Source organism: Heterocephalus glaber, unplaced genomic scaffold (genome assembly GCF_053883595.1).
Source record: "Heterocephalus glaber isolate CG9 unplaced genomic scaffold, H.glaber_assembly_v1.0 deba00000943, whole genome shotgun sequence".
NCBI lineage: Eukaryota > Metazoa > Chordata > Mammalia > Rodentia > Bathyergidae > Heterocephalus > Heterocephalus glaber.
Window position 1 is genome coordinate 8,120,655 of NW_028258175.1, and position 215,846 is coordinate 8,336,500.

At 46.2% G+C, this 215,846-nt stretch overlaps 3 protein-coding genes, 5 long non-coding RNA genes, 1 other non-coding gene and 1 pseudogene across 24 annotated transcripts; 5 read left to right on the forward strand and 5 right to left on the reverse strand.

Moving 5' to 3' along the window:
- Window positions 1–994: 994 nt before the first annotated feature.
- Window positions 995–14,273, reverse strand: LOC110344219 (uncharacterized). The gene is made up of 3 exons (XR_015450457.1): window positions 6,153–14,273; window positions 5,994–6,080; window positions 995–4,524 (listed from the first exon to the last, which is right to left on the reverse strand). It is a non-coding gene; the product is annotated as an uncharacterized LOC110344219 (long non-coding RNA).
- LOC147828652 (U6 spliceosomal RNA) lies at window positions 5,371–5,476 on the forward strand. Its single transcript, XR_015450526.1, has one exon. It is a non-coding gene; the product is annotated as a U6 spliceosomal RNA (small nuclear RNA).
- On the forward strand, window positions 14,273–15,464 carry LOC147828653 (nucleophosmin-like; annotated as a pseudogene).
- A 35,617-nt stretch (window positions 15,465–51,081) lies between these two features.
- Window positions 51,082–54,032, forward strand: Snn (stannin). The gene has a single exon (XM_004855862.4). It carries the CDS (start codon window positions 51,082–51,084, stop codon window positions 51,346–51,348), a length of 267 nt encoding a protein of 88 aa, XP_004855919.1. The 3' UTR covers window positions 51,349–54,032.
- Window positions 53,965–116,046, reverse strand: Txndc11 (thioredoxin domain containing 11). 2 transcript variants are annotated; one of them, XM_004855864.3, is made up of 12 exons: window positions 115,655–116,046; window positions 109,730–109,946; window positions 104,627–104,724; window positions 100,733–100,862; window positions 90,404–90,497; window positions 74,638–74,750; window positions 72,176–72,376; window positions 66,586–67,378; window positions 64,014–64,156; window positions 63,477–63,586; window positions 60,707–60,787; window positions 53,965–54,700 (listed from the first exon to the last, which is right to left on the reverse strand). In XM_004855864.3, exons 1-12 carry the CDS (start codon window positions 115,897–115,899, stop codon window positions 54,079–54,081), a joined length of 2,847 nt encoding a protein of 948 aa, XP_004855921.2. In that variant the 5' UTR covers window positions 115,900–116,046; the 3' UTR covers window positions 53,965–54,078. The 2 variants fall into 2 exon arrangements, with proteins under 2 accessions (XP_004855921.2, XP_021092917.2); XM_021237258.2 differs by lacking the exons at window positions 100,733–100,862; window positions 115,655–116,046.
- A 78-nt stretch (window positions 116,047–116,124) lies between these two features.
- On the forward strand, window positions 116,125–125,137 carry LOC106010365 (uncharacterized). 2 transcript variants are annotated; one of them, XR_001184186.3, is made up of 3 exons: window positions 116,125–116,761; window positions 119,168–119,242; window positions 123,211–125,137. It is a non-coding gene; the product is annotated as an uncharacterized LOC106010365 (long non-coding RNA). The 2 variants fall into 2 exon arrangements; XR_015450466.1 differs by having other exon boundaries at window positions 116,161–116,761; window positions 119,168–119,433.
- On the reverse strand, window positions 121,383–157,108 carry Zc3h7a (zinc finger CCCH-type containing 7A). 6 transcript variants are annotated; one of them, XM_087209133.1, is made up of 24 exons: window positions 156,973–157,072; window positions 155,168–155,668; window positions 145,379–145,480; window positions 144,606–144,645; window positions 142,579–142,776; window positions 141,072–141,230; window positions 140,755–140,835; window positions 140,623–140,661; window positions 139,810–139,843; window positions 139,294–139,577; window positions 137,001–137,205; window positions 135,954–136,018; window positions 135,241–135,427; window positions 134,184–134,345; window positions 132,931–133,127; window positions 132,447–132,544; window positions 131,645–131,826; window positions 130,991–131,067; window positions 130,254–130,387; window positions 129,759–129,864; window positions 127,140–127,248; window positions 125,673–125,806; window positions 123,454–123,617; window positions 121,383–122,284 (listed from the first exon to the last, which is right to left on the reverse strand). In XM_087209133.1, the coding sequence occupies exons 3-24, from the start codon at window positions 145,444–145,446 to the stop codon at window positions 122,095–122,097; spliced, it is 2,913 nt and encodes a 970-aa protein (XP_087065259.1). In that variant the 5' UTR covers window positions 145,447–145,480; window positions 155,168–155,668; window positions 156,973–157,072; the 3' UTR covers window positions 121,383–122,094. The 6 variants fall into 6 exon arrangements, with proteins under 6 accessions (XP_087065259.1, XP_021092914.1, XP_004855923.1 ...); XM_021237255.2 differs by lacking the exon at window positions 155,168–155,668 and having other exon boundaries at window positions 156,973–157,108; XM_004855866.4 differs by lacking the exons at window positions 155,168–155,668; window positions 156,973–157,072 and adding an exon at window positions 156,747–156,768.
- A 160-nt stretch (window positions 157,109–157,268) lies between these two features.
- LOC147828654 (uncharacterized) lies at window positions 157,269–195,741 on the forward strand. Of its 8 annotated transcripts, none has more exons than XR_015450462.1 (6): window positions 157,269–157,709; window positions 162,878–164,053; window positions 173,304–173,563; window positions 180,344–180,441; window positions 190,914–191,011; window positions 195,297–195,741. It is a non-coding gene; the product is annotated as an uncharacterized LOC147828654 (long non-coding RNA). The 8 variants fall into 8 exon arrangements; XR_015450461.1 differs by lacking the exon at window positions 157,269–157,709 and adding an exon at window positions 183,600–183,663 and having other exon boundaries at window positions 162,882–164,053; XR_015450458.1 differs by lacking the exon at window positions 157,269–157,709 and having other exon boundaries at window positions 162,882–163,070; window positions 163,737–164,053.
- LOC147828655 (uncharacterized) lies at window positions 159,834–164,047 on the reverse strand. Its single transcript, XR_015450467.1, has 5 exons — window positions 163,916–164,047; window positions 162,754–162,896; window positions 160,888–160,973; window positions 160,753–160,798; window positions 159,834–159,965 (listed from the first exon to the last, which is right to left on the reverse strand). It is a non-coding gene; the product is annotated as an uncharacterized LOC147828655 (long non-coding RNA).
- A 3,454-nt stretch (window positions 195,742–199,195) lies between the features above and the next one.
- LOC110344230 (uncharacterized) lies at window positions 199,196–211,285 on the reverse strand. Of its 2 annotated transcripts, XR_015450469.1 has the most exons (4): window positions 211,163–211,285; window positions 210,517–210,614; window positions 201,849–201,946; window positions 199,196–199,641 (listed from the first exon to the last, which is right to left on the reverse strand). It is a non-coding gene; the product is annotated as an uncharacterized LOC110344230 (long non-coding RNA). The 2 variants fall into 2 exon arrangements; XR_015450470.1 differs by lacking the exons at window positions 199,196–199,641; window positions 201,849–201,946 and adding an exon at window positions 207,415–207,865.
- Between the last annotated feature and the right edge of the window lie 4,561 nt (window positions 211,286–215,846).

The window sequence follows — 215,846 nt, forward strand, 5'->3', positions numbered from 1 at the left end:
CTTCTACTTCAAGCCTCATTCATGTAATGAACAACAAGCTCTTGCCACCTGCCCGCGCTGGGGACAGAGAGAGCCCTGACCAGGGAGCCTCCCAGAGGGTTCCAATTGTATCTCCAAGACAAAAGCAGTTACCTAACTCTTCAGACCTTTTTTTTTTCTTTTGGGTACCGGGGATCGAACGCAGGACCTTGCCCTTTTGAGGCAGGCGGCAGAACCACTGAGCTAAATCCCTGGCCCCAGACCTTCTAATAGTCCTGATGGTCCCATGAGGCAGGAAATGTCATCCCCCACTTCTCCCTCAAGGGAATGGGCACAGAGAGGGTGGGTGGCCTGCTGAAGGTCACATGAGACTCAGCAGCAGAGGTAGGATGGACTGATTCACTGAGGAGTGAACCCAGGGCCTTTGCACTGAGCTACATCCCCAGCCCTTTATTATTTTTATTTTGTTTTCTTTTGGGACAGGGTCTTGCTAAATTGCCCAGGCTGGGTTTGAATTTAGGATCCTCCTGCCTCAGCTTCCCGGAGTGCTGAGATTACAGGCATGGGCCACCATGCTCAGTGTAGAGGTAGGATTTAGAGCTGGGAGCTGAGTCCAGAGCCTGTGGGACTCAGTGACCACCTCAGGATTGGCCATGTGACCAAACCCAGCTAATTAGACTCATCCCCAAGAGGCCCCTGGAGCTCCTCAATGAGCATTCTGCCCCTGACAGGTGGGACGGGATAGAGGAGTTTGGAGGAAGGGTCCTGGCGGGATGTGGCTCAGCTGGAGCCTGCCGTGGGGAGGAGAGTCTGAGGGTCCTATCCTCCAGGAGCCCCTCCAGGTCCCCACGAGGGTCAGCAGCCGGCCCTGCTTGTCCCTGATGATGCCCCAGGGGTGGCGTTCGTCCCCAGGCTGCAGCCAGACGTGAGGGTCCCCGAGGCCTGGAGTGCAGTGGGTGACGGGGAAGCCGAGGCTGGGCTGGAACTCTGCATCTAGCCCTCCACCAGGGCGCTCGTGGGAGTCAATCGGGCTTCCCACCTCCCCAGCCTCAGTTCGGACATGGAAGGGCGCCCCACCTGGGTGGTGGTGGGTTGGGTGTCCTCCTCCTATCGCCCTCCTCCCTGGCCACCCCGTGCCATTCCCTCCTTGGTCACTTGCCTCTGCACAAGACCTGGCAGCCTTCAGGACAGCCCTCAGCTGGACTGGCTTGGTGTCCACATTGCCAGGCACGGTGTCTGGCCCGGAAAGATGCTCAGGGAGCAGGTGGGCAGGAATTTGGTATGGCAGGCGAGTGGGTGGGCGGCCGCTGCCTCTGCAGGGGCTGTCGAATGCCGACAGCAACTGTACCCAATGGTGTCATGCCAAGCACGGTGCCCAGATGGTGACACTGTCCTTCAACCTGATTGGTGAAGGGCTTGTGACAACCAAACATTCCCAGATTGACTGACTGATTTGAAGAACTGGGGACTGAACCCAGGACCTTTGTATTTCTTATTTTTGTTGTTGTTTTTGGTTTTGGTACTGGGGATAGAACTCAGGACCTTGAGTTTGAGAGGCAGGTGGTGGCACCACTGAGCTAAATCCCCAGTCGTGTATTTCTTTCTTTTCTTTTTTTTTGGTACCAGGGATCGAACTCAGGTCCTTGTGCTTGCAAGGCAAGTGGCCGAACCACTAAGCTAAATCCCCGGCCCGTATTTCTTATTTTTGAGACAGAGTTTTGCTAAGTTGCCCAGGTTGGGCTAGAACTTATGATCCCCCTACCTCAGCCTCCCAGAGTGCTGAGACTCCAGGTGTGGCCACCTCGCCCAGCTCCAGTTATACTTATTTACAATGTACACCTCCCACCACATTATAACTGCACTGCCACTGGGCTCCTAGCAACTGTTTCTCTTTGTGCATGGTCCAGCTAAGCCCTGAGTGCTTTTTGATATTATTGGCCCTCCTTGAGCAAACAGAGGGCTCAGAACCAGGGAATGTGTTCTCCCACTTCCGGGGGCCACTTCCGGGGCGGACGGAGGCGTCTGCAAGGCCTTGCTCCCCAAGGGAGATTTAAGCGTCTCTCAGCTCCTGGTGGCTCCTGGTGTTCCTGGGCTTGTGGCTGCCTCACACCCACCTTCTCATCCCACTTCACACAGATACACCTCTCCTCCGTGTTCCTGTCTGAAATTGGCACTGGTTGCTGCAGATTCTTAGCAGCAGCTAAGATGGAAATGAGTCAGGGTTTGTTTGTTTTTTATTTTTGCAGTACTGGGGACTGAACCCATGGCCTTTGAGCTGAGCTCATCCCTGGCCCTTTTTATTTTTTGTTTTGAGATAGGGTCTTGCTAAGTTGCCCAGGCTGGGCTCCAACTTGGGATCCTCCTGCCTCAGCCTCCCAGAGTGCTGGCATTACAAGCGTGCACCACCACAGCTGGTACAGACATGGTTCTTGAGCCTGCTGACCACAGTGACCGTTGTCTACCCTCTTCTTCAGGGCCCTCTGAAGGGGAGGTACCTGTACCACTGTGAAGATGTTACCAGTTGGCTGAGGGCTCCTGCTCAGTGCACATAGAAACCAGTTGGCAAAGTGTGGCTCTTTCAGTGTTAACAGCCCTGGGCACTGAACGCCAGCAGCTCCCAGCTCTTCTGGAGCTAGCAGCCCTCCTTGCCATTTGGAGCCAGCAGCGACCAGCAGGCCTCGGGAGTCTTCCCACCACCGCAGATGGCAGCTCCTGGAGATTCCTCCTTGCTCTTGGTTGTTCTCTGCCGCTGCCACCTTCACTGCGACAGCCCGGGCTCCTGCTGGCTTTTGGTCCCAGGAGCCTTTGGTGTTACCGGCTCCTAGTGTACCAGCTCAGTACACGCTACTTCAGCTAGAAATCACGAATAGGAGGAACACCCATCGGAAGAGGCTTTTCGGGGCTCAGGATGCAGAACAGGGGAGACAGCTCACCGGCTGAACCCCTTAAAGGGGTGGGGGCGTTGCCAGAAAGGGAAAGGCGGGCTTGAGCATGCTCAGTGTGAGGTTTGTGTGGTCCCAGGGAGGGTCGGGGACCCCTCGTGGACCTGAGTGAGTGGGCTGCGGAGAGGCTGCAGGCCACATCATCTGGGATAGGTCCGGGACTGATGTCTGGGGCGGCCAAAGCAAATGCCTGGAAGAGGGGTAGTGGAATGGTGGAAGAAAAATAAAATTACTTTTTGGGGAGCATCAGGGACTTCTCTCTTGCCTCAAAATCTTCCTTGCCATTCTTATAAGGACACCTGTCATTGGAATTAGAGACACTCCTAAAGCCAGGATGATCTCATCTCAAGATCTTTAACTTAGCCAGCATGGTGGCACACTCTGGGAGGCTGAGGCAGGAGGATCACAAGTTCAAGCCCAACCTGGGTAACTTAACTAGACTCTGTCAAAATGCAAAAATAACAAGGAGCTGCTGGGTATGTACCTCAATGCAGAATGCCCTGGATTCAGTTCCAAGTTCTGAAAAAAAAAAAATCCTTGACTACAAGTGCAAAGACCCTGTTTTCTTTTTATTATGTATTATTTTTTAATTTTTATTTTTTTCAAAACCCTATTTTCAAACAAAGTCACATTCACATTCATAGGTTCACGTGTTTGAAGGTCAAGGTCAGCATGCCACAGGTGCAGGGACCAGAGGCTTTCTAGTCAGCTGGCCCCTCTCCAAGGGGGCAGGAGGGCTCAGGAGACCACCCCGCCCAACAGCTGGGGAAGCAGGGGAGCAGCAGCAGGGGCTCCCAGGGCTCCCAGCTCAGGACAAACAGCTGCATCAGATTTCGTGGTCCCCAGGGCTGCTCACTGCTTCCGCCCCGTGGCTGCTGCGCCTGGGTGCCCTGGCACATGGGTTCCCTGACCTGATCAGTGAGGGCTGTTTGGCTCGTACCCGCCACTAACTCCGGTCCTGAATGAAGAGTCCAGGCCTATCCAGGACCAGAAGGGCCCTCAGGACACTGCCTTCCTCAAAACCTCCTCTGTCCGGACAGGCAAATTCCACTGGGGCCCCAGAGATGGAAACCAAGGTGGCTTTGAGACCTGGGGCCCAGGCTGAGCTGGTACAGCTCTGATCTGCACTCTGGTGGGGCCCTGGGGTCCTCCCTGTGGGTCCCCTTGCAACTACACACACACACACACACACACACACACACACACACACTCCTAGGAATCACAGATGGACACCCTGCATGCAGGACCACAGCACAGCTATGGAAACACATCTTCCCTGCCTGTACAATGCCTGGGCTTGCAGCACAGGTGGAGACACACCTGTCCACAGGGCCAACTGGGCAGGGACTCCATGCAGCCTGAGAGGTGCTTTGGAGCACACCTAGGGTGAGTGTAGATCCTGCTCTGTAGCCTCATGCAGACTGTTCACCTTTTCAATGCCTCCTTTCTTCATCTGCAAACTCAGATGATGTCTTTCTTAGTTGCTTTTCTTGCTGCTTTTCTTGCAAAATACCCAACACTAAAGGGGGAAAGTTTGGGGCCAGGGATTTAGCTCAGTGGTTCCACCACCTGCCCCGAAAGCACAAGTTCCCGAGTTTGATCCCTGGTACCAAAAAAAAAAAGAGGAAAGGTTTATTTCAGCTCCCAGTTTGTAAAGATTTCATTCCATGGTTGGCTGGTTCCAAGGCAGGGTGGTAGGGCAGAGGAGAAACAGTCCGTGGCAGGGTAGGCAGGAGACAGCAAAGCAGCAAGCAGTAGCAGTAGCAGCAGCAGCAGCCACTGCCCCTCTCCTTTTTATCCCTTTTGGGTGGTGCCACCCACACCAAAGGAGGGCCTTCCCATTATCCACACCCAGAACAATGCTAAACCAGACAGTGAACTAATTCAGTAATTATGCATCCTTAATCCCAGCATCACACCCTTCGTCCCAGGATCACACACCCTAGATCCAGCCATCTCTAAAAAGCCCCACCAATGACCACATGTGGCTAGATGCAAGCCATAACAGTGATAGTATCTACCTCAAGGGTCACTGTGAAGGCTAGCTACCTGGGTAGATTCCAGCACACAGGAAGTGCAGTCCTTGCTATGACTCACGGCATGAACACACAGGCACAGGGGAGGCTCACACATGAGTAGAAACTTTGATAAAACTAATGCAATTGGGGGCTGGGATTTAGCTCAGTGGTTCTGCTGACTGCCTCACAAGTGTAAGGTCCCAAGTTTGATCCCTGGCACAAAAAAAAAACCAAACAAAAAACTAGCATGCAAGCCAGGCATAGTGGTGCAGGCCTGCAATCCTGAGAGGAAGATCATGAGTTCAAGACCACCCCGGGCAACTTAGCAGCTTAGTGAGACTCTATCTCAAAATAAAAGATTAAAATAAAAAGGGATGGGATGTCGATTAGTGTAAAGACCCCAAAACACACACAAAAAAACCCCAAAACAAGTGCTCACTTTGGCAGCACATATACTAAAATTGGAATGATACACAGAAGATTAGCATGGCCCTGCACAAGGATGACACACAAATCTGTGAAGTGTTCCATATTTTTAGAATGAAAAAAAAAACCCCTCAGGAATATAAGAGGCTGAAAGAGAAGAGAAATGACTAAAGAGGCTAAACAACTAAAAGAGCTCTTTGAAGATTATGATGATGACAGAGATGATCCCAAATACTACAGGAGGAGTGCTCTTCAGAAAAGGGAAAAGGAAACGAAAACAGATGAATGAGTTAGGAAGAGAGAAAAGGAAGAGCTGGAGGAAATCAGGCAATGCCGTCTGGCAGAAGGGGACTCAGATCCGGATGCAGACCTGCAGAGGATGGAACAAGAGGTTGAGAGGTGCAGGCGACCACAAATAAAGCAAGAGCCAGAGTCAGAGGAAGAAGAAGAAAAAGAAGAAAAATGAGAAGAACCTTTGGAAGAAGAGGATCCAGAGCAAAAGCCTTGTCTGAAACCACTTGAGGCCCCTCAGCTCCGCCCCATCCTCTTGCTCTGCCAGTGGCAATGCGACACCCACCTCCTGGGGCTGAGTCTCCCTGGGGTGTTATTTTTCCTCATGAAAACTCACCAGATCACCGGCAACCTGAGGGACACAGGTCAGAAACGGGATTCAGTCTTCAACTGGGTGCTTCTAATAGTCCTGGTCAGCTTAATTCTGTGAAAAGGAAGAAGCTACCTGTAGATAGTGCATTGAACGAATCTGAGAATGAAGACAGTGATAATGTACCTCGAAAAAGGAAACCAGTTCCATCGGATTGTGGTGAAGATGATGAAAATGCTGCCACAGGCACCGTGAACACTGAAGAAGAGCGCAACCATACAAAGAATCGCATTGAGAAGATCCCAACAGCCAACCCGAGCTCTTTGCTTATCCGCTGGATTGGTCCATTGTGGGTGCTGTACTGATGGAACGACGAAGCAGACCAGGGATTAATAAGATCATAGAATACATAGGAGACGAAGAAGCTACATTAGCTGATTCTGTTTGTTCACAGGTTATGGCTCACAGTTCACCTCAGACCACTTTAAAGGATGCTGCCTTGGAACGCGATGAAGAAGCAGAAGTTTTTATAGTAAAAATGTGAAGATTATTGATATGTGAAACAGAAGCCAGGAAAATTGGTCTTGTGAAGGAAAACTCTTTTGACACTTAGGATTCCATGTCTAATATCTTATTTCTCACCCTTTAAAGGACTTTGAATTTTTCTTTGTCTTCAAAGACATTTGTGAGATCTGAATTTTTTTTTTTTTTTTTTGGTACCGGGGATCGAACTCTGGTCCTTGTGCTTGTGCAGCAGGTGGCAAAACCGCTGAGATTAATCCTCGGCCTGAAATTTTTAAAATGTAGAAAACGTGATTTTTTTTTTGTCCTCTAATTTGTTAATGACCCATGTACTCCCTTGGTTGTAAAGTCATCTGGATCCTTGGCTCTCTTTATACTCCAGGTACAGACAACTGGTGTGTTTTATAAGATGCAGCCGCCGTACACAGCCTATCTGATATAATCTTGTTCTGCTGATTTGTTCCTTGTAGATATTAAAATGACCCCCCCAAAAAAACCCCAAAACAAGAAATCCTCACTTGCCCTCCCCACCCCACATCTGGAAGGTGGCCTTCGGGTGCTGTGGACAGGCACCTGTGTCATCTCTGGATCACACAGAGGCTGGCCTCTGTCTGACCACAGACACCCCGAAGTGGCCACTTCAGGAGGAAATGACGCCCAGCCCCCAGCTGCCTCTGCCCCCGCTCCACCAAAGGGGAAAACCCCCAAAGTGTGGCCCCCATCCTCCTTCTGTGACCGTCTTCCCCAGGGACAGTTCATCAGCACCCGCCTGGCCTGTGGGAACAGAGGGATTTCTGAACCATGATTCCAGCCTTGTGAACTCAAACACCCATGTCCTGGGTGGCCACACCGGACCAGGCTTGATGGGGCAGGGGAGGAGAGACACACACGGGCCATTGCAGGCCAGATTCTTCCCTCCCTGAGCCTCAGTTTGCACATCTGGGAAAGAGGAGGAGAAGAGCAGCCATCTGCTGGGTGCAGTGGCACACTCCGTTAAATCCAGCTCCCTAGGAGGCTGAGGCAGGAGGATTGCAAATTGGAGTCCAGCCTGGACAACCTAGAGAGATCTTATCTCAAAATAAAAAAATAAAAAACAAAAAGAACTGGGGATGTAGCTCAATAGTAAAGCGCCTCTGGGTTTGAGTCCTGGTACTATACTGAAAAACATAAGACAGAGGATTAGGCAATTAGTCACTGGGCGCTGGGCACTTGGACCACTGGAGGCTTTTCTGCCCAGGGAAGCTGAGGACACAGCTTTCAAGGAGGCTGACGCCACCTGGTCCCAGACGGAAAGAGGACACTTGTGCCAAAAGGAGCAGGGAGGGCTCCCCAAGCAAGGGAGCGGGGCTGCAGCCCCGGGAATGGAAGCCAGGCCAGAGTGGGAGGTCACAGCTGCTGCAGAAAGCAAGCCCAGTATCTGGAGCCGCACTGCAGTGTGAACTTCGCCTGCGCAGCGTGGGGAGGGGTGAGAGGCCAGCGCCTGCCACACAGCGTCTGAGGTGCACTCTGTCCTGTGCTTCGAGAATTCCTTTAGTTCTTCTGGGGGCCAGCTAGACCTGGCTGTGCAAGAGGGCGCATAAGTGCTTCCCTGACCTGCCACGTGTTCTGTGTCCCTGTGGGAGATACCTCAGAGACCCACTGCCAAAATGGTGCTTCAGATATTTAGGAATATTGTGCACACCTGTAGAGCCAGCACTCTGGAAGGCTGAGGCAGGAGGATCACAAGTTTGAGCCTAGTCTGGGCAACTTAGCAACTTAGTGAGCCCCATCTCAAAAAATAAACAGAGCTCAGTGTGAAGGCCCTGGAGTCGGTTCCCAGTACCTTAAAAATAATAATAATAGATATTTAGGGCTCAAGCAAACTCATTATATGATAAAGGATAAATATTTTTAGAGGAAATGCCTCGCCATAAATAACAAATAGAATTCAGGAACATCTTAAAAAGTAGCACTGTGAAGGGGTCCAAGGCTTTGCCAGGGCTCCAGGCACCCCGGGAATCCCTGTGTCCTGAGCTGGCCTGCTTCTGGCCTGGGGAGGACCTTGTGGTTTCCGTTTGCAGCGCTGCCCAGACAGCAGGCACCTCGTGCCAGTCCCCTGACTGCGCTTCGTGGGCAGTGCGGGCCCAGCACGAGCTTGGACTCCCTGGTCCCTGTTTCAGAGGAAGGAGGCAGGGAAGGGTCGGGGCCAAGGAACACCCTGCCCTCCTGCCCGTCCTCCTCCGGCACAGAGCTGAGTCTCAGGACGGCCTGGGCAGTGGGGCTCTGAGCTAGGGCTGGGCCTGAGGTCCCTCTCCTCCAGAGGCATCTCCTGGAACAGGGCCCTTCAGCTGCCTGAGCTGTCCTCTTCCTCATGAACATATCTTGAACAGGTTTCTGGTGCTGGCAGTGGACAAATGTCATCTCACTCAACCCCACACATCCTCTTGGGAGGAGCCAAATAACACTTCACCCATAAGGAACCAAGCACAGAGAGGCCAAGGGACTGGCCCAAAGTCACACAGCACAGGGCCTAAGTTCGGGATGGCCGCTCTGCTGCCTCCGAGGAAGAGCCAGAAACCTGGGGGAAGAGGACAAAGAAATGCTGTGCCACCCTTGGAACCCTGTTTCGCTCCTTGCCTCTACTCCCCACGTTCCCCACACTTGGAGGGCACTACCAGCCACCAGTCATCCCAGACTCCCCCAGCCACCCCAAGCCTGCCTGAAGCGGGGCCTTGCCATGTAGCCAGGCTGGCCTTGAACTCTCGGAGTGCAGTGACCGAACGTTTGTGAATCAGTGACTGGGTGAGTAAAGGAGGCCCTCTTGATGGCACTTGCTGAGCGGACCGGGTCACGGAAGCGTGAAGATTTGGTGACTTCACCCAGGCCCGCAGGGAGTGGCAGCAAAGACACTGTTAGTGTGGACAGGAGTCACAAGGCACCCTGACCTGCCTTGTCACGTTCCTGCTCTTGGCCACTTCGGCCTGGGCAGGGCGCCCACAGGTGGGCCAGCTGGAGCCCCTTCCCTTGGAGCTGGTCTGGGCCCACCCCAGCTCCTGCTCCATCACCATCCTGTCCCCGTCCCTGGCTGCCTCCCGGCCTCAGCCGTACCAAAAGAAAAAAAAAAAAAAAAAGACCCAGTCTCAAAATAAAAAATTTAATAAAGGGCTGAGAATGTAGTAGTTCCATTTGAAGACCCTGGGTCCAAACCCCAGTGCCAAAGAAGGAGGAGGAGGGGAAGAAAGGGGAGGAGTTGAAGAAAGAAAAGAGGAGAAAGAAGAGGAAAAGGGAGAAAAAACACCCAGGAAACTCCTTTATCCCAGGACAAGTGGTGACCCTCTTGTCCCCAAAGCCTCCTACCTGCCATGCTGCCAGCTGTCACCGCCTCCCCCAGCACCTGACACTGGGAGCTGTGTTTCCGGGAAGGGGCCATCCTTTGTCAAGGGTCCTGTGTGGTCAGCTTGCCCTTCCTTCTCTAACCGTTTCTCACTCTGCCCTCTCTCTCCAGGGCCAGCGGGCCCCAGAGAACACCGAGGAGTCAGGATTGTCCACGACCCGGGATTTAGTCCACGGCAATTCTCAAGCGTTCTTCCCCGGTGGAGCCCTGCTGCTCTTCCCAGTATCCTTTGTTGTATGAAACAGTGGGACAGGAAATGGTGGCATGGTGAGGTTTTTAATTCTTCGCTGGTCAAAATAAAAAGCTAGCCATCTCATGTCCACCCTCCAAATTGTAAAATAAACTTTTACTTTTATAATAGTTTAGATTTGCAGAAAAATTGGGAAGATAGAAGCGAGTTCTCATATACTGTCACCCAATTTCCCCTCTTAGCTCCACCTCACGTGAGTATCCTGCAGTTGTTACCAATGATGCACAACACTGGTAATGCGAAGTGTGGCACGTGGCATGCATGAGCCCTGAACGGGAGGACACAGGCAGGGCAGCAGAAGCACAGGCTCTCTGACCTCCTCCCGCTTCCTCTCCCCCGCTGAGGCAGCCTGAGAAACTAGGGTTCCTCTTCCCTGGGGCAGAACACAGAAACCAGACCTTCTCCCCAAAGCCACAGGGCCTGCAGCTGGCACTCCAGCCTGCCCGCCTCCCTCCCACCTGGAGCTGGCCCCGGGGGAACTCTTCTCTTCACCCACCGTGTCTGACGGGGGGTCCTAAGACCCTCACCCAAAGGCCCTGCCACACCAGGACGAAGGAAGGAGCCTGACCCAGGGGGAAGGAGGAACCCTGGCCGACAGTTCACACCCTGGGTCGAATCACATTTCCACATGGTTGTCCATGTCCTGTTGGATCTGAGCATTGAAACAATTTCCCCAGGGTCTCTGGTCACATTCAGGAAACCTCCTATCCTAAGAGTCTAGTTCTGTAAACCTGTTCTGCTTTTCCCCTGTTAACCCGTCTGTTACAAGAGTGTCAGCTGTGACCCTTAGAACAGGGAGGAAGGGGTCATACTTTGCTCCCCCTACCGTATATTATTAAAGGCAAAAGTCCACACCTTATTCAGATCTCCTTAGTAGCTGCCGAATGTCCATCACCCTGTTTCAGGATTCCCTCCAGGAGACCAGTTAGCTGTCCCGTCTCCCTGGGCTCCGCCAGGCTGTGACAGTGCCTCAGCCTTTCCTTGTTTCGAGTCACCTTGGCAGTCCGGAGGACTAGTCCTGGGGGTGGGGGATAGCACATTGCCGGATTTGGACTTGCCTGTGTTTCCCTCGTGTGAGGGCTGGGGTAAGGAGTTCTGGGAGGAAGACCTCAGGGTAAAGTGTCCTCCTCTTCTCTCTATCCGGGGCACACCAGTGTGTGACTCACTGCTGTGGCACTGACCTTGATCATCTGGCCAAGCAGGTGAATTATTTGGAAATCTGCTCGGGAGATTCACTCCTACTTCAGTTGAAAAAAAAAAATCACTGAAGCTCTAGAATCTGTAGACTCCAGAGAGCAAGTGGGACCGGCCAAGGGACAGAGGCCCCGTGTGGGTTCCAAGCCTGGGTGGGTTTGCGTGTCACAGGAGAGGCTGCTTTCTGGGAGAACGAGCTTCCGCCTTCTCACAGTGCAGACCAGGCTCACTGCCGTGAAGTGACAAGCGCCAGGTCACACGGTTTGCCTGCAGCTCTCGGGCTTGAACCACCTGCTCCCCCGCCCCGCCGCCAGCCCCAGGCTGTGCAGCCTGAAGCAAACCCCACACATAGGCATGGGGGAAACGCCACCCACCGGGACCTCCCCTTCCACCACGGGCTGCCACCGACTAGGAGTCTCACTGATGCTCTGGAACCCCCGCGGAGAAAAACTAAAAGGTCAGGAAGGGCTGTGGAACACTCGATCTGAAGGACGCCCCCCCCCGCCCCCCGCCCATGCCTCCGGCTGAGGACCGGCTCCTGAGGGGGGAGCTGCAGGCCTGGACCCTCGCTCCTGACCTTCCTGATGCCTCGGGTCCACAGACCAGCGGAACTCCGGTTCCCAGGCAGCATCTCCAGAGATGCTAGATCTCCCTGGGGGAAGCCTTACCGGCTCTGGGCTGGGGAGTCCTCCTCTGTAAAGTGGGGGTAAGGTCTGTCTCCCCGAGAAGGCTCAGGATCCTGCATCCAGCCTCCCGGGGAGGGGGTGGGTAGGGGCTCAGCCGGTCACGACCCCTTGCCCTCCGCCTGCGACAGCGGCGACCCCTGCCGGCTGGGTGCCTCTTGGCGCCTTCGGCGGCGTGGCCTCGGCTCTCTGCGCCCCCTGCAGGCCATCCGGCGAAGGGCGGCTTAGCTGAAAGCTACCAAGAGGGCGGTCAGATGTTGGGTTCTCGTTCCCAGCCCTCTAGGATGGGCCAAAATCGGGCCTTTAGGCCCACGCCAACCTCAGTTCCAAACGCGACTGCAGCCACTTACTAAGAGAGCTTTAACAGTCCTATGGAAACTTTCAAAATTTACCCCAATGCTTTGTCATTTATAAAATGTGAAATGCAAAAATTTAAAAAAAATTTTTAAAAATAAACGCTAGACGTGTGTGTGTGTGTGTGTGTGTGTGTGTGTGTGTGTGTGTGCATAAAACCCTTGGATAAAACAAAAGTGCACATCTGAATGTCCTGGCTCAGGAAATCATCACAAAGAGAACACACTCCTGAAATTCCCTAGGACAGGAACAGAAAGCCCCACCATGCTGCCCCATAGTAACTACTCCATCCTCCCTCTGCCACAAACGGAGGCCCAGTTCCTGAAGTCTAACATTCTCTGCTCTCTTCAAAAGATCATTAATGAGGGTCCCAGTGTAGAATCCTAAAAAACAAAACAAAAGGGCCAGGGATTTAGCTCAGGGGTGCCATGGCCTGCCTCGCAAGTGCAAGGTCCTGAGTTTGATCCCCGGTACAAAAACAACAGCAACAATAACAACAACAACAAAAACCCAGAACAAAAACAAAACAAAAAGCAAATAAATACAGCATCCTGGCAACCTTATCAAATGCTTTCTCTGTCTCCGCCCTGTGCCCCCCAGCCGGCCTGGCCTCTCTGCTGGGCCCTCTTCCCTGCCTGAGAAACTCCCTGGTGCAGCCTCACCCCCTTCCCCACTCTCTCCTCTCCTGGCTGGAGCTTTCATGCTGCAGAAATCTGTCCCCTCCCGGTTCTGCAGATCGGAAGCCCAGACCCAGGGTGTGGGCCGGGCGCCACCCTCCCTTAGGGCTCTGGGGGAGAACCTTCCCTTCCAGCCTGGCTCCTGCTGGCTGCTGGCCATCCTTGGCATCCCAGGGCTGGTGGCCGCATCACTGCAGCCTCTGCTCCAGCGTCACAAGGCTTCTTCCTGTGTGTGTCGCCAACTCTTGCCTTTCCTCTGTGTGTCTGTTTTCTCTTCTTATCAGGACCCCTGTCATTGGATTAGGGGCTTCATCCTGCATCTTAAATTGCCTTCATCCTAACTTGATTACATCTGCAAAGAGTGAATTTCCATATAAAGTCTCCGTCTGAGGTTCTTGGTGGACTTGAATTTTGGGGAGACCCTGTCCACCCCAGTAGCTCCCTTGAGCACTTTACTATGGAGTTGATGCAGATCCTCCCAGGGAAATGCAGGCTGTCTTCCAGAAGGGGCGGGAGCAGGGAGCTTGGCTGCCACTCCAGTGTTCTCTGCGGCACTTAGTCACACCGGAAGCCGCCCATCTCCATGCCAGGCTCAGACTCCCTGCTCTCCTCTGACATCCAAAGGACAAGTGACAGATAAGCACTGGAGGTGGCCTGGTCCCCAGTGCTACCTACAGTGATGGAGGTGGCTAGGCCTGTGGGGGCCCCAGTGCAAACTTCATGGTCATCAGAGGAAGAAATGAAGGCTTAGAAAGGGGCAGATCTGCCGAGGTCACACAGGGTGACAGGGCCAGGCTGGACTTGGAAGCTGCAGAGCCCCAGGGTCCCTGTGTATTTCCAGAGCACTCACACACTCATGCACATAAACAGTCACACACACACATGCACACACACACACACACATACTCAGCCCCTGGCCAGTGCTCTTCCTCACCTAAGCACACTGTCCCGCCACCTGTTAAACCCATTTCCTGGCAGGGTCAAAGAGGAGACACAGTCAGAATTTCTCCTCATGTGAACCGTTCCTGCTATATTAATTTCCTGTGGCTGCTGTAACAAGTGACCACAAACTTGGTGACTCTTTTTTGGCAGTATCAGGGTTCAAACCCTGGACCTCGTGCATGCTAGAAAGCGCCCTATCACCAAGTTAGCCCCCAGCCTTCAGGGGCTTAAAACAACACTCACTTCCCTGGCAGGATTCCATCCTGTGCATCTGTTCTCTGGGGGCGGTAGCTGTTTATTTCTGTCTGCGTTCTCTGCCACCTAACTGTGCGCCACCACTCTGTGGAAGATTCGATGGATATGAACATGAGCCCCCTGAGGCCCCAGAGCTATCTTTTTGGTTGTGAACTAAAGGCTGACAAAGATTATCACTTTAAGGTGGATAATGATGAAAATGAGCACCAGTTGTCATTAAGAATGGTCAGTTTATGGGGCCGGTACAAAGGATGAATTGCACATCGTGGAAGCAGAGGCAATGAATTACGAAGACAGTCCAATTAAAGTAACACTGGCAACTTTGAAAATGTCTGTACAGCCAATGGTTTCCCTTGGGGGCTTTGAAATTACAGCACCTGTGGTCGTAAGGTTGGAGTGTGGTTCAGGGCCTGTGCATATTAGTGGAGATCACTTAGTGGTTGTGGAGGAAGATGCAGAATCAGATGAGGAGGAGGAAGAGGATGTAAAACTCTTGTTGTTGGTTTTTTGGGGGGGTTTTCACACCGGGGATCGAACTCGGGACCTTTTGCTTTCCAGGCAGGTGGCGGCACCACTGAGCTAAATCCCCAGACAAAACTCTTAAGTATATCTGGAAAGTGATCTGCCCCTGGAAGTGGTAGCAAGGTTCCACAGAAAAAAGTAAAACTAGCTGCTGATGAAGATGAAGATGATGATGATGACGACGATGATTTTGATGATGAGGAAGCTGAAGAGAAAGCACCAGTGAAGAAATCGATACAAGATACTCCAGCCAAAAATGCACAAAAATCAAACCAGAATGGAAAAGACTCGAAACTATCCACACCAAGATCAAAAGGTCAAGAATCCTTCAAAAAACAAAAAAAGACTCCTAAAACACCCAAAGGACCTAGTTCTGTAGAAGATATTAAAGATATTAAAAATTCAAGCAAGTATAGAAAAGGGTGGTTCTCTTCCCAAAGTGGAAGCCAAGATCATCAATTATGTGAAGAACTGCTTCCGGGTGACTGACCAGGAGGCTGTTCAAGATCTCTGGCAGTGGAGGAAGTCTCTTTAAGAAAACAATTTAAACAGTATTTTCTGACTTATTTCATTTCTGGAACAGTTGATATCTGGCTGTCCTTTTTATAATGCAAAGTGAGAACTTTCCCTACCGTGTTTGATAAATGTTGTCCAGGTTCCATTGCCAAGAATGTGTTGTCCAAAATGCCTGTTTAGTTTTTAAAGATGGAACTCCACCCTTTGCTTGTTTTTTTTTTTTTTTGGTACCAGGAATCAAACTCTGGTCCTTGCACTTCCAGGGCAGGTGGCAGAACCACTGAGCTAAATCCCCAGCCCCTACCCTTTGCTTGGTTTTAAGTGTGTATGGAAGGTTATGAAAGGACATAGTAGTAGTGGTGGTCAGACATGGAGATGGTGGGGAGACAAAAATATACATGTGAAATAAACTCAGTATTTTTTTTTTTTTTTTTTTTTGGTACCGGGGATCAAACTCGGGACCTTGTGCTTGCGCAGCAGGCAGCGAAACCACTGAGCTAAATCCCCGGCCCAAACTCAGCATTTTAATAAAGTAAAAAAAAAAACCACTCACTTACTCTCATGTGGTTCTCAAGAAGTCCAAGGTGGTTCTTATGGAGCTCAAATCATGGCGTCAGGAGGGCTGGCTCCTCTGGGGGCACTGAGGAGAATCCATTCCAGTCTTCCACCAACTTCCAGAGGCTGTGGCCTCCCCTGGCTGTGGCCTCCTTGCAGTCTCTTCTGCTGTCATGTCTGCTTCTGTGTCCTCCAACCTTGCTCTGCCTCCCTCTATGCACCTCTATGACTACACCGGGTCCACCCATACAATCTGAGACAATCACAATCTCTCATGTCAAGATCCCAATTCCATCTCCAAAACCCCTTTGGCCATGGAAAATTAACACCTGCAGATTCCAAGTGTGAGGATGTGGACCTTCTGGGAACCCATTATTAGCCGTGTACACCCCTCCCCTACCACCCTCAGCCCCCATTCCTACAATAGTGCACATTGTGTGCAGGATGCAAGGGAAGCATTGTCATTTCCAAAGAAGCCAGGACACTGAAGCTCCGAGGGTAGCGACTTGTCCAAGGTCACATGGGCAGGATGTGGAAGCAGAGTCAGTACCTAAGCTCAGGAAAGTCTTCCTGAGCCCAACCCCATGCCCTGGCCACTACCCCACACTATCCTGCCAAGGACTGTCGTTTCCTTGGTGAGAGCCAACATTTATCAAGTGTTCTGTCCCTGGCAGCTGCCCGTTTTGAACGTCAGTGCTTTGTCAGTTGGGGTTCTCCAGAGAAATAGAGCCAGTAGGATTTCTTATGGGAATCGGCTCACACGGTCGCAGAGGCTGAGACGTCCTGGGGCCCGCTGTTTGCATACTGCCGACCTGGCTGAGCTGGTGCATGATTCGTGTGACTGGACCGAAGCCCAAAGGCCTGTGAACCCAGGAGGAGAGCAGCCTCCTGCTGTAAGTCCTTGAATCTGGAGCCCCAAGAGTCTCAAGCTTTGACGTCCAGGGCAGGAACAGAGTGAAGACCCCACCCCAAGAGCAGCAGATTTGCACTTCCATGGCTGTTTGTCCCATCTGGGCCCTCAGGGAATTGGACAAGGCTCACCACATCAGGCCACATCTTCACTCAGTCCCTTGGTTCAAATGCTAATTTCTCCCAGAAACACCTGTGCAGACGCCGGAAATCATGTTTTACTAGTGATCCAGGCATCTCCAGCCTGGCCAAGTTGACACCCACAGTGAACCATCACAAGCCCTACGAGGTACAGGTGAAAGCCTGCTTTGACAGGTGAGGAAACAGACCCACAAAGCCATTTGCCCATGGCCATACCACCTGGCCTCATGTCAAAGCTCATGGGCTGTTTAAGGATTATCTGGTGACAGGATGTGAGAGAGGACAGTCGATGACACACCATGTCTGAGGCCATCAGCTGGGTGTCCCAGCATGGACCTCAAGGCCTGTGTTTTTGCTGTCTCCCACTCCCCCCTCACCCCACCACATGCCTCACCCAGCCCGAGGTGGCTCCTCCAGGTGGAGCTCACGTGTTGCCTCCCTCGGTCCCCAGACCCGCCTGGCCTCCCCACAGTGTCCTTCAGCGTCAGGCCAAGACACTGCTCTGTAGGCCAGAGCAGCCTCCTCCTCCACAGCTGTCCCACCTTTACTGCAGCCCTGGGGACCCGATGTGGCCCAGCTGTGGCCACTGGCCCAACACCTTCCCCAGCCATGGCTTCCCAGCAGCCTCCACGTGTAACCCTGGCACTGGATTCAGCCCCTCCATAGCAGCTGGGTGGGATGATTTTGGGGCTCAGCAGAACTCCCTGCTGAACATTGGTACCCCTCCCTCCAGAGAGGCCTGAGAGCCCCACCTGCCCAGGAAAGAGGCGTGTGGAGTCTCATTTTCCTACCAGCCTCCAACAGCTGACCTCTTTGGAGGACTTGCTGTGTGCCAGCCCTCCTGCCAAGAACCTTCACGGCTTCTGCTTGCTTACTGATTTTGCTACTGGGAATTGGACCTTGCACTTTGCATATGGTAGACAAGAGCTCTACCACTGAGCTACATCCACACCCCCTTGTGCTAATTTAATCTTAAGAACAAAACCTCTGAGGTTGGCTCTGTTAGGCCCCATTTTCTAGGCAGGGAGATGGAAGCTCAGAGATCTGCTGGGAGCTGGCCAGGCTCTTAGGCCTGTGTTGTAGTTAGGGCTTGCAAGGGACTAGATTTACTACAGGACACATAATTTATAGGGTTATTTTATAATAGTCACCCTAAAAGTCAAATGCAGAGGAGTGCAAGAGATGAACCACACACTAGGGCCCCAAAGAATCCAGCCAAGGGCCTGGATCCCACAGAAATGTCCCACACACATCCAGCTGAAGGCCTAGAGTCCAAGGTAATGTTCTCCATGAGTTCAGCCAGTGGCCTAGAGCCCACGGCAATGCCTCACGCTTGTCCGTATAGAGGGTCTGCACCCAGAAGGCCCAAAGGCCAGTGGAGAAGCCAGAAGATCTGCACCAGTGGTGTGAAGGATTTGTGCCACCAGGCTGAAGGATCCACACTGGAGCCAGGAAGTGATGCTCACAGTGAAGATCAGAGCTCCCCTGAGGGCAACAGCAGCCATTCCCAGTGACAGGTAGTCCCTGAGCTCCTCCGATGGGAGAATGGCCAAGTTCGAATCCGGAAAACCAACCGCAGCAAGCTTCTGCTAGAAAATCAACAGCCCCGATCTGCCCCTTGAGGTCTCTTTTTATGCTGTTGGCAACACTCCTCAGGTGGGTCTTCCACATGCAAACCATGCTGATTCAGTTCAGCTGGGCGTTCCAAGTTGACCATTAGTTCATCGACCGCAGCCTGTGACTTACAGGGTTGGGATCCCAAGGCTGGCTGTGGAACCTATTCCCCTCTCAGCCCATGCCCTCGATGCCCACAGTGAGCAGGGTCCTACTCAGAGAGGGGCAATCAGCGGGAGCTTTGAGGTGAGCAGGGCGTGTCCTTCCCAGTTGCCTCGGGGTCCGTCATCCTCGAGCCATTTTACAACATGGTATGGCACAGAAAACTAGTTGCAAATCAGATGATTCTAATCCACACAAATGCAGATGAGTACGTGTGCACAAACCAGCCGTGCACCTCTGGAAATGCATTTCAGCATTCCTGGTCGACTACACACCGTTCTTCAAGTGTCCTTTGTATTGGTGGTAATATCTTATTAGCGTCCCCATTCATTAATGAGTTAAAATCATTGACATGTGTTCAGTTTATACTTGTATGAGTCATGAGTTTACCTTTTTTGTTTTTTAAACAGGCTCCTGTGATGTAGCCTGGGCTGACCTCCAACTCAAGATATTTCTAGTGCTGTGATTACAGATGTGCACCACCACACCCGGCTGAGTTTATTTTTTCCTGGTACTGGAGAATTGAGCCCAGGGCTTTTGTACTGAGCTACATCTCCAGCCCTCCCCTCCCCTCCCCTCCCCTCCCCTCCTCTTTTCTTGGAACTGGGGATCGAACTCAGGACCTTGTGCTTGCAAGGCAGCATAAGTGGCAGAACCACTGAGCTAAATCCACGGCCCTTCCTTTCCTTTTTTGAGACAAGGTCTTGCTGAGTCACTAAGTTGCCCAGAATGGGTTTGAACTTGTGACCCTCCTGCCTCAGCCTCCGGGGATGACAGGTGTGCACCACATGCCCTGCCCAAGTTTACCTTTTAAAAGCATGGCATGTACATGTGTGCCCGCCCTCTTGGGTGCAACACCTGCTCACACTCTCAACTGCCCTTGAGCCCTAGCATCACTGGCCCGTTCAGCTGGTGACAGAGAGCAGCTCCCCCAGGCAGGGAGGCCAGGACCCCTCACTTCCACCCCGTGCTCATCAACAGTGCCACCTACAGGCCCAGCACTGTGAGCTCCTGTCGCCCTCCCAGCACCCTTAGGAGACAGGCAGTTCTGCTCCCCCTGGTTAACAGACAGGGAAACTGAGGATGGGAGAAAGGAGCAAATCAGAGGCAGAGTCAAGACTTGAGCCCCAGAGGCCTGGGTCCTGTGCCTGTGTGTCCCCCTTAGGATCTACAAGCAAATGGGTTTAGGGAGAATGCCTAGGCCTGGCTGTGCAGACAGAAGTCTCAAGAGGAAGGGTCTGCCTCATGTGGGGCGATTCTCCCTGTACTGCTGTGAATGGGGCACTTGGGACCGCCCGGAGTGGGAGCAGGGGCTCACTGTGTAGGCCAGGCTGGCCTCGAACTTGAGATCTTCCTGTCTCAGCCTCCCAAGTGTTACGTGTGCCACTGTGCTCAGCATGAGTTCACCCTTTAAAATATCACTGTGGGGCCAGCGCCTGCCTTGCAACCGCAAGGCCCTGAGTTTGATCCCAGGAACCAAGAAAAGAAAAGAAAACAAAACAAATATCACTGTGGAGTCTGTCTGTGGCCACCTCCCCTCCAAGCGCCCTTCCCCTCGGACTCAGCCCCACAGCGTGGTACTGGCCATCCTGCTGCTCCAGCTTGGGGAAAGCCAGGACTTCAAACACCTGACACCAGCGCTGGAGCGGAGCAGCTGGGAGACAACGGTTCCCTGAGCGCTTGCTACATTCGAGGCTCTGGGCTGCAGGTGCTTTCTGTGCACCCTCCGAAGCACTCACCATAGCCAGGCAGGTGCTGCTTCATCCCCATGGGACAGACAAGGAAACCAAGACTCAGAGAGGTTCAGCAGCTTGCCCAAGGGCGCAAGGCAGGGCTGGAATTTGAACTCAGGTCAGAGGCTCCCAGGCTGTCCTCCCAGGCCTCTGACGCCCAGCAGGGCCCTGAGGGGACCACATGCAGTCAGCGGGGGTGGACACTGGCTCCACCCTTCCTGCCTGGAGGTGCAGCACTGGTCCTTCATGGTCACTGCAGTGCCAGCCTCTTGGGCCCTCTCTTCCAGGACAGTTTGGGGTCAGCCTGTCTTTCCAAGCAGCTGAAACTGGATTACACTCAGCCTTCGTTTCCCCAGCACCTTGGGCCACACCCCCACCACGCACGAGGGCTGACCACTGGTGAAACCATGGGCGCGAGGTTAGAAAGGGACCGGCCTGTCTTGGAGGTGGCTCCTCCCCCTGATGTGTGCCCAAGCTGAGGACCAAGGAGGACCTGCCCAGCTCACCTCTGCCACTGCTCCTTTGGCCTTCTCTAAACTCATTTTGTTTTATTTTGTGTTGTGTTGCAGTGGGGATTGAACTCAGAGCCTTTGCACTGAGCTACATTCCCAGCCCTTTTTAATTTTTTCATTGTGAGGCAGGTTCTCACTGAGTGGCTAAGTTGCCCGGGCTGGGCTCAAACTTGCGACCCTCCTGCCTCAGCCTCCCAGGGATGCACCACTTTGGGCAGCTTACTCATATTTTCAAAAAGAAACACAGAAGGACAGGCATAGAAGCTAGATTTCTCTGAGCATGTCTTGTATTAAAGTTTTTTTAAAAATATGAATATTTTACAAAACAATAAAGTAAAATCAAAGACAAAAAAGGCAATCCCTTAACATTAGAAACCAACAAATAAATTTAACTATAAGTCAACATGTCATAATAACACTAGGAAGGATCATTGGTAATGATTTTTTACTTCTTCTTTTTTTTTTTTTGAGACAGGGTCTCACTATGTAGCCTAGGCTGGCCTCAAACTCATAGCGATCCTCCTGCTTCAGCCTCCCCAGTGCAGGGATTACAGGTGTGCACCACTAAGCCCAACTGGAAGTGACTTTAAAACAGTATTTTGGATCATCCATCTCTATGTGCCTGGAGGACCACAAAACCTCCAAGAAACACAAGCACAGTGGAATCCATACTGTACTCATTCTATTGGTACTGATTATCCTGGTATTGTTATGTTGGAGCTATTAACTTTGTAATGCAGCATAGAGAGAATAAGAAATTGTTGTAATGCTGAGAGGAACCAAGATTTTCTGTGTAAGAGGGGAAAAAGAGAAATAAAACCAAAGAAGTTAAATAAAAACCTGTAATCTTAAATTTGAAGGAGATTTATTAATTTTTTCAGCTTCAAGCCTAGTTACAATAATAACCCAGTAGCAAGGAGCACTCCAAATGTTTAGAGTATGGTCACTAACTGCCACTTATCCCACTTATCAAAGGAGAGGAGTTTAGAGAAATGGCCAGTTCCATGTGGAAAATGTACAAGATTAACCTGAGGTGTGTTGCCATTGAGAGATCAAGAAAACTACCAGGGGTGGTGCCTGCCTGTAATCCCAGCACTCAGGAGGCTGAGGCAGGAGGATAGAGAATTGTAGGCCAAGCATGGGCTACATAGTGAGTTCAAGGCCAGCCTAGACTACATAGTGAGACCCTGTCTTAGAAAAGCAAAGTAAAGTGGGGCCGGGGGAGGAGGCAGGAAGGAAGAGAGAGAGGAAAGGAGAAAGAAAGAAATCGAGAAAACTGTCAAGAGACTCCTGAGGTCGTGTTAAAGGATGTGGACACAGGCAGAGGGCTCCATTTACTTGTGCTAAACATAGTTCTAAGACTTTATGAGTATTAACTTGTCATTAGGAAACCTACTTGACCACATTTCTCACAAGCCTGTTAGGAAGGTGTGTGTCTACATTCGTTTTATTGACGAGGAAACTGAGTCACTGGGCAGTGACTAAAAATTGCCCAACACCGTGCAGATGGCAGGTGGCAGAGCTGGGCATGGCATCCAGGGCCTGACTCTGGAGTCCAAGCCTCGGAGCATCTTGTGAGCTGCCTGTTCACTGATCCAGGACATTCAGCATCAAAGCAGAGAGAGGGAATAAGGAAACCTCCAAGGCTTGGCCAAGGCCAGCAGGAGGGTGGGTTCAGAACCACGGATAGCGCCCCCTCTGTCCAGCTACCCCACACGGGCGTTCAGAGGCTGACCCCCGTGGGAATCGCAGCCCACCTGGGATGGGCCCGGTCCCGTATCCCGGTCAGGCGCAGCCCAAGCTCCCATCATGCCCCGCTTCCCTGCCAGCCACGTGTCACATCCTCCTGCCCTGCTTGGGTCCCCAAGGCTCCCTGTCTCAAGACCACTACCTAATGGCAGCGGTCACCACTTAGCTCCTGAAAACGCTCAGCGGGGAGGGATGGGCTTTCCCACTTCCAGATGGCGCTGAACGAGCCAAGCTGATGGGACTGGAAGACTGCTGCTCTGGTTTCCGTGGCCCAGCCTCCTTGGGAGGGTGAGTGTGAGGTGCTGGCGGCCCATGCAGAGGAGTGAGTCACCCTCATCTGTGTGTGTCATCTCCCCAGCTGCAGCTGCAGGACGAGCTGGAGGTAAGGAGCCTGCTTTCCCCACAGGGAAGAAGGGCGCCGGCTCTGCAGAGCACCCCGGAGCCTCCGCCCTTGGCCGTGTCCCCCCTCCAGGGGCTCTGACCAGCCCTACTTCCGAGAGAGCCCTCCCTCACCAAAGCACTGCCAGCCAGGCCTCCAACAACCAGCTCGCTCCTGGACCCCAGCCTCTGCTTCCTCTCTTGCCTCCCTCCTCTCCTCAGCAAGAGACACAAGCAGATTCCAGGACAGGTGACAAACGGACAAATGACTAACTTAGCTGCTGGTGAAGTCAGAGTGACTCCCTTTTCCACCTAGGCCTAATGCTCTTTCTTTTGAGATAACCAGCAAGGCTGAGATCTCATGTTCAAGGCCAAGGCTGGGCAAAGCCTCATCACCCCTACCCCCACTCCACCCTGGTTTCTGCCGGAAGCTGATTAAGAGGCAGCCAATCAATGATTACCAGCAAATATCTCACACCTTAGCAACGGCTAATGGGCAATGCAATAAAAAGGAGGGAATTGTTAGAGTGAAGGGGGTGCACTCGATACACTGACCAGTGCCATAAGGAGTTTGTCTCTTCTGTTGAACCAAGCAATTATAAAACAGTACTTAGGAAACAATGGGGGGGGGAGTTTTAGAGGATATTAAGGAATCTTATCAGATGGCATGATACTAGGGACTTGTACAGGATAATTCAGCAAGGCGGGGGGCAGAGCTCCAGGCTGAGGAGATTTCACTTGTCTCAAAAGAGTGCACCGGGAGGCTAAGGCAGGAGGATCAAAAGTTCAAGCACTGGTCAGGGATTTAGCTCAGTGGTGCTGTGCCAGCCTTGCAAACGCAAGGTCCTGAGTTCAATCCCCAGTACCCCTCCCGCCCCCCCCCCAAATTCAAGCATAGCCTGGACAACTGAGTGAGACTCAAAATTTTAAAAATAAATAAATAAAAATATGAGGCTGAACCAGGAGGATCACTGTGAGTTCGAGGCCAGCCTGGGCTAGTGAGACTCTATCTCAAATAGATAAATAAATAAATGGGGGTAGGAACGTGGCTCAGTGCAAAGGCCCTAAGTTCAACCTCCAGTACAGCACACACTCTCTCTCACACACACACACACACCTCTCCCATTATCAGAGTGAGTGGAACAGGTCTGCAGCCTGAGTGCTGCTGGCACTTTGGTGCCCCTGAAGGTGTAGATGCTTGGCTGTTATAGTCTCCTCACTTCTATGTGTATGGCACAGGAAGTGAGATTTTGAGCTAAACTGCTGCGTGCAGGGCCTGCCTCTGACACTTGCTTGCCCCTGACATTCAGCGGGTCTTGCTCCCGCCATGCAGCTCAGTCTCATCTGTCACATGGCTATGACACTGCTTGACAAGGCCATGGTAAAGGGGACAGCATGTCATAGGCTGTGAAGGAATGGCTGGGGCTGGGCACAGCTTTCTTTTACTTTGTATTTACCTGAGCAGATCACAACCCCCTGCTTTTTGCGGGAGGCCACAGGGCACCTGTTTTTAATAGGCTTATGTAGACATAATTTGCACACCACAGAATCTGCCCATTGGAAGCACACAATTCAGTGGCTTTGGTGTATTTGAAGAGTTGTACGTCTGCTACCACAATCAATTTGGACGTCACCCCTGAATGAAGCGCTGCTCTGGGGGTGAATCCTGAGCCTGTGGGCCACCCTCTCCCCACTAATCCCATGGGTGGGGCGCGGTGTTAGTCACTGGCACCGGGAGCCGCCAGCTGGCCGGGCTTCCAGACACACTGCACTTACTGCCATCGGGGGAAGTGTATCTTTAGAGAAAAGCGCCCACAGACCTCAGTGCGGCTTTCTCTAGATCAATGATAACCTGCCACAATTTAATTTCCTCCTTTCCTCTCAAGAGGGAGAGAGGAATATGATGTACACAGCAGGTGCAAGCGTTGTGGGAAGGGCCATGGGGCGGGGTAGAAAGCAGCGGAGGAGAGGGAGTATGAATGCATCTGGGATGTCCAGCTCGGCCACCAGGGAGCTGGCACAGCCATTTGCTCAACCAGGGAAGGTAGGACAGGAGCAAAAGGATTCGAAAGCCCCCGTGCCAGCTGTCACGCGGCTCTAGGGTCAGCCTGGCTGGACTTGCCTGGCCCTGCCCTCCCAGCACGCGGTCTAGCAGGAGCTGCTCAGGGCTGGGTGTCCTGTCTGTGAAAGCTGCCTCCCACAGTGGGGCTGTGAGGGGCTGAGGGGGTGGGCCTGCAGCCCCTAGCACGAGGCCTGGAGCACAGGACTGCTAGGCCTGGGGTCAGGGTGAGGGGTTGGTTCCCCTTTCTGCCTGCAGATTCCCTTGCTCACACCCAGGAGAGAGATTCTGGTCAGAGAGCTGAGAGAAGCAGCGTCGGGGAAGTGTGGTGAGGGGTTTCCCGGCTGCAGGAGAAAGGGAGATTCTGGCAGGTGAGGAGGAGGAACACAGGGCCCCTGCCGGAACCCTTTGTGCCTTGCCACAGTCACCTCCAGGGCCACTCAGCTCCCAGGCTGGGCCTGCCCCTGCGACTCATCCTCCAACCTCTGCCCCGCAGGCTCCTGGCTCCTGTTAACACTCTAAGTGGTTATGTTTTGTTTTTTTTTAAAGTACTGGGAATTGAACCCAGGGTCTTTGCACTGAGCTATATCTGCAGCCCTTTTGTATTTTTTTATCATGACACCGGGTCTCACTGAGTTGCTAACTTGCCCAGACTGGACTCAAACCTGTGATCCTCCTGCCTCACCACCCCAGGCTGAGCATGTACGCTCCCTGGAATGCTCAGAGACTGGCTTCTTGGACCCTTTCGCCTCAGTCTGTCCCCAGAGGGTGCCTCCCCGGCCTCCTTGCTAATGCAGCCCCCAGCCCCTGCGAGCAAGCTTGGTCTCCATCACACAGCACAGCTGCTTCCCTCCCGGAAATGATCTCACAGGAATTACTTCCTTACGCCGGCTCACAGCATCGCTCTCTACAGTGCCAGCTCTGTGAGGGCTGGAATCTTCAGGACTTGGCTTATGCTTCCTGAACAGCTGAATGCAGATTCCTAAGATGGGCCAGGCTGTGCCTTCCTGGGAGGAGGCCTTGGGAGGGCCTGGCGGCCCCCAGAGCTGATCACTCAGCTGCCCCAGGGTGGGGCGGCCTGAAACCTCCCCGGGGAGCCCTGGAACCATTTCCGCTTATTTCTAGGAAGAAACATGGTCTCGGCTCCCGGATTGTGTTTTGTGTTCATGTGGCCTGGAGTACCCTTGAACACAGCTCTGCACAGCATGGCTGGTCAATGGCCAGTGGGCGGCCAGGGACTTGGATGCTCCTGGGGGTCAGCAGCTCCCAGGTGGCCTGGCTCCTGCTTGTCCTGGGTGGGGAGGGAAGCACGAGGTGGAGGCTGTGCAGCAGAGATGGGCTGAGCCAGGAAGGCCAGGCTATGGCTCGTGGGGCTGTCCACCCCACACATACTCGGGAGCCAGTCGTTCGGGTTTCCCTGTTCAGGGTGCTCCTGAGTCTTCATGGGAAGAACTCCTGAGCAACCCGGGCAGCTGCAGTGATGTCCTGGGGAGGGGCGGGGTTCCCTATTCCTGGCCCCAGTGGTAGGGTGGGTGGGTGGGGGTGCATTCACTAAGCAACAAGCACAGGCGTCACTGCTGCTGAGGGAGATGGGGACCTTGCATTTGGAGACATTCAAAGACTGGGGCTCAGGGCACATGTTTGTTCTTTCATTCCTTTTTCCTTCCTGCCTACCTGTCTGCATTCATTCATTCATTTGCTTTTAATAAGCATTTACAGGGAACCCACTGTCCCTGGTTACAAAGCTGGCACATGCGAGTCTCTAGCACTGGGAGGGCAAGGGGGTGCATCCCACGGCCTGACAGGGACCACAGACTCTGAGGTGAGACCTGGGCCAGGCAGGAAACACCAGGACTTGTGGGCTTCCTAGGGCAGAGTCTTAAGTGGTGAGCCATCTGCAGAGCGGGGGAAGGGAATTCTAGCCGTGGAACAGCTTGTGCAAAGGCTGGGAGATGAAGAATACAGGAGGAGCTGGCAGAGGGAGGGAAGGAGAAGACTGGGCACCGGGCAGGGGAGAGGTGGAGGGTGGGTCTGAGGAGGCCTGGGACCTCCAGCCAACCTGCCTGCACCATTCACTTCTCTTCAGCCTTGCAGCCAGGACAGGTGGGGACCTGCCGGATACAGCTCACCAGCTCCCCTCCTTCAGGGTAAAAGCAGCAGGGGTGGGCATGCCAGGGGCTCAGGGTAGGGCAGGTGGCTCTGCAGCAGGAATCAGCCAGCCCCGGGTTGCCAGCTCAGTTCCCACCCAGCTAGAGTTCTAAGCAAGTGTGCAGTCCGCCTGGGTCCCAGCCCATGCTATGGCTGGAAAAACTGAGTCTTGGAGGGGTGTGGAGCTGGGATGGGCATGGCCCAGGTGGCACAGAGCCCAGAACTTCATTCCCTGGGCAGCTCCCGAAGCCCCAGGCCCATCAGAGCTCAGGAAGATGACCATGGGGTCAGCCTGGTCCAGCACTTCACATGCTCCTGGTTGCACCCTCCACCCATGAGGCAGGAGCTAAGGTTGCCCCAACTGCCTGTGCCGGAGTCACTGTGATGGGTGTGCATGGGCAGCCGGGTACCCTTCGAGAGGACAGGAGCGGGCAGCTGGCCGGTGGGGCCACAGGAGAGGCCAGCCCAGGGGGTGCTGTTCCACCTCAGCTCCACAAGGACTCCCTGAGCTCTCCCCAGTTTGACACTTTTCCCAGCAGGATTTTCTCAATTATTTATTTTCTTGTAATTTCATGATCTTATGTAATTTTACACTTACATATCTATAATATCTTTAGATCTGATATCTATCTATCTGTCACCTATCTCCCTGTGTGTTACTGGGGCTCAAACCCAGAGCACTCTACCACTGAGCGACATCCTCCCCCAATCCCTTTTTATATTTTACTTTGATACAGGATCTTGCTAAGTTGTCCAAGTGGGACTGGAATTTCAATCCTCCTGCTTCAGGCAGGCAGGATTACAGGCACGCACAACTGTATCCTGCTTATAGTTTCCTATATTAATAAAATTGACGTTAATACATTTTTACTGTATGTTAATGTTATATATAATACTCCAGATTAACATAATATTATGGTAAGACTATCAATTTGTCTTCAGACCAGTCATTCTGAAGGACCTAAACCCAGGGCTTGCCATTTGCCTATTAACAAACACTGCCCATGAACTTGAATTCTTTTTTTGGAACAACTACCCACCTCACAGGGCCATGGCACGGATGTTGATGTCAAACCCCAGCTTCTGTTATTCTAGCTCAGCAGAACTGTGTCTTTGAAATTGTGTTTTTGAAATTATTCATTAAGATCTAAAATCTAAACCAGGCATGGAGGCGCACGCCTGTGATCCCAGCACTCAGGAGGCTGAGGCGAGTATCACTGTGAGTTTGAGATCAGCCTGAATTACACACAGAAACTCTGTCTAAAAAAAATTTGAAATCTATGTGTGATGACGGGAAGTAAGATTCAAGACATATTTTCAAGTGATAAAGGCAAGGAACAGAACAGCATATATGGAATATTACCACCTGTATTTAAAATGGGAACATACTGCTGGGTGAGGTAGCATGGCTGTAATCCTTTTTTTTTTTTTTTTTTTCCGGTACGGGGATTGAACTCAGGACCTTGTTCTTGCAAGACAGGTGCAGCACCACTGAGTTAAATCCCCAGCCCTGTAATCCTAGTTACTTGGGAGACTGAGACAGGAAGATCGAAAATTCCAGGTCAGTCTTATCAATTTATTGAGATCCTGTCTCAAAAAATAGACCAGGCACAGTAGCACATACCTGTAATCCCAGCTAGTTGGGAGGCTGAGGCAGGAGGATTGCAAGTTCAAGGCCAGACTAGACAACTTAGCAAGACCCTATCTCAAAATAAAAAATAGAGACAGAGACCCACAGCATCTCTGGAAGGCAGCACTGAGAAGACAGTTGCCGGCCCCATGGGCATCTTCCTCGCCCTACAGTGTACACAGCATCATTCACGCTTCACTTTTTTTTGGTACTGGGGATGGAACTCAGGATCTTGCACTTGCGAGGCAGGTGGCGGCACGACTAAGCTAAATCCCTGGCCCCACTCCTCACTTCTTGATTTCCTGTCAGTCCCTCCTCCCACAAGGGCAGGAAGCTGTTTGGCTGGGCTGCTGCGATCCCGCCACAGTAACTGACCAGGAGTGACACGAGGGTAAGACACACAGGGGCTTCGGAGGCTCCACCATGTTACCGCTGAATCTCTTCGCTCCTGCCCTACAGAAAAGCCTTAACCCTAGCATCCCAGACTGTCCCTGGGTTGGACATCAGGTCTTTAAAGAGATGAAGTGGGTTAAAACCAGGCTGCTAGGGTGGGCCTGATCCACGGGAAACAAAAGAGCCAGGGGCCCCGTGCATAGGGACCAGGGGGGACCCGAGAGATGCGGCCATCTGCACACCGAGGAGAGGCCCTGCCCAGGCTTGGACCCCGGAACCCTGACTCCAGAGCTGGGAAAATAAGTCTGTGTCGTTTAAGCTGCCCAGTCTGGCATTTGGTTGGGCAGCCCTAGCATGAAGAAAGAATGTCAGGTATCTCATTAATAACATTTATACTGGGGCTGGAGGTGTAGCTCAATGGTACAGCTTTATACTGGGGTAGTAGCTTGATGGTAGAACACAAACCCAGCATGGGTAAGGCCCTGGGTTCAATCTCTGACACCAGTAATGGTAATTATAAATCATATAATCATATTGGTTCCATATACTGGGTTTAGATTCTGGAATAAAGAGAAAAGAGAATATTACTTTTTTTTTTTTTGGTACTGGGATTGAACCCATGGCCTCTGCACTGAGCTATATTTGATTAATTGCTCATTCTGGGCTTAAACTTTCAATCCTCCTGCTTCAGCCTCCCAGAGTGCTGGGATTACAGGCATGCACCATTACACTTCACTAAGAAAATATATTATTATTATTATTATTTTTTGGTACCAGGGATTGAACTCAGGACCTTGTGCTTGTGAAGCAGGTGGCAGAACCACTGAGCTAAATCTCTGGCCCAAGAAAATATATTATTAAAATTAATTTCATCTGTTTTTTTTTTTTTGATGTGGCCCTGGGAAATGTAAATTAGCATGAGTCAGTCTTGTCATATTTCTATTGTCTATCATGAGCCTAGCATAATGGCTAGCATACACTATGTGCTCAAAAATATTTGTTGAATAAATCGAGAGCTGGGGACAGTGGCATACACTTATAGTCCTAGCTATTCAGGAGGCTGAGGCAGAAGAATCCCTTGAACTCAGCAGTTTAAGGCCAGCCTGGGTAATATAATGAGACCCTCACCTAAAAAAATAAATGATTTTTTTTTCCTAAATCTTGCCATTTAAATTTTTTTTTTTTCTTTGTACCGGGGATCAAACTTGGGCCCTTGTGCTTGCGAGGCAGGCGGCAGAACCACTGAGCTAAATCCCCAGCCCCTTGCCATTTAAAATTTAATGAGCTGTCTTTGGGTAGTGACTGGAAGACAGGACGGAGGGAGCCTGGCTTTTCACAGTATGCCCTTTGATTTTACCCTGAGTGAGAATCATCTCTGAAAAAGAGAGATCTAAAATAAAACACCCCCACTGTGATGACTTAACGTATTAAGACACAATGACAGTTGCACTTACATCCTTAAAAGACGCCTCTCGCAGGTGTGGGCCTCACTGTCAGCCACCTGGGGGCCGGGCACAGGGCTGTGACAGCCCGGAGCTGAGTGCGGGCAGCAGGAGAGAGAAACCTCCGTCGGGCGCAGGCGTCCCCAGCGAGCTACTTCCGGAGGAGGAGCGCAGCTGGTCGGGGCCCAGGGCCAGCCCCCCAGGGTCCACTTCTGCCGCCTCAGGATTCTTCCTTCTGCTGGGGTTTTCTCTGCCTTTCTAAATGGGCACACTGCGTTCATTCCGTATTTTTTTAAAAATCTATTTACAGTGGAAAATGACGCCCCCGCCCCGGCCCGGGTCAGGATCCATCGGTTCATGGCCAATCATTCTGTGCCATCTTCCTGTACCGTTATTCTGACGCCAATCCCCAAGAGCATGCCACTTCTCCTGTCAGTATTTCATACAGTTCTCTAAAACGTGGGGCCTCTTTTTCAAATCATAGCCACAGCACCATTACTACACCAAAGAAAACGAACAGTAACATCTCAGGGTTACCCAGGATCCAGATGGTGTTAACATTTCCCAAATACCAACTTAAACAGTTAATATTTTCAAATCAGCGTCAGTTTATGTGTTAGTGTGTTTCTCAGCTCTCTCCCTTTGTTCGTTTTGCAGTGCTGGGGCTTGACCCCTTTTCACTGAGCTACATCCCTATTCCTTTTAAAAAATCTTATTCATTTATTTATTTAGACAGGGTCTTGCTAAATTACCTGGGCTGGGCTTGAACTTGTGATCCTCTTGCCTCAGCCTGGAAGAGTGCTGGGATTTCAGGCCTGTGCCACCACACCTGGCTTTCAGCTCTCTTTTAACATCAGCTCTAGGTTTCTTCCCACCAACATCCGCCATATCAGTTATCTATTTGCTATGTAACCAATCACTACAAAGTGTAGCGGTTTCCTACAAACATGTATCAACTCCCAGGTTCTGTGGGTCAGGAATCTGGGTGCAACTTCCTCAGCCCTGCTTCTCCAGCAGGCTGCCATCAAGGCGTGGCTGGGACTCAGGCTGACGGGAGGAGGACCCACCTGGAGCCCACTCGGTGGATGCAGTGGCAGTCACTTCCCTGTGGGCTGCTGGACAGAGGTCGCACTTTCTCGCTGGCCACTGGCTGGCAGCACCTGTAGCTCCTGGCCACCGGGCCCCTCCAGCGTGGCAGCTTGTAGATGAACACTCCAGTTGTCAAAGTGTGCAAAGGAGAGTGCGAGAGCAAGGGGGTCTCACACGTGTGCACATCAGACCCGCCTGAAGGAGCTGCTAAAACACAGCTTGTGGGCTGCAGAGGAGCTCAGTGGCAGGGCACTTGCCCACATGTGGGAGGTTCTGGGCTCCATCCCCAGCACCACAAACAAAAGCAAATAAAAAGCAGGGCTTGCTGGCCCAAGCCTCAGAGCTCCTGGGTCAGTAACCCTGGGTGAGGCCCACGAATATGCACTCCCGACAGCTTCCGGGAATGATGGAGGCCACACTCCCTGTCCACTGAATCCCATGTCCCTCTGTCCCCTCTTTCTTTTTTTTTTGGTACCGGGGATTGAACTCGGGATCTTGGGCCTGCAAGGGAGGCACCAGAACCACTGAGCTAAATCCCCGGCCCTCCTTATTTCTTCACTGATATCTGTGCATGGAATTCTTGAGATTTCCAAGGTGAGAACAAGGGGTCTTTCTGTTTCTTCGGTTTTCAGTTTTTGTCTTGTTGTTGGAGTCAAATTCCTGGCTCTCCTACCCCAGCCTCCATGCTCAGCTTAGAGGACAGTGATTGTAACTCTGGCAGCAAGTAAGAATTGCAATACTTAGCGCCAGGGATTTAGCTTATCGGTCCCGCTGCCTGCCTCATAAGTACAAGGTCCTGAGTTCAATCCCCGGTACCAAAAAAAAAGAATTACAATACTTAGCCAGGCATAGTGGTGCATGCCTATATTCCCTGCACTCTGGGAGGCTGAGGCAGGAGGATTGAAAGTTTGAACCCAGCCTGGGAAGGTTAGCAAGACCTAGTCTGAAACAAACAAACAAACAAGCGAACACCTAGGGCTGCATCTCAGTGTGAAGACTCTGGGTTCAAGCCCTGGTAGCACACACAGACATGTGGAGAGTGGAGGAACGTCAGCCTCCTGGAGGCTCTTTCCAAGATCCACCGGATCCTCTGTTTTACCGCTGAGCTACTCCCCGAGTCCCGGGCTGTTTCTCAAGCTCCTGGAGCCTAATGTGTGCCAGGGTTGGGATGCCCTGGGCTAGAGAAGGGGATAACCGCACTGGTGTTTCCTGGGGTGTAACCAACCCCGCACACTCCACCCTAGGTGCCGAGACTCACTACCCCCATCTCACAGGGGGGAAAACTGAGGCTTGGGAAGAAGGGACTTGCCTAAGTACCAGGGATCGAACTTGGGACCTTGTGCTTTCGAGGCAGGTGGTGGAACCACTGAGCTAAATCCCCGGCCCCCTTGGTGATTTTAAAATATGTGCATGGGTTAGTGGTGTAGCTCAGTGGTAGGGCACTTGCTTAGCATGCATGGGGTCCTAGGTTTGACCTCTAGAACTGCAAAAAATAAATAAAATACAGTACATCCATAAGTACTTTTATATCCCTTCCTTCAAAAAGTGGAACTTCAGCTAGGAGTGGTGTTGTCACATGCCTGTGACCTGGGACAGGGAGTTCAAGCACTGCTTTCTTGACTAGAGTTCAAGCCCCGAGATGTGCGGGCCCTTGTTAACGAGGGAATCAGAGGACTGCTATCTCCCCAGCGGGCACCGAGAACACACACATAGGCACCTCGGCCAGTGATCTCAGACTTCAAAGCACAGCCCTGTTTCAAGATAGCAGAAATTTCCTCCTTCAGACTCCATAAAAGCCCCTCAGCCTGCAAGAGGGGCGCTGCTCTCGTCCTCACAACACCGGTCCATCTCAGATTTTATTCCAGAAAGCCTGTCCTCTTCTGTGGAGCTGTTTCCTTTTCTTTTTTTCTATCACTCAGCACTCAGGAGGCTGAGGCAGGAGGATTGCAAGTTTGAGCCCAGCCTGGGCAATTTAGCAACTTAGTGAAACCCTGTCATAAAATTTAAAACAAAAAGAAAAGAAAGAAAAAACCCAAAAATGACCCAAGTGCAGTTTAGTGGCAAAGGCCTTGGTTCAATACCCAGTATCACAAAAAAAAAAAAAAAAAAAGGAAAAAATGTAGAGCTTGTTCTCCAGTGTGGGCTGGGCTTAGTGACTCACTTCTGAGGAACAGAATATGAGGGAATGGAGTGTGACTTCTGTGGCCAGCTCATAAAAGGCCTTCTTGAGCCCTGACATGTTGTGACACTCCCTCAGCCCAACGGAGAGGCCTTCAGGGTGGAAGGTGAGGCCTCCTGCCCATAGCTGTAGGAGTGAGCCGTCTTGGAAGTGGGCAGTGACCTGTGACACAACCCAGACCCTCAGACCCTGACCAAGAACCACCCAGCCAAGCTGCTCCTGGATTCCTGCCCACAGAATCCATGAGGAATCCATGCTGCTAAGAGTCGGGGTCTTCAGCAGAAATCCAGAGGATCAATACCTACTTTGAGAAACTGTACTCTAATAAAATGGAAAACACAGAAGAAATGGACAGATTCCTAGATACATACAAATTGCCAAAGTTAAATGAAGAAGATATAGAAATTCTAAACATCCCAATTCCAACGAGTGAAATTGAAAATGTAATAAAAAATTTACCAACAAAGTAAAGCCCAGGTCCTGACGGCTTCACTGCTGAATTCTACAAGACATTTAAAGAAGAACTATTGCCATTACTCTTTAAACTCTTCAAGGAAACTGAAAGGGAAGCAACGCTTCCAAATTCATTCCTGGAAGCAAGTGTTACTTTGATTCCAAAAACAGGGAAAGACCCAACCCAAAAGGAGAACTACAGACCAATCTCTCTAATGGACATAGATGCAAAAATCCTCAACAAGATACTGGCAAACAGAATACAGAGGGTCATCAAGAAGATCATACACCTTGACCAAGTCGGATTTATCCCAAGGATTCAAGGATGGTTCAACATTCGTAAATCAATAAATGTAATACACTATATTAACAGAGTCAAGGACAAAAACCATATGATTATCTCAATAGATGCAGAAAAGGCATTTGACAAAATCTAACACCTGTTCATGATAAAAAACTCTACAGAAAATTGGAATAGAAGTTCTTTATATCAACTTGATTAAGGCTATCTATGAAAAACCAACAGCCAACATCATACTAAATGGTCAAAAACTGAAAACTTTCATGCTAAAATCAGGAACAAGACAAGGATGCCCACTATCACCACTCCTGTTCAATATAGTTCTGGAAACACTAGCCACAGCAATTAGAAAAGAGAAAGAAATAAAAGGACTAAAGATAGGAAAGGAAGAAGTGAAACTGTCATTATTTGCTGATGATATGATACTTTACATAGAAGACTTAAAAAACTTGGTCAAAAGACTTCTAGACTTAATTGACAGCTTCAGTAGAGTAGCTGGATATAAGGTCAACATTCAAAAAACAACAGCCTTCTTATACACAAATAAGACTCACTGAGAGAGAAATTCAGGAAACAATTCCTTTTACAATAGCATCCAAAAAAATGAAATATCTAGGAATCAACCTAATAAAGGAAGCAAAAGACCTCTACACTGAAAACTACAGCATTCTAAAAAAGGAGATGGAGGAGGATATAAGAAAATGGCAAGACATCCCTTGTTCCTGGGTAGGAAGAACCAATATAGTAAAAATGGCCATACTTCTAAAACTACTATATAGATTTAATGCAATGCCAATTGAAATTCCAACAATATACTTCACAGAACTAGAGAAAACAATCCAAAAATTTATTTGGAACCAGAAGAGACCTAGAATAGCAAAAACAATTCTAGGCAACAGAGATATGGCTGGGGGTATCACAATCCCCAACTTGAAACTATACTACAAAGCTACTGTGATAAAAACAGCATGGTACTGGCAAAGAAACAGACCCGAGGATCAGTGGAACAGATTAGAAGATCCAGGAACAACTCCAGACATACTCAGCCACCACATCTTTGACAAAGGCACCAACCACCCTCATTGGAGGAAAGATAGCCTGTTTAATAAATGGTGTTGGAAAAACTGGATTTCAACGTGCCAAAGATTAAAACTATGCACTAAACTAAGATTGAAGTGGATTAAAGACCTAAATATTAAGACAGAAACACTAAACTTGCTGGAAGATAAGGTAGGTAGAACTCTTGAAGACATTGGTATAGGAAAAAACTTTATGAACAAAACCTCAGTAGCACGGGAACTAGCACAAAGAATCAACAACTGGGATCTCATCTTATTAAAAAGCTTCTGCACTGCAAGGGAAACCACCAACAGAGCTAAGAGACAACCTACAATGTGGGAAAAAATTTTTAGCAGCTGTACCTTAGACAAAGGACTACTATCTATCTATCTATTTATTTATTTATTTATTTTGGTACCACAGATTGAACTCGGGACCTTGCGCTTGCGAGGCAGGGGCTGGAACCACTGAGCTAAATCCCGGGCCCTTAGGACTACTATCTAGAATATATAAAGAACAGAAAAATATCAGACTCCCCAAATTCAAAAACCCAGTTCAAAAATGAGATCTGAAATGAACAGACATTTCTCAGACAAAGAAGTAAAAGCAGCAAATAAATACATGAAAAAATGTTCAGCATCACTGGTCATTCAAGAAATGCAGATGAAAACAAAACTGAGATTCCACCTCACCCCTGCTATCAAGAAATCAACCAACAACAAATGCTGGCGGGGGTGTGGGGAGGAAGGAACCCTTCTCCATTGTTGGTGGGAGTGCAGACTGGTGCAACCACTGTGGAAATCAGTATGGAGATACCTCAAAGAACTAGGACTGGAGGTCCCATTTGACCCAGCTATTCCCCTGCTGGGTATCTTCCCAAAAGAATTAAAGGAATCATACCACAGGAATATATGTGCACCCATGTTTATAGTGGCACAGTTGGTAATAGCAAAAGCTTGGAAACAGCCCAAGTGCCCATCAACTGGAGATTGGCTAAAAAGATGTGTTTTTTAAAAATAAAATGGAGTACTACTCAGCCATAAAGAATGATAGAGACATATATAGCTAAATGGATGCATATTGAGGCCATACTCCTAAGTGAAATAAATAGGACACACGTGTAAATACCGAATAGTTTCTCTGATGTGAGAAACTGAAAGTGTAAATAGGGTTAAAGTGATTAAAATGAATAATTGATAATTTTAAATAGGAAGAAAAGGTCCAAAGGGGTAGGGGTGGTTGGAGGGGAAGGGAAAAGGAAAGGACAGAAAGGAAAAATTATGAGAAAAGAAAAAAAATGCAAGCGTAGAGGGGGTGAAGGGCGCAGAGGGAATAGGGAAAAAACTAAGAACCAAGATACATCATGTACAGGTACAAGCACCCAATGATAAACGTCAATGTATTGTTTACCTAAAATGTACCGATAAAAGAACTTAAGGGAAAAAAGGAGTCGGGTTCATCTGTGATGCACTAAGAGGCCACTATCTCCCCAAGTCAAACTTGGGTCTGAGCGGTCCCAGGGAGTCCACTCTACCCTCTGTCCCTCCTCCAGGGCCTGCACACAAGGAAGCAAGGACAGGGATGAATCTTGTCGGGTTTCAGGCGCCATGTGTGTGAGGTCCCCCCAAGCCAGAGGCAGAGCCGGGCAGATCTATAACGGCCACAGACTTGGGGATGTGAGCATCCCCATCACAGCGACACTTGCTGGGCACAGCGTAGGTGTTCAGTGAGCAGCTGGTGCTTGGATTCTCGGGCTCCTGGGGCCTGGCTCTCTGTGCTCAGGCTCAGCAGGGGCTAAAGCCCTGAGATGGACCTAGGGAACCATTCCTGCCTGACCCCTGACCACCCCAGGTGGGGATGGTGGCTGTGAATAATACATGACTACGGGGCACCTGGGATTCGTCTCCATTGGGCGGCTTCCCACAGAGGGGCGGGCACTGATGGACTTTCTCCCGGAGGCCCCGCCTCCTCACTCGGCCTCAAAGCCCAGCCGAGGACTAGGGGCCGAGCCTACTGCTTCCTGCTTCCCCACCTTCACTTCCAGACCCTTCTCCCTGGAGGGGCCGCCACTGCTCCTGCTTCCCCTGAGCCAGGGGTCTGGGTCCTGGCAGAAACAGGGAGGGGAGGGGTATGGCTTTGATGTGCAGTGCCTCAGGATGAGGACTCCACGCACACGAGAGCTGTGTGTCCTTGAGGGAAGTATGCATCCTCTTTGCGACTCACTTTCCTTATCTGTAAATGCAGGAAATACCATCTATTTCATGGAGTTGTCAGGGGGTCAAATGAGTTGATAAGTCATATAAAGTGCATGCCACAAACCTGGTATACACTAAGTGCTCAATAAATGCTAGTATTCTCCTGCTGTGTGCCAGGCAGTGTGGTCAGCATTCTGTATACTTTGCCTCATGAAACCCTCATGGCAACCAGGGGGATCATCTACCATAATTCCCATTTTACTGAGGAAGAGACCAAGTCTCACAGAGAGGCAGGGTAGGAGGTACAAGAAGGCCATGGAGGTGCAGAATTAGAACTCAACACCTAGTAAGCAATTTCCACTACACTCAGGAATCTCACCTAAATGTCCTGTCCAAAATACACCTGTCTCTCTATAAAAGCTCCTAAGATTAAACGACCAATCCCTACCTCACACCATATTTAAAAAATCAACTTCAGATTAAGGATTTAAGTGTTAAAATGAACCATTAAAAATCTTCAGTAGAAAGTAGAGATAAATAGTCTTTCCAACTAAATGTTGGGGATGATGACTGAGAGGCAAAGCCGGAGCTTCAGAATTCTTCACAGAAAATACGGGCGAATAGATTGTAGACTTTTGCACTGAGCTACATCCCCAGCCCTTTATTATTTTTATTTTGTTTTATTTTGAGACAGGGTCTTGCTAAGATGCCCAGGCTGGGTTTGAATTTACGATCCTCCTGCCTCAGCCTCTCAGGGTACTGGGATTACAGTGTGCACCACCATGCTCCACTGCCTGGTCTCCTTGTAGGAACAGGGGAGGACATACATATCTTCCAAGGAGAGTGTACATGAAGATGGTGGGAGAGGCTGCAGCGATGGAGCTTCAGGCCCAGGAAGGCCAAGGACTGCTGCAGCCCCCAGAAGCTGGGAGACAGACAAGGACTAGATTCTTCCCTATGGCCTTCAGGGGAAATACGGCTCTGCTGCCACTTGGATTTCAGACTTCTGGCCTACAGAGCCGAGAGAGAATAAATTTCTGTTGTTTTGGAACACTCAATTTGTGGTAATTTGTTGCATCAAATGGAAAACTAACACAGTCTTTTATTTGGAGACAGGGTTCTGTTATGTAGCTCAGGGTGACCTTGAACTCTAATCCTCCTGCCTCAGGCTCCCGAGTGCTGGGAGTGCAGTCTGTGCAGTCACACCTGCCTCAAATACATCCTTTTAATAATCTTAGTAGGAAGAAACTAAAACTTAAAATATGCTTTTTTAAAGCGCAAGGTCCCAAGTTCGATCCCTGGTACCAAAAAAAACCCAAAAAGCTTTTTTAGGAGATGGGTATAAAGCTGCACAAAAAGCAAAGGAAGGAGTGACAAAGATGGCATTTAAGGAGGCAGGGACCCCGTCAGGGATGGACTAGGGGACCCTCCAGTTTGGGTGTTAGCCACTGTCAGGGTCCTAGCTTTTGCTCTGATCCTTGGGCCACAGGATACAAACTGATGCATAACTATGGAGCTGGGGGTGCAGGTGAGGGATGGAGCACTTGTCTAGATGCTCTAGGACCTGGGTTTTATCCCCAGCCCTGCAAAACAAAACACCTCAAAATTCAAGCAACGATGAAAAATGCTAATAAAGAGGGTCAGGCAAAGGCCAGAGAATACACCATGGTAAAGATTACAATCTGCCCACAATCCCGAGTATGTAATGTTCATAAAAAATTAGCTTAAGAATAAAATCAGCCCATGAGCACCTCTGCCACCAGGACCAGGCTGCACCGCAGGCTGCTGCCGCCCTCATCCCTCAGAGGCCTGCCCTGCTCTGCAGCTCACACCTGCCATGCCACATATTGTGCCGGTTTCTGCACCCAGAGCACGTGAACCCCTGAGGGCTGAGCACCACCTGCCTGGTTCACAGCTGTCTCCTAGCACCTAGCACAGTGCTGGGCACACAGCAGTTGCTCAATAAAGCTCAGCCCAGCGAATGATGGAGATTAGCAGACTCCCCCTTTCCACTTGGAGTAAGGGTACTGCATACGGAAATGCACTGGCAGCTGGGGCAGGGAGTATGTGTGGTGAGGCATGCTGCTCCTTACCACTACCCCAGTCTGCCCTCACCACCTCAACCCACAGATTCCAGGAATGAAGACCAGACCCACCTGGGCCCCATCCACCACAACAACCCAGATGGGCTTTTCCAGCAGACTCAGGGGCCTATGCGCGGGTTCTGCTGGGCCCAGCAGTGAGAGGACTGCAGGTGTCTGGCTGTGATGGGACAACTGCTTCTGTCACTTCAGCCATCCACCTGCTGCCATCTCATTCCTTCCCTTTCCCAGTAACATCTCCACAGCTACTTCCTTCATACTTTAAATTAACTTGCTTTTTTTTTCCTAAACTGACTTTAAAAGGAATGGGTATGACACCGTCACAAATAGAAAAGCAGTATCTGGGGCCAGAAATAGAAGACAACTGAAAGCCAGGTACAGGGCCCATGCTCATAATAGCTACTATGGGTAGGGAAGCTGATGCAGGAGGCTTGCAAGTTCGGAGCCAGCCTGGGTAGGGGTGGAGCACTTGCCTAGCTGTGTGAGACCCTGGGTTCTAGCCCCAGCACTTCAAAACAAAACAAAACACCTCAAAACTCAAGCAACGATGAAAAACATTAATAAAGAACATCGGGCAAAGGCCAGAGAGGAGAATACACCATGGTGAGACAGTGTCCCCAGAATTTAAAAGGGAAGTAGTTCAGTGGTGGAGTGCTTGCCTAGCATGCCGGAGTTTCTGGGTTCCATCCCCAGTACCCCACCCCCAGGAATTCAAACATAAATACACAGAAATCAGCACCTTCTAGCTTCTGAGTGTCGTGTCGACTGCCCAGCATTCTGACCCTGAAGTTCATCTCCTTTCCTAGTTATGAGGGTGCTGAGCCAACCCTGGGGAGATGGTAAAACCAGATTAGCAGTAAGTGACTTTTTCTCTGTGAAAGAAAACTGCTGTGCATCCCAGAGCTAGGAGACACCCTCTCTCTGTCCCCCTAGCCTCCCCTCTCACCCTTCAGGAAACTCCCCTGTGGACAAGCAGTTTTCATTTTGCTGTAGGCCTGAGACTCCACAGGGATGCCCTGGGGCAAGACACATGCCCAGCCTAGTGGCCTCAGGCTAGGCGAGGAGGTGCAGCTGCAGGCCACTTCACCTGAGCTGGGCCGAGGCCTGTCCACCTCCAGCCCTAGCAAGATCCTGTCTTGTCCCAGTCCCTCCAGCACCTGAGGAAAGTGGGCACTGGGCCAGGCTGGCACAGGGCAAGCCTCAGGGAGCTGGCCAGGTGAGCTCACCTTCACCCTCACCCTCACCCTCACCCTCAAATGTCTTGCTGGGTAATGAATATCTGAGAACCTCCAGCCCATGTGACTGGGAGGGCCCTAGGGACGCTGGGCCACTTGTCACTGTGGAGGGAGGTGGCAGGGGCCCAGAGAGAGGAAATGGGTTTGGGGGAGGGGAACCGTACTTCCTGCCTCTTTGTCGGGGAGAGAAAGCTGGGGCTGGGGCAGGCACTGGGGTCATGGTTAAGCACTCGACTGCAGCTGAACTTGAGGGCTTAGCTGCAGGTGTGGTGCCCACTGCTTTTGTGGCCTTCAGCAAGTGACAGCCCCTCACTGTTCACTGTGGTCCCCAACCACCAGCACCCCCAGGAAGGTGTGAGAAACGTGGAGCCTCAGGCCCAGACCTACAAAGTCTGTATTTTGACACACTCTTGCATCTCAGGGTGCCTCGGCTGCCCATCAGCAGAGGGGGCGTTAAATGAGCTCATCCATCTATAGTGATCACAACAATTGCCAGTAAGTGCTAAGTGCTGGAAAGGTGTCTGCCGCTACTTTTATTGCCATTTACTATTACTGAAGCATTCCAGGCGAGATGATGGCTGGAGCAAAGCGGCTGTGGCCAGCCCTCCACCTCAGCATCCTCAGAGATGGGTTTCATGAAACCCAAGGTGAGGACGAGGAGCCTGAGGCTCAGAGAGGTGCAGTAACTTGCCCAAGACCCAAATGGGAACATCTGGTCACCCCCAACCCCCTTACTGAGGTGGGCACTGCTTCTTCTGTGCCCAGCACCTCAAGTACTCAATCCCTGTGAGGTTGACTTTGCTGCCAACTCCATTTTTCAGAGGACTGAAGCGAGGCCTAGAGGGACCAGGCTGCTTTCCAAATCCAGCCAGTAGGAAACTCTGGATTTGAACCTGAACAGTGTGACTCATTTCTATGCCGAGCTGTGTGCCTTTCACCATTTCCCCCCAGGATCTGTTCCTCTAATGGGTCTCTGTCTCCCTGCCGTCCTGCTGCCAGCCCCAGCTCTGGCTGGGGAGATTCTGCCTCTCCCAGGTTCTTACCACTAATAAGGTCTTGGCCAACCTGAGGCTGGGACCACAGAGGCTGCTGGAAGTGGCTCTGTGGGAAGAACGTGTTTCCTTCCGCTCTGCACTCCCCAGTGTGGCCCAGGCAGCAGGAGCTCTGAGGGCAGTGATGGGCAGATCAGGGAGATCTGCAGATGGATCATTCACCCCACGTGCATTTATTCAGGAGGTGCGGGGTGCCAGGCGCTGTTCTGTAGGATTCATTCAGTACCAACTGTGTGCCACATGTGGTTCTGTAGATCCAGCAGTGGACGGGAAAACTTTGTCCTGGGGAGACATACAGCACTGAAATTTATCACACACAATTTCCCAAAGGACAGGAGAGACTAGAAACGATGACTTTTGGGCGGGTAATCAGTGACAGCCCTCCTGAGCAAGGCACATACGTTAAAGCTGAGCGTGAAAGATGAAGCGAAGGGAGCCCCAGCTAGAGGATGCTCCAAAGTGGGGAGGAGAAGGGCGAGGAGGGAGAGAGCTAGGCCTGCCAGAGGCTTCTGCCTGGGGCTGGGAAAGGCATTCCCGCCAAGATCCCAGATGGACTTGCCTCTCCTGTCTCCCCAAGTACCTTGGGCCACAGAGGGCTTGATAAAACCGTCCTCACCTTTCCAGCCTAGCTGGCCCCAGGGGAGCATCCGATGGATGGACCATCTTCTGGGGCAGAGGAGCGGTGCACTGACTGAACTCTGCTGCCGGGCAGACGCGCCTGGCCTCAACTCTTGCCTCGTCTGTCCACCGCGGGCAGGTGGTGGTACTTCAGCTCTTCGGAGCCTCAGGTTTCTCATCTGTAAAATAGGGCAATTCTTTTCGAGTTGTTTTGATAAAATGTGCTGAGCGGCTAGTGCAGGGGATGTCACTTGGCGGGGGCCTAACCCAGGGGTTAGTATGTTAAAAATGGCCGTGATTATAAGGCGTCCAGGGACCGCAAAATCCCCGCGGCCCCAGCCCGCAGCGTAGCGAGGGGTCTGAGGGAGGGGCCTAGTTGGTCTGGTTCGTGGTCGTTTGGGAAGCTATTGGCACTGCAGGCACAAGGTCGGGGTTCCCAGGTAAGGAAGGGACGGACGGACATGGGTGATTGACTGCGAAACAATGAATGAGGCTCCTTTCCCAAGCAAGGGCGTTCAACGCAGTGGTCCTGCCTCTCCCGGCCGTGGCCCCGGGGGTCCTCGGCGTGCAACATGCTTACCTGCTGTGAGCCTCAGTTTCCCCTGTTCTCGGGCTGGTACAGGGCGGCCTGCCGGGGTGGGGTGAGCCCCGCCGAGCTAGGGGGCCCGTCGCGGCCCCGCATCTACAGGCGCCCAATCGGCACGCGCCAGGGCCGAGCCCGCCCCCCACCCACCGCTCGTGCCAGTTGCCCGCAGCCCCCGCCCCGCCTGGGCGCCGGGGCCCGTCGACCCCGAGCGCACGTGACTCCGCCCCTGCCCACCCCGCCCGCCGTCCCAGCGCGAGTGCCCATTGGTGCCAAACAGGGACCCGCCCGCTTTCAGGGCGGGGTTAGGAGCCCCGCCCGCCACAGAGCTGGGCTCCTGCGTCCGGACGGTGAGCTGGGGCCGGACCCGGCTGGCTAGCGGGCGGAACCGGGCCAGCGGGTCTGCTGCGGGGTGATCGTGCTGGGCTGCGGGCCGCGCCATGGTGAGCGGGGCCGGGCGGGCTGGCGCTGGGGCTGCCGGGGCTTGCGGGAGGGGCAGGGGCGGCCCCAGACGGGGCGGGGGCGCGCGGGGCGCGGAGCCCTGGGCCGGGGTCTCTGCGGCGGAGAAGGAGCGGCGGGCGGGCGGCGCGGCTTCGGGAGGGTCTGTTCCGGGGGCCGCGCCCGCTTTAGGGGCTCTTTGTCTGCTGCGCTGCGGCGAGATCCGGACAAAGGAGGAGGCGGGGGGGCGGAGGCTGCTTTGCGGGGAGCGGGCGCGCCGCCCCCCCACCCCGGACCTTTGCGAGGACCCCGCCGCGGCTCGCAGTTCTGCGCCCTACGCGGGCCGCCGGGCTCCCTGGGACACTTCAACATTTTTCAAAATGTAGGGGACAAACGGGGCTCTTTGTAGCCCCCAGTGTGATCAGGAGGGCCCTGGGGGCGGGGGTCCAGGGTGCGTCGGGCGCCCATTTCCTGGGTGGGGAAACTGAGGCTGAGCCGCAGCCTCTGATGTCGGTGCCGGTCGCGAGTGACTGCGCGGCGTGGGCAGGACTGGGTCTCGCGGTCCCCGTCCCCTCCCCCACCCCAGTCGGGCCGACTGGAGTTGCCGCTCCAGCTGTCGCTTCCTCTCCAGCTGTCGCCCCCTGCCCGAGCCTCAGCTTCCCTGGAGCCTCGCCTTACTCCTCCATAGTGGGGGAGACGCGGCGTCGCCTGGCGGATTAAATGAGAGGGTGCGTGGAGCGAGCCTGGCACCGTGCCCGCTCACCGCCCGCGCTCCGCAAGCAGGAACTGCCCGGACGCTTGTCATTCCCGAGTCCCCAGCATCGCGTGAGTCCTGCCACAGGTCCCTGAGCTTGTCCCTCTGGGGTCCGGGTCCGGGGGAGGGAGATGAGGGTCAGGAATATGACAGTTTAGTGTGGTTTGAAATCCAGAATTTGGGATCAGGGCTGCCTGGGTTTAAATATGAATTCTTGCACATCTACATTTTAGCTGTATGACCTTGGGCGTTTGACTTAACTTCCCGAGCCTATCTTTATCTGCCAAGTGGGAAGAGTTCTGCTAACTCGGGTTGTTTGGAGGTAGAAATCTTGGAGACATCTATGTGAGTTGCTCAGTGATGTGTCTGGCACACAGTAATCAGCACCAACTCTTGTAGCATCTGCTTTTCTTACTAAAGTTGTTTGGCCAAACGTTTTGACCTGGAGCAGCCTGCGAGGATGGTCAGCCCGGCACTGGGTGCGGGCAGAAGCCTCAGGCCCGTGCGGCAGCAGACCCCCGGCTGACCTTGGGGCAGTCCCTGAGCTCTTCGGTCTCCAGCTTCCTCTTCTGTCTGGGAAGCTGGGGGCTTCTGGAGGGAGTTTCTCCTCTGGGGAAGAGGTGGGGGGCCAGATGGCTTCAACTCACTGCAGAGCTGGGCACAGTCCTGTTGGCATTCCTGCTGTTCTTGGTCCAGGCTCTTAGAGGGCAGGGACCTTGTGTGGTGCGTGCTTGTGTCCCACAGCCTGCTGGGGCCGGGCACAGAGTGGACATTTCCACCTTCATCCTGACTGTCCAGCGGTGCCCACTTTGCTCTACAGGCCTGTTTACTAATTCACAACCTGAGGCAGGAAATGTTGCTGGGTTGTGAACTGGGGTCCCCTGAAGAGGCAGGGCCTGGTCAAGTGGCACCCTTGTTGGGTGGCTTCATTGGAGTGGGTGCCTGGCTCAGCTCCGGGGGCAGTGCTGGAAGTCCCTGAGGGTTGGCTCCCCCTGCAAGCAGGGCAGCCCCCCTGGCTTCCCTTGAGGAACCCCAGGAGGAGGAAGCTGCAGGTGGGGCTGGCAAGCTAGTGCCCAGCCGAGCTTGGCAGCACTCGTTCTGTGCCCAGTTAAGTGTGGAGGCAGGCAGCCTGTCCCTGCGGAAGGGGCTGTTTGTGACATTGGGCTGGGCTAGGAGGTGAGGGCGGGGATGCACTTCCATTTTGCACAGTGAGGACCCTTGGCCACTAGGCCAGTGCGGTGGGGAGAGGCAGGACCTTACCTGCCTGCTGTGAGCTGTGCAGGTGAAGGTTTACTGCAGGATCCCCTGAAGACGCAGGGCCACTGACGTCCCCCCCGTCATGAGGGAAGACCTAGAGGAGAGACGTGGCCTGGGAGGGAGAGAAGGATCATAGGCTATCCCTGCCCTGACTGGACTTGCTGGGCCTCAGCCCCTGCGTGTGCCCTGACCTTGGGAAACTGGGCACAGCGATTCCTATACCACTGCAATCTGAGCGGTAGCGAGAGGTCCCAGAGCTCGTGCTGGCCAGGGCTCCCCTGGAATTTGTTGTTCCTGTCCTGCCAGGGGACGTGGGTGTCCTGTGCTGCTGCTGACCTCCTGTGAGGGTGTTTGGGGGCCAGGAGCGCTGCAGACTGGAGAGTCTGGGCTTTTCCAGGAGTGATGGGCGGGATCCCAGGGTCAGACACAAGGTGTAGGGGAGTGTGGTCTGGATAGGGTTGGCCCTGCGGGCTGGCAGGAGCCAGCTGGCCTTGGGCTTCAGACGCCAGGTTTGTCTTGACCAGGGAGCTGGAGAGGGGATCCCCCCTAGTGCCAGAGCCCTTTGGCCCTGGCTGGGACCGATCTTGTGCTGGCTGGGCTGGCCCTCTGCATTTCTAGACCCTCTCTGTGCTCTTCGGGTCCCTCTTCTGGGTTCACATTCTGCTTCTTAGCTCTTTACTCTTGGGCAGGCCACTTGAACGCCGTGTGCCTCAGTCTTCTTCTGCAAACCGAGGTGTATAGCAAGCAGAGCTGGCCATGGGGTGGTGGGGGGATGTATAAGGTGAGTGTGAGTGGTTGTGGCAACTGTCCTGAGATGGCCCAGCTTTCCCACGAGCCATCCAGGGCACCTCCCTTGCCTGAGCTTTGACCCTTGTCCTGCCATGTCCTGTGGGCTTTGGGGGTCAGGGTAAGGGCTCCCTGGTTGTGGGAGAGCACTGTAGGCTCAGAGCGCCTGTGGGAGGCCAGGAGAGGTGCAGCAGGGGCCTGGGGCTCGGCTACCCTCAGTGCTCCGGGCTCTTCCTGGACTTGGCTTCTTGGCCGCGCCTCCCATCCCCCCAGTGTGTGGAGCCAGCTGCCCTGTGTGGGCCCGGCCTGCTGGAGGCCACTGGCACTCTCCTGCCCAGCCCTCCAGCTGAAACCTGCCCTTCCTTGCCTACTGAGGAGTGGTCATGGGGCCTGTGCACCAGTCCTGGTGTGGGCTGGGCTGAGGGGCTCAGCTCCCGGCTGGGCTCCCCTGTGAGAGCAGACTCCCCTCTAACTCCACACTGCACCCCTGGGCTTGGAACACTCAGCTGCTGTTTCTGAGCGCCTACTGTGTGTGCTGATGATGGGATATCGCCACAGGTGGGGGAGGGGGTGCCTTCCTCTTCCTCTTGGAGTTCCTGGGGAAGAGACAGCAGCCAGGGAAACACCCCTGTCCCAAGAGAGTTTCTGGCTGCACAGAGCCCAGGAAATAACGGAAGTAAGGCAAGTGTGGGAAGAAGGGGCTCGGAGCCAGGGTCTGGGAGAGAGAGTAGAGAGGGATCTTCTGAGGAGGTCCCGGGTTACAGGAAGGGGCCAGCCAAGGGCGAGACAGTCAGGGAAGAACCTGGGGGTCAGGCCACGGGTCAGAGCCTGGTCCACAGGGACAGCAGGAAGCAGCCTGCATAGGCAGTGAATCCAGGTTCTCTTCTGAAGCCAGGGAGGATCTGAGTGGAGAATTGGCATGATCAGATTTTTTACATCAGTTCTCAGAAAATACTTGCTGAGCACAAGTAGGAACAAGCAGGGGAGGGCCAGGGGCGAGGGAGCAGGCAGGGGTTTGGGGTCACCCCACCACCACCCCGCCCCGCCCAGAAAGTCCCTGTGAGCTGAGCTGCTTGTGTCTCAGTTTCCTTGTTAGTCCCAGGATGCCCGGTTTCCACCTAGCGTTGTGGATGCCTCTTGACACCACCCCCAGTTGGCTTTGCCCCCTGGGTTTCTCCCTTATGTCCTGCTACCATTGTCTGATTTCCCAGTTCCTGCCCCAAGTCACCCCCAGCCTCCAAACACACACTTCCCTTCCCAGTTGATACTGACTTACCTTCCTGTCCAGAAGGCCGGGAGTGGGGGGTGGAGGCAGGGCAGGTGGAGAGGCAGGCTCAGTGCAGCGGGCAGGCTGCCCAAGCCAGGGATGCCCTGTCAGGTGTGGAGTCCTGAGCGGACGGGGGGGTGGGGGTGGGGGGTGGGTCACGGGCGAGCAGACTCCGACGAGGTGGCTACACCCAGGCTTGCAGAGTGAGCCCAGAACCCTGGGGGAGGGAGCCCCCACCGGCTTCCTGGCGAGATGTGCTTCCTTGTGGAGCTGGTGTAACTAGGTCAGAGTCCTTCACCTTCACACTGCTGACATCTGTGGCAGCGGGGTCACGTGGTGCTGTGGTTATGAGGACCATCCTGTGCCTCGTCAGATTTTTAGCAGGATTTCTGGCCTCTACCCCCTGGATGCCAGGAGGACCACCTCCCTCTTCTGTTTATAACAAATAAACATGGCTCCAGGTACCGTCAGATGTCCCAGGAGGATCACCGAACAAGTGTAAGGGAGCAGAGCATCTGGGGAGAAGGAGCTTACGAGGGAAGGCCTGGCAGCAGGAGGGCACCAGAGGGGTGGTGCGGAGGCATGGCTGGGAGCAGTGACCAGGGGTGGAGACGCAGCCTGTCCTTAGGTCATTGTGAGGACTTGGGTGTGTCCTGTGTTGTGACTGAAAGAGGCCCTGGCTGCAGTGGGCCTTTATGGGTGGAGCCTGTTCAAAGGGATGGCAGCAGCTCGGGTCCTGGAGGTGAGTGGAGGGGTGTAGACTCCAGGGATGTCGCCTCCTCCTGCCTAAGTGACATCTCTGTAGAAGTGGGCGCAGGCAGCAGGGAGGAAGTCCCTGACGCAGAGCCTGGTCCCTCGATTCTCTGGGGTGTTGACTTAGCTGCCTTTGACCTTCAGGCAGGCCTGCCCCTGGAGAGCTTCCCCAGTTGGCTAAGTCATTTCTAATTAAAGCTGTTATTGCTCAAGGACACGGCAGGTTCAGTCCTGCTTCGAGGGGAAACTTCCAGTGCTGTTTACCTGTGTTGATGTCACTCTTCTGAAAAAAAAAAGAAAGAAAATGAATTCAGCCCAGGCGCAATGGCCCATGCCTATAGTTCCAGCTACTTAGGAGCTGAGGCAGGAAGATCACCTGTTCGAGGCCAGCCCAGGCAACTTAGTGAAACCCTGTCTATAAAAATAAAAATAAAAAGGGCCAGGAATGTGGCTCACTGGTAGAACACTTAACTAGCATGCACAAGGTCCTGGGTTCCATCCTTGGTACTGAAGGAAAGGGAAAAACAAAACCGAACTGAGACAAGCAGTGCTTGGTGCAGACTGCCCAGCCCAGTGAGGAGTGCACTGGGGCCTCTACGTTTCCCTCCTGGCAGGGGTGTGAGCTGCAGTGCTGTGCTCCCCTCCAAGCACGTGGCGACAGGAGAGGGCAGACAGTGCAGGGTCTTGGGGTGGCAGGACAGTCCGTTAGCTGCAGCACCCAGGGTGGCAACAGCGCAAAGCCCTCATCTCTAGGTCTGGCTCAGGCTAGGCCTTGGGGTCACCTCGAGCAAGCCCTGGAAGGGTGAGAGGGAGACTGGAATCTGGGTTTTCGGGAGCTGACTTGCGGTCGCACAGACCCCCTCTGCTTTGCTCCTCAGGAGTCGCTGCTGCAGAGGGAGGGCTGGGGGCTTGCTGGATGAGGGAGTTCTCTCAGGTCCCTCGCCTGGGGTGGGACCTCGCCCCCTGCACACCTGAGTGCATGCCTGACCCACAGGTGCCACTTTTCTGCCCCTTCTCTTCATACACACCGGCTGGGCTGCCCTCCTACCCCAGAAGCTGCTGTTGCCCTGCCGGGAATGCTCTTCCCCAGTGTGGCCTTCCTGCAACTCACCTGTTCTCCAAGTGCAGTGTCACAACACTTGGTCCCTCGCAGTCATGTGGCACCTGTGTTTGTAGCAGTCTGGCTTCCGTACGAGACACTGATCAGTGTGCAGACAGGAACTGATTGTCACACTTCCCCTGCCGCCCCCGAAGCTCTCCCCAGTGTCTGGAGGTTCTGGGAGCCCCTTCCCTTTTGCTTGCTTGGTTGACTTCAGTCTGCCTTCTGAACACCAGGGTCTTCCCAGACCAGTTGCAGCTCCTCGTGGCAGAAGCTCTTGTCTACTGTACCCTCTTGCAGGGGTCCCAGAAAGACTGGTTGCTCTGTATGGTCACCCCTTCCCCACAGGGGCAGATATCATTTCCCTGCTTTGTAAGTCCCTCCTCTCTAGCCTTCAGGAAGCTGCTGGCTCCTCTCAGGCCCCGAGTAGTTCTTGGACACCCATGGTGCTGGCTGCCAGGATCTGCACCTTAAACTGAGGAGAAAGAGTCGTCCAGCCCTTTTGCGACCTCTGCCACACCTGTTGCCGTGTCTCCCATCTCCCCCTTCCTGTTATTCAGGCCGGTGGTTGAGCGAGGGTGTCTTGGCTGTCTGCTCCTATACACTTAGTTATCAGAGGAGTTGGTGGAAGCAGGCTGGGATAAGGATCTGTGAAGAGAGTGAAAGCCAATTGTGTGTTTTTCACTGGGATGTGGGCAGGATGGTCAGGGTCTTTAAAAATAGACCCCATAGCCAGGGATTTAGCTCAGTGGTTCCGGCGCCTGTCTCGCAAGCTCAAGGACCCGAGTTTGATCCCCGGTACCAAAAAACAAAAAACAGACCCCACGGAGCCAGAATCCCAGTACTAAAGGAGGCTGAGGCAAGAGGATCATGAACTCCAGTCTTGTGTGGGCAGTTTAGCAAGACCATGTCTCAAAAAATAAAAAGGGTTGGGAATGTAGCTCAGTTGTACTCTGAAGTCGAACTCTGGGTTTTGTCCCCAGTACTGAAAAAACAAAAAAAACCCCAAAATACAGACATGCTACCTGAAGCTTGTGAATGGTCTTGTTCCTCATGGAGCCCCTGGTGTAGCCTCACCTTGCTTTGTCTTTTAGGACTCTTGTGTCCAGCCGGAGTTCCAGCCTCACTGAACCAGTCAGGCGCAAGAGCTTCCCGCTACGGAAGTGCCCCCAAGCACTGACCATGTCTATTATGGACCACAGCCCCACCACGGGTGTGGTTACAGTCATCGTCATCCTCATCGCCATTGCTGCGCTGGGGGCTTTGATCCTGGGCTGCTGGTGCTACCTGCGGCTGCAGCGCATCAGCCAGTCAGAGGATGAGGAGAGCATCGTGGGGGATGGCGAGACCAAGGAGCCCTTCCTGCTGGTGCAGTATTCAGCCAAGGGACCGTGTGTGGAGAGGAAGGCCAAGTTGATGACCCCCAGTGGCCCGGAAGTGCATGGCTGATCTGGGCTGGCTGAGGCTCCTGGTCCTGTTTACAGCCAGCTGAGAGGCACCGGGAGGGCAGAACACAGACATGCTGCTGTTTGAGAGGAAGGGTTGACACTTGCTGGCATGGCCTCAGCAGGCTTCATCATCACATGCACTGACTCCGGGGGCCTGGCCGTCCTGGGCTCCCCCTCGGTCTCCTGGTGGGGCTGCCCATTGCAGGCAGTGGGTAGGCCAGACCTTACGGGGCTCCTGGCCCCTTAGAGCTTTCGTTACTTGAATGTTTAGCTGAGCCTGTTTTTGATGGAGCTACTACTGTAATGCGTGAATTAACAAACCTGTGAACTGTAAATAGGCCCCAGAAGCACGTGCTTAAACCTTTTTGCTGATTTTTAAAAATATCACTTAGAGCACACGGGAGGAACTGGTTGGATTATGACTGTACTCGTGATGAGCCAAGTCAAGACCATGGCGGGTCTTAGGCTTTCAAAGGCCGAGCTGCACTTGGCAGGGGGCTCTAACGTCTATCCATGGTATGTGAAGAAGTGAAGGGTCAAGTGTTAGGCCTCGAAGCTAGCCGATCAGTTGGGCTGCTTTGGTGATTTCTGCTTGGTTAGTACCAGGCAGAACTACACCCCTCCCTCTGTTCAGGAAATGCAGTTGTTTAATAGCAGTGCCTGTTGATGGCATTATTGCAAGGAAGCTACCGTATCTGCTCAGGAGCCGGTGAAGGACACAAGTCCCGAGGGCTGCCAGGCAGCTTGGTGGCAGAGCAGTTTCCCGTCCCTTTGGTCTTGCGCATGCCGAGTACTCCCCTCAGTTCAGGCTTCATAGAAACATCAGAGCCCACGATGGCTGCCTTCCGTCGGAAACCCAAATAGCCCAGGAGAGAGAGGAAACATTTTTGTTTTTTAAGGTGGAGGAAGAGACTACTGTCTCCCCGCCCCTTCCCAGCCACTTCCCTTTTCACAAGCCAGCTTCCTTTCCTCTGGTGACCGCCCACCTGCTGGGTACCGGCTCTCTCCTCACAGGGCAGCTCTCTCCTCACAGGGCGGGCAGGTCTCTAGACTGTTCACAGCACTGCCATGCGGTGCAACGCGTTCTTTGGCGCACACTCACACTCGCACTGGAGCTACCAGATGCTCCCTGCCAGTCTGTACTTCGTGCAGGGAGTGGGGGAGAGTGGGAAGGAGCTCAGGACTTTGTTTCTAGATGAGGATTTGGTTGCTTAGTCAAGGCCACACCTTGACAGCTGCATCTCCAAGTTGTCCCTTGTGTACACTCCACTGAGCTCGCTTAGACTTCTAACCCCACCACTGCAAGCAGCTCCTGATTGAAACAACATGATTCAAACGTGGCTTTCGTCGGCATCCAGGCTGATGAGCCAGAGGCCAGCCGAGGCTTAACCTTGGAGCACTGGCCCTATACACTTGAGTCACCTGCTGACAGCATGGCCAGGGAGCACAGAGCTCGGGCCTCCTCTGAAAAGGTTGTTGAACTCACCGTTCTAGAACCCCTGTGGGGAGCTACAGGGAGCACTTCCACTTTGGCAGCATATACCTAAACTGGCCATCAGCCATTAAATGACTTGGGGTGGGAAGGGGGTAGCTAATGAGGCCACTGTGTTGAAAGCAGTACTGAACCACTATGAGGTGGCTCCTGGGGACCCTTAGGGAGCAAGGGAGGAAATGCCCTTGGCCAAGTGGGAAAGAGATGGTGAGGGTCAGGTTGGACGTTAGCAGAGGCTGTACAGGCTGAGGTGGGAAGGATGTATGGCAGTGCCAGTAGTGGTCCAGCCACTGATGGGACCTTGGAGGAGGGGACAGAAGGGCCAAAGGTGCCAGCTGGTGACTTGTGGAGGAAGTAGGTAGAAAAGGCCGGGGCTTTTCATCCATCCCCTCTCGTGTCATACCTTCTGGGCTTTCTACCTCTACTCAAGTAGCCTGGTTTGTCCTCCAGTTCCGTAGCCCAGTCGTCCACGAGTGGCTGGGATTTGCATTTTCTGAGCCTGGCCCTGGAACTGACCTTTGCTCTGCTGTCAGACTTGCCTTGCAGTGGTTACTGTGCCAGTGAAGCTTTGGTTTTAAATGATTAGATGTGGCTTTCTCACCAGTGTCACTTTTGGAGGTTTTCTTACCCCAACTTCCGATTGCCAGGGACATCTTTGGAGCTTGAATCAGGCCCATCAAAGTGGGATGGAAGCACTGGGGTGGGTGAAGCATGGTGGGGTGCTGGCGGGGGTCTTTGGGAAGAAGATGAAATGTCCAGAGACTGAACACATAACAGCCCTCACTGTTCTTATATATCAATAGTTTAGCACAGACACCAGTCACACGCAGATGGCTTAGTAAATTATGACCTCTCTTTGAATTTTCTCAATAGTGCAAATGTTGCACTCAAGTTTTCTGAGTAGCCAGGAAGTTAACCTTTCATCCTTCATATCATGGCAGAGGCAGCAGCAGCAGCAGGGGAGTGGGAAAAGAACTCTTGACATTGAGCCACCAAATTATAGACTAATTTTTCGGACAGCTCTTCAAATGGACTGTGCTACTGTTTTTGTCTCGAAGCTACCAAGTTTGTGCAATAAGTGGAAGGGATGTTATCCCTGTCAAGAAAAGCTGAATAACATTCAAATTCATTTTCTAGACCACTGAGAAAAATCTTTATTTACAATAAGTTTCAATAAAATTTGCATAAATATATTCCCAATGTACAGTTTTCACCTCTTGATTCCTTCATTATTTCAAGTTAGTCTGTCCTGTTCTCATTCTTCCTCTCAGATGGCAGTGGGGAGCTGGCATTGGAAGGTGGGGGAATGCCGCCGGGTAGCAGGGGGGCACCTGCAGGCTCGGGGTGGTCAGGGTGTGCTTCTCTTGGCGGGGCTGGGTCCTCAGCCCTGTCTTGGCCCTGCAGCTTCCTCTCCATGGTGGCCACCAGGATCTTGAGCCACGTGTTCTCAGTGAGGAGGGTCTCTGAGGCATCAGCCAGCTCTTCCAGCTCTCGGGCCTTCTGTGCATACAGGGCCTGCAGCTGCTCGCTGTGCTGCCGCAGCAGGCTGTGCTGCTGCTGCAGGGCCTGCTGCTGCCTCCGTAGCCAGCGCTCATCCCTGCGGGCGCTGGACAGCTGCCCCTCCACCTGCACCTGGGCCTGGTGCAGGCTGCGTAACTCTGCTCGAAGTTTCTGGACCTCTCTCTCCAAGTGGACAATGTGCCCCTGCTGTAAGGCTGCCTCGCTCTGGAGACAGCCTCTGGGAGGGGCACTGGCCACATTGGGGGGGGCCACAGCAGGGTCTGAGTGATGCAAGATGAATCTCAGCAGATTCGGAAGGGAGATGGGGAGGTCTTCGGGGTATTTCACACTTAGGTCCTTTCTGGAGAGAAAGAGAGAGGAATTAGCTATGAGTCATGGCAGCAGGCACAGTCCAGGTGCTACTGGAGCTCATGCCATCTACTCTTAGCAAGAAAAAATCACCAGAACCAAAATAATGGACAGACACTTTGAGGAGTTTGCTTGCAGAAAGTGAGGATGAAAAAAGTTAACCTGGCAAGTAGTTCTCCATAAGCTGTCCCATTCACTTGTGCTGTGATTACAGCGGCTTATCTTAAATGTGTCTGTTCCTGAGCAATGCAGTTTCTAAACACAACTTTCTAGAAAGACAACAGCTCCCAGGCCCAGTGACAGAGGGCACTGGGAACATGCGGAAAGTGTCTTCCGGGTGCTCTGTGAGCCCCAGTGGTCATGCAGGACAGGCTTCCTGGGCAGGCTTCCTGTCACCAGGTGGCTTTGTGGCCATCAACAGTGCTTGGCAAAATTGGAAAACCTGAAAACTCAGCCTGATTCCTCAGCGAGCCTTTATACATGTTCTCTGAGGCTGGGGTTCTCAGGTGGGAGCAACTTCCCCTTGTGACACTGGGCTTATCCCCATGGAGGTACTACTGGCTGACAGAGCAACCAAGGGACCCAGAAAAATTACATCTTCTGGGCCTCAAAATGTCAAATGAGGAGAGCCACACTGGAAGAGATTCCTCCACAGTTTTGTTCAGTGTTCTTATCTAGAAAATTCTCTGCAGAACTTGCCATTTAATGTCTGACAGCCATAGTTTCAGAGGTCTGTTTACTATGTATGCACCACCTAGTTGCACTGAATTGAAGCTACCACCTTTCTGCATTTATGCTTGAGGTCAGCCAAAAGATGGGGGATCAGCTCCAGCACTTATTAAAGGAGCTGGGTGTGGTGGCACATGCCTGTAAGGTCAGCACTCGGGAGGCTGAGGCAGGAGGATTACTGTGAGGTCAGCCTGGACTACATAGCAGGACCCTGTCTCAAAAAAAAACACAATACAACAGGGCTGGGGATTTAGCTCAGTGGTTCTGCCGTCTGCCTTGCAAGTCGAAGGATCTGAGTTCCATCCCTGGTACCAACCCGCCCCCCCCCCCCAAACTCCAATACAACAGAAAAGAGCAGAGGTCAAGGGCAGGGATCCAGAGACCAGCTGCCCAGAGTGGGTCTGGTCACTGTCCTGTGCTCTCACTAGTGACTTGTCTTCCTTCTGTAAAATGGGGACAATAGTGTTCCCTACCTCACAGGACTGTTGTTAGGGGCTCAATGTAAGCTTTTTTAAAACTGCATTGTTGTTCCTTAAGAATAGCACTAATTAAAAAGCCACACTCCCTCCACACAGTCAGTGGCCAAATAGCTAAAAATGACAAAAGGTGTTCGTTCTATTAAAGGGTAGCCCTTTCCCTAGCAAAAACTACAAGGAAATCAAAATAGATATGCCTTCAAGTAAAGGTTTTTAAACTCTCAGGTAATATTAACCTAAAGAACAACTTGGCACCTTGCACATAGGTTTTATACAATAAAATAATTTACAGTATTTTACTCCCCCTCCTTTAAAGCACAGTTCTCTGGACATGGAGCCCCCTGCATGGGGCCTGAGAGGGCGGCTGGCAGGGGTTGGGAGGCTGACCCTCCCTCCGCAGTGCAGACCATGTCCTAGGGCAGAGAGCAGGTGCACCACTGCCAGCCAGCAAAGTGCCAAGAGGCACCTTCATCTGTCTCTGGAGATGCTTACTGGATGACATTTGGAAGCACGGTATCTCCAAGGGCAATGCCACCAATCTCCTTAACTATGCTAATATGCTTTCACACTTTTAAAGAGGAGCTAGGACGCGGACTATCAAACTGCTCCCCCAAAGCAGTCTTTTGGGAAGTATGGTGGTAAGAGGCCCGCTACTATGTCCGATGTTCCTCTCACCCTGGTGGAGGGCCAGGCACCCCTTCGGAGCAGTGAGGTTTCCTGCAGGAGCTGCCCCAAGTCCCTAGGTGGAGAGTGTGTACCCCACCACCTGGCCCAGGGCCAGGCCAGGGCATCTGCATTTTGTTTTCTTTTTTTCCCAGTCCAGGGGTTGGAACTCAGGGCCTCACAAATGCTAGCAAGAGATATACCATGGAGCTATATCCCCAGCCCACCCGTCATTAAAATTACTTCGTGCTGAGCGTGGTGGTGTACATCTATAATCCCAACATTCTAGGAGGCTGAGGCAGGAAGACTGCAAGTTCAAGCTGAGTCTGGGCTACTTAACAAGACCCTGTCTCAAAATTACAAGTTTAGAAAAGGGGAGGTGGGGAGGTAACTTAGAGCAAAGGCCCTGGGTTCAGTCCCCAGCACTGCCCCTCCCCAACTGGTTTGAGACAGTGTCTCATTAAGTTTCCCAGGTGGGCCTTGAACTTGCCTCCCAAATGGCTAGGATTACATATGTGCACAACTGAGCCTGGTACTACCCTACTGGGCTGAGTCTGATGTAGGCTACTGTAGGAGTGGCTCCAAGATAACCCTGGGCAGGAGAGTGATGGTTAATCTGCCTGCCTCCTGCCTCTGCAGAAGCGAGGCAAGACCAGAGGACGGCACAGATGACTGGGCTGAATGTCACAGCTAGGGACAGGCTCCTTCAGTTTCTCTCCTTCATAACTTTTATCCAAAGGGACATGTTTTCCAGTCAAGAAATGGACAAAAAAGGGCTGGGGTGTAGCTCAGCACCATCGTGCCTGCCTAGCAAGCCCAAGGCCCTGAGTTTGATTCTCAGTACAAAAAAAAAAAAAAGGAGGCGGGCAAGAGAAAGGGACAGACACTCCACTGAGGAAGAAATACAAATGGTTAGGCTGGGGATTTAGCTCAGTGGTTCTGTTACCTGCCTCGAAAACATAAGGTCCTGAGTTCGATCCCCAGTACGAGAAAAAAAAAAATACAAATGGTTAACAAATATGTGAAAAAAAATGTTCATCATCTTGGGCTCTTATGGAATTGCAAATTAAAACAATCCTGAGATTCCATCTTACTCCAGAAAGAGTAGCAATCATTAAGAAATCACACAATAACAAGTGCTGGTGTGGCTATGGTGAAAAAGTAACTCTCCTGCATTGTTGATGAGAATGCAAACTAGTACAAGCACTATGGACATCAGTATGGAGATTTCTCAAAGAACTGAAATTAGAAATTCCACATGACCCAGCTATTTTCCTGCTAGGTATCTTCCCCAAAGAGCTTAAGATGTCATACTACAGTGATACACTTATACCAAGTTTTATAGCACCATAATTTGTAATAGCTAAATCCTGGAAGCAGCCTGTATACCCATCAACAGATAATTAGATAAAGAAAAACGATATGATACCTATATATAATGGAATACTACTCGGCTATAAAGAATGACACATTTTAGACATTTGCCAGAAAATGGATGCACCTGGAAAATATAATGTTCAGTAAAATAAACCAGACACACAACCTTAAATACCGTTGGTATCCCTCATTTGAGTGAGGCAAAGTACAAACAAAGAAAATGATAAAGGATGGATAGAAAGGGACCAAGGGACGGATCTCTTGCAACAGTGAAGGGGTCCAAGGGAGCAAGGGTGAGAGGTGAGGAGGAGGGGGAGGGGAAGGGGAAATGAGAGGAATAAAGCGATGCCATATATAGGAACCGAATACCCTCAATTGATGTAAACATCAGATGCCACATGAGCTAAGACAAATAATATCAACAAGTATGAAAAAGGGGATAGGTGACAAAGGGGATAGGTGAAAGAGGGGGAGTTTAAAAAAAAAGAAACAAGCTGTAATATGTACATGTGACTACTTCCCAAGATGACTGTAAAGTGCATGGATTACAAACATGTACTAATAAAAGGGGACATGTTTATTATCCATAGCTTGCGGCGAGCAACAGAAAAACTGTGCAAGAAACATCTTCACTTCAAATCACTTATAATCCTCACCTCTCTGATGCAATCGACACCTTGACACCTTCCCTTCTGTACACATTTTCACCTACGGCATGTACAAATTTGCACTTTTCACAGTACAATTTTACATTCTTTTTACTAAAAACAGTGTGAGCAGGTCAGCTGTGAAAAAGGCCTTCTTATTCCATGTTATCAAACAGCCTTTTTCATTTCCTCTTTTGCAAGTTGCCACCTCACACCATTTGACCATTTCCCTCCTGGGTAAGCCAAACATTCTCTTTGGACCAGCTCATGATGAGCTTACTTCACTTGGGCCTACCATTTGTTTTTAGGAAATGAGAAAAATTCCATTCCAAAGCAGTAAGATCTTTCTTTAAAATACCAAGCTCTTTCTGTTAAAAATAGAACCGGACAGTATTTCCCTCCTGACCTTTCCAATGTGAGGGACAGGCTGGGTGTGGCAAAAGATTACTGAAAGTTTGAGGCCAGCTTAGGCTTTATAGCGAGTGCAAGGCCAGCCTCAACTATATACATAGTGAGACCCTGTTTCAAACAAACAAAAAACATGCAAATGACAGAGGAAGGGGCTGCAGCTACTGGCCCACCCAGATCTGCAGAACAAATCCACCTTCGTGCTTCTAACCCCACATAGCTCCAAAGAAGCCCTCACCTGTAACGCTCCTGCTCTTTCCTTGTCTCCCTCAACACATACTCATTTACAGGAGCTGAGAAGTTTTTCGTGCAATGGCGAATGTTGGGTGCTATGGCTTCATTACCTTATCAAACTATGTTTGGAATTCAAAAATTACATGTCATTAACTATATGCCAAACTTGTCTCACACAGATGAAATTGCTAGTGTTAGTGTCCACGATTCCTTGATTATGTGGCAATTTAAACGCTTCTTAGAAAGAGGTGCATCTTGACACAAGCAGCAGAAGAAGAGAGTGAGTCACGTTCTGTTTTTAGTGCATGATTTGACAAGACCCTACTACTGTACCATAGGAAGTATTCTGGCAAACATTCTCGGAGATAAAGGCAATGATTCAACAGATAAGAAGAATGCACTCCCCTAGACAAACAGGATAACCATACAGTGGCACGATGACTGTAAAAGGGAGGCAGGAAATTAAAACAGTAAATACTATGCGTGTAGGTGAGGGCCTTCTTTACAGGACCCTGCAAACATGTTTCCCAGAGAGGACGTGAGTGGATACCCATGAGGACCTATCCTAAAACTGAAGGTAATCTGTATATAAAAAGAAGAGTGCCAACATCCGGCTTAATAGGCTTTATTTTTATTTTTTGGTTTTTTGAGACAGAGTCTTGCTTTGTAGTTCAGACTGGCAGGCTTACTAGGCTTTAAAAGGCCAAGGGTTCCTTTCCTTTTCTACTGAAACACTTCCACCCATATTCACTCAGTCCAACTCTCTTTCTCCTTTGCTAATGCCCCATCCCTGCTTGCTGGGTGCTGCCAGCAGTTTCTGTAATGACTGACCTTGGAGTAACATTTAGGCAAAATGTGAAAAGATCAAGGTGATGACCCCAGGGCAGACATTCAGTGTTCTGCATACATGCAGCAAAAGCTCCTTTTCACAGGCTCCATGAATCCGAGGAAGAACGGTGCAGTGGATAAGAAACCTCTCTGGTACAAGAAGGATGTGGGTGCCGGAGGGCTAAATGAGAAGTGATGCTTGTGGAAATCTTGGGAAAAGCAGAGCTCACAGGCTGCCTTTTGCCTTACCCCACACCTACATGAGGCTCTTTCCTTTTGGCATCCTCTGTATGTTCCTGTATGGATCCTCATTTAAGAAACAGACACAGGGGCCGGGGATTTAGGTCAATGGTTCTGCTGCCTGCCTCACAAGCGCAAGGTCCCGAGTTCGATCCCCAGTACCAAAACAAACAAAAATCAACAACAACAAAAAGAAACAGACACAGGAAAGAGCAAATTTCTTCAAAGAAAATCACCACATGTGACATTCTGAGAATAAAGCATGCCCACGTCTGTAATGGCACATTCTTTGAACAGTTTAGTCATAACAAATGATTTACTTCTTAAACCCCTTTTATCTTCAGACCTCAACAAGAGAATCCTATCCTCCCGATATTAAAAAAATTTCAGCCTTACCTGTTACAGGGGAAAAACAAGATGGTAGGAAGCCGGTCAACCATAAATTCCCAAGGAAGATCATTCTGAGACACATCGATTCTGGCAGAGGCAAAGGGAAAGTACAGTAGTTAACAGATGGGGCTACAAAACCCAGCCTGAAGGAACTTTCTAATAACTGAAGAACCTTGTGCATTCCTACACCCCTTGCAGTGAAGACCCCACCAGGTACATGCAACTCTCCACTACCAGGAAAACTTCCACCAAGGGATAATGTCATGTCCTGAAAGTAAAAATGAACTCCCCCAAAATGCCTCACCAAAAGATACCTCAAGAGTAGTTAACTCACTTAGAAGTATCTAGTCAGGTATTTCAAACCCTGAACAAGTTCTAGAGAAAAAATGGAAGCTGGGCATGGTGGTGCACAGCTGTAATTCCAGCACTCCGGAGGCTGAGGCCAGAGGATCACTGTGAGTTTGAGGCCAGTCTGGGTTACATAGAGCTCAAGGGCAGCCTGGACCACAAAGTGAGACCTTGTCTCAAAAAACAAAACCCAAAAAACAAAACAAAAGACAAAAAACCAAAAAGAAAAAAACCCTGAATATAAAACATACCACACCTCTATGAAGACAGATTATCCTGCTTTATATATTGCAGACCTGGACAGAGGCCATAAACAGTGCATCAGTGTGTTTTCTTAGCAGATTTTAGATTATGTTTTGAGTAAAGAAAATGACATCAGTACTAAATCATTCATTCTGTGCTCGATTACTATAGAAGTTGCTACAACTGTTGGCGCGGTCAGTCCCCCAGCAGCAGCACTAAACTAGGCATGCAGGGAGGCTCCTACATGTGCAGGCGGGACAGCGAGCGTCCTCCACGGAAGGAGCCACTGTCCTGGTGGGAAGCCTGCACCCAAAAGCTGGAAATCTTTGGGTCCATTACCCTGATAGGAGTTTTCAGAAAGCATAGTGGTGTAGGGGTGGTGGGGTGTGAATCATTGCCATGTGTTTAAAAGGATGAAATTCATTAAAAAAAAAACTGGCATAATTGAATGAAAACAATTTCACCACAACTAACAAAGTAGCATGCCTACCTCTGTCTGCAAGAGCCTATCTAAAACAGCAGAGTTCCACCTTTTAAGCATGTGGTGTGAAACACTATATTCTAAAATCAAATGCTTTTTTTCTTCCTGATTTTTACCCCAGTGAAAACGCAAACTGAAATTAAAAGAAAAGCACTGTAAAAGTCCACTTGGAATTCCATCAGGCTAACTGGTGCTTTCCTCCTGGGATTTTCATTCAGCCTGGGTCCACACACTTATAGAGTTTTAGGACCAGTTATCTCATACTCTACTTTTCAATTAATGATGTGGAAAGCACTGCTTTCGAGAATGGATAAAAATTCCATCAAAGGCCAATGTGACTGACTGCCCATTCATCTACTATTGGATATAAAGAATGCAGTAAGGACTGGCCCATTGTTCTCTGGAATTCCAATTTCCCTAATTCTCCAAAGTGAAGTTAACTGGGTTAGAAATGTAAAACTGTTTTTGTGATTCCTTGCAAATGTTGCCAAAATGCTTTCCAAAAGGCTATGCCAACTTGCTCATTCCATTAGCAACATCTGACTGTGCCAATTTCACTTTATTTTATCAACACAAGATTCTGTCATTTAAAGGCATTTATGAATTTATAAGTGTAAATCACACTTTGTTAGTGTTTTAATTTACATTTATTAGGTTCAAATTTCCCCACTTATTTATGTACTCTGTCCTTGAATACAGAATACCTGCCACGTCTTTCGTTGACACAGGAGTCATTCTCACCCGTCCTTTAACCATTTTAACTGTGAGGGGTCTAGAGTAAAAAATCCTGGTCCTTCACTGATAGGTTGTGTGACTCTGTGAAAGTTACCTGACAGTACACTGTATATAACAAGTGAGACAGATACTGCTTAAGGTACCTTCTTAGAAGTCTGTACAGTATTCCTTTGTTTTCAATGCACATACTTCCAGTACAATCTGTTCATCTTTCTTGCCTTATTCTTTCAACTGCTTCTACTTTGGAAGTTCTCTCAAGGGAATTAGCAAATCCAATATTCTGTTTTCTGTTCTATTTTTTTTCCTGTGATTTTCTCTTTTCTATTTAATCTATCTGGAGGGATATTTTGAGGGGTGGGGAAGAAAATCTACACATACCCCAGCAAAACTGCTTACTGCCTCATATAAAAACTCTGCATTTGAGTTTTTTCAAAAAAACAAAAACAAAAACTATTAAAATGCCTTTTTTAATGCGAGAACCCACATATGGTACTCATGGAATCATACAATGAGAATCTGTGGCTATTAACCAACTGTTCTTCCTGATTTCTCCAGTGAGGACGAAAACAAGGGGCAGGGCTCCAGGCCCAGGCCAGTGGGAACCCCAGGTTCCCCTTCCCATGGGCCCCAGGCAGTCAGAACCGCACTTGCCCTCCCACGAATCTAGTCAGCACTAAACATGCTCACTATCACAGACACTCAGAATTCATCAGGAGGTCAGCTTCAACAAGGCTTAAGGCTGACAATGAAATCCAACCACACCTTACTGCAGGCTAATGGGAGACATTCTTACACCATGGCTGTGCTGCAAAGAAGTGAGGGCATTGGGGCCAGGGATTTAGCTCAGTGGTTCCAGCACCTGCCTCACAAGTGTAAGGATCTGAGTTTGATCCCTGGTACCGGAAAAAAAAAAAAAAAAAAGAAGCGAGGACATCATAACCCACAGTGCTGCAGAACAGGCTTCCTTACCTGGCCACAGTGAATGTATCCACTGGCAGGAGACGAGCGAGCTGGATGAAAATGTGATTGAGGGATGGACAGAAGCCGCACCACTGTGCATAATAGAGCAGCAAAACATCCTGTGGGATGGAAAATGGGCATTACTTGCACCTGGGAAATCCTCTTCCTTTCCCTGCTATGCTTAGACTCCAGCAGGGATTCAGTTAATGCCACAGCTACGCAGAAATTACACTGAAAATTTTTATCTTTACATCTTTTCAATTATGTGTTTTAAGAACTTTCTGTAATTAGAAAAACATGTAATTCACTTATGTTCCACCATCAGACTGTCATGTGGCTAATATGTACAGTACTCAAAAACTGACCATTCACCCCAACCACTGCAGCTCTGGAAATTATTTTATTTTATTTTTGGTACTGGGGATTGAACTCGGGACCTTGCATTTTCAAGGAAGGCGGCAGCACCACTGAACTAAATCCCTAGCCCCTGGAAATTATTTTAATAGGGACAGATGCTTCATTTTTGCCTCTCTGGAGACTCCATACCTGTTTCTGAAGGATGACTTCCCAAAAGGTATCAGTTGTTACTTCAGTGATTAAATGCTGAGAAGGGAACTGGGCAGAATCACTTCCAATGAGATGCCTTTTCAAGGGACTGTAGAGAATGCTAAAGTTTTGAATAAAAGATTCTAAAAATAAAGAGAAAATGAGATCAGGTCTTCTCTAGGTACAAGGAAAATAGATGGCCTACTTTAAACTCCACACTTTAAAAATGGAAATGACTTCCCATGCTTACATTTTTAACATTTCACCTCTAAGCAAAACCTTGCACAAAGCTGCCCTGGGAGGGATCAGGCTTAGCTTTCATACTATTAGCTAGGCAAACAGTCCTTTAGGGTAACAAAACACCACGCAGTGTTGGATGCTTTAATACTAAGACTAGAAATCCTATCTTATTCTTTACTGAAAGGACTGGCCCACAAATACACCCCAAGAAAGAATTCATACACTATCAACATGTCACAATCCTTTCAAGAGTTTTCAACCTGTATCACCAAGGCCTCGATGCACAATTCCAAATGCAGTAACTGTGCAAGTCACAGGAATGTGGGGGGTGTACAATGCTCATTAAATTTGAGAACAAGGAACTATGCTTTTTTACTTTAATAAAGTTTTTCAAGTTTGTTTTTAAAAAGATTAACAGAAATAACTCACTGATTTGTAATAGAAAAATACGTAAGTGAAACTCAGATAAAAACACTAATTTGAACCAATAGATTTACCCTCCCCACAAAAACCACCATTTTAGCATCCTCTACCTTACCTAAGCAACACTAATCTGAGTTTTACTTCTCTTTCTCCTCTCTCCATTTTGAGGTCCTAAAGGGCAATGACATATTCTGCAGACCAAGAAGGAAGTGAAGAATGTCATGTGAATACTAAAGAGACTTCATTATCATATCTAAGTAAGACTTAGTTGGCAAAGTTTTTGAAATCTAAATCTAATGATGGCTGACTTATGAGATAACCCTCTAAGCCAACAGTGACACAAGTACACAGGTTGTTTCGTAAGGATCCCTAAGAGTCACCAGTTATAGGACAAAGAACAGCTGAGCCAGACAGTAGAGAGTAGACAGAGAAATGGAATGAAATCCAAAGGCTTTTTTTTAAAAAAAACCCTTAAATTCAAGGTGAACACATTGCAAGCTCATCAAATGTTCCTGAATAAAATTCTGGAAAATCGAATAAACTCTTTTAAAAAATATGCATGTTCCTTTTAAAGAAAATATACCAAGATGCTCTTAGAAAACATGCATTGGGAGTTGCTCATAAAGTGGTTGGTCACAGTCCTTTAATCACCAAGGAGCCTTCATGATTATAATATATATTTTGATACATTAAACCCAGATTTACATAAATCCTTACATGAACAAGACTAACATCAGAAACATGAATCACCAAGATGGAAGAGGACAGCTAAATGGACTAGGATTTAGAGGCTCTGAGTTCACTCTTGCTTTCCAAACTTGAAAATAACGTTTCCTTCCCTTCCAAATCCCTCCTTTCTCCATTTTGCATAGTCTCCCCTGTTTCCAGTAAGGCTGAACTAACAAGGCTTTTGAATTTTACTTCCTTGTGTGCATGTCAGGGACTTCAGCAAAGTCCTGGGAACAGCACAGGGTTGTTAGTTTGCTGTTGTTGCCAACTCCTGGGAACAAAGCTGTGGGATGCTTTCCCATAATAGAGCTTTAACCCCTGAAAAGTAATTTCCACTGGTTTGCAACTTGACATTTACTACACTTGACACTTGTCTGTTAAAATCTAGGCACTCAAGGTCAGAATAGCATTCCTCAACACTGCTGTAAACTGCAGTGGAACCCATCAAGCCCTGTGGCCTTGGTATTTATACACAGAGACCCCTGAGACAAAAAGGAGGCAAGGTGCTTCTGTTTTCTTACTGCTTTCTGCTTAAGCTCCTTTAGGGTGATGCTGTGCTAATGGCTCACATTCATCAGCCCCTGAATATCGTGTCAAACAGCTCTCACTTTCCTGACTGGTACAACTGTCAGGTCCCCCGTACTGCAGCTGGCTCTACCTTAGACATGTGACAGGAACTACCAATCTAAAGTTGGACTCTTCCCACCATGTGCTAACAAACTTATCCAAAATTTGGAGTTAGGAAGTTTCTGTTCCATTTAACAGATAAAATTAGCTTCTCTTAAAATTATGGCCAACGGATAAGGACAATTTATGACCAACTGTCTAAAAACTTAAAATGAAGTCAGGCATAATGGTGAAATCCCAGTACTCAGGGGGCTGAGGCAGGAGGACTGCCAAGAGTTCAAGGCCAGCCTGGGCTACACAGTGAGTTCAAGCTGAGACTGAACTACATAGTGAGACCCTGTCTCAAAAAACCAAAAGCAAAGCAAAAAATAAAGGCTGGAGAGGTAGCTCAGTGTAAAAGCCCCGAGTTTGATGCAGAGCACCTAAATAAATACTTAAAATTAGCTGTAGTGTTTATGTCACCCCCATAGTCAAGAGTAATGAGACCATCAACCTGAGTTACCTATGTTAAGCAAAACTTATTATGCTCAGGGAAGTAAACTGCCTACAGTACCTAAGGTGAACTTCATGAGTGCTTGTTTTGGATCCAAGATATAGTGAGACTCTTCTTTCACATCAACAATTGTGGCAAATTCTTTCACGTGGGTGGAGCTTGGAGCACCCAGTCTCTCTGCATATAACCAAAATAAATTGGAATCCAAAAGGTAGATGTTCAGGGTCTTGTTGGTTCTGCAGCTCAGGCCTGTGAAGGTGGTGCTGGTCATGCCCACTTCAGGGAAGAGATACCTGTTCTCCTCAATATGAGGAACGGAGATGGGGGTGGCAGCCTCGCACTTCTTCTCCAGGGAAGAAAATACAGCACCCGGGCTTTCAAAGATACTTTGTTCAGAATCAATGAAGCTCACCCTGGCCCTGTTTATGGTCCTGCAACATGCAGTGTAATAGCTAAAAGGGCTATAGGAAGCTAAAAAATTGCTGCATTCCACGCTGTCCGATGCCATGTGGTAAAAGGTCTGCTCCTTGAGGTAGAAGGAATCCAGAGCTGCTGCCATCTGGAAGAAGCTGCACTGTGGCACACTGACTGAGCTCGGCCGGATGCCCCCAGCAGTCTGGTTGATACACAGCTCACAGATGTTGTGGGTCCTGGAAAAGGAATGTCCCTGGGGCAGCACCACGGTGTTGCAGCAAGGCAATGCTGCCGTCAGCGATGTGCCTGGCAGCAGGGACGGTGGTTTTGGTGCCAGGGACTGCGACACCGGTACATCCACCTGCCGCAGATGCTGAAGGAGGCGTTCCACCACCTGGTCCCCGTGACAGTTGTTGTACTCCAAGGCCACTTCGGTGATCTGAAAGGCAGAGCAGAGGTGATAAGGGCCAAGAGATGACCCCAAGGGAGAGAGCCAACAGTTGCTGCACCTGGAAGGCACCTTGTCAGGTAACAAGATAGAGGAGTCCTGGCCAGAAGGACTACCTTAAAGAGGAAGCAGTCACACTGAAACCTATCACAGAGAGTCTTGGGTTAGTTTTCACAACATGTCACTCTGTTAACAAGCAATTTTTTGCAGTACTGATGACTGAGCTGAGAGTCTTTTGCACTGAGCTGTATGTTCACACCTTTGTATTTTGAGACAGTGTTTTGCTAACTCACTAAGTTGCCAAGGATGTGTTCAAATTTGTGATCCTGCCTTAATCTCCCTGAGTGCTGGGATTACAAGCGTAAACCATCATGTCCAGCTCTAACCAATTCTTTTGAGACAGAAGGGGGAAATGTCTCAGTCAACCACATGAGAAGAATGAAGCCCAGAGAAGCAGCTCAGGTGAGATGGCTCAGCTCAGCACTTAAGTCCAGGCTGCCAAAGAACTGGAACAGTTCTTTGAAGTTGGTGTTTTTTGTTTTGTTTTTGGTACCGAGGACTGAACTGGAACAGAAGTTAAATCTCTCAACCCCAGTTCAGTACACTTTCCTTTCACCATTTAAAACTCTCGTCTTCTTCCTCTATCTTAATACATTTAAAAACTTTCCAAACATCTGACCAGTGACTCAACATTTTACAGCATATACATTTCCAAATAAATTCAGGCCCCACAGGTTGCTGCCCATTCAGCATGTTGCAAACCATACTCACCCATCTTATCTTCCCCTACAGCCTGTTCTCTCTGGGAAAACAGCATCACTAAGCTGGAAACTCAGGATCCTCAGTTTATCTTCTGTGCCATCCCCTGCCTCAAATGCAGCACACTCTGACTTCAGTATGGCTCAGCAGCCCCTCTCCAGGCCCACAGCCACCATCTCAAGTCCTCAGTCATCACAGACCACCACCCTTCTATCCCCCTGTCGTAACGACCTCCATACTGTCCCCCTCTTATTTTTAGAAATATAGTCCAGGCATGACATTCCTCTTCCCCAGAGGCTTATGGATCTTCATATTTATCTTACTACTCTGAGACCCTGCAACAAGGCCAGGTGTGTACCAACTGTTCAGTGAGCACTGGAAGAAGGCATGGCCTTTCAGGACAACATTTCATACTCTCCCTTTATTGAAGATCAGGATTAGTAATTTAAAAGTTCATTTTTCCTCCAAGATCCTTCCATTTTCAAATGGAGTAACTTTATCTCCTACCTTCACCCTAATCCTAGTTTCACGAGAAAGACGAGCAAGTTATAATTCAGAGGCATTTACCCTCTAAAGTAGAATGGTGTGTGAATCAAATCTCACCGGTTAGCTAAAAGGTGTTGTCACTTGGGATTTTATTTCATTAAAGTGTGTGTGAGTGTGACAGAGAGAAGTGTGTGAAGTGTGGGTATGTGTATAAAAAATCATTTAATCAGTGGAACTCTCTTTTTTTTTTTGGTACCGGGGATCGAAATCGGGTCCTTGTGCTTCCGAGGCAGGCGGTGGAACCACTGAGCTAAATCCCTGGCCCTCAACTCTAACTCTTAAAAAACAAGCTTTGTAATAATATTTATAAAGGGAGTTAACTCAAAGCATGTGTTTATACAGAAAAACCAACTGAACAGTTCTTGCTATTAAAAAGTCACTTTAGATGATAAATTAGTGTCCCCGTCTTCCCCACCCCCCCAAAAAAGGACTATCTCTAGTCTAGATGAGGCTCTGGTGAGCAGCACACTGCTAGATAGGCCCAGCCCATGTGAGGCACCAGGGGCCCACGCCCCATGCTCATCCTGGAGCTGTCTGGTGCTCAGTGACACAACAGGAGACAGCTAATCCCATCACCTCCCCCGAACAAACACCCCATAAAACTTCAGGATTTACTGTCATCTTTTATGAAAAGTTCAAGTAGGAAAGCATTAAGACTCCTAGAATTTTCTTTCCTCATCTCTTTCAGTTTTCTTACCTCTCACAAAGCAGCCATCTGAAGAATATCTTTAAGTGAAGACAGTACTTTGTGTATAACGACGGCTCCTGAGGAGTGAGACGCTCTTACTTCCCTCTAATGAAAGGAACTGTTTTGAAATAACTCAAGCTACATCCCGTTACCGTATTAGTGATATATTTACTCCATGTGAACTATTAAGGAAACCTGGCAAGTAACTGAATGTCTGCACCACAGACACTGCCTTCTACTTCTCCCATCAGAGAAACCCTAAGTTTCTGCAATAACAAGGATTCTGCTTACCAGACGCATATACTACAAGCACTGCAAAGAACTGTTTAGCTTGGCAACAAGCCGCACCAACTCTGCTGGCTGAGCACGGTGCCATCCTTTAACCTCTCTAGAGCCCTGTCGGAACCCCGGGTGTCTGTGCGTGTGCTGGAGTTGGAATCTGTGCTTCTCTATAGGGGTGCACATGTTTAAGGGCAGCTGCCCATTCCTGTGCTTGCAGCCACCACCTGGTCACTTCTGACACCCTACCCATGTCCACCACAACTGTCTGAAACGTCCTTGCCTGGCATGCCCCTCACCTGTATCACCCTCACTCTTAAGACAGTCTTTCTCTTCTCAACAATGGAAGCTTCTTCAACTTCCTGCCCAAACCAAGGCCTACAATGAAACCGCCTTAAACTCTAAGGTGTCCATTATTTACCTTGTGTAAATGTGACTCATCTCTCCATCTCACTCAGGCACCAATGAATTCTTCACTTTTGGTCATGGCTGCTGCTGCTCTATCACAGATCCTACCTGCCACCTCCATCTCCACCACCCAAGTTTAGGTTCTTATTACTTTTCACATTTTCGAACCCCGCTGCCAGCAGACTGTCGTGCCCTGGACGCATCTCTTCATTGTCCACATGACTCTGATGGGTGCAGTGCATTCTGGACTCTCAGAGGAGCACCTAGAGCTCCCCTCCAAGGTTCTTTCAGCACCTTCACCAGTGAGCCACGGCAGTGCACCACAGAGCCCGTGCTCTTTCCCAACATCTAAACCTGCAACTTCCCACTGCTGCCTCTCCTCAGGCTCTTCCTTCCTTTAGTTTCTCCCAATCTTCCAGGATCACATTATCTCTACAAGGCTATCTCACCCCACTTACCCACCCACCTACCCAAAGCCTCTCTTCCCCCTGCTGAGTTCTCCTGGCCCTGACCATGCTTTACTAGACTAGCCTGAGACAGGGATCCAAGACCGCCACAAATAGCCTATCTCCCCTGAGCACATAGCGAAGTGTTCAATAAACACTTGCCAAATTGGCCCAAAACCAAGAGAGAAATATTCGTGATGGAAGCTGCTCATCCACACGATTCACAACACTGAAAGGGGCTGTCTCAACCACAAGCTGAGGTTGAGGGAATCCACCTACCTCACAGGGACCCTGGGAACCCAATAACAGGAGCCACAGGCAGAACTGTGACAAAAAAGCCGTCAGTGGGACATAGGCATAGGAGAAGGTGGGATGCAGGGGAGACACTCATAGAGGTACAGTGGCCTGGAAAGCAGGGGTCCCCCCACCAGGAACCTAACCCAACCGTGGCCCTCTGGAGAAGATGGGGGCTTCTGCCACAGACACTCCAGCCAGGACCCTGACAGGCCCAAACTAGACAGGAGTAGCGCTCTGGGAGGAAGCTTTAGAAATTAAAGTAAAAATCCACAACTATAGCCACCACCTTGGTTGAAAACCTGCCTTATCTACAAAGACCTTGAAGGTGCTATATACTGGAAATGGCAAAGGCCTAGTCACATGAAAGGGTGCCTCAGTTCATAAAGTACCTGCATTGTAAAGATTTTCTAAAGAAATCAAGTTTTATTACTTCAAGGCCTCCTTCACCAGGGAGGAAGAAACAGAATAATTCTGTTTCTCTCTTCTTCTAAGCCAAGTCAGTGACATTCAGAAGGTTCTTAGCAGGGATAATAACCAAAAAAAAAAGACTCCAGAGAAGCAAACGGCAGAGTCTTAACTGGCAGAAGTCCTGCCTGTCCCTCCAGGTGGAAGCCAAGGGGTGCAGGTAGAGACAGTGTCCGCATGGCCTGGCCTATGGTACACTGGCTGTCTGAAACTGGCTTTGGTCAATTAAGGGATCCTTGAGGGAAAGAAAAACAGAAAACCCTCTAAATCCATTTTAGCAATCCCAGGCTTTGTCTGCTGATCATTACTGCTCTAAGTGCCTCCAAATGATCCAGGTATAAACTAAACTCACATAGAGAGAGCAAGTCCCCAGAAAGCAGGAAAAGCAGGAAGAGGTGACAGTTCTCTCCGAAAACCACTCTGGTCATCTGTGCAACAAGAAAGTTTAAGAAAAACAAGGTGTCCCGACACCTGCTGCGGCACCTGGCTGCTGGGCTGCACATTTTTCTGCGGTCCTGAGGATGACACCGGCCACCCCCATGACAGTGTCATCTCCTAGTCCATGCCAACCCTGTCTGTGTGTTCCCGCCACTCCCCAAATGGGAAGCTCAATGTGAATGGCCTCAGGAAGAGACATTTGGTCTTTCTCTGGAGAGGAATGGTTTGACTTCCCATCTCTCCTACTGACCTCAGACCCAAGCAACTGTCACTAAATATGGCTAGAGAGGCCTGGGCAGTCCCTCTCCTAGGCATGGCTCTCCTGTCCACTTACAGGAGGAAAGAACAATACCACTGACTGCAGCTGCCTTTCCTGTCAACCACTTGGCTGCTAGATTAACAGCCTTGAGTGTGGAGAGAGAAGTCCGAGCTAGTTAGCACGGTGACCACTGTGACTCTGACCTCATCTATTAAGGGATGCCTCTCGGCTAAAGGGTTGAATGGTATGAACAGGAAGAGCGCTGGTCCCTTCTTCAGCTCGTTATTCAGCAGGAGACTCTTGCCTCCATGGGGCTGCAGCCACTGCAAGAGCGTCTCTCGGTTTTCTGAAGCCCACTTGTAGATGTTCTCAGCTGTGAAGTTCATGACCTCCTTGGGAAAGACCTGCAAAGGACCAACACACAGATAAAGGAAAGCTGAGCGTGCCAGGACAGGACCAAAGCACTCACCACTGCCCTCCAGGGCAGTCAGCCCACACTGCAGACAGCAAAAGGAGCCCAGAAGTCACCACAACTGCCCGTGCTCTGCCCACTTCTCCAGACAGCCTTTCCTCACTAGTGGTCAAAAAGCAACAGTGGGTGCAGGAAGTGACTTTTCAGATCAGCTTCTTTCTTTCAGATGGACTCACCTACACACAAATAGCTTTCCCTGTCTCCTGTGGCCATAACACCTGCTATCACCATGTCCCAGGAGAGCTGTGAAATACCACTAGGTGTTTATAAAAAGACCAAAGCCCATCTACAAGAACAGGAATTATGCAGTCAAGGATTGGTTGGGTTTCTTTGGTCCCCCAAACCCTGCCCACAAATGCAGCCTCCTTGAGGCAGGAGCTGCAGCTGCCTCGCTCACAGGTATCTCCAGTGACTGGATGAAACCTTGGCGCAGAACAGGGATTCAACAGATGTGTGAATGAATCAGTGAATGACCAAAGTCTGCACAAGGATCACAGTTTCTGTGTTGGATGAAAGGAAAATAAACTAAGTTTTTCAATGTAGGTGAACATAAAATTATTTTTAAAAATCTAATAATATAAATCACTTGTTTCAAACAATTTCCATAGAGATGGAAATATGTGATACCCTCCAAAATGGAGATTTAAATTACCCCATAATGAAGATGCTCGCCTGCTTTTCTTTTTTTAAATTTTGAGCCAGGGATTTGGCTCAGTAGTGCTGCTGCCTGCCTCAAAAGTGCAAGGTCCTGAGTTCGGTCCCCGGTAGCAGAAAAAAATAAAAAAGAGAGAGACAGGGTCTCACTATGTCATTCAGGCTGGCCTTGAACCATGTAGCCTAGGGTGGCCTCGAACTCATGGCAATTAGCCTGCCTCAGCCTCCTGATTGTTGGAATTACAGGCATGTGTTACCATATCTGGCTACTGTTTTTGTTTTCGTAAATACAGCTATCTCAATATTTCCTTTGGTAAAAGGAAGTCCACTGCTAAACCAATCACTTTGAAATACTACTCAACTGAAGCAGTAAACTCAATGTATTTTTCCCTGTCACCTCATAATTCTACCATTTTTCTCTGTCCACTTAAAATTTCTTCCTCAATACCCTCTTCTATAAATAAATATGGTATTAATATGTAGGCTATAAATGAAGAAAGTAGGAAAATGATAGCTAGCAAAAGCAGATGAAGCCAAAAGAAGCTTAGACAAGCACGAGGAGAGTGAGTGGGTGGCAGGGAAACAATCACAGCAGTGATGCTCAAAGTGGGATGATAGGAGTGTGAACACACACATTCAAACACCATCACAAACATTTCTATTTGAAAAACATAAAAAAATACATTTGACTCTGGAATATAAACTGCAAGGAGTAAAGCTCAACATCTGGACTCCAAGAGATAAACAAAAGTTAGGGTCATGGCAAGCAAGCAGCACCCCAGTGGCACCTCCAAAGGGACGTGACCTACACGCTGACCCAGGGGAGCCTAGGTTTAAAGAAGCCAGGACATCAATCTTCATATCACCTGTAAGCCATTGACACTGACAATGCTAAGGTGACAGAAAACACTTCAGAAAATAAACCCTCAGTGATATGACTGAGGAAGCAGTCATCAACAGAGGAAAAGCACAAGACTATGCAAGACATAGGTCAAAGCTCAGAAATAGCTGAGTGGAGTTGTCCCACCAAAAAAGCAAATGAAATCGAGGAACAAAGGAGATGTCTGCACGGAGGATCTCCGGGGTAAGAAGCCATTAACTTCTCATTGTGACTTGATAAGAACTTCAAAACTCCATTACATCCGCTAAGGAGAAAAGCATGTCACATTACTACTCTTCATCAAAGGAACAAATGAACAAAAGACATCACCCAGTGGAAGCTTAGTCTCTGAGAACAGAGGCCCAGAGTAACAATTCTCCAACAGAGTAACTGCAGTTTCATCCAAGAAGGCAAACTAACAAGGCTGTACCAAAATCTAAGATATACACAAAGAATGCCTAGATGTTACAGTCCAGAGCCCTCTAACACACAGACTCTTAACCAGGGGCATGGACTTTAGGGTGGGCTTGTGTAGAGGCAAAATCATGTGCATTTCCTAGAGACAGTGTCCGGATTTTATCCAGTACTCAAAGGAGTCTATGACCTACAAAAGGTTAAGAACCACTGCACTATTACAAACGCGATTTCAAAATACTTACAAGTGATGTGTTGAAATGTCTATGTAAATACACACTTCCAGAGTGTACTAAGGAAACCAGTTTCGCAAGATGTTTATTTGTGATAACCCCAAATCGTACTGTTCCTAGGTAATCTGAAACAGAAAATTTTCCTTTATTAAAGAAAAGGCCTATGCCTTGAAATAACCACAAACCCAATGATCCAGTCCTGATGCATAAATCCCCTAGATCAAGCCGCTATATGATAACCTAGCCCAGACAGGGAAGGAGGAGCTACAGAAACTCTCCTCCTACTGCAGACCTCAGCCCTTCAAGCTCTCCCGAGAGTAACAAGTCTACTCCTGAGAGGAACACGGCTCTCACAATCCCTCACACTTAGGAGTCCAGCATCTCATCTCGCTCTGTGACAGTCTGACCTGTCTGTCCCCCCCCCTTGCTCACTAGCACCACCTCTGGCCAAGGCACATACTGTGCTCCCTTGTCTGGACACTTCTCATGGCCAGCTCCTCATCACCGCCCAGCTCTGTCTTCTCTAAGGCTTCCCTGTCCACCTGCCTAACAGCAAAAGCCCAGACGGTGGAGGGTGGTGGTGGGGGCACAGGGAAATATGTTTTTCACCACTACCCTATTTTTTATAGCATGTATGCATATATACATAATCTTATTTATTTAATTTTCCTTGGTGCAACTTCCTCTTCAGAATGTGAAATTAGAGGCTTTGTTTATTGCTGGTACCCCAGTACCTACAGCAAAGCCAGGAGCTTATAATAAGAGACCAATAAGTATTTGTTAAATAAACAAATCTACCACATACAAAGAATGCATACAAATCATAAGAAAAATAAAATGGTTAAAATGGGCAAACCACAGTAAAGGAAATGTACATGACTAATAATCACATGGAAATAAATTCAACCTCACTATCTCAGAGGAAAGCAAATAAAAACAAAATATCACTTTTGACTTTCAAATTGCCCAGAATTTAAGACATAGAAAACAGCAAGAATCGCTGACTAATGAAGCAATGAGTACTCCAACACAGGGTCATCAGAAAAGGTAAAAGGCATTAACTACTTGGGAACGAAGTTTGTGGACTGCCTGCAGAAAAGCAGTGACACAGCCAACAAACCCACATCTGTGCACTCAAGAGTCAAGGGCAAGGACACTGGCCAACAGATACTCTGCAGATGTCCCAATGATGAAGCAGGGCTATCTGTACAGTAGGAACAGGCCATCAAGATAAGTGAGAAAAAGCAAGTGAGGAAGATAAAGCATACCTTTTATTCTGGAAAAAATAATTCAGACTTGTAAAAATATTTTTTTTCCCTATAGGTACATATGTTTAGAAACATGTAAAGAATCTTGGGACTGGGGATTTAGCTCAGTGGTTCCACCGCCTGCCTTGTAAGTGCAAGGTCCTGAATTTGATCTCCAGTGCCAAAAAAAAAATATCTTGGAGCATACAGTGGCACATGCCTGCAGAAAGAAACTGGCTGGACACGGTGGTCCATACCTGTAAACGCAGTACTGGGGCGGCTAAGGCTGAGGCAGGAGGATAGAATTTGAGGTCAGCCTGGGCTGCAAAACAAGGCCCCGTCTCAAAAAACTAAAGTGTGATGCAGTGGTGGACACCTGTAATGCCAGCACTCAGGAGGCTGAGGCAGGAGTATCGCCACGAGTTCGAGGCCAACCTGTGCTACACAGTGAGTTCAAGCTAAACTACACAGTGAGAGCCTGTCTCCAAAAACCCAAAAAAACCAAAAATAAATTATTAAATATTTTTAACACCTGAAAGGGTAATAAAATTGGCAAGATGTTGAGGGACAGAGATCAAAGAGGACTTTATTTGTATATGTAAAGTTTTCTTTTTTTCACAGTTCAGAAAACTGTAATATTTGTGTGATTATAACATATGTAGTATTAAAGAAGGCTAGATAAGATAGTGCAGGAAAATGTACATTCTTTCCTATGCCTTTTCTGCTTTATTAGCACATGTTAAATAAAATCAATTAAACTTTAAATGCTACCAAGTTATAAGCAAGTAGCTAAAGCATAAAAACACTGACGTGTTAGACACATACAACTTCTAGTTCCATCCACTGCTGCCCTCCTTCCCCCACGTAAGGAGCACCTGATGAGGACAAGGTCAAGTGAATATGCTCCTTCTCTCATGGTGGACAAGCTTTAATATAAACCTGTTGAGTTTAAAATGACACAAAACAAAAGACACAGGAAGAGTAAGCCAAAAATTAAAGACAGATTGCTTACGGGGAGGGTGAGGCAGGGCTAAGGAGGCTGGTGTGTCCCCAGCAGAGTTCTGTATCTGATTCTTAGAGCCTCAGTAGTGCCCCATATATCCTTCACTTATTTCACAACCAAAGAAATGTGTGGAGCCCGGATGCAGAATATACTAACAAGCAGACCCACTGTCCGGCAAATGACTCACACCAACTGCACTGAAGGGGGTGGAGAGAGAAGCAGCCTAACAAACTGGAATGCATTGTCTTGAGTGGGTGCTACCGGAGGGCAGAGAACTGTGCACAAATGCCATAAGCCTTGTCACTAAATGGGTTTCTCACGAGGGTAGAACTCAGCAATTCTAAAATTACTAGCTTTTTATTTCTTTGTAAGTAAAATAGACAATGAGAACCGAGATTCTCATTATTGGAGCAGAAGTTATATAATAAGGGAAGACTAAAATAAACCCTGTGGTGTTAGTCTGGAACCAGAGAACTTACAGCTTTTAATATACACGTGTGCATGTGATATAGAAATACATATACATCTGCATAGGTATAGATACATGTATTTCCTACTTCTATCTTTCAATGAGACCTTGAAATAATGACATTCGATCCTAAAGAGCACACACAGCACCCAGATCTTGGTTTCCAAATAGCATTTTCCAATAAAAGGAACTGGGCTCATAGAGGATTCCAGAGCTGGGACAAGAAAAGTATAAGTCTGAAATACTTTTTTTTTTGGTACCGGGTATCAAACTCAGGACCTTGCTCTTGCAAAGCAGGCGGTGGAACCTCTGAGCTAAATCCCCAGCCCAAGCCTAAAATACTCTGCCGCATCAAAAGTAAAGAAGTATTTACAAAAGGGGCCTGTCCAAAGGACACAGGAACAAACCCAAGATGCTCCTAAGGGCCAAAACTGGACCCACTGAAGCAAAACAAAAATTAACTGATAGTGACAGGATAAAATAAATATCTCATTCCACAATGATATTAGTATGAAGAGTCAGCTCTTTTTTATAGAAAAATTCCATTAACAATGAAGAAAGAACAAGGGAAACAAAATCACCACTTAAATACCACAGTAATTACTGTAGGCAAGATGCACCAATGGAAATAAAAATTAGTGGGAAACAGCGTGAGGAAATATGTGAATAGTCTCAGACTATCTTCCCACATGATATTTATTCATTCATTCAGTCATTCATTCATGCATGCCTGCATGGTGTGCTGGGGGATCAAACCCAGGAACCTGTACATGCTAGGCAAGTACTCTGCCAATGAGCTACACCATCAGTCCCTTTAAAATTTTTTTTTTCTGGTACCGGTGATTGAACTCAGGACCTTGTGCTTTCGAGGCAGTCAGCGGCACCACTGAGCTAAATCCCCGGCCCCTAATTTTTTACTTTGAGCCAAGGTCTCACTAAGTTGCCAGGATGGCCTCTAACTTATGATTCTCCTGCCTCAGCCTACCAAGTAGCTGGGATTACAAACATGTACTACCATGTGCGAGTTATATCTAGGTTTGATTTTTGGCTCTTTGCATAATGTTTTAATGTTATCCTATTTTGCTTAGTATAATTTGCCTTAAATTCAATTTTAAATATTAAAACTTCATGGCTGGGGATTTAGCTCAGTGGTTTCGCTGCCTGCTGTGCAAGTGCAATGACTTGAGTTCGATCCCTGGTACCCAAAAAAACAAAAACAAAAAGCTGCTTTAATAAAAAACTTTGGGGCAGGGATTTAGCTCAGTGGTTTCACCGCCTGCTACGCAAGCACAAGGACTGGAGTTCGATCCCCAGTACCAAACAAAACAAAACAAAACTTCAGGGCTATCATGCCTCTTCACAGTAGCCCAATCTATGCTGTAGGGTGTATTTTTATTTTTTCCTTTCTTTTTACTTGGCCCAAATTTGCTCTGCAGAGCCCATTTTTCCCCTACCCCTCTGGGTTTTTTTTCCCCTACCTTTAATAAATGTGAAACTTAGCCACCGTTAAAACAAAACCAGAAAAAAATTAAAACTTCAATTTAATATTAGGGTACAGCATATATATTCTGAGCCACAAACTATCAATGAGGCAAGATGTTAACATTTCAAACATTGCAGAAAAAATAAGAACAGTTTATCTGTTGTTAGGAAAGAGTATATTTTTAAGTGCTTTCAAGTAAACAATAAAGGATCCTGCCATAAGCAAAAGATCACAACTCACATTTACCATTAGGAGACTGCCAGGACCCCACTCTGAAACATCATGTCAAGGATGTGCCTGCAGAAGACGGTATCGTCTACAACTGCTTTCCCCAGGATGCCTGGACAAGTCCTACAACCAGGCCTCTGCTGGGAGCTGCTAGCTGGTGGCCAGGAGCCACACATGGCTATGGAGTAACTGAAACATGGGCAATAGGTAACTAAATCCATTTAATTCTAATTTTAAAGTGACACTGAACTTAGTTACTGAAAAACCTACAAGTATGTTTAAAATAACTTGAGTGGGCCTGGGGATTTAGCTCAGTGGTTCTGCCACCTGCCTGGCAAGCACAAGGTCCCAAGTTCAACCCCCGGTACCAAAAAAGGAAAAAAAAAACAACTAAAATCCTGAGTGTAAAATCGCTTTTCCAACTACAAGTTTTATGAAATACATTAAGTATTGCCAATGAAAATTTAGTGTCTGAACTGAGATCCACTGTTCAGTGTAAAAGTATAAAATACTTTTAAAAGGCGCACTTAAAATGAATGTAAAATATCTAAATACTTTTCTTACTAATTATATGTTGAAATGATAATCTAAATTAAATTTAATTAAATAAATCATTAAATTAATTTCATCTGTTTCTTTTTAATATTTTAACACAGCCCTGAGAAAATTTTAACTTAAGTGATCCATACTATATCTCTACTGCATTATGGCAGGATAGTAATGATCCCTTACCTCCGGAAGAAAATCAGGCTGAAAGGACATAGCCAGCAGTCAGTATGTGTTTTGTTCTGCTTGGTGTGGTGCTGGGGATTGACCCAGGGCCCTCACACTGAGCCACACCATCATTCATTAATTCAGACAAAGTCTCACTAAGTTACTAGGTTGCCCAGGCTGGTCATGAACCTGTGTTCCTCCTGCCTCAGCCTCCCCTAGGATGCTGGGACTGCAGGCCTGTTCCACCATGCCCAGCCCCTCTCATTTCTTCACACTGGAAACAGTGACAGTACAACAGGTAAACCTGTACGCAGTACCTTTCATCTAACTGGAAACAATCCCCATTTTATTCTATACTCTTTTTTATTAATTTCTGATTTTCCACTCCTCTTTCCAAGGTTTTTTGGACAAGTTGGAAAAAAGTAGAATAGCATTACATTAAAAGGGCTAAAAACAACCCTCCAATGTTATCGAACATTTCCATAATGATTTACTTTTCAAGTGCTCATAATTATTTACTGGATGATGACATCATACATTTCCATCAAAATGAAAAACTTGCTGGGCGTGGTGGCACATCCCTGAAATCCCAGCACTCAGGATGCTGAGACAGGAGGACTGCCATGAGTTTGAGGCCAGCCTGGGCTACATAGTGAGTTTAAGGCCAGCCTGAACTACATAGCAAGACTCTGTCACAAACAGGAACAAATTAAAAACCTTCAAAGAAATTAACATTATAGAAATGCTTATTTTGATTGTATAAACTATTGCTATTACACACATTTTCCCTTAGAAATGTGACTTTGAGCTTAGTATCTTTTTAAAACTCTTCACATAAGGTGCAAAACAATTGAGGAGAAGCATCTGACATTTGGGCAATAGATATATCCTGTTCTTGCCAAAATACTGCTAAATAAACACATAATATCTTAGCAATGATTACTTTTTTCTGAGTTAGGCAGGTGGGAAAGAGCAATGCAGTTCCAAATATATTATTTTAGGAGAAAATAAACTATAGAGCTAAATATGCATTGTCACACATACTTAACCTAACAATAAAATATAGACCCTCACACCAGCTGTTCTCCCTTAATACCAAACACAATGTTAAAGTGATCAATTCAAATATTTTCCTTGTATACATTTCAACTGAATTCTTTTCTTTTTACCCTCAGAGAAGGAAGGACTTCAGTCTAAACATATCCCCTCAGAAACCCTCCTCCTTCCCTTTTAAAGCGACTGTGGTCCAAGTACTGGAGTCAGCTATAAGGTCTGTCACCTGCTTCCTCCCATAAAAAAAACCCTCTAATCCTTTACAAATGTAAAAACTCACCATAAATGGCTCCCAGGCCTGCACACACTGGCCAAGGGTCACCAGTTTTTCAAGCTGAAGTGTCCCTTACAGGTAAACTAGGACAAAGCTCAGATACGGAACCTGAAGACCAGTGAGAAGGGGATCCTGAAGCCAGTGAGAGTGCTTGCCACTAAAATGACTTCTCAGGAGAGTTGGTCCCGCAACAAGAACTTGTTTAAGAAGAAATCATGAAGTCATGAAGGGATAATAAAAAACCAAAACAAGCTGCTAAGTGGGAGACACAGTGGATCAAGGCAATGCGAGTTCCAAGAAGCCAGGGGTATGAAAATCTCCATTTGATGCCCATAGTGTGTAAGAGGCAGTATTTTCTAAATCTACAGGACTTTGACTAGGTCTTGAAAAATTAGCAAGGCAGATACTATGTAGCCAAGAAAAGGCAATACATTTAGAGCAGGCCAGGAGAAATCATTGTATCATACCAGCTGTCTCATCCCAGTAGGACACAGGAGCCAGAGGCAGGATGGAGGAGTGCTGGAAGACATGAGCTCTGTGTATCATGGGTCTGGGCTCCTATCTCGGCTCCTGCATTTCCTGCCTGTGACTGGATGATGAGCTTTGGGTTGCTGCTTAAACAAATTATCATAGACTTAGTGGCTTGAAACAACTCAAATTTATCTCACAGTTCTGGAAGTCAGAAGTCTAATGAGTCTGTGGACTGAAATCGACCCTGCCCTGTCAGCAGGGCATGTTCACTTTGGAGGCTCCGAGAGAACCCATTTCCCAGTGTTTTCCAGGCCCTTCAAGTTGCCCACATTCCTTAGCTATAGTCCTCTTCCTCCCTTTTCAAAGCCATCAATAGCAGAACAGGTCTTTCTCAGACTACATAATTGACACTATTTTTCTACCTCACAATTCCACTTTTAAGAATCCTCCTGATTATATACAATGGGCCCACCCAGATAACCCAGGATAATCTCCCTATCTCACTGCCTGTTGATTAGCAACTTAATTCCACTTGTACCATAATTCCTCCTTGTCATGTAACAGCATATTTCATAACATAGATTCTAGTGTTAGGAAGTGAACCTTTTTTGGGAGCCATTATTTTGCCTGCCACATCGACCCTGAATATGTTAACAGCTTCCTCTGAACCTCAGTCTCCTCATCTGTAAAACTGGGATAATAAGAGTTCCTACTTCAAAGGGTGCTAGTTAAGACAGGCTTACCCGATAAAGTGCCTACCTCCCAGAAGTGCACAATCAAACATCAGTTTGTTTGTACAGTCATTTGATTATAAGCCTGTGGTTTTATTATGTGATCCCTAGGATTTTTTTCAAGATTTCAATGTGTCTGTTTCTTTGTCTAGGAGTCTTAGCTTCCAAATATGAAAAAAATAAAAAACATGAATAGGACTAACACAAATACAAACACACCCCATAATAGGACAACTTAATATGTGCAAAGGTACACTACATCAAAACATAAGAAAATGAAAATGGCGCAATTTTCAAATTCATGGGTTCAAAGAATCAAGATATTGTCTGTAACTGAACACTTAATTAGGTTCTTAACTTTCTGCAGCCAAAGCAAAAGTGGATGCAGCTTTCACTTTCCTCAGACCAATAGCTTCCACTCTGCAGTGTCTCACACACTCTCCTAGAGGCCAAGACCCCTGAGAAACCCACCTGGCCACCACCACTGGTTGTTCTGAGCAGTCCTACCTCCACCATCCAGGGAAGCTTGTCACAGATCTTTCACTGCCTTCTCACTGTAGGCAAGTGGAGCTACTGGCTGCACTAGCTAATGATCCCCGCTGATAGCAGGGAATGAAGTTTATTCATCTTTTTAGCTGTGGCACACAATAGATTCTCAAACATTTATTGAATTAAGAAATACTGCTTCTGGGCCAGGGATTTAGCTCAGTGGTGCTGCCACCTGCCTTCCAACCCCAAGGTCCAAGTTCGATCCCTGGTACCAAAAAAAAAAAAAGAAAAAGAAAAAGAAAAATACTGCTTCTGAAGCTAACCTCAATTGTTGGGAGGTTCTTATCTAATAGCATTAAAAAGGCTTAAGAAATGAGTTATAATGGAAATAAAAACATCTTCCTCTTCCTCTAAATATGAAGAGTCTCTTGATAATGGCAATATAGTTAAAAGGCAGCTTTAGGTGTAGAGACAAAAGGTTTGGAATTTCTACTGTGTTTATTCTAAGTTGGATTAGTGATCACCCAGAGGATCTCAGACCACAGCTTGAAGTCAGGAAAAGATCTCCCTCTCTGAGTGAGACCAATGGTAATGAATGAGATTATCTGAGAAATCCAAGTGGTTCCAGAACCTATTTCACTCATAGAAAGCCCAATGCTTTGTCCAAAAACCCAAGAGTTGGCCCCAAGGAACACAAGAAAACACAGCAGTCTCTGAGTCAGTTTCCCATGGCGTTCCCTTGTTTTTCCAAAGCCTTTAAAAATATCACACACAAGGAAATCCTATCCTCCAGATTTCTTGATGTTGCACAAAATTTCCCAATCTAACAGAAAAGTACTCCAGAAAAGCTTCATTTGTAAAGGTGTAGAAGAAGTTGCTTCCAGCAAGCCACAGCAGCAGCAGCAGATGTCACCTGGTGACGCAGAGAAACCACAATGCAACCAGACGGTCCTCCTCTAACCAACTCATCATAGCAGTGCCCTGTCCCTGGGTAGTCTATCTGGGCTCCTCGAGGACATTAAAATCCGATGGTGCTCAAGTCCCTTATACAACATGGCACAGTGTTTGCATATAACCTACACACATCCTCTTATATAGTTTAAATCATCTTCAAACTACTTATAGTATCTATGTTTAGTAAAGTGGTATTGTTTAGGGAATGACGGTAAGAGAAAAATCTATACATAATAAAGCAGATGCAATTTTTTTTTCTCACTATGTAGCTTAGGCTGCTCTTGAACTTACTATATATCTTAGGCTGGCCTCAATCTTGCGGTGATTCTCCTGCCTCAGCCTCCCAAGTGCTGGGATTACAGCCATGTACTACCACACTCGATGCTTGTTTGCCTGCCTTCCTGCCTTCCTCCTTTCCTCTCTTTTCCTGAGACCGGGGGTCTTGCTATGTTGCCCAGGTTGGCTCCAGACTCCTGGCTTTATGCCATCCTCTACCTCAGCATCCTGAGCAGGTAATTTCTTTTTCCAAATTATTATTATTTTTTGGTACCAGGGATCAAACTCAGGTCCTTGCACCTGCAGGGCAGGTGGCAGAACCACTAAGCTAAATCCCCAGCCCTTCCAAATTTATTTTTGATCCTCAGCTGGTTGAATCTGCAGACAAAGAGGACCAATTATATTTCCCGAAGGTATTTTTAAGGTTCCCTGGTTAACTAAGTTTAGAAATCTCCAAAGTGGTAGAAGGGAGCGGAAACACAGCTATGGTTGATAATTTACTGTACTTTCAAGGTGACATTTAGGTAGCACGTAAATTTTAATTCACTTCATCAAGATTCTATTGTCAAGGGACAATGGGAAGCCAGTGAAAGAAATAGGAAAAAGGGACGACACAGGAGAAATGGTGGTGGTGGTAGAGATCCACCCAAACTTTAAAATTCCACAGCTACAATCTTTCTCATATGTCCTTTACCAGTCATTCATTTACCTTTTTAGCTACAACTACAATCAGGATGTTAGAGCTGTAGGAACAGGACAACAAAGCACTCAGTGTGCATTATCTGAACATATACACTCCTGCTCTGGTGGGAGAGATCTGGTCAGCACGATACTCAGAACCAAGGGCATGCAGAAGAGGCATGTACGGGTGTCAGAGAGAAAGGGATGGGGAAGACAGGCCTGCATGTCAGCCAAGTGGCATATTTTCTTGTGTAGATGCTTTTTCTAAAGCAGAGGTGATACTTATTTGAGATAAGATCCAAGGGGCCTAGTTTCTAAGGTATTACAAACTTTAAGACTATTGTTCCATTCACACATTTCACACATGATTTGGCATTACAAAAAAAAGCATTTATCCTAACCTCCATCCTCCCCCAATTTTCAGATAGACAGATTCAAAAGTAGAAAAGTTAAATATTTTGTTTCAAATTTATAGGCCCCATCAGGCAGGCACTACCACCCTCCAGCCACTGCTACCCACCCCCCTTTTCTTCTGTAGGTTGGATGGAAAGCAGGATCAACTTCTGCTATAGATTTTGTTTCAAAAACTTGCCAAATCACAGAGGAATGGTAACATTTTACCAGAACACATCTTTATAGAATGATGAAATAATCACAAGATTAAAAAACAAAAACAAAACTCAGGCAAGCAAGTTAAAAAGACAAGCCCTCTATCAAATTTTCTTAAGGCAAAAGAATAATGAAGGCTGCCTGCCAACATCAAACAGTCCTCAGAGGAATAGGCTTTGCAGTCTGGGAAGAGGACAGCATATAAGAGCTGGTTTCCTTCAGGCTCTTGAAATATACCAAAGAATGCCAGCCCACAGTTAATCATTTAGCACTTCAAAATGATTAAACATTAACAAGAGACTTGTAAGACCTACTATGGAAAATTAAAAGGTTTAAATAAAGGAATAATCATGCTGTGATCCTAGAAAAGGAAGGTAAATGTTATGATCATGTCAACTATCTTCAAGCATTTTATTCATCTGTAATTGGAACCAAAACCCAGTCAAAAGCATGGATGACTATAGAAGAATATTCCACAAAATGTAAAACTAGAGGAAGTGGAGCCTACATTTTACCAGACAATAATAACTTACAAAGCAGGAAATTGCATGACTCATATAAAATGATTATTTAGACCAAGAGAAAACACAGGAACAGACCCAACTCCACGAAATTATGTGTTCTGTGGAAAAGCAGGGGACAAGATGTGGGAGAAAAAAGCATTGATTTGCAAATGATTAGCCAATGAGAAGGAGGTAAAAACAACTGTATTTTCTTTTTTTGGTACTGGGGATCAAACTCGGGTCCTTGTGCTTGCAAGGCAGGTGGCGGAACCACTGAGCTAAATCCCCGGCCCAAGCAACTGTATTTTCTATCATTTTAAGACAAATTAAAGCCAAGTAGCACAAAGTGCTAAAAAGAAGTAAACTAGTCATCAGATTTTCAGGAAAAAAATAAATGAACCTGAGGACTACATGAAAATATAAAACTTCTTTATAAAAAATGGTAAAAATAAAAAAGGCAGGAAAATAATGGGCAGAAACATAACAAGGGCTTCCTGCCCACACCACAAGCAGGTGGGTCTACACCCACTGACAGACCAGCATGAAGTCCAAGAGGTCCACCGGCAACCAAGACAAAAGGAAATAGTGAAAGCAGTTCATGTTATGGTGCTGAGACAGTAAATGAGTTTTGCTTGATTTCCTTTACAATATGTAATGATTATCAAACAACAAAGAAATGGCCCTAATAGAATGGTAAAATGCCACAGAAATACACCTTATAACTTAGCCAGACGTGGGGGCGCACGCCTGCAATCCCAGCATTTGGGAGACTAAGATGAGAGAATTGCCAAAAGTTCAGGACCAGCTTGGACTACAAAGAGAGACCCTATCTCAAAGAATAACAAACAAACAAAAAAACCTCAACCCTCACATCTTGATGGGCAGGAATGAACTCTTGGCACACCCTACAGTACCCTGTCATGACACTTCATACACGGCATACTCTCCATTATTTGTGAACTGGTGATTAACTATTTTTAAGAAACAAATGTAGAACTCAGAGAGTGTCCTGGCTTCTTCTGTGGCAATTTAAAATAATCATCAAGGCAGGTTAGATGCATAGCTGAGTGGTAGAGTGCTTGCCTAGCAAGTGCAAGGCCCTGGGTTTTATCCCCAGCATCACAAGGAAAAAAAAATCATTAAGGCAATGAGAAGACAAGTATGTTTGAACCAGAGTATCTGCTTTCTACTACTAAATGTAAACACTTCCTCAGCTCAGCACTCTATAAGCAACTGTTAAGTGTGTTAAATGTTTCTCAGGCCTTAATTTGTGTACACAATCTAAGCAGGACATCGACCTAGAATTTACATTTCAACCGTGCCATTAAAAAAAGTGTACATGTGCCTCTCTTACCACAAATCTGCTATTAATAATAAGGAAAATACTGTTTGACTTCAGAGTAAGAGAAAGAAAAAGGGGGAAACCCAGATGGCTCAAGCGGATTTATTTTAGGTAATCCTTCCTGGTGGACATATATGGGAAAATCAACATTTCAAATTTGTCTTTTTCTTCTAAAAATGGTTCACTAAGCTTAAGTGGGAACTTAGCCACCAGAAAAAAAAAAAAAAGAAAGAAAAAAAGAATAGGATTAGCTAAACTGAATCTCGGCTCCTACAAACTTTACACACGCAACAGCATATTACAAAATCCAACTAGAATCACACAATTGGGAACAAATACAGAAAAAGGTAAATCAGAAAACATCTAATTTATAATGAGAACTCTCACATAATCATTTGTCAAAACTAATGACTTGGGGCCGGGGATTTAGCTCAGTGGTTCCGCTGCCTGCCTCGTAAGCAGGAGGTCCCGAGTTTGATCCCTGGTACTAAAAAAACAAAAACAAACTAATGATTTGATTAAGGAGGTTCATTCTGTACTTTTGAGTCTTTTTGTTGCAGTTTGTGGTGCTGGAGATGGTGCTAGGCAAACACTCTACCACTGAGCTAACTCCTTTAGCCCCTTTCCCTAGTTTTTTTCAGACAGGGTCCTGGGATATTGCCCAAGCTAGCCTTGAACTCCTGCCTCAGCCTCCTGAATGGCTAGGACTACAAGCACACACCACTATGCCTGGCTTGAGTACTTTTTAGCTATTTGTCCTTCTTGGCCCTACTTTACCTCTATTTCATCTGTTCCTCTTTTACCCTACCTCTGCTTAAAGAAAGAGAGGGAAGGCACTACTGTCTTGTATTTGGAAAGGTTTCTCAGAAACCTCTGAGAGAAAACATAGTTTAAGATGAGTTACTTATTTCTCACTAACATGGCATAGCAGCACACAATATAAGTTAACCAAATAAAACATCCTTCCAAAATCTTGAAATACAAAGCCTGAATGCTACCATCATTTTAGTGGACTACTATAAGTTATCCTTTTCTATATAATATTAAAGTCTTCTTGGGCTGGAGATTTAGCTCAGTGGTGCCGCCACCTGCCTCAAAAGCACAAGGTCCTGAGTTCGATCCCTGTACAAAAAAAAAAAAAATTCAAGTCTTCTTCTTTGAAGGGCTTTATTTAATTTTCCATGAAGAGCTTTGAATGTCCCTTTTTTTTCAAATTTGAGACAAGGTCTCGCCTTGTGTTCAGGTTGGCCCTGAACTCACTTTGTAGCCCAGGCTGGCCCTCAAGCTCATGGCGATCCTCCTGCCTCTGTCTCCTGAGAGCTGGGATTACAGGTGTGCACCAGCACAGCTGGCAGAATGTCTGTTTCTTAAACTTACTGAAGTTCCCAATATTTTGTTTTCAAAGTTCAAACTTTGATTCACTGAGTCTTTTTAGCCACTTGAAACTGTGCAGCTCAGACTTTCAAGTGGACAGAAGACATACATAACAGCTTACTTTCCTCCCAAATGTCTCCCAGACAAACATGTAAACACAGTAAATTCTCTGTGCATGAAATCCTAAGACAATGTATATATTAAAATGGCCAGTTATATCACTGTTTGGTGTATTCATGATATACTGTGTTAATAAAAAAAAAACCACAACACCGAAGTCATCCCATAACCAGTAATAGGCAGATGTGCTTGGTTACTTTGTATTTGAGTGTGTGCGCATGAGGGGCTGGGGATTAAACCCAGGGGTGTTCTACCACTGAGCCACACCCCCCAACCCTATTTATTTATTTATTGGTACCGGGGATCAAACCTGGGACCTTGCACTTGTGAGGCAGGCAGTGGCACCACTGAGCTAAATCCCTGGCCCCAACCCTATTTATTTTGACATAGTTTTGCTACAATGACTAGGCTGGGCTTGAACTCGTAATCCTCCTGTCTCAGCCTCCTGGGTAGCTGGGATTACAGGCTTGTAACATCACCCTCAGGAGTTACATATTTTTGGTTGATCTGCTGGGGTAAGATGCTGGGCTATTATTCTGACCACTTGTGACAAAGACTAAATGAGCCCCTGCTATGTGCCAGACACTGAAGAAAAACACTAAATTTAAGACCATGTTCCTTATCCTCAGGAATTTCAGAGTCTGGGGAAGACAGACATCAAACAAATCATCCTACAGCTATGTACATAAAGGAAACTGTGTCATGTGCCATGAAAGAAACAATGGGGTACCCAACTCAGATCGGGGTGATGGACAAAGTATTGAACTGTAACAGTGGTATCTGAGCTGGAACCTGAAAGATGAGTGAGGGGCTTGAGGGGAGGAAGGGTGGGCCTGAGGGCTGCAGGCACCTAAGCCTTCCTTCCAGGCAGGACTAGGACAGGCAGAGGCAGTCTGCTGGCCAAGTCAGGCTTGACTAGTGACCTCAGAAGGACACAGTCAATGAGCAGATGAATGTATCCAATAGAGAAAGACAGGCCTTCGAGTCATGACCAAAGGAGACACAGAGCAATTTGGAAAAATGAGTAGGATATATGACGTTTAATGAAAAAAGCAGGACTCCAACTAATTAAATGAAATGTGGATCTGAGAAGAATGAAACTGGCAGTAGGCTCATGCTGAATGTGATATGACTTTTATATTTATAAAAATATTCCTTGAAGGAAGTATATTGGCAAGTTACGGTATATCCACCTGACAGGATTAGATAACCACTAAAAATTCTGACAAAAACTTTTAACTACATAATTAATAATGATTATAATATAATAAATTTTGTGGGGTTTTTTTTTGTTTTGTTTTGTTTTGTTTTGTTTTTGGTACTGGGGATTGAACTCGGGTCCTTGTGCTTTCAAAGCAGGCAGTGGAACCACTGAGCTAAATCCCCGGCCCTTATAATATAATAAATTTTAAAGTACAAAATACATAGTTGCATAACATGATTGTTGTATTTTCAAAAAGCTAAACATTTAAGAGAATATATTTGAGGGCCGGGGATTTAGTTCAGTGGTTCCACTGCCTGCTGTGCAAGCACAAGGACCCGAGTTCAATCCCCAGCACCAAAAAAAAAAAAAAAAAAAAAAGAGAATGTATTTGAAATAGTATACTATTAACAACAGCATTAAACAATGTAATTACTAAAAACACCTTGAGAAAAGGAATCTAGCAATTAGAAAATATAATAATGACAATATATGGAAAACTGTTAAAATAACTACATCTCTATTAAAGTACTGTCTTAATATAACTCAGTCTTACCTTTCTTTAATGAATATAACGCTGAGGTGAAGAAGGTCAAATAGCCAGGAGGCTGGGGTGAGCCACTGAATTCAAAGTACCCAAGTACTCCAGGCTGCAGGAGCAAGAGCACAATTAGGTGACTGAGGCACTATTGGCATGCAATAATTTTAAATATACAAGAGTGACATGGTATTATAATTTGACAATTACTGCGCTTTGTTGCATTTCAGTTTTTAAAAAGCCTAATCACCTGAGCAAAGTTGACAGCTGGGTTGAACTCCATTTAGACAGCATCAGAGTAAGGGATAGAGTGGCAGCAGCCTTCATAGGATGGCACAGTGGTAATTCAGGAGTATCAAAGCTGAAACTTCCTTCTTCCTCAGTAAGTCTTTCCACCTCTCCAAGCCCCTGGCTCAAAACTTCACCAGAGTTCAAGCATTCACTCACTTTAATTTAACAACTGTAAGCTATAGCAGTAATACCTCGTAACTCCTCTATGATTTCTTCAATTGCCTCCTCTCAATCGTTCTAAATTTACCTTCCCACTTTGCTGGAAATCAGGTTAATTGGTACTGCCCTCTGGCTTCTCCACTCTCACAAACTCATTTCCACCTGCTGACTCACATCTCTAAGCTTAGCATCAAATGGCCCTTCAATCCGCCAAACCAATTAACTGTCCCCCTACCAGACACATTCTATCTTCCTGCTCAAAGTATATTCTTCCCTCTCTGGAGGTCCTACAGCACTCTGTCCAGTTTTGTCCTGTAATAATTGTATCTGTCTTAAAAGAAATCCCTGAGGAAAGAAAGTGCTAGAGTCAGAAGACCTAAGCTCAAGTCCAAGTTCTAGGGAACTAAGGCATAACATCAGGTGAACCTTGATTGAAGCACTGGTTTCCTCGCTGGCAAATGAAGCCAGTTCTTAACGGGGTTACTGTGAAGAGCAAGCCTGATAAACTGTAAAGCAAGAGGCAAATGTGTAGAATCCTTCCCAGCACTAAAGCCATTAGCACAATGTTCTTAGTAAGTGGGAATTTAATTTCTTGGTAAAATTTTACATCAGTACATTGTATATGAGAGAAAATCTGATCTGTAGTGGAACATGTTACCTTTCCAATTTAAACCACTTGCTTAAAAGCTCATAAGCTTCAACTTTAAATCACTGGTTTTCAATCTGAAAGAAACTCAAATGGAATGTTTTATCCTAATATTGAGAAAAATCTAAAAAATAACCAATTTCTCAAACTAAGGAAATAAAAAAGCAAAGTTCTGTTTGAATGTTGTGTTCTGTTTGTGGGATTTGAACACAGGGCCTTGCATATGCTAAGCATGTGTGCACTCTGCCACTGAGCTACATCTCCAGCTTCAAAACAGTTACTGAAAACAAAATTTTCTTTGGCCTACTCTTTAAAAACATTTTAAACAAACAACCACCAACTGACCTAAAGGAAACTTACAGTATTTGGGTTCCTAGGATTTCATACCATTCTATGATGATAAAAGAAGCTTTCCTACAAAGAACAAAGGAAAATAAAATCTTCAGAAATTCTAGCCACCTAGTTAATATTGGACATAACAAAAATGGAAACCAATTCAAAGTAAACAGACTAATTTAGCTTTCTTTAAAAATCTGACCAATTTCTCAAATCAAAACCAAATTCATTCTAAGTATTAATAAATCTTCCCTAGCTGGGGCCGGGGATTTAGCTCAGTGGTTCTGGCACCTGCCTTACAAGCTCAAGATCCCGAGTTTGATCCCCAGTACCAAAACCAAAACAAAACAAAACAAAAAACACCAAAGTCCTGGGATTATGCACCACTATGCCGTTTCCCAATCTTCCCTAGCTAGAAAATAACATTGCATTATCTGAGGTAGCTTCATGGAAGTGGATGTGGTCCATAAGCATGTACATATGTGAGTATGCAATTACATACAAATAAGTGAACATACATACAAACATTTACACAAATTAAAGAATGTAAAACAAATATGAATTGAGTCTCAAAGAGAAATCTAAATTGAACCTTTAAAAATGAATAAAGGCAGGGCCGGGGATTTAGTTCAGTGGTTCAGGCGCCTGCCTCTAAAGTGCAAGATCCTGAATTTGATCCCTGGTACCCCCCCCCCCCCCCCCCGCAAAAGAATAAAGGCTTGACCACTTGCAAGTGTGCTGTGTGGACATTTCTATAGTACAAAAGCTTGTTTTCATTGGTGGCATCGCTGCTGCAATTTTCATAGCTTGGACGAAGGTGCCTCTGTCTTCAGAGGAACTAAGTTTGACTACAGAAATTTATCAACCAGTACAGTGCAAAAGAGCCCCATAAGCAAAATTATTTTCACTTTCAGTGCCAAAGAAATAAAGAACTAAGATTCAGTAACTATGTAAGATGACTAAAGGTTTGTAAAATACTAGCTATTTAAAACACGAGAAGCAGGCAAAGTGTATTTTAAATGACAACTGACAGGCATAATACTGTGAACAGTCTGGACTGAATTTTGAAAACTAGCATGCCTCAGAAGATAACCTAAAATTAATACTTCAGAATAATAAAAAGAGGAAATCAAATGAAATAATGGTTATTTGTTATTTCTATTGCAAATTATTATTTAAAAGTTGCCAAACCAGCTCAGTTACATTGTAGGTAGAGCATTTTGCAACTTTTCCCCCAAGATTTCAATGTCTTCCCAACAGAAGCTCCATCATTATTTAAGAAATCACTACAGCTGGGCATAGTGGTGCACACCTGTAATCCTAGCACTTGGGAGGGTGAGGCAGGAGGATCAACACCAGTTCAAAGCCAGCCTGGACTACATAGTGAGTTCAAGGCCAATCTGAACTACATTGTGAGACCCTGTTTCAAAAAGCCAAAATGAATAAATAAATTAATAATAATAACAATGATAAAAAACAAAAAAAAAATTGCATGAGGATAAGAAGATAAATACATGGGACAAAGATCTTTCACCAAATTCACAATTTAGCAAAAAACAAGACACGAGGGCCAGATAATAACTTGACCAGTTTGTTTTTAATTCAATTCTTTTATATATAGTATATTTATACCTGTTATAAGGAGGTTGAAAAGTAGCTATTTATAGGAGACAGGCAAATCTTTAACAAAAATATTTCTTGTGGAAGTGGGCACCACTGGTAGTATAAATTTCAGCAGAAGGCGCACACACCCTCTAGCGGCCAATGAGAATAGTTACCGTGGTGTGTTTTTACTCAAAGGCACTTGAAATATTTCTGCATTAACATTAACTTACAACTAAGATGTGTAAAATGATTTTCTTCACGGTGCTACAAACCCATAAATTGACAGAAATGATATCTGTCTGCTTAATATTCAGACAATATTTTACTTACGAGTAATATAATACTAGAAGCCAGGCATTACAGGTTTTTCTGTGAAATGCTCAGGTTTTTCTTTCACCTGCCAATTTACCTAACACTTCGTCTTCCTCTCCAAAAGATTCCCAAGTCTTTTCCTATCCCACTTAAGTTTAAAAGACTTTGGTTTACCAAACTGTGAAGACTCAATGAATGGATGTTTGTTACACAACTGTTCTTAAATTACAGAAATTCACAAAAAGACTTAGCACTTGCCTAGAGGCCCTGGGTTCAAACCCCAGTACTACAAAAATAAGTAAATAAAAATAAAAAGGAAAGCTCTGCTGATTTAGCTACCAATACCTAAGATAAATGATATCTAAACATACATATATTAAAATTAGAAGAACTATAAAACCAGGGGCTTTGAAAACATTACCATTACTCAATCCTATTCTCTTTCTAATCAAACTTAATGTCCACCAAAATAAAAATGACACTGGATTCTGTTTGACTGTGTTGTCCACAATAATAAAGTACATCTTCCTGTCTAGATGTTAAACAGGCAGGAAGAACTCTCAAGGAATGAACTTCTTAACATACTTTGCAACAGATGACAAAGCTCTCGACCTCCCTTTGCAGTATCTTCTGGCAAGTTCACTGCAGGTTTTAGCCATATTCTTGATTTATAAAGTAGTTAATCACTTTAGTGTTTATCTAGGAAGGGAATTCTAGACCCTACCCTGTCTCAATATTACCCTGATAGATTGTGATTACGTATACAGATCACTCCCAGTTCTGCAGACTATGTACTCATGACTCAATAACAGGAAATGACAAAACTGCTGCTTTAACAGTAAGTTAAGTGCCATGGCTTCATATTTTATTGCTATTTATTCTTAAACCATTCATAAAAATAAAGAAAAGTTACAACCACATTAAGAAGCCAATGCCTTCCAAATTTTTGTGCCATGAAAGAAAAAGGTTCAACACTGATACAAAATAAGTATTTAAAATTTTATCTGTAATTTTTTGTTTTTTGAGACATGGTCTCACTATCCCTCCCAGGAGGGCCTTGAACTGCTGATCTTCTAGCCTCAGCCTCCCGAGTGCTGAGATTACAAGTGCCGTGATACCTACCTTTCTTGAATTTTTAACCTCTAGAAAGAGAGTGAAGTTCAACTCAGGGACCTTAAACATTACTTTGAGGAAGGAATATGGGACACAAGAAGACTCCAGATTCCAGGCTACAGTTTAGTCGCCACTTAGGTAAATCATACCATCTGTAAAGTCCACTGACCTCGAACAGCTACTAGGCAGGTGAGCAGCTCAAAGACATCGGAAAGCTAAAAGGTGGTTACCAATGCACAGCTTACTCAGTATATTTTCTTGCCAATAAGGACAAAAGCATATCCAAATTTACAGTTAAGTACTTAAAAATGTTTTTTCAGCCTTTAACGTCTTTCTGTGGGGTTTATGTAAAGGTAAAATTGTTTTTCTAAAATTGCACCCGGGCTCACAGTCATATCTCACAAACATAAAACTATGGTTAATAATTAGCAATCTGACTGAGGTAGACTTGAGATAGCTATGCATGAAGTCAAATAAAACATTTTCCATTGGTTAAAAACTTCTACTCTCGGCCAGGCGTGGTGGTGCGTGCCTGTAATCCCAGCACTTGGGAGCTCAAGGCCACGCTAACCCACATAGCAAGACAAACAATGCAAAAAAGAAACCACTTCACTTCTCTTGCCAGGCACAATGGTGCTTACCTGTAATCTCAGCTAACTGAGAGGCTGAGGCAGGAGGACAGCAAGTTTGAAGCTAGCCTCAGCAACTTATAGAGACCCTGCCTGTTTCAAAATAAAAATAAAGGAAGTTGGGAATGTAGCTCAGTGGTAGAGCATGAGTTCAATCTCCAGTACTGAAAAAAATCAAACAAAACAAAATGGCTTCTGAGTGGATTCAACTGTAAAACTTATAAAAATTCAAACCAAGATACAATTAGAGGCATTCCTTTTGGGGCTAGGCATGTGCTCAATGGCAGAGCATATATATGGCTAAAAGGTGTGAGTTTGATCCCCAGCCCCCATCAAAAAAACAGACAGAGCATTCTTTTTGATAATGATAGAATAAGTATATATGAATAAAGCACTATATATGTGCTTTTGAGAAAAGAAAGACCTTGAGTAAAAATAGAGTAAAAAGTTGAATATTAGTGACAGTCTAACTAAATCCTGGCTCTAATACTTCACAGATAACACTCCAGAATTTTCTAGTCAAAACACTGTTTAACTTTCATCTTCTCTCTGCTGCCACCATTAAGAGCAGATAAACTTCCAAATGTTAGATTATGGCTTTGTGTGTCATGAAAAAAGATGTGTTTGTACTAACACCTGTGACACTTCATCTTAAGGCCTTAACTGGGGAAACAGAATCATTCAGAGCAGTTTTGTCAGGGGTATTTGTCAATATTTGGAGATATTTTTGACTGTCACAAGTGGGAGAGAAACCAATGCTACTGGCATCTAGGGGTGTGGCCAGCAATGCAGATAAATATCCTGTAAATCACAGGACCACCCCCACAACAGAGTTAAGTGGCCCCAAATATCGAATATTAGTGCTAGGGTTGAGAAACCCTAATTCAGCAGAACGCCCAAAAGCATACTGTACTCAGCCAGGCACGGCAGTGCATTCCTATAATCCCAGCACATGAGACTGAGGTAGGAGGATCACCATGAGTTCAAGGCCAACCTGGGCTACATAGTGAATTCAAGGCCAGCCTGCACAATATAGCGAGAACCTGGGTCAACAAAAAACAAACAAACGGCCAGGGATTTAGCTCAGTGGCACCAAGCCTGCCTCACATGCACAAGGACCTGAGTTTGGTCCCCGGCACTGCAAAACAAACAAACCATACCATACTAGAAAAGGGGTTCCAAAAATAACCTTAACTGGGCCAGGGATTTAGCTCAGTGGTTTTACTGCCTGCTGCGCAAGCGCAAGGACCCGAGTTCGATCCCTGGTACCAAAAAAAAAAACCCAAAAAATAACCTTAACTTTCCTGTACATTCAACTAAAACATGACAGTGGTTTCATTTCTGGATCTGGAATTTTGTCTTTATATCACTTTACAAAGCATGTGTATAAATTTAACACAGCTTCTTTCACAAGATAAATGATTCAGAAGTGCCACGCTGGGCTTGACTCTAGTCATTTTACAGTCAATCCAGTATCATCTCTTTTTTTTTTTTTTTTGGTACTGGGGATTGCACTCGGAACCTTGCACATATGAGGCAGGCCCTGGAACCACTGAGTTAAATCTCTGGCCCCGATCATCTCTTGATAAACAGACTATTTCATCCTAGTGAGAAGCTCAGCAAAGGATGAATACTAACATAATAAAGTTATCCATAGCTTTGGGGAGAAGCAAGGCATTTTAAAGGGAGACACAAACCAATAAATTGGGGGTCCCATCTTAGCAGCAGTCTTTTGGTTCCTGTGGGGGGTTGTTTTCAATTGTGTGTGTGTGTGTGTGTGTGTGTGTGTGTGTGTGTGTGAGGGGGTAGTACTGGGGATATAATCAAAGGAGTGTTAATCTATGTTCCCACCTCCTTTTAAAACTTTGAGAATGGCTCTGAAGTTGCCCAGGCTGTCTCAGAATTTATGATTCTCCTGCCTCAGCCTCTTTTTTCAGTATTTTTTGAGATGGTCTTGCTATGAGCCCAGGCTGGCCTCAAACTCACAGCAATTCTCCTGCCTCGGCCTCCCAAGTCAGCCTCTTGAACAGATTAGATTACAGGCATGTGCCACTACATGTGGCTTGGTTCCTACTTAAAAGCACTGTAATCACTGTTGTATTTAGTGTTTTGGGTTTTTTAAAAAAAATGTTGGTACTGGGAATTGAACACAGGACCTTGCACTTGCAAGACAGGCGTGGTTCCGCTGAGTTAAATCCCCAGCGTCTGCTGTATTTACTTTTAATTAAATCAAGCATGAGTAATGTCATGAGTCTGCTGTGAACTCCATATCAATACATGGAACATGATCTCTGAAAGTACTTCTGAGAAGCAGATTCAAAGGATACAAAGGGTGAAGATAAGGACCCAGCCTTGCAGCTCAGTCACAAATGTGCATGGCTCTCTCCTACAGAGGCAACTCAAGGAGACACTAGGCACATCAAGGCAATAAAAAAAAGGGGTGCAGTGTGGTGTCCTAGTTACTTGAGAGGCTGAGGCAGGAGGATCACTCAAGCCAGGAAGGAGTTCAGGGTCAGCCTGGGCAACACAGGGAGACCCTGTCTCAAAAACAAAAGAAGGCCAGAGATTTAGCTCAGTGGCACCGCTCCTGCCTTGCAAGTGCAAGGTCCTGAGTTCAATCCTCGGTAACAAAAAACAAACAAACAAACAAAGAACAAAAGAAGGAAAAGGCTTTCCTGACCAGAAACTTACGAACCTTCTGTCTGTCTCTTTCCAACTTCTACACATCACGGACGTCAGAATGTCAGTAGAGTACATCTAAATTGATTCTCTTATTTTAGACATAAGAAATCTGTGAGAAACTCAGAAATTAAGACTTGCTAATGTCAGGGCTAAAACCCATGCCTCTAGAATGCTGGTTGAGTCCTCCTCCTTTACCACATTACCTCTGCTAAGAACTGATACAGAAAAACTGCCACAGAATTTTCTGGACACAAGTCTCTGATGAAACTGAAAATAATAATGCAGCTGCCTCTCAGTCTTATTAGGTGAAGGGATCTCAGTTTCTCCCACTTTTTTGGGAACAACAGTTTCGTTGTCACACAGCTCTTCTATTTCTCTCTTTCCTTTGTAGAAGGGTTTACATGAAAATTTAAAGAACACCTAGCATGCTCAAGGCCCTGGGTTCAATCCCCAGTGTTACAAAATAAAAATGATAATAATAATAACAACAATAACAATAGCAATAAAGAAAGAGATTTCAATTAAAACCAGGCAAAGTACTCTACAAACAACCCAACAGAGCCTATTTGAAGAATGACTTTTTAATTACAAAACAAAATTTTTAAAAATACAAGTCTAGTATTATCACATTTAAAATTCTCTTAATAATCCTAAATATCCAGAATTGTTTCCATGAAAGTTTTCACTGGTTGGGACTAAACCCTAGGCATCTTCCACATCCCTGTTTTACATGTGAGACATTGGCTTAAAGGGGCTAAGTAGGGGCTGTGGATGTAGCTCAGTGGTCTAGCATATGTAAGGCCCTGGGTTCAAACCCAAGCACCACCCCCCAAAAAATTCTACATAACTAGCCTGAGGCCACACAAATGGAAAATGACAGAGTTGAGCTTGATCTCATGTCTGGCTCCTGATTTTTCACTATTTTGCTAAACTACCTACAGTGACACTGCCTGCAACCTACCATATATCCATGGGGAAACTCACTGGTTACAACATTACTGCACTTACGAGAGTGTCAGCATGGCCCCTGATACCCACTAAGTGAATAACCTGCCTAAAATCACAGACCCAGTTCTGCCAAAGGAACCAAGCCCAGGTGCCCTACCTCTTGGCATAGCTCTCCTCCTCACCCTGTAAAGGCAGATGGAAGACAAGCCTTCAAGGTGCACAAAAGTCCACTCTTTCTCCACGTAAGATTAAGGAAATTAACAGTGATGTGTATCTAACAACTACCAACTGAGCAACTTGACACTAACAACACTGCTTGGGGAATCTGCTAACAGTTAACACAGAAACAGGGTTTCTAACATGAAGGAAAAGATGATGTTCTGATGAAAATATTCACACCAACTACACACAGTACAAAAGGTAAAATTCAAGCCAGGTGTCGTGCTGCGTGCCTGTAATCCCAGCACTCCGGAGGCTGAGGCTGGAGAATATATTTGCATACAAGACCAGCCTGGGCTACACAGTGAGTTCAAGGGCAGCCTGAATACATAGCAAGACGCTGTCTCAAAAACAAAAACAAATGTGTGTGGGGGTTTTGACCTAGGCACAATTTCCAACTGCCTGTTGGTGAAGTCTAGATTCATACGGTTTCTATCTCTAGCACATATTTATGGCCTTGATTTTGTTGTACCTAACTATCAATTTTACTTACTGTATCCAAGTATCATCTTACATATGTCTAAAGGAATGCTTTTGTGGAACTATTTTTATAATTTTAAAGTTTATTTTATGAAATCTTAATCCTGGCCTCTCAATAAGCTTCCCTGAACATGCATTTATAAAGCTTATAAAAAGGGCTGGGAGGGCCGGGGATTTAGCTCAGTGGTTCCAGCACCTGCCTTGCAAGCACAGGGTCCTGAGTTTGATCTCTGGTACCAAAAAAAACAAAACAAAACTGCAAAAGAAGCCATGTCATTAAAGTTATGAAATTTCCTGTAAATGGGACCTTCAGATAGTTACACACTTAATAAAACAGAAAGGAACAAACTTCCAGTTTTAAAAAGAATCTAACTACAACAAATGAGAAAAGCCAGGTATCTCGTAATACATTACTGCAAGCCATCAAATTTTTAGGAATTTACAGTTGCAAACTGTAAGTTAACAAATTGTAAAGTCTAATGTAAGTTAAATTAATTCTCATTTTCTCTGTGAGGCAAGAGGAAAGTTCACTGAAAATTTCCAAGCAAAATACAGACAAGATTGTGCAAGTAGCCAGGCATGGCGGCCTTTGCCTGTAATACCAGCACTCGGGAGGCTGAGGCAGGAGAAACGCCACAAGTTTGAGGCCAGCCTGGGCTACATAGTGAGTCCAAGTTCAGCCTGAACTATACAGTGAGACCCTGTCTCAAAAAAAGAGCAAGTATTTTATTCTCTTAAAATTCACTTGGCCAAACCATCCTTATGATCAGTATCTCAAAATGCATTTAACCAGGGCTTATTATATGTGATCTTTTAATTGCTGCAATTCAGAAAGTATTTAAAAATAAAATTTAAAAACTTATTACAAATAATCCAGAAAACCCAATAAAAGGCCTTGGGAATAGAGGAGATATGAAAGACAGATACCTCGTAGTCTGAGAGAAAATCTAGTAATTCTGATTGAGATGGGATGTAGAGAAGTGGTTTCATCACCCGGCAGACAAACTTCTCAATGTAAACAGCACTCATGGGGCCTTTGTACTCGATTGGTCCAAAACTAGTACCAAAAAAATGAAAAAGTAAAAACAATACATCATGCATTAAACCTATAATATATAGCTAAAATAATCAACTTTAACACCTGAGTGGTTCAGAGGTAAGGAGCCTGCTTTGGTCAGGGGGTGACTGGAGAGCTAATTAAGAATCAGCATTAGGTAAGGAGAGGTACAAGTGGCTGTTACTCTTCCATGCGCTTAATTCAACTGTAAACTAAATTCATTCTAGTCTCTGAATTTAAAAAAAAAAAAAATTAATTCCCACACTATTTCTTTAAAAATAAAAACAAAAAAGCCAGCCCTGGAAACTGACTACATGCTAAAGGATTCCAGGATCTTTTCACAATTCAAGGTAGGTAAGCAGAGTCCTTTTATATATTATACTGAAATAAGGAACAATTTGAGAAGTTGGCCACTGGCCTACTAAAAAGTAGTTATTAAATATTCCCATAGGTGCTTATACAAAGGATCACTAAGTGAACCTCAAATCTTGTTTAAAAATTTGCTGCAACAGAAAAAACTAGGTGGAAATGTGAAGTCAGGAAGCTGTGTAAACAATCTTCCTTTTTTTTCCTTACAGCTATACTTGGAGACACAGGAATCGGATCCAGTACTGCTAAATAATGCCACCATCATTCAGTTTCCTCTTAAACTAATCTGAATGCTCACCCCCTCTCTCAATCTCACACAATTCAGAAAAGTACAATTGGGTGATAGGTGGTAGGGTGGGGAGGTATGTAAAATTTGTGAAATTCAGCAACTCCTTAACCATTCATCTCTCTAAATGAAATTGATATTAGGCTTATTGTTAAAAGTAACATAGGTAGCACAATACTTTAACATAAACACAAAAATTCACATACACACATATGATGAAATAAACAATTCTTCAGTGTATACATGCCAAAAGAACACTGGCATGAAAAAGTGAAAACAGTATTCCACTTGCACAGCTGGGAGAAAGACCTAAGAATTCCATCAATTCAAGACTTACCACAAATTAGTTCAGTTTAAAGATTACTACCATTCCCACCAGTCCCATCAATCAACAATTTTTAACTTAAAAGAAAAAAATCGAAAAAGCATCTGCTAACTTACTTTGTTTAGCAGAAAGGAGCCAACCAGCCAGAAATCTCATTTACTCAAGCCAGAGGGCTTGCTAAGTTCCCCTGGTGGGTCCTAAAGTCCAGTAAAGGCTAACAAGATTCCACAATGCAGGATTTTGAATGTTTTACCTGTAAACTACAGCCACTGACACAAGGCATGCTGATCTGGTGTAGCCGGTTCTGACACCGGGTTTTGAGAAAAAACTCCCTGCGTTAGAACCTGAATAAGCTTCCTTTGGACCGATCAATCCAAACCAAAGAAACCTACTTTCCCCAAACAGGAAAGCCTATTAGCTTCCTTAAGCAGCTACTATGAGACAAGCCAGTGTAATAAACTCAAACAACAGCAGCGACAAAAACATACAACAGCAGTACTTTGCTCAGTAATGAGACCCAATGAACACATCCTCGAGCATTAATAACCAGGAAGAATCTCGTGACTGCTCAGAATGCTCCCAAGACCCTGTAGGTGACAGGAAACATTTGTGTGTGTATGTATATAAAAGGCTTGGAGGCTTCTAAGATAAGACATGAGAAAGCTACCTTCTGGGAACTTCTGTGCCTTGACACTGTTTTAGGCACACTGAAAATGTGTAAAAAGTGCTGAAATGAATAGGAAGAAGTTTGAACTGACTTAAACAAGTAAAACTTCAACAGGCAGGCCGGGGATTTAGCTCAGTGGTTCCACCACCTGCCTTGCAACCATAAGGACCTGAGTTCGATCCCTGGTACCAAAAACAAACAAACAAAAAAACCCAAACCTTCAACAGGCAAAGGGGAAGGGTGGCCACTTCAAATTGAGTACCAACCTCAGAGTCCTCATCTGTAAACGAGAGGTTTGGATTACATATTTCTAAAGTTCCTTTCAATCTTTCTACAAAAGCTGGGGAGAGGGGAACAATATGAGACAATACTGTATCTCAAAATGACATTTGTACTCAATTCAAGGGAATTCTTCTGCTTTTAAGGTTGTATCAAGTTAAGTCCAACTCCAGGCAGGACTATAACTCCTGCTAGGCATCTGTGCCCTGTTCCAAAGCCAAAGGTAGTGCAGGGACCTCAACAGGGAAAGTTCATCCTCCCTTACAGAGAAGACTCTTGAACCTTCAAGGATACACCTTACGCCTACCTTCAAAAAGAAAAATGTAATCCTGAGACAGTTACTGTTGTCAAATTTTTTATTTTGAGATAAGGTCTTGCTAACTTCCCCAACCTGGTTCCAAATTTAAAATCCTCCTGCCTCAGCCTCCCAAGCAGGTGGGAATATGGGTGTCTACCACTGCAGCCAAGTCAAAAGTGGTCTTGATAATCCCCAAGCAAAAACTGGTTTGTTACTGCAAATATTAGAATTACAAACATTTGAGAGCCGAAGGAAAATATGTAGATAGAATTGAGTAGTGTGGTTTTGGTCAAATACTATCAATTGTTCCTGGGAAATAATACTATTATGTCACAGAGGAGTTTATTTTGGAGATATGGAAGTGGGATGGAATGGGACAGAAAATTCATAAATGACAGTGTACTGATGCTTGCTATATAAAACTCTTCTGATTAAGGCCCAGGAAGTTCAGAGGCAGGGAAAAGGAAAAGATCTTTACTAAAAAGTAAACATCTTGTCAGTCGTGGTGGCACCTGCTTATAATCCCAGCACTGAGAGGCTGAGGAGACAGGAGGATCAACGTGAGTTCAGGGCCAACCTGGGCTACATAGTGAGTTCAAGGCCAGCCTGATCTACAAAGTGAGACCATGCCTCAAAAAACAAAAACAAACTTATTAATCGAATCTCTTTTACCCATTTAGACTTATACAACTTCAAGCCAATTACACTGAACAAAACCCAAATTCCATCTGCCTCCAAAAGCCTTCAAGCCAGATTCATAGACATGTCCACAGCATGGTCCACAGTCTAAGCAGTACTCTAATATCAAAAGCCAATACTTCCACAGCAAAAGAGGAACCTTCCGTGGGTAAATACCATAGGTAGCCTCTTGTCCCCTCAGTCAGATGAATTCATCTGGAGACAAAAATTCATGAAACTGGTTTTTCATTCCTCTTTGTAATTTCAGAATTGTGGACCAGTAATGATTTTCTTCCCAATTGAAAAGGCAAGGGCCAGGGATTTAGCTCAGTGGCACCGTACTTGGCTCGCAGGTGCAAAGTCCTGAGTTCAATCCCTAGTACCAGAAAAAAATAAGAAAGAAAAGATAAGACACCCTTCTTGACCATGCAATGTTTGTAGGTTACAAAATGAGGAATTTTGTATATTTTTGTATTGTAAGGGCACTTTTAAATATCTGAAATGTATTCAATGTATTCATTCAATGGAATAATTCTTACTTTTAAAAAAATGTTGCAATTTCTTACCATGAGTGTTTCATTATGTATGCCTAAAATGTTCCAATAAATGTTTGCTATAGGAACTAGTATTCCTGCCTGATCCCACCCTTTGCTTATAAAAAGGAGACAGACATATACATCTATAGGAGAAAATAAACCAAGTAATTATATACAGTTGATAAATTTATCAAGTTTTTAAAATTTTTTTGCTTATCTGTATTTTCTCAATTTTCTACAGTGAATATCTAATGCTTTTAAATAGTAAAAATTCATTTATGTGTTCAACTTAATTGAAATCAGAAACATTACTGAGAAGTTCTTACCTCCGATGATACAGATGTATCACAGGAAAATAAAAGAAGTGTTTCTGTTTTCTGCATTTCCCCTGGTTCCACCAACAGTTAATTGCCACAAACAACACCTGCAGAACCAAAAATGGTTTTCAAATGACTATGAATAGCAACTGTAACCAAGATTTAAAAGATGAAATTATAAAAGTGGAACTAGTCCTCTCTTACTGAAAATGAAGGTATAAAAAAACCGTTTCAAGCTTTCAAAGGTCATTTATTATTTAAAAAGCTTAGAAAATAAAATAAAATGAAATGAAATAAAGACAGATTCTTCTCAATATTTAACTAGGACTTAGCGTCTGGCCCAAGAAGAAAATTACTTATTTTGTATTTTAAAGTGAAGCCAGAGATAGTGCTACACACCGGTAATCCTAGGACTCTAGGAGGTTGAGGCAGGGGGATGACAAGTCTGAGCCCAACCTAGATAACTTAATGACTCAGTAAGACCCTGTCTCAAAATGAAAAATGAAAAAAGGGGTGGGATTAGCCTAGTGCAAAGAACCTGGGCTCAATCCCCAGTACCACCAAAAAAAAAAAAAAAAAGGAATTTTAAAGTGAATGCCAAGGAGCTTTCTTTTTGTAAGTATGAACACACTAACACTTTGAAGGAGAGCAAGGAGGACCTAGCTTCAGTCCCCAGCATCACACGCACGCACACCCACACACACACACACACACACACACACACAGAGAACAGAAAGGTATGTCTTTCAACTGTCAAACTAAGTATATGAAAATGTTGTTATTGCAGGGCCAGGGATTTAGCTCAGCGGTGCTGCCACCTGCCTAGGAAGTACAAGGTTCTGAGTTTGATCCCCAGTAATTAAAAAAAAGAAAAGAAAATGTTATTGCAAATAAAATATCACACTGGGTGTGGCTGTACATCCCTATAATCCCAGCTACTGGAGAAGCTGAGGCAGAAGGATCACAAGTTGGAGCCCAGCCTAGGCAACATAGCAAAGACTGTTTCAAAAAAAAAGGCTGGGGATATAGCTCACTGGCAGAATGCTTGCCCTGGGTTTGATCCACAGCACAAATGTCAAAGGACTATTTTTAATGACTATTTTAGACACCAAAACAGATAATCAATGGTTTTCAGCCATCTAAAAGATAGTACTGACCAATAAAACATGGAATATAGCAGGGTGTGTTGGCACACACCTGTAATCCCCCAGCACTTGGGAGGCAGAGGCAGGAGGATCGCCATGAGTTCGAGGCCAGCCTGGGCTACAAAGTGAGTTCAGGGCCAGCCTGAACACAAAGCGAGACTCTGTCTCAAAAAAAAAAAAAAAAAAGAAAAAGAAAAAAAGAAAAACATGGAATATACAGAGTCTGCCAAAAAAAAGTATACACCAGGAAAAGAAAAATCTGCATAAATATTTTAATACTAAATTTATTAAGACATCGTGAGATTAATACAAGTTATCTTTGGCCTCTACAATTATAAGAAGTGCTCAAAGTGGTGGCCATTAGCTTCCAGACATTATTAATATGGTGAAATGCTAAAATGTGTATACATATTTTTGGTTCTCTCTTTCTCTCTGTTGAAGTATTTAGGCAACAATGTCCCTAAATCTGTGATTTACATTGAAATGTACCAAGAATAAGATGGATTAATCCATGTCTAGGAGCAGTTTCTCTACTCTGGTAATACTGTCATTGCAAGCTGAATGGACGGGGGGTTTTTTGCATTGTTGTTGTTTTTTTGGTACGGGGGATCGAACTTGGGACCTTGAGCTTTCAAGGCAGGCAGCAGAACACTGAGCTAAATCCCCGGCCCAGGGTTTTTTTTAATAAGAGGATATACTAAGAACTAGATGGTATAGAGTATTTAACAACTTTCCCTGCACTGATACCACCAGAAATCAACAGCACTCTCTCTCAAGTAGTGACCACGAAAAATGTCTCCAGCCGGGAGTGGTCACACAAGCCTGTAATCCCAGCATTCTGGGAGGCCAAGGCAGGAGGATGGCAAGCTCGAGCCAAGCCTAGACAATTTAGTAAGACCTCATTTCAAAATAGAAAATTAGGGCCGGGGATTTAGCTCAGTGGTTCCACTGCCTGCCTCACAAGCGCAAGAATCTGAGTTCAATCCCCGGTACCAAAAAAAAAGTGGGGAGCTGAGAACATAGCTCAATGTGAAGATCCTGGGTTCACTCTTCAGTAACACACACACACACACACACACACATCCTGGGGGGTACAATGGCAGCAAAACTGCTCTAGTAGAGAACCTTAGGATTACAGGGTTGGTTGGATGAATAAACACATGACAAAATAAGCATAATGAAATGTTAACAGAGACTAGATACAATGGCACAGACCTACAGTCCTAGCTACTGGGAAAGCTGAGGCAGGAGGACTGAAAGTTCAAACATGGGGATCTTAGCAAGACTATGTCTTAAAAATAAAATTTTAAAAAGTCAAGGGGTGGGGGTGAGGGGGATGTGGCTCAGTGGTAGAGGGCTTGCTTAGCATGTGAGGGGCAGGCCCTGGGTTCAATTCCCAGTACTGAAGGGGGAAAAAAGTTTAAGAGGGCATAGTAAAAATTTTCCCCTTTTGCTATATATTCAAAATTTCTCATAATAAATTATTGAAAAAATATGAAGACAGATTACAACTGGAAAGGAGCCTTCAAATGCTTTTTATCTACTAGCACAGTAAAAACATAAATCAAAATTTAGTAGCAAGTTTTCAGAACTCCTTTTGAAAGAATCTAAGAAAAAAAAGCCACATCCCTTCTCAGAGTTGGCAACTCATCTTTTTTTTACTAAAAATTGGGCACAATCTACCATTTTGCTAATTTTACTAAGCAATATGCTCTAGAAGTTTGGGGTTTCTTGCCCTATTTCTAAAAATAAACTCACTCTTTTTCCATCCTGAGCAAATAAATGTAACAATAAGCTCTCAATTTGGAAGGAATTGAAAAAATCTTTCGAAGAGCACAGTCAGCAACTGCGGATGGCAGCAGAACCCCTGTGGCTTACTGCCTACAGCCTGGGCTCTTTATCAAACTGTTCAGCCCCTCTTCTCAGCCTGAGGGTCTGCTTCAGATAATCAGCACTAACAGCACCAGCTTACAGAGTTGTTGTGAGGATGAGCACAGTGCCTAGCACCCGGGAATATTATTATTCCAATACTGTCACTAGAAGGACTTAGAGCTTAAACAGCGAGCAAAATAACACTAATTTACCCTTAATCTACAATACAATAGATTCTCCTCTTGTTCCCTACACAAGTCAGGATCTTTTTCTATATTCAGAAAACCAGGGAATGGCTGACAAAGCGATTTCTTCTATGCTTGCACACTGCTTGTCTCCCAGTGCCCACTATAATTCTCTTTCCCCCAGAATCCTCTCCCAGATTGGTTAGCACTGGTCATTTTTAAGGTGGTGGGAGAGGGAAAGGAACAGGTAAATTCCATAGGACCAGTTAGAAGACAAAATCCATTCCCCCGTCTCCTCCCACCCGACCAATTAATGTTCTTTGTAAGGAATGGAGACTTGTATTTAAAAGTACTGGTACACTTTCAGGGACTTAATGGTTAAAAAGGCTTGCTGAGCTGGGCAGCACACCTACCCACCATTTATAACATTTCTTGTTTCTAAGAAAAACCAATGAAGAAGTCCAAACGAAGTTTATGCAACTCAGCTGCCTGCACAAGTTCTCAGCAGAAGCCTCTCAGAAATCTGTGGGATGCTTTTTGTTTGCTGCAAAGGGGAAAGGAGAACTAAGGGCATGGGTAGGGCAGGGGGCCTGGCAGATGTTCTGCAGTGCTCAAAACTGCTCTTCCCAGGGAGAGCCATCCATATTATCTACAATAGTGCTAAGTGCCTGCCAAACACCAGTGTTGGCTAAAACCCTCCTTGTTGTTATCCTGACTCCATTTCACATGTGAATCTTAAGCATGGCTGCTGTGTTCACTGACTCTGTACACAACTTCTGTATAAACTGAGGGCAGAAGGTGCTTTGGGAAATGATCACAATCCCCTCATCGGGTAGCTGGTTACAACACATATCTTTTTTGTTTGTTTTGAGACAAGGTCTGGCTAAGTAGTTTAGGCTGCCCTTGAACTTACTATGCAGCCTAGGCTGGCCTCAAACTTGTGGCGATCCTCCTGCCTCAGCCTTCCAAATGCTGGGATTATAGGCATGTGCCACTACACCCAGAATCAACACATACTTTCATCAGTTTGGATCTGTAACTGTCCTATTCATGGTCTTTCTACATAAAGGTAGAAGGACCTGCTTTGTCTAGGCATTTACACACTAATACATATAAAATTTAGCTATGAGTTACTTTCCTTTCTCCTCATCTCTTTTTAAATAATTAGTGCACTAAATTTTTTTTGGTACCAGGGACTGAACTCAGGACTTTGCGCCTGCCTTGAGCTAAATCCCTGGCCCTGCACTAAATTATTTTAAAATTACACGTGTAAGGGAGTTTTATCATTTAAGAATTCTTTCTCAAGACTGAAAAAAGGAATCATAAACTATTCATTTTCTCAATGGCCAGTGGGACCCACTGGGCTGAAAACCATCCCCATAACAGAGGACTCACTTGCCTCTGTATCCTTCTCTCACAGTCCAAGGTGGCACTCATCAAACACCTGCTGAACATCATTTTGCTCCATATATTAAAAAGCCCAGCTTTATTACAAAGCAGTTATATTATACATGAATTTCTCCTGCATAAAATATCTAACTTGCATCTGCTAGGGCCCCTGCCCCACACATGCCCTTTGTTCTCCCTTCCCCCTTACAACAAGCAAATATCAAATGGATATGCAAGAACTAGGATTTCAGTCCCCTACTCCTTCGGCACTGAAACCACACAGCCGGGTAGCAGGGGATGAGTAACCGGCCTACATCTCAAGAGGCAGAATCTGTTCCCTTCTTGCCTCTGACTGTTCCTCTGACTAGCACAATCAGAAATCTTTTCTTTCTTTACAGAAGGCTCTAAAAATGACAAAGTACTCCTGGTGAAACTGTCACCTCAGTAAGGTGTCTCTATGGGCACATTCCCCCCTCCAAAAACTGACGTCATTAGCTTTTTAGGCTGAATGTCAGTATTACCTGGTCAGAAAGCCGGCTGGCTGCATGCTCAATCTCTGCCCTGGCAGCGATGGACTGGCCACACCACGGGGCATAGAAGAACAGCAGTACCACCTCTGAATCCCGGCGAATGTGCTCTGCATAGTCCAGCTGCCCCTGGAAGAGGTCAAGGACTGGAGACCTCGAGGAGAAAAAGCTGACAGGTGGCTTTGCTGGTATTATCACATCTTTTGCTCGACTAAAAAAGAGCAAACACAAACAAGATTACTTAGTTTATCTTCTTCTAACAACAGCTTTGTGTGGAAAGAGAATGAAACTTAAAAGAAAACACCTCTTTTGAATAAGACAATAAGAGTCCCCAAATAACTGTTAAGGAAAAAGGAATATACTGTTCTAAGGCACATCTGGCCATGTCTGCAGATAGTGATATTTTAGAAATGATTTTCTGATATTCTCTACCCCGGTAGTCTGGGAGAGAAGAGAGTAACCTGGAGTCCTGCCTCCGATACTCCAAAGACTCCATCCTCACCTCTCTGTGGCCTGGTTCTCCATAGGACTCTCTGGTCTCTGGGCCACATCTCTAAGCTCAAAAGTATGGCGAAGGAGCATACATGCCATCACTAGCAAGATTTCTATGGAAGATGCTTATAATTGATTCAACTTTGAGAAAACATTAAGTATATTAGTTAGAATTGGCCTGTACTTAACCAGAGCATCCAGGCAAAAGTAACAAATAATAACACACATTTCTCCAAATGTATCATAATCTAAGTAAGAAAGATGGATAACAAAGCAGTAACTGCAGAACATCTGAGATTCCCAGCAGGGAAGAGGTCAGGAGGAGAAAGAAAAGAACACTGAACAAGTGGCCAGGCATCACAGACTAGCCACCACTTTCCCACTGAGACAAACAGGTTGTGACTGGGGCACTATCTCCCCACGTTAAAGGGATCTGGTAAACACTCTGAGCTGTTCACATATCTGCACTAACACAGCATAAAACCCTACTAGCAGTTTAGCTAGGAAACAGGATATAAAAATGGAACCCTAAAAACACCAGATTAACTCCAAAATGGCAGAAAAGGACCAACAGAAGAACAAACCCCAGAAGGTACAAATGGCAAAAAGTAGCCAAAAGATTTAGTCAACCATATCAATACTTATACTAATTACAAAAGGACTAAACGACCCAATTAAAAGGAAAAGACTGCGAGAAAGTATAGAGCAAGATCCAACTATGTTTTATCTAAAAGAGAAGCATTTTAAATATAAAAACATTTGGGCCAGGAATTTAGCTCAGTTGCACCATGACTGCCTTGCAAACGCAAGGTCCTAAGTTCGAGCCCCAACATCGAAAATAAATAAATTTAGAAAATAAAAACATTGGCTAGAAACATAAGGATGAGAAAAGATAAACCCATGTGTGAGGCAAGGGGATCAAATCTGAGCCCAGCCTGGGCAAATTAGCAACTCAACAAGACCCTAACTCAAAATTTTAAAAAAGTTTTAAAATTTTATTCAAAAAACCTTCAGTGCAATATTAAAAAGCAATACATCACCACCTGCCTTGTAAGCGCAAGGTCCTGAGTTCGATCCCCAGTACAAAAAAAAAAAAAGCAACACAGCTAGCCAGGCATGGTGGTGCCCACCTGTAATCCCAGCATTCAGGAGGCTGAGGCAGCAGTGATCATTGTGAGTTTAAGGCCAGCCTGAACTACATAGTGATACCTTGTCTCAAAAAAAAAGAAAAAAGCAATACAGTTCCTGGAGTGATGACTGACAGGAAGGGGAGGAGAGAGAAGATCCAAGACCCCCACCCAACTGTTCCCCAATGCTCCTGTGGCTGGAGGAAAATAAAAGGACTGGGGAGGTAGCTCAGTGCAAAGGTCTTTGAATCTATACCTGGTACAGCAAAAAAAAAGGGAGCACATGTAACACGACTGCATTAATATAAAATCCCCAAACAGATAAAAGTGTTAAAAGCAAAAATTTAGGCTGAGCGTGGTGGCATATGCCTACAATCACTGAGCTCAGGAGGATGGGACTGGAGAATCCAAAGTTCAGGGCCAATCTGAGCTACAAAATAAGACCCTGGTGGCACACACTTGTGATACCAGCACTTAGGAGGCTGAAGCAGAAGGATCACTGCAAGTACGAGGCCAGCCTGTGCTACCTAATGAGTTCAAGGCCAGGTAGGACTACACAGTGACACCCTGTCTCAAAACAACAAAAAAACACAAACAACAAAAGACTCTGTTAAAAAAAACCCCACAACTATTTATTCACTTAAACTAACATTTTAACCCCTCAATTTATGTATAGCCTTTACATAAAGTATTTTCAAAATCTAAAAAACTCAATCACTTCCATAAGTATTCAAAAAAGGTTCACTGAGCAACTGTTATCACGCTTTAGTCACATGTTTCAGGCCCAGGACCTGACACTATAGCAGCTACTGTCAAGTATACTTTCCATTAAGTTTATTGGTACATTTTAGGTATAAAATACAGTTACATTCATCATTGGGATGTCAAGCTTACTTTCTAGAGAAGGAAGATGAGCAAACAAACACAAAAACAACTGCCAGTAAAAACCCACTAAATACTGATTGTTGTGTGAGGGGTTAAGACATAATGTTATAAGAGGAACAGGGCACTTCTGATGGGGAGGTGGTCAGGGTATATCATTTAAACTATACAACACAGCAATTTAAAGAGGTGGGTGTGGTGGTGCCTGTAATCCTAGCACACCGGCGGCTGAGGCAGGAGGATCAACATGAGTTTGAGGCCAGCCTAACTACACACCATGACCCTGTCTCACAACCAACCTGACCCAAGAGGTGTGGAAGGTCCTGTGGCAAGAGAGTGACACATTTTCAAGAGATACAAAATTCTGCTCTTTGGAGGAATTATTTTTCTGCCACCCAAACGGCACACTGTAATGCAAAGTGGAACCAAATATAGGAATTCAACAGCTCCAGAGGCTAACCATCAACTTGGTATTTTTGCCCTCCAGGTTCAGAGGATTTCCTACTGCAAAGGAGATTGACAAAACACACAACCAATCACTCTCCACTTATCTCTTCAATTTGTTTTACATTTCAGAAAAAAATCTACCCAGATCAAAGATATCCTGAAGTGTCAGGTGCAAAAACTCTAGAGTGGGTTGCAAATAAGGGCCTGGCCAGGGATTTAGCTCAGCAGTTCGATCCCCGCTACGGAAAAAAAAAAAGGGGGGGCCTGTTACAGGAAATTTATACCCAATACCTTTTCCCAAAGATCTGAGGACACCGCCTGCCTCGAAAGCGGAAGGTCCCGAGTTCGATCCTCAGTACAAAAAAACCCCCAAAATCGGCGCCTGCCGCGCAAGCAGGCACAAGCACAAGGTTCCGAGTTTGATCCCCAGTACCAAAAAAAAAAAAAAAAAAAAAGCCAAGATTTACAGGGATTTAGCTCAGTGGTTTCGGCACCTGCTGCGCAAAGCGCAAGGACCTGAGTTCGATCCCTGGTACCAAAAAAAACCCCCCAAAAACCAAAAACCAAAAATCAAATATCTGAGGCACCTTTGAAATAAAACGCAATTAAGCACAATGAATACATGTTGACTTGTGTATAGTCACACACACTAATACACATACCCATTATTTACCCTTCAAATCAGGGTAAAAGGAAAGCCAGGAGGATGAATTCATACAGATTTAATAAACAGAAATGCTCAAAGTAGACATTAAGTGCCCAGAAATGTACAATTACTAATGGTGGCTCAACCTAAAATTAACCTTTTTATACTATTTGGTTTGAACTCAGCTAAGCAACAGATACAGAAGAGGGCAAATTACTCATTTTGGGCCTGCAGCTATTAATAAAAATTAAATTTAAAAAAGCCTCAACTCCAAAGACTCCGTTTATTCTCTCTTAAGCCTCTGTCCTCATTAAAGATTTGAAATCAAGAGGTACAGAAATATTAATCAGTTGTACAGCAATAAAATAGTATCATGACACCATTGCATCATAAAAGATGAAAAAAATTAATCTGAGTCTACTAAGACTGTCACATTTGCCAGTAGCACAGAAAGAAGATGGATAAGAAGCAGCCACTCATGAGCTCACTCTCTGGAAGAAACAGGGAAGGATCTTGTCTGGCTGGCTCTCACAATTTGATCTGCACTCTCCCTTCTTCCTGAGACCTCAAAGGACTTTTCTATTAGTTATGTTGTCTCAGAAATGTAATTTGGAGCTGTACAAACCAATATTTTTTTTAAAAAAAGGTCTACACCCTTGGGGGAGGGAACTGCTTCCTAATTTGAACACAAGTGCTAACTTGAATTTCTTTGTATATTTTCTTTATAGAGAACAATGATAAATCGCACAGCCAAGAGTCCAGTTCCCGACAATGAAGAATTCAAATCCACCTCAGTCACCTTAATATAGGTGTGACGGGCAGGTTTTGTAACACGAACAAGGCTAGACTCTATCTATAAACTGGGAAGGAAAACAGTACATTCAGACTTTACTGCATGATTTAAATGAGATCCATACGAGGTTCTCAAATGTTGTAAATGAGTAAACGTTCCCAAGCAGGCATCCGTCAATGTCCAGTCTTGGTGCCACTGGCCTCATTAAGTACAGGCCAGGGATGGTACTGATCACCCCAGGATGCACAGGGCAGCTCCCTACAACAGAGAATTATCTGGCTCAAGTCAGCAACAGTGCTGAGAAACTCTGATGGTAGAATACCTGGCACACGGCAAATGCCTAAATGATAGTTACTATAATCTCTTTCCACTAAAATCCCAATCTTCTGACACCTCTTTGACATGAGGGGCCACATACTGTGCTCAATAAACTCAATGTACAGGGATGAAATCTTCCTGTTGACCGACGTACCAAGAGGCTGTATCAATGTCAAAGAGATTTTATAAACTGGAGTCTCAGAAGATACACCATGGGCCCAGAAAGCCAGTACAGCTGAAATTTAAATTTTGTATCTGGCTGGACATGGTGGCACACACCTGTGATCCCAGCACTTGGGAGGCTGAGGCAGGAGGATCGCCACGAGTTTGAGGCCAGCCTGAGCTACAAGGCGAGACCCTGTCTCAAAAAACAAAAATAAAATATTGTATCTATGTACTTTTCCTAAAAAGATGCACATTAGCTTTCATTCTTCCTGCTCACTGTGCTCACCGGTCAGGCCCTTTTTCCAGTTCCAAGGAAAACACCAAGCTCTTCCAACTTCAAGACCTTTGGACTTACCTTCCCTCTACCTGGTACACTCCCCCGGAACTTCCCAGGGCCCGCCCCTTCCTCTCCGGGTGTGAGCTTCAAATCTCACTTCCTTAGGAAGGCCTTTCTGGCCCGCCCTCATCCCTTCATTCCCATAGGTCCTACTGAAGCCCTTTAAAATCATGTTTACTTGTTCACCGCCTGTCCCACCTCGGGAATATCCACTTAAGAGACCAGAGACTTTTGTCTTTACTGATTTAACGAGTGCTGGGCACATAGAGACATAAATAATCATTGGATCAATGAATGCCTCAATTCCCAAAGGAGGCTGGAACTCTCAAACGGTTGTGGATCAGTACACTGAAGTAGAAGGGAAATGAAATAAATGAAAATCGAGGGTCCTACAATCTGGGCAGAAGTGACAGGTACAGCCCCAGAGATCCTGACAGCCCCAAAACAGGGCCCACCTCCCTCCCTACTAAAGCGAAATGAAGGCGAGCCGCGGAGCACGGGGAAACCTCGACCTATGGCGCCGTGCTGACCGGGAGCTGGGAAGTGGGGCGCCCCGGCCGCAGCCCTGGAGAGGGTCAAGCTGGTCGCTCCTGACAAGGTCTGGCCGGGCCCGACCCCGACCCCGATCCTAACCCCGAAGGCCTGGAGCCCGCCAGAAGCTGCCGCCTGTGCGGAGAGCGCAGGGCCGGACTGGGGGCCCCGGCCGCCTCACCTGCAGGTGAACTTGAGGGCGAGAAGCAGCGCGCAGCTGAGCGCCACGGCTCCGCAGAGCAGCTCCGGCCTCTGGCGCGCCATGAGGGAGGCGCAGCGCAGCCCGCGGCGGAGACGGCCCGCCGAGGACTCTCCGGCCGGGGCCGGGCTGAGGGAGCCGGAGCCCGCCGGGCCGCCGCCGCCAACCTCGTCCTCGGCGTCGTCGCTGCTGCTGTTGCCGCCACCGCGGCCTCCGCATTCCGACATTACATGCTCCCCGCCGCCGGCTTTATACCGCCGCCGCTGCCGCTGCCTCAGGCCCGGGGGCCCGGCCAGGCCTGTGGCTCCCCAATCCCAGAGCCCGCCGCGCCAGCTAACCCGCACCCTCCACGTCAACCGTGCCGCCTCGGCCTCCCGCCCCCCGACCACGGAGTGTGCGCAGACACCGACTCCGCCTGCTGCCACGCCCCCGCACCCATAGATCCTGCGCTAAGGCCCGCACCGAGGGCCGCCCCATCATCTTCCTACGGGTTCCACCTCCATCCAGAGAGTCTGCGCAGGCGCCGCCCTTGACCTTTGGGTACGAGAGGTTCTCAGATCTTTCCGGCAAGTGCACGTTTGAACGCCGCCCTATTTGAAGTCCAGGTTGCCCAGATGTTTTTTAGGAGTTATGATGGTAATGGCAGTCGGGTCCAGTCCTCTCACTACATACTTTGGAGGACTAAGTGCTGCTTTTCGGAAGGAAGAAAAAAAATGCAGAAGCGAGAAGGGCTCAAGAACTCAGGAGTGAGACCGGCCAGATTTCAGCTTCACTCCTCTTCCTGCACATCTGTAAAAGGGCGATGATAGCATTACGGCCCTCCGGATTAAACGAAGCGATTCATGGAACTTGCCAGGCACATAAGTGCTCCATAACCCCCACCCCGTACCAGGGATCGAACTCAGGACCTCGAGCTTGAGAGGCAGGCACGGTGCCACTGAACTGAATCCCAGGCCCTTAATCTTACTGTTGTGACCATTTACTTTCATGACAGCGCTATGAGGAGGGTTTGTTCTGCTGTACTCGCTCACTTTAGAAGGGAAACCAAGGCTTGGAGAATTCACTTGACCGAAGTTGCAAAGCTAGCAGGTGAGAAATTCAGACTGAAAGGCTGGCTGTCCTGGCTAAGAAGTCACTCCAGCAGCCCACTCTGCAGCCCCAAGGTCTAGATTGCTCTTTTCCTGGACACATATCAAAGTTACAGTAGTCGCTCTTTAGAAAGTAGTTAGAGGACGTAAGTACAGCGTACAGGAGAATCTCAGGCTCCTGGGGTTGTTATGCGCAGGTTGTTTTCTAAAAGGTGTTTTGAGCACCATTCCTACAAGATAGGCACAATACTAGGGGGTGTTCAGTAATGCGTGTCTTCTGGCTGTAAATGTTAGATCCTTTATAAGTATGACTTGTGATTAAAAAGGTGAATGAAGTTGGCAAGGGATGACATGTGATTTGACAACATTAGTCAGGAATTGTTTCCATCAGGAAGAGGACCTGTGTACCCTGGTAAGTGAATGTACATAATTACATGGCTGCAGGGGCCTCGGGTTAAGATTTGGCCTCCAACATCAGCAATTACAAACACAGGTGGATTAGAGGCAGGAGGATGGGAAATTTGAAGACAGCCTGGGCAACTTAGCAAGACCTGTCTCAAAACAAACAAAAACGAATAATGGTTAGGGATGTAGCTCAGCAGTCTCTGGGCTCAATCTCCAGGAACACCCCCCCCCCAAAAAAACCCTACCTCAAAACAAACAAAAAAAAACCCCAAATCAAAAACCCTACTAACAGAGCAGAGCAAATATACCTTAAGGGAATTAAGGCCACACGATGTTATGAAAAAAGGGAAAAGCACAGTTGAGAGCCAGAGGTTAAGGTGAGAACTCACCTGGCACAGGTCAGCTGTGTGACTCCCACACACATCTTGTCATCCTTCTCTGGTTCTGTTTCCACAGATGTAAAATGGGCTCTGGCTAGGTTACCTGGCCAGCTGTGCTCAGTGTACCAACCAATGGGGCCCAACATCAGGGCCCAACATGTCCGAGGCTCATTCACACCTGCCATTTTGTCGTTTACTATATCCTATATCTTTTTTGTTTATTCTTTACTGTCTTTTTAAATTATTTAGCTTACCACTAATTCCTTTAATGATTTTTAACATCTATATACGTAACAGTTGCTTTGGGGATTAAAGTATACATGTTTTTAGAATCTGCTTCAGATATATATTAAATTTCCAGTAAGATATAGAAACTGCCCCAGTATACCTCCAGTTCCTCCTGCCTTTTTTTGTACTACTACTTATCCTGCTTTGTTACAAACCCAACCATACAGTGTTATATTATTCTTACATAATCTTGTCTTTAAAACCTTGAGAGAATATATTGTTGGTGGGGTTTATTAACTTTCTGATTTGTCATTTCTGGTTCTTTTGATTTCTTTGTGTAGATTTGGGTTACGTGGTACTGTATATTACTAACAGAAACAAACAAGGTCACATCAGCAGTTCTCACTTGTGGGTTGCCAGAACAGAACCTGCCCTGTGCCTCCACAAGACAGCTGACGTTTGTGCAGGCCTTTATAAGGTTCCAAGTACTTTTGCTGCCCAGTTTATCTTAGACCAACAATCCCTTGTGAGATAATGCAGGGGATTCTGAGGTAGCAGCAAGGAACCACCCTGGATTAACAAAAGGGTGTGCTCTGTCTTCTTCTCTTCCTGAGCACCTGAAACCACTGCTCCTCAAAGGTTAGGTCAGCCCTATCTTATCCTGACCAGCCAGAATCTGAGCTTTCATGGCCATTTTCTATAGCTCTATCAAATAATGCTCATTTTTACTTTTATTTTTTATGTGGTGCTGGGGATCAAAGCCAGGGCTTTGAGTGTGCTAGGTGAGTGCTCTATCAATGAGCTATACCTCCAGCTTTATTTAGGTACTATTTATTTATTTTATTTAGGTGAACCCAGAGCTGCCTTTGCATTAAGGTATGTCCCCAGCTCTATTTAAATTTTTTTTTTGGTACTGGGGATCGAACTTGGGACCTTGTGCCTTTTTTTTTGGTACCGGGGATCAAACTCGAACCTTGTGCTTGCAAGGTAGGTGCTGGAACCATTGAGCTAAATCCCTGGCCTAGGACCTTGTGCTTTTGAGACCTTGTGCAGTGGCACCATTAAGCTAAATCCCCAGCCCTAAAAATTTTCATTTTGTAACAAGGTGTTGCTAAATTGCCCAAGCTAAACTTGCCATCCTCCTGCCTCAACTTACTAGTTTGGGGTTACAGGCATGCAGCACCATACCCAGCTCTGTTCATTTAATTTTTAAAGCTTCCAAGTATTTACTTACAAACTAGTACATACCTAGCATGGTCCAAGATAGCAGCTAATGTAGGAGGGAAGCCTAGCCTTCGGCCTGGGTATTTTAGATAATGGTGTCCGTATTTCTTGGAGACTTTGTATCATGACCCCAGAATGGGCTTTTACAGGTTGGTGTTTATCCCTTGCAGGAGATATTCACAAGAAGCCTGGATTCTCATCTCCCCAGCCCACTACAGTGTTTGCAGCCTGAACCAACTGTTTGGGTAATATGCTCTCAGTCAGTTTTTCAACTAATGCAAGTCCCTGGAACTAAATCAAAAGAACATCAAGGACTCTATGCAAAGAGTTTTCATGGGGTATACAGCCCCAGGAAGGGTGAGGACAAGGGACAAGACTCTGTCTATCACAGGGTTCCCAGGAAGGATTCACCTGCAACCTCTACATACTTTTTCAGGTAGATGGGGCAACTCATGACAGCCAGTAAAAATGTAGACATAAAAACTTGCAAATGTGCATATCCATATATCCAAAAAGTAGAAACAATGCAAATGTCTATCAGCTTATGAATGGACAAACAATGTGATCTGTCCAGACAATAGAGTAGTATTCAGCCATAAAAACCGATGACATATTGACAGATGCTAAGACACTTCAAATACTATGCTAAGGGAAAGAATGACCCTCCAAACAGTATGCCAAAGGAAAGAAGCAGGTCATAAAAGAACACATGCATGTTGTATGATTCCACTTATATGAAAATATGAAGGAGAATCCATAGAAACAGAGATTAATGGTTGCCTACAGCTTGAGAGGCAGTGTAGTGGGCAGATTTGGGGAATGGTGGTTAAGGGGTTCTTAGATAATGAAAATATTCTAAAATTGATTATGGTAATTATAACACAACATTGTGAATATCCTAAAAACCATGAAGTTGTACACTTAAGAATGGTGGAGTGGGCCGGGGATTTAACTCAGTGGTTCTAGCGCCTGCCTTGCAAGTGCAAGGACCCAAGTTCGATCCCCACTACCAAAAATAAAAAAGAATGGTGAAGTGTAGCCAGGTGTGGTGGCACACACCTGTATCCCAGCACTTGGGAGGCTGTAATTGGAGGATTACAAATTAAAGGCCAGCCTAGACTACATAGCAAGACCACCTGTTTCAAAAGAGCAGGGCTTGTGTTATATAAATTGAATCTCAAAAATAAATTTCCCATTCTGGGCATGGTGGCACATGCCTGTAATCTCAGTACTTGGGAGGCTTAGGCAGGAAGATCGCTGTGAGTTCAAGGCTAGCTTGGGGTACATAATTCAAAGCCAGCCTGAACTATATAGGGAGACTGTCTCAAAAAAAATGTTCCATGAAATAACATGTCCAAATAGATACACTAGTTATTCCTGTTTCCTTTATTTTCAATATGGGATTGGAGTTTAACTCTGATTTTTTTCCTTTTCTGTTCCCCCTCATCACCTCCTGTGCCCAGTGAGCCATTCACTTGTAGGATATGGCTGTGATCTCACTGTAGAATAATTAACTTTACTTCCTAATGCTGAGACCAAGGCTGTAGCCATCAGGGTTGTTAATTGCAAACCAGAGCATGAAACTGGCTGATTTAGGCAGAAATGGAATTTACTGAAAGGATGGTTCAGAGCACAAAGAATTGCTGAGAAGGTGGAAAGCCGAGGCACAGAAAATGTAGAGGGAGTTTGTGGGAAGGGGTAAACCTTGGGTTGGGGTTGTAGCTCAGCTGTACAACACTTACCTAGTACGCATGGCAAAAAATAAGTGGTCTTGAGGGCCTTTCCACAGGTGGAGAAAAGACTTCCGACTCGGCCTCTGGTTCTGCTAAATGTTCTACTTCTCACATCTCAGTACCTGCAGTACACCCAACATACCGCTCACCCTTAGTTGTCCTGAGGAAGTAAGTCTGCCTGAAGGTCAGAGGGTTGCTGCATCACAGCCCAGCAGATCCTATCCTCCAAGTTCCTCAGCTGACACTGATCACCACTCTTCTCCCTGGCTCACTGGTCCCAGCCCTCGTGTCCTGCTCGACCCTCAGTGATCTCTTTCAACCACAAAAGCTTGTGTGGGGTGTGAAGCTGAACAGTGTGGTGGATTCCCTCAGCCCCAGGTGTCAAACCTCACCATTTTCCTCCCTGCTAATCTAACTCCTCTGAGTGAGAGGGAGAGGAGCCCTAGGCTAGTTCAGTCAATACAAGAAGCCTCTAATTCAGCCGGAATTTAGAGGTGGGGAAGAAGGGAAAGGCTGCTTTCATATCCCTCCAGTTGGCAATCGCTTGCTCACTGCTTAAGTAAAATTATTTTTTTATAAATCAACTTGTGATTTTAGCACCTAATTCCAACAATTCATGGAGAAAAGACCACACCAAAAAATGAAAGCCATCTCTCTATATAAAATCTTTTATTACAGGCAATATTGGTCCAGACACTACACAATACCAACAGTACAAGTTTAATCTTTCAAAATCATCACTGAAACAGCAAAAGACCAAGAAATGAAATTTGAATCAATTGATTATTTTTCAAAATATTCTCAATGCACATTATCTCCGTTCCTTTATTATAGTGAAACATACAAATACAGAAAAATACCCCATTTAACATATACTAGTGTTAAATGGTTATTTGGCTTAAAATCTGAGTTAAGAAAATCCTTTTTAGCAACCTACATACAGATAAGTAGCAAACTTTATTATATTAAATTCATTCCACTAAATCACATAGAGATTTTCATCCATCATGTATTCTGACCCCAGTACAAGTGTTTATTCTCTTATGGTCATGGTTCTTACTTGAAGGACCAACTCAAAGAGCTGCCCTAGACATAACCTTATTCTTTTCCCCAACACTTCATCCAAAAGTCTGTTCAACAAATGGCAACCAGGCAGCAGTCACTTCACCATTTGAGGCCAATGGCTCCATGAGAGCTTGGCCAGACCTGCTAACCAGCCCGTTTTCCTACCTACTGGGTGCTGCTCGGGAGGAACGATATACGCCAATACTAGCAGAAAGCCTGCAGCTCCTCTGCTATGTGCCTCAGAACACTTTCAGTTTTTCTGGTCAATGCTCTGATTGGGTTACATAAAAGTCAGCATATTAGTTTAAATCTTTAAACAAAAAACTATATTTTCCAAAGTCATTATCATTTGGGGCAATTAAGTGATCTTTCCTTGCTTTGCTGAGCTTCATTTTTAGGGCATTTCTTCTTTCTTCCCATTCGTGAAGCTCAGCATTCCCATGTGCAAATTTACAGCTGCTTCCTTCAATGCAGGTTCCATTCATATACCTGTAGGGAGACAGTGGTGTGGTAAAGTCACTTATAAAAACTATGCTGCAATTCTTGAAAATATATTCATCACTAGCTTTGTGAACTGCATATAACTTTTATCTAAAAATCTTCTCTTTTTTTTGGTGCCGGGGAAAAAATTCAGGCCTCAGCACATGCTCTACACTGAGGTATGCCCTAGGGTCAGTTAGGAAAATTTTTTTTTTTTTTTTGAGATTGGGTCTCACTATGTAGTTTAGGCTGGTCCTGAACTATGTAGCTCAGGCTAGCCTTGCACTAGCAGTGATCCTCCTGCCTCAGCCTCCCAAATCCTAGGATAACAGGTGGCTGCCACCATACCCCACAGGAATCTTAAGCCTTTGAAAGCGAATATTTTACAGCCGTGATATTGACGAGAGGAATCAGGACTTTAAACTATTTAAATATATTCACTGAAAAGTACTGACTGGGACTGGTTGAAGTTCAGCTTAGGGCATTTGCCTGGTATACATGAAGCCCTGGGTTCACTCTCCAACACCACAAAAAGGAAAAAAAAGTACTGACTGGTGGGGAAAGAGACCGTAGTCATTATTAGTGCAGCAGAAAGACATCAGAAGTGACATTAAGTAAAAAATGTCTTTAATGATTTTAAGAATCCATGGTCTGAATTTGGAATGAAATGTAAATATTGACAAAATGAAGAGTAATTCCAAATTATCCAGCTTTCATTTAAATATTTTCCAAGAAAACAAGAGTGATATTATTAAGCTATCATTTTCCTCTGATATGAGTTCTAGATTTGCTCTTGAAATATAGCTTAAAAGCCACCTCAAGTTGGATGCACATCAGTTTGTGCAAAGGCTATGGCAGAGGGTTACAGAATCACAGTTGAGGATGCAAAGATGGTGAGGGCCAAACCAAACGAACATATTTCTTTCTCTATTCAGTTACCTTGACGCAGCTGAAGCCAGTCTCAGAAGGCCACTAAGTCTGGACTTGCAACCCCAGAAGGGAGAAGAGCAGCTAAACACCTCAAGGCCACACCCAAGTGTCCTGCCAGGGTCTGTCAGGGCCCAGACCCACCAGGAGGATCTACCACAACAGACATCCTCTGCCTACTGACATAGGGCCCATGCAGGTTACCAAAGATCAGCAGTTTTCATGCAGAAAAAAGGTACAAACTTACATACCTCTCACAAATACTGAAATATCCTGTTGGGAAGCGGTGTTGCCAGCAGTACTGGTCATCTTCGGTGTGGAAAACCTTCTCCTTGTGCTTCTCTGAAGAGATGTGGCCTTGCCACTGCTTCTCACTGTTACAGTTCTTCCCGCACATCCAGCAGTGAAAATCCACCTATGGGTGGCGAAGGCATGTGGCCCGTCAGTGGTGATGTCAGTGCCCTGTCACTCTTCAGGGCACCTGAAGGTCCAGACGCCACCAGCTGTAAGAGCCAGACTCTATCTATTCTCAGGGAGCCAGGCAAGGACACAAAGTGAAAAGTAAGATCAAGGAAAGGACCACAGTGTGGGGAAAAGAGCCGACACATACAGGAAGCAGAGGAGGGGGACGAATCTGGCCCAGCATCCAGGAATTACCTAGCACACAGGCCATGGGAGCTGTTGTCCAGATGAGGATTTTTTTTTTTTTGGTACGGAGGATCGAACTCGGGTCCTCCACTGAGCTAAATCCCAGGCCCTGATAAATGGTTTTTTGGTTTTTTTTTTTCTTTTCAGATGAGGATGTTTACGGGGAGGGCAGGAAGCAGGGTCAAGTAAGGACTCCAGGAATAGTGATGAACTCCAAGAGGAACAAGAGGGAGGGTGTAAAAGGTCAAGGTGTGCTACTCTGACAGAGTAGTAGCCATTCCGTGTGATCCCATGAACTGAGCCCCAGATTTGGGCCAGCACCAGGGAAGTGAAGAAGCTGCCCTTGATCTAAACGTGATGGGACATACCTATAAACCTAGCACTTGGGAGGCCGAGGCAAGAGGACCGCACCAAGTTCTAGACCAGCCTGGGCGGAAAACATACTGAAACCCTATCTCAAAACAGTAACAGCAACAAACAAACAAAAATGAAGCTGGCCCTGCAGGGGACAGGCCTCCTCAAGAGTAGGATTTAAATGCTACGGCAGATGCACTCTTAAGAGTTGGGGTAGCATTTCTCAGCTATCCTGGGTGGGGGAAAGACACACAAGACCAGGCCATGCATAAGCCCTGTGTAGGCCTGACTGAGTCAAGATGGAAAGGTGCCACAAAACATACAAGAAACAAGTAGCATCATCTGACCCAGCAATTCTCCTTCTAGGGATCTTCCTGAAAGAGTTAAAAGACGTCATTACAGTGTTCCATGCATATCCATGTTTAGCAGCACAATTCACAATAGCTAAATCTTGGAAGTGGCCTATATGTCCATCAACAGATGAGTGGAGAAAATGAAGAAAATGTATATTTACACACAATGGAATACACCTGTGCCATAAAGAAGGATAAACCCAAGTCATTTATAGGGAGATGGATGCACCTTGAAATGATAATGTTATGGGAAATAACATACATAAGCTTAAATATCACATAGCTTCTTTTATGAGAAACTCAAAATAAAAGACAGGCAATAGGAAATAGGGAGGTAGATCTTTTGCAAAAGGGAAGGGATCCAAGAGATAGAGGGGGAGGGAAGAGAGGGGAAGGAGTTGAAAAATGAATTAAGATGTGTTATGTATATGTACCAACTCCCCATGAAAAATGTAATCACTTTTATTGCAGACGTCCTAATAAAAACTGAAAAAAATGAAACACTGGACCCCCCCCCCCAAAGAAACAAGTAGCAGAATGACACACACACTTATGTACACCAAACAAACAAAAAACCCCAGGAAGACTGCAGGAAGATCATAAATTTGAACCCAACCTGGATAATTTTGCAACTTAGCAAGACTCTGTCTCAAAATAAAACTTTTTTTTTTGTAGCAGGGATCAAACTCGGGACCTTGCACTTGCAAAGCAGGTGGCAGAACCACTGAGCTAAACCCCCAACCCTAAATTAAAAAAAAAATTTAAAGGATGGGGAGTAGGGGCCAGACAGCACACACTTCCTAAGTCCTTCTTGGGGCCCACCTCTCAGGTACGTGTCACACACTCCTTACATTTCACTCGCCGTCATGACAGCCCCACCTGGAGACGTCAATTGGACTAGGCCTTGGACTCAGTGCAGAAGAAGGGTCAGGGCAAGGATCAAGGGTGTTTGGGCATGAGAAGACGGAAGCTAATGGCAGAAAACCAGCTAAAAGAAAAGAGGACAACCCCAAGAAGGACAGGCAGCGGGGGACAGAGCCAGAACTGGGAGAATAGGAAAGTCTCCCACTGACGGCTCCAACCAAAGGAAGGGAAAAATGGCCAATGGTACTTACAGTGACTTCAGCATAATCTGTTGGCATGTGAATTTGTTTTCCATTTTCCTTGTTTGATTGACTGGCTATGTCATCACTTTTTTCATTTTTTTGACTTTTTAGCCAAAGTTCATAAAATTGTTCCATATCTTGTACTAAAGAAAAATCAATTACTGTCAGCAGCAGTAATGAAATGCCATTTGGACACATACGTTCTGTATCAGGCAGAGTACATTTTCAAAACAAATATGAAGGGGCTGAGGCACAGGGAGTCAGTTCAGTCAGAGGAGCAGATAAACTCTTGCAGAAGAACCAATTTCAGGAGTATTAGACATAAATATTAGGGTTTTTTGTTTTTCTTGGGTACTGGGGATTGAACTTGGGTCCTTGCGCTTGCGAGGCAGGTGGCAGAACCACTGAGCTAAATCTCCGGCCCAGAAATATTCGTTTTCAATGTTAATTAACTCCTCCCCATATCTGCAAGACACTATGGGTGTTTAAAACTCAGAAAGTGCCAAAGAAGCCCCGCAGTCTTCCTGTCACCCTGTTTACACATTCATTGTCAGTGTCATGACCACACAAGGCTGCTCACATGGCTTGGGCGGCTTGGCTTTGCTACACTCCCCAGTGTTCACTGAGAAGGATGGGAAACAGACTACTCCTGGGCCAAGAGTCTGATGTGATGGGAGCCCACCCATCAAGCCTCGGCCTTAGGGAACCAGCATGCTGAGTGCAATTACAACAGTGCCACTGGGACCACGTCCTGGGCAGTGGCTGCCGGTTGCTCCCTTAAGACCAGGAGTAGCAGGTTCTGGTAAACAAGGAGATTCTCAGGAGGGCCAGTATATGTCCTTATACTAAGAAAGACAGCTAGAGGGAGACCCTTTCCGCACAAGTCACTGGGCAGATGAAACCCTTAAATCTAGTTGATCCCTACAATCCAGAGACCGCAGTTGGTACTCATATATTTCCATTAGTTTATTTAAAGAACAATCATCCTTACAGTGAAACATTTTAGGGTCAAAAGTGAAAGGTGGTCTGAAGCTCCTTTCAGAGGATCCGCAATATATTTGAAACTTAACCAAGATAAACATTTTCTCTTTGGGCCTCGGAATCTGGCCTTGTCCAGAGACCAGATTGATCAGAGGGTGACTTGTCACAACAGAAGACAAACTTTTGCCTTAAAAATTCATGGAAAAATTGAACTTCCCTAGATCATTTTTCACGAACACACCTACTGCATTAAAGGATGCAGACCTATATATTCTTATTGAAATCCAGCCTAACCAAAAACACATGAGAAGTCAGATTCCAATCCACTGGGGCTGTGGTCACTGCCACCAACATAGTGATGAAACAGGCTGTCATTGTGCAGAATGCAAACTGCTTTCTGTGTTCACAGGAAGCTGGCATATTTATAGGGAGAAAGGAAACTTTCGGGGGAGCTGGCCTTCTCAGATGTTAAGGACACAGAACACAGTAACTTACTTCCATTGTCCTTCATGTATGTCCACACTTCTCGTTCCTCAGGACTATGAGCAAAGGAACAGTTCCCAACGTATTGACATTTTTTCCCAGAGGCAATATGGTTGCACAGCTGTTTTTTAAAAAAGAAAGAAAGTAAACATGCTTTAAGTCAGAGCACACTTAGTAAAACTAGCTTTTACATTTAAGCAAAACAGGCTTTATTAGTGCTAATGCTTAGCATCAGAATTTAACAATAAGACTAATTTGCTTCTATACAAAGTGACTGTAAGCCCCAAATATTTGGGCTATTAATAAACATTTTCATCACAAACATTTCCAAAAGAAAGTAAAATATGTAGAATTACAGTATAGAGCATTTTCTTACAAGAAAGTGTTGACAAGCTCACATATTCAGAACGTTTAACCCTTGGAATGAAATCTCTGGCCCTCTCCATCTGACAGCTCCTTTTCTCCCCAAATAACATTCACGCTGCCCCCCCCACATCATTACTTGGGTAGCAGTGAAGAAGCTGCAGCTGTCTGCTCAGGTTACAGAATAACGACAGGACATTTCAGAAACTTAACTTACTGATAATCAACTAACTCTGGTCATAATCCACTAGATAGGCATTCTCTGAAAACAATTATTACACTAACCAGGCCATGGAGCTACAGAGCTTTCAAATAATACCTCCTCTGGTAATCTGTGTATTTATTTAACAAAAGAAATATGGTGATACTGGTAAGAAAATAAAATAGCAGTTACCAGCAGATCACAGACCTAAGAATCATGGCTATCCAGAACCAAGAAAACTACCCTTACCAAGCTCATCTAAAGCAGCATCAATCTTGTATGTCTTTACAGCATAAATCCTAGTACAACTAATTATTAGCTTATCATGCTTTGTATTCCAACAGGAGCTGGCCCTATATCCTACTTAGATATTGTGACATTAAATGCTTAGCATCTGTTTTTGCACAACTCTAAAAGCAGTCTGTCCTCACTGCTGCACATTTCCTCTCCTGGACCAATGGCAGCAACCCCACCCTGAAAAACATCTTCATGAAGCCAACAACCAATGAAACAGTTCTGTCACTGACTTTATTGAGTTCTTTTCCCAGGCAAATCCCATAGGTATTTAGCTGTATTACTAAGGAAACAATTACCATAGTCTTTCAAAGCTCTATGATAAGGAGCAAGGAGAAGAGAAGTATAAAGGAGGTGGGGCACTGTGCTAGGCTTCTGCAGACTACCTTTGCACATAATCATCCCTATGATCTAATTATCCCCATTTACAGATGAGCAAACTAGGCCAGTAACTCAACCAGGGTCCTGTGGCTGACTCTGAAGCCCATTCTCTTTCTAGCTCATCACACTTTCCACACACAATATCGTTTCTTCCTCCAGAGAAAGGGTCCCTTAGCAATACTGAGTATGGTAGTGGGGAAAAAGAGGAAATAAACTACTGTAACACTGCATAGTATTAGCATGTTACATAGTATACACAGTATAGCACCTTACAGATTAAAGAATCATCTTAGTGCAGGGCAGTTGCCTCATAAACTAGAATCCTCGCTTTAACCAAGCCCTAGACACATACATTATCTCTCTTACCTTTTAAAGTGCAAGATATCATGGTTCCAGTGAAACTCTCTTTCCTACAAAACCCACTGACTGAATCTGAGATTAAGACCACTCTGGAAATACACAAACGCACCACCACCTTATAAGGACTGACCTGACCTGCTGGCCTGTTGCACAAAACTCAAGGTACTCTAGGTGATGACAAATGCATTGACCCCCTGCTCAACCCTTCCTGGCAGTCAGAGGGCAGCCTTGTTTATAAGGGAATTCTGCATCCATCGCCCACTGCTCTGCCCAAAAGGTTCTCTGCATGTGAGCAGCAAGTTTATGGCCTGTTGATGGTCTGCTTGTCCCTGTCTCTTAGATCACACAGAAAAATACCTCTAGACCTTCTCCAGACCCTCTCTTGTGAAGAGGAAAGCCAGAGACAACGCAAGTAGTCTGCCTGGACAAGCATCTCCAAGGCCACATAAGGCATGGCCAAAATGAAACATGCCGCCACATGAAGGAAATACTACCCTAACTCTGAGTTGGTCTGGTACTTCCATCCTAAGGGGTTGTGAGGAATGCTCGTCTGGCAATGAGCACTGTTTTCTGAGTTACTTCCAGAAAGTCTTATAATGTTGAGGATTTCGTACCTCACGCATATCGCTTGCAAACAAGATACAGTTAAGGACAAACGCACCGACAACTTTCATAATACAGAAGGCCCTGGGTTTGATATCAAACCTGAGGAATCAAAATTAAATGAAATTCTCATTCCCTCCCAAAGGTAATTCACTTGAAAAATAAGTTAAATTATGCCCATACTTTTTCTTAATTCCATTATCTGTTTACTTTTTCCAAGTAATTCATAAAATTCTAATAAATATGAAAACTGTTACAGAATCATACACATATTAAAGGGAAGGAAAACTTGAAAGAGGAACCGTTAAAATTTATGATTACTGATGAGCATTATTTAAAGGGCTTGAATTTCAATGTGAATTACTATTATTTTCTAATGATTTGAAATGCCTAATTTTAAAAAATTGGCTTAAAAATTACGTATGTACATCAAACTGTAAAGGCATTTGTTTCTTTGTGGGGAGAGGACGGATGTTCATCCACTTCATACGTTCAAGAGACATCACTCTCATCGCACGACGATCTTTGGTCCACCTAAGAAAAATGGAGTTCAGAAAAAACAAAGAGACACCAGCAAAAGGCAAAATAGAAAGGGAAAGGTACAAACTCTGTACCTATAGGACCAGAGAGTTTCTTCCTTCAACACTTCTAAAAGAAATGCCTTATGATTCTATAATTTCACTTCCTGTTGACATTTACAAACATTCCCTATGAATCCTAAACAAATTGATAAATATAGGAAAAACTGCTTTTGAATTCTGAACTACTAAAGCCTAAAAATCTCTTCCCTTTTATTTTGTAATTATACCTGAATTATCTACTTTTTTCTCTTCAAAGCTTAATCTTTTTTCTTGTATGACTGTATACTTATGAAATAGATAATTACAAGGCAGGCATTGTTTCCACATACACACAATACTTACGAATGCCTTGCTTTTGCACTGCAATATTTTCTGTTTTGGTCCGGTTCAATGACTTGACCATTTTTCAAACACTGAGCACACACAAATTTTATCTTCATATTAAGAAATCCAGGCATTATTTGATTGCCAAGCACCTTAAACAATTAAAAGACCAATTGCAACAAAAAAAACATTTTCTGGGAACAAAATATTAAATCATGCATTTTATCTTCACAATAGTATACAATTTCCTGTTTTTGTCTGGATCAGTGACTTGACCATTATATTTTGCTTTGATAATTAAATTTCCAATTCACCCCTCCCTCATATGACAAAAGCAGATTATATATGACAAAAGCAGATACCAAGCTTCAATTTACAAAAGCCAGCTTTGGAACTGAGGACTCGAACTGTTTGTTTTTTGAGGGAACATGGGGAAAGAAAAATGGGTAAACAAGTTATGCCTGGTGGGAAGCAAAACTGCAAATATAATCTCTCTCTCTTATACCAAGAATTCTCAAAGCCCAATTAAGCTAAATGAGAAAATAGTATCTTATAGTGTGGGCAGATATTATGGGTTGCCCAATTTCTTTATGATGATAAACTAAAACGCAAATTGTTTTTTCACATAAGAATTATTCAACTGAACAAACACTAAGTAACTGAACTGTAAGTATAAACTGCATCTGCCATTAACCAACATCCTTTAGGCAATTCCAGGAAGACTTCTAATGCAGAAAGTACACAAGAGAAAATACCTGAGCTCCTGGTACATTTGCCTCCAAATTTTGCCAGTACCGTTTAGATTCTTGGGCAATAGCATCATGTGAAATACCTGAGAAACATATAAGCGTTCCTTTAAGTTCTAAACATAACACTCCCCCAATCTGGTTGCAGTCAGATGTAGAGAACCCTCTCAACCCCCAAGAACTCTCAGGCAGCCTCTATCACCAAGGGAGAATATCACATTATGCTTTTCTTTGATGTTTTAAGACAAGGCCTCACTATGTAGTTCAGACTGGCCTTAAACTCACTTTGTAACTCAGGCTGCCCTCAAACTCACAGTGATCCTCCTGCCTCAGCCTCCAGAGTGCTGGGATTATAGGCGTGCACAACCATACCTAGCACATTATGCTTTTTTCAAAATGGAATTGGCAAATGTATTTCTCTGTGCCTTCTGAGCAACACCCCCTGCCCAAATCCATACTACATAAACCTGTATCAACAATTAATTACATGAGACCACACAAACACAGGCCAACTCTGAAGACAGGAAGTGACCAGAGTCGAAAGCTCAGGACAAAACCGAGAACTGCCACATGTGGCTGATGAGAGGACAGTCTCCAAATTAGGGTCCCATCACCCTTGGCTGTTCTGGCAGAGACACAGCTCCCAGGGTCACACAGACCTACCTGTTTCATTCTGCATTATCCAAACTTTCAGTTCCACAAGACTGTGGGCATAAAAACACTCATCTTCCCTTAAACAGCCATAGCGAACTTCGTGTCGACACAAATCAAGCTGACACTGACCATGAAAAGAACGTATTTTGGAATATTTTACTGATGTCTCTCGCAAAATGTGGACAAGGCACCTAAGATGAAACAGAGTGACATTTTAATATTGTTCTGCCATAGTTTTAAAAAAATATGTTCACATACACTCACATAAATACACACAAAGTCAAGTTCAAGACACAATCCATTTTAAATCTTTACCAGAAAAAAAAAATCTTTACCAGAAAAACTAAATCACTGCATGCAATTACTGGGCCAAGAGGATGGATAATTATATTTTAAACAAACAAAAAAATACTTAAATCTTCGTCATGGGAAGCTATAAATCAATAATGCTTTCCTGAATTAAATAACCAATTTACCAATTCATTACTTAATTCCCAGCCAAATCTACTAAAAAACATTTTAGAAGTTATTGTTCTTGAAAACAACAGAAGCTGGGCATGGTGGTGCATGCCTGCAATCCCAACTCTAGAGAGGCTAAGGCAGGAGGATCGCTGTGAGTTCCAGGCCAGCCTAGGCTATACATAGTAAGTTCAAGGCCAGCATAATAATGAGACCCTGTCTGAAAATAAGAAAGAAAGAAAACAGCAGAAAAGCTGAGGGGAAAGTCTGAGGAGATACTACCACTGGTTTTATTTAGATCTACGAAAAGAACCTAATTTGTCACTAGAAAAATTAGAAGCCACCCACGTACTTATTGTCTTCAAACTCATGCTTTGTAACTGGGTGAGAACAAGCAGTAGAATCTTTATTTCTTTTACTAATCATTCTAGGTTTATGATCAAAACATCTCTGGAATGAGAGAGAAGAATGATTATTAGAGAAAGAAATACAAAGTCTGAATTTTATACACAGGACATGGCCTTAGTTTCAATCTTTACAAACATATATTTTATACTTCTACCAATTAATAGTCAACAGAATGGCTTACTATCTACTATTCTTTCTGATGATAGTAATAGCTATTTTTCACTGAGTGAAGGCTTTATCACACAGCAAGATCGCCTGAGTACTTTAAAAATACTACTGGGCTTACAAATCAGAACTATCACCATTTTTTAGTGGTGCTGTAGATCAAACCCTGGGCTTTGCTCATGCAAAGCAAGCACTCTATCACCGAGCCACACCCCCAACTCTGTCAGTAATTATAAAGCAGAAAATAAGTTTTAGACAAGCACCTCACAAAGGAATATAAATTCTCCAAGATGCTCTTGGAGAAGTTTGAACACAGTAAGGTTGATCGTCCCGTTACCACCAAAGAAGGCCTCACGACTGAATGCTCCTTTCCTTTCCAGTGTCCAGACATCGATCTCTTCTTGGCAATAAGCAAACGTGCAGTGGCCTGAATATCTACATTCCTCCTCTGCAGCCACATCTAGAAAGACAGGGCATGAGAGAGATTTAACCAACAGCAATAGTTTTTTTCGAAGCCAATGAATATTAATCACACTTAAATGTTTAATTTTTTTTTGCAGTATGGGGGATCAAATTCAGGACCTTGCACTTGCGAGGCTAGCTAGCACAGTGCCACTGAGCTAAATCCCTGGCCCAAATGTTTAAATTTTTAGGAGTTCATAAACAGCATCAAGTTTTATGATTATACTATTCAGGGATGGGACTGAGTCTTTAAGCCTAAATGGGTTTATTACAGACAGGGGAAAATGCCTCAATACTCTCATATATTCCATCTAAGGTTAAAAAACCTTTTTTTTTTTTTTTGATACTAGGGATCAAATGCGGGACCTTGTGCTTGTGAGGCAGGTGGCAGTACCACTGAGCTAAATCCTCGACCCTTAAAAAATAATTTTAGGGCTATTCAAAGCTCACTCAGATGCAGCGGTGCGACAAAAATGAAGTGCTGAGTTCTTGTAAAAGTGTGTTAAACACAGCAGCACATTCAAAGCCTTAGTTCAGTGTTTTGATACTGTATAGACAAAATTTAAAGTTTGAGAGTTTTCTGTTTAAAACCTGGTCAAAGCCCTGTTTCTGTAAACAACTATAAAATACACATGAGATGTTAAAAAACAGCCAGGCATGGCGGTGCAAGCCTGTAATCCCAGGACTCTGGAGCCACGAGGGTCAGAAATTCAAGCCCAGTCTGGGCAACTCAGCAATTTAGTGAGACTCTAAAAAAAATGGGCTGTGATATAGTTCAGTGTTTGAAGGCTCTGAATTCAGCCCAGTACTAAACAAAATAAATAAACAGTTTAAAAACAGAAAAAATACTAAGAACTCTGCTATTTTTATTTTTTTGGTACTGGGGATCAAACTCGGGTCTTTGTGCTTGCGAGGCAGGTGGTGGAACCACTGAGCTAAATCCCCGGCCCTAAATCTGCTATTTTTAGTAACAGTACTGAGGCCTTTATAATAAATGTAGCAAATAGTTTATTACTTATATAATACGTATCAATTATGTAATTATAATATATACCTTTACATATATAATATGGTCCTTCATAATTTGTTTTTGTTGGTCTTGGACGTATTTTTTTCCATGATTTATCTTCAACATTCTTTATCCTACCAATTAAAATATCCTTCTTACATTTATGATCTACATTAGCCTGGTAAGTGAAATCCATTAATTTAGGGCCTGAAAAAGATGTAAAGAGGTTTGCTAATAATATGCACAAAAAATATCATTTCAGTTTATAGGTAACTCAGAAGCAGATGAACATTGATTACCATACCCCCCAAAATTTCATCATACTGTAAACAGACAAATTTAAAATTTTATGCTATTTGTTAGGCGACATAAAGTTCTATTCAACATCAGTCTTGCCAAAACATATCCTTATTTAACTATTAGAGAAATAATCTGGCTAAGAAAAACAGGCAACATTCTGAACTATTTTTGGGCCAGACTGCGGCTTGATTCTAGAATCTCAAATAAGGACAACTAAGAAAGAAAATAAAGTTGGGTCCAGATCAGAATAAAGTGTTATATACCTCTGGATTTTCAAGAGAAGTACTTTAATTTTCATAAAAACTGAATCACATATTGGTCTGATAATATTGAAAATTTGAAAATTATCAAGTTCTGACCAGGGATTTAGCTCAGTGGCACGGTGCCTGCCTTGCAAGCACAAGGTCCTGAGTTCGATCCCCGGTACCAAAAAAAAAGAAAATTATCAAGTTCTTAAACAAGTACTAGTTGCAGTAAGTTTCTAAGATAAGGTAAATATCTGATTCCACATCATCCTAGAAATAAAATTATATCAAATAAGAGCAGCGACTTATCCTATCACACACCAAATGCCCCAAGTCAGTAAATGCTGCTTCTTTAGAATTCAAATTGTTTATATCTAATTATAAGCTCCTACCAACTTCAGCATCCAACTTAGTTTTTGTTTTGTTTTGTTTTTGTTTTTGTATTAGTACAAGGGATTGAACTCGGGACCTTGTGCTTGCGAGGTAGGTGGCAGAACCACTGAGCTAAATCCCCGGCCCACCAACTTAGTTTTATACTCTGCCTATTTGATCCTTACCTGATTTTACAAAACAGATCTGGCAAGCTTGTCTTAATTCATGGGTTCCTTCAAGGGGATGTCTTGGAGTGACTGAGGAAGATGGTTTAGTAACTGCACTTCCAAAAAAGTTTCCAAAGTCATTTCTAGGCTGACTTGAAATTCCCAGGAAACCATCAGAAGTAAACAAACTACTTGGTCCATTCATCTGCAAGAAAAATAAGGAAAAAAAAAACCACCAAAACAAACGAACAAAAGAAAAACAGACAACAAATTTTATACTATCACTAATGAAGGAAACTGAATTCATTTGGAGAGTAAGATGAAGGTGGCAATGTTCTATCCTTAACGCTCTCCTATATTGACAACTGTTTCTTCTTATATTTTCTTTTCTAGGCCCCCTTATTTTGATCCTCTATGAGCTGTAAAAAGTAACATGAAATTGTTCTGCTTCAATGGTACGCATATCTTACACGCCCTGGTTTATGTTTCCTTGATTTGTTTATGCTGCACTAAAGCCTCTTACACTGTTTGTGACAGTGATAAATTTGCTATGGCAGATCCAGTCTTAAATGCAGAGCATTTATTCCAGGAGAGTCACATAATACTATTTCGCACAACACATATAAAATTTAAGGGAGACTGTCATGTTCATTCAAATAATTCATTTACTTAAGTACAAGGCCTACGTTCAATTTAAGCAATGTATTTACAAAAGAGGAAGTGGCACTTACAAGTAAAAGGGAAGAATTACTGTTGTTAAGCGTTGTTCCCTCTCTAGAAGTTGAGGTGGACAGATCTAAAATAATAAAAAAACTTCAACAGACCTTTTCATGCTAATCATGTAATAAGAACATCAGGGCTCAGCAGCATACTGGCTATGGCTTCCCCACCTTCTTTTCCCATCCCAACTCCTAGAAGCTTTCTTGCTCATTATACTCAAGGAGTTTTTCTTCCTTCTAGAAACCAAGGGCATAAGTAACCCTTAGTCAAACAAATTTAAATAAAAACCTCTTTCCACAGGCAAGGCCCTCAAAATGGGAAAAGAGCCTCCCTTTGAAGACATGAAGTGGAACTCAGCATAATGTTAAAAAATCAACCATGCTGATGTGCTTTCTTTTCTTTGTCTACCACTCAGTTATTTCCTCTCTGCCTTTCTGTCTCATGCATATTTTAGTTTTTTGAGCTGTAAATCTTTAAATCATGTTAATGATGTCTCAGAAAAATATGAAGTTTTTTTTATCGTTATTGTTTATGTATTAAACCTTGAGTTACAGAAGCAGGAGCCAGACCAGAATCTCGGCACTCATAAAATGAAGGCATTAGGCCCAGCTTACAGAGCTCAACAGATGAAGTCTATAATACTGTTACATAATACCCTGAATAGCTCTAATTGCTACTACTCTAAACACAGACTTAGGGTTTTCCCAGTTCAGAATTTAAAGACCACCATGTGTTTCAGACCCATTAAGATGGGATAGACTTTATTAAAGAATACCTTCAGAGTCATCTCACACAAAACAATGAGCACCCACCTTGCACACCACCCTATACGAAAACCAGTGCCACACACAGGTCTACACTTGTGCCTGTGCTGCTTGCTATCAAAAGGGTAGTTAAGTCAAGGGGAATTCAAAACTGAAGGTTCACTCTTTATATTTTTAGCTGCAATGAAAATAATTCAACTACCTGGACCTAGAGTTAATTAAATAATTGCCAGACATAATTTTTTCATTTTTAGAAAGTTAACCAGATGTTCACAATTTAGGCTAGATTCTTACCTCGTTTGGGTTCACTCATTGAAAATGAATTTAAAGAAGAACAAAAATCTTCTAAAGATGAGGTCAAAGGCGGATACAGCTCTGCAAAGGAGGGTGGAGGAGCATACCTCGCACCAATGGGCAAGGTTCCGAGCAGAGATGCTGAGAAGGGCAAGCCAGGAGCAACACTGGATGTCGGGAGGGGCCCTCGGACTAGAGCTGATGGCTGAAGAAAAGAGATTGAGCCAAAATTCACGAAATTCTGTCACAAGTGTGGCTGAACTGCATCTGACACTAGCATATAAAAATAAATTACTACACTGTGACATCATATAATAATGCTTAAATCAAAATCAAGATCCACAGGGGGCTGGGGATGTAGCTCAGCGCACAGTGCCTGCCTGCCAAGTGTGAGGTCCTGAGTTCGATTCCCAGTACCAAAAAAAAAATCAAGATTCACAGGGCTGCAGGCATAGCTCCATGGTGGAGCACTTGCATAGCATACATGAGGTCATGAGTTCAATCCCTATCACTGTCAAAAAGAAAGGAAAAATCAAGATTCATTAAAAGTTTTAATCCCAGCACTCTGGAAGGCTCAGATAGGAGGATTGCAAGTTTGAGCCCAGCCAGAGGAGCGTAGCAACTTAGTGAGACCCAATCTTAAAATAAAAAGTAGAATGAAAATGTAGCTCAGTGTGAAGGTCCTGAGTTCAATCCCTAAAACTACAAAAATTACAATTAAATTAAATTAATTAGAATTTTAGATATGGAAATCATCCCTTTGGTTTGAAAACAGAAGCATTTGGCAAAATTTTGTTTTTGTTTGTGAACTCTGCATCTGGTGATGAACGTGACCACGGCCATCTTTCCTGCACGAACATGAACATAGCCATCTTTTTCAGAATTGTAAAATGAATTAAGTTCGTGAACTGAGGTACCATTGTACTTTTTCCATACCTACATGTTTAAAAAGAATTGAGGTACAATGTCTAACACTATATTAATGCAAATACTGCATTCATGTTTTATCTGCAAAACTTCCTTATGATCCTTGTTCTCGCCCAGAGACAAGAAACAGAAGAATTTGCTCTATTAAAAAAGGAATTGTGAAGCAGGGCAGGAAGGAGCAGGTATAATCTAGAAAGGCTGGTGGGGACATCCAGGGAACTAGGACCATCTATCTCTCTGGAGTATGGACTTACTGCCACTGTATAGAGGACACTAGAGTACCAAAGGGTAAAGTACCCTGCCCAATATTACAGGATTGTAAAAATCAAATCCAGACTGTTGGCCCTTTACACTTCCACCCTCAGTGAACTCCGCATGGATGTCACCTACTTCTCAGACCCTGGAAACCAGCACTGCATCTTCTCCTCTCCTCTCATCAAAATGCTGCTGCTGCTGCTGCTGCTGGTATCTTAATATACTCTATGGAGGGCTCAGAAAACTTTCTAGAAAGGGCCAGATACAGAATAATCTGGCTCCATAGGCTACATGCTCTGTTGCAAGTACTCAACACTGTTACTGCAGTACAGCCATAGACAACACATAAAAAGAATGGTTGTGGCTGGGTTCCTACAAAACTTTATTGACACTGATATGAGTCTCATAAAATTTTCATATATCACAGTCTTCTTTTTGTTATTCCAACCATTTAAAAATGTACAAAAAATCCTTAGACTGTGGGTCATATAAAAACCAGCGGTGGGTCAGAGATGGCCAGGGGGCCACGCATGGACCTCTGCTTTATAGTCTATGGTCAGTAGAGAATACCCTTAGTCAACAAGAAGTTCCAGGAAAAACAAATTTTCCCTTAAATTTCAAATGCCTACTCCTTATCAGAATGTTATGTTTATCTTGTCCTTTAAGAAAAACTGGCTAGGACCGGGGATGTAGCTCAGTGGCGCAGCGTCTGACAAGTGAAAGGTCCTGAGCTCGATCCCCCGATACTGCCCCTGCAAAAAAGAAAAACTGGCTAATTACTAGATAACATGTTCTTATTTCAAAAACGACCAAATTAACTAGGTGTGGTGGAACACACCTATAATCCCAGCACTAAAGAGGCTGAAGCAGGAGGATCATGCGTTCAAGGGCAGCCTGGGTGACATCAAGAAACTTGACCCTGGCTCAAGAAAAAAAAAAAAAAAAATCTACCCAGTTCCTACCAAAGAGGGACAAAGTAATTTTCAAGGTAAGAAACCCAAAGTTCACCCTATATAAATACTGAAAGTGTCTGAGAGGTTGTATGTATTTCAATTAAAAAACAAAACAAAAAGGTCTGCCTTCCGAAGAAAAGCAAAACTCTGAAACTCACCATAACAGTGTCGTTAGTTTCAGGTGCAGAATCAAGGAGGTCGTCTATTTCATCTCCAAGGACCATATCTCCATCATCTAGAAAAGCTTCTGGCATTGTGAAGGGCATCTTCCCTCCATTTGCCAATACTGTGGACGGCAGAGCACTCTCTTCCACTTGCAGAGGCAAAACAGAAGGTAAGGGCACTGCAGGAACGGTGGCGAGCTGGCCTCCAACATCATGAGGAAAACTGGATGCAGGTGAAGAGGCAACAGGAGGCGCTTCTTGCCTTGGAACTAATAAATCTGTAACACGGATGGAAATGTTCTCACTCACTTTCACTGCATTTACACAATACTAGAGTTAACTACCACCCAACAGAGAATGTGAAAAGCTAGGTGAAGATGTGAAAGTGATCGTGCTGCTGCTGTGAGAAGCACACAGCCATCCTACTTGACAATACTCTACGATATATCTATGATATATCAAGTCTAAGACTGGAACTTTTCAGTGTGAAGACAGTAAGTGAAAACATACCTGGTTCAATATCTTCCACCGAATAGTTCACAGCCTAGAAATTAAACCAACAATGAATCATGTGTTTAGAATTCTAAACTATAAAGCAGTCTATAAAACTCGCCCTAAGAGACCAATGCAGATCTACATAGTAATTTGACTCTCTTCCAATTAATAATTGCAACAATAAAAGGAATATTCAAACTTTTATAACATATGCTTGACTAGCAGCACCGCCACTTTTTTTTTTTGCCTGTGTGAGAAGGTTCTCACTAGTTTGCCCAGGCTGATCTCAAACTAGTAATTTTAAGTGACCTTCCTGTCTCAGCCTCCTGAGTAACTGAGATTATAGGCATGTACCACCACATCCAGCTACCACTACCTATTTCTTGTGGACCAGAGTTTCTCAAAGGATATTCAGGAAAATACCAGGGACTGACCTACCAACTACTCCCCAGCCAACCCCCACTCACTATGGCCATTAGCATCCTAACAACACTCAAAAAGACTTAGCTTAAAATTTAAAAAATAAATAAATACACTTGTTATTTTTGGTCCTAACGTCTCTCTCCCAAAACTTGTATTTGGCCCTGAACCATGTTTTTCAAATCCAACAGAGACTCTATTCACATAAAATGCTCCACTTGACTTCAGCAAATGCTGGTTAATATTAAAATATACTACTTGAGTTGTTTGTTTTCTTTTTTAAAGTGACAGGAGGCTATGGCCAATTATGTGTTTGGGAAATAAGAGGCACACTAAAAATATGAAAAGCAGAATCGCTAAGGCTTCTGTCCCTTTTAAGTACAAATTCTATGTAAATAACAATTTTACCTTGGTGGTCCCATCCCCGGGAACTGATTTCAGTGAGTGCTGAAATAAAATAAAGACACTAACTTAAAAACAGAATGGACTCCTAGTTACAAAACAAAATCAAAATACCCTGTCAAGAGAACTCCAGCTTACCTCGGCTCTAACATATGCTTTTCGTATCTTAAATCCCAATTTCTGAGCTAGCTCTTGAGTTAGTTTTATTACGTGTTCATCCTGAAAAATCAACATACTTGATTAATGGAGGGTTATTCTTTTTAACTGCTCAGAACAGGCTAAGTAGCAGCTGTGACATTTCCTGCCCAGACACTTGTTTTATTAGCTATTCCCCCTGCTGAGGGTTGAAGGCTGCCAACCTGCCAGGGAAATTTAACTCTTTACCTGCCATTTCTCCACATGGAGCAATAAAATGGCAACCATGTAAACAAATGAACTAAGACAGAAATTCATACCTGAGGCACTGCTAAGGAGCACTTTGCTACAGCATCATAAGCCTCTCTGTATCTTCCTAAATCACTTAAAGCCTTAGATTTCCGATAGAGAGCTTTGCAGTTACTGGCATTTAAACTGAGGATGGTATTGCAGTCTTCTAAAACTTTATCATGAAAACCCTAGTGCATGAGACCAAAGAAGTAAGTTAGCAATCACATGGTTCATTTCTTGCACTGCCTACTTCTAAGTGGAAACAACTTTAAGATCTCATCTTATTACCCTCCACTTAAAAGTTGGCAGTGTTGTTTTCTTTCTAGGATTATTTTTGTTGTAAAATTTCAAATACACAAAAGTAGAAAAAATATCGTGAATATCTATGTTACCACCCTGATCGGATACGTGTTAACATCTGGCCATAATGGTACTGGGTGTCCAAGAAATAAAACTTTCTGGACTTGGCTGATGCCCCCAGTGTCACTTGGAGTCCTATTCCCCTCCCTTCTGTAGTTACCCATTTTGGAATACATTAAAATGTCCTATAGGTGGCTACAGGTAATGATGATATACTGTATAATCTCAAGAGAGCTAAGAGAAGGGATTTTGAATGTTTTAACCACAAAGAAATAACTGTTTGAGGAAATATATATAATTACCCCGATTCATACAATATTCAATGTGTATGCATGTATCCAGACACTACATTACCCCATAAATATGTGTAATACTAATGGGTCAACAACAAAAAGAAAAAGTAATATGGAATGGTACTCCCACATAGCTAAATGATAAGGAATACATTATTAAAAACAATGAAGTGGGTCAGGGATTTAGCTCAGTGGTTTCACCGCCTGCTGTGCAAGTGCAAGGACCAGAGTTTGATCCCCGGTACCCCCCCCAAAAAAATGAAACAAAAACAAAAACAACGAAGTCATCAATGAATGCACATTAAGAACTAGACAACTACTTATCCTAAATCTATGGTCAAATTTTATTGAATATCCATAGTGAAAAATGATAAGGACACCCAAACACTGCTTTTTAAACTTCAAAATATGAAAAGCTTGTGCTTATTACTGTTTTGTATATTTTTTAAAAATTCCTAACAGGGCTAACTGAACCCTAAGAAGAGAGCTGTCACCACAAATAGCTGGCAGATGACTGATGTGTAAATATCTGTATCTACTCGGCTGACTTCCAAAAGCCACTCTCAAATAGGAATTTTCAAGGACAAGTAACTAAGAAACAAAGTACTTTTGAAGTCCCTGAAGATTTTTTTTTTTGGTACTGGGGATCGAACTCGGGTCCTTGTGCTTGCAAGGCAGGCAGTGGAACCACTGAGCTAAATCCCCAGCCCCGAAGTCCCTGAAGATTTACCTAATGCTGATTTTTTGAAAGGCTCAGGATACACTAAAAGCAGTTAATACGCTGTACTTAAAGATTAAAATTAGGAAAATAACTTTTTATTAATGTACTACATCACTGAAGAAAAATTTCCCTAGAAACATTGTTTTAAAAATCACAACTCACCATATTAGAATAGCAGGCCATACGATTTATGTGCAGTTTTTCAATGATTTCTTTAGGAATTAAAATTTCTTCAGACTTTGCATAATCAGCTATATTTAGAGCTTCTGTGTACTGGCTTATCGAGCTATTCCAATCATGTTCCCGATAAACATCATTTCCTTCATTAAAAAGATTTCTCACAAGAGCCCGCAAATATACCTAAAAAGAGAAAGTTACCTCTTGGAGAACAAGATGAGGCATGAATAAATTTCAGTGATTATAACCAAAACTTCAGAGAACACCAACTGATAGACCAGCAGCACTGCTGCAAGGAACTGCACAAGCCAGAGCCAGTCACTGCTGCCTGTGCAAAGGACTTCATCTCGCTTGCTTTTGCAAGGGAAAATTACTCTCCTTCTGAAGAAAATCACACAAAAGCACCTTGTAAATATGTGCTCACTTGTGCCTAGAATAAACACCAAGCAGAAGCCCGTGGCCTCAGGTCTTGGCTAGTAATGTATTTCCTCAAAGGCAGTAATAATAAATATTTCTAGTGGTTTGCTTCATGCACCTTCACACACTGGGTAGCACCTGGGCATGTGAGTGTGTGTGTATGCACAGGCATGTGCCTGTATATGTAAATTCTCTACCAATTTACAGGTGAAAAACAGTATTCTTTCTTATTCGCAAGTCTTTACCAGTGAGGCTGAACTTTTTCACATTTTTATGGACCATTTATTTATATTTGTTCTTTTTAAACTATTTGCTTGGGTCTTTACTGATTTAGGGGAAGTACACACATTCTTTTGGTATGTACAACAGTTTTTAATTGTCCTTCCTGATTTCTATCATTACCTTAATATTTTAAATGTCTCTTTGCCATCATAAGATCAGATACTCTGCATTTTGTCTCATTTTCTAAATTCACGTGTAAACTGACTAGATTATTAAAGAAAATGAGGGGCCGGGGATTTAGCTAAGTGGTTCCGGTGCCTGCCTTGCTAGCGCAAGGTCCCGAGTTCGATCCCCAGTACCAAAAAAATAGAGAAAATGGGACAGATGAACCATTGCTAATTGGTGTGACATGTGACTTGACACTTAAGCTGTGTGGATCTGAGTTCCACACGTGGAAGATGAAAGGATTCTGCTTGAGTACTTTATGGCTCTATTATCTTTGTGGAGAGAATGAGAGGACTGAACAGAAGAGGAAGGAGGAAACAAGGCCGGGGAAGTGACATTTGGGAGACCCTCAGAAATGAGAAGCCACAGGTGGGCAGCAGCCAGTGTCCAGTCCCTGGCCTACCTGCTGCTTCCCCTTGTCCCTTGTTCGCAGGTTCATCACCAGCTCTTCCCAGCAGCCACCCATCCCCCCTTTACTGTCAGGACTGCTCTTCAAAATAAAAAAAAGATAACTCCACATTCTCCTTAACTTCCATCCCACTTATTTACAATAAAATCAAGGGTAATTTTCAAGAGGTTCAAAAGAAAAACTAATTCAAAGTATATTAATGGAGGAAAGAAAATATACGACAAGCCAGGCATGGTGGCATGTGCTTGTAATCCCAGCTACCTGGAGGCTGAGGCAGGAAGACCAAAAGTTTGAGGCTAGCCTGAGCAATTTAACAAGACCCTATCTCAAAATAAAAGAAAAAGGACTGGGGATGTAGCTCACTCCTGTGTACCACTTAAACAAAAAAATAAAAAAGGAAAGGAAAATGCAGGACAGTTGTCCAACTATGCCCACCCCCTAAAAAAACTCAGGCTGTCCTACATAATAAGGGGTTGGTAAATTTTTTCTACAAATTCCCAGACAGTAAATATTTCAGGCTTTGCAAGCCAATGGTCTCTGTCCCAACTACCATATGTTGCAGGAGTAGCCATACATAATACATGAACATCTGAGTGTGGGCATTCTCCAATAAAACCGCATGTGAAAGAGAGAGGCCAGCCAGATCTGGCCCACAAGGCCAGGGTCTGCCAACCCCTGCTGTACAGTATAGCTCACAAACACTGCCAGATTTTCAAGCAGGCTTTCCCAGGGTCATTACCGCATATTGTTCCTGGGTTCCTGGATATGACAGCGGTGACCTAAGAAGAAAAACAAATCAATTGTAATTATCAGGTTGCTACTGGAATTTGTTCAGTGAGAAGGTATCTCAAAAGTGATTCCATTACCTTGCTGCTAGTTCAAAACACATTTTAAAAGAACACTTCTCCTTTACTGGCATGGGACTGTAGTCATGAAGAAAAAAATCTAAACTATTCCTAGTATTTTCTTAAGTTCAACACTTTTCTTTCAATCTAATTCTATTAAAAGAAGGCCTAATTCTTCAAATGCCAAAAAGGTTAAAAATAGTACAGAACCACTAACATTATCTGATCCAATTTATTGCATGAGAGGACAGTGTCTCCTTCCTGGGAAGGAACATTGAGGCCGCGCTGCCCTGAATGTCCCCCCAACCCAGAGCCGTCTGTCCCCGACGCCCTTCCTAACAAACAGGATGTCTGATGGCAAAATCCCTCTGTGCAGACTGAGGGTCCTTCAGTCACTTTTCATTCAAGTTCTTCAGTCTAACATCTTTTCAGATACTAAAGGATTTGGGCCTGAAAAATCACCAATTGGAAGATCTACTTCAGAACTAAAGACTACTCAAAATAGGTAAGAAGGGGAAGAAAAGTAAAGAATGTGTCATTTCCAATCAAATTTACCAGGACCTGTTAAACATGCCTGAAGAGTTGTCAACCTCTACAAAATATTCAGCCCCGTAAGAGAAGACCCACCACGTGACAGAAACGCAGGCATGGATTCTCAGGTGCTTACTGTATAAACTGCAGTCCTTCCTTAATGTTCTGCTGTCTTTTCCTTCTCTCCTCAGACACACTGGACATGTTATCCCGCACATCCACTTTCTAAATGAGCAATCTGAAAAGAAAAAAGGTACAAAATTACCTCGGGCACCAGGGCTCCTGCTCCCCATTAAAATAGTTGCTGGCCCATGTCCAACTTAGGTCTGGGGTCCTGGGCCCCAGGGACCCCCTGTGAACAATCGCTGCGGGTGCCCTGCTGTCTGGGGCTAAAGCACCCTCTCTAGGGCTAACAGCTATGCAGACTCTGGATGTCTTTCCTAAGAGGTCTCCATGAAAAGCTATTTTGCTCCTTCTCCTTTCCTCTCTGGCTACAGGTTTTGTTTCTTTCCTGTCTATCCACAAGTGGAAGCTGCCACTAGAACAGTCCCAGCCTTGTTTTGCTTCTGGAAGCACTCCAGGAGTGAAAAGCTTTTTCACATCCAATTGCCTCCAAGAGAGTCTGACTTCCTTGTAAGCAAAGTCTAAACCTTATAAAAGTTTGGTTACAGAAACTTCTGAGATGATCCCTGCTGATGTAACTGACAGAGCCATACCTAAAGGCACTTCAATTGGAATATTCTGCACAGTTGGGGCTGCCTCCAGTGTCACACCGATGATGTCAACATGTGTCTGTGCCCTCGGCACTACCCCTGCTGATTGGGGCTCACGGAGCAGTCTTAGCATGTTAGAGGAGAACCACAAAGAGGCCTGAGATATAACCCTGTCTGCCCTACCCTAAACTGGGGTTTCTAGCTCAACATTTCTGGGGCAAATAATTGTCTATCTATGAGGGGGTGTGCAGTGCAGAACAGGACATTAGCAGTTTCTCTGGCCTCTACCCACATGCCAGTAGCACTTTACCCTACCTCACCCCAAAAGTGTTAACAACCAAAAATGTCTCCAGATATTGCCAAATGTCTGGGGTCGGGGCATCTGCACATAGGCACCCTCTGCTGAGAACTACTGAGACTTGAAATTAAGAAGACATCTCACATAAATCATGTATTTGACCCTAGGGGCAGAAAAGGAAATTCTACCCATACTTCAAGGGCAGAGCCCCAATTATTTTTAGTTTCACTATTGCTTAACACTTGTAGTTGTATTTTTAAAGCCACCTCTTTCTCCTTTTTATTTATTTTTTAAATCTCCAGTACCAGGGATCGAACTCAGGACCTTGTGTTTGCCAGGCAGGCATGACGCAATTGAGCTAAATTCCTGGCCCCTAAAGCCACCTTTTTCTAAGAGTGAGGGTGGGATGGGGGTTGATTGCCAGTGTTGATCCCTGTGCCCTTTTATACCCCTTCAGTCTGGGTTGGCGTGTGACCAGTGGTAGAGCACTTCGGCATATCTGTGAGGCTCTGGGTTCAACTTCAGCACCAAAACTTAAAATCTAAAAAAACTGCATCTTATACATAAAAGCTGCTAGTTTATTGAAGTGTTTACTTGGGGAAAGACATGATGGCTGGCATGTGCTTTAAAACACTTCAGGAAATTATAAAAGGGTTGAGGAGAATAGGAGATGAAACAGCAGAATATTGATAACTACGAGTGCTGAGTGCAGGAAACTTCTCTTCACTTTGGATGTATTTGAAATTTTCCAAAATAAAGTTTAAAAAGTCTGTGACAGTGAAGTAAAATGGCACTACTTCTAGAATCTTCTTTTAAAATATTAGCAAAAAGGTGAATGGATTAGTGGAAATGAAACAAGAGTTTCAAAAATACAGATGACTGTCCCAGTGGGGTTGCGGGGGTATGGGGGTTCATTCTGCACTTCTATCCACTTGTATATGTCTGAGTATTTCCCTAATGAAAGACATTTGTTTTTAAAATTCATATTTGTGTCTAGTTATTCAAGGAGGAATTATGCATAGAGAAAAAGATTAACTCAACAGGATAAAAAAATCAACATTAAAAAATTAATCGCTTTTCTAAAGACCAACAATGAGCTAACTGAGAAAGAAATCAAGAAAAACACTTCCATTCACAATAGTTCCAAACAAAACTAAAATATCAGCCAGATGTGGTGCTACATACCTGTAGCAACAGTTTCTGGGTGGCCGAGGCAGGAACATTACAGGCTGGAGTCCAGCCTGGACAGCTTAGCCACTTAATGAGACCCTGTCTCAAAATAAGAAAAATTTAGAAAGGGTTGTGGGCTACATAGAGGTTTTGAGGCCATCCTGAACTACATGGCAAAACCCTATTCCCTCCTCCCAAAAAAAGAGGGAGGAACTATGGGTATAGCTCAGGGTGAAAATCTTAGGTTCAACCTCCAACGCCACACACACAAAAAAGGTCACGACTTTATAGCTGGTCATGATGGTGCATGCCTGTAATCCCAGCACTTTTTTTGGTTTTCTTTGGTACCGGGGATTGAACTAGGAACCTTGCGCTTTCGAGGCAGGTGCCGGACCCACTGAGCTAAATCCCCAGCCCTGTAATCCCAGCACTTTGAAGGCTGAGGCAAGGATGACCTGAGTTTGAGGCCAGCCCGGGCTACACAGCGAGTTCAAGGTTAGCCTGAAATACAGAGCAAGACCCTTTCTCGAAAAACTACCCCAAAAGTTCTTATTATATATGGCATTGCCAATTTTTTATTTTCAAAAATGCATTTATATATAGATATATCAAGTAATCATCTAGAATGGTGTTCACTTAACTGTTTTCATCTGTCTCTGTAAGAAGCTGTGTGATTTTCTTTTTGTTTAAAAGTATGTATTTTTTGACTCATGCTATTATAAAATGCTTCTAAGTGGATGCAATTAAGAACTGCTGGGCCGCGGATTCAGCTCAGTGGTTCCAGTGCCTGCCTCTCAAGCACAAGGTCCCGAGTTCAATAACCCGGTACAAAAAAAAAAAAAAAAAAAAAAGAACTGCTATAAAGAAAAGAACTGCTGTAAGCATGTGAGGTGATAGATAGGTTAATGGAATCAATTCACAATGTATATGTATTTCAAAATAAGTTGTATATCTTAAATATGTGATTTTATTTGCCAATTATACTCATTAAATCTGGAAAAAAATTAACCCAATATCTACAAAAACACAGATGAATAAATTGTTCTGGGGAAAAAAGGTTAGGAATAAAAATGTCTATAACATGACCTTTTTTAAAAAAGTGGGAGTAGGTGAATGTATCCATATTCATATTTACATATATAAAATATGTAAAATAACTCCAGATGGAAAAACAGGCAACCACTGCAGAAATACAAAACTGAGGGCCTGGATGGGGTAGGATGATGTCTTTTCACTGTACACTTTTACATTTTTTTGTTCTCATCATTGAGCCAGCTAAATGAATTACCTGTGCATAAAAAAATATATGAACTGGGCCAGGGATTTAGCTCAGGGGCACCATGCCTGCCTTGAAAGCGCAAGGTCCTGAGTTCGATCTCCAGTGGCGCACACACACACACACACACACACACACACACACTATATATATATATATATGAAGTATTTTATAAAAATCAGTAAGAAAAGAATGCATGAAAGTCTATATAGGGACCAAGGATGTAGCTCAGTGGTAGAGTGCTTATGTAGCACGTACAAGGCCCTGGGTTTGACTCCAACACTGCTAATTAATGAATAGATTAAAATAAAAAGTCTATGGTGGGCCGGGGATTTAGCTCAGTGGCACCATGCCTGCCTTGTAAGGGCTAGGTCCTGAGTTCCATCCCCAGTACCAAAAAAACCAAACAAAACCAAACAAAACAAAAAGTCTACACAGCCCTTCCTTGCAGCCCTTCCTTGGAAAATCAACTCAAGGGCCCAGATTCTTCTGATTAGTTTCAAGCAGGACCACCCCAGACATGGCAGTATACACCACAATCCAGCATGCAGAGGCGGAGGCCAGCAGGGACTAGCAGCAGTGAGACCTTGTCTCAAAATGACAGCAACAACAATAACAACAACAAAAACAGGAGCAATTTCTCTACTTTTCCTTTGGGGCAGTGGGAGGGGGTGCTAGACCTGGAGGCCCCAGGCCTTGTGCATGCTCAGCGTGAGCTCTACCACCCAGCCACACCTCACAAGGGCCGACTGTGCAGAATAAGAACTCTGGAGCTCAAAGGAGAGCAGAGTAAGGAAAGGATGCCAGAAGCATCCCCACTTTCCAGCTCTGACAAAGTGCAGAATCAATCTGACATTGTATCGAAGTACATCTGCTGGCTAAGAAGGGACTCCTGCATCACAATAATCCACCGAGCTAATAGCCTTAAAGCTACTTCCTCAGAAACTACTACAAAATCTCTAACTTCGACCTCTTACAAAGGGCATGGGGCAAAAAGCTGATAAGTAAGTCATCAGAAGGAAGAAAGATACAGATGTTTCTAGAAGTAACAAATAATGTCCTATGCATGTATCAAGATTCTGGAACATAATGTCAGGTAGTAGTTAAATACAGTATGACACCATTTCAAGATCAGTAATTTTTAAAAGTTTCCCAAAATCATTTGGGGGGGGGGCGGTGGGTGTACTGGGGATCGAACTCAGGACCTTGGGCTTGCCAGGCAGGCAGCAACACCACTGAGCTAAATCCCTGCCCCTCCCAAAATCTTAATGAAAAATTTCAAACATACACAGTAACCTTATTTTTGTAATGACCATGTCCCCATATACTACCTGTATCCTATAATTAATATTTTCTGATATGTGTCTCCTACCCGTCTTCATCCTGCTGTCCTCCCATCAGTCCATTTTATCATTTTGATAAATGTCAAAGGGAGTTGCTGACATCAGTTACAATTCATTCCTTAGCACCTCATAATGCACAGCATTGCCACCTTTGTTTTCTACCCGAAGGTAAAATGTGCAAATCTTTTTGTGGTGCTGGAATCAAAGCCTGTGGCCTAATGCGTGCTAGGCAAGCACTCTGCCACGGAGCTGTACCCATAAATGCTGAGTAACTCCTGTAATCCAGACCATCACCCAGCTCCAGAAGAGTTCCCAATCCCACCCTACTCCAGGAAGCCACTGTTGATTTTTTTCAAGACAGATTTTTAAAAAGGAAAATTTCCACCTTATTTTTGTGTTTTTTATTTTTGTTTTTTGCAGTGCTGGGGCTCAAACCCAGGGCCTCATGAGAATGCTAGGCAACTGCTCTTACAAAGAGCCACATCTCCAAGCCACCATCTTATTTTTGGATCCTGTACAAATGTGGCCTCAATTTTAAAGTGAGGAAAATTTTATGAAGTTTGTCCAACTGTCACTTCTCTCCCTCAAACTCAGCAACACTTGACAAGTGTCTGCTCCTCCTTGACACCCTCTCCCAGCACTTTCCTCTCACAGCCCTGGCCAGGCTCGTCCCTGCCCACAGACCCTGTCTCCTCTCAGCTTCAGGTTCCGTCTCCCTGGCCTTGAGGCTTTACTGGACCCCTCTAGCGGCCCCTGCAAGCCAGGATGTCAGTGACCTCTGTCAGGGCCCCCAGGACTCCCCAGTGCAGCCCGGGCAGAGCTCTGGAGGGACTGGAGACGCACCTCTGCCCATTTGGTAGTTCCACCTGGATGTCACCAAGATGGCCCAAGCTGCTAAAAAAGTACTGCAATGTGACGGTGAAAAGGATGGTCTCCTTCCCGGCCCTGTCACATTTGGCCACCCTATTTGCCTTACTTAAGAGCCACCAATCATGGCTTCCAGTCTCTTATGTATCCTGCCAAAGATATTCTATAGAACAATTCTGCGTCTTGATTGTGATGCTGGGTACATCAATCTATGCACATCTAAATAAAACTGCAGAGAAATGCACATGCATAGCACAAATGAGTGCTAGTAACAAATGAGTATGGATACCTGTAATCCCAGCTACTCAAGAGGCTAAGGCAAGAGGACTGCAAGTTGGAGGCCAGTGTCTGGGCAACTCAGGGAGACACTGTCTAAAAAAAAAAAAAAAAAAAAGCTGGATGTAGCCCAGCAATTCTTGGGTTCAATGCAGATACAGGGGGAAAAAGAAAAAGTAGGTCTGCAATTTGGTCAGCAGTATTACACTAACAGCAACTTCCTACTTACAGTGTGAACTGTAGTTATAGGTCACCAATAGGGGAGGCAGAGTGAAGGGCTCATGGGCTCTATGCACTACTTCTGTAATTTTCTGTGAGGCTGTAATTATCTTAAAGAACTAAAAGTTTTCTGTGCTTTTTTTCAAATTATAAACCAGAGCTGCTAGCATGTTCTGTACTTCACTTTTGGGACTAAGCACCCAGGGTCATTTCATATCAGTACAAACATACTAAGTATTCCAAGACACAGTTGTGCCATAATTTCATCAGTCTTCTGGCAGATGTTCTACTTGTTTCCAGCTGTGACAGTTTACTACACACAGGGCATTTCATGGTATGTATAAGGATCTCTTTAAAGAATCTCTGTAGGACACAAGGCACACATTTGTTTATTTTGCCAGCTATTGCCAAGGGAAGCCAAATGACACACTGCCTACCAAAAGTGGAGGAGGCCAGGCAGGATGGCGCATGCCTGTATCCCAGCACTCCAGAGGCTGAGGCAGGAGGATCACATGAGTTCAAGAACAGCCTGAACTTCATAGTGACACCCTGTCTCAAATGCAAAGCAAAGCAAAACAAAACAGTGCACAAGGGCTCCTGTTCCACCCTCAACTAAGGAATTAGCAATTGTTCTCACTGCTGTCAGTCAGAGAGGTGAGAATCGGTGAGAAGAGTCAGGTCTGATTTGGCCTGTCATCAGTAAGGCTGAGCAGCTTTCCAGGGGTAAGGCACCAGGACCGCCTTTGTGAACCCCTTCATGACCTCTGCCCATTTATCAATGAGGTTAAGCACTTCCTTACTTATGCAAACTCTTTATATTCTGAGGAAACATGTAACATCCATACTAAGGTGTTACACCAGTATTTCCCCAAATTTGATGTCAATCTTTTGACTCTGGTTATGGAACTTTGGGGGGGGGGGCAGTGCTGGGGATTTGGCAAGCTAGGCAAGCGCTCTACCCTCACCAACCTTATGGGACTTTTTCACAGCAAATATTTTATTACTTTTATTGGGGTGGGGTGTGAGACAGGATCTTGTGGCCTCAAACTCAGGTTCTTCCTGCTCCAGCCTCCCAAGTTCGTGGAGTGCTGGGATTACAGGCATGTTACACCATGTGTGGCTATGAATAGTACATTTTCAAGCAAGAAACTCAATGAAATAGGAGTTAGTGTCATTAAATTAACTCAACTCTTGTAAATTGACATATAATCTTTCCAGGTCAGTCAACTTAAAATCTGTTCCTCAGCTGGAAGGACAATGGTATGCTGCATTTTCCTTATAATTCCTTAGAGAGTTAGTCAGTGCCTGTTAGGTGAAACTAGTGTCATAATGTCTAGTACAATGCCAGTAAAGACAAATATATTCATAACCATGAGCTTCTGGCCTTAAAGGGTAACATTACAAGCTAGCTCTCACTAGCAGAGCACAGGCAGGAACTGAACGTGACTGCCACATACTGAGATAGAAATAGTAGCTAACATCTGCCCGGATGCCATGTGCTATGCTAAGTGCTTTGGTGTATGAAGTCATTTAATCCTGATAACCTTAAGGGATAGGTGCTATGAGCAAACACAGAAGTGACATCCCTGCTAAGGACCACACAGCTAGGAAGTGGCAGAGCTGGATTTCAAGGCCAGACAGACTGGCCCCCAACCTGGAGCATTTAACCATCTCATTATTTATTCTGCAGTCCCAGGGGTGGGGGGTGGCTTCTGTCTCAGGTGACCAGGGGCAGGGTTCTGACAGAAAGGTAGGTACTGCATGGCCATTCAAGAGAACAGAATAAACACACCCACACAAGTATCAGCAAAGTCATGCTCAAGGGATGTCATTTAAAGCAACTTAGAGCACTTTCCCAGGAATGCAGTAGACACAGAATTAAGATCAAACTCCTAAGGAAATATCTTTCCAAGTTCCATCCAGAAGAGAATGCGTTTAGGTAGAAAGATGTGATATAAAGCAGTCCTACTTACAAGACATTAACAGAGGACCGGAAGTCTCCCATAAAGGCAGCGCAGAGGTCATCAGGTGCAGGGTTTGTATTTTTGCCTAAAAAAGGTATCCCAGAGTTTTGACCCAAAAATGTTACCATCTCTGTTCACTTCTATCCTCACACCTAGGCACGCATACAGGCTTTAAAACAACTAAAAAGTTGATACACTCCAATTACTGTCAACCTTACCCTGCAACAAGTAACTCACTAACTCCTGCAACACTTAGCAGAGCCCACCCCGCCAACCCAGGAGGGAGCCACTGTTACACACATTCCACCACCAGAAACACTGAAGCTCCTACTGACACACTCGGTGAAAGTTTCTTCCTTTTACTGAAAATAAAACTTCATGATAGAGGCTCTGTCCAACAACCTCAGGAAAGTGTTCTGGTGGTTTGGCCAGCCCCACCTCCACCCCAACTGCTCACTTTGAAACTGCTGGTGGATTTCAGATTCTGTAAGATGAAACCATGAGCCAGAGCCTCCCTAAAGGGGATCTTACTAGGTGGTTCACCGGGAACAATGTGGCTCAGAGGAACTGCACCACACTGCAGGAAGATTCAACAGAAAAGACTTCACGCAAGTCCTCAGATACATAGTTTTTCTGGGCACTCAGACTGCCAGGATGTGCCCAGGACCGGGTGAGGTCTTCCTACCAGCGTTAAAGGCTGACAGCTGACCCCAACACACTCTCGCCTTCTCCTCAAATGTGCCAGATAACATCCTGTTCCAAATTCAGGTCTTCTCATAAAATAGAAACTTCGCATTTTTCTATTCTCTATTTTCTGCTCCTCTCATCTTCCATTACATGGCCCCTAAAGTTTCATGGGGTGTATGAAATTAACTAAAATTAACTAAAGCCAATTAAATAAACAACACAATGTTAAACTCACAAAATTAAAAGCAAACTTCCTGCTGGGACAATCTGGCAAAGTAACCTTATTTCTTTACATCAGGACGAGCACCTCACTTAAACTGTGTGTGGCAGAGAAAAAGAATTAAAAGATATATTAACACTAGCATTAATTTAAAACTGGATTAATACTTTAATATTTTTCCCTGTCCAAGAATGTTATCTAAAGGTTATTTTCTTGATTTGTATGCATTACAGGCTTTAAAGGAAACAAATTTTACTTCTGAAATTCTGGAGAAAAAGTATTTTCACTCAAACAAGCTACTCAAAGATAGTCTCCAGAGTTGGGCAGGGTAGTTCATGTCTGTAATCCCAGCACTCTGGGAGGCTGAGGCAGGAAGATTCCAAGTTCCAGTTCAGCCTATGCAATTTGAGACCCCCTCAAAAGCTAAAAAAGGCTGTAACTCAATGTAAAGGATGTAACTCAATGCAAAGGCCCTAGGTTCAATCCTAGTAACAAAAAAAGAAAGAAAAGAGGGAGAGATTATCTAGAAAACAAGTTTCCTCGTATTATATTGTATCTAGAAAGCTCGTTCCACTGTATTTGTGGCAACAGATACAGACATAGCCTTTTGTTCTTTTCATTATCAGGATGTTCAAATCCTTCTTAGCATTGAGAGATTCTAACAAAATTGATTTCTTCTACTTAAAAAATCCATTTAACCCACCCAAATCGGCAGGTTTTAAAATTCGTTAAAATTGAGAATTGTGTGGGCCTGTGGTTGACAAACCAAGATTCATACTGGCAAAAACTGTCAGAGTAGGTCAGGGTATAACTCTCAACCTAAAGTCATAGCAACACAGACCAGGGCAGGATCTCTCAGGGACATGTGTTTTGTTTTGGTTTTTTTGGATACCGGGGATCGAACTCAGGTCCTTGCACTTGCACAGCAGGCGGCGAAACTACTGAGCTAAATCCCTGGCCCTCTCAGGGACATGTGGAATGGCAGAAAATCCACCGGCTCTCTGCAGGATAGTATTCATCCTCAGCAACACGGTCTGATTCTGAGCTGGGCCTCCACCAACCAGGCCGACTCCAGCATTACAGCAGACTGGGAGGGGAAACTTCTCAGAAGGAAAATTGTGTCCATTAACTTGGATCATTTTGCAAATTAGGTCAAGAGCTCCACGGTGCAATTCAGCGCATCAGTTCAAATGAGGGTGAGAGGAAAGGCAGCAGATTCTTTGAGAGCCTTCAGCGAAGGAGGCCGCACGTCTGCTTCCAGAGAAGCAGGAAAAGGCTAGCAGATGGCAGAGGGAGGCTCTGGCCCCTCCTCTGTTCGCAAGCTCCAGTAGAGAGCTGTCCAACAGAAATACACGGCCAGCCACGTGCCGTTTGAAATTGTCAAGGAGCCACACTACGGAAAGCACAAAGAGATTGCTGGCATTAACTCTCATTTTATATTTCAATCCAATATATCCACAATATTATCATCTCAAGACACATTTAAGTACGGTATAAAGAATTACTAAGGGTTGGTTTTTTTTTGAGATCTTTCTTAAAGGTTCCTTTTACTCGGGCTTTTTAAATTTTCTATTTATTTATTTATTTATTTATTTATTTATTTGGTACCGGGGATCAAACTCGGGTCCTTGCGCTTGCGCAGCAGGCAGCGAAACCACTAAGCTAAATTCCCGGCCCACTCGGGCTCTTTTTAAAACCAGGCTTTTAACATCACAAAGGAGGGCATCACAGTTCGTCCTAGCCACTTTCAGTGGTCAGTGGCCAGTGGCCTTCTTAGTGGACAGCGTAGATCCAATGTAAGCAGACCCTTGCTTTTTAAATACCTAACATGGCTAGGCGTGGAGGCTCACGCCTGTAATCCAAATACTCTGGGAGGTTGAGGCGGGAGCATCCCAAGTTTGAGCCCAGCCTGGGCAATTTAGCAAGACTGTCTCAAAATAAAACAATAAAAATGGTTTGGTATGTAGCTCAGTGGGAAGGCCCGGGGTTCGATTCCTAGTACCGCAAGAGATAAAGGAAAAAGAAAAACCTAACCAGGGTCCCCTCTCATCCCTCAACATCGGGGGGGGGGCGGGGGGGGCCGGAAAAAACCCGACTCTGATAAGCTCACCCAATGGGGACGCAGGCACCACCCCCGGCCCGCCTGGCCACGCCCCTGCGATGACCTCCCCCCCCAACCGGAAGCTCCCGCTAATGAGAACTGACAGATCTTCATTCTTCTCAGGGTGGGGAGGAGAAAACTAAAACCGAGCCGTCACCAAACGGCGCAGGGACCGGAAACCAACGGCCACCCACCGCCCCGCGCAAAGCCAGGAAGGAATCGCCCGAAACGGACGGCCGGCGCACCGGCGGGGACCTCCCGCCCCCAGGCCCGCAGCCTTAATCCGGGCCGCCGCTTCCACCAGCACACACATAGATCACGAAAAAAAAAAAAATGTTTAAGTGCAATCACCAAGAAGGGGACCGCTCACCCACGCGCGCGCGGACGGGATCGCGCTCCCGGGAGGGAGGGGGCCCCGTGCGTCCCCGCCGCCCCGGCCCGCGCTCCGGCCCCTCGGCCCCTCCCCGCCCCCAGCCGGCGTCCGCGAGCCGCCGAGCGCGAGCACGAGGCGGGACGTCGGCGGCGCGGGGCCGAGCGGGGCCGGGCGGGGCCGGGCGGGACTCTCCCTCCCTCCCTGGATGCGCCCACCTCCCTACCTGCGGGGCGCGGCGGCGGGGCACGGCGGCCGGACGCGGCGTCGGGGTGGGGCGGCGGGACGCGGAGGCGGCGGCGGGGCCCGGCGCTCGCTCGCAGCTTCGCTCTGCGACCGGCGGCGGCGCCTCAGCTCGGCGGCGTCCGTGGCGGCGCCCCCTGGCGGCGGGAGGCCGTGCGGGCGCCCGGGGCGAGCGGCCATTGGCTGCTGGGCGAGCGTCCGGCCGGGGGCGGCGGCGCCACGTCGGGCCGCGGGGTTGGCCGAAGCGGCAGCGGCGCCTGGCCGCGGGGTGAGCGGGCGGCGGGGCGCTCGCGCAGGAGACGGCTGACCCGGGCCTGTGGGTCCCCGGCGCCACCGCGGCCGGTGGCACGTGTGGACCTCGAACCTCCTCGGGACGCCCTGGATGGCTCGGCCCTTACGGGCGGAAAGCGGGGGCGGCAGCGCGGGGTCCAAAGACGGCCTGGCTCACGCTGGGCGGCAGGCCCTGGCCGCCGCTGCGTCTGTCTGCACTCGCGGTGGCCAGGCTCCCGGGCTCCGTGGGACAGAGGCTCTGCTTCACGGGGTGGGAGTGGGAGCGAGCACCAGCGAGCCCACAGAGACCGAGGAAACAAGGGCAGGGGTGTGACGGTGGTAGGAGGCCCACAGGAAAGGGCGAGAGTCGGGCAAGTCGCTGAGAAGTGGCAGGGGTTCAGGAGTAAATACAGGCGCGGGAGGAGCACTGCAAAAGCCCCGGGCCCTGAGGTGGGTGTCTGGGAAACGGGGACAGTCTGTGTGGCTGGTGTGAGCAGGTGGAGAGGACAAGATCTAAGCGGCAGGGAATGCCTTGTGGAATTTGGAATTCCTTCAGCGTGAGATGGCTGTCACTCGTTGAGGAATCTGAATGAGGGCTCCAAGGTCTGATTGACATTTTTAAAAGTTCTCAGGCTACTGTGCCGAGAGCAGGTTGTAGAAAGGATAAGCAGGGAGATTAACTAGGTGGCTCTTGCGGTGGTCCAGGTGATGTAGATTTAGTAACCAGGTGTTATTACCTGTTCCGGCTGCCCTGACAAGATGCCACAGATTGGTTCCGGGGGCGGAAAGTCACAATCGGTCTCTCCCTTGCTTTACTCCACAGTGAAGCTAGGGCTGCCTTCGCCCTGAGCGCACCTGGCGGCTCAAACTTTGCTATCCTCCTGGCTCAGCCACCTTGTGTGTTGGGTTACAGGCCAGCACCCTCACGCCTGGCCTGGAAGCTGGAACTCTAAGATCAGGTTGCCACGGGATTGGTTTCTAGTGAGGCCTCCTACCTCAGCATGCAGACAGCTGCCTTGTATGTCTTCTTCACCTGGCATTTTCTCTGAATCTCCGATGTCTCTTCCTTTTATAACAACAGTCCCTCTAGATTAGAGCCCCACCCCTGTGACTTCATTTTACCCTAATATTCTCCTAAAGGGCCATGTGTTCAAATATAGTCACATTAGGGGTTAGGGATTCAACATAAGGATTTTGCAGGGCACATTTCAGCCTATAATACCAGATAAGTACTGTGACAGAAAAGTTCAAGGAGAGCTGAGGGGTGAGGAAGGGGTTCTTCATGTGGCCAGAGACCCCATATCTTTCAGGTCCCAGCTCAAAAGGTTTTCTTGGAGAGGCCTCATGGGACAAGGACAGCACATCTAAAGCGTACTCATTAGTTGAGCACCCTGTCCAGCTTCCACAGCACAGCATTACCCGGGAGTGGGGGTAGAATACGATCACTGTGGGCAATGACCTTGCTAGTGGGCCAGGTACCTGTTTATGATCTGCCTCTCTGCTCCACAGAACAGCAGGCCCCGTTTGTTCAGTTCTGTTTTTCCAGCCTGCCAGATAGTCCCTAGGTCCCTTAAGTACTTCCTAACAGGTGTCTCATGGAACCTTGTGTAGGGTCTGAAGGATGAGTAGATCCCCAAGTGGAGGGATGTGTGAAGAAAAAAATGAAGCCAGATGGTGCTGAAAGGCAGGCAGGCTGACTGGATGGAGCACTTCGTGAGTCAGGAGTGAGGCTGCAGTGCAGGCCAGGCCCTGCAGGGTGTTGTGAAGCCATCAGAAGCTGTGTTACTCTTCCAGTACAAGGGAAAACACTGTGGGATTGTGAGTTTCCTATTGCTACTGTAACAAATTTAGTGACCTAAAGCAACACTAATTTCTTACAGCTCTAGAGGTCCCAAGTCTTAAGTGGGTTTCACTGGGCTGAAGCCAAGGTATAAGCAGGGCTGGTCTCTTTGGGATCCTCTAGTAAACACCTGTTTTGTTGCCTTCGGGGCTTCTAGAAGCTGCCTGGGTTTCTTAGGTTATGGCCCCGCCCTGTCTTCTCAGCCAAACAGTGGTTGGTCCGTCCGGCCTTTCTCCAGATGTGTCTCTCAGACCCTGCTTCTAGCATCCTTCTTCCTCACTTGTCTGTCTCACTCTTTCCCTTATTAAAGCCCTTGTGAGTGTGCTGGCCCCACCTGGATAGTCCACGATGGCGTCCCCATCTGCAGATTCCCTTTTACCAGCAGGCTTCTGGGGTTAGGAAGTGGACGTCTTTGGGGACCCATCCCTCTGCCTGCCACAGGGAGCAAAGCCAAGGAGGGCTCTGTGGACAGACCTGCTGTCTGGGGTCCACTTCTCAACTACTTGACAAGATAGCATCAAACATGATGCTGAAAGCATCAGCCTGAGTCCTGCCCTCCCTCAGCTTTCTATTCCAGCAAGAAACTCAGATTCCTGCTTCCCACCGGCTCTGGGCCTCTGTGGTCCTAGGGGTAGCACAGGGTAGGCATCGGAGTCCGTGGGGTACCCAAAGCGACCTCTCTCCGTTCTGTCCACAAGTATTTATTGAGCACTGATGGTGCCAGTAGCTGTTCTGGAGGCTTGAGCTGCATCAGTGTTCAGAATATCGCATTGTCCTTGTGGGGGTCTACATTCCAGCAGAGTAAAGCAGATACTCAGTATAAATAGTCATGCGGTGTGTTAGAGGATGCTGAGTGTTGTGTGTTACTAGAAAAGAAAAGCAGGGGAAAGGGGTTTGAGAGTAGAGAGGGAGGGATGGGGATAGTGCTCGGTGGTAGGGCATTTGTCCAGTATGCACAGTCTTGGATTCAATCCCTAGCACAGTGGGCGGGAGACGGAGACAGGCAGAGAAGCAGAAGTCATCGGTACTTATCAAAGATACTAGGTGGGCATGGTGGTGCATGCCTGTAATCCCAGCACTCTGAGAGGCTGAGGCAGGAGGATTGAAAGTTCAAGCCCAGAATGGACAACTAAGCATCTTAGAGACTATCTCAAAATTTAAAAAAAAAATTTTTTTTAAAGGCTGAGGATGCAGTTCAGTGGGAAGGCCCTGGGTACAAGCCCCAGTAGCAAAACAAAGATGCTGATGTAGCAATCCAGTATGGCTCCTTCTGCATGCTTGTAATCCAAACTACTCAGGGGACTGAGGCGGGCGGGGGAATGGCAAGTTGAAGACCAGTCTGGGCAAGTTAGTGAGACCCTGCCTCAAATATTTTTTTCCTCTCTCTCTTCTTTCTTTTCCTTTCCTTTTCTTTCTTTTCCATTACTGGGCATTGAACCGAGAACCTTCAGCACTGAGTTGTATCCCTCATCTGTTTGTTTGTTTGTTTAAGACAAGGTCTCCATAAATTGCCCACAGTGGTCTCAGACTTGTGATCCATCTGCCTCAGCCTCCCAGAGTGCTGAGATTACAGATGTAAGCCACTATCCCCAGCTTCAAAACAAACAGTTTTTCAAAAGGGGTTGGTGTGCAGTCCAGTAGTAGGGCACTTACCTAGCATGTCCAAGGCTGTGGGTTCATTCCCCAGCTCTTCAGAAAGCTAAAAAGGATTTGGAAAGGCCGTAAGACAGATCTTCCAGACTTACTAATGCAAGTTAGGATGTGGCCACTAGTTGTTCTAGCACATACCTTAAAAAATAGATATACAGGGGCCGGGGATTTAGCTCAGTGGTTCTGCCACCTGCCGCGCAAGCGCAAGGTCCCAAGTTCAATCCCTGGTACCAAAAAAAAAAAAAAAATTGATATGCAAGGCAGAGTTCCTATGGCCTGAACATTTGTACTGTAAGCAAGAGAAAGCAAACAAGGGCTGTCCCTTGCTGTGGGCTTCATTTTCCTTTGCGTGTATTTGTAATTTCAGTCTTCTTGCTCACCTGGAATACTTCACCCTGCTTCATGATGCTGTCCCTGTTCTGGATGTAAGAAGAATCAGAATGTAGGACAATTTCAGGTTGCCTTAGTTTTCCTTTCAGCTGGGCCCCATATTAGGTGTGTTAGTGAAGGAACCCCAGCTTCAAGAACCTGTCTAGAGACTTGAGGGTGATTTCTCCTAGGCCCATGGGGTCTCTGGATTGTGGCTCCCTCCTCAGGCAACATGAGCAGTGGTACTGAATTCAGCATGCACACACAGCATAGCCCTTTGGTCTTTAAAAGTATATTCTTACTTTAAGTTCCCCCCAAGGGAAAAGATGCTTTGTATTGTGATAAATACCGTCCTGTCCCATTCAAGCACCTCAAAACAAATGCTAGGTGAAGGTTTGAGCTATCAGTCACTAACACAGCACTGGGGCAGAGCAGCTTTGGAATCTGGCAAACATGGGCTCCCTTACCGGGCTGGGTGATCCCCAGCAGACATCTTTTAGAGGGTAGTGTGCAGCCTTAATGTGGATAATGATAGTCCTGGCGTGGTGAGGATTTAATAACACCTATAAAGCACCTGGTGCAGACAATGAACAGCAGTTTCCTTTCCCTAATGAATGGAGTCAGTGCTCTGGGGAATTCGGGGTAAGAAGAGATGGTGAGTTGCATTGCCAGTGACCCTGGGAGTGACTACCTTCAAAGAAGCTTCCTCAGGGGCTTCAGGGAAGGGTGGCAGACCTCTCAGGCACACTGATGAGGAAAAGTTATTGAGAGTCACTTTAAAATGAGGTCTAGGAGGGGCTGGGGATTTAGCTCAGTGGTTTTGCCACCTGCTGCGCAAGCGCAAGGACCTGAGTTCAATCCCTGGTACAAAAAAAACAGTAGGAGATAATCCCACAATCTGGGGATCATTATCACCATGTTATCCACTGAAATATATCGACCACAGGCTTGACCTCAAATTACAACCATAAAATGACCTGTTTGCAGCCAAGTACTATATAATGGTGCATGTCTATAATCCCAGCTACTCAGGAGGCTGAGGCAGGAGGACTGCAAGTTTGAGGCCAGCCTAGGCAGTAGTAGAGTATACCTCTAAATTCAGTCAATCCCCAGTAAGAAAAACAGAACAATGATCCCACCCCGAAAAAACTCCACCCATGGGCTGAACGCCTGGACATCAATTTAAACAACTAGGTGACTAAATAACTAGTACTACATAAGTATCTGGTGCAGGCTAGTTCCTAAGCATTGCATAGGAAACAAAGCCCTAGTTATTAAGAAAAATGAGCATATTTGGAGGATAATAGGACAGACTTTGTATTTGACTTGCTGGCATTTTTTCCAGTAATTCTTCAGAACTGTACTGAAGGGTATGCACTGCATGCTTCGAGGGAAGCAGATCTGTTTCTGAAATGAGTTTCTTTGGTTCTCTGCCCAGATTTGATATTAAGGGTAAACCCCACTGTATCAGTTCTCTGCTGGTATTGGGGGAGATGACACATTTAATATGCAGAAAAGAAATTTGATCCCCAGGAGCTCCTGGGAGCAGGGCAACCAGGGAACACAGCAGTGCTCACCCCCCACCCCTCACCACCATCCCCACCCAGGGTCCAATTTTCTACCAACTTCCCTCACCCCAGTTCGGAACACAGGCTCCATTTCCATGTGTTGTGTCTCACACTCAGCGCATATTCCCATCTGGTCCTCCTCAGTTCTGTCTCCTGGAAGTTAATCCTGTGCTGATCTCTGTTGCCTCCAGCCTCTGCAGCTCAAGCCATCTGGAATTGGTCATTCTGGAGTTACGGATGGGATCCAGGCTCCTCCTTTCGTCTGTCCACAAACACGAGCGCCTGCTATATTCAGGGCCCTTTGCTTCATCCCACTGTCTGCCAACTGTGGTTTCTACTCTCAAGAAACTTGAAACTGAATATGGTGTTTGGGGATCCCCCAAGGTACAGACTAGGGAGATGGACTGCAGCATAGGCAGGAGCCAAAAACAGATCACAGGCACCTGACCTGTTGGGATATGGGGCCCAAGCTCTTTCAACACAGGATGATGCCAGGATGTGTAAATGACAGTGTCAAATGGGGAGAGAGGTCCACTGACACTGCAGAGTAAAAGCTACTTATTGCCTCAATTAAAGAAAGCTGCTGTCAAGCTCCTTTCGCTCAACTAATCAACAACATTATGCTGACTTTTTTCTCACACTCCAGGATCATACATTTCATGCAGTCTTTTATATCATTTGGCAGGGAGCCTAAGCTTATTAGGAAATTCTCAGAAGCCATAAATATTAAAAATGCAACAAGTCCTCCCTTGAGGAACCACACAAATGTTTCCAAACACACATCCGAAGCCACTTTTCCCTCCTGAGATGCTGTTATAAAATGCACTTAGCACAAACTGGCCTCTGCTGCTCCAGAGTAATTTACAGCAAAAATTTAAATCAACAGATTTTTAAGGCATTTGCACAAAAAAAGATATACTGATACAGGTGCTGTCCTTTCAATTTGCTACTTCCCTAGTTAATCTCATTCCCATTTTTGGCTTCAACTGTCACCTGAACACTGACAATTCTTTCATTTATTTGTGTGTTGCTTTTTTTTTTTGGTACCAGGGATGGAACTCGGGTCCTTGTGCTTTCGAGGCAAGCAGCTGAACCACTGAGCTAAATCCCTGGCCTTGTGTGTTGCTTTTCTGAGATGGCGTCTTGACCTGTACTCCAGGCTGGCCTCAAACTCCAGTTCTCCAGCCTCAGCCTCCCAAGTACTGGGATCACAAGCATCTCCACCACACCTGTGCTCCGAGCTGCAACACTGTCGCTTTCCACTGGCTACTTCCTCCTCGTGGTTATCTCTGAAGTGTTTCCAAGCACAGATATCCACAGCTTACTGAACTCAGGGGTTCCCCTTCCACAGGTGTCCCGGCCCGCGGGTAAGTCAACGGAGACCCTAGAGGGGGAGTGAGAATGACAAGGGACAAGAGACACGAGAGATGGAGACAAGACAGGTTTCTGATCAAGTCTCGTTTATTGCGGAAGCTGCTACAGCATATATACCATAAGGCTAGAGGGGAGGAGCAAGGGGAGGGTACTGGGGCTACTTCCTTGCTGCCGGGTAGACTTGCTGCAGGCCCAGACATGCCCGTAAAAGGCACTCAAGAGTTCTAGAAGGGGGGCAAGGCCCCCCACAGGTCCTCCCTTTAAAATTATAACTATAGTAGAAAGGCGTCAGGAGAGCCAAGCCTGTGGGGGCTGAGCCTGTCTTGGGTCAGAGCGACATATGTGTCTGTACCGTGCACCTTACCCGTCATCGGTTAACCAGAGAATCAAGGCTCTGGCACCTGTCTTAGGCGGCGCACAAGGGCTCTCTCATTGCATGGCACGCTTGCTCAGTTGTCCATCATTGGCTTGCCAGCCCGCTCACCAGGTGGGGCAAGAACACTTCACCATGGCAAGGACCTAATTGACGGTCTGGCATTCGTTTTGGTCAGCCATTGCCAATCTATGATAGTGGACCTGTATGGGCGCTGTTTTTATTGCCTCTATCTGGGCTCTAAGAAAGGCCATGATTTTGTTGTATATTATGGGCCCCAAAGAAATGAGCAGAAGTAGGCCCAATAAGGGTCCCAGCAAAGGGAGACGATAAGGGAGGAAACCATTGAGGCCAATCCAGAGGGGATTTTGAGCGAATTCTTGTCGTCGTCTGTTTAGATCTTCCTGAAGTTCGCGAATTTTTCCCCTGACGATCCCAGATTTATTGGCATAGAAACAGCAATGTTCTTTTAGGGCTATGCAAATCCCCCCTTGTTCCGCTGTGAGGAGGTCCAGGCCCCTTCTATTTTGAAGGACCACCTCAGCCAAAGAATCAATCTGATCTTGTAAATCTGTAAGAGTGTTGGAGAGAGCTTGAACATCATTAATCAACTGGTTGGATAATTTGGCATAGGAGTGTAATGCCACTCTGAAGCCAGCGGAGCCAGTGGCAAGGGCGCCAGACACCCCTAGCCCCACGAGCAAGGGGACCAGTGAGACGGCCCTTTTATGTCGCCGAGCGATATAGTCAAAGCTGGGCAAGGGCACTGGCTCATCTCCAGGAATGAGGGCGATGTCCGGGAGGACAGTCACCACCACGCACAGCCCAGTCCAATTAGTGGGGAGGGAGGTGAAGGCCAAACTCCCTCCACAGACCTGGGGCAGGGCAAATGGCGGCAGAGCCATTAAGTGTTACAGAGCAGAGAGAGAAATTTTGGACTCCGACAGGTATATCGAAGCTATCGTTGTGGCCCGAACTTAGATAACAAACTGAGGCATTGAACTGTACTGGCTGGACCCTGAAGGGCAGAGAAAAACTGCAATTGTAACTAGAACTGTTGGCATAGTCAGTTTGGTCGACAACTGGCAAGGCGAGGGGCAGGGGTGTGCCAAGGGTCAAGCATAGCCAACAATCCGCAGCAAAGGCTGGGTTGGATGTATTGATCAACTGATAAGTGGGCTCTAAGACACTCAGGGTTTGGACCTCAGGGTCTGGGCCTCGAGGTTTGGGAAGGGCCAGTGGATGATAATTTAGGGAGGGGTACATCTCTTGGATGATAGTCTCGAGCTGTTTTTGTACTCGCTCTTCCCTGAGCTGATCTGAAGGCCCGCCACCATCAGATATATGAATTGGGGCCTGTGGCGGCCAGCAGACATCTTTGCCAGGACTGCCGCTGCAGGAGGCTTGGCCAAATTTAGGATATCCAGTGGGACTGGAAAAGTCCCAGTCACCCCCGACGGAGCCCCTGTAAGTTCTTTGTAGAACGGCAGTTAGATATATTTTTCCATCGGAATGTGCACATTGTTGGACTTCAGTGTAACAGGTAGAATGCATCTCTGTGGCCATGGCACAGCCGGTAGGGCATGGCCCTGGTTTGCCATTGATTGTTCGTATGACTTTAGGCTTAGTGACACAATCCCATTTTTGGTTATATCCTCCCGTTATCGAGGCCTCATAAACCAAGTAGGCAGTCTTGCTGCTGCAATCAGTACTACGGGTGTAACTTGTGGGTACGGGCCCGCCAGAACCCCCGGCACAGTCATAGGGGTTACCATACAGGGCAATGAGCAGTTGTTCCTTGTTAACTGGTTGAAATCTGCTTTCTGCTGTCGGTGCCAGGAGCAGCAACAGGCCATGTAACAGAATCAGGGATGTCATCTTTTTAACCTGTAAGCAAAATTTCGTCCTGCGATGTAAGCAAGGCTGGGCTGTAGATAAGAGAATTAGGCTAACCTGATTAAGCTTTTGAAGATGACCAATGTGGACATATTACAATAACATATTTAGAACTTAACCAATGTAAACATTTTGTAATAACATATTCAGTGCTTAAATATCAAGGATAACCAATGTAATCAATTTATAACATATTTAGACAATATTCATTGTGATGTGTCTCCCATAAGATTATAATATAAAATTTACTAGGGGGTCCCTTTAATGAAATAAGACCAGAATAATCATTTTCTGGGTGGCCACTTCTATATTCATCAAAGGGAGTCCCCATAGTCTCTAATCATTTTGACAAGCAATTAAGAATATATATATCTTTTTATTTTACAACTGTTTATTGCAATTTGATTATTGCATGTAGGTGACAATACACATTACTTTTATAAAATAAATCTCAGTGGCACTTTGATCAATTAGCAACCTGGGAAGGAAGGCATGCCTTTAATTTAATAACATTTATCTGTAAGCCAATTTAACGATAGGCGAATATCTTTTGAAAAGGAAGGAAAAGAAATATTGAGCTCAACTGTACGAACACAAACAACAGACAACAGACAAACATATGAGACAGTTTATAAAATTAGGGTGCACTCAAATATATCTGGCCAAATTGAATTATACTATTCTCTTTATGATTATTAGATTATAATTGTAGGTGCCATTGTTAACTGGTTGAAAATGGACAATATTAGGTCATCAGTGTCATCAATACGCTTATCAACTTGTTTCACTAAGCGTTCTGGAAGCCACCTGGCCGACTTCATTTCCTTGGAGTAAACACACACTGACCCTCGGCCCCAGATGAGTACGGGGTCAGGCCCATGCCATGAGTGGTCCAGGGGGTCTCTCCACATCACAGAGGCAAATTGTTTTTGCGTCTCTGGTTGCCAGAAACGGTTAGCTGCGGATAATCCCTTAGCATCCAAATTTAAAAAGTTAAGAATAAATAGTGCATGTGATATTAGGTTTTTGGGTGACCCCTTGATAGGGTACCATTCCCCCCTTTTTATTTTATCTAATGTAATTTTGAGTGTGAGGTTGGCTCTTTCTATAATGCCTTGTCCTTGTGGATTATATGGGATTCCCGTTATGTGTGTTATATCTAATTGTTTGTAAAACTTCGAGAAGCCAGAGCTGGTATAGCCTGGACCATTGTCTGTTTTAATTTGTTGTGGACATCCAAGTACTGAGAAGGCAACTAGAAGGTGGGCAATTACATGTTTAGTAGCCTCCCCAGATTGTAGGGTGGCAAATATAAATCTACTATATGTATCAATGTTGACATGTATATATTTAAGATTTCCAAATTCAGGGTAATGTGTGACGTCCATTTGCCATAGGGCATTTGGAATTAAGCCACGAGGATTAACTCCCAGATGAGGTGTGGGAAGATGGAGGGTGCACGTAGGACAGGTTTTAACAATTTGTCTAGCTTGTTTCCTAGTAAGTTTATACATGAGGCGAAGCGTGTGGGCACTAAGATGATGTAACTGGTGTGCCTTCTGTGCCTGGTCAATCTGAATGGGGGCATCAATATTTAGTGAGTAGGCAGAAGCCTGAGGTCTTGTGGCCAGGTCTGTTAGTCGATTACCCTCTGTAAGCGGCCCAGGTAGGTTAGAGTGGGCACGAAGATGTCCAATAAAAAAGGGCTTAGATCTTTTTCTAATTACACCTTGTAATTGGATAAAAAGGTTACCTGTCTGGGAAACGTTTTTTAATCTGTCCACATGTTTCTAACAGAGGTACCAATTGGGCAATGTAAGCACTGTCTGTAAAAAGATTAAAGGCCTCTTCAGGGAAGGCCGAAAAAACTGCTGTGACCATATGTAACTCGGTCATTTGGGCGGAGGAACAACTGGTCTGGAATTGGACGGTGTTAGTGTTCCACACATAGGCAGCCATCCCTGTGGAGGAACCATCTGTGAAGATCAACAGGGCCTCAGTTAAGGGAGTAGGCGAGGTGACCTTTGGAAAAATAAAATCATGTCTATTGGCAAAATCAATAAGTTTATCTGGAGGATAATGATTATCTATAAGGCCTGTATAAGAGGTGAGGGCAGTTGGCCAAAAGTCAGTAACTTGCATAAGCCAGTCAATTTGTTCTTTACTGTAAGGTTGGAGGATAATGTCAGGCTCCTTTCCAAAATGGCACTTTTCAAGGTGTTTGCCCCGGGCAATAAGGTCAGAAACGGCCTTATAATAGGGGGTGATGATCCGTTTGGGTGAAATGGGAAGGTGCACCCACATGAGGGGTGCGGTCTGCCAAAAAACAGCAGTGGGGGAAAGCGTGGTCTTGTAGATAATATATTGTGGCGGTAAGCCATAATCCATAAAGGTAACAGTTTGACGAAGAATTGTTTGCTCTACCAAGGTGATGGCCTCGCGACCGGCGGGGGTGAGCTCCCGAGGTGAGGCGGGGTGACTATCCCCTTGTAGGATATCATAAAGGGGCCTTAGTTCTCCTTTAGCTAATTTAAGATAGGGCATAAGCCAATTTATATCTCCAAGCAATTTTTGAAAATCATGAAGAGTTTTTAGGGTATCAAGACGAAGGGTAAGTCTTTGGGGCAAAATGTGGGGTCTGGCCATTTGGAAACCTAAAAAGGTATAAGGGTCCTTTAACTGTACCTTATTGGGGGCAACCTGGAGGCCACGAGCCTCAAGGGCTCGGCGGAGCTCGGCATAACAGGTTAAAACCTCATTGCTATGTTGTCCAGCAAGCAGAATATCATCCATATAGTGTATAACATACATTTGGACCCACGATTTACGTATGGCCTGAATAGCTGAAGCTATAAAGGATTGGCAGAGCATGGGGCTATTTGCTATGTCTTGAGGGAGCACCCGCCATTGGAAGCATTGCATTGGAGCACAGAAATTGGTCGCCAGAAGGCTAAATGCGAAGTGTTTTTGATCAGCAGGGTGTAAGGGAATGGTGAAAAAACAGTCTTTTAAATCAATGACAACCTTATAATATCCAAGGGGGATGGCTACCAGTGAGGGAAGACCGGGTTGTAAAGCTCCCATAAGTACCATGGTCTTATTGACTGCTCTAAGATCTTGTAAGAGTCTCCATTTTCCTGACTTTTTCTTAATGACAAAGATGGGAGTATTCCATGGGGAATTGCTGGGGATGATATGGCCAGCGTGAAGCTGTTCCTGCACCAGCTGCTGCGCCGCTAATAACTTATCTTTGGAAAGGGGCCATTGTTCGACCCATACCGGATCATCTGAGAGCCAGGTGATCTTTTCAGCATGGTCTGCAGGAGTGTCAATGACCCCTATGGAAAATGGCCTAACCCTGCTGGGGGGGGGGGTCGAAGGACCAGCTCAATGGGCTGTATAATACCTGCAGAGTTTTTACCTAGCCCTTTTCCTGGAATGTACCCATTTTTAAACATCTGCATAGTGACGACTTCATTAGGGCTAGAGATAATCATCCCCATTTGTGATAATAGGTCTCTCCCCCATAGATGAATGGGTAACCCTGAGATGATATAAGGTTGAATGGTGCCCTGATTGCCATCTTGGTCTTTCCAGGTCAGATCTTTGGCACTTTGTTTAGGGTTTTGACTCTGACCTATACCCTTGAGGTGGGTGAGGGTGTCTTTTAATGGCCACGCCTGAGGCCAATCTTTTCCTTTGATGATGGTTACATCAGCACCGGTGTCTACCAATCCAGAAAACTGTCTCCCATCTAACCATAAGGTCATGGGAGGCTTCTGGGCTGAGAGTATTTCCGACCAGTAGACATCGGATGAGCCGAATCCCTGGCTGCCTTGACGTTGTTAAGAGCCTTATTAGAGGTAGGGAGAAGGGGAAGGAGCAACAATTGAGCAAATCTTTGGCCTGACTGAATGGTGTTAATGGCTTTGGGGGAAGAAACCATAACTTTAATCTCTCTGGAGTAATCACTATCAATCACCCCAGGGTAGATCAGCAGCCCATCCATAGTGCTGCTGCTTCTGCCTATTACAAGCCCAAAGGTCTCCTTAGGCAGGGGTCCAAAGACCCCTGTCGGGAGGCCTGTACCCCCATTTCTGGAGTCAATACTGTGTGGGCGGTGGAACTGAGGTCCAGTCCGGCACTTCCCGTTGTTGCTCTGAAGAGGTCTGAAATGGATTGTTGTTTGTTGGAGCAAAGTTGAGTGCCCCGTAAATTTGTTTGGGTCTGGGGGCCCGGGGCTGGCCCCCTCTCCCGTTTCCCTGGTCCGGGTTATGGGCAAGTGGGAGGGGCTGGCCCTGAGCATCCGTCTTGGACCTGCACTCATTCGCCCAATGTCTCCCTTTATTGCATCGAGGGCAAGGCCCCGGAGGTGTGGCCCTAGGGGCCAACGCCCTAGGGGCCTGACATTCCTTGGCAAAGTGACCCGCTGCCCCGCACCGGAAACACTTGTTACCCGGGCGGCGCGACAAAAACTGTCTGACCGTGTAACCCTGCATGGCGGCAGCCATAGCAAGCCCCTGTTGGTAGGCGGTCCCAATTTTTGAGCAAAGGTGAATGTAACCTGAAAGATCAGTTTTTTTTTTTTGTAAGGGCGGATGGCGGCCTGGCAAGCAGCATTGGCATTTTCAAAAGCAAGCTGTTTAACAAAATCTGTCCCCGTTTCTGCGCTCCCAAAAATCTGACCCGCTGCTGTGAGCAGGCGGTGAACAAAATCCACGAAGGGCTCATCAGGCCCCTGTCGGATATTGGTGAGAGAAGCACTCACATCTCCTTTAGAAGGGAGCTTTCTCCAGGCTCTAGTGGCCGCGGTCTGAATCTGGGCATACAATCCCACATCAAATTGCATCTGTTGATCGCTGGCGGCATAGGCTCCATCCCCCAGAAGCATATCGAGTATCCAACCATTACCCGCCTGAGCATTGTTTCTAGCAGTATCTCGGCAATTTTCCACATATTCAGATTTTCATAGTAAATAGTCACCTCCTGTAAGGGTGGCGCGGGCCAGAGTCTGCCAATCGATTGGGGTGAGCCAATTTTCTGCCACCGATTCTAAAATGGCCATTGTGTAAGGTGCAGTGGCCCCGTATTGAGCTGCGGCCGTTTTAAGTTTTTTAATGACCTTAAAATCGAAACCACTGTGGTGTCTCCACGCCTGTCCCTGCACGTCAGTAGTTTTAGTTATGGGAAAGGCTTCCACATTTTCAAGTTCTAGGGATACTCCTGACCCGGATGGCACCCTAGGGGCCGCCCCTCTAACGGGGGGTCGTGGCTTAGGTTTGTCCTCTCTACGGACGTTTTCATGGGTTTTGCCTGTTTTTAAGCCCTCGAGCTGGGTAATAAGTTCCTGGTGTTCCTTTTCTAATCTTATTTGTTCTTTTAGAAATTCTATCTTGTCCCGGAGTTCCTTTTGGGGATCAACAGCAGGGCATGCCAAAGCAGGCGCATTGGGAGTGTTGGGTACCGGAACATAAGGAGGCGGACATTGGACTACGGGGGGCCAGTCAGGATTATGATATCTGGCTGCCTCCTCAAGATTGGCCCAGTCAGCCTCCTCCGGATCATTCTGTGGCAAAGGGGGGTGTCTGAGGTGGCGGAGGGAAGGGTACAAGGTCGGTTCCTCTTTCACTGGCGGGGCGGGGTTAGAGGCAGGGGCTGAAAGGGCGGAGGCGGAAGCTGAGGAGCGCCGAAGCTTTTCCTTAAAAGGCTTGGATGAGGCAGAGCCCGCCTGTAAACCCTCATCGGTTGCATTTTTTTTGTCTGACTCATTGTCACTATCAAAAGACATCAAGTCTTCTTCCTCATTCTTTGAGGAAGTCCCGTCCCGCAGGGGCTCGGGCCTCGGCGCCATCTTGGCATCTCGGGGGGTATTTACACACTCCTCACTCCCAGGGAGAGTGACCGACCCTTCCTCTGATCGGAGAGCTGTCTCTCCAACCTGGATGGCTTGAGCCACCACCGGATCTTTGGTTTTTTGGGAGATAATTTCATCAATAAGATTCCAATAAGAAAATGCAGTAATCGGGACCTTTCCTGGTCCACAAGTAGCATAATAATCTTTAAGGGCCTCCCCTACTCTTTTCCATCTCCTCTCGTCGATGGTACCCTCGGCAGGAAACCAAGGGCAGAGATCTCTAATATAATCAAAATATTTTAACAACTGTTTGACTGTAACCTTTACCCCTCGTGCCTGTAAAGTTTTTTTAAGACCTTCTACAAACAACTCATGTTGGCTAATCTCCTGTCCCATAATCGCTGCTCAACTCACCGAGGTGCAGGAAAGATGGCAGGTTCACGTCAAACGCAATCCTCTTTTTTCTATTTTATTTGTCTCTTTTATTTTATTGGGCCCCCGAGCAGCGTTCTTCACTGGATCCCCCGTTCTCGGGCCCCACGTTGGGCGCCACTTGTTCCGGCCCCTGGGTAAGTCAACGGAGATCCTAGAGGGGGAGTGAGAATGACAAGGGACAAGAGACACGAGAGATGGAGACAAGACAGGTTTCTGATCAAGTCTCGTTTATTGTGGAAGCTGCTACAGCATATATACCATAAGGCTAGAGGGGAGGAGCAAGGGGAGGGTACGGGGACTACTTTCTTGTTGCGGGGTAGACCTGCTGCAGGCCCAGACATGCCCATAAAAGGCACTCAAGAGTTCTAGCAGGGGGGGCAAGGCCCCCCCCACAGGGGACACTTTCTTAGGGAAAGGCTCCCTAACTTTCAGATAGGTTAAATCTCCCCACAGAGCACTCAAGCACCAGGCCGCTCCCTCTGGGCACAAGGGAAGGTTAGAGTTGGTACGTTTGTCTGATTCACGTCAGGCTCCCTCACTACATGAGGGTGAACTCCATGAAGGCCAGAGCTGTACTTTTTTGTACCTTTGTTCTCAGAATTGTCTGCACCAGTGACTGGAACATAGTTGTTCATTCCATAATTTGTTGGCTACATTAGTATTTATTTATGTTTTATTTTTACAGTGTGGGGAGCATAGCCAGAGTCATGACTTCGTGGCAAATGGTCTACTTCTGAGCTCCATCCCCAGCCCTCGAATTTATTGATGGATTTCTACGTACTAAGAAATGTTTTCATTTGTATACAAATACCTTCTAAAAGGGAGAGGTTGCTACTGGGATAGAATCCAGAACACTGTGATCCAGATGGAAAGGGGCTAGTTATGAACATGTGCTCCCTGCTGACCACTACACTGCAGCACAGAAAGTCTAAGAGCAATTTTAAGGTGATCACAAAAGATTTCCATGTGGTGTGGGGCTATTGGAAGACATGTAAGGCAAAAGGACTGCATGTGCCATTTTATACAGAATTTAGTTATGAAAATCTGAATTCCACAGATTGAGATGAGTGACCTGGGGGTGTAGCTTGTGGGGATTTTGCCTAGCATGTGCCAGGTCCTAGGGTGGATCCCCAATACTCCCCCGAAAAGCAGTTCTTAAATAACATAGGTGTCTAGTTAGGATGTCAGTGTGGTAAGTGACCAACCCAGGAGGAAGCAAAGTAGAAACTGATAGGGTCAAAGAAAAGATCAGGAAACCATACCAAGACAAGGAAGGAAAAATGCACAGTGAGGTGGAATCAGCCAGGGAGCAAACTGTCCTTCAAGGAAGCCAACATTGAACAAAGTTCACTGTGTTTATAAACAAAAATAGCAGCTCTGGGGATGAATTTTATGTTATGTAGGGTTTTGTTTGTTTGTTTTTACTACACTGAAAGAAACAAAGGTCACAGCTCTGGAAATTACTTGCCTCGTGAGAGCAATTAAGTCAATTCTTAAAACCCAATGGAGAAATAAATAAGGTAGCTTTAAAACATTGAGGATCTAAACCAGGAGTGGTGGTACACACCTGTAATCCCAGTGCTCCGGGAGGCTGAGGTGAGAGGATTACAATTTGAGTGCAGCCTGGGCAATTTAGCTACTTCGTGAGACTTTGACTCAAAAACAAAGGACTGGTGGCTGGGGACATAGCTCAGTGAGAAGGCCCTAGGTTTAATCCTCAGTCACATGCACGCCCACGTGCATGTGAGCACACACACACACACTGAGAATCTTAAATTACTTGTAGAGAAAACCATGCTAAGAATGCATACTTGAAGGCAGAAGATCCAATAGAAATACCAGAATATTATAAATAAAGTATAAAAGTTAGGAGGAAGGATGTGAAAAAAAAAGTGAACTGCAAAAAAATTAAGTGGAGCAGGGCGTGGTGGCACACATGTATAACCCCAGCCCTTCGGGGGGCCAAGGTGGGAGGGTGGCAAGTTTGAGCCCAGCCTGGGCAATTTTGCAATTTAGTGAGACCCTGTCTCGAAATAAAAAGGGCTGGGGGTGTAGCTCAGAATAAAGGCCCTGGATTTAATCACCAGTACAAAAAAAAGAAGAGAGGAGAGGTGGAAGGGAAGAGGAAGGGAGAAGGAAAAGGAAAGGGAAAAAGCAAGGGAAGAGAGAAAATTAAGCGTATTTACAAACCCCCATATAACAAGATTAAACAGTACTAGAGGGAAAATATTTTTCCATGAAATTTTGAAGCATTAATTCAGAACATTCTGAGAGTACTCTGGTGACTTTTGAAACCCTTATTAGGCATCTTAATGTAGATCTAAAAAAATGGCATCTGAGGGCCAGGGGACTTAGCTCAGTGGTTTTGCTGCCTACTGCGCAAGCGCAAGGACCGGAGCTCAATCCCCGGTACCAAAAACGAAAGGCATCTGATATTCTTTGAATTTAATTATTAATTGATAATTGAATATATTATTTAATTTTTAAAAATCTGTTATTGATGTCTTGATTTTTTTGGAGACAGGGTCTCACTATGTAGTTCAGACTGGTCTTGAACTCACTGTGTAGCCCAGCTAGTCTCCAACTCGTGGTGATCCTCCTGCCTCAGCCTTCTCTGTGCTAGGTATGCACCACCACACCTGGCCTAAATTTCTAAAATGAGTTATCAACTAAATTTTTTTGCAAGATCAGAACTAAGGTTTTATATATAATAAACATATATATATATATATATATTTACATGCATACCTATACCTACACAAACATTCTGTGGATGTATTATTTATTTGTTTACTATATTTAGTTAAGGACTAGGCCCTTATTTATATGATATATATTTAGTTGCTTTGAACACATGGGCCTAAGCAGTCCTTCTCCCCTGGAATCTGTAAGCTGTTGTTGCCACCGGTGCAACAACCACACTTTGAGAAGCCAGGTTCCTCTAGGAAACATCTCACTTGCCATCTTTATACTCCATTTCCTTTCTTAAGGTTTTTCTGTGTTTTTACAAAAAAATTTTTTGATTTGAAATTTCACCATGCTCCAAGTCAGAAAAAAATACATATGTTTAAATATAGCCATTTTGAATTCTTTATTTCAGTTAGCTAAGTCCTTTCTTCATGAATAACTTCTTTGGGAGGGGAAAGTGTTCAGAGGACTGCTAGACACGCCGCTAGAGACACCTGGTGGCTACTTCTCATAATAGTGTTTCTTGAGTTCCCTTCAAACGTAAAATTGGAAAAACTGCCCTTTTAAATTAAAAATTCTGTATTTTTTTACATTGATACTTTTTGTTTTCAGCACTGTGGATTGAACCCTGGGCCTACACACTCAGCTACATCCCCCCTCTCCTTTTTTAAAATTTTGAGACAGGTTCTCACTAAGTCACTAAGTTGCCCGGGCTGGGCTTTAATTTGTAATATTCCTGCCTCAGCCTCCTAGGTATCGCCATGCCTGGTTCTATTTTAATTTTACTTTTTGTGGCAGTATCAGGGATTAAACCCAGGGCCTTTACATGGAGCTGTGTCCCCAACCCTTTTTTATTTCTTACTATGAGACAGGCTCTTCCTTCATCACTAGGTTACTCAGAGTGGGCTGAAACTGATGCCTCTGCCTCAGCCGCCTACAGTGCTAGGATTGCAGGCACATGCTACTGCAGCCCACTATTTTAAATTTTTTAACTTTGTATTTTGAAATACTTCTAGTTTCCAAGGAGGTTGCTAAGAAACATATAGAGAAATTTTAAGTGCCCTTTTCCTCACATCTGCTCATGTTAATACACTAAACATCAAAGCCAGGAAAGTGACACTTAGCAACCCACAGAGCTCGTGCAGATTTCACAATCCTATGTGCACCACCTTGTGGTCCTAGCATGTTGGCACGTCAGGGAAACTGTGGACAATGTGGGACAGTGACATCACTGGAGAACAGAGTAAACGAGGGGCACCCTGCGAATGTCCGTGAGGTCCCTGCCACAGAGCGCTTTCAGGCTTCAGTGCAGGAGTGGTCAGCTGTGGGCAGAGGAAATGGAGCTGAGTCGGGTCGGCAACAGTAGATAGAGGCTCCTCGGGCTCACGTTCCAGGGCAGAGTGTGCCGACCAGAGGAAAAACACGGAGATCTGCGGTTAGTGTTTCCTCAGTGTGCAGCTGAGTGATGCACACTTCTGGGTGTGCATGCCCAGAAACAGCCTGAGCACAGGAGGTGGGGACGGGTGTCACCCAAGGGGACTCCAGGGACACAGGAGTCACACAGGCCTGGCAATAGTTCTGTGCATGCCAGCCAGAGAAAAACCCCGATTCACGGTGTACTAGGAAGAATAATCAAAAGGTTTCCCTGCAGCAATGGGAAAGAGACAGCTTTATACTAAACGATCCCTTGGTTCTACCTAATACACCTTAAAGGAAGATGTGGGAGGATCAAGCTATTTCCAAGTAACTTAACTGCATCCCAAACAAATCTCAGGGTGGGTTATAGGAATTGAAAAATATCAAGGGGCTGAGCATGTAGCTCAGTGGAAGAAAACTTGCCCTGCTCACTGATTTCTCATGCAATCTGGTTCTTGTACCATTTATGGGAAAAGGTCTCCTATAACGTGTCTGAGGGTTTTCACTACAAGCCAAGAGAGCTTCTTTTCCTACTTACTCATACTCAGCGATGCTCACTCCCAGCGTTTGTTTACTTCATCAATGCAGGGGGAAGAATTCCTTAGGGGTCCTGTTCCTGCGTTCTCTTTACATGCCTAAGGCCACTGGCGAGGGCTTGTTGGCTGCTGAGATTTCTGTTTGAGTGGTGCGTGGTGAATCAGAATTCCCTGAGAGGACCCCAGCAATATCAGATGAAAGAGAAAAAAGGGTGACTGTGGGGATCATGGTTTGAAGGAAGCATTATTGTGTCATTGGCTCCAGGATATTTACTGTCTTAGATTCATGAACAACTTGAGTGGCTCACTAAAGATGGCAGGAATATACACTAGAATTACAGAGGCAAGACACATGGGAGCCTCACAGGGACAAGAAGAAAGTGAAGGCATTGCGGGAAGGATAAGGTCAAGGTGTTGGATGAATCTGGCATGTTAGAGAATATGCAGGGAGTACAAGAAAAAGTGTTTGAGCTAGACACATTGCTGCATGCCTGCAGTCCCAGCACACCAGGGGGCTGAGGCCACAGGATCACCACAAGTTTGAGGTCAGCCTGGGCTACAAAGTGAATTCAAAGTCAAAGGAAAGTACTGAGCAAGAACTTGTCAAAAAAAAAAAAAAAATCAAACACACAAACCACAAACAAATATAAAACCTTTGTACTCAGAGTTTTATATAAATTGAATATTTATACTTCCCTAATATGATACACATATATTTGTAGTTTGGGTTTTGTGTTTATCACATAGGATCTCACTGTGTAGCTGAAGCGAGCCTTGAGCTTGAGGTAATCCTCTTTCTTCAGCCTCCAGAGTGCTGAGATCACAGTGAGGAACACCACACCCAGCTCATAATATGTCATATATTTAATTTCATCATAATTATATAAAAACAAGACCTCTTGGATGTCCCCAGAAATCTCACATAGAATGCCTCTCCATCCCTTCTAGTTCATCCTCATGTCACACAGAAACACTGCCATGTTCTAAATATGCCTGCCACGGCCAGGGGCATTGGCACATGCCTGGAACCCCAGCACTCTGGAGGCTGAGGCAGGAGGATCACCTCCAGTTTGAGCTCAGCCTAGTCTACACTAATGAATCATGCCTATTTTTGTGGTGTTGGCAATGGAACCCAGGGTTCACACAGCCTAGAGCAATGCTCTACCACTGAGCTGCATTCCTAGTCACTGTCTCTTTCCTTTTTGCTGTCTATGGAGACATGGGAATCTCAGTATATCGCCCAGGCTGGCCTCAGGTGGCTCAAGTGATCCACCCAGATCAGCTTCCTGAAGAGCTGGGACCACAGCTGTGAGCTGCTGTGCCTGGCTCTGCTACTAAACATTTTGAATATAATCTGCTCTACTTCGTCTAAAACATGATCAAATAATAATACCTATAGTCCTAACTGCCAAGCATAAGCCCCAGCAGTATTTTATTGTATTCACTACTTCTGAGGCACTGGGGTTTGAACCCAGTACTGTCACAATGAATGACATCCCCAGGGGTTTTTTCAGTTTTTATTTTCAGACAGAGTCTTGCTAAGCTGCCCAGGCTGGGTCGCACTTGCAATCCTCCTGCCTCAGCCTCCCAGAATGCGGGGATTACAGGAGTACATGACTATGCCTGGCTGCCCAGTTATATTTTCATACATTTTCTTTTGTTTTTGCTTTTGTTTTGGTACCAGGGATTGAACTCGGATCCTTGCGCTTGCAAGGCAGGCAGCAGAAGCACTGAGCTAAATCCCCAGCCCTTTCATACATTTTCTTACAATATCATTTTATGCAAAAGTATTTTTCTCTTCTAATCCGTGTTTTCACAGACCCCTGCAATGAAATTATTTGGCCGTGAACAAATACCAGTCCTCCTCCATGCGCCCCCTTAAGCGATTTCCCAAGGAGCACAGAGAGCGAACAGAATCCCTGCTGGGGCAGGCGATGGCCCTGAGCGTTGCACCCCCAGGTCCCAGCGCAGACCGCTCAGCTGGGCTTAGACACGGGGACCTGGGAATCTGTGCAGAAGTTTAGCCAGGGCCCAGCTGGTTCCTGTGCTCAGGGAGGATGGGGAAATGCTGGGCTAAAGGGTGTGGGCTAAAGGGAGCAACCGCCACTCAGTAGGAACATCTGCACCAGTGCCCAGCAGGTGAGGCCCCTCGCAAACGCCAATCAGGGAGCACCAGATCTCTCATTTCCTGCTTATTTCATTTATAAAAATATAGGACCCTCAAGTCAGCATTGTGAGCATATATCCCCAATCTCTCATTACAGTGTTTTCAATGATGATACATAAATTGAGACATCTACACTGGGTGAATTTAAGCAAAACCTAATCTGATGTGTGAAAAAAAAAAAAAAATCCCCTTGTTAAAATTCAGGTTATTTTCATTACTCAATCAACAGCCTAATTCCTATAAATTCCATCCAAAATCTCACTAACTGCTGTTTTCTCTAAGAAAATTTGCTCTTCTAGGTCTTCTGGCTGTTTTTTAAGAGAAACTATTTTTGACATTTGTTTATTAAAAAGCTACCTGTTGTACCAGGTGAGAAGAACAATCATTTCTCTTTTTGATGTAGTAGCTTGCTTTCTTTTTTCTTTTGGCTAAAGTCATTTAAAAATGCTTTCTAAGGTGCTCTTAGGAGAGATGCATATCTTTGTGCGTCTGATGTTACAATCTGTATTTCTTTAGGGACAGGACTCTCCCTTGTAGCCCTTGACTATTTTTCTGTCTGCTGCTGCATTTTTCTTCTGAATTTGTAGAAGTGTTTTACATTTTAAGAATCTTAATACTTTGTATTTTTATCCATTAAAACATGATAGTCATCCTAACCTAATGACATCCTGTATCCTAAAATGTTTTTCCCTGTCTCTGGGTTTCACACCTGGCTACCAACTTAAAATTTGATTCTCTTGTGATTAAGTTTCTAACTATTATTTTTGGTCTCCAATATAATTGTGATTATGACAAGGAATTGACCATGTGAGGTCTATTACGTATTCTATATATCATAAATGTGTTTGTGTAACTGGAGGATTGAACCCAGGGCCTTTGCACTAAGCTACATCCCCAGCTCTTCTTGTATTTTGACAGAGTCAAACTAAGTTGCTAAATTGCCCAGGCTAGACTCCAACTTGTGATCCTCCTGCCTCCCAGAGTGACTGAATCACAGGCCTGTGCTACAGGACCAGGTAAGAACACTACACAGTTTGATCAAATCGGTATTTCATGATCCGCAGCTATGGGAAACGCTAGGGTCTTCTCCTTGTGCTTCCTTCAGTGAGTGTCACTGCCCGATGTGGGGCCGGGATGCAGCCTGCATTTCTTCCCTTTTTCCCTTGCGGTGCTGGGAGGAGCCCAGGCCTCCTGCATACCAGCGAAGCCCCTGCCCTGAGCCCCAGCCTCGGCCCACAGCCTCCATGGGCTCCTGTGCATCTTTGTCACAGATGGAAACACAGGGCCCTCTGGTCTGTAGACAGAAGAGGGAGGAGGCTGAGCACAGCGTGGCCTGGTCCTGGTCACAGACACAGGCGGGTGTCACAGTGCTGTGTGTCTGTGTTATTTCTGCAGAGCTGGAAAAGGCCTGAGCTCTTGCACTGGGGCTGGGGAAGCAGAGAAGGCAGAGCCAGAAGCACTGCCCAGCAGGACGCTGTGATAGCCCCAGGGAGTCCCTTTCTCAGCTTGCCCCCCCCCCCCCGGTGACAGTAGGGCGCCCCCTGCCCAAGGAGCCTGTGGACTGGGGGTGAAGATGTCACCCCCACCCCGAGCCAGTGGTTCTGCTTCAGATCCAACAGAAACCCCAAGTCAAATAGGGGTGCTGGGGGGACAGCAGGGTGCACAGTCAGTCCGTGTCCTGGAAGAGGAGGTGGAGGCTGGGCAGCCTGGATCTGAAGGCCCGGGACACAGCCGATTTCAGACTGGGAGGCTTTCACCTTTGGGAACATTTGTGTGTGATTCACCAGGTGAGCGTCCCTAATCTGAAGCTCACACATCTGACATGATTCAAATGTGAAATCTTTTGAGCACCAGTAAGATTTTGGAATCCGAGATGCACAACCTGTGTGTGAAAATAGCAGGGAGCCCCCAAATGACTGGGGAGGGGACCGTCACCGACTGAGTTTCAGAACCTGCCCCCGAGCCCTCTTCTACAGGACAGCGACACCCACGTGTGAACCAAGTGCAAGAGGCACAGGACAGGGACAGGCATCCTAAGCGGGTCTAGGTTCTTAGGGAAATGGAAGCCCAGTGTGGTGTCCCCTGCCTGTAACGCAGCATTCTGGGATGCGGAGGCAGGAGGATGACGAGTTCTGCACAGTTTGGGCAGCTTAGCAACTATGAGACCCTGTCTGAAAATAAAATATATAAAACAATTTAAGACGGACACCGATACCCACCCTAAGTAACACCAAGATTTGGGAGCAGACATGGTGGTCCTTGCTGTCATCCAGCCCTCTGGGAAACTGAGGCAAGAGGATGGTAAGGTTGGGCTGAGCTTGGGCAACTTAGGAAGACCCTGTCTTTTGTTTGTTTTTCTTGAGGTGAGGTCTTGCTATGTAGTTTAGACTGGCCTTGAACTCACTATGCAGCCCAGGCAGGCCTTGAACTCATAATGATCTTCCTGCCTCAGCCTTCCAAGTCCTGGGATTATAAGTGTATGCCACCATAGCTAGCTGTGAGAATGTGTTGCTCAGTGCAAAGGTGCTAGATTCAATCTCCACTACAGCAAAAGTAGAGCAAAGGAATAGAAAAAGCAACACCCTCGGGTACTGTATTTTGTCTCCCTGTGTGCTGTATTTTGGGGGGGGGGGTACTGGGGATTGAATTTAGGACCTTGGGCTTGCAAGGCAGGCACAGTGCCACCAAGCTAAATCCGCAGACCAAAAAAACAACACCCTGCACTGTTAAAACACCATGAAAATTTGAGTGGTTTTGGTGTCCACTTGGTGGTGCAATTTACTACTACTGCTTTCTAATAAGCAGTGCACAGGGTCTCCAACAAGAGCCTCCGGGCAGTGTGGACCTGTCTGGCAACCCCTCCCCACCATGGGCTTTGCTTCTTCAAACTTTGCACGGGGTTCTCTTGGTGGCAGAAGACAGGAAGAACATTTCTAAGTCACATTTTTAATCTTTGACCTTGAATTTCATCACTTGTATCAGAAGTATAAAACTTAGCTATCAAGTAATAATGATCCTTCAGCCAGGGATTTAGTTCAGTGGCACCGTGCCTACCTTGCAAGCACAAGGGCCTGAGTTTGATTCCTGGTACCAAAATACTACTACTACTACTACTACTGATGATGATGATAATGATGCTTCAGGAGGCAGCAGAGCCTACTTTTGTAGTAATGGGAGGTTGAAGCCAAGGCCTTCCCACTGAGCTACCCGCACTATTTAATTGTATTTGGTTTTTTGCCGTTGTTATTTGTTTTGTTTTGTTTTTTGAGACAAGTTCTATGTTACACAGGGTGACTTTGAACCTGAGATTCTCCTGCCAGAGCCTCCCAGAGTGCTAGAATTACTCAAGTGCTCTGAGGGTAGTACTCCCTCCTTAGAAATATTCTTTCTAGGTCTGGGAATTTAGCTCAGTGGTGCTGCTGCCTGCCTCGAAAGTGTAAGGTCCTGAGTTCCATCCCCAGTACCAAAAAAAAAAAAAAATTCTTTGTGGATGTCCTGGGACAGCTTCCTATAATTTTTGTAAAGAGGTGTGTGTGTGTGTGTGTGTGTGTGTGTGTGTGTGTGTGTGTGTATGACACTAGGTCAAGTGCTGTCCCATTAGTTATATCCCCAAACCTGCAAAGAGGCCTTTTAAACCATTACGAACTACACTGGGACCGGGCATGATGGTGCATGCCTCTAATTCCAGGGGAGATTACTGGGGAGGCTGAGGCAGGTGGATCTGGTATATAAGGGGAGCCTAGGCAACTCAGGGAGAAGCTTCTCAAAATAATAAGGGCTGGCCAGGGATTTAGCCCAGTGGTTCCACCGCCTGCCTTGCAAGCACAAGGTCCCAAGTTTGATCCCTGGTACCATAATAATATAATAATAATAATAATAATAATAATAATAATTAATGGCTGAAGATGTAGCTCAGGTTCATTGAGTTCAGTCCCCAGTACATGTGGGTGAGGACACAGTGCCCAATTCTGGCCTTGTGAGTCTCCTAGGACAGGAACATTAGTGTCTCCTAAAAAACCAGCCCTTTGAACTGCACCCTCAGGATAGTGGAGAGGGGGAAGCTCTGATTGATAACTCACAGAAGGAGCAAATTTGCTGTCAGGTGAAAGCCTTCTGCTTAACCTCTTGGTGTTTCTGACCTGTCATCTTTTTCTTCTTCCTTTAACTTTTGCAGCAAAACGTCACAATGATCCAAGATTTGCTGGGTAATCCAAGTAGCGGCCTGCTAATGAGAATGTGTAAGAAGTATAGAACCTATGAGTGCTTCCTTCTTTCTCTCTTGGGACTCATAGCTGTCATTTTGGGAATCGTTCTCATTGTACAGCCCCATGCTCCCCCTGTGACTTTTACTGCTGGAATGGTACTGATAACTGTGAGCATGTTTATAGTCATCCTTACCACTTCATTGACGTGGTGTAGAGCCGAGGAGATGAAGAGAAGCCTGGATGCAGGCCAGCAGGGAGGGACTGACTGAGACAGTGCTCTACAGGATTCTGTGGAGACAACCAGCATCTCCCTGTGACTCAGTAGCAAACAGTGATAGCTGGACCTGTTGACACATTGAGGCTTTTTAAGTACTAATAAAATTTGCCTTTTAAAAGTTTATGACTTTTTTCCTAATAGCTCTTAGGAACTGAACACAAGGAAAGCTGAGCTGCATCTCCAAACCTTTTTTCCATTTTGAGATTGGTTCTCCTTAGGTAGCCCAGGCTGGACACAAAGTTGCAATTCTTCAGCCTCAGCCTGTTAAGGAACTGGGATTACAGGCATAGAACACTCTGACCCTGGTTTGGTGTTTTTTTTGGTACCGGGGATTGAACTCAGGACCTTGTGCTTGTGAGGCAGGTGGCAGAACCACTGAGCTAAATCCCTGGCCCCCTGGGGTTTTTTGTTGTTGTTGTTGTTACAATACTGTGTATTGAACAAGCTGCATTTTAACGGAGATATATCTTTAGTCTATTACTTATTTTTTTGGTACCAGGGATCGAACTCGGGACCTTGCACTTGCAAGGCAGGCGGCGGAACCACTGAGCTAAATCCCTGGCCCCTATTACTTAATTTTTGAGACAGGGACTTGCTAAATTGCTACCAATTTGAGATCCTCCTGTTTCAACCACCAAGAGTGTTGGGATTACACATGTGTGCCACATCACACGACTATTTTGTGTCCAGCACTGGAGATTTTCTCACTTAGTCCTTCCAACATGCGATATTTTACACATAGGGTACATCAGTGTCTGTGGAATTTCAGTGTCAAGGGCAATATAGGTGCTGCATGTTTGCCATGAAGATCACAGGTTGCTAATGGGAATTTGGGGTGACTCTAGTGATCCATTGACCCCTCAGCATTCAGGTAGCAGTGCAAGTGCTTGTGAGCTTGAGTCCACATGTCCTTGATTTGGGGTCCTCAAGTCCCTTGGACTCAGAGGTGCCTGATGGGGGCTGTGTGTCCCCAGTACAGATTCCCGAATACAAAGGGCCAGGACAACGGGGCAGAGGAGCTTTGCCAAGCTGAGTGTTTTGATGGAAACTTCCCAGCCAGCAAGGCGAGGACCCTGGGAGGTTGGGTCCATCCCTGGGCCCTGCTGAGGGGGTCCCAGCATTTCTGGTCCCCTAAGCATCCTGGCCATTCTGCGCCTTCTCCTCCAGTGTGTGCTCTGAGGGGGCAAAGCACAGAGGTTAGGAGGCTCACACAGGTTTGTAGCTGACAGTGGACACAGTGTGGTATGTGCTGAGGAGAGGAGAGGGGACCCAAGGCCCTGAGGGGACTTTAATATGCGGGAGAGAGTTTGGGTGGTGGCAGTGGATGCTGTGGACCCCAGGTGTCCAGTGTGGCAGCTACCAGGTGGGAAGGCCAGGGTGACCTCAGGGCTTCCGACCACCCTGATCACAAGGTTCAAGCCTTGGGGTTGGCAGCCCAGTGGGCAGCAGCTTCTTCTTGGAGCTCTTCTCCCGGGTGACACGTGTCCTGTCAGGGAAGACACTGGCTGGGGTAGAATGGGCTCTAGAAGTTTGTGGACGGAGCAGAGTCTGTGTGGTGTGGAGGGAGGAGCGCCTTGGGAGCACTCACGGTCACTGCCTGCCGCCCCCAGTCTGAGGACCAGAGGTCACAGCCCAGCTCCTCAGGGCATGGCCTGGAGGCGGTGGTGGAGGATGAGATCCCGGGACATCAGGTGAGGGGCCGGAGACACAAGAGGTCTGAGAAGGTGACCATGAGCAGGAAGGGGGACAGGACAAGGAAGGAGGGACGCGGGCAGGCAGAGTCGGGAGAAAGAAGAGACCGGAGGTGGAACAATGGAGACCAATGGATGGCAAACTGCATAGGAGAAAAGGCTTAGAATGGACAGGGAAGAGGTGACGCAAGTGGAGGTCCACTGAATGCCATGAGCGAGAGTGTCATGGTGAGGAAGAGCTTGTGGGCACAGGGAGAAGGGACAGTGGAAATGAGAGTTGAGGACACATGGAAATAGGGAAGTTTAAGGATGGGTTAAGGACTTTAGAAGACATGCAGCATTTTTTTTGTTGTTCTGTTTTGCTTTGTTTAGTTTTGAAACGAGTCAGTTCGGTTGAGATGGTCAAAGGATGAACTGCAAAGACAGAACATTTATCCCAGGGCTGGGTTTCTTTCCTCAGCCCTGTGGGTAGCACCCAGACTCCCGCCTCTTCAGTGTTCAGAAGAGCAAGACTGGTCCTCAGAGTCCCTGGAGGAGCTGCAGGGTGACCTGCCAGGTCTATTTGAGCAATTCACCTGGTTTGCACTGACTTCCTGTTTCAGAGGGCACAGAAGGACTGCTCCTTGGAATCAGAGGTGGAGGAGGACAATGATCAGCAGGAGCAGCTGGGGGCTCTGACTCAGCCCTGAGGGGGAAGCCCAGCCTCCCACCTGGGTCCTCTTGGTGCAAGTCTGAGGGAGTGGTCATGGGAATCTGAGCAGGACCATGAGCCAGGAGAGTGTGGGTTCTTTCCCTTAGCAAAGATGAAAGACACCAGGCCCTAGCTGGCTCCCCTGATCACAGGAGGAAGGAGTGTGTGTCCGGAGCCCAGCAGGGGATGGGAAGGAGTTCTCAGAAACATTAGTGGGATTCACTCAGCCCCTGGCCAGCCTGTGTTGGCCATTTGGGACTAGGCAGGTGAATTAACAAGGAAACCCGGGCACTCTCCCACTGTCACTGCCTCTGTTGGCAGGGTCTCAGGTGTGGGTGGGGAAGGGACAGGGTGGAGGCAGGGGATGGTGGTGTCACCTGCGTTACGTGGCGGTGGCAGGAGTCATCCTCAGGCTCTGCAGGTATGTCCTCTCATCCGCAAGTGGGAGGTACCCTTAGCAGGGCTCAGTGCAGCCTTAACTTCTCCTCCTGGGCCTGGTCCTGGTGATCCTGGCGCAGACTGATGACATCTAGAGCTGGATCAGGCCCGCCTGTCCTTCCCAGGAGCCCACCCTGGGCCACTCCCTCCTCCTGCTGCTGACCAGCAGAGCAGTGCGTGCTTGTGTTCAACACCATCCACACTGGATGCAGATTGTTTCCCCCAAAGATCAACTCTCAGAAAATCATTCCCAACATAAAGCAACTTGACCAAATAAACCGTGTCACCCAGTTCGGCTGTTCTCCTGAAGGAATCCAGGCCATCTCAGTACATGCCCTTCCCTATTCACTGCTGCACTGTGCTGCCAGCCCCTCCATAAAGCAGAGGCCTCAACAGGGCCGTCGGCTGAGCACAGTCCTGGAGCTGTCAATCATTGTTTCTGCAGAGGGTGGAGGGTTGGCTTGAGCCTGTCATCCAGCACTGCAGAGGCCAAAGCAGGAGGATTGCAAGCTTGAGTCCAGCCTGGGCAATTCAGTGGGAAGCTGTCCCGATGTAAAACATTTTTAAAGGCCCAGGATGTAGCTCAGTGATGGAAGGCTTGGCTAGCATGTGAGAGACCTTGTTTCCATTCCCCAGCATGACGAAAAGTTCAGGCAAATATAAAGTTGCCCCTTTAGACATCAGTTCAGTGTTTTGCAAAGAATATATAAAGCCAGTGCACAAGCAAACCCCTGTAATCCCAGTTACTCAAGAGGTTGAGGCAGAAGGAGCCAAGTCCCTTGCCAGCCAGGGTAAACTATCCAGATCCAATCTCAAGGAAAAAAACCCATTAAACATAGGGTCATTGTAGAGCACATGTCCAATAACAAGTACGTGAGTGTTTAGAGCTTTAATATTCATAACATACAATTGGAAATAACCCAGTATCCTCCAACTGATGGATGGATGCCCGAAATGTGATACATACAGTGAAATATTATTCAGTCATAAAAAGGAATGATGTACTGACATATGTCACAAGAATGAACCTTGAAAACAGAACGAGAAGTGAAAGAAAGACACCAGACACAAGACTCTGTACTGTAAGATTCCTGTGACCTAAAATACCCAGAAGGGCCAATGGATAGAGATAGAAAGTGGTTTCTTCTTCTTTTTTTTTTTTTTTTTTGGTATCAGGGATTGAACTTGGGTCCTTGTGCTTGCGAGGTAGGCACCAGAACCACTGAGCTAAATCCCTGCCCCTAAGTGGTTTCTTGATTGCCAGAGCCAGAAGGTGGATGGGGATGTGAAGGGCTTTGAGGCTTGGAGTTTCTTTCTGAGGTGGTAAACATGTTCTGGTGATGGTGGTGATAGTTGTACAGGTCTGTGAATCAACCACAAATCAATTAATTGTACACTTGAAAAGGGTAAATTTCCTCATACCAATTTCAATTCATCCATGAAGAGAAAAATTTACTTTTGTAGATTCAAGTTAAAACTTGTTATTTATTTTTTAAAAACCTTGATTTTATGCCATGTGTGGTGTTACATGCCTGTATTCCCAGCCCTTGGGAGGCTTAAGGCAGGAGAATCAGCATGAATTTAGGTCAGCCTGGGTGACATAATGAGTTCAAAGTGAGATGAAGTTACAGAACAAGAACTTGTCTCAAAAACAAACACACACACAAAAACAAATATAAAACCATTATATTTGAGTTGTATGTAAATTGAATATTTACAATCTACTATTATACATATATATTTGTAGCTTTGTTTTTGTTTTTAATTTTTTTTTTCAGTATTGGGGATTGAACTCAGAACCTTGTGCTTGCGAGCCAGATGTGGCACCACAGAGCTAAATCCCCAGCCCATTTTGTTTTTGTTTTTATCAGATAGATAAACCTAAGCTAGCCTAGAGTTTGAGGTAATCCTCTTGGATCAGCCTCCAGAGTGCTGAGACACAGGCAGGAACACCACACCCAGCTCATAACATATCATATATTTTATTCCATCATAATTATATAAATCAAAACGTCTTGAATATTCCCAGAAATCTCACATAGAATGGGTCTCCATAGCTTCTAGTTCATCCTCATGTTACACAGAAACACTGCCATGTTCTAAATATGCCTGCCACAGCCAGGGGCATTGGCACACGCCTGGAACCCCAGCACTATGGAGGCTGAGGCAGGAGGATCACCTCCAGTTTGAGGTCAGCCTGGTCTACATTAATGAATCATGTCTGTTTTTGTGGTGCTGGCAATGGAACCCAGGGCTCACACAGTTTAGAGCAATGCTCTACCACTGAGCTGCATTCCTAGCCATTTTCTCTTTTGTTTTTGGTGAGCATGGGGAGATAGGAATCTTAGTATATCGTCCAGGCTGGCCTCAACCTCCTGGCTCAAGTGATCCTCCCAGCTCAGCCTCCTAAACAGCTAGAACCACAGCTGTGAGCTGCTGTGCCTGGCTCTGCTACTAAACATTTTGAATATAATCTGCTCTACTTCGTCTAAAACATGATCAAATAATAATACCTATAGTCCTAACTGCCAAGCATAAGCCCCAGCAGTATTTTATTGTATTCACTACTTCTGAGGCACTGGGGTTTGAACCCAGTAGTGTCACAATGAACGACATCCCCAGGGGTTTTTTCAGTTTTTATTTTCAGACAGAGTCTTGCTAAGCTGCTCAGGCTGGGTCTCACTTGCAATCCTCCTGCCTCAGCCTCCCAGCATGCTGGGATTACAGGAGTGCACGACTATGTCTGACTGTGCAGTTAATATTTTCATATAATATTGTTCTATGCAGAAGTATTTTTTCTTCTAGTCCATGTTTTCTAAGATTCCTTTAATGAATTTGGCAGTGAACAAACACCAGTCCTCCTCCATGCGCCCCCTTAAGCGATTTCCCGAGGAGCACAGAGAGCGAACAGAATCCCTGCTGGGGCAGGTGATGGCCCTGAGCGTTGCACCCCCAGGTCCCAGCGCAGACCGCTCAGCTGGGCTTAGACACGGGGACCTGGGAATCTGTGCAGAAGTTTAGCCAGGGCCCAGCTGGTTCCTATGCTCAGGGAGGATGGGGAAACGCTGGGCTAAAGGGCGTGGGGTAAAGGGAGCGACCAGCACTCAGTAGGAACATCTGCACCAGTGCCCAGCAGGTGAGGCCCCTCTCAAACGCCAATCAGCAAGCACCAGATCTCTCATTTCCTGCTTATTTCATTTATAAAAATATAGGACGCTCAAGTGAACAGTTTCATGCATATATCACCAATCTCTCCTTATAGTTTGTGAAAGATGATACATAAATTGAGATATTTACAGTGGGCGAATTAAGGAAAAACCTAATCTGATGTGTGAAAAAAATCCCCCTTGTGAGAATCCAGGTTCCGTTCATTACCCAATCCACAGCCTAATTCCTATAAATTTACCCAGCACCTTACTCACTATAGTTTCTTTCTATGGAGATTTTGTCTTACAGGGCTTCTGCCTGTTTTTTAGAGGTTAGTATTTCTGATATTTGTTTACTAAAAAGCTACCTGTTGTACCAGGTGAGACAAAAAGTCATTTCTTTTATATATGTAGTAGCTTGCATTTTTTTCCCCTAAAGTCATTTAAAAATGTTTTTTAGGATGTTCTTAGGTGAGCTGTACATCTTTTTGTGCATCTGATGTTACAATCTGCATTTCTCCAGGGACAAGAATCTCCCTTGCAGCCCTTGACATTTTTCTGTCAGTTGCTGAATATGTCTTCAGAATTTAGAGAAGTATTTCACATTTTAAGAATCTTAACCCTTGGGCCGGGGATTTAGCTCATTGGTTCCACCGCCTGCCTTGCAAGCGCAAGGACCTGAGTTCTATCCCCGGTACCAAAAACCAAAAAACAACAAAAAAAAGAATCTTGACCCTTTATATTTTTATCTATTGCAAATATGACAGTCTTCCTAACCTAATGACATCCTGTATTCTGAAATGTTTTTCCCTGTCTCTGGGTTTCACACCTGGCTACCAACTTAAAATTTGATTCTCTTGTGATTAAGTTTCTAAGTATTATTGTTGATCTCCAGTATAAATGTGACTATGACAATGCATTGATCATGTGAGGTCTGTTATGTATTCTGTACATCACGTGTGTGAGTTTGTGTAACTGGGGCATGGAACCCAGGGCCTTTGCACTAAGCTACATCCCCAGCTCTTCTTGTATTTTGACAGAGTCAAACTAAGTTGCTAAATTGCCCAGGCTGGACTCCAACTTGTGATCCTCCTGCCTCCCAGAGTGACTGAATCACAGGCCTGTGCTACAGGACCAGGTAAGAACACTACACAGTTTGATCAAATCGGTATTTCATGATCCGCAGCTATGGGAAACGCTAGGGTCTTCTCCTTGTGCTTCCTTCAGTGAGTGTCACTGCCCGATGTGGGGCCGGGATGCAGCCTGCATTTCTTCCCTTTTTCCCTTGCGGTGCTGGGAGGAGCCCAGGCCTCCTGCACACCAGCGAAGCCCTTGCCCTGAGCCCCAGCCTCGGCCCACAGCCTCCATGGGCTCCTGTGCATCTTTGTCACAGATGGAAACACAGGGCCCTCTGGTCTGTAGATAGAAGAGGGAGGAGGCTGAGCACAGCGTGGCCTGGTCCTGGTCACAGACACAGGCGGATGTCACAGTGCTGTGTGTCTGTGTTATTTCTGCAGAGCTGGAAAAGGCCTGAGCTCTTGCACTGGGGTGGGGAAGCAGAGAAGGCAGAGCCAGAGGCACTGCCCAGCAGGATGCTGTGACAGCCCCAGGGAGTCCCTTTCTCAGCTCGGGGGGGCCCCCCCCCCGGGTGACAGTAGGGCGCCCCCTGCCCAAGGAGCCTGTGGACTGGGGGTGAAGATGTCACCCCCACCCCGAGCCAGTGGTTCTGCTTCAGATCCAACAGAAACCCCAAGTCAAATAGGGGTGCTGGGGGACAGCAGGGTGCACAGTCAGTCCGTGTCCTGGAAGAGGAGGTGGAGGCTGGGCAGCCTGGATCTGAAGGCCCGGGACACAGCCGATTTCAGACTGGGAGGCTTTCACCTTTGGGAACATTTGTGTGTGATTCACCAGGTGAGCGTCCCTAATCTGAAGCTCACACATCTGACATGATTCAAATGTGAAATCTTTTGAGCACCAGTAAGATTTTGGAATCCGAGATGCACAACCTGTGTGTGAAAATAGCAGGGAGCCCCCAAATGACTGGGGAGGGGACCGTCACCGACTGAGTTTCAGAACCTGCCCCCGAGCCCTCTTCTACAGGACAGCGACACCCACGTGTGAACAAGTGCAAGAGGCACAGGACAGGGACAGGCATCCTAAGCGGGTCTAGGTTCTTAGGGAAACGGAAGCCCAGTGTGGTGTCCCCTGCCTGTAACGCAGCATTCTGGGATGCGGAGGCAGGAGGATGACGAGTTCTGCACAGTTTGGGCAGCTTAGCATCAGACCCTGTGTAAAATAAAATACATTAGAAAATTTAGAAAGAAGCCCATTCCCAACCTAAATAGCATCAAGATTTGGGAGCAGACATGGTCATTCTTGTCTACGTTTCTAGCCCTCTGGGAAACTGGGGCAAGTAGAGGGCAAGTTTGTACCCAGCATGGGCAACTTAGTAAGAGTGTTGTGTACCTTTTTTTTGGTTTGTTTTTTGTTTTTTTTACTTGAGACTAGTTCTTTTTTTAAAATTTATTTTATGTATTTTATTTTAAAAATTCTTTTATTGGTACATTTTAGGTATACAATACGTTTACATTTATCACTGGGTGCTTGTGCCTGTACATGATGAATCTTGGTTCTTATTTCTTTCCCCATTACCTGTCCACCCTTCACCCCTCCACCCTTCCCTATTTACACAGATTTCATTTCCATTTTTTTTTTCTTTCTCATAATTTTTCCTTTCCCTTCTTCCCTTTCCCCTTCCCCTCCCGCCACCCCCAAACCCTTGGACCTTTTCCTATTTCAAATTATCAATTATTCATTTTAATCATTTTAATCTTTATTTATACTTTCAGTTTCTCACACTAGAGAAACTATTTGGTATTTACACATGTGTGTCCTATTTAATTCACTTAGGAGTATGGCCTCAATATGCATCCATTTAGCTATAAATGTCTCTAGTTTCTCATTCTTTATGTCTGAGTAGTACTCCATTTTATTAAAAAACCACATCTTCTTTATCCAGTCTCCAGTTGATGGGCACTTGGGCTGTTTCCAAGCTTTAGCTATTACAAACTGTCCCGCTATAAACATGGGTGCACATATATCACTGTGGTATGATTCTTTTAATTCTTTGGGGAAGATCCCCAGCAGGGGAATAGCTGGGTCAAATGGAACCTCTAGTCCTAGTTCTTTGAGGTTTCTCCATACTGATTTCCACAGTGGTTGCACCAGTCTGCACTCCCACCAACAATGGAGAAGGGTTCCTTTCTCCCCACAACCCCACCAGCATTTGTTAGTGGTTGATTTCTCGATGGGAGCCATTCTTTCTGGGGTGAGGTGGAATCTCAGCATTGTTTTCATCTACATCTCTCGAATGACCAGTGATGTTGAACATTTTTTCATATATTTATTTGCTGCTTTTACTTCTTTGAGAAATGTCTGTTCATTTCAGATGCTCATTTTTGAATTGGGTCTTTGAATTTGGGGAGTCTCATTTTTTTCAATTCTTTATATATTCTAGATAGTAGTCCTTTGTCTAAGGTACAGCTGCTGAAAATTTTTTCCCACATTGTAGGTTGTCTCTTAGCCCTGTTGCTGGTTTCTCTTGCAGTGCAGAAGCTTTGTAATAAGATGAGATCCCACTTGTTGATTCTTTGTGCTAGTTCCTGTGCTACTGAAGTTTTGCTCATAGTCTTTTCCTATGGCAATGTCTTCAAGAGTTCTACCTAACTTCTCTTCCAGCAAGTTTAGTGTTTCTGACTTAATATTTAGATCTTTAATCCACTTTGATCTTAGTTTAGTGCATGGTGATAGGTACGGGTCTAGTTTTAATCTTTGGCAGGTTGAAATCCAGTTTTTCCAACACCATTTATTAAATAGGCTGTCTTTCCTCCAATGAGGGTGCTTGGCTCCTTTGTCAAAGATGAGGTGGCTAAGTATGTCTGAAGTTGTTTCTGCATCTTCTAATCTATTCCACTGATCCTCAGGTCTGTTTCTTTGCCAGTACCATGCTGTTTTACCACAGTAGCTTTGTAGTATAGTTACTTGAGACTAGTTTTTACTATGTAGTTTAAACTGGCCTTGAACTCACTATATAGCCCAGGCTGGCCTCAAACTCTCAGCGATTTTTCTTCCTCAGACTCCCAAGTCCTAGAATTATATGCATGTGCCCTACACTTGGCTGGGAGACCCTGTTGTAAAAAATAAAAAATAAAAAGTTCAAGATGTAGCGTAGTGCATGGGTGCTACATTCAATCCTAGTACCGTAAAAAAATTTAAAAAGAAAACACTAGAAAAAGCACCCCCCCCTTAAAACAGCATGAAGATTTGAGTGGTTTGGGTGTCCACTTGGGTGTGCAATTACAGCTGCTGCTTTCTAATACCCAGTGCCCAAGGTCTCCAGCAAGAGCCTCTGGGCAATGTGGACCTGTCTGGCAACCCCTCCCCACCATGGGCTTTGCTTCTTCAAACTTTGCACCGGGTCCTCTTGCCGGCAGAATAGAAGAAAAGCATTTCCCTTTGGGCTGCTGTCCAGAAGCCTCCTTGTAAATCAGATTTTTAAACTCTGATTTAAATTTCATAACTTGTAGGTAAAATATAAAACTTGACTATCGGGTAATAATGATACTTCAGGAGACAGCAAAGCCTACTTCTTTTTTGGTAACTGGGAGTTTGAAGCCAGGGCCTTCCCACTGAGCTACCAGGATTGTATTTGTGGGGTTTTTTTTTGTTTTTGTTTTTCCTGAGACAAGGTCTCTCTAAGTTACACAGGCTGACTTTGAAACTGAGATTCTCCTGCCAGTGCCTCCCAGAGTGCTAGAATTACTCTACCTCTAGTGCCCTGAGGCTAGTACTCCCTTCTTAGAAATGTTCTTTCTGGATGTCCTGGGACAGCTTCCTACAATTTTTGTACAGATGTGTGTGTGTGTGTGTGTGTGTGTGTGGTGCTGGGACAAGTGGCTCTCCCTTTCAGCTATATCCCCAGACCTGTAAAGATGTATTTTAAATAATTAAGAACTACAATGCCACTAGGCATGATGGAACATGCCTGTAATCCCAGCTACTGGGGAGGCTGAGGCAGGAGGATCACAAATTTAAAGTCAGGCTAGCCAATTTAGGGAGGGCCTTCTCAAAATAATAAAGGGCTGGAGGTACAGCTGGGGGTAGAGTGCCCTGGGTTTCAGTTCCCAGTATGGGTGGGTGGGATACAGTGACCAATTCTGGCCTTCTGAGTCTCCTAGGAGGGGAGCATTCGTGTCTCCTAAAAAGCCAGCCCACTGCCTTTCACCCTCAGGATAGTGGAGAGGGTGAAGTTCTGACTGCTAACTCACAGAAGGAGCAAATTCACTGCCAAGTGCAAGCTTCTGCTTAACCTTTTGGTGTTTCTGATTTGTCACATTTTCTTCTTGTTTCCTTAACCTCTGCAGCAATACCTCACAATGTACCAGCGTTTGGAGGGTGAGAATCCAAGGAGGATGCTGCTAAGAAGAATTCAGGAGAAGTGTACAAACTGCCTTTTCTATCTGTTATCAATGGCTATGTTTGTGGGAATGGTTTTCACTCTACAGGCCCACTCTGACCCTGTGGCTTTCAATGTTGGCTTAACCCTGACAGGTGCTGGCTTGTATGTAATGACCTATATGAGTCTGTTGGCTTGGTGTAGAGCTCTGCAGGAGAGAAGATAATGCCCTGGCCCGGGGGCCAGGAATTTCTGAGAGTGCTAGACAGGACATTTCAGAGATGGCCAGCACCTCCTGTGACTCTAGGGTGAACAGTGATATTGGGACCCTGCTGGCACAACGAAGCATTTTATGCATTGTTTTTATGGATAAATAAAATTTGCCTTTTGAAAGTTTGTTTTCTGACTTTTTTTTCCTAATAATTCTTGGGAATTGAACACAAGGAAAGACGAGATGAATCTCCCAACACTTGGTTTTTTAAATTTTGAAACAGGTTCTCCCTATGTATGCCAGGCTGAACACAAATGTGCAATGCTTCACCATCAGCCTCCCAAGTAGCTGGGATTACAGGCATAGACCACTCACCCTGGTTTGTTTTCTTTTTAATAAAAAAAAAATTTTTTTTTTACACTACAGTGTATTGAACCAGTTGCCTTTAGACTGAGAAATATCCTTAGGCTATTATTTACTTTTACTTTGAGATAAGGATTTCCTAAATGTCTACATTGCCAACACTTTGCCATCCTCCTGCCTTAGGCACTGAGAGTGTTGGGATTACACACATGTGCCACATATCATGACTATTTTGTGTCCAGCACTGGAGATTTTCTCACTTAGTCCTTCCAACATGTGATACTTTACACATAGGGTACATCAGTGTCTGTGGAATTTCAGTGTCAAGGGCGATATAGATGTTGCACATTTGCCATGAAGACCACAGGTTGCTAATGGGAATTTGGGGTGACTCTAGTGATCCATTGACCCCTCGGCATTCAGGTAGCAGGGCAAGTGCTTGTGAGCTTGAGTCCACATGTCCTTGATTTGGGGTCCTCAAGTCCCTTGGACTCAGAGGTGCCTGATGGGGGCTGTGTGTCCCCAGTACAGATTCCCGAACACCAAGGGCCAGGACAACGGGGCAGAGGAGCTTTGCCAAGCTGAGTGTTTTGATGGAAACTTCCCAGCCAGCAAGGCGAGGACCCTGGGAGGTTGGGTCCATCCCTGGGCCCTGCTGAGGGGGTCCCAGCATTTCTGGTCCCCTAAGCATCCTGGCCATTCTGCGCCTTCTCCTCCAGTGTGTGCTCTGAGGGGGCAAAGCACAGAGGTTAGGAGGCTCACACAGGTTTGTAGCTGACAGTGGACACAGTGTGGCATGTGCTGAGGAGAGGAGAGGGGACCCAAGGCCCTGAGGGGACTTTAATATGCGGGAGAGAGTTTGGGTGGTGGCAGTGGATGCTGTGGACCCCAGGTGTCCAGTGTGGCAGCTACCAGGTGGGAAGGCCAGGGTGACCTCAGGGCTTCCGACCACCCTGATCACAAGGTTCAAGCCTTGGGGTTGGCAGCCCAGTGGGCAGCAGCTTCTTCTCGGAGCTCTTCTCCCGGGTGACACGTGTCCTGTCAGGGAAGACACTGGCTGGGGTAGAATGGGCTCTAGAAGTTTGTGGACAGAGCAGAGTCTGTGTGGTGTGGAGGGAGGAGCGCCTTGGGAGCACTCACGGTCACTGCCTGCCGCCCCCAGTCTGAGGACCAGAGGTCACAGCCCAGCTCCTCAGGGCATGGCCTGGAGGCGGTGGTGGAGGATGAGATCCCGGGACATCAGGTGAGGGGCCGGAGACACAAGAGGTCTGAGAAGGTGACCATGAGCAGGAAGGGGGACAGGACAAGGAAGGAGGGACGCGGGCAGGCAGAGTCGGGAGAAAGAAGAGACCGGAGGTGGAACAAGGATGAACAGGGCCAGTGCCAAGGGGAGAGTGCCCGGGTTTCCTTGTTAATTCACCTGCCTAGTCCCAAGTGGCCAACACAGACTGGCCAGGGCCTGAGTGAATCCCACCAGAGTTTCTGAGACCTCTTCCCATCATGTCAGCTTCCCTGGCACAGGACTCAGAAATCCCAAACATGTCCTGGCTCTAACTCTGATCACAATACCCTCTTCCTCTTCCTTTGGGCAGAGACAGAGGTGGGAGGCTGGGGTCACCTCCTGGGCCTGAGTCATCCCCCACCCCGTGGTCCTGCTCTTCTCCCTCCTCTGACTCTGAAGACTGGTCTTTCTTCTCCTGACAGGGCACTGAGGCAGGAAGCAGGGTGCTGACCCAGGCATTGGATCAGAGAGACGCCTAAGGCCTTCCTGCTGCAGCTCTGTCTTTGACCCTGAGGACTGGGCTCTCCTCCTCTTGTGCCCAGAGCCCTGAGTTCCCAGGCTGTCACTGCCCACAGCCTGAAGCAGGAAACCCAGGCAGGGTTGAAGCCTCTCTCTCTGGAATTCAGCCCTTGATCATCTAACTCTTGCGTCTCCGGCCCCTCACCTGATGTCCTGGGATCTCATCCTCCACCACCGCCTCCAGGCCGTGCCCTGAGGAGCTGGGCTGTGACCTCTGGTCCTCAGACTGGGGGCGGCAGGCAGTGACCGTGAGTGCTCCCAAGGCGCTCCTCCCTCCACACCACACAGACTCTGCTCTGTCCACAAACTTCTAGAGCCCATTCTACCCCAGCCAGTGTCTTCCCTGACAGGACACGTGTCACCCGGGAGAAGAGCTCCGAGAAGAAGCTGCTGCCCACTGGGCTGCCAACCCCAAGGCTTGAACCTTGTGATCAGGGTGGTCGGAAGCCCTGAGGTCACCCTGGCCTTCCCACCTGGTAGCTGCCACACTGGACACCTGGGGTCCACAGCATCCACTGCCACCACCCAAACTCTCTCCCGCATATTAAAGTCCCCTCAGGGCCTTGGGTCCCCTCTCCTCTCCTCAGCACATGCCACACTGTGTCCACTGTCAGCTACAAACCTGTGTGAGCCTCCTAACCTCTGTGCTTTGCCCCTTCAGAGCACACACTGGAGGAGAAGGCGCAGAATGGCCAGGATGCTTAGGGGACCAGAAATGCTGGGACCCCCTCAGCAGGGCCCAGGGATGGACCCAACCTCCCAGGGTCCTTGCCTTGCTGGCTGGGAAGTTTCCATCAAAACACTCAGCTTGGCAAAGCTCCTCTGCCCCGTTGTCCTGGCCCTTGGTGTTCGGGAATCTGTACTGGGGACACACAGCCCCCATCAGGCACCTCTGAGTCCAAGGGACTTGAGGACCCCAAATCAAGGACATGTGGACTCAAGCTCACAAGCACTTGCACTGCTACCTGAATGCCGAGGGTTCAGGGGATCACCAGAGTCACCCCAAATTCCCATAAGCAACCTGTGGTCTTCTTGGCAAATGTGCAACATCTATATCGCCCTTGACACTGAAATTCCACAGACACTGATGTATTGTATCTGTAAAAATGGAGGAGTTGGTACATGGGTGTAATCCCAACACTCTGGGTTGCTGAGGCAGGAGGATCTCAAATTGGTTACAATTTAGAAATTTAGCAAGTTCCTCTCAAAATAAAAAATAATATTCTAAGGATATACCTCAAAGACAACAGGTTTAATCCATAGTATTATAAAAATATCTTAAAAGAAAAGAAGCCAGGGGCAGAGTCGCCCATGCTTGTAATCCTAGACACTTGAGAGGCTGTGGCTAAAGAACTGCAAATTTGTGTCCACCCTGGGCTACACAGGGAGAAACTGTCTCAAAATTTAAAAAACAAAGTATTAGAGATGCAGCTTGCCTTTTCTTGTGTTCAGTTCCCAAGAACTATTAGAAAAATGAAGTCAGAAAACAAACTTTCAAAAGCCAACTTTTATTACTACTTAAAAACAATACTTATAATGCTGCAATGTGCCAGGAGGGTCCCCACATCGCAGTTCACCACAGAGTCACAGGGGGGTGGTGGCTGACTCCAAAGAGTACTGTCCAACGCTGTCTGAGTCAGTCCCTCCCTGCTGGCCTGTGTCCAGGCTTCTCTGCAACCTCTCCTCAGTTCTACACAAAACCAACCAACTGGCAAGGATAACTGAAAATGTGCTCACACATATCAGAGTTATTCCAACAGCAAAATCCACAGAATGAGTTTCAGCCTGTGCAATAAGAAACATTCCCAAAAGTACAGCAATGAGTCCCAAGCAGGAAAGAAGGAAATATTCATAGGTCCTTGACTTCTCCCACATTCTTCTTAGCAGACGGATCCTTGGATTGTCATCCTGCAAATGTTCGTACATTCTGATGTTTTACTGCCAAAATTAAGGGAAGAAGAAGAAAAAAAAGACAACAGGTCAGAAACACCAAAAGGTTACACAGAAAGCTTTCCCCTGGCTGGTGAATTTGCACCTTCTGTGAGTTATCAATCAGAACTTCCCCCTCTCCATTATCCTGAGGGTGTAGTTCAAGGGCGCTGGCTTTTTAGGAGACACTAATGTTCCCCTCCTAGGAGACTCAGAAGGCCAGAATTGGTCACTGTATCCCCACCCATCTACACTGGGGACTGAACCAAGGGCACTCTACCCTGGAGCTGCATTTCCAGCCCTTTTTTGTTTTGAAAAGCCTCTCCCTAAGTTGCCTACGCTGTCCTTAAATTCAGGATCCTCCTGCCTCAGTCACCACAGTAGCCTGGATTACAAGCATGCACCATAATGCCTGCTGGATTGTAGTTTTGTTTTTTGTTTTTTTTTGGTACCAGGGAGCGAACTTAGGTCCTTTCGCTTGCAAGGCAGGCGACAGAACCACTGAGCTAAATCTCCAGCCCTGGATTGTAGTTCTTGATGGTTTAAAATACATCTTTACAGGTCTGAGGATGTAGCACTTGTCCCACCACCACAAACATACACAAAAAAATGTGTACAAAAATTCTAGGAAGCTGTCCCAGGATGTCCACAAAGAATATTTCTAAGAAAGGAGTACTAGCCTCAAGGGACTAGAAGTAGAGTCATTTTAGCCCTCTGGGAGGCTCTGGCGGGAGAATCTCAGGTTTGAAGTCAGTCTGGGCAACTTAGAGAGGGCCTGTCTAAAAAACAAAACAAAACACAAATACAATGCAATAGTTCGGGTAGGTCAAAGAGAAGGCCCTGAGTGCAACCTACCATTTACTGAAAAAGAAGTAGGCTCTGCTGCCTTTTCCCCCCTGGTACTGGGGATCCAACTGAGGACCTTGTGCTTTTGAGGCAGGAGTGGCAGCACTGAGCTAAATCCCTGGCCCTTGCTTCCAAATCTTGATGTTATTTAGGATGAGTACTGATGTCCTTCTCAAATTTTTTAATATATATTATTTTGAGACAGGATCCCACATGCTCCACAAGCTGATTCGACAAGTTCCACAAACTGAGCTTGAATTTGTCATCCTCCTGCCTCCGCATCCCAGAATGCTGCGTTACAGGCAGGGGACACCACACTGGGCTTACATTTCCCTAAGAACCTAGACCCGCTTAGGATGCCTGTCCCTGTCCTGTGCCTCTTGCACTTGGTTCACACGTGGGTGTCGCTGTCCTGTAGAAGAGGGCTCGGGGGCAGGTTCTGAAACTCAGTCGGTGACGGTCCCCTCCCCAGTCATTTGGGGGCTCCCTGCTATTTTCACATACAGGTTGTGCATCTCGGATTCCAAAATCTTATTGGTGCTCAAAAGATTTCACATTTGAATCATGTCAGATTTGTGAGCTTCAGATTAGGGACGCTCACCTGGTGAATCACACACAAATGTTCCCAAAGGTGAAAACCTCCCAGTCTGAAATCGGCTGTGTCCCGGGCCTTCAGATCCAGGCTGCCCAGCCTCCACCTCCTCTTCCAGGACACGGACTGACTGTGCACCCTGCTGTCCCCCAGCACCCCTATTTGACTTGGGGTTTCTGTTGGATCTGAAGCAGAACCACTGGCTCGGGGTGGGGGTGACATCTTCACCCCCAGTCCACAGGCTCCTTGGGCAGGGGGCGCCCTACTGTCACCCGGGGCGGGGGCCGAGCTGAGAAAGGGACTCCCTGGGGCTGTCACAGCGTCCTGCTGGGCAGTGCCTCTGGCTCTGCCTTCTCTGCTTCCCCAGCCCCACTGCAAGAGCTCAGGCCTTTTCCAGCTCTGCAGAAATAACACAGACACACAGCACTGTGACATCCGCCTGTGTCTGTGACCAGGACCAGGCCACGCTGTGCTCAGCCTCCTCCCTCTTCTGTCTACAGACCAGAGGGCCCTGTGTTTCCATCTGTGACAAAGATGCACAGGAGCCCATGGAGGCTGTGGGCCGAGGCTGGGGCTCAGGGCAGGGGCTTCGCTGGTGTGCAGGAGGCCTGGGCTCCTCCCAGCACCGCAAGGGAAAAAGGGAAGAAATGCAGGCTGCATCCCGGCCCCACATCGGGCAGTGACACTCACTGAAGGAAGCACAAGGAGAAGACCCTAGCGTTTCCCATAGCTGCGGATCATGAAATACCGATTTGATCAAACTGTGTAGTGTTCTTACCTGGTCCTGTAGCACAGGCCTGTGATTCAGTCACTCTGGGAGGCAGGAGGATCACAAGTTGGAGTCCAGCCCGGGCAATTTAGCAACTTAGTTTGATTCTGTCAAAATACAAGAAGAGCTGGGGATGTAGCTTAGTGCAAAGGCCCTGGGTTCCATGCCCCAGTTACACAAACTCACACACATGATGTACAGAATACATAACAGACCTCACATGATCAATGCATTGTCAGAGCCAAAATTATGTTGGAGACCGAAGTTAATAGTTAGAAACTCAATCACAAGAGAGTCAAATTTTAAGTTGGTAGCCACATGTCAAACCCAGAGACAGGGAAAAACATTTCAGAATACAGAATGTCATTAAGTGAAGATGACTCATATTTGCAATGGATAAAAATACAAAGTGTTAAGAGCCTTAAAATGTAAAATACTTCTACAAATTCAGAGGGAATAATGCACCAGGTCACAGCAAAATAGTCAAGGGCTACAAGGAAGAGTCTGTCCCTGAAGAAACGAAAATTTTATATAATACACACAAAAGGTTACACAACTCATCTAAGAGAGTCTTAGAAAGTATTTTTAACTGACTTTAGCAAAAAAAAAAAAAAAGTAAGCTACTACATGTATTAGAGAAATGATTGTTTCTCTTATCTGGTACAACTGGTAGCTCTTTAGTAAAAAAAAAAAATCAGAAATATTTTCCCCTAAAAAACAGAAAGATGCCCTGTAAGACCAAAAGTCTCTAGAGAAAACACCAGAGAGGAGGGTGCTGCATGGAATTTATAGGAATAAGATTGTTGATTGGGAAATGAAAGAAACCTGGTTTATCACAAGGGGGATTTTCACATAGCAGGTTTTTCCTTAATTTAGTCAAAGTAAATGCCTCAATTCATGTATGGACATTGAAAACACCGTAAAAAGGAGCGATTGGCAATATATGCACACAACTGTTCATGAGAGCATCCTATATTTTAAAAAATGAAATAAACAGGAAACCAGATCTGATGCTCGTTGATTGGCGTTTGCGAGGGGCCTCACCTGCTGGGCACTGGTGCAGATGTTCCTACTGAGTGGCGGTTGCTCCCTTTAGCCCACGCCCTTTAGCCCAGCGTTTCCCCGTCCTCCCTGAGCATAGGAACCAGCTGGGCCCTGGCTAAACTTCTGCACAGATTCCCAGGTCCCCGTGTCTAAGCCCAGCTGAGCGGTCTGCGCTGGGACCTGGGGGTGCAACGCTCAGGGCCATCGCCTGCCCCAGCAGGGATTCTGTTCGCTCTCTGTGCTCCTCGGGAAATCGCTTAAGGGGGCGCATGGAGGAGGACTGGCATTTGTTCACTGCCAAATTCATTAAAGGAATCTTAGAAAACATGGACTAGAAGAAAAAAATACTTCTGCATAGAATGATATTATAATAAAATATATGAAAATATATGAAAACATTAACTGTGCAGCCAGGCATAGTCATGTACTCCTGTAATCCCCACATTCTGGGAGGCTGAGGCAGGAGGATTGCAAGTGCGACCCAGCCTGGGCAGCTTAGCAAGACTCTGTCTGAAAATAAAAACTGAAAAAACCCCTGGGGATGTCATTCATTGTGACACTACTGGGTTCAAACCCCAGTGCCTCAGAAGTAGTGAATAAAATAAAATATTGATTGGGCTTACGCTTGGCAGGTAGGACTATAGGTATTATATTTTTAGACTAAATAGAGCAGAAATGCTTAGTAGCAGAGCCAGGCACGGCAGCACACATCTGTGGTCCCAGCTCTTCAGGAGGCTGAGCTGGGAGGATCACTTGAGCCCAGGATTTGAGGCCAATGAGGATGATATAGCAAGATTCCTATGTTCCCAGACACACCAAAAATGAGAAAGAAAAATGCTAGAAGTGTAGCTCAGTGGTAGAGCATTGCTCTAAGCTGTGTGAGCCCTGGGTTCCATTGCCAACACCACAAAAATAGGCATGATTCATTAGTGTAGACCAGGCTGAGCTCAAACTGGAGGTGATCCTCCTGCCTCAGCCTCCAGAGTGCTGGGGTTCCAGGCGTGTGCCAATGCCCCTGGCCGTGGCAGGCATATTTAGAACATGGCAGTGTTTCTATGACATGAGGATGAACTAGAAGGGATGGAGAGGCATTCTATGTGAGATTTCTGGGGACATCCAAGAGGTCTTGTTTTTATATAATTATGATGAAATTAAATATATGATATGTGATGAGCTGGGTGTGGTGTTCCTGACTCTGATCTCTGCACTCCAGAGGCTGAGGCAAGAGGGTCACATCAAGGACCAGGCTAGCTTCAGCTACACAATGCAACCCTATCTGATAACTAAAAACTACAAATATGTGTGTACAGCATTAGGAGAGTGTAACATTGAATTTATATAAAACTCCAAATACAATGACTATATTTCTTTTTGGTTTATTTATGTCTCTTTTTTTTGACAAGTTCTTGCTCTGTGACTTCCTCTAACTGGGACCTCACTATGTAGCCAGGCTGTGCTCGAATTCATGGTGACCCTCCTGCCTCAACCTCCCAGTGGCTGGTGTTACAGGCAGGGGCCATCACACATGTCATGAAAAGCAAGTTTTAACTTGAAGCCACAAAAAGAAATTTTTTTTATCATGGATGAATTGAAATTGGCACGAAAAAAATTCATCCTTTTATACTTGATTGATTTGTGGTTGATTCAGTCCTGAACAAGCACCACCACCATCACCAGAACATGTTTAGCACCTCAGAAAGAAACTGCAAACCTTCTAGAAAGCCCTTCCTGTCCTTATCCTCCTCCTGGCTCTGGCAATCAAGAAACCGCTTTCTGTCTCTATGCATTGGCCCTTCTGGGTACTTTAGGTCACAGGAATCTTATAATACAGACTTAGGTCTGGTGTCTTTCACTGCCTGTTCTCTTTCGAAGGTTAATTCTTGTTGTGACATGTCAGTAAATCACTCCTCTTTACGGCAGAACATTTCACTGTACATAGGTATCACATTTCAGGCAACCTTTCATCAGTTGGAGGATACTGGGTTATGCCCACTTCTCTGGTACAAACAATGCTACCATAAACACTCACGCACTTGTTGGTGGACATGTGCTCTACATTGACCCTATGTTTAATGGTTTTTTTCCTTGAGATTTGATCTGAATAGTTTACCCAGGCTGGCAAGAGACTTGGCTCCTTCTACTTCATCCTCTTGAGTAACTGGGATTACAGGGATTTGCCTGTGCACCTGCTTTATATATTCTTTGCAAAACACTGAACTGATGTCTAAAGGGGCAACTTTATATTTGCCTGAACTTTTCGTCATGCTGGGGAATGGAAACAAGGTCTCTCACATGCTAGCCAAGCCTTCCAACACTGAGCTACATCCTGGGCCTTTAAAAATGTTTTACATCGAGACAGCTTCCCACTGAACTGCCCAGGCTGGACTCAAGCTTGCAATCCTCCTGCTTCAGCCTCTGCAGTGCTGGATGACAGGCTCAAGCCAACCCTCCACCCCCTGCAGAAACAACAATTGACAGCTCTGGGAACGTGCTGCCTAGTCCCAGATAGCCAACACAGACTGGCCAGGGCCTGAGTGAATCCCACCAGAGTTTCTGAGACCTCTTCCCATCATGTCAGCTTCCCTGGCACAGGACTCAGAAATCCCAAACATGTCCTGGCTCTAACTCTGATCACAATACCCTCTTCCTCTTCCTTTGGGCAGAGACAGAGGTGGGAGGCTGGGGTCACCTCCTGGGCCTGAGTCATCCCCCACCCCGTGGTCCTGCTCTTCTCCCTCCTCTGACTCTGAAGACTGGTCTTTCTTCTCCTGACAGGGCACTGAGGCAGGAAGCAGGGTGCTGACCCAGGCACTGGATCAGAGAGACGCCTAAGGCCTTCCTGCTGCAGCTCTGTCTTTGACCCTGAGGACTGGGCTCTCCTCCTCTTGTGCCCAGAGCCCTGAGTTCCCAGGCTGTCACTGCCCACAGCCTGAAGCAGGAAACCCAGGCAGGGTTGAAGCCTCTCTCTCTGGAATTCAGCCCTTGATCATCTAACTCTTGCGTCTCCGGCCCCTCACCTGATGTTCTGGGATCTCATCCTCCACCACCGCCTCCAGGCCATGCCCTGAGGAGCTGGGCTGTGACCTCTGGTCCTCAGACTGGGGGCGGCAGGCAGTGACCGTGAGTGCTCCCAAGGCGCTCCTCCCTCCACACCACACAGACTCTGCTCTGTCCACAAACTTCTAGAGCCCATTCTACCCCAGCCAGTGTCTTCCCTGACAGGACACGCGTCACCCGGGAGAAGATCTCCAAGAAGAAGCTGCTGCCCACTGGGCTGCCAACCCCAAGGCTTGAACCTTGTGATCAGGGTGGTCGGAAGCCCTGAGGTCACCCTGGCCTTCCCACCTGGTAGCTGCCACACTGGACACCTGGGGTCCACAGCATCCACTGCCACCACCCAAACTCTCTCCCGCATATTAAAGTTCCCTCAGGGCCTTGGGTCCCCTCTCCTCTCCTCAGCACATGCCACACTGTGTCCACTGTCAGCTACAAACCTGTGTGAGCCTCCTAACCTCTGTGCTTTGCCCCCTCAGAGCACACACTGGAGGAGAAGGCGCAGAATGGCCAGGATGCTTAGGGGACCAGAAATGCTGGGACCCCCTCAGCAGGGCCCAGGGATGGACCCAACCTCCCAGGGTCCTCGCCTTGCTGGCTGGGAAGTTTCCATCAAAACACTCAGCTTGGCAAAGCTCCTCTGCCCCGTTGTCCTGGCCCTTGGTGTTCGGGAATCTGTACTGGGGACACACAGCCCCCATCAGGCACCTCTGAGTCCAAGGGACTTGAGGACCCCAAATCAAGGACATGTGGACTCAAGCTCACAAGCACTTGCACTGCTACCTGAATGCCGAGGGGCCAGTGGATCACCAGAGTCACCCCAAATTCCCATTAGCAACCTGTGGTCTTCATGGCAAATGTGCAGCATCTATATCGCCCTTGACACTGAAATTCCACAGACACTGATGTACCCTATGTGTAAAGTATCACATGTTGGAAGGACTAAGTGAGAAAATCTCCAGTGCTGGACACAAAATAGTTTTGTGACATGGCACATGTGTGTAATCCCAACACTATGAGTGGCTGAGGCAGGAGAATCTCAATGTGGTGACTATTATGATCAAAGTGGTGATCAAGTTCTGGTCTCAAAATAAAAATAAATAGTAGCCTATGGATATATCTCTTTAAAAATGCAACAGGTTAGGGGCTGGGGATTAAGCTCAGTGGTTCCACCACCTGCCTCGCAAGCTGAGGACCTGGGTTCAATCTCCGGTACCAAAAAAAAAGAAAAAAGCAACAGGTTAAATACACAGTAGTGTAAAAAAAATATTACGAAGAAAACAAGTGTGGGGCAGAGTGGTCCATGCTTGTGATTCCAGCTACTTGAGAGGCTCAGACTGTAGAACTGCAAATTTGTGTGCAGCCTGGGCTACATAGGGAGAACCTCTTTCAAATTTTAAAACAAAGGGTTAGAGATGCAGTTTGGCTTTCCCTGTGTTCAATTCCTAAGAACTACTGGTAAAATAAAGTCAATAAAGAAATTTTCAAAAGGCAAATTTTATTAGAACTTAAAAACAATACTTAAAATGTTTCAATGTGCCAGGAGGGTCCCCACATCGCAGTTCACCACAGAGTCATAGGGAGGTGCTGGCTGACTCCAAAGAGTACTGTCCAACACTGTCCGAGTCAGTCCCTCCCTGCTGGCCTGTGTCCAGGCTTCTCTGCATCCTCTCCTCGGCTATACACCAAACCAGCCAACTGGTGATGATGAGTGAAAATGCACTCACACTCAACAGTGTCATTGCAACAGCAAAACCCACAGGGTGAGAGGGGGATTTTGCAAAGAAAACCATTCCCACAATTATAGCTATGAGTCCCAGGCAGGACACAAGGAAGTATTCATAGGTGCTCAACTTCTCCCACATTCCCCTTAGCAGAAGCATCGTTGGATTGTCATCCTGCAAACGTTCGTACATTCTGATGTTTTACTGCCGAAATTAAGGGAGGAAGAAAAAAAAACGATGACAGGTCAGAAACACCAAAAGGTTAAACAGAAAGCTTTCACCTGTGTGTGAATTTGTGCCTATTGTGCCTTTCAATCAGAGCTTCCCCTCTCCACTATTCTGAGGGTGCTGGCTTGTTTAGGAGACACTTATACTGCAGTCTTGGAGACTCAGAAGGCCAGAATTGGTCACTGTGTCCCCACCCACCCAAAATAGGAACTGAACCAAGGGCACTCTCCCCCAGAGCTGCATCTCCAGCCCTTTATTATTTTCAGAAGGTTCTGCCTAAGTTGCCTGGGCTGCCTTAAACTTTGTGATCCTCCTGCCTCAACCTCACCAGAAGCTAGGATTCCGCGCATGCACCATGGTGCCTGGTGGCATTGCAGTTCTTTGTGGTATAAAATGCATCTTTACAGGCGTGGGAATGTAACTGAATGGGAGAGCACTTGTCCAAGCACCACATACAGATGCAAAAACAGCTGCACAAAAACTGTAGGAAGCTGTTCCAGGACATCCAGAAAGAATATTTTTCAGGGTGGAGTACTAGCCTCAGGCCACTAGAGGTAGAGTAATTCCAGCACTCTGGGAGGCTCTGGCAGGAGAACCTCAGGTTCAAAGTCAGCCTGGGTAACTTAGACACTGTGTCAAGAAAAAACCCCCACAAATACATAAAATTGCGCTGGTAGCTCAGTGGGAAGGCCCTGGCTTCAACCTCCCAGTTATTACAAAAGAAGTAGACTCTGCTACCTCCTGAAGCATCATTAATACTTGATAATCAAGTTTTATACTTTATTCAGTACAAGTCATAAAATTTAAAGTCAAAGATTAAAAACGAGGCTTAGAAGGAGAGGTCTGGCCAGCAGCCCAAGGGAAATGTTCTTCCTGTCTTCTGCCACCAAGAGAACCCGGTGCAAAGTTTGAAGAAGCAAAGCCCATGGTGGGGAGGGGTTGCCAGACAGGTCCACACTGCCCAGAGGCTCTTGCTGGAGACCTTGGGCACTGGGTATTAGAAAGCAGCAGCTGTAATTGCACACCCAAGTGGACACCCAAACCACTCAAATCTTCCTGGGGTTTTAACAGAGGAGTGGGTTGCTTTTTCTACTGTCTTCCTTTTTCTTAACTTTTTGTGGTGCTGGGCATCTAGCACTTTTGCACTGAGCTGCATCCCAAACTCTTTTCATGTGACAGCAGGGTCTCACAGCCAGGTATACTGGCTCACACTTATGATCCCAGCAGGTAGAGGCTGAAACAGGAATGTGGGTGTGCAATTGAGGCCAGCCTGGGCTGCACAGTGAATTCAAGGCCAGTCTATACCACATAGCAAGACTCAGCCTGAAGAAACAAATAGAAACGAAAGTAAATGAAAAGCAGGGTCTTATTAAGCAGCTCAACCTGGGCTGATCATCCTCTTGCCTCAGTTTCCCAGAGGGCTGGATGACAGCAAGGACCACCATGTCTGCTCCCAAATCTTGGTGTTACTTAGGGTGGGTATCGGTGTCCGTCTTAAATTGTTTTATATATTTTATTTTCAGACAGGGTCTCATAGTTGCTAAGCTGCCCAAACTGTGCAGAACTCGTCATCCTCCTGCCTCCGCATCCCAGAATGCTGCGTTACAGGCAGGGGACACCACACTGGGCTTCCATTTCCCTAAGAACCTAGACCCGCTTAGGGTGCCTGTCCCTGTCCTGTGCCTCTTGCACTTGGTTCACACGTGGGTGTCGCTGTCCTGTAGAAGAGGGCTCGGGGGCAGGTTCTGAAACTCAGTCGGTGACGGTCCCCTCCCCAGTCATTTGGGGGCTCCCTGCTATTTTCACACACAGGTTGTGCATCTCGGATTCCAAAATCTTATTGGTGCTCAAAAGATTTCACATTTGAATCATGTCAGATGTGTGAGCTTCAGATTAGGGACGCTCACCTGGTGAATCACACACAAATGTTCCCAAAGGTGAAAGCCTCCCAGTCTGAAATCGGCTGTGTCCCGGGCCTTCAGATCCAGGCTGCCCAGCCTCCACCTCCTCTTCCAGGACACGGACTGACTGTGCACCCTGCTGTCCCCCAGCACCCCTATTTGACTTGGGGTTTCTGTTGGATCTGAAGCAGAACCACTGGCTCGGGGTGGGGGTGACATCTTCACCCCCAGTCCACAGGCTCCTTGGGACTCCCTGGGGCTGTCACAGCGTCCTGCTGGGCAGTGCCTCTGGCTCTGCCTTCTCTGCTTCCCCAGCCCCAGTGCAAGAGCTCAGGCCTTTTCCAGCTCTGCAGAAATAACACAGACACACAGCACTGTGACATCCGCCTGTGTCTGTGACCAGGACCAGGCCACGCTGTGCTCAGCCTCCTCCCTCTTCTGTCTACAGACCAGAGGGCCCTGTGTTTCCATCTGTGACAAAGATGCACAGGAGCCCATGGAGGCTGTGGGCCAAGGCTGGGGCTCAGGGCAGGGGCTTCGCTGGTATGCAGGAGGCCTGGGCTCCTCCCAGCACCGCAAGGGAAAAAGGGAAGAAATGCAGGCTGCATCCCGGCCCCACATCGGGCAGTGACACTCACTGAAGGAAGCACAAGGAGAAGACCCTAGCGTTTCCCATAGCTGCGGATCACGAATTACCGATTTGATCAAACTGTGTAGTGTTCTTACCTGGTCCTGTAGCACAGGCCTGTGATTCAGTCACTCTGGGAGGCAGGAGGATCACAAGTTGGAGTCCAGCCTGGGCAATTTAGCAACTTAGTTTGACTCTGTCAAAATACAAGAAGAGCTGGGGATGTAGCTTAGTGCAAAGGCCCTGGGTTCAATCCTCCAGTTACACAAACACATTTATGATATATAGAATACGTAATAGACCTCACATGGTCAATTCCTTGTCATAATCACAATTATATTGGAGACCAAAAATAATAGTTAGAAACTTAATCACAAGAGAATCAAATTTTAAGTTGGTAGCCAGGTGTGAAACCCAGAGACAGGGAAAAACATTTCAGAATAGAGGATGTCATTAAGTGAGGATGACTGTCATATTTGCAATGGATAAAAATACAAGGGGTTAAAATCATTAAAATGTTAAAATACTTCAACAAATTCAGAAGAAAAATAAAGCTGCTGACAGAAAAATTGTCAAGGGCACGAGAAAGAGTCCTGTCCCAAAGAAATGCAGATTTTAATGTAACATACATAAAAAGACACACAGCTCTACTAAGAGAATCTTAGAAAGCATTTTTAAGTGGCTTTATATATATTTAAAAAAGCAAGCTACTACATCAAGAAGAGAAATGATTGTTTTTCTCACCTGGTAAAACAGGTACCTTATTACTAAACAAATGTCAGAAATAGTTTCTCCCAAAAAACAGGCAGAAGCCCCAGAAGAGCAAATTTTCTTAGAGAAAAAGGCAGTCAGCAAGATTTTGGGTGGAATTTATAGGAATTAGGCTATGGATTGGGTAATGAAAGGAACCTGGATTCTCACAAGGGGGATTTTTCACACATCAGATTAGGTATTGCCTTAATTCGCCCACTGTAAATATCTCAATTTATGTATCACCTTTGAAAACACTGTAAAAAGGAGAGATTGGGGATATATGCACACAGCTGCTGACTTGAGGGTCTTATTTTTAGAAATAATGAATAAACAGGAAACAAGATCTGGTGCTTGCTGATTGGCGTTTGCGAGGGGCCTCACCTGCTGGGCACTGGTGCAGATGTTCCTACTGAGTGGCGGTTGCTCCCTTTACCCCACGCCCTTTAGCCCAGCATTTCCCCATCCTCCCTGAGCACAGGAACCAGCTGGGCCCTGGCTAAACTTCTGCACAGATTCCCAGGTCCCCGTGTCTAAGCCCAGCTGAGCGGTCTGCGCTGGGACCTGGGGGTGCGACGCTCAGGGCCATCGCCTGCCCCAGCAGGGATTCTGTTCGCTCTCTGTGCTCCTCGGGAAATCACTTAAGGGGGCGCATGGAGGAGGACTGGCATTTGTTCACTGCCAAATAATTTCATTGTAGATCTCTGAGAAAATGGGAGTAGAAGAGAAAAATACTTCTGCATAAAATAATATTATATGAAAATATTAACTGCACAGTCAGACATAGTCGTGCACTCCTGTAATCCCAGCATGCTGGGAGGCTGAGGCAGGAGGATTGCAAGTGCGACCCAGCCTGGGCAGCTTAGCAAGACTCTGTCTGAAAATAAAAACTGAAAAAACCCCTGGGGATGTCATTCATTGTGACACTACTGGGTTCAAACCCCAGTGCCTCAGAAGTAGTGAATACAATAAAATACTGCTGGGGCTTATGCTTGGCAGTGAGGACTATAGGTATTATTATTTGATCATGTTTTAGACGAAGTAGAGCAGATTATATTCAAAATGTTTAGTAGCAGAGCCAGGCACAGCAGCTCACAGCTGTGGTCCCAGCTCTTCAGGAAGCTGAGCTGGGAGGATCACTTGAGCCAGGAGGTTGAGACCAGCCTGGGCTATATGCTGGGATTCCTATCTCCCCACAGACAGCAAAAAGGAAAGAGACAATCACTAGGAATGCAGATCAATGGTAGAATGTTTCTCTAGGCTGTGTGAACACTGGGTTCAATTGCCAGCATCATAGAAAAGAGGCATGATTCATTAGTGTAGACCAGGCTGACCTCAAACTGGAGGTGATCCTCCTGCCTCAGCCTCCAGAGTGCTGGGGTTCCAGGCGTGTGCCAATGCCCCTGGCCGTGGCAGGCATATTTACAACATGGCAGTGTTTCTATGACATGAGGATGAACTAGAAGGGATGGAGAGGCATTCTATGTGAGATTTCTGGGGACATTCAAGATGTCTTGTTTTTATATAATTACAATGAAAAACAATATATGAGGGCTGGGGATTTAGCTCAGTGGTTTTGCTGCCTACCTTGGAAGTGCAAGGTCCCGAGTTCGATCCCCAGAACAAAATAATAATAATAATAATAATAATAATAATAATAATAATAATGTATGAAATATTATGAGCTGGGTATAGTGTTCCTGACTGTGATCTCAGCACTCCAGAGGCTGAGTCAAGAGGATCACACAAGGCTCAAGGCTAGCTTAGGCTACACAATGAGTCCCTATCTGATAAAAACAAAAACAAAACTACAAATATATATGTATGTTTCTTAGGAGAGTGTAAAGATTCAAGTTATATAAAACTCCAGATACAATGGTTTTATATTTGGTTTTGGTTTTCTTGTTTGATTTTTGAGACAAATTCTTGCTCTGTAACTTCCTGATTTTGAACTCACCATGTAGCCCAGGCTGACCTCAAAATCATGACGATCTTCCTGTCTCAAGATCTCACCCGCTGGGGTTATAGGCATGTGCCACCACACCTGGCATGAAACACAAGTTTTATCTTGAATCCACAAAAATAAACTTTTCTAGTCATAGGTAAATTGGTGCCAGGAGATTTTACTGTCTCAAGTGTACGTTTGATTACGGTGGATGCATAGACCTATACAATCAGTACCACTACGGCCAAAACATGTTCGCCACTCCAGAAAGAAACTCCAAACCTTCTAGAAATTTGATCCTATCCCCTCCTTCCTCTTGGCCCTGGCAACCAAGAAACCGCTTTCTCTCTCTATGCATTGGCCATTCTGGGTATTTTAGGTCACAGGAATCTTACGATACAGAGTCTCTGTGTCTGGCGTCTTTCATTTCCTGTTCTCTTTCCAAGGTTCATTCTTGTTGTGACATGTCAGTAAGAGATTCCTTTTTATGGTTGAATAATATTTCACTGTATAAGTGTATCACATTTCAGGCATCCTTTCATCAGTTGGAGGATACCGGGTTATTCCCACTTGTCTGTTATGAAATACGCTACTGTAAACACTTACACACTTGTTTGTGGACATGTGTTTTACATCGACTCTCTGTTTAATGTTTTTTTTTTTCTTGAGGTAGGATCTGGATAGTTTACCCTGGCTAGGAGGGGACTTGTGTTCCTTCCACCTTTAAAAATGTTTTACATCGGGACAGCTTCCCACTGAATTGCCCAGGCTGGACTCAAGCTTGCAATCCTCCTCCTTCAGCCTCTGCAGTGCTGGATGACAGGCTCAAGCCAACCCTCCACCCTCTGCAGAAACAATGATTGACAGCTCCAGGACTGTGCTCAGCCGATGGCCCTGTTGAGGCCTCTGCTTTATGGAGGGGCTGGCAGCACAGTGCAGCAGTGAATAGGGAAGGGCATGTACTGAGATGGCCTGGAGAAGAACTGATGAACTGGGTGACACGGTTTATTTGGTCAAGTTGCTTTATGTTGGGAATGATTTTCTAGAGTTGATCTTTAGGGGAAACAATCTGCATCCAGTGTGGATACTGTTGAACACAAGCATGCACTGGTCAGGAAAGAGCTGGGCACAGGGTGGGCTCCCGGGAAGGACAGGTGGGCCTGCTCCAGCTCTGGATGCCAACAGCCCAAGCCAGGATCATGAGGACCAGGCCTAAGAAGAGAGGGTGTGGCTGCACGGAGCCCTGCTGAGGACACCTCCTCGCTGTGGGATGAGGACAGGAGAGGTTCTTGTCCCGTCCAGGGTCTTTTGAGAAGAGGTCCTTCTCTGAACAGAGCTCAGTGTTATGTTGCAAAGTTGTGAGGGTTTTCCTGGGAACAAGAAAACAGGAAGCAAAACTGCACCTTCTTGAGAGAAGGTTCTGGATGGGTCCAGGTCAGCTGGACAGGAAGGGGAGGAAGGACATCACCAGGCAGGGGACAGGGGCTCAGTCCTGAGATTCCTGGAGGGGCAACTGAATGAGGACCTGGGTAGCACCAACTATCTGCCTGGTGAGGATCTGGGAGCAGACCCGGCTGGCATCTCAGACACATGAATGCACTGCTTCAAGTCGGGGCACTTTGTCTTCTGATGGTTACATCAGGGTGACAGCATGACCCTGTTTCCCCTCAAGTGTTGACACCATTTCCATTCAAGAAAGTCTGCATCAGAGGGGACAGTTGGAAGTGAACTTAGTGAGGCACAGAGGAGACGTGTTTGAGGGACTGTGTCAGCTCTGTCATGTGTGTCCCTGGGAAGGGATGGATCCAGAGTCCCGCAAGCAGGGAGGGCTCAGTGATCACAGTTTAAGCCGTTCCATGAGAGAAGGAAGTGACCGGAAGTCTCTTGTGTTCCTAAATAACCTGACTGGAAAGGCTGCATGGAGTCTCCTTACCAAGCAGCCTGGTGAAGGCCACACGGTGCACAGGCAGCACTGATCCAGGTGCTTCACCTTCATCTTCCTCTTGAGCCCATGGCTTCTGTCCCACTGGACTGTGGAGTGTGCTCAGAGCCCAGCTGCTCCCATGGGTCCATTGGCTGCTCCTGCTGGGATCCTGACACACACACCCTCCTCCTCCTGTGTCAGGGGAGCCAGGCGGGGGCCTGGTGTCTTGCATCTTCGCTAAGGGAAAGAACCCAGGCCCTCCTGGCTGGTGGTCCTGCTCAGATTCCCACGACCACTCCCTCAGACTTGTGTCCAGAGGACCCAGGTGGGAGGCTGGGCTTCCCCCTCAGGGCTGAGTCAGAGGCCCCAGCTGCTCCTGCTGCTCCTCCTCCTCCTCCTCCACCTCTGATTCCAAGGAGCAGTCCTTCTGCACACTCTGTGCAGGGTCCTGAGGCAGGGAGTAGGGTGCTAACCAGGTGAATTGCTCAAATAGACCTGGCAGGTCACCCTGCAGCTCCTCCTGGGACTCTGAGGACCAGCCTCGCTCTTCTGAACACAGGCCTGAGGCTGGAGTCTGGGTGCTACCCACAGGCCTGAGGAAAGAAACCCAGGCCTGGAATAAAAGTTCCATCTTTGGAATTTAGCCTTTGGCTATGGAAACTCAAATGGCTCATTCAAAAAAAAAAAGGGCCAGGGATTTAGCTCAGTGTTTCCACCTCCTGCTTGGCAAGCGCAAGGACCCAAGTTCGATCCCCGGCACCAAAAAAAAAAAAAAAAAAGGAACAAACGAAAAAACCAAACTTCTTCCA

Bases quoted from the DNA above. Each gene is read 5' to 3' on its own strand.
- Snn (XM_004855862.4), top strand. From the start codon at position 51,082: ATGTCTATTATGGACCACAGCCCCACCACGGGTGTGGTTACAGTCATC.
- Txndc11 (XM_004855864.3), bottom strand. From the start codon at position 115,899: ATGTCGGAATGCGGAGGCCGCGGTGGCGGCAACAGCAGCAGCGACGAC. The intron at 104,725-109,729 runs GTAATACTGACA...TTGGTTCTGCAG, and splicing joins CCAGCCGGCTTTCTGACCAG to GTGTTGTTTGTGGCAATTAA. The intron at 54,701-60,706 runs GTAAGGCTGAAA...CTTTCTCTCCAG, and splicing joins TTGTTTTTCCCCTGTAACAG to AAAGGACCTAAGTGTGAAAT.
- Zc3h7a (XM_021237255.2), bottom strand. From the start codon at position 145,446: ATGTCCAGTGTGTCTGAGGAGAGAAGGAAAAGACAGCAGAACATTAAG. The intron at 131,827-132,446 runs GTACGTGGGTGG...GTTTCATCTTAG, and splicing joins CATGAGTTTGAAGACAATAA to GTGCCTTGTCCACATTTTGC. The intron at 122,285-123,453 runs GTATGTAAGTTT...GTCTCCCTACAG, and splicing joins TATTTCAGTATTTGTGAGAG to GTATATGAATGGAACCTGCA.